Below are 288358 nucleotides of genomic sequence, written 5' to 3' on the forward strand. Positions count from 1 at the left end.
GATAGCACCTAAATGCGTGATGGTTGCCCTTGGGTAAGCAAGCCTCCAAGATATGTTTGCCACTCCCCTATCAAGCCTTCTTTTGATAGAAGCTTTGCCCCATTTACCTCTGGCCCATGTGAACTTGTTCCCTGAGTACCCCAAATCCACAGCATTAAGCTCGAAAAGAAGTTCCTTAAGGTAATTTATTGAAGAGGAGCCACCCTTGTTACCACCCAATTGTTCCTCTTCATTGACTATAAAGTTAAAATCTCCCATGACAACCCACGGCCCCTAGTGAGATTCAAGAAGGGCAAACATATTTCCCCATGCTTTCTTCTTCTTTGAGTGGTAAGATGGCCCATAGAAGCCCACTAACAACCACTCGACACACTGGTCAGAGACCTTAACTGCAATCAAATCCTTATTAAACTCCACTTCTTTTAAGTCCACTCCATATTTCCACATAATACATAAACCACCTGCATTGCCTTTAGCCTCAACAACACAAGAAAAATCAAACTTTAAAGACTTTTTAACAAACTCCATCCTATTTGCATTAGCTTTCGTTTCGGAGAGGAAGACCACGTCAGGCCTTGCCCCTTTTATTTGAGCCCCAAGGGCTCGAACTGTCGAGGTATTGCAAATACCTCGACAATTCCAACCCAGGATTTTCATGGTGATTTTGGGGGCATGATAAGGCCCGCCTCCTCGGCTGTTTTAACAGTGTCAGAGAAAACACAATCAGAATCCATGGGGATGAAAGGGAGAATTGGCTTAAGAAGGAACTCACCATGATTTTCGGCGTCATTTCTCTCCTCCAACATAAAAGATTCCAATCTAGAACTCGGAATGAAAGAAGCTGAGCTTGGGTCGAAATAAATCGGCTCTGAACCCTTGACTGCTATCCTTAGCCTCTTTGAGGAATGGTCTAGCACCGGTTTTGAAGTTTTCCTTTTAAGGCTTGTGGTCTTTGCTTCTGTGAGGAATTGGAAAGGTTTTGTGGAAGGTGAGGTATGTGTTTCGATGGAGGCATCTTCAGAGACAATGGTGAGGGTATTTTGGTTTTTGGGATTTTGAGTGATTAGGATGGAGTGATCGGTGTTAGGGAGTTGTTGTGGATTAGGAGTTGTTTTTGGGCTAATTAGGTTTGGGTCATGATATAGTTGTTCCTTACTTGGAGGTGGGTTTGGCATGTGGTTACTGATTGGGTCAATAGATGGGCTCGGATGTTGTGAGGGAAATTGCTCAGCAGTGTTAGGACCTTTATGCAGCCTAATTTTAACTGGTGTCAAAAGAATTAGATTTCTCATCACTTAGTTGTCAAGGCCCACCTCATTTTGAACAGATAAGCTTTGCATATCAGTAGCCAGCTGTGTGAACTTCGTTCCTGGATTCACGGAAATAGTACCTGCACCGTCCTTGCTCACGGTATTCACGCTATCCTCAAGTGTGCACGTGTCACATCCTTGGCCATTACCACTAACGTGGTTGCTCTCGGCATTTTGCCAACTGTGGTTGCCGTTGGCCGGCTCACTGCTTTGGTTTGACGGGCTAGCCGAGTCTACCGTTGAACTTGCATCGGCAATTTCATCAAGAATATCTTCGTTATCCGTTCTGAGCCAAGGACCAGCAGCCTTAAACATTTCACCAGATGGGTTCTTGAGTTTGAACACTTTAGTTGAGCAATTCTTTTGGTCATGCCCAATGATACCACAGCGATAGCAGAGATCTGCGATTTTCTCATACTTTAAACCAATCCATAAATCTTTTCTATTTGGCCGTAGAAGGAAAACTCCTTGGGATAATGGATTAGCTATGTCCACTTCAACTCTGAGCCTGATGAACTTACTCCAAGCACCACCCAGTTCACCTGTCAAATCATCTTCCAGGACTAAGCCCACTCTAGACCCAATCATTTTTAGATTATCCTCTATTCTCCAGAGAGGAGGAAGTCCATGAACTTGGACCCATATTACAGATGTAGAAAAATCTACTTCCTACCATGTAAGTTCTGGACTCCACCTCTTAAGAACTAAATGGCCCCCTCTGATGGACCATGGTCTTCTCGAGTACACTCTGTGAAGGTCTACTTCATGGTGAAAAATGAACATAAAAACTTCTTTGCTGAGTCTTTTAACTTCCATTGGGAACACCGGCTTCCAAGCCTTAATTGTGACATCTTTTACGATATTGTAGCTAATATTTTTGGAGGTTATGATTTTGGCTAGAAGGAAAAGATCAGTAGGTCGATTGGTATTTTGGCTTGGAGGGAGCTCAATCCTGTTTTCTTGGCACGAACATTTTTCAGTCCTGGCCATTAGATTTGAGACCTCCATAATGGAGACTCTGAAACGCCAGGATGGGTAAGGGTATGAACGTTTGTTTCAGTTCAATGGGTGCAAAAGGTGAGGAGGGGAAAAAAGGAAGGAAAAAGGAAGTAACAGTGAGGAGGAGACTAGCTCTAGTGAAAGGGAAAAGGGACGATGAGGAGACTTGCTTCGGTGAAAGGAAAAGGGGAAAATGTACTATATTAGTACGGAGAGAAAAAGCATTCGCTTCAGTCGCAAAAAAAAAAAAAAAAAAAAAAAAAAAAAAAACAAACAAACAAAGAACTCAATGGCAGATCTCTTATTTCTCCACCAATGGAGCCTCATTTTTGCATTTGGTGGTGCTAAAAAGCTATTTTTTAGCACTACCAATGCTAGTGCTCTAAGGGTGTAAAGGTATTTTTAAATCAATGAAATGTTCATCCCATCAGGAGAAGCTTCTTAAATAGTAGTATAGATAACATATAATCATGATGAGTGGTCAATTATGGCCAGTTTTTTAGATTCACTGTTGAGTCGTTGACCACTAAACTAGGCATCCATTGCTTTCTTAATTTTATTTTCGATCTCCATCATTGTAAACAACTTATCATTGGTCAACACGAATCAATTTTGGCTATTTTTATTGACACCATTGGGTGGATGAACAACCCTACAAGAACACAATGATGTGCCAGTCATATCATCATTCTAAACAGTATTAATAATAAGTCTATGGACAACAATTTTTTCACAATCTTTTTTGTAATTATTGAGATGGTATGTTGTCATCAATATTAATAAAAATGATGTCAATGGCCTGTGGAATACTAATGAATCTAATCACAATTTATCACATCAACTATAATTAAAAAAGATTGTGCAAAGAACTATGTAGTTCAATTGATTTGCACTTCTTGGTATTTCTAACTGAGATATTCAGGGTTCAAATCGTCATTCTCCCAACTATTGAATTAATTTTTCTTTAAAAAAGATTGTGAAAAAGTGTACCTAGCATTAATGTAACATTAATAGGAATGTTGTAAGAGAAAAATATGAAATAAGTCAAGCATGCCAGATTCAAGTCGGTCTATGCAATTGCGTTTTATAGCATTTCATTATCCTCGCAAGGTTACAAAATGATTAGGGTAACTCTGAAAGATTGATAAACTCATTCACATGGAGCAAAGCTGACGATCCTGACAAACCGACGACCTTGCTTGTGCCTTTATAAATGACAACACCATAAAGCCGACAATTCCACCACAAGGTTAACGGGTGCGACGCTTTAATAAGACGACCAGAATGCATAGACATGATAAGAAGCTAACGGAAGGAAGCTGAAGGGGATAAGTAAACATTTGACGAGGTTGACATGGCCTTGCTTGGCCTCCACGCATGAATATATAAGGAAACATCTTGTGCTCTACGACTAACCCTAATCAAGGGAATTCCTACAAGGAAAGGATCCCGCAAGATACGCATAGTAATGAAGATCTTCCCTACAAGGAAAAGCCCTCTATGCCATGTAACGAATGTCAACCCTACCTACTATAAAAACCCCAAAACCCTTACAATCCAAAGTACGCATAATTTCCCCAGTTTTGGCACTCTAGCGTTGCGAAGAAAGTTCTCTAACTTAACCTTTGGAAGGTCTTTGGCCGGTACCACACCGATACTCTCTTAAGGTCTTCTTTTTTTGTGTTGTGCAGGTGTTGTCTTGAGCACGTGAGGACTATGTGACTTATTGACGATTTTCAGCATCATTACAAAAAATTTTAAAACACATGCTCGCTTCACTTTCCCTAGGTGTAATATGAAATCAATTTAACAACTCTACATATACAAATATAATAAATAAATTATTACAAAATATTACCAATCTTTTTGTGTTTGTTACGTTTATATTTTGAGTGGTTTTCTATCACTTATATATGGATCTACCATTTTTTCTCTACCACTCAGATTTTGTCACATTACAATTATGACAAGAAATTGTCAAATAACTTGTGTTCCTAGATTTTTTCGAGAAATTTACCAACTATTCAAATTTCAAGCAACAATAATAAACCAAAATTTTCCATTTAATACTTGTCCTAGTGACAAATGAATAAAATATGGAGGGCCATGCCCAAGATTGAGGAGTTGTCCTTTTTCATTTTCTTTAAATGAAGAGATTAAGCTAAAAGTCTTGCAGCTCATCTAACATTTTTCTAGTGTTTTCAATAGAGATATCCATAGTCCAAATCTCCTCACCCCTATCATAATTATGAAGTTATAAAAAAAATGAAAAGATTATATTTTATGATAGAGATTTAGATTTTCCTAAAATTAAAGATGTTTCTAATATCTGATAATTTAAAATCCCAATTAACTAATAAGAAATGATAAATAGTTTATTTTTCAAAACTTGAGGAGTACGTAAAATTGTAATAATTGCTACTTTTTTGGGAGGAGGGGGGATTGTTAGGTATAGGTTGTTTGATCACAGTGATGATGTAGTTGATCACACTCACCTAGCCAAGACCCTCAAACACCTACAATAACAAAAAAGAAAGGCATTAGAAGAGTTGTCGAGATTTGCATGACTCTTCGATGCTCAAGTCAGAGAAGAGGTAAATATTGTCTCAAGGAACAATGGTAAGAGTTTTTTGTCAATTCAAGGATCATACATATGATTGGTCTTTATAGCTCATTTTTATTGTGTTTTTTGGATTGTTACTCTCCTCAATCCTCAATGGAAATTATTATTCAAAGTGAGGTAGGAAATTTGTCCTCCTTAATGGGATTGCATAATTCCTTGTTTAGCTTTTTAGGTTTGCAGGATTAGATTGGGAGGTAAATGTCCAGAAACTTTGAAGGGTCAAGCTTTACTAGCCAATTATTTTTGTCATTCAGCTTCGACTCATTTTTTAGGTGCCATGTCATTATCTTGTTGATATGCTGGTAATCACTTTAGGCCAAGATCAAGATGGCATGTGTTATCTTACCCATCACATAATAACAAATGAAATGAAAATTCCAATGCTTGTAGCAGTTCCAAAAAAAAAAACATAAAAATTAAAAGGAATAAAATATATAGGGAAATGTTAACAAGCACTGACCGGTGCTTGTTAAGGTGCAAAAAAGACTAAAATAAAAAATAAAAAAAGACACTAAACGGTACTTATAAAGCTGAAAAATTGAGATAAAACTATATAAAAAAAAAAAAAAAAAAAAACAAACAAAACAAAACAATTGTCAGAAAAATTTCAAAAAAGTTATTGTTAATGGGCAACTTGCGATACCTGTTAACACAACTCAAATAATATCATATCATATACTATTTCATAAATATTAGAACCTAAAAATTGTGGATATGCATATCTTCCACTTGTGACAAGTCTATAACAATTAAGATAGATCATTGTAGATTAAACTCAACTTCCAATTGTTTACTTTACATAAAACTTTTATTAAAAAAAAGTTTTAAACTATATTTGAAGGATCTGTTGTTGAAAGCTTGAAACACAATTTCTATTATGGCATGGGATCACCCAACTGGGCTTGCTACTGCTGAAATTGGAAATGGGTCCTTAAATGGGCCCAACCCACTATTGATGTCTGATCCATTTGTTAAGGTTTGGGCCTTGGCCCCATTTCTCTGGGAAAAAACCCAAAACCATAAAATAAAAAAACCACATCGTATCTCTCCGAAGCGCATCATACAAAACCCTAAAGAAAGCACGCATCTCACTTCCTCTTCATTTGCAGCCGCATCAGCCAGCTCCACTCCAAGATGAAGGTGCTCTCTCTCTCTCTCTCTCTCTCTCTCTCACAAATACGTAGACACTAACTGTGACATTCGTTTTCGTTTTACAGTTCAACATCGCAAACCCAACTACTGGGTGCCAGAAAAAGCTCGAAATCGACGATGACCAGAAGCTGTTAGATCCTCTCTCTCTCTCTTTATCATATAAATTAATAGCTTTCATATCAAATAGGATTTGCTTTTCTTTCAATTGTATGAATGAATTCTATAACTCAACTCTTTTTTTTTTTTTTTTATATTGGCCCAGATAAATCTATCATTAACATGTTGTTTTTAGCTGTCTTAGCTATTACTGTTTTTTAAGCAAAAAGAAATTGGAACTAGTAAAAGCAGGGTCTGTAATAAAAAAAAAAAAGATAAATGGGATTGGAAAAAAAAAAAGAAATGATTTGATGAAAATCGCGGAATTTCACTGCCAAAGCCAAAATAGCCTGTTTCACAATCATTAACGTAGAATGCTGCCCAGGAATTTTCCAATCAAATATCGCCGGCCTGGTCTCTTGGGTTTTAATGTTAGTTTTTAAGTTATGTTCAATTGTAAATAATCAATGCTGTCCTCTGTTTCACTGTAAAAGGTAATACTGTAACAGGCATTAAGCAAGATATATTTGTGCATCATCCTTACAAGGGTTTAAACATAGAAATCTAGAAAGCTACCTATCAAGAAAAAGAAATCTAGAGACCTGACTTGAATTCCAATTTTTCATAATTAGGCTCTGTCCAATAATTTCTTGCAAACATAATTTTGGAATTCAACATATATCATTGGAATATGTTCAGATAAAATTATGAGCTTAATGAGCATTACGCAAGGCATCATCATAATCAGTTTGCAGAGAAAACATAGTATTTTCCTGTGTAAAGATTTTGAAATTGAGAAATATTTTCACACATTTGTTACGTCTTATATTGCCTTGGAAAAAAGGTACTAGTGTCGTGAAATTTTTTTTTGGGCCTCTATTGAGGCATCATCATACTGTTTTTTTTTTTTTTTTCTTTCTTAATTAATTATAGAAAATGTTAGCTAATCAGTTTAAATGTCATTAAGTAAGTTGATTATAAAATTATAAATGTTACTAACTAGCCCGGAAAGACATTAGTTTGAAGATTCTGTTGTTATCAACCAAATTTTGTTGTACCATTCTATATGCTTGATTAATATCAATTATGTTCCTGCTTTTTTCAAATTTGTACCAATGATTTTTTGATTGGTAACTTCTGAATTTTTACCTTGAGGCTATATGTAAAATATGTAACCAATATGGAGTATATCTAGATTATATGAGTCAATTGAAATAGCAAATTTTTTTACTTAAAGCTTCTGCTAGTGATAATTCCTCATGTTTTATTTTGTTTCTTTGAACTTGCAGCCGAGCATTTTTTGACAAGAGGATTTCACAGGAGGTCAGTGGAGATTCTCTTGGAGAGGTATGCACCCATTATGTTTTGCATTTGTCAAATACTGCTACAAGTTCTAGTTTTCTCAAATATCTGTTTTGCAGGAATTTAAGGGCTATGTTTTCAAGATCATGGGAGGTTGTGACAAGCAAGGATTCCCAATGAAGCAGGGAGTGCTAACTCCAGGCCGTGTCCGTCTCTTGCTTCACAGAGGTTGGCCAAAATTTCTGTTTTTAGTGCATGCTACTATTTACCAAAATCCTTAGAAGCATCTTGGTTCATTGTAGCCAATAACATGCTTTGTTAGAGACTGATTATAAGGATTATGATATGAAACATTTAAATTTATCTGGCCAGGAACTCCTTGCTTCCGTGGGCACGGTAGGCGCAACGGAGAACGGAGGAGGAAATCTGTACGTGGATGCATTGTCAGCCAAGACCTTTCTGTTCTGAACTTGGTTATTGTGAAGAAGGGTGAGAATGACCTTCCTGGTCTGACTGACACTGAGAAACCAAGAATGAGAGGTCCAAAGAGGGCATCTAAGATCCGTAAACTTTTCAATCTCTCAAAGGAGGATGATGTTCGAAAGTATGTCAACACGTATCGTCGAACATTTACCACAAAAGCTGGTAAGTTTCCTAATTTCAATGTTAATGTTTTGGGCTAGAGACTGGATATACTTGTTAGCCTTTAAAAGTTTGATTTAGAAGGTTCAATAGTAATTCAGTTATTATGGTGGTTAGCTCTGTGTTTTCTATAATTCTTAAGTATAATGCTGCTTGTGCAATTGGCAGGGAAGGAAGTAAGCAAAGCTCCCAAGATTCAGAGGTTGGTCACTCCATTGACTTTGCAGAGGAAGCGAGCAAGGATTGCAGATAAGAAGAAGAGAATTGCCAAGTCCAAGGCAGCTGCTGTTGAGTATCATAAGCTCCTTGCCTCAAGATTGAAGGAGCAAAGAGATCGTCGTAGCGAGAGCTTAGCCAAGAAAAGATCCAGGCTCTCTGCTGCGTCTAAACCATCTATTGTGGCTTAGGTTCATGCATCTATTGGGCTAGGTCCATGCTCTCGCGAGTCTTGAAATTTTGGTTAAAAGATGAATATCTATGAAATTTTCTGATATGGTTTTCCTTGTTTTGTGAAAGTACTCTATGTTTGCTTATTTCAATGAATTTTTCATCGTATTACATGTTGATGGTTTCTTGTAATGGAGAATTTTCGAATGTTGCATAGTAATTTACCTATAATTGCTAGGTAATCGTTTTGTTCGTATGCAATTCTTTAAATGTGGTTGCTTTTAATGTCTTCCTATATTTTCATACAGGAGCAATGAACCTAGTCCCTCTTCAAAAAACTTTTCATGGATCTAAAATAATAATAATAATAAATAAATCCTGCTTAGCCAGCCTCAAATGAAGCACCCATGAAGGTTGATGTGATTGTCAAACCACTTTGTCTTTAAAGAGAATCTTCTTCTTTATAACTGCATTGTCCAAATATGAGAACTAGGGGTATTCGATTGTTTTGTTTTTGTTGTTTTTTTCTTTTTTCTTTAAGTGAAATAATGTTATTATAAAAAATAGAGCACAATTTATTTTTTCTTATATAAAATGTAAAAATATATATCATATAACGGTATGATGTGTGGCCAATTATGGCCAATTTTTTAAATTCACTATTCATCATTGAACTCGGCATCCGTTGCTTTCTTAATTTTCTTTTCGTTCTCCATCATCGTCAAAAACCGTTGTCATTGGTCAATACGGATCGATTTCGTCTAGTTTTATTGATACCATTAGGTGGATGAACAATCCTACGAGAAAAAAAAAGAAAAAATGATGTGCCAGTCGTACCATCATTCTAGACCGTATTATACTAAGTCTAGGGATTACAGAATTTTCACAAATTTTATTTTTTTATTTTTTTATTTTTACAATTATTTAGATGGTATGTTATTACCAATATTAATAAAAATGATGTCAACAACCTCAGGAAAACTAGTGTCACTCTAATCATAATTTATCACATCAACTATAATTAAAAAAGATTGTGCAAAGACCAAAGAGTTGTGTCAATTGATTTGCACTTCTTGTTCATAGTGTTTCTAATTGAGACATCTAAGGTTCCAATCGCTCCTCCTTCAACTATCCAATTATTAAAAAAAAAAAAAAAGAAGAGAGAATGAAATACTGTCCCTAGCATTAATGTAACTTTAATAGGAATGCTGTAGGATAAAAATATGAAATAAGTCAAGGATGAAAGATTCAAGTCGGTGTATGCAATTGCGTAGAGCATTTCATCATCCTCATGAGGTTACAAAAAAAATTAAATGTTCACTTCATTTTCCCTTAAAACAATTATGGGTGTAATATAACATCAATTTAAAAACTCTACAAATACAAATATAATAAATAAATTATTACAAAATATTACCAGTCTTTTTGTGTTTGTTATGCATATATTTTTATTTTTTAAAGAAAAAAAAAAGGATTAGATGAGACCTATGCTATAATATATAACATAGTGGCAACAAATGATTCCTCAAAAAATAGTGTTGAACTCTGAATAAGAGAGCTAAGCAGGCAAGACAATTTATCAGGGAAAGCCTTTGTAGTTATTTAACTCTCCCCATACTGTCAGTTCAACTTCTTCCCATGACTTGGCCGTTCTGAGTTCTTTCCATATACCAAAGATTGCTCCCAAAATATTCTCATCGTGCAGAATACAATAGCACCTACATGCATGAAAATATCCAAATAAATCCCACTATTGTAAATATGGCATTATTGACATAGATAGAGGCCATTTACTTACATGGTAAGGTATGAAAGTCGTCCAAATTTATCACCACCCTCCACTGATTCACACACTGACATTCTTCTGAAAGGAAGTTTATAGCTCTTCAGAAAGTGCGTAAGGAGATTTGGATCACCTCTAAATATATCTAAATATATGGGGATCAAGTCCAAAATTGGATCGCCTGCAAATCATATAAAGGATCAATAAAGTATCGGCAAAATGAATAAATCACATAGAAGAATCAGATACAAAGAGTAAAGTATTGGCAAAATGAGCAAAAGAAACTCATGTATATGGACACACTTTTTCTATATATAGGTTGTACTATATTTCTATGGCAAGTGCAACAAGATAAATGAAAGAAAGTTGCATTAATAGATTGGAAACTAACTCAGGTAAAGGCAGCCAGAATTCTGGTTAAGATTGGGACAGTTTAAAAGCTTACACACCCTTCTCTCCCAATAATTACCCCACACTAAAATTATCCTCTGTACTGCAGGAATAGATCCTTTATCTAGGATGCACACACACTTCATTTGGGGTGCCGTACCCGTATCGTATTCGTGTCGTAACGGTGTCCAATTTGCTGCATCATGTTACAATTTCTCAAAAATTGCTCATGTTGCTGTATCGTACCCATACCTGTACCTGTACCCGTGTCCGTGTCTATGCATCCTAGCCCTTTATTCAACCCAATCACGATATATTTCTAAAATTTCTCATAACCATTTGTATTAAATTTAATTAATGATCGGTCATGTCGTGTAATGTCATTAGGGCCCTCTAAGCTCCATGCCTAATATAGAAGCCTAAGCAAAGGCAGAACAAGTGGATAGCTTCACATGGAAATGTAACTGAATTAGTGAAAGCACTAACCTATTGAAAGATCACTGAAATCAAGAATGTAGCTAGGACACCATGATTTTCCCTTCAAAACATCATCATGGCCATTAGAAGCATCATCCACCAGGCCAGCATATTCAGCATTTTCACTCAAGCACAAAGTAACCGAGCTTGATTCCATGTGGATATTGTCATCCATAATATCCGTGTGTATCCAAGAGCAAGGTTTCCAAACTTTCTTTAGGCCATTTTCACCCTGAAGTCAAATAAGAGCAAGATAAGTAAATATACATTTGTCACAAAGAGACTAGTCCATCAAATTATATTTTAATAAGAGAGCGATGTCCTTCAAATAATCAAACAAGATGCTGGAATGGGCAAGGGACCTCAAATATATTAAGCAAGTTGGCAAAATCATCTGGGATGTATTCATCAACTTTCTCTATCAGTGTGTTAGGAATCGGATCTCCCCTACAAAGTGCAACAAAAGAATATCAGAGGTCTCACACTAAACTCTTTGATGCCATATATGAAGTGCAAAATGTAGCTCAATTTACATTACAATATATGGGCCAAGAGTATGATCACTCAAAAATACAAGAAACAGATAACAAGTTGTAATTAAAAACCAAATCTTCAGCAGTACAGGATAAAGAGCTTGTGAATCAAAGCACAGTATGCATGCATTAGTATAGGCACAAGCATGCATTAGAAAATCACTACAACAATCTCAGGTGACTGCTCTGGATATATTTGATTGAAAGTAAAAAAAGGTAGATACACCTAAAAATAAAAAGCCGGTACAAAGCACTAGTTTTATCCAATGAATTTGGCTGGAACACAATCTCTCTTTAATTAAGCTTTAGAAAGCACAGAAACTCTCAGTCCCAAGTCCCAACCCAACGAAGAACTACTTAGGTTAGTCAGACATGCAACAACAATCAGGCTGTTCCATTCCATTCCACCACCAACAGTCAATTGCCTTTGACTGACAAAATATCAAGACACAAAGACCCCATCAGCAAGAAAGTAATTAATCAACAAATCTTTTCCTTGAAGATCCACAAAAGCGGGATTACTACCCTCAAGAATATAAATATAATGATCAAGAACTGAGCACACCCAATCAATTTAAGGCTATTACATATATGCCACTTCTCCTTAACCACAATTGTTATATTAGTCACTTTTCAACAAGACATCCATGTGCACTGCTACTGGACCCTGTTCTGACACCAATAGAACTGTCCACTTTATTTTATCCTACAAATGTGCAAAACAAAAGATGCCTTTTTGTTATGTTATTAGTACACAGTATTTGTTTCTAAATTTACGCTATGGATTTTCAGCAAGCACTCACAAAACATAGATATAGAGCTCAAAAAATTCATAAAGTAATCAACACACAAGACAAAAGTGTGTCCTAATAGCTAGATTTGGGATTTGTCATGTCTAACTACCTTTCATGTAACATACACAAAACTGCATTTATCCACAGAACATGCATATTTAACAAAGATATGCAGGTAAGTACCAATGAGTACCATAAGCAAAATAACTATGAAGGTCTATGTGTCTGTCTACTGTCCAGCATACATACAGGATTATCCAACACAACTATCTCCAACAATAAACAACACACAGGATTATCCAACACAACTATCTCCAACAATAAACAACACTTGTCAGTGTTGTTCATTGTTTGGAGATAGTTGTGTTTAATAATAAGATATAAAAACTAGGACCATGTTTGCCTCACATTTTTGGTATATCTTCATTAACTAACAATTGCAGATAGATGTTCTTCTGTGAAAGCATAGGCATACCATTTAGACAGACGGCTGGTTACACCCTTCCTCTTCTTCATTAAAGTTTTGATGAAAATTTCCCATTCTACTTGAATGTTTGAATTATTAGGAACAGCCTCCATATGACAGTTACTATGGGTCAATTCCAAATGCTGTTCAAAATCCGAAAAAATTGAATAATCGAGAGGTGGAAGAGGCAAGAGATGAAGGTTATGGAGCTTCTCCCCCAGAAAGGAAGCTAAGCTTAGTGTATCTTCCCATGACAGTCCATCTCTTCTGCAAACAGAACATAATTGCATCAAGTTCAATTATGGAACTTTGATAAACCCAATAGTTTGCTGCATTGCAACTAAAAATAGAAACTATAATAATCATCCTAGTAGCTTACAATTGAGCAAATATCTTCCCCTTGCATCTTTTTGTTACAATATATGGCCATATCCCAGTGCATCTTGCTGAACTACTTGATTCATGTATTGACATCCCAGCTTTTCTATATTCAATTTGTTTCTTGTTCCATACGCCAAAGGGATATCCATCTACTTTGCACTTTTCTGGAACCAGATTGCTCTTAGCAATCACATCAGGAATTCCTTTGCCATCCCAAGGAACAACTGTATAAGACCCATTTTCCAGATAAAGAATCCCACTTGCCAAAACTTCAGGAATGTGATTCTTCAGAGGGGAGTTGACTTTATGTAGTAGATTGTAAAACTCCAACTGTTAACAGGCAGTATAAAAAACAAAAAACAAAATTAGATTCGTATAAAAGGTGTAATCGGACAAAACCTAAATGTAAGATCATACCTCAGTGCCAATACCATAAAGTGAGTCTTCCAACCCTCCTTCAACAAATATTTTAATTACGTGGTTTTCCATAAGATAAACCTGTTGAGAAAATTTTGGACATATTACCAAAAGTAGAATCTGAAAGTTAAAGCAGAAAGCATTTGTATCTTAAGAGAACCATGAGTGATTATACATTTGATGAACTAACTTACTGGATTGCTACCAGTGCCAACAGGGAGCCTATCATCATCTGTGGGAGAAGGCAAATCGTGGAAAGCACAAATTTCTGTCAGGCGTTCTAACCATTTGTCTGCATTTAGTGCAAGACATGCTCCCTAAGACATTTCAGAGCAAAAAATGAAACGATAGAGACAGGAAGAAAAGTATAACAGGCACTTCAAGCAACAAGGCAAGTCCCAAAAAAATAAAAAAATAAAAAAAAATTCTAGTAGACAAACTTGTAAATCAGTAAGGTGGATTAAAAATTATGTAAATGAACTGGCAAATATAAGAGGCACGGAAAAATGCATAAAGGGTAGCCCTCAAAATAGATCTCCCTGGAAAACAAGCCACCTCAATGATCATAATTACTCCAAGCAAAAGAATCAATTATTTGTCTCACTGCTGGTAAAAGCTTGCCTCAGCACAAAGCACGAAGCATCATAAGCTCGTGGCCTTACACCTCTAAAGCAAGGTGCATTTACAGCAACACACCTTAGGCGCACTTTTTAGAATCTTTTTAATTAATATTAATAATAAACAACTACATGTTGAATGTAGTGGTCAAATCTTAATGCCGTTGATATTCACTGTGGATTTGTTCTACAAAAGTCAATTTTATGGTATGATATCATACACATAAGCCCACCCCTGCACTCCTTCACAAATTCAAGAAGGAAAAAAAGTCCATTCAGCTCTGCACTCCACAAACCACTCATCCTCACAAAAGGAGACTCAAGCAAGACAAACTTTCTCTTTTATCAGGTATGTTTCTCTCTCTCCCTTCTCTTCTCTGTCATCTTTTTTATTTTTCCTGCTTCACTCTCTCTCTCTCTCTCTCTCCCCTCCGCTTGATCAAACAGATAGCACCACTATGTTTTTTAACTTGTCCTTCTGTTCTATCCTGAAACCCCACAACCCCACCCACTCTCCTTCCCCTTGGTCTTTTGCTTTATCCTAAAACCCACAACCTCCCTTCCTCCCCTTCCCCTGTGATCTTTCTGCTTGGTCCCGAAACCCATAAACCAGTTCGAATTCTAACAAAATATGTATATCCCAACAACGAACAATCTTTGAAACATTTCTTAACCCAGATGTTTTACCGAAAACAAGAAGCATCTGCATTGCATTGTTTTTGTTAGCCATAGAAATCGTCAATTAACATCCTATTGATCCCTTGGTTCTTATATTATATTAAGAATTATTTCAAATTTATTACATTATTTTCTAAAAATTTGCACTTGACTTCAATTAGACATGTGCTTACACAGTTACGATTTGCACTTAGGCTCTTGGGGGCCTTCGCACTTAAGTGTGCCCCGCACTTTTACCAACACTGATTTGTCACTTAAGAGAGTTTTGATTGACTGTCAATATGACAGAAAAGATCCCATAAGTAGGATCAGCGGGTCCACTCTAAGAGAAGGTGATTATTAAGGTCTCTAGGAAGAAAGGGAACCAACAAGCAATTCCGCTTGTAGATCATCTATGGTGTACAATATTAACACCGTAGCTTTGTTAAATATTACTGCTTGCTTCCTCATTTAATAAATTCAACTCTCAGCTTGATGAGTGTAAAGAAATAGGCCAACAAGGAAAAAAATTACCTTCCATATTAGCTCTCTCATTCCTGGTTTTCCAACCCAAAGCCTGGATAACCATTCTCTCATTTCTCGTTGTCCCATGCAGTTGCCTAAGCTCCAAGGAGAATTGTAGTGATCTCTCTCTTTATCCAAAAACATGGCTAAGAAATTTATATCATATGAGAAACCTTGTTTCCACATATTATATCTTTTAGAGGCAGAGGTGATAGTCCCTTCAAAATTAGGGTCATCTCTAGCTTTCTGAATTCTGACCCTCTTCTCTTTCCTAGTCAGTTCTGAGCAACTATAATCATCTTCACCAGAGAATATATTCTTGTCAGCATCCTCAAAACTACCTTCACCAAAAGCAAGCAGTCCAGCACGGCAAACTCCTTTATGTTGATAACCAGGAGCCATATCCAAACATACAAATTCGAAGTTTTTGGAATTCACAAAGTTCTGTGTCACAGCAATGGTGGTTTCCAGATTTAGGACACAATGCCACCATCCACTTGGAACAAAAATGGTCTCCCCAGGTAGTTGGGTACACTCAATTGGCTTGTCTTCATCAGCAAGTAGTGGATAGAAATCTAGCCACCACTAAACAAATCCACAAGAAAAGAAAAAAGAGCCAATCAAGCTAAATTGAATGAGCTATAAAATAGAAGAATAAATCATGAAGACTGCAGTTTCTGCATTAAATACCTGCAGTGATGATGGAGTCTCAACATTAACATCACCATCTTCATCATTTACATGTACTGTGACTCCCAAGGGTACTCTTCCTGGAGGATACAACGCCCACCTATTCAACATGATTGACATATTACATCATAGCCAGTAATTTCGATCACAGTGAAGCAAGACAAAATGTGAAAGAACTTATGCAGACAATTATGTGAAATTCACATGATCTACAGCAAAATAAATCATGAAGACAGAACTCCAATTAATCATAGAATGGAAGTATCAGAGTCAACATGCTTTTATTTTCTCACTATGGAATCACATCAACATGCAAGAATCTGGACTGCCACTGAAAAATTAAAATAAAAATAGTTTCACTATGTGCACACTGTTTCATCAACTGCCAAGTACAAATAGGCATATGCTGTGACAGATATAACAGCCATGAATTAAGTGGGGCAGAACCAATGCACAGATAACACCATTAAGCAGTTGTGTGATTTAACCTTTTACGACCACACAGAAGGGTATTCCAGGCACTTGTAAGAGCTGGATCAATATGCCAAGAGGCACCAGACCTCTCTGGCCCAATAATAAGCCATCTAAATGGTGGCCTCTCATCTCTATCTAAGACATCAAAAAAGTCTTCTCGAAATAGATGAGGCACACTGTAATCCTTCAACAAACCAGGTGCAACTTCCCCAAACTGCAAGAAAGTGAGAATATCTTCAGATCATTAAAGAAACAACAAAAAACATAAAAGAGTAAGTAGTTTTGCACAAATAGAGGAGCACCTTGTCATCAAAAATATATAGGGGATCCTCATCATGCTGAAGTTTCATGTATGAGACATAGTCTTTGAATTTCATCAAGATTTTCTGTGCACTCTTTTGAGAAATCCTGAATGCTGTATCTCCATAGTTCAGCAATAACTGGTCAGTTGTCCATGCATGCCTTGCTGGCCAAGTATCCGCCAGTCCAGTAACCAAAACCTGGTACATGTTTCAACAAAAATCCATGTGAATAAAATAGACTCAGAAATGACTAAAATAAATATCTATTACAGAGAAGAAGGTAGAATATGCTGGTTTCATGATTTCATCTCGAGTTTCCCTTTTCCATTTATCATTAAAAAGAGAGAAAGAATAGCCAGTTAGACTGGAAATTATAAATACGACAGGTATGATAGTTAAGAACAGCAAAAACATGTTTAAAATCACACATAGTCGGAACATCTACATTGGAATTAGCAATGTCTGTATTTGTAGTTCTAATATAAGTGGTATGGTGGAAGTGGGAAAAAAAGTAATAGACATTCAAGAGGCATAGGTGTTTTGGTGGTGACTATCCTAGTAAATGTGGTTGGCAGGGTAATGGTGGTGTGTGCCAAGTAGAGGTGGCAGCAATGTAATGTGATGACAGTGTTGGTACAATAAAAGAAGTAGTGGTAGCATGTGAATGATATCGGCAGCATCATTAGCAATAGGAAGCTGCTGATGTCATTTGTGGTTGAAGTGGTGGTGGTGGTGGTGGTGGTGGTGCAGATGCATTGACAATGGTGGTGAAGTGATGGCTTCAGTGGCTGTGACAATTGATTAAGCGGTCTGTGTGGCTATGGTGGCAAGCATGTTGATGGTTTGTGGGCAATTGTGGCAATTTCTTTAAGAGGAAAACATAACCCCAGAGCAACAAAGAAATTTAGTAGTCAAGTGCAGTAACTTAGATTAATATAAAATAAGGAACATCAAATGAGGTTAGCGTCCATAGATGTGACATCATTACAAGAAAGGGATCAATCGAATGAAGAGAAAAGTGGGTCAAACCGTTTAAGTATGACATAATAAAACTAATGAGAAATGGTTTTGCAGTTAATGATTTGGAAGACAATGGAATCAGAACAATCTTATTAATTGAATATGAACCCTTATCACATTACCGGTTTCTTCCCTTCGTACTGATGATAAAACTCTTCTAAAGAAAGGTCCTCCTTTCTTTCCACGGTGCCCTTATCAAAAGAAAATCCATTCAATGTGGTATTGCTCCTGTATAATCTTCTGTACAAGAATAAAGAGTTGAATCCTGCAAGAAGTTATATAAAGTTATAAACAATGACCTAACAACTTCAGAGTTTCTTTAATTTTTAAGTAGAAAATCCTTCAGAAGCAATTGTGTGCAAATCAATATCAAGTTGAGAAAAAGAATATCTGGGAAGAGTTATTGAACAATGTAGGAAAACCGTTACCATCAAAATACAGTGGTTTTCTGCAAGGTTCTTCATATTCACTGGGCAGATGCTCCCTGTGTCCAAAGGCATGACAACAATTTAATACATAATAAAACAAAAAATTGGATTCAAATTTTAATATCTCATGAAAATCCCAAGAATAAAAATAATTGATGACACCAACAAAACAATAAACCTAGCCTCAAACCCCAACAAATGACCCTAATATTAAGAAAAATTATAGCATGAACAGTGAGACATACACATACAGAGCTGTTTTCTTCCATGAGCCTTTGTACTGAAGAGGACCATTTAGACTTTTAAGGCACAGACTCATCCACAGTGGTTCTTCATTGCATAGTATGTACATCACACTGCATGTTAGAAAGAAAGAAAAAAATTAAGGAATTATAGTACTAGAAGGGAGATCAGATATCAGCCACATACACTTCATTCAAGCTTCTTTAAGGCAGTAAGTGACATACAACTAGATCAACAAATACCCAGCAAAATTCACTAATTGAAACAAAACCCATGATGCTGATGAGATCTCTGTCGTTATCTTAAAATGCATGAAACTGTAGTGAAAAGTAATGAGACCAAGAAATGAATTAATAACCACGAAGCTAATATGTTTTAGAATGTATGCATTCTACACAAAAACTAATTCAATCATACCCAGGAGTTACATTTTGCTTTTATGTCGCTAAAATACATTCACTTTTTGGCAAGTTATACATAGACAAAGATTCCATAAACCATGGAACTCAATTCATAACCAAATTTCACTTGGCATTGTCCAAATGCCAATTTTTTCCATAGGGGGCACCTGGGTTTGAATCCCTCATCCCCACTCGTTGCAAGGAACAAAAAATAAAAATAAAAATTGCACTAATACCTAAATTTAGGCATATTCCTGAAACCATCACTCATCAATACTGACCATTAACACACCAAACTCTAACATGTTATTCAACACTTAATAGCTTTCTAACATGCCAATTTTAATAAACTTCATCTTCCTGAATTAGATGAATACATTGGAAAGCATTGGAAAATGATCCTCTCGAGTTCAAGTCAAATGGAGAGACTCTATTTCATGGAAAAGATTTTATTCCTTTCTATCCAACAGAATGACGTGGTACTAGATACACTTTTAGATTTGTAATATCGAAACTTGGTGCACATTCCTAAAAACACCACTCATCAGTACAGACCATTAACGCCCCAATTTCTAACACGTGACTCAACACCTAATAGCTTTGCTGATATATGCCAATTTTTAATAGAATTTCAGCTTCCCGAATTAGAAGACTGCATACAAGCATGTCGGAAAGGGACCATCTCCTTTTCAAGTCAAATGGACAGAGTCCATTTCAGGGTTTAGATTTTATTCCTTGTATATAACAATTTTGAAAATGCAGAGGAATACTACATCAAAAATCAATTAGTGTCTTAGTCTAACGATAAAGAGCAAACGTCATAGAGCGGACATCATAGGTTGAAAGTTAAATAACTTTAGATTCCTAAAATTTAATATTTAATCCGAATCATGAAATGGATCCATTTGAAATGCAAGTAATCGCTACTATGTCTCCCTAATTTGCAATTCTTGCTGCTATGCCTCACCTCATTTCATGAAATTTATGCTGCTAACCAACAAAAGCTCTCGCTTATTCAAAATAGTCCAAATTCAAATTCAAAATTCGAGTTTAGCTATGAATTAGGAATTACGAAATGGAAGAAATGTGTCAATGCCGAGTGAGATCACTGTGAATTGAAATTACAATTATGATAATTGAAGAAAACCTGCTGACGCAAGCGAATCGAGCAACGTCACGAGGAGTGAGGTATTCCAAAATAACGCAGACGGTTTCATCGGGAAGGACCGAAAGGTCTCCGAGAGCGTCGGTTCTGCGATCTCTGGGCCCCAAACTCTGAGCGTGAGGCTCATCCATTGCTCTCAACTTTTCTTTTTGTTTTGTGATTATGATAAAATTGTGATTGGAATCGGAACTTAGGGTCTCCTCTCTCTCTGTAGTGAAATGTGGTTTTGGTGTGTCTTAATTTGGCAAGAACAGAACTAAGAAGAAAGAAGTGAACGCGGGGATTTGGAAGAAAGAAGAGATGGCGGGCTATGGATTCGCGTGAAGAGGATAGCTTACGCAACAACTCTGCGCGTGCGGACCGTGTTTCATTTCTTTGTGCGCGCTTTTACTGTGTGCCCTCGAACCTTCGCGTCACGCCCGCGATCTGCTCGTGGGATGCACGGTTTAATAAAGAAAGTACATGTAAATTAAACAATTTATTTCAATAATATGATTAAATTATTTGTCTAAAAAAAATTAAATTAAAAACTTTGAACTTATAAAGGAGATTTTAACTCTTTGAACAAAAATAAAAATGTAAGAAGGCATGTATAAACATAATACAAATATACAAACTAGCTAAAATAAAAAGATGAAACCCTTCTAGGAGAGAATACAAAATTTGATAATTCTTAAATAATAAATAGATAAAGTGTAAATATTTATAGACGTTTATATCATGGATTTCATAGATTTGAAATTGTCTTTTATGACTCATAAGCAAAACCTTAAAAAAAAAAAAAAAAAAACACACACACACACACACACAAAAACAAAGAAGAGAAATACATATTTGCAATAGTGGGGATGGTAGGTTTGATAAAACATTCTACTATGGATTTCACAAACATCAAATTGCCTAAGTAATAAGAAAAAACAAAACAAAACAAAAAGAGAGTTAGATTTATAATCAACGTAAAAATTATGAGAGAAGGAGAAGTATTGATAATGGGGGAGAGAATTAATCTATATCTATATATATAAAATAATAGGTGAAGTTGAAAGAAAATCCAATTAGATTTCAAATTGGAATTCAATTAGAATTTAATTTTGCATCATGTGTCCCGTCTAATCTAAGTTTTTAAATTTTTGTGTCAAGTGAGTTAATTCAATGTAAAAATTGGATTTAATTAGAGTTTAATTTGCGACATGTGTCCCATCTAATCTAAGGGTTTTTTTTTTTTTTTTTTTTTTTTTTTTACCAAGTGAGTTAATTTAATGTAAAAAACAAGAAGTCCAATATAAGTAAACCATAAAAAACATAATTTTTGAATGATTTTATATTTATGAGCCTTTTTCTTTGTAGAACTAAAAACAATTCAAGTTTATAAGTCATCAATATATATATACATATATATTAATAAGTAAAGCTGAGAGAAAATCTAAATAGATTTTAAATTGAAATTCAATTAAAGTCTAATTTTGTGTCACATGTCCAATCTAATCAAAAATTTTAAAATTTTGAACCAAATTAGTTAGTTTAGTGTAAATATTGGACTTCAATTAGAGTTTAATTTTACGGCACGTATTCCATCTAATTGAAGTTTTTTAATTTTTGTGTCAAATGAATTAATTTGAAGTAGAAAACAATGAGTCCAATATAAATAAATCATACAAAACATAATTATATATCTAACACTATATATAAAATTATAGAAATAGAGAGTTTGAATGATTTTATATTTATGAACCTTTTTTTTTATAACTAAAAACAATTCATTTGACACAAAAAAAAAAAATTATATATATTAATAGGTAAAGTTTAGAGAAAATCCAATTAGCTTCTACAATTAAAGCCCAATTTTGGTCCATATACAAAAACCAAAGAGTCTAGAATTAATGAACATAAAAATATGTAAAAATTGACAATTTACATTTTTTAGCTAATAACATTCTTAACAGACTTTTAAAAAAGTTAAAAATATATATAAGAATGACTATCAATAATATTTAAGTTATATATGTAAGATTATCATACTATGCATTTTAATGTGTATATTTTAATGTAGGGACAAAGTTTGGAGCCCAAGAGCCCAAGCCCGAACTGTATGGAATCCTGGTCTAAAAAGCCCAATACAATGAATTTTGTAGAGTATGGGTCAAAAAACTAGGTTTAGATGAGTTGAGCAACGGCTTGCATAGGGTTAAGAAGCAATCAGACACGAATAAAAGCTATTATTACCAAAGGACCTTCCATCTGAGGAGACTATAATTTTACTTATAAATACAGATCACCACATCAGGGTTCTTTTACATGCTACAGTATTCTCTTCTTCTTTTTTCTGCCCCTCTTCATGGGGGTTATTCCACATTATATAGGCTCTTCCTAAATATCTGGACTTTACACTTGTTGATCACCTGGACCCCACTTGAGCACCCATCCCATCAGACACCCCTTTCAGTCCTCTGTGAGTTGCGGCAGCCAAGGCAGCACTGTTCAGGGGTCTTCTCCACATTAATGCTGCAAGAAAAGTAGCTACAGTGCATTTAATGTGGTGATTACAGCTTTTCCTTAGATATTTTGAGTTTTCTTCCCTTTCACGTGTTCAAGGGGCGTACTTCAACTACTTGAGTATACACTTGGTCTGGGTTTGCCGTGTCCGAGGAGGAGTTCCTCCTCGGACCTTCTTCTCTTTGTCTCCCATTGATGAGGCTTGTAACGTAGATAATTTAAGTCGTGTTTCTCTCCTCGAATTTGTTAGTGTCCTTGGACAAGGCCTAAGGCCCAATACATTATTTTGGGCCATAGTCCCCACATTTAAGTATATCCATGCATATGCATGGCGTTACAAGCTAGTCTATATATATAATAATAAGTAAAACTGAGAGAAAATCCAATTAGATTTCAAATTTGAATTAAATTAGAGTCTAATTTTATGTCATGTGTCCCATCGAATCTAAGTTTTTAAACTTTTGTGCTAAGTGAGTTAATTCAATGTAAAAAATGGATTTCAATTAGAGTTTAATTTTGTACCATATGTCCCATCTAATCTAAGTTTTTAAATTTTTGTGTCCAATGAGTTACTTTAGTGTAAAAAACGAGGAGTCCAATACAAGTAAATCATAAAAAAATATAATTTTTGAATGATTTTATATTTATGAGTCTTTTTTTTTTATTCAAGTTTATAAATCATATATATATATATATATATATTAATAGCCAAAACTAAGAGAAAATCCAATTAAATTCTAAATTGGAGTCTAATTTTGCGTCACTTGTCTCATCTAATTTATAAATTTGTGTGTCAAGTGAATTATTTGGTGCAAAAATTAAAGAGTCTAAATTCAATTAGATTCTAAATTGAATTTTAATTGGAGTTCAATTTTGTGCATGTGTTCCATTTAATTTTTTAATTTTTGTGGTAAGTAAATTATTGAATGCAAGAACATAAGAGTCTAGATCTAATTAGATTCTAAATTATATATATGTAATTGTGATTGTTTTTAAATGTATCCGTGCATATGCACGGAGTTATATTCTAGTATATAATAATAGGTGAAGTTGGGAGAAACTCAAATTAGAATTCTAAATTAGAGTTTCAATTTTGCGTCATGTATCTTAAATTATTTATTCTTAAAGAGCTTTATTTCTTAATTTTAGAATCAAATGTAGGACCACATCATAAATATTCATTCAAATGAGTTATTAAAAACAAAAACCAAAGAGTTTAGAATAAATGAATCGTTAAAAAAAAAAAAAAAAGTGCTTCACAATAATAAATAAATAAATAAACATGGACAATTTACATTTTTTACCAAATAATATCTGTGGGCACCTTGGATGTACTGATTTTTAGCTTTTGACTTTTACACAGCATCCTCAGAACTTTCCTCACTTTCTGCCTTATAAGCTCTGAAGCGAAGGAGTAGTGTATCATCAGTTAACTGATGGTACACTACTCCTTCGCTTCAGAGCTTATAAGGCAGAAAGTGGAGGAAGTTCTCTTCAATGTGGGACTCCAAGGATGCTGTGTAAAAGCCAAAAGCTAAAAATCAGTACATCCAAGGTACCCACAATATCCTTATAACATTTTTTAAAGAGTTAACAAAATATAAAAATGACTATCAATAGTATTTAAATTATATATATAAATTATATTATGCATTTTATTATATATCTTTAAGTGTATCCATGCATATGCATGAGGTTACAAGCTAATTAGAATAATAAGTAGTGTTTCTACTTTCTATCAAAAAAAAAAAAAAAAAAAAAAGAGAAGAAAAAGAAAGTAAAAGCCGTAAAAAGAGGAAGAAGAAGCAGTTGTGGTAGAAATATATAAGAATATACTAAAAAAACTCTCCATATATATTAGAAATCCTAACTCAATTAGGATTCAAAAGTCTTTATCTAATAGATAATCTCAAAAAATAATAATAATCATAATAATTCATTTAATAGATAATGAATTTATGTTTTTTTTTAATAAATAAATAAATGACTTTATGGGGTTACCAAGTAGACTTGGATGTGTACGCATATTCTAATGTGTTTGTAACTCCTATTCACATAAAAAGGAAAAGAAAAAAAAGAAACGGTGTGAAGAGGAAAAAATCACAATGAAGATTGGTTTATCTCAATAATCAAATAGATATAAGTTATAACTCTCCAACTTATACACATGTCTAACTCTTCCTAAATATGCATGTTGGGTTTTTTTTTATAAATTTTTTCAATCCAAAGCAAAAAAAAAATGTAACCGTGTATGACTATGAAGATGAAAAAAATAGTAAAAAAAATAAATTAATAATAAAAGGATTATAATTTGGATTGTAATCAAATTAAGATTCTTATGAATTTAGAAATTATAGGAGAAGAAGATAAGACCAATATATATATATATATATATATATATCTAATTTTAAAAAAATTTCTATAATTTGGTGAAGCCACTTGGCGCAACCACGGTTTTTAAGCCCAACTTTTATTATATAGTATATGATATGATTTATTTTTAACCTCTTTTGCTTTGATGGAAAATATTATATGAAGATGTATATTACTTTGTTTGTTTCAGCAATGATATTTTATAGAAAATGAGTAATTTTTCAAAAATGATTTTCTATAAAACTATCTCATTTTCCAATGTTTGGTAGCAATTTTAAATAAGTTGAAAAACAATGTCTAAAAATAAGCCATACTTTTTATGTTGACCAAAGATAGTTTTCCTTTGACTCATCTTTTTTTATACTACCAAACACTGGAAAACACAGAAAACTATCTTTACACAAGATTTTCCATCGAAACAAATGGAGTTTGGTAGTACAAAAATAATGGGTTAAAGAAAAACTATCACTTGACTTGCCTTATTTAGCCTAGCATGAGATTGAGTTGTTTTTAACTTGTTAAAAATTTTCAAGAAATTATTTTATCTTATCTTAAGCTAAAAAAGGAAAGTTAAGAAATTCCCTCAAAAAAAAAAAAAAAAAAAAGGAAAGTTAAGAAATTATTTTCCAACTTATTTTAAAATTGCTACAAAAAATAATAAAATAAGATAATTTTCAAGAAAATAAATTATTTAATTTTCAAAAAATGTTAATATCAAAACATATATAACTCTTTCTCTAAATAAATAATTTAAAAAAAGTAGGATTATTAGATTAATCACTTCTTACTTGACAATTCCCACATTGACATATAGACGGTGGATATTAAGGATGACTTGAACCAAAACATTAATCATGGAATAATGTTAGTACTACAACTTTTGTCACAACTCATCATGTGGCAAGTTATGGCAAAAGTTGTGGTACTAACATTACTCTTAATAATGAGGCAAACTGACACTTACCATTAAACCCCCACACGAGGTCACTCTATAGAGATCATTTTTCATTTATTTTGATTAAATTTCATATCAATATATATAATAATATGTCATTTAAAAAATTGGTAAAAAGGGAGACTTGCTTTGACAATAGAAAATGATGATGGCAATGGACATCTAGAACCAACCATGAATTCAATCCTTGCCAAATTTCAAGTTATACATAAACGCCTTGGGCTTTGGAGGATCGTGGGCCCCAAGCCCAATAGTTTAAGACACAATAGGCCCACGACCGAGACAAGCCGCTCACTGCACAAAAGCACATCCATTTGGATAGATTCATGTGGGTGCCAAAAGCTAGCGGGCATTTCTCTTATTAGTCATCCCATTGGTGTGACAACAATAACCGTTTCAACGAAATTGATCCCTTAACATATAATAAATATATAATGCCAACTAAAATAGTTTCGTCATCAAGGTTTGAAGTAAATACTAATTTGATGTCACTAGAAACTCCACGACCTGGCCTAGTAGTCTATCAGCCCACAGGGCTAATGGTGCCTCTACCTACTACTATTGAAGCTCATGAGTAGCCAACTAGCATAGTGCTTCAAGCTGTGGGCTAATTTTTCTACTTATGGATGCCAACCGGATTGGCCCGCTAACCTAGTCCAACAATACCGCCCATTAGCCCACTAGCCTGACCGTGGGGTACGTTGCGGGGTGGTGGGAAGGTTCAAACATGTGACACAAGAGTAGAGAGACTCTTGAAACATTGTAAGTGGTTATGTTAAGTTAAGCATTATAAATATTTATTTTGTAGTTCGATTTTATTTATTTTTTAAATGGATAGTTGGTATTAGTTGTAACAAGTTATATTTAATATATATATATATATATATTTAGAATAAAGTTATTTGATATATACAAATGGATTGAGAGATGCAAATTTGTGTAGTGCTAACTTAGTTGGGATGTTCACATTTTATAGTGAAGCAACTATTATCGTCCTAATACGAATAAGGAATATATCATTTCACTTATTTATTTCAACCAACAAAAGTTAGTCAATGGTTTTTTTTAAGTATTTTTAATAGTTTAATTTGACATGTTGTGTTTTGTGTTAAATAATAATATAATAATAATTTTATGTTAAAATTTATAAGCCCATTAAAAGGCCCGCTAAAGCCCAATAAAGGCTCATTAAAAGTCCATGAAAAACCCATTGAAAGCACATCAGACCTAGCCCATATGTCTAGCAGGCTAAAGGCCCAATGGGCATTGCCTATAGGTTGGGCGATGGCTGGGGTTTTCTCTTTGAACCAACATTCCAACCCATGGGCCCAGTGAGGCCCATTTTCTTACTCTTAATTTGAAGTGGATCTTATGGCTCCATTGTCCCTAACCTATCTACTTCACGAACTGCACTTCATTCATTCTCCAGCATATTCACTTTCTTCTTTTCTTTTTTAAAAGGACCATAGTCACTTTCTAAGTAGGCAAGAGGGAGGAATCATGGAAACAATCTTTTTGTAGTAGTGCGTAGTGATATAGCATGGACGAATAGAAAGTTGGAAACAAGTTTCTTTGAAGCGAAGAGTAAGTCTGTCCCAATGTATGCTGCAAATGAAGCCCACAAAAGGTGTATAATGACCATCACCAAGCTTGGTAAGCAATGAAGGGTAAGCCTCCAATATCTAATGCATGAAATTCCTTCTCCTAAAGCAGGCTATCACTATTTCAATAATCACAGCCATCCTACCAAGCTGAATACTACGGCAAGGGCTTACAATGACATTGAAGCATAAGAGTTTTGGTTAATAAAAAAAATCTATTCTTTATTTTTAGAATCAATTGAATGGTATCTCAAATAAGAAAAATCTGAAATAATAAGCTTTGAAATAACTTTTGACTGTACTATCTGGACCACACAACCAATAATAAAATGCAATCATATCTTATATTCTTATGGAATAAATTAATTGTTATCCATTTATTCCAGTGTGTTTTCATAGTGTCTCAAACCATCACTCTTCCTTTTAGTATACACACAATACACAACATAAATAACTGAAAATCCGATAGTGCTAATGCTAATATAACCACTATTAACGTAAGAAAAAGAGCACATTGGTGGGCTCTTAAAGCCTCACTGTAGAAGCCTAGAGAGCAAGAGCTTTCTGTGATGTGATCCTCCTCCTCCTTAGGCGCTCAGCAATAATGAAGGCAAGCTCAAGAGATTGTGAGGCATTGAGCCTAGGGTCACAGTGGGTGTGGTAACGTGAGCTTAGGTCATCAAATGTCACCGTTCGTGACCCGCCAATGCACTCTGTCACATTCTGGCCGGTCATCTCTAGATGAACTCCTCCCGGGTGACTTCCTTCTTGATCATGCACATCGAAGAATGCTCTCACCTCCGCCTGTCCAAATAAAATGAAGGTTCAATTGCATTCTACTGCCTAAAACAACTTTTCATACACACAGTTAATAATAACTTCTACTGTTTCAATTGTCAATAAGCCCCTATCCTCTCCCCAATCCCCCCAATTTTTTTTTTTTTTTTTGCAACCATTGCATAACTTAACCATTGTATGGCTGGCTCCAATTAGATGGCTCCATTTAGATAGGTTAAGCTGACTTAGACTGTTTTCAGGTCAAGCGAGTTTTTTATTTTTTTTTAATAGGAAAACGATATTTTAATCTTATATGGCAAAATCTAGCATATTTATAATGCAAAATGAATTTCAAGGTCCATTATAGAGAAACATAACCTCCCACTCCCACCTACCAAAGTCATCATTTACAAAAATATCTTTTAAGAAACCTGGATTGACTGTTTCACCCAAACGTATCATACAAGTTGTCCCTATTCCACCTACCACACCTAAATTATATTGTTTCATATGAGCCCATTGATATGATATGACGTTATTTGTGCTTAAAGCTATTGAATGTCCACTATTAGGACAATTGACTATTTTCCCAAGCTAATTATCCAATTTTTCAAAGCTGGCCGTCCAACTGGATAAGCAATAGAATTGGCCATATATGAAGTGCAAGCATTGATTCTAAAGGCAAATTGTGACAGAAATTGTATTGGCTGCAACCAAAATGCCCAAATGGGTTTAATGTCTAGATAACGACATGACTTCAAGGGTGGAAAACTACTATTATTTTTATAGTAATTAAAAGAAATAAAAAAAAAAATTCTTGCATTTAATTCAGGGAAACGACACATTTTTAATTCATTTCCAGTTTCGATGCTTAATAATTCATATCCCCCCCCCCCCCCCCCCCCAAAAAAAAAAACCCCCATCTCTCCCTTTTATATAAAACTCATTCTAAAACATGTTGGCGTTTCCAATTAATTATGAAAAATAAAGCTAAGTGGGTTCATTAGTAAAACATTACTTTGCAGCACGCAACTCTTAAGAATTATTTCCACCAACAACTGATAAAATAGAAGTTAATGATGAGTGACATACCCTGATGGCATCAAAGGGGCGAGTTTTCAGACCGCAGGGAGCCTTTATGGTGTTTCCATGCATAGGGTCACTAACCCATGTGACAATTTGACCTGCTCTGCGGACTGCCCTAATTAGATGGGGAAGCTTCACTCTCATGTTTTCAGCACCCATTCTTGTGATCACTGTTATCCTCCCGGGTTTGTTCTGAGGATTCAAAATCTCAACGAGCTTGACAAGCTCATTTGGATCCATCTTATCACTCACCTGCAGCACAAGCACAACTCTATATGTTATTCACCTCAGAAACTATTATCAAATAACATCTATAAGAATCTTGCACACATTGATACACAAATATCAAAACCAAACAGCATCCAACCCAAAGTGGGTGCTAGAGCCATGTGAAATTTAGTAATTTGAACAAAACCAGCTTGGCCAGCATCCAAATCAACTTGACTTGGGTGTTTTTATTCACCCGTTCAATTTAATATTGTCAGTATCAAATTATAATATAACCAATGTTTATGTGACTGAATTAGAAGAACATAAAGTATAGTGACCTTAATGCCTAGTGGATTTGCAACCCCTCTTAGAAACTCAACATGGGCACCATCCAGCTGCCGGGTACGTTCCCCAACCCAGATAAAATGGGCTGAGCAGTCATAGTAAAGGCCTGAAGTTGAATCCATCCTAGTAAGTGACTGCTCATATGGCAAGAGCAAGCATTCATGTGATGTCCAGAACTCGGTTGTTGTCATGATAGGATGGTCAACTGTGAGTCCAGCAGCAGACATGAATCCAAGGGCCTCATCAACCCGATTAGCTAGTTCGCGGTACCTGCCACACCAAGACAATGATTAACAGCCTAATATTAATCACAAAAGATAATGTAAGCTTAAACCCAGTCCAAATTTGAATCTCCAAATTTGATTTAGCTCATCATAGTTTAGGAATCTAATTATGAATTATCATTAGACAATTAAAGTATAGGTATTGAATACCCAACAGAATCTTCCTTTGGATAATTTCGGAACAATAAATTCACACGGTAAAATTGGATGATATCAGGGATCTAAAATCTAAATTGTTTAATTCATCCACAAACCAACAACTACATAAAACCTACCTGACAAAAAACACGTGAAATGATTCCAAATGCCCAGATTTAGAAAGGACCAATAAGAAATTTACTAGTGCTTTCACTGTTTTACTCCCAAAGGAGGGTTATTCTGCATATAACCTAAACAAACAACCGACAACCAAACAAAGCAGCAAGTGATAAGGATGGATATGTTTTTTATGGTTGGAAAATTTTCACTTTATCGCTTCTAAACGACTTATTAGCATACAGCAGATCATCAAAGCAGTCAAGCAGACATGGCAAGAAAAAAATATAAAACATGTCAAAACGGGCTAACAAACCAAAATATTAGGTGTAAAACTCGTTCACTTCTCTGCCCCAGATAGTTCCAAGAAAGTACCATTCAACCAAGACCAATCAAACGAAACAGTAAAAGTACAAACAAACAAAAAAAAAGTAAAATAAAGGAAATCAAGGAGAATCTGAATTCTGAAATAAAACACGGGAAATGTTAACAAGCACCGACGGTGCTTGTTAACCTTTCTTTTTTTTTCTCACTTAAAAAAAAAAAAAAAAAAAAATTGTCAAAAAAATTATCAAAAGTGGCTCAAAAAGCTGAAAAGGGGCCGATAACGGGTACCTTCCGATACCCGTTAACACAACCCATAAAACATACCTATCTCCCTGCTCGCTGTGCTCAGTGAAATCCAAATTCCACTGTGTGACCCTCTGCATAGCAGCATAACCTCCGGTAGCAAAGGCTCTGAGAAGGTTCAAAGTGGCTGCAGATTGACAATAGGCCCTAATCAACCTCTGAGGGTCTGGAATCCTTGACTTCTCATTGAAAGCATCTCCGTTCACATTGTCTCCTCTGTAACTCGGCAGCTTCACACCGTCCTTCTCCTCAAACGGCTCTGATCTCGGCTTGGCAAACTGACCCGCCATTCTACCAACCTATAAAAACACGAATTCATGCGAAAGATTAAATTTTTATAAAAAACCCAGATTTCAATTTACTTTAATTTCACTAAAAAAATATAAAAAGTTTGGATTTTGAAGGGACCTTGACAACGGGCATTTGACCACCGAACATCAAAACGACACCCATTTGGAGGAGAATTCTGAAGGTGTCACGGATGTTATTGGCATTGAATTCCTTGAAACTCTCAGCGCAATCCCCACCTTGTAAAAGAAAAGCGTTGCCTAAAGCGGCCTCACCAAGCTTCTCCTCAAGGCTCCTAGCCTCACCAGCGAACACAATCGGAGGGAAAGCCTCGAGCGTCTCAAGAACAGAGTTGAACTCGTTCTGATCCGGGTACTCAGGCAATTGAAGCGCCTTCTTGGTCTTCCAGCTATCCACGGCCCACTTCCCTGAACCCGCATTGTGGGTCGTCGTCGTTGTTGTGGTTGTCTTCGTTGGTGTTATCTGCTGCTTCGGCGTTTTGTCAGAGACGATGGGGTTCTTTGCTGGCTCAGCGGCGTGGACGGCCGAGATTGAAGGGACTGATCTGGGCTTGACAGAAATGGAGGGTTGGTGGGGTTTGATGAAAGACTGAGTTTGAACGAAGGATTTGGTGGGAATCACAGCGCTGCTAGCACTGCTGCTTGAGAGAGCCATTGTTTTTTTGGCTTCTTAAAATATTTAAGAGACAGAGAAAGAGATGTTTGTTTGAGAATTGAGAGGTGTACCTGTACCTAGAGGCTGAAGAGATAGGAAGAGTAATGTGAGATAGAGGGGGCTTTTATAAAAGGATCTGGGGGCAATGTATGTGGGCTAGAGCTGAGGGGCGTGGGATATTGAAATGGTGTCTGGTAGAAGAGACGTGGCGGGGGTAGCTCGGGGGCATTTCTGGAAATTCTGAATTTGGTAGAGCAGTTTTTAGGATATACTATTATAGTTTTAGGGTTCTTTTTCTTCACCAACTAATATAATCGCCACTTTCCAGCTTAAAAAAAAAATTTATTTTAGCTGGCGTGAAGCCGAGTTTCAAACGAGCCGAAAGATTTTTCCAACCTTTTTTTTTTTTCTCCTTTTCTTTTTATTTTTTTTAATTTTTTTTATGTGTGTGTGTTATATTTTACAAAAGTACAAATTACGCATTTAAGTTTGGTTAATTGTCATTTTGATCCAATAAGTTTTTATTTTTGCGGTAGTGGTCTCTTAAGAGCATTTGTATCCAAGAGCATTATCAATTTTACTAATTCATTTTACAAAATACCCAACATTCAGTTCTTATTTTTATATACAACCCAATAAAATAATATAACTACCAAATAATATAATACTCTCTCTGTTCCAATTTGTTTATCATGTTTGAAAATTCAAATTTTTTAAAGGAACATTATTTATTATCTTGTCTGCTTTATAAAAATATATAAGTTTACAAAACTACCCTTAAATAAATTTATCATTTTTTTAAAAAAAAAAAAAAAGTTATTCTTAATAAGGCAACTAAAAAAGTGCCCCAATTAGATTGATTTTTTAAAATATTTGTTAGTTTTCTTTTCAAATAATTTTGAAAATAAAGTAGTCACCGTACACCCTTGATGCGATGGTTACTCCACAAGTATAAGTGCTTGTAGAGTGTAAAGGGCAAGGGCCGAGCTTCAAGTCTTCAGGAGGGAGTTTCACACACATATACACTTAGATTAGGTTAGAGTAGAATTCTATCTTGTATAAAAAAAAAAAAAAAAAAAAAATTTGAAAATAAGGTAGGAGCATAATAGGAAAATTAGTAAATTAATGACTTTTATTTTTAGAAACAGTACAATATTTTGGGACATTCCAAAATGGAATAGAGGACAAACAAACTGGGACGGAGCGAATATAAATACTACTTTATGAGAGAAAGCAAAAAAAAAAAAGAAAAAGGAGGCAGCCAATGAGAGTGGAGGTTGTATTTAAAGCACGAGCATTGGGGAGTTGCTATTTTGGCCACCAAACCCATAAAAATATGCTACAACTAGGTTGTCATATGTAAAAAAATTTGCAACGCAGCTACAGTGGGTTGGTACATTCCCAACCTCACCATAACTAGTTGCAAAATCATTTTATTATATTTTATTCCTCTTTAGGCCCACACTCTCTTTCCCATATTTTTTTTTTTTTTTTTTTTTGGTTAACCAACGCTGAAATAGATTAAGTACTAATAAGTCTGTTACAATAAGGTTCAGCTTTGTCAAAAGCCAGCAAATCCTCCACCACAGGCGGTGGGTTAACAAAATTAACAAAATCCGATGAAAGGGTGGCTCCAAACTTAGCCAATGCATCAGCACATTGGTTTGCCTCCCTGAAAATGTATTGGATAGTTGTACTATGGAATTTCTTCAATAGGGTCCTGCAATCACCAAGCAAAGGCTCTAGCATGAGATTATTTATCGAGTAATTATTGAGAAGTAAAACAATAAGCTCGGCATCAAGCTCAACACAAATGTCAGCAATTCTAAGTTGAGAAGCTAGTCTGAGACCATCCTTTAAAGCCCATAACTCTGCCATGACTCCATAAGTAATTCCCAGTGATCTAGCAAATCCCATAATCCAATCACCATTCTCATTACAAATCAGCCCTCCACCACCTGCTATCCCAGGATTACTAATAGCAGATCCATCCGTATTTAGTTTTAGCCACCCCACAGGAGGTTTGGTACACTTCACCTAAATATTAGTTCTCGGATTCTTGTTGCGTTTGTCATCGACAATTGCAAAGAATTCAGCACTCTTTTTAATGCAAAGGTCCTGGATGTTTCTAGTCACCGTACCGGAAGAGAATAGAAAAGAATTCCTTCGATTCCATAATTGCCAAATATCAAACGGAAAGACTATCTTCCAAGGCAGCTGATGGTGCCTCGATGTACTCTTGGAGGAGCAGTTCACTTTCATCCATTCCTCAAGATCGAGTAGGAAGAAATCATGGTGCTTACTAGGGATGCCAAGCAACTTCCAAAATTTTTTTGCAACAATACAATCCCTTAGGACATGGGATATGGATTCCGTGGCCAGGCCACATAGTTCACATGACGTGTCAAGATTTATGCCCCTTGAACCTAAAACTTCACGAGTTGGAATACTTTTATGGTAACACAGCCAAAGAAAGAATTTAATTCTAGGTGTGGTAGTTGCTTTCCAAACCCATTTTCCATTGGAAGTATTAAGGTTCAAAAGATTTAAATCTTTTGGCAGAAGGTATGCCGATTTGAGATCAAATGAGCCATCCTTAGAGAAAGCCCAAACTAGGGTGTCTTGCATACTAGGATCACTAGCCAGAGGAGTGGCTTTCATTTGGAGCAGAATATTCTTAGGAATAGTAAAGGAAATACAACTTTCAAGGTCTCCCCTAGAGTTGAGCACATCTCTCACTGTGTGCTTCTCATCATTAACTGTAAGGGGACCTACCATTTGATGTCTCAAAGCCCTGGATGGCAGCCAAAAATCCCTCCAAAATAGGACTGATCTCCCATTCTTCACGTTCGATTTTAACCCTCGATTAAAGATTTTCGCCCCCCTCTTTACAAGCTGTCCAAACCCGAGAACAAGGTCTATAGACTTCCGGGTTATTAATCCTAGTTGGAGTGAGGTATTTCTTTGCTAACATCAAAGCTCAAGGTGCTTATGGATTATTTTCTCTATCTTAGCTCCCTTTCTCTCTTTTCTCTCATCTCATCCTCTCTCTCTCTCTCTCTCTCTCTCTCTCTCTCTCTCCACTCTGTTTTGTTCTCTTCTTTCTCTGTCTCGGCCCGACGGTGGAGGGATTGCGTGGAGCAATGGAAATCGGCACCTATGGTGGAGCCGTGGAGGTAGTGGGTCACGGTGGTCGCTAGATTTGTGGCTGGTTTTGCTAGGTAGGATTGTGGTGGTGGTGGTGCCAATTGTGGTATTGCTGTGATGGGTGGGTTTGTTGTGAAGTAGTGTTTCGGTGATGGTGGTGTGAGTTTAATGGGTGTGGGTTGTAGGATGTGTGGGTTTGATGGGTTTTGCTTTGATTTTTTGTTGTGGGTATTGTGGCCGATGGTGGTTGCTTTTGATTTGTGGCTGATTTTTTGTTGTGGGATGTGTGGGTTTGATGGTGGTGCCGATGGTCGTGGTGGGAATGGGTTCGTTGTGGGTTTATTGTGGGATGGGTTCACTGTGGTGGTGGTGGGGATGGGTTTGCTGTGGTGGAGGTGGCCATGGTTTGGGTTAGATTTGGGGTATGTGGGCATTTGGATCGGATTTGGGTGGTTTGGATCAGATTTGGTGGCGTTTGGGTGGTTGAGTGTGGTTGAGTTTTGGTGGAAGGTGCCGTGTGGGTTTGTTGGAGAGAGACAAAAAGATAGAGAGGAAAGAGAGATGGAAGAGTAGAGAGAGAAACTGAATTCTTTATATTATTTTTTGGTATAGTTTATAACTTGATATTATTTTAATGAGTTGTATGAAAAAATAGAAACTAAGATGTGGAGCGAGTTGTAAAATGAGATGGTAAAATAAATAAAGTAGGTTTTGAGTTTTTACATCCTCAGATGCTAATGCTCTTATATTTAACCTTACTATATTTGGGTTGCAAATTTTTTTAGATATAGAAACTCGGCTGGAGCTTGTTTTTTTGGATTTGGTAGGTAAAATAGCAACTTGGGGGCTTGACAGCCCCCAATGCTAATGCTTTAAATACTCCCAAAATGCTATCTTAGCAACCCCTGAACATTAAAAAACCTTTCACAATCTTGGGTGCTAATGCTCCAAGTCTGTATTTGCAATCATTGTTAGTTTTTCTTTTTCCATCCATCAACCATAATTCCTATTAAACATTAAAAAATACTTTTTCAATATTAAAAACTATTAAAAATTTTAGTTAAAAAAAAAAAAACAAAAATACAATACCTTGTTGTCACCATCAATCCCCAAAGAAATCACAACACAACTCCGCCGCAAAACTACCACAAACCTTAGCTGTAACCCATCCCCCCACCATTGAATCAAGTCACCCAAAATTAGTGAAAAGACATCTTACCAAATAGACAAAGAGACCAGATTCAAGTTGTTTTTGGTTTGATGAAAAATATTTTTCGATCGTAAAATATTTGAAAGTGTTTAGTTGCAATCATGAAAATGCAATAGAAAACATGTTTTTTATTTTTATTTTTTATTACTTTGCCACATTTTCTCATCTTCTAAGCACATGTATAATTTTTTTTTTTTTAAGTAAAAATTTAGATTTAAAAATTTGTGATTGGGTACCAGCAGCAGCCACTAGAGATTGGGAACATTAGTGGGGGGTGGCAGACAATAAGGGGCGGAGGTTTGGTTGATGAGTTTTGGATAAGATGGAAAATGGTTTATGAAAAATGAAAGCATAAACCAATTTCACCATAAGTGCCCTTATTTTCCGATTAACCAACAATTTCAATCACCCTAAACACCCATAAATGCAAAAAAAAAAAAAAAAAAAAAAAAAAAAAAAAAAAAAAAACTGAAAATCAATTCCAGTCAAACCAAACACAGTCTCAATTAACTCTTCTATCTAGTCAAGTTACTACCATGAAGTGTCACTTTACCCATAATTTTAGTTGATTTTGGTGTCTACCAAAGCTGAAGATTAGTAAATTTGAATTTTTTGTTTGTTTGTGTTTGGCAGTTAAGAAATTGCAAGTTGAAAACGTTCCTTATTATTATTTTTTTCTATCTTTAAAATTAAGAAATATATTATATATTATTTGTTTTTAATTATTTTTTTCAATTAAAACGTGATTTTGCATTTTTTTTAACATTTATTATTTATTTTATTTTATTTTATTAGTTATATATACGTTTTAAGTGTATCAGCTGTAAACATCATATAGTTAGTAAGTTGACAATAAAGATCTAAAATTGACAATAAATTAAAAATAATATAAACTAAATTATTGAATATGATCAAAATATAAATTCAAAATTGACAATGAGCCTTAAGTGTAACCAATAAAATGGTATATTTATCTATAATTTTTTAATCAAGTAAAAAAAAACGAAGGAAAAAGAGGAGTCGTTTTACAAAAGACAAATAAATAGTAAGGAAACAATTTCCAAGGTGACGTTACTACGGTCATTGGTAAGACTTTGAGAAAATCAGTTTTGGGTTACTACTACTACTCCTCATCTCCTCTAACTCGATCCAGTCAAATTCACCACCTACCACTTCCACTTCATGCACCCTCTCACATACTCTCCTTCCTACCCCCCACCTATCAAAGTACCTTTTTCCTTTACGCACACGCGGCACACGTGTCGGTGATCCTCGCACATATTTGGTATATACTCTCTCACTTTTCCTCCAACTGTGTGTGCCAAACACGACTTCGATCAATTGCAGACAACTTTTTGTTCAAATGGCTCAGCTGGTCCAGCTCACTACTCAGCTCCACTGTTTCATTGCTATAATTTTTTTTTTTTTTTACCGGACATTAGTTTAAAGTACAAAATTAAATATAGGACTTTAGATGTTATTTTTTAAATTATTCTTTTAAGATTTTGTAATGTGATTATTTAACGAAAAAATACACTTTCATCTCATAAAAAAAAATTCACATAACAAAATTCTAAGATTCTTAGAACATAAAGAACAGTGCATAAGTACTGTTCCTAAATTTTGTTCGGGTATAAAACTATAAACTAAAGATCGAAAAGTTCAAAGGAAGTTTGAGGTGAGTTTCCTTTTGCTTAGAAAAAAAAGAAGACGATCTTTTTTTATATGGTAGGTTGTTTTGGCAAAACTTCTGTGCAATGAGATGTTATTATTATTTTTTGATGAATAAAAGTCGTGTAAAGTTCACTATATATAGATCACTATATAGTTATCCCAGGAAGCCAAGACATAAAATTGTTTTTATTTTTCTTAATAAACTGGTAGTCAGAGTGTCAGACTATCTCGTACCCAAGAATCACGTGCAAACATAAATAAAAGATATTGCTAAAAGTTAAAATTAAAATTAAAATTTTTTAAATAATAATAATAATAATGAATTTCACAATCATTTTTTAGAGTATAATTTTTATTTTGTATAAAAATAATAATAATAACAATAAGAAAAAGAAGAAGAGGAACTGAAGTTAGATTTCAAAGGGCCAAGTTGGGCAAAAAAAAGGGTTTTTTTTTTTTTTTTTTTTACAAGTACCGACATTTTTTTGTGCAATTCAACATTTATTTGAACATTTGTATTCGATTTTTAAAAAATATCATATTTTATTATCTCAAAAGCTATTTTATCTATTATACTATATCATTTTATAATACACTTAATATCTCAAACCCTACTTTTTTTTCACTTTATTTAAATATTTTTTTTAACTATTTTGATCTCTCTCTCTCTCTTCCTCTAAGCAACCGACCACCACAATCACTTTCTTATCAATTTCATAATTGCATGGGTTTGATCTGCACCACTACCACAGCCACAATAACCACCAACAACAACCACAAGAAACCACCACCACCACCATAACCACTTTATCTTTACTACTATTTAAGGGGTTCCTCTTGTTTGGATTCCTCAATTTTGATATCTAAAATACCCTCAAATTTAGTTAAATTAAAAAAAAAAAAAAAGAGTTTTTTCTAACCATTTGTCCCACCTCTACATTTCTCTCACAGATTAGTAGTTAAGCACAATTCAACTTTTTTTATAATAAAAATAAAATTGCTTTTTATTCCACTAACATACTCTTCTTTTTCTTTTTTTCCTAATTTCCAAATAAAAAATGAGGCATATAAGGAAATTCAGTAACTAAATTCAAAAACAATTAAAAAAAACATCCCATGTTCAAGAGGTTCATCCCCACTACCAAGCAGTTACACAACCTTTTAGCAAAATTTTCAGGTTTTATTGTAAAACCCATTAAAAATGTAGGCATGATTATCTTTTCCTTAAAAAAAAAAAAAAAAAAAAAAAAAAAAAAAAACTAGCCTCAACACATGTATGAGGCTCTTTTTTTTTTTTTTTTTGGATTTAGTGTCATAATTTTCTATGAATCACAATTTGGTTTAAGTATTTGTTCGATAATATTATATTATTGAGAACTACTCATATAGCCATGAGGGTCATTTGGCTAGCTCCAAAAAATGAAATTAATAATAGAGAGATGAAAAAAAAATTGTTCATTTTTCGGAGCTAGCCAAATGGCACTTGTTGGGGGCGAAAATTTTTTCCTTCCAACAAATGAGATTTATATTGGGTTGGGGGCCTAAATCGAAACTCAACGATGAGCTTGAAGCATGGCCCAAAGGCTATCGATGAAGTTTTTGAAGAGTTTGCCCTCTTTTTATACCTTGGGTCTAGGATGGGACTGACAAGGGTTATGGGGTACATTTCTTTACACCTAATATTATTTAAATAACACCTATTTATTTTCTTTTTCAAATGTCACAAACAAATTATTGGGCATGCCTAGATATTTTCTTTGACCATCACTATGCCAGGCCACAACCTTTTTCCTTTCTATCATAAAATTGGGCTACAAATGCAAAACACTATAGGACCTCATATTTTCTCGTAAAGCCCAATTATTTATTGAGTGAGATAAAATCTAATCCTTTCTAAAGCCCAGTAATTTTATACTTAGCAAATATTTGAAAAAACCCATGATTCAAATTCATGGCAATACTATTTTTTTTCCAATGGGATTCAACCTCATGATCAAAGCCCACAATTCAAACCCATGGCAAATTACTCGTCAAGAAGCCCAGTTCCTACTGGCAATATCAAAAGCCTAATTTTCATTAGCGATATTAAAAGCCTAGTCCCCACTGGTAATATCAAAAGCCCAGCTCTCATTGGCAATGTCCGAAGCCCAATTTTCATTGGCACTATTTTCTCAAAAAAGCCCAAGATTATTAATACTTGGCAAAGAAAAAATATCATGGCATAATATTACCATGGCAAAAACCATGGCAATCGTCTTATAAAAGCTCATTGGGAGTTATCTTGAAGATTATGTTCTCATATTATAAACTTATGAAATACATGGTCTTCATTTGCATTACAACATCCATAATACATACCTTCAACACGCATGGTAAATATTCAAACTCACAAGCTCATCATTTGAATTATGATATGATTATTAGAAGCCATGAACATTATTTACAATATGGAATTCATCATAGTAAAATGTTATTTACAAAGGTATTTTGAAATTTGTCCTATTGTTTCAAACATTACAACTAATTGTCCAAAGGCCCATTGCAAGTATCTATGAAAAACCCAAAAAATATTTGCTAATAAAAATCCATGAGGAATGAAAACCCATGGCAAACATGTGTTGTTGATGTCCATTTTTGTAGGATGCACACAACCCGACCCAAAATAACCAGCCCATGTGAGCAAGCCCAATCCAAAAGACCCCAGCAAAAGGCAGAGGATTGAAAGTGGACAAATCAGCCCTTGTTCATCCCTAACCAAAGTACAGCTGGAGGCCCCTACAAGAGAACCAAGTCTTTGAGGATGAACTAGGGGTTGTCCCATAAGCTTTCTGTCACCCTTTACCTAATGTGAACAATGCCCTAGGGTTGTGACTTTAGCTGAAGTCTAGGGGATGATGGAACTCCATCATCTTCCTCAAGGCTGTACCTCCAGTAGAAAGGGAGTTGAAACCAAGTTATCCAAACCTCAACAAATTAATATTATAAATGTCAAAAACATTCAAGACGTGATTCATGTGCTAGGCCCATGAATCCTAAAGGGGAAAAATTTGGGAACATGTGGTTTGGAGGGCATAAAGGGATCTCCAGTGGAACCCCCTGAAGTGGACTTAGAGTTTGACACTTGGCTTGGGGTGTTGAATTCTACTTCTTGGGGGTCCAAATCTTAGTTGCAACATTAGGATTCGTTCTTGATACATGCCTTAATCTCATTAGTTAAGCTCAGCTCCATAAATCCTAGCATTTAATGCAAAACACTCTAAAATCTCATCATATGTCATATATTGCCCAAAGAAGCAAGGCAGCTCCTAAAGTAAATCTCCTACTTCTGGCCAAATCCTAGGAAGATTAACCTTGATTCACTGCCTCTGATCAATCCTACGTTTTTTGGATTCTTGTTAATTAATGCTTCTCTAAAACTCCATTATAAAAACATAAGCACCTCCGCCCACAAGGGGACAACTACTCCCTCCGAAACTCTTGATTTGTTTGCCATTTTGCTTGTGGTTTAGCTCTCCTTAAGCTCACCATTCATTCCTCTTAGGCCACACTCACCTAACCTCAGATATTCCTTTCCCCCTTCTACACAATTACAGCTCATAAATGTCTTTCAATTAGTCACTGACAACCCATCACTCACTAAAACTTTAACCTCAGTGTTAATCATATCCCACTCACTCAAAACAGCCCACATTACCCCATTCATGCCTTATGAACACATACTCACCAAAATTTTAGTTTAATACTTGCTGCACTGGATTGGGATCTCTCTCTCCTTTCACACCATGCCAATTAATCCCTTTCTTCTTTCCATGGAACTTTTAATTTTTATTTTTTGTTTTACTGTTGAAGGATATAATGTATTTGTAACAATCGAACTCTTCCCTTACATTGAAGTAATGATGGACGAAAGTACAATAAACTCTCCTGACCGAGACATACACCCCTAGGAGTTAACACTTTCCTAAATTTATTTAATTATTGACTGCTGGATTGTGTAATTTCACCCGTGCCGTTGGAAAATTTACCTTTCTGGGCTTAAGTGTAATTTCACCCTTATCGCTGGAGAATTTATTTCCCTTGTACTATCAGAACATGACCACTAACGTATTAATTAAGTATTGCAAAGTATTTTTCATTGGGCTTTTGTTGTTGTTTTGTCAAGTGCGGCCTTTGTTTCTTGCTTGGATAGACTTGTCATCACACCGAAGGCCTTTGGGTACCATCCGCAAGAGCCCATAGTCGAGTTTCGGCTTGGCTTCCCAACATTTTATTTAGAGGCATCAATTTCTCCCTCAACAATCTCTTAGTGTGTATTGGTCTGTCCTGGGGTCTATCAGTGGAGAGTTCCATTTATAGTTGAGTTTGAGCGGGTAATTAGCAAATAATCTCTGCTAAATCATTCTCAATCTTCAAAAAATCTTTAGAAAATTGTTCCTAGGCTTTGGCCAAGAGTAATAAACTTAGCTTTAGGATATTCTTGTTGTTTTGGGTAATAACAGCTGGAATTCTGACTTGGTATTAAATGTTGATTGGCCTTAGCTGATGGGATTAAAGCATGTATTAGGCTAATGATCTTAGTTTTGCTGCTGCTAGAATTAGAGCTCCTTAGGGTAGGTTGCAACACCCCAAGCCAGATGTCAACCTTGGAGCCCTTTGTTGGGAACTCTGCTAAAGATCCCTTTGGTGCCCTTCAAACCACATTTCCCTAAGTTTCCCCATTTGGGTTCATGTGCTTGGTCCATGAACTAGGAAGTACACGTTTTTGGCAAGATAATAAGCTGATTTCAAGCTGTTCTAGAAGTTTTCATGGCCTGATTGTGGCTACCCTTAGTCCTTGACCGAATGGGTTGGAGAAGAAAGGGAAGACAGCTAGCTGAAGCTTTCCCAGCTTTATATTATGTCACCTCAGTTTTATGTCACATGAGAAATGATGAAAATGAACTTAGCAAGGAAGGGTTTAACCCCCTGCTGGACATGTGTCCTTTTCTGATCTGACTGGTCAAGTTGGAACTGATGGTGATGGGCTTTAGCTGTTAGGTTGTACTGAAACTTGACTGGATAGTTCACGTGAGCTTCAGCTGCTAAGATTTTCATGTCAGTTGGGCCTTGTAGTTGAGCTTCTCCATCCCTACAAGATGAATAGTTTTGCCATGGGTGATATGCATGAGCTTTTGTAGTTAGTTGATTATGGAAAAAATAAGAATAGTTCCCATAAGTTTTGTAAAATAAATATTTTTGAGAGATGAGTAATTTATATTTCCCATGAGTGAGGGACTTTAGTATACAAAGATATGTTTTTTGCCAAGAAATAGTTTTGGGCTTTTGAGCATAATGTAATTGTTTTTGCCAAAATAATATTTGGGCTTTGTAAAATAGGTGCCAAAATAATATTGGGTTTTGTAAAATAGGTGCCAAAATAGTATTTGGGCTTTGAAAAATAGGTTCCAAAATAGCATTTGGGCTTTGTAAAATAGGTGCCAAAATAATATTGGGTTTTGCAAAATAGGTGCCAAAATAGCATTTGGGCTTTGTAAAATAGGTGCCAAAATAGCATTTGAGCTTTATAAGATTTTGTAAAAATATTGCTGTATAGCAACGGGCTTTTAGAGGTGCCGTGTAGCAATAGGCTTTACAGGTGCCGTGTAGCAACAGGCTTTAGAGGTGTCGTGTAGCAACAGGTTTTTAGAGGGTTTTGTTGGGCTTTTTGGATTTTTCCCACAAGGTAAATGATTTTGGGCTTTTTTTGTGGAAAGCCCAAGTTGGATGATATGTAGGATATAATGGGTAGTATTTGTGAGAGGGACCAAGGTAATATATGGAGCTTATATAGGGAGTATTTGTGGGAGCCCAATAACATGGAGAATGTTTGAGTAATATGTGGGAAATATTTATGTGGGCTCAAAATAGTTTATGGGCTTGTGAGAGTATTTTTTAGTGAGTGGCCTAATGAAATTAGGACCCAAAAAGTTGTACCTCAACATTTAGTCCCCCGAGTCCCGTGTGAGTAGTTTCTGTTTGGTCACACGTGCGAGTTTAAAATTTTGGTGGCAGTTGTGAATAGTGGGCTTCTGCAACTTTCCCACGTTTAGCACTTGGTGGGTTTTCAATTATTCCCCAAGTTTCTTGCATTAAATGCTGGTCTCTTCCCTATGTCTTGTCACTTGCAACTTTCACGTTTTCCAGTAAAAGGCTTGCCTTGGTTACTCCTTTTATTTTTGCTTGGACCGGAAAATAGAGAGAATAAGGTAAAGAGAAAGAGCTTTTCTTCTTCTTCTTCTTATTTTCGGCTAAGGGTGAGAGAGTAACACCAACTTCAACCAAGGCAGAGAGAGTGACTAAGATTTTCGGCAAAGCAAAGAGAGAAACAGAGCCTTTTCTTCCTCCTTTTTCTTGTCTTCAACCAAGAGTGGGAGAGATAGAGAGCTTCGGCCAGGGTTAAAAGGGAAACTGAGTTTTTCTTTCTTTCCTTGCTGATTTCGGCCAAGTGAGAGAAAGACCCATAATTTCTTTTACTTCTTGTTGTGGCTGTGGGTGTTTTTCTGCCTCTTCTTGCTTTTGAGAAAATAATATTTTTGCTTTTGTGAGTTATGGCTGAAAGAGAAGAGTAGCTGGGTTTTGGTGATGCTGGTATCGCTGGGGTGGTTGTGCCAAGAAGTGAGGTTGCGGCTGGGGGCGAAGCTGAGGCTATTGCCGTGGGTGCTAGTGCAAAGGCTAGGCGAGGAGAGCCGTTGTTGCCGCTATAAGACTGGTGGTATTGTTTAACTTCTCTATTTCTTGCAGTTAGGGCTTCAGCTGTCAAGTTGTACTGAAACTTGACTGGACAGCTCACATGAGCTTCAGCTGCTGGGATTTTCATGTGAGCTGGGCTGACTCAGCTGGGCCTTGTAGTTGAGCTTCTTTGGGCTTGTCCATCCTCACAAGACGAATAGTTTTTCCATGAGTGATATGCATGGGCTTTTGTAGTTAGTTGATTATGGAAAAAATAAGCATAGTTCCCATAAGTTTTGTAAAAGAAATATTTTTGAGAGATGAGTAATTTATATTTCCCATGAGTTAGGGACTTTAGTATACGAAGATATGTTTTTTGCCAAGAAATAGTTTTGGGCTTTTAAGCATAATGTAATTGTTTTTGCCAAAATACTATTTGGGCTTTTGTAAATAGGTGCCAAAGTATTATTGGGCTTTATAAGTAGTTGTCAAAAATAATATTTGAGCTTTGTAAAAATAGGTGCCAAAATGATATTGGGCTTTGTAAAATAGGTGCCAAAATAGCATTTGGGCTTTGCAAAATAGGTACCAAAATAGCATTTGGGTTTTGTAAAATAGGTGCCAAAATAATATTGGGTTTTGCAAAATAGGTGTCAAAATAGCATTTGGGCTCTGCAAAATAGGTGCCAAAACAACATTTGGACTTTGTAAAATAAGTGCCAAAATAATATTAGGCTTTAAAAATATGTGCCAAAATATCATTTGGACTTTGCAAAATAGGTGCCAAAATAGCATTTGAGCTTTGTAAAATAGGTGCCAAAATAATATTTGGGCTTTGTAAGATTTTATAAAAATATTGCTGTGTAGCAACGGGCTTTTAGAGGTGCCGTGTAGCAACGGGCTTTTAGAGCTGTCGTGTAATAACAGGCTTTACAAATGCTGTGTAGCAACGGGCTTTTAGAGATGTCGTGTAGCAATGAGCTTTACAAACACCGTGTAGCAACGGGCTTTAGAGGTGTCGTGTAGTAACAGACTTTTAGAGGGTTTTGTTGGGCTTTTTTGTTTTTTCCCACAAGGTAAATGATTTTGGGCTTTTTGTGGAGATAATATAATTTTGTGGCCCAATTTGGTAGTAATGTGATAAGTTCTTTTTTGTGGAAAACCCAAGTTGGATGATATATAGGATATAATGGGTAGTATTTGTGAGAGGGTCCAAGATAATTTATGGGGCTTATATAGGGAGTAATTGTGGGAGCCCAATAACATGGAGAATGTTTGAGTAATATATGAGAAATATTTATGTGGGCTCAAAATAGTTTATGGGCTTGTGAGGGTATTTTTTAGTAAGTGGGCTAATGAAATTAGGACTCGAAAATTTGTACCTCAACAACACTCATGTTGTATGATTAGTTCTTAAGAACATAATATTATCGAACAAATATTTAAACCAAATTGTGATTCATAGAAAATTATGACACTAAACCAAAGAAAAAAGAGAGCCTCATGCATGTGCAGAGCGCATGCAATAAGGCTAGTTTCCAGAACTAATATCTAGGTAATACAATTTTGATTTAAAATTAAAATCAATGCTTTACATTAGTGAATTAAGACACATCAAAATTGATATATTTTATGATATTTATAAATATTTTTTGGTAGAGCACAAAATATTATTCGGATTTGCAACAATTAAAAAAAAGAAGAAGATGGAATTTAAATATTCTGATAGGCCAAGAATGTATTGACCTCTTGTGATGAATTAATTGATTAATTAGTCAAATTGATTAATTAGTCAAATTGATTAATTAATCAAATTAACATGCAATGTACATGGCAGCATAAACAAATCATCAATAAACTAAAGTATGCAGTGGAAATTAAATTGACATGGTGATTTGTTTACGAATGAGAAAAACCTACATAGCAAAAACCCCACCAGGTGATTTTAAAGTCACCACTCTCAAGAATCCACTATTATCAAAACAAGCAGTTACAAGTAAAGGAATCTCAGTACCTTATACCAACCTACAGTTGAACCCTTACCCCAATACCCAATTGGACTTGTTCTGTAATGACAATATCTTTTTTTAATGCACGACTCCCAGTACGTGACTAGCCAATTGTGCAGATCCCAATACGCGACTTCGATCACCAACTAGAGAAGGTTGTTGGCTGTAAAGCTCTTCAGTTCATCACACGATGAAAATCGAGAAGCTCGTTGGTTACAAAATCATACAGTGCACAAACACAGCAGCTTCTTCACAAGAAAGATGAACTAGGGCAAATTCTGTTTCCGATCACAATTTGCTTGAACAAACTTTGCTCAACACTTGTGCAACTTGTGTCACCTTTGATGACCCTTAAAAGAATCATTTTATATCTCTAGGGTTGTGAGAAAAGAAAGCCCAAACATATAATCATGGATTGGATGAAAAACAAAACAGAAAATCTAAATTTCATAAACCTCGACAAATACCCTATCTGTCGAGTTGCTATCGAGCCACGGGCTAGAACAGCTCTTCAAGGCTCGATGGATGCTAGCTATCGAAATTTAATGAACAACACTTTTCACACTTGAATTTTGGACAGACTTGTATGGCTTTAACACTGGAATTTGAAACCTTGTTTCTTGAAATATTAAACAAATCCTAGATTTACCCAAATACAAGTAAAGTGTGTTTTGTTAAAGGATTAGTCAATTACATAAAATAGTGACATATGTTTCTAACAAGTAAATCATATATGTCCTAACATATTCTAAATAACAAATGATAATTTTAAACATTAAACATGGAATTTTTTTTTTCTTGCACATAGGAAAGACATCCATTAAAAGATATAATATATGAAGATAGCATAACAAACAAAAGAGAATTGATAATGGAATTAAAAAAAAAACAATATATGGAATTTAAATATTCTAAATAGCAAATGATAATTTTAAATATTAAACATGGAAATTATTTTTATTTTTATTTTTATTTTTTTGCACATAAGAAAGAAATCCATTAAAAGATATAATATATGAAGATAGCATAACAACCAAAAGAGAACTGATAATGTAGAATAAGCCAATTAAAGAATATAAGTGTTACACATATCAATAAACTTAGGCATAATAAGGCAATTATTTATTTTACAAAACAAAGAATCACTAAGGAGTTGTGTATGATTGAATGCAAGTTTTAACTTCTTCTTTCACCCAAACTCAACTAACACTAAATTGTGATGCTTTGGCCTTTATGCAATCCACTAAAAAAGTCACCCTGCATTTATAAAAAAACAAAAATGATATGAGTTAAATTTGTTTTCTCTTTGGTGGACATTGAAACATATACATGGTTGTTGTGTTTTTATTTTAAAATTTTTTACCATGTTAGAATTTAGTGCATATATTATGAAATTAATTTCAATTTGGTTCAAAGTATAAAATGACCGAGCAGGATTATATTGATAAAAAAAAAAAAAAAAAACCAAGTGTAGAGGTTAGTATTTTGCAAAGAGGAAAAGGAACCAAACTATGGAGGTTAGTTTGTTTGTTTGTTTGTTTTTTTTTTTTTTTTTTTGGTACAAAGGAAATACATTCATGAAAAGGAAAAATACAGCATAGAGAATGATAACCATAAACAGATTCTCAATAATAATAACTAGTCGCTAACCCGTGCGATGCACGGAATAGTTAAATAAAAAGATAATTAATCAATTTCACAGTAAAAGAAAAGGCTAAAAGAACCAATAAGAGACTACTTTGTCCATCAAGTAATCAACCCAAGTGGCATCGTAGTTCATAAACAAAAGTCATTGTTGTATTTCATGGCTGCATACTTGTTAATAACTTATTGATGACAAATGGAATATAGCTCTATATTAAAACTAAAAGTAAAAGTTCAATCATTCTTTTTCTCTAATTATCAAAGACTAAAAGTAATTTACATCAGTTTCAAATAAAAATCACTTGAAGAATCAACTACTTTGAATCATTATCTGAAAGAGGAGCGACATAAAAACTTAAATAAGTCTCAAAGATGAAGTTCTTCGAACATATTTCAGCACCAATTTCCCAATTCAGCTCTATGTATGGCAACCAATTATCTTAGTCACTTACAATTTTCATCCACCTCCCTAGATCAATAAACTATATATCTACTAATCTACCTACCCTAACTTCAAATATTGAATACAAAGAAAGAGCCAAAATTTCTCAAACAGATTGTGCAGTGTATATAAACTTAAATTGTTCTATTGCCTTTTATTCACGAAAATAATATAGAAGAAATAGAAAAAAAAAATTGTTAAAAATGAATGCTTCATAGCTTCCACCATACTTGTACTTACACATACTAATCGTTATTTTCGAGAACTTGTAAAATGAATGAATGTACATGCCTAGATTCAGCTGCAGAACCTGAAATACCAAAGCAAACCTCTATAGATAGTGTAGCACAAGATGTAGCATCAATATTATCCTAGCAATCCAATTATCTATTTGATGCATTGGTTGCAGTGGTTGGCCATTGAGTTTGTGAATATTTGTAGAGTCCTTACTAATCTCTTAATAAATTTAAAATATGATTGGATTCGTCATGATTTCAACCATTTTGCTGCATTACTTTTTCTAAGTGTAAAATGTGACAAACCTTGTAATGCATGGGTTATATTGCCACTATAACATTATATTTTAAAATGAATATAATTTGCATTTAATCTTTTAATACTGGACTAAATTGATCTCTTAGTTGCTTAACTATACATTATATCTGATTACAACTAACCTAATGAATATTTACATTTGCTAAATTATATGTTATAATTTGATTACAACCTCCTTAGTTTAGTTGAACTGAAAATAGTCAAAACACTAAAATTCTACAAATTTAAAGTATATGCACCCCAAAAAATTAGAAAGCAAGCAATCAACACCAATCCAATCAAATATGGTGATGAAAAGTTCTGTTCAAGCATTTCTTTGAACACTTTCAAGGGAGTTGAGAAACCAAAGGGAAAAAAAGAGTTTCTTAGAATTGAGAAACCAACTAATATAATAAAAAAGATTTTCAGTTTTTGAAGATCATAAACTATTGAAGATTTATCATACAAACTAATGCTCCCAGGCTAATCTACCAAAATAAATGCAAATCTAAACCCTAAATTGAAATACCAAAACCTAAATCATATTTTTACCAACAACTTTTTAAAACAAAATTAAAAACTTTACCGGTAATGTTTCTGGAGGTATAATGGTGGCTTGAAGCCAGAAAGCGGAGGGAAACAGGCTGACAATGGAAAAATCCCTCAGATTTCTCTCTCTACACCTAATGTTTGCTGATTTGTATTTTGAATGAAGTCTGCAGAGGAGCATTTATAATAAGGGCAGAGCTACAGAGACAGAATGTTTGAGGAAACAATGGAGAGAGTTTTAAAAAGAAATTAAAAACTTTACTGGTAATGCTTTTGGAGTAATACTGTTCTATCCAAAATGTGCAACCACACCAGCGGTTTTAAGTTTGCAACAATAACACTGAAACAAAATAGAAATACCCATTTAAGAAAAATAAAATGGTTCCTTTAATAGGCCTAATGAAAAGGTATAATTTTCAGTTTTTTTAAATGTAATCAAATTGCTTGGACATTCAATTGCAGATAAATATTATGCAATGGATTTTAAATTCTCCAATGTACTACCTAGGGCCATATCTTCAATGTTATGACATACAATCATGTATCAATCAACCCTTCAACCCTGTTATTCATTTATTTAGTTTAATCAATAAGTAACCTTCTTAATCCTTTTCTTGGTAACAATGAAAAATAACCCAATATTTGCACAAAATATACTTCAAAAATAGATATGGAAGAAGTAAAAACATAGCTCTACCTTTTCAATTATGCACTTTGCTATTGCTGGAATTTGTAGATAGCTTCTAAACTCTATGGACTTGGTCCTTCGATGTGCATGGTAGAAAGCAAAAAATAAAAGTCAGTAGTAGGCTGATAGCTATGGATCTTAGCTTCCATGGTTATACCAAAATTAAAAATACAAACCTTAGCATAACTAAAAAATAAGGATCAAACAAAACCCCTCAAAAATGTAGATGCTAATCTTAAAATCAAATAAAGAAGTAATAAAAACAATGAAAGTATTGAGATGAAACAATTAAACTAAACATAAAACCAAGCTTCAGTGAACAATTACCTAAATATCAGTCATCTTAATCACAAGCATTCCACCATAAAAATATATCTTGTAAAGGGAAAAAATTTATAGAACAGAGAGTCTAAATTTGAAGAGAGATAGAGACAGACCTGATGACGCCAAGTGGCCAATGATGACAACTGAAAAGGAAGCCATACCCTCTGCCACAGATGGACCTGTGGTAGGATTCACTTAACAGTAGGGACTAAGGCAACCATTCAAGTGGGATTGTTCTGCCTCGGGTGTTGGGTGCTTCTCTGATTTCAATCAAAATACAGCCATGAATAAGTAGATATTCTCAAAACCAAACCTGAATTTCTCTACAAACTCATCCCAAACTCAAATTAGCTACCAAAAATAAAAATAAAAATTCGATAGGGGTAGAAACCCAGGTGCCGACAGGGTTGTGGGAGAGAAAACTGAGTGAAAAGGGGCAGAGTATATATTCAACAGAGAATGGAAGAGAAAATCCAACATGAAAATCAACCATTTAGTATAATGCATAATATATATAACTAAATAATAAAATACATTATGAGTACGGGTATATATTTTTGGTTATAGAGTCCTAATTAAATTTGTTTATAGTTACAGATTTCTAAACCAATTTGATTACCAAAACTTATCTACAAAAATAAATGAAAAAAACACTGATTTCTAACCAAACTTAGTTACCTTTGGGCCGATTTCGACGGGTGGGTTGGGTGTGATGGTGTATCGCCGACAGGAGGGTTGGGGTGCGTTGTTCTCAGCGGCGTTTGTGGGTTGTTGAGGTTGCATGTTGGTGGTTTGTGGCTTGCGGTTGTTGGTGGGTCTGCATTTTGGAGGGAGTAGAAGGGGATTGGCCAAAAACAATCTCTGTTGATTTGTGGGTATAGTGGGTATGGTGGTTTTGATTGAGAAATCTGTGTTTTTGGTGGCAGAAGTAGTGTTCTTTGGATGGAAGGTGGGTTTTGCCGTGGGTCTAATGATTGAGAAATCTGTGTTTTTGGTGGTAGAAGTGGTGTTCTTTGGATGGAAGGTGGGTTTTGCCGTGGGTCTAAGGAAGGAGATATTTATTGGATTGTGGGTATGGTGGGTTTTGAATCTTTTGATGGAGGAATTTGTGTTTTTGACATGGAAGAAGTGGTGTGTCTTTGGATGGAAGGTGGCTTGCCGTGGGACTGAGGGAGCGTTGGGGGAGAAAAGTTTATAGGGTTTTAGAAAAGTTTTATTTTGCCTTTTATTTGTTTTTTTTTGTTTTTTTTTTGTTTTTTTGTTTTTTATTAATATTGTGCTGACGTGGAAAATTGTGGGAGCTCCAAAAGGTTCGGTTTTATATATATATATATATATATAGATAAAAGAACCAAAAATAAAAACCATAGACAAAACCATAATACATGGATTAGAAAACATACATACCTTTTTGAAAGAATATATGAAAGCGTTACACCGGTTTTTGGGAGACCCTCCAAGAATGAAATCAGTGTAAAGGCCGTTCAACTATTGTTGTAATTTTTAGGAATTTTGTGTTATTTGTTATTGAATTTTTCATCCAAAACACACACACCAAAAAAAAAAAAAATGCTTTGAAGAAAACTTACATGCCTTTTTAATGAAATTAAGCAAGGATTGTACACAAATCTTTTGCACCTCCAAGAAGCAAGTTTGTGCAAAGACTGTGCAGCAAAAGGAAGTGAATACTTCAATTGTCTATGGATGTTGCACTTAAAGAGCCTGACAAAGATTTTATTTGTGAGCACTGCCTAACAAAAGTTCTATTTCATTTAGGAATAGGAATAGTAGTCCTTGTACAAGTAAAAAACTACTAAGAAGAGTTTTTGTTTATGAGACTTCATCTATTGGGAAGTTTTTGTTTGTAGTGGATGGGAAACGTGGGGAGTGTTTTTTTTTTTTTGGATAAATCGGGGGAGTGTTTTAATTACATGTAACTTCCCACTATAATTATCACATGTGTGGGGGTAGAATTGTAGAAGTTACAAAGTTAGCTAGGTTTTTAAAAAAGTGGGTAGTTTTGGTTGTGTACATAGGTGGTGAGAATTTTTTTTTTTTTTTTTTTTTTTTTGGGGGTATAAATCTACTATCTGGGAGTTTTTGTAATGTGAGGAGTGATGTGTTTTGTTCCCAAAAATTTTGAATTTAATTTTGAACAAAAACAAAAGTAACGTGTGGGAAGTATTATTATTATTTTTTATAGGAACTTTGTATCTATCTACTATGGAGAGTTTTTATTTGTAGGTTTCTTATTTTAATTTTTTGTTAATTTATTGTTTTAAATTTTTAATTAAACTGGAAAAATCTACTATGGAGAGATTTTATTTGTAGGTTTCTTATTTTAATTTTTTGTTAATTTTATTGTTTTAAATTTTTGTTAATTAAACTGGAAAATTTTTGGCAAGAGAAAAAATTAGTTTAGGTTTTTTTATTTTTTATTTAAGAAAAGATAATGAAGTTTGGATAAGTTTTTTAAAAATTAAACTAAAAAATTTTGGTAAGAGAAAAAATTAGTTGAAGTGAGATTTCACGTTATAATTCATTTGCCACAAAAATCAAAATCTTAGAATTAAAATTTGGATTTTTCGATTTTTACACTCAATAATTCACTTGACACAAAAATTAAAATTAAATGGGACACGTGACGCAAAATTGAGAATCCAATTAAAATCTAATTGGATTTTCTCTAAGTTTTGGCTATATATATATATATAGAGAGAGAGAGAGAGAGAGAGAGAGAGAGAGAGAGAGAGATTTCAGTCTCTCTTTCTCTCTCTCTCTTAGCATAGCCACACCCACACATAGCCCACCACCACCACCACCATTCACAACCAATTACCCACCTTATTCAGATAAGAACCCACCAACACCTTATCATATTAGAACCCACTACCACCCCTACAACCACCATTACTGTAAACCCACAACAACCAATCACTACCAAAAATCAATTGCAAACCCATCAAACCTCACTCCATCGATGTGACCCGTCGTTGCCCATGCTAGTAAACATAATACATAATTAATTTGGTATAGAAAACATAATTCTAATAAGCTTATATTTTAACAATATTTAACCAAAACAATCAAAGAAAGATACGTTGTCCATTTATTTATTTTTGATAATCACATTAGTAAAGATGAAGCAAAGGGAGCAGATGAGAGGACCTGTAAGAGCATCTCCAACAGGAGAGCTAAACACAAAATCCTTTCTACTATAAAGAGTAAACCCATAAAATAAGTCTCCAATGGACTCTCTATACCTAGAATTATTTTTTTTGGCTCATGAATAGTAGCTCATCAAGTATGATGGATTATTGTTCATTCTTCAAATGTTTTTTTTTTCTATTATAATAATTAGGTATTGAATAAAAAAAAAATGTTGGAAGATGTGTAGTTGTTAAAAAAAGAATAAATAAAGAATGAAGAAATAATATTTAAATGAGATAGAGAATCTATTGGAAAGTATATTTGAAAAAGTGGGTAGCTAAAAGATAAAAGTCACTATTCATTCTCCAAACAGTACAAAAATTTGTGTAATCTGTTGGAGATGCTCTAATAGAGATAAGTGATTGCGCTAAAATAGTTAAAAAATTTGATTTGACAGATAAATTAAAATGAAGTGAAGAGTTTTTTTTTTTTTTTTTGGCTAAACAAAATGAAGTGAAGAGTTGTTATTGCACACTAATGCGAAAATAAGATCATGATTCATGACAAGTGATCATACTAAAATAATTAAGAAGTTGATTTGACAGCTGTTGAGGGTCATTTTTAGAATCCAAGTAGAAAGAAGAAAGCCCAGCAACAAGGGAAGTAAAGGGGTTGGCAAACAAATGGCAAAACCATTAGGACCAAGTGGCAGGAATAATGGATCACAGGCCCATGAAATAAACAAATGGGCCTTGAGGTGGCAAGTGGGCTTAAAGGAACCCGGAAAGAGAGAAATAGCATACCCATGAGCAGTATATGATATGAAAAAGTGAGAATGGGCCACTGCAGGGTCAAAGTAACGCAAACAAAGAAAGTAAGGGGTTAATGGCAGGCCCATGAACCCCAAGGATGAGAATAAGGTAATTGGGCCAGGGAAGCCCAATGAAGTTAGTAAAAGTCCATGGGAATGCAGAGTTAGTAAAAGGGCCAAGAAAGCCCAAAAAAAGCAAATGGGCCAAGGATGTCTAAGAGAAAAAACAAAAGGGACACAGGAGCCCATAAAGTAGGAGAACCAATGGTCATGCCAAGCCACTGGGGGAAAGAGTAAACGGCTGGCCTAAAGAGGCCCAGCAGAATTGAGTCATTACAGCAGGAATGACAGAGTAATATGACAGGAAATGAGGACAATCAAGAAATGGGCCAAAAGAAATGTAAGGCTCAGTATTAAATAAAGCCCAGCTCCTAAAGGGAGTGGAAAATCGAAAAGCAGCTCACATAAAATGTCAAAGAAAACGGATGACAGATTGTGCAGGCAAGCCTCCAGACCATGGTAGACGAATGAGCAGCAGTCAGATTTTTGGACACACATGGAAGGGAGGCACGCACAAGGCCCAGACACCACCAGCCTGTACCCAGCCAATACAGGACATGGTGAGATTGTGGGTCAGAGGTAAGAGAGCATGGTTTGGTGGTGGGGAGAGAGGAAAAATCTATTTTTAAGGTTCCTACTCAGGCTATTTTAGGGAAAGTGTCCTGCTGGGATGACATACTACCCAAAAGAAGCAAGCTGAATTGGAACCACTAGGTGCATGCCATGAGGGATAGGGAGAGAGAAAGAACCCAGATCGTAGCAGAAAAGGGTGCCACGGCAGACAAACAAACAAAATACCCTTCTTTGTTTGGTGATGGGGGGGTGACACACAGACGGACCAGTGGTGGACGGCAAGTACACCCAGACCAGACAAAGGAGGTTAAAGGCTAAAATAGTAAAATCCGGTCACGACAGGCACTATAAAAAGAGACCCTTGCCGTGAACAAAAAGGGGACAGAATGACGGGAACCATAACGAAGGAATAGGAATTCGAAAAGATATACCAGGAAATAAAAAGAAACGAGTGTGAGGGAAAGAAAGAAAAGAGAAAAACCAAAAAGAAAATAGATAGGGAGTTAGAACGGCAGGAATGCACTAATAGATTGATTCACTCTCTCCCTCACAAGATCCTGCTCTCTGTCAAAACCAAAAGGAGTCCTTTGTGCATCAACCATTCAGGTCCGTTTCCTTCAAGGTAATCAATTTCCACAGCAGGACTTTCCTGGGAGATTAATTGCGTTGAGAAGAAACGTTCTTTCCTCTTTAGTTTTGCTCCTGTGGTCCAGATTTAATCTGACTTCTTTCTCTTTTGATTAACCCACATATATTACCATTTGTTCCCTTTATTCTTTTTGTAAAAGTGATTGTTATTACTGTAATTATGTTTCTTGAATAGGGATCATTTGGTCATTTTCTATTAAGTAGCCATGATATTTTATTTTGTTATTATTACCATATTTGTCTGCCATAATTTATCTGAAACAGCTCTGCCTGCTGCAAGCATGTTCCTGGCAAACAAGGCATAGTTTGCGCACAAGTCGGACCAAATTGAGTTGCAGTTGGACCGGTCCCAACTCCCTTATTCAGAAAACTTGGGCCTAGTGCAGCAGGAAGCAGCCCGACACTATAAGCAAGGCCCACCACTTTACAATAGCTAAATTAAAATTAAAATTAAAATTAAAATAAGTGAAGAGAGTTGTAGTTGCACACTTTAGCTTATGCTAAAATAGAGATTAATTTCTATTAGGATGAGCTGTAAAATCTATGTTTTACACCATCCAATAAGTGATTGCCACATCAGCATTTTACTTAAAATTCAATACACTCTATTACACCTAATAACATCTCAATAAATTTCCAATTTGGTTGGATTTATATATAGGTATTAGAATTGATTGAGTGTGATTGTGTTTATTCTGAAATATGTGATAAGATGATGTGACATATTAAGACTGAAAGAGTAAAACATGGGTTTTACACCACATCCTTGTAGAATTTAATCTCACTAAAATAAGATCATGAATTCATGATTTATGAACTACATTTTTTTTTAATCCATGAACTAAATGTTAAGTGCACACAATAAAGTCACTTGTCATTCATTGATTATTGACAATTCCAAATATGCAAGAGCTATGCATTAAATCCAATTACCCAATCAACTCAATTTAAAACGAAAGTAGGAGATTGTTCCAATTCAGATAGATGAGTTCGATTCAGTTGGATCCCCCCCCCCCCCCTAACCCACCCACCCCCAAAAAAAGCAAGAGCTATGTATAAAATCCAATTACCCAATCAACTCAATTTAAAACAAAAGTAGGAGATTGTTCCGATTCAGGTAGATGAGTTCGATTCAATTGGATTCCACCCCCCTAGCATTGGACCTAGTAGAGGGCCCAAAGGGGCCCGGGCCCCCCTGTCCTTATGTGAAAAATTGAAAAATTAAAATAGTAGGTGTAAGCCCAAAAATTATCTTAAAATTTAAGAGTGATTTACTTATTGGCCCCCCTAGAGTTTTGGGAAAAAATAACTTCAGACCTCAAATAGTTTCACATTTCAACCCAAAGAGAAAATTTTGATATAAAGAACCTAGAATCAAAAATAAAATTTGGCCATTCATTGAGTTGTTGACCCATAGCTCCTCCAAAGTAAGCAACAAAATAATTTTAATAAATTCAAACAATCACAAAAGGATAAATAGAAAAAATAAATCCAAATCTTTTCTATTCAGGACTCTTAAATCAAGACTTTCCTAATAAAAATGAAAAAAAAAAAAAAACCTCATCTTAAAAAAAAAAACTCATCAAACAAACAACCCTATCCTTCATCCATCGCCACTTGCTGCAAAGAGCTCCATCGACTTGAAGATTTGACCAGGCAACTAGGGACGTTCGGCGCAAATCTAGCCTCCAGGCCCTCTACGGCTCCATTGCTATATTTACCTCTCTTTGAATCCCTCTCTCTGTTTGTATATTCAAACGTGCTCACTTTGAGTTTAAGACTCAGCTACTCTTTGTGTTTAGTAAAGTGATGGGAAACTATAGTAACTCATAAAATGGTAATATAAATTAGGATTGTTAATTATATTATTATTTTATTGATTGATATTTTTCATTGATGAATATAGACTGATATGTTGATACGTGTAGTTCAATCAAACAAAATAAGATCATTGTGTAGTATTGTGGAGGACTAGTAGGTATATTGTTAACTTGTGAGTGATCATCAATTTGCTTTATATTCAATGTAATTTTTGTCTACATTGCAATTTCAACGTAAACTTACATAATAGACATACAAAAAGTAATAAATATTGCACATATTTGTAAAGAAATGGTAAATATTGTATATTTTTTGCAAATGTATACAATATTTGCCACTTTTTTTATGTATACAATATAAATTTACATTACACGTACAATATAAAAGGAGAATTTCCCTATATTTTAATTTAATAATAGTATTTGCCTGAGAAATTAAATTAAGCCATTCACTCATTCTTATAGACTTGTTTATTAATTTTGTAAAATAAAGTATTTTTTTGTCATGATTTTTTTTTTAAAGTTAAATTTTTTTATTACCTTTGGCTTGGCCTCCTATAAAATATTTTTGGCTTTGCCACTTACTATATAGATGCTTCTTTGAAATTTTGTTTTTTACTATATATAACATAATATATAGAATGTAAAAGAAAACAATTAATTTGATCCCTAAAGATAAATGTTTAACTCCACCATTTAGCTAGATGAAAAATTAAGAAAACTCTAGATATTAAAAAACCATAACATTATTGGTTTAGTTTTTATTTAGGGGAAACAACGTTTTTAGTCCCTATTCTATACATTATATTTCAATTTGATCCCTAACCTTTCAATTGTGTAAATTTGGTTCCTAAACTTTCAATATAGTGTCAATTTAGTCTCTGCCATTATTTTTTGGATGAAAATTGATGACGTGTTTAATAGCCAAAATAAAAAATTAGTTTATGTTGATGTAAGAATAAATTAAAATTTCATTTCGGCCATTTGCCATATCACCAATTTTCATCCAAGATATAACAACAGAGACTAAATTGACATGAAACTAAAAGGTTTGAGACCAAATCGACACAATTGAAAGGTTAGGAACTAAATTTAAATATGGTGTAAAGAATAAGGACCAAATATGTAGTTTACCCTTTTATTTATAAATTTTAACATAAATCGGTAATATTAGATTTCCATTAACCATTCATGTGGTACTTCATTAGGTAATATATATAACATTCATCCATATAGATATCGACATCTACATCTACATTCATATTAGCCATATGCGTTAGAAGCAGTTTGGAATTTTTAAAAGTAAAAAATAAAAAGTATATCCTTTGAGTTTGGTTAATAGTCATTTTGGGTATGTAATTTTTATTTTTGTCATTTTGATCCAGTAAATTCACACTTGTTATCACTATTATATCCTTTAAATTTTTTTTGATAGATACAATTGAATTTCAATCTATAATGTTTATTTCATGATGATTACTCTTTATCACTAGGTCAATACACCAATTGATTTATGATGTGGGTGTCATTTGAATTTTAGATCTCTTATTTAACGATAAAAAAACTTACCAATTGCGCTAATAATTGGTTTAAAAATTTGGAACTCAGAAAGAAAATAAAATATTAAAAAATTTGCAATACCAACCTCGGCGACGTTACCTGGTTTAGGCTTGGTCATTAGCTGGGCCGTGCTTAGGGCCTCATTTATTGGATCTCGCAATTTCTTGGTTCAATGCTCCTTATAGGTTGGGCATAGGTTACTGAAGCAGGCCTTATTGGGCTTTTCTGGTCCAAACTGGCATTTTGGTATGGAACCTTTCGTTTACCCCCACCCCACCCCCCAAAAAAAAAAAAAAAAGAATAAAAAGAATAAACAATGGATGCCGTTAGGTTTTTTTTTTTTTTTTTTTTTTTTAAGAAACAAACACACACACACACAAAAGGGAGAGAGAAATGGGTTCTAACACAAGGAAGAGGAAAATGGGTTTTAACATAAAGGCATATCACAACTCTATTCAAAAGCCATGGTAACTTTTTAAGGGAGGGTAAAATAAGTTATATTACATACAACACACTCTCTTAAGCAATGTTAGGGTAATAGTTAATAAACAATAATAGGAAATTTTTTACACTACTTTCATAAAAAATATAAAAATCTGTCAACAAAATTAATTGTTTTATCATTATTCCATAAAATATTTCTAAAAATAGTTTCTAAACCAATGTCTTTATCCTTAAGGCATTTATTAACATTTCCCATAAATAATAAATCAAATAAAAAAACGTCAGGGTTAGAGATACAGCAACTAGCATTAGTGGAGCTTAGGAAGTGATTGTAGCCTATGTATGCTGGGTTAGGAGATTATTTATATTGTAAAAATGAAAAGATTTTTGTTTGGAGAAATTATACTTTGTCCATTTGTGGTTTTCCCGAAAAAACACTTTACCTATTTGGGTTTAAAAATTGACATTTTACCCATATGAGGTTAGCTCCGTCTGTCTCCCATTACCCCCCTCTTATTGAAAATATGGGTAAATTTGTAATTTTATTACTCTTTTATATCTTTCTCTTCTCAAAACATAAAAAACTAAAAAATTAAGGGAAAAGAAGATCTAAAAGCTAGGTTTTGTAAAAATTAAAACCTAACTTTTACATCTTCTTTCAATACAAATAAAAGAACAAAATTAAAAACTTAAAGCTAAAAATTTGAATCATACATAAATCCTTAATACAAATTGAATAATCAATTCTAACAGTGTACGAAAGTTAAATCATGGCTACGTTAGTTTTGCCAAAAGAACCAATTCTATAATCACGAGAGTCGTCCACCTGCACAATTCCGTCATTGCCCTCCACACCAATCAACTTCCCAGTGGTACCACGTTGCACACCAGCCATAATTTTGACCTTGTCATTTTTCCTTGGTGCCACTACGTCCATTTCATCAGGAAGAGCTGTCATGGTTTCACCATTATCGCCAAGAACAATCCTACAAGAACCATCCATAAGCACCTCTCGAACAATTCCTACAAAAAAAATTCTTCCTCTCCCAACCTGCGTACATTTACCACTATGTCTGGCATGAAATATGGTCCTTCATTGTCACCATTTATAACGGGAGACATTGTTCCACTAACTTTTAATTTTTACAAAACCTAACTTTTAAATCTAATTTTCCTTTGATTTTTTAGTTTTTTATATTTTGAGAGGAAAAAGACATAAAAGGGTAATAAAAATACAAATTTACCTTGTTTTTAACAAAGGTAAGTAATGGGAGACAAATAGAGCTAATCTCAGGTGAATAAAGTGTCAATTTTTAAACCATAGCTAGGTAAAGTATTTTTCGGACAAATCACATGTGGGCAAAATATAATTTCCCCTTTTTGCTTAGTACCCAAATTAAAAAATAAACTTTTGCAGTGGAGTTTTACAGAGGATTGTGCTTGTCCTTTTTGTAGGATCTGTATGGAAAGTAGGGAGCACTTGTTTTTGAATGTCCCTTCACAATAATAATCTGGAGGCAGATGGGGTTGTGTTTAGTCCATGACATTTCTGCAATTTGGGAAGAAATCATTGAGTGGGGTTAGTGATAATCTAAAAGGCAAGGGCTTTCGAGCTACCCTTTGCAAAGTGGCTTGGTGGGCCTCAATTGATTGCATTTGGATGCAAAGAAACAATAGGTTGTATGGAGGGAACTTATTCACAGGTGAGCAAATTATCAAAAGGATCAAATGGGGTTTTAGAGCTAAGATTAATTCTCCATAAAAAGTTTTATGTACTAATTTGGGATTCTTAAGAGATTTCTACGGAGTGTTCAACTTTGTGTAAAATATAGCTTGAATGTAGATTCTGCAATAGGCTTATTGGCTAGGATGCACAGACTTAGGCACGGGTATAGATATAGGTACAACACAACGACAAGAGTAATTTTTGATAAATTATAACATGAAATTGCAGGTACAACATCGGTATGCCACGGGTATGACATGGATACGACAAAAGTATAATGCCCAAAATGAAGTGTCCATATATCCTAACTTATTAGTTTTGTTTCAGTTTTGACAGTACTGGTTGTATGTTCATGTTGTAATTCTTGTGTTTTTGTTCTAGTCTGTTGAATTTTAGCAAGTAGGTTGTATCTTCTTTGGTGTTTTGATCAAATGGAATTCTGAATTATCAAAAAAAAAAGGAAAAGAAAAGAAAATAAACGCGCACAATAGGAACAACGCATGAGCATCAACAGAAAAAGATGCACAAATGATATGGGATTCGCAGTGTAAATCATGGTTAAGTTTGAAAAATCTTATCTTTTTTTGTTTGTATTTTTTTATTTTGTGAAAATCAGAAAGCAGGCTGACATTATTGGTTATACGATTGAAACTTGAAAGCTCCCTCCCCGATGGAAGTCCTTTTCAGTTGTAGATTTTTGACACGAGATTAGCAAACACTGCTACAATATCATGTACCAAAGGTTCTCTTGAAAATTATTAGTGAGAGGCGATGGGCCCTCTATCATTTTTTGCTGAATGATGGGCCCTCTATCATTGAGGCCGCATTCATGTATCCCATTTATATAAATATAAATATAAATATAAATATAACTATATAAATATAAATGATTAATATTTAATATTTAAATACTATTAACCAAGCATGTATCTCATGTTATTTTTATAGACTTATATGATTTATAAAAATATTATATTTAAATGATTTGAGAGCCCATACTCAAAAATAAAACGACATAGATAGGACTGATTAAATTAAAAATATATACTTTCTAAAAAAAAAAGTATAAGAATATATATATATATATATATATATATAAAATTAAAGTATAATTAAGTTCAAAAGAGTTTAAAGTAATTAACGCCTTATAGTTGGCTTACAACAAAAATAGGGGGTTTAAGTATTTTATAGGGGGTCTAGTAGAAAGCCAAGAAACCAATATAGTGATGGGTTATGTTAATAGATGTCCTTAGAGTAATTATTAATAAACCATAATAGAAAAATTTTGACATAACTTTCATGGGACATATAAAAAATTGTCAACAATATTTATTATTTTATCATTCTCCAAATAAAATATTTATAAAAATAGCTCGATTAACATTTCCCTGTAGGGATATACATTCAAATCTTTTGGAACCCCTACATCAATTGTCAAATCCTCTTAGACCTTGCATCAAATTGTTTCTTTCATGATGAATTATGAAGATAAATTCAAAGAATTCAAAATTAATTAATCAGTGAATTTTGAGAAGTTCAAGTTTAGACCTTGGTGTTTGATCTTAACTAAACTATGCAAATTATTTAATTAATCAGTTTTTCTCATCAATGGATTCAAGGTTAATTACTATAGATTTAACGTTCACCAAATAAAACAACAAATAGTATAGTAGTAAAGCATACAATTTGGCTATTAAAGTAAAAAACATTATGAGGGTTAACCACCAACCCTAAGGAATAATCCACTATTAGAATTGAAGTACAATTGAATCATATTCCACTATTAGAATTGAAGTGCTAAAATTGAATCATATCCACGATCCTAATTGCTACCTACATCTTAACTCACATAATGACCCCACATTGCTTCAAGCTCTTTTGAACTCTTCTAATTAATATGGATCTTCCTTCTCGAATCCTATCCATGACTCTAAGTTCCTCCCCAAAGTTTTCTTCATAGCAAGCAACAATCTGTGTATGTTTTGTAGATGTGATAGCTTCAACAACTAATTACCAATAATACCCAGTGGCAGAGCCAAGAATTTAGGTTGAGGGGTAAGATTAAAAGATAAGATTGAAAGTAAAAAAATTAATCAATATTAATAACAAAATAAATAAACAACTATATGCTAATAAAATTGTTATACAGAATCTAACATAAAATATGAACTTTAATTTGTTTTTTCATACTTAGCTTAAAAGTAGTTTTTTTTTTTTTTTTAAACATTACTAGGTGGGACCCATTATTTTTATAGAAGAGTTATAGTAGGTGTGTAACTGTGCAAGTCTATTAGTATTAGAGCATTCACATAGTTCGACCAAATTTTTCCATCTATTTTATACTAAAAACCTATTTTTTCTATTTTATACTACCACATTTCCAAAACACCCACATCAATTTATCTATTTTACAAATCTATTCTACTTAAATAATGTTAGTTATTCTTTTTATTATTATTTATTAATACCTATCTATTATTATTATTTTCACTTCCCACTCTTTTTTTCAGCTCTCTCACCCCATTCTCTCTTTCCCTCACTCTCTCTCCCTCACAGCTGCCTTACCCAGCCCACTGTTGCCGCCTCAGCCCTCCGTCGATTTGGCCTCCCTCTTGCTTTCGCCTTTCCTCTCTCCTTCGCCCCTCCCTCTCTCCTCCACCACTAACCCTTCGCCTCCCACCCCCAACTGATGAGAGCAATGGAAGATCCGGTGGCAGCAATGTAAGACCTGACGATAGCAGATCGGGTGGCAGTAGATCCGGTGGCAAATTTGGCTTCGTTTTGCTTTTCACGTAAGTTTTCCGTTAAGTATGGTTTGGGCTGGGTTTTCTGATTGTTTTTAGGTTGGGTTTCCCAGTGAGTTTTGATTGATTTTGAGTTGGGCTTTCCAATGGGTTTGTCTTGATTTTGAGTTGGGTTTTCTAATTGCTTTTCCGTTGATTTTGGGTTAATTTTTTGTTGATTTTGGGTTAATTTTCTGTGCTAGGTTGCGATGTTTGGTGGTTGGGTGGTTATTTTTTTCTTCCTTTTTCTTATTCTGCCGCGCTGGGTTGTTGTAGACGTAGAGGAAGAGAAGTAGTTTGATAGAGGAGAGAGAAAAAAAGAATAAAAAAATCATTTGCACATGAACAGTAACCGTGCATATATGCACGGTTATTGTTCATTTGCAAAGCAGTTGTGTATATTTGCACATTTTTACAAGTATTGATGTGGGTGTTTTTTGGGTTAAAATGTGCAAAATTGAGCACTTTTTGTATTTTGTACATTTTTGTAATCATTGATATAGTTGCTCTTAAGGGTAAGAAAAACTGCCGTGATAATTGAAAAAAAAAGTCAAAAAAGCTAGTACAAAATAAATAGAAAAGTTCTTTATCTAGGGGGGCAAATAAAACATTTTAGTCCAACATGCTAGTATTATTAGAGAAACATTTGAAAGTTCAGGGGGCACTCTCCCCCTCCACCACCTCCCCCCCCCCCCCCCCTCCCCCCTTAAAAATCTTCAAATGCTAGTATTATTAGAGAAACATTTGAAAGTTCAGGGGGCACTCTCCCCCTCCACCACCTCCCCCCCCCCCCCCTCCCCCCTTAAAAATCTTCAAATTCCTTTTTGTAGATCTGTAGTATATATAATGTTGCTTAACTTCCAGGCACTTCCTTTGCTTGAGCTATTCTTGAATCTTTGTCTTGAACCTGAAAATAGATATTACAACTTAACGAGATTTACAACTTGTCATCTTTTATCAAAAATCCTATAATTGACGATAAAAACATGTGCTATAATTTCTGGACCACCATATCAAAAAACGGAATGGACCTTCTGACCCTGCTCGGTACGGCATATGTATATGCCATTTCCTCACTCACTGTTAAAAGGAAAGGCCAGGAGGGGTAATAGCTCGTATCCCATCGACCATCTTTGGTGTTTGATAAATATATTATTATTATTATTTTTTTTTTCTGTACATGTGCATTTATTTGTTTGTTCCTCAACTTGTCAAGGTGAAAAGGTGGAAGAAATAAATATAATATATATGTGTGGCTCATTTGAGTGAAATGAGGGACCATTGTCTGATCTACCATGAAGCATTATGAAACATCTCACATGTGAATCTTTTATATATTCCCATGGCTAAATCTACATCAGGGAGCAGCATAAAATTGTGTAAGCAAAATTCAAAGAGAGGACAGTGCTTCATGGGTCCATATCTTCCACTTGAACATTAGAGAATGGTTTGATAAGGGATCCCATTAAGTATAAAATTTGGTTAATTCCAAAATATTATATTAATCACTTATTATTCTTATTATTATTATTTAATGTGAGATTTTGCGTGTATCTTAGCGCAAAGCTTATTCACCAATTTAAAAATTAAAAATTCAATAACAAATCTTTAAATAAAATGCACTTTAGAGTTTTAAGTTCTTGATTGCTTGTTAGGATGAATCCAAAATAGTTTGCTTGAGTTAAGAAAGCCTGAGTTGGTTTTCCAAACAATAATTTTATACTCCTAATTTATTATAGACTTTGTAGTTTCATAAGTGAATTAAGTAGTAATTGTAACTTGTAAGTGGTATCAAATCTAGTCGATTTCCGTGGGTTAGCAACAACTAAAATAAATGATTGATGGGAAATTTCTTGTGCTCACAATTGCGTGTACTATATATATATATATATATATATATATATATATATATAATTTTCAATTTTATAACTTGATCAAGTGCAGCACTTATTTTTAGGGAGGAATGATCGCCTGAGCCCTCCAAGACAACGGTCAAACGTGACTCAAATGCTTGTTTTGGAGTAGTAGGGTACGAGATCCAAAGAAATAAATAACACGTAATCATGTGACCACTAGGTGTATAATTGTATAAAACTAGGAAATCCACCCGGAGTTCATGAGAAATACAAGAGATTATAAGAGAGCAAAAAAATAAAAAGAAAGAAAGAAACATCTCACTATCACCATTACATTTTATCAGATGCAATCATATAATCATATATGATTGGGTAGGAGTGGCCAATGATGTAAGGGCCGTGTAGCCCTTTGTAGAAATGGAAAGGGCTCTATTTGACTAGAGTGTTTTTTGCATTTGATTTTGTTTAGTTTGCTTTGTCGAGCTTGGTTTCTTGTTGCAATTTGGTGTTTTTGACTATGTTTACAGCTGCCAGCTTTTGGAACCATAATTTTGGGTTCTAGGGGTATACTCAACCTCATGTCCCATTAATCTAATCAAAGATATAAACAGAGGTCATTTCAACTACTATTAACTTCTACTCTTGTCTAAAGTTATTAATAATGTAAGTTTGAATAGGGTAATGTAATATTTTAGTATCGGTTAGTGTTATTTTACCACGCTATAGTATATGGTAGGCAACCTTACCCTCTAATTTATTGGAAATGTTGATTCTCAGACTCAAACCTGCAACATGTAGCTTTTAGTGGAAGATACTTGTCATCGCATCAAGACTCTCTCTCTCTATTGTGAATTGTGATTTGTGTGTGAGTGTATATATGTGTACACGAACTTAAATTAATCAATTCATTGAGAATCTATATTATTTACAACTCTTTTGTAGCAGCACTTAATAAAAAATAGTAACCATTACTTAATGATAAATACTTCATAAAAACAACTTTCACCAAATTGAACTCTTTCTTAGGAAAAAGTGACAACAAACCTAATTTGGAGGGGGGATGTTTATTAGACTGTTTAACACACTGTGAAACAGACTTTTCCTTAATTTGATGACAACTTCAGCTAAGTCACACTAATGCTTAGCTTACTGTTTAAAATTAAATATAAACAAAACCAAGCCATATAAGGAGTGGTTCAATGGAAATTTGAGGTTGATTGGATTCAAACCGTGAAGTTTGAATAAACTTTTGCAGATTTTATACGAGGTTTTTTTGCAGATTTTATACGATGCTTGTTTAGGGAATAAACTTTTGCAGATTTTTATTCTTTACGTGGCAACTAATATTTTATATATCATTGAGACTCGTACTGCCTCCCATGATGTAAAAGAGGGACACCGTTCAAAGATAAAAACTAATCCCAACTCCCCCAAAGGCAAAGATTCCATAAGCCAATTATTTAATGACAGAACCAATTTTTCATAAGCATCAAAGAGCATTATCCATTCATATAAGAGAAGAAACTCTAGAAATCAAATCATAGAAAGTAGGAAAAGAAAAGAAACTCAGAAAATCAAAATCATGGAAAGTAGGAAACAAGATGCTCGAAAAGTGGTTGGCACTCATGACCTGACCAGACCCATCCAAATGCGGGCCACCCCTCTCCTATTTCAAAATCCAAATGGGCAACTTTCGGCTACAAAATAATGAATATATTTTATGTGCGTATCCCTTCTGTACTATCTTAGACCCGTGTACTTTCATATTTCAGTATTTTCTATAGTTGGTTTCAGTCATTTACAGATTAATATATTTGAAAAGATTGTAAAAACAACAACTATAGTAGTTTGAGGCTTGAAGAATCTTAGGTGTTGGAAGAGTCCTGAACAACTGATCAACCACATCAGGGAAAAAAAAAAAAAAGAGAAAAGTAGACTAGTTTGAGAACCCTCTATTTTCTACTAGCTAAATCTGCAAGCTTAATATATATTAATGCATTCTAATTCAATTGAAATGAAAATAGGTTTTAAAGTTTGAAGGAATACTTTTACTTATAGGAGTAGAACGACAAAGCTTCCCATTGAAACATATACATAATATAGCACAGAGAAGTTCCAAGTTCCAAAGTAGATGGAAAAAAAAAAACCCAGAGAATTCACAAAAAACAAAACATGACTTATGGAGATGGAGGCCAACCATAAAGTTCAGCATCTTCATTATTTCCTTCATAGAACCTCAGCTCAAGCTCCTCCAGCCTTCCCTCATCATCCCAGTAACTCTCATCATCCTCGTCTTCATCAAATTCTCCCATTTCACCAGCCACAAATTCCCATGCCAAATACTCAAAAGCATCCGAGGAATCTGAGCAATCATCCCAGTCATTCCTCTCGTAATGATCGATGACTAGTGGCCCCAAAACCTTTAATTTTGGGAACTTGTCCTTGAGGAACTTGTCGTCAAGTTTAACATCCCAACATCCTCTCAAATCCAAAAATCCAAGCTCAGGACAGCTTGATAGTATCTTGAGAACACTTGTGGTGCTGATAAGATGGTAAGCCATCTCAAGGTGCTTGAGCTTAGGCATTGTGGAGGCAATGGCATAGGCCTCATCATCCTGTAAAGGCTTGCCGGCTGTATCTAATGGGTGCAAGTTGCGGCACAGCCCCACAAGCAATTTGCAATTCTTCCCAATGGCCTCCAATGCTCGAGCACCTATTTTACCACAGTAGCTCACATCCAAGAATGTGATCATAGAGAGCCTACTGGCAATCTGTTCCACAATAGAATCACTCATCTCACTTCTAGGCAGCCGCAATGTCTGAAGGGAGCCAGCACTAGCAAATCCAAGAAAATTATAGCCATATTACAATAATGCATAATGAAAACAAGGTATACTAAACACCACTATAAATGCAGTCCTGGGATCACTATGAATTTTTTTTTCTTTTCAAATTGGATTGTTTAAGTTGAACAAGAAAATCCATAACTTGAAATAGTAAAATGCACAAGTATACTGAAATAGCATTGAAGCTTAGCTCATTGGTTAATGTATTCTTCATTTTACTGAGGAAGCATAAATGAACCATAAAAGACTGTTTAGTGTAAATAAAGGGATTCGACCCAGAGCTAAACAGCTAAACCATAAAAGAAGGGGGGCAGATGCCACTTAGCCCCTGGCTTTTCAAGAACAAATGAACTTTTAGGAATACTAATGCTAAAACATGAATCAAAATGGAGTGTCTAATGAAACTGTGCAAGTACTTTGGCTTACTTTTTCGCAATGAAGTTGAAAATCATCTCAGTATGGAGACCAGAAACACAGAGTTTGCGCAGCGAACCACAGCTTCTAGTAATTAGCATCTCCAGCATCTGATCAAGATGGTCAGGCTGGCATCGATTACTCCATTCTTCAATATCTATCTCTTGCCAGCAATAAGGTCCCGTCACTGCTTTGCTCCATGATTTGCAAACCCTGGGAATCACTGTTAGTATCTCCTGGAGAGGAAGATTGCTGAAGATTAGCCCCAGTGCATCTGGTATTAATTCGTCCCAACGCCGATAATCACTTCCCTCTTCCATCTAAGCTCTGCCTCCAGATAATGAAAGACATCAAATTAAAAAAAAAAAAACAAAACGATTAGTCCCTTTCATTAGGCATGGAAGTGACATTATGAAACTGCCAATAAGAATCTCTGATGAAAATAGGCCCTCTTTCTGACATTTTATCAGACCCACATGGAAAAATTTCAAATAACCAAGATTCTCACATCCAACATCCAAATTATGGGCAAAAAGTAAAAAGCTACAGATCATATCAACAGTCATCACCAACAATCACATTCCTTCAACAACTGGTGGTAAAATATTTAATTTTATACCAATAAAGAAGAGGGAAAATAAACATATAGTCGTATAGTGTGTAATACCCAGAGCAGAAAAATCCACAAACATCAAAGATTAACACTAGTGGAGCACCCAGAAGAAGAGTTCAAAGAAAAAGGACAAAAAATCTAAAAGATTAATCCCAGTAGAGAAAACAGGGGAACGGTTTTCAAAGGTTCGATAAAAACAAAGCAAAAGCAAAAATTTGAGGAAAGACAAGAAATACTGAAAGTCTACAGATCCATCAATACCCAGGTGAGTTAAAAAGCTAGAAATTTATAATATATTGGAAAAAGGAAATAACTAGAAGATATAAATTCAAAGAAAAAAAAATCATAATTAGAGAGAGGAGGAAGACAGAATATGAACATAATTCAAGTCATTGCATGTAAATTACAAAATCAACAATGGCTAAAACCCTGCTTAGTTGCTGAGAAAACTTGGTAAAAGAAGTGAAAAATCAACTTTGAATCCTGGATTTTTCATTATTTCCTAACAAAGAAACAGAAAGGCCTACTGGACTGAGACTGTAGAGAGTAGCTCACTCAAATCAGAGGTACTGAACTTTGAGATTGTGGAAACATACTCAACATCAATCATGCAAATCACAGACAGATTCAAATTCATGTTCTTTTACTTAGATATCTCAGTTGACCAAAAGAAAAAGAAAAACTGTGAAAAAAATGAACATACTACAGTCACACCGAAAAGAAGTGAGATTTTGCCATAAAAGATTTTTGGCTGTACTAGTTTGGATCATGCAGAGACTCACCAGTTTATGCTCCTCAAAGAGAGAGGAAAGAAAGATAGCTAGTGCAAAACTAGCTAGGACAAAGCCATCAACCCCCCACCTAATCACAGCTTCAATACAACCACCACCACCAACAAACAACAAGAGAAAAAAAAACCAAGTGTGAAAAATTATGATATTACAGAATACAGAACCAAAAAGAAAGTGTTTAGATTTATACCTGTGAGAGAGAGAGAGAGAGAGTGTGTGTGTGAGAGAGAAAATGAGAAGGGAGTTACAATAAAGGGTAGTTTTATTGTGACACTTAAAAGAGTCAAAATTGGTGTTTATGACAGTTTTTTTTTTTTTTTTTTTAAAACGTTGGTATCATAAATTTATGTTTTCATGAATAATAGGTTGCGGTATGACAGGGGCAGTAAATATTGTCTGTGACTGTGTGTGTTTAATTTTGTGTGCGTGTGTGTGTGAGTTAGAGAGAGAGAGAGAGAGAGAGAGAGAGAGAGAGGAGGGAGAAGAAGGCACCGACACGTCTAAGTGGTGTGGAAGAAGTTAATGTTACAGTTAAGAAGTCTTCAAAGTTCAAAGCCTGTGTAAAAAAGTCCATACGAGTTGTACTAAAAGGGGGTTACTCTTTTCAACTGGGGTTGAAAGTTGGAACTAGAACTTGGAAGTGTGAAGACTAAGACTGTTGACCATAGGAGTTTGAACTTTGAACCTGCAGGTTCCAATGCTATCCTTCTGGATCCAAGGGAGTTTGAACTTTGAACATTCATTCCTTTATGTAACACAGTTGATTTTGAGTACTAGTATATTGTTATTTTAATTGCCGGTTTTAATGATGCATTATTTAGTGAAAAAGGTTTTGTATTGTATTTTTATTGTGAAACGGATAGGTGTTTTGGAGCCTTTGGACCACCCCAACCCCATATATCACATCCATTACAAAATAATTGTACCCTTTCGGAAGGCAAAAAGTTTTATACAAATCCTGTCTCATTCATCGTATCCTAATTGATTGGTGCCAGTAGTTACGTCTTGATTGTGATATTAATAAGAGATTTTGTTTTTGTTTTTGTGTTTTTGCTGAGATATTATTAATTAATTAATAAGATAAAACTTGTATGTGCCTATGTGGCACCATGATGTGCTGGCACGACCTTTGTGAGTTAAGATCCGCAACATGTGCTTTGCCTTGGCGATCCAATCAAACATTTAATCTTATTCCAAAACTCAAAGAAAGTAGAAAGTAGAAAGTAGAAACCTTAAACCTTACCATAAGTAGATTAGAATCAATTCAGCGAAAAAAAAAAAAAAGAAAAAAGATTAGTATCCATGAATATCTGGATACAGGTGTTGGTGAATTGAAAATTCTGCTAATCAGTGACCATGTTCGCATCATGTCATTAGAACTAACAAAATCTTATCCGAATGCAAGGAAAAAGTCTAGTGCCATAGAAAAATGCACACCTTGTGCCACAACTCGCCACATGGCGAGTTGTGATTGGTGGAAGGATAATGTGGGGACACCCTTCCACCAACCACAACTCGTCATGTGGCGAGTTGTGGCACAAGTTGTGCATTGTAATTGTGGCACTTAGACTTTCTCTGAATGCAAGCCCAAATGATATAGTGACCGACACCCTTCCACCAACCACAACTCGCCATGTGGCGAGTTGTGGCACAAGTTGTGCATTGTAGTTGTGGCACTTAGACTTTCTCTAAATGCAAGCCCAAATGATATAGTGACCGTAAGATTATCTAATCATTTGGTAGGGATTGATGGCTAGATCTTTCCATTTTGAAATCATGCTATATATCATGTCTAATCGGCATAAAAGACTTTCTCAGAACTGAAACAAATCCTTCTTATTCCTTTCTTTCCTAGTTCCTACACAGGATTGTTAAAAAAAAGGTTTTCTTCCACCTCTCATTCCTTAACAAGTACAGTGACATCATGGGATTTATGTCAATCACTGTTTAAAAGAAAAAGAAAAAGTGGGGATCATTAGATAATATTTGGTCTCAAATTCACACCCCCCCCCCCCCCCCACCCCAACACACACACTCTTTTCTAGAAAGAGCATGGTTTAATGGCAATTAGGATTGAACTCGCATGGCATTTTTTTCAACTAAATTGATAGCTTGCATTGTATTGGGTCTGACTTAGAAAGAATCCAATTGTTCAACACAATGCTGGAAACGAATCAATGTGTATGGATTAGCATGTTAGAGTGAGGGGTTCACATTTGTAGCTGGGGAATCTTTGAGCTTGCTTCAGTTCAAGCAGGAAAGCGGCAAAACTTAGTACAATGTCTGCTACTCTGGATAAGAATATGTACTAATGTAGAAATTGGAGGTGACAGTATTCGTTCCTATATTCCAACTCTTTTGGCAGGGGGAGTGACTGGTGAGCGTGAATAGTTATAGAGCATCTTTGTGACAGTAATCATTCACCTAAAAGAAACAAATCTGACTCGCGTGAGTGAAACCACAATAAAAAAGATAACATGCCCAATGAATGAGCCTTAACCTAAAGGTCTCCCAACGTCGACTGGGTACTAGATGCTGATGAGTACGCAGTACACGCTGTTTCGCTTAAACGAACATATAAACAACAAAAAGCAATGCTTCACTCTTCACACCCAATCTTTTATATTAGCAAGCCGGAAGTGGGACCCCTTAGTTAACATTGAATTTTACAATTGGCAGTAAAATATACATAACAAGTGGGAAAAAAAAAAGTACAGGCGCATCACCGAGTAACCTGGTTAATTATTACAGACAAATGAAATGAACGACATTGTTGATTCAATCACCTAGACAAGCAGTAAAGTTCAACAAACGTGCGAAAATAGTTATTAAATAATGATATGTTTATAGTTTTTGAGGGATATGTGTTGTGTATTTCCTAAAAAGATGATCCCATGAATATAGTTTTTGAGGGATATATAATTATATATCATATGCTCCTAAAAAGATGATCCCATCAAATTTAACTGTCTAATGCATTCCAGGAATGCCCTGATTTCTTAAGGCATTCGGTGAACCATGATGTTACAAATCCTTGGTTTGTTTAGACACTACTTATTATGCTGAAATTAAAAACTTATTGGTAAAGATAAAGTTAGTTGAAATAGTACAATAAGGCTCATGAATAGTATTAAAAAGTGAGGTCCTTGAATAGTAGTAAAAATAAACTGAATAGTAAAATAATTTTAATTTTTCATTTTTATCCAAACGCATGCTTAATTCAATTAATAAAATGACTATCCCTTTGTTTTTCCAAAAGAAGAAGAAGAAGAAGCAAGGAAAAACCATCCACAATTAAATGGATCATGGAGGAAGAAGTAAAATCCATTCAAATTAGTTACCGAGTAACTAAAAAAATTGGAAATCGCTTTGAAAGGTTTGAACAAGGCTGATTTCTTAGGTGCATTTCCCGCCACATCAATGCAATCCGTACTGGATTTCCGAATCTAACTATAGTATGCAGCCGCAGCTTAGCTTAACACAAATTTGTCTACATAGATAAGGATATCTATCTCATTTACTAATCAATAAATGTCGCCAAACTTCCATTATCTGTGAAATATTTATAGCAACAAAAATGCATAAAAGATTAAAAAAGGAAGAGGAAAACACAATTCATCCCTACTACCATAGGTACATTCTGTGTTTATAGTTGCATGAAACCTGGTGAGCTTAACTTTTCTTGTTTCCACAGCAAAACGCCCACTCTACTCCCTGAGGTGTAAATGAAAACAAACAATAAGTATGAGTAATAACATTAAAAAAATATCACATTAAACTTTTACATGAAAGGGGAAAAAAATCATTTACTCATCAGAACCAAACTTAAGTAACATGAATCTAAAGCTACAATTGACACTTAGTTTGTTTTATTTTTTTTTTTAATTTTTTTTTAATTTTTTTAATTTTTTTATAAATAATAAGGGATAATTACACATTACCCACCTGTGGTTTACCTCTAATTCTAAGTGCCTACCCGTGGTTTGAATTTTGACACTTTGCCCACCTGTGATTCTCACCGTTATTGTGCCGTAACCCACCTCTCTACTTTCCGTTACTCTAACACAGAAAATGTAAAAACAAAACCCCAAACGGATCAAAACACTCCTCACATGAAGAACATACACAAACACATGAAGAACATACACAAACATGGATTGAAAAAAGCAAAGATCAATTTCAATGAAAAAAGCAAAGATCAATTTGGCATCTGAAACTTTTTTCTCTTTACATATGTTTAGTATGAAGCAGTAAGTTTTTCAAAAACCTATATCGCTCTCACTCAAATCTTGAATATGAAGAACATACCAAAAACCTGAAAAATTATAGGAAGTTGAACCCAAAATAAAACATCTAAATCATCAATAATAAAAAATCGAAACCCACTGCCCACTGCCCCTGCCACCAGCCACCACAACCCACTGCCATAGCCACCACCGCCCACAACCTCAAACTCCAACCACCAAAACTACAAACAAGTCACAAACCCAAAATCAAACCACAAACAAATCACAAACCCAAAATCAAACCACAAACAAATCACAAACCCAAAATCAAATCACAAACAAGTCACAAACTCTAACCCATAACTGCTGAACCACCAAAACTGCAAACAAGTCACAAACCCAAGTAGTGAAACCGAGTGGTGGCATCGGGATTTGGCGTCTCTGTCGGGTTTTGATTCGGATTCTAGGTGTTTTGGGTGGACCGATCAGACCCACGCCGAACTCCAAGCAATTGACCCACGCCGCTCCCAGGAACTCGAAGAAGGGTGTGGTTTCGTCGCCGCTGAATCTGGTACTTTCGTGTAAAACCTCATCGTCTTTGGCGCCCCAGGTGTCGAAACGGGAAGCTTTGATAGAGAGAAGCAAGAAGCCGAGCTGGTCGGAGTTGGGACCGATGGGGAAGAAGAGAAGGAGGGAGTTGGAAAGAGGGAGGCGAAGGAAGGAGAGCTGCCGTCTGCATAATGCTAAATCTGTATCTCAAAGAGGGTTTTTTTAGCTAATGGCTTTGATTGATCCACGTTCAAGTGAGTGGAGACTTTTGCTAAGTTCTGGGAATTTTTTTTTTTTTTTTTTTTTTTTTTTTTTTTTTGAGAATGAGTAAGTTTTGGGAATTGATTACAACTTTTGACTAGTTTAGGTAACTAAAAGAAAATATGTCGCCACTTCGATCAATTTATTATTTAAATAAATAAATATAAAAGTAGGGCTGTTAAACTTTTGTTAACAGTAGCTTTGTGTATGTTCTTCATGTGTTTGTGTATGTTCTTCATGTGAGGAGTGTTTTGATCCGTTTGGGGTTTTGTTTTTACATTTTCTGTGTTAGAGTAACAGAAAGTAGAGAGGTGGGTTACGGCACAATAACGGTGAGAATCACAGGTGGGCAAAGTGTCAAAATTCAAACCACGAGTAGGCACTTAGAATTAGAGGTAAACCACAGGTGGGTAATGTGTAATTATCCCAAATAATAATTAGCAATTAACACTTAGTTATAATTCTAACGTGCAAAATCAAGAATCACATAATTTCATATCATAGTCTAGGCGTTTCCCATTAAAATTTATAAGTTTTTTTTTTGAGAACTTAAAAAACAGAAAAACTTACAATACTTTTTTTAATACTTACACTCAATGAGTTGTGAACCCATGACTTCACCTTCCACCCCACACTCGGCAGAAGTGCCGCTTGAACCAAAGCTTATTGGCTTAAAAGCTTACAATATTTAGAGAAATGCACATATTAACAACACCAGTGACCATTCACAAAGAGAACTAAAGCTCAAAATATTGTTTTAACGGGTCAAACAATCTATTTAGTTCTGATGTCAGGTATTCATTTCCAAAAAAATGTTGTTCACTGTAATTTAGCAAAGATGTCCAAGCAGCATCCAAGGATGAGGTAATTCAATATCTGAAGCAGCTGATAAACTTATTTTAACTTCACAAAAAATTCAAAATAAACTCTACAATTCCCATGATGGAACGTTCCCAAATCATGACAACCTCATCTCACATGGGCCAGAAGCCTGTCTTTAGCATTGTCTTGTATGGATTTGTCATATAAATTCAACCAAGTTATATAAAAAGGCTAGCTGTAAGGCAATATCATGATCACCAATGAAAGATGAACATCATAATGTGATGTTTTCCATCTTCCTACCCAATGAAAGGACAGATCACTCAAAGGTATCTTCAAGATTCATTCTTGGCCACTAGGTCTAAAATTGTTAACTGATGGCAACAAACCCAGGACTAGAAATAACATTTGCTTTAATATAAAATAAATAAATAAAACCAAAGTGCTGTGTATTTAAGAGTTAAGTCTTTTTGGATATACACCACTGTTAGTTTCTTTTAAGACCTTCTCCCCTCTCCCCGTGTGTGTGTTAAAATACTTAGTATTCTCGGGAAAAAAAAAAAAAAAAAAAACAAACAAACAAAAAAAAACAAACTATGCAGCTCATGCATCCATAAAACACGCTAAACCCTGAGGTGTAAATGAAAAAAAAAAAAAAAAGTGAGATAATAATGACATTTAACAAAATTTATATTAAAAAAAAAAAAAACATTTACCATGAAAATAAAATAATCTTCAATTTCCCATCAGAAACCAAACTTTAGTGGCATCAATCTAAAGCTAAAATTGACACTTTGTTATACTCAAATGTGCAAAGCATGAATCAAGTAATTACCATGTCATAATCTTGGAATTTGCCATTAAAAATGGAAGTTTTTTGGTTGAAAACTAAAAATTGAAGACTTACAATATTTAAAAAAAAAAAAAAAAAGTATATTGATAAGTTACACACACAACTAATGGGTTGAGGACTATGACCTCACCTTCCACCTACACTGTTGAGAGGAAGTGTCATTTGAGCGAAAGCTCTTTGGCTAAAAATCTTGCAATACTTAGAGCAATGAACATATTAACTCATAACTCAACCAGTGACTGCACAAAGAAAACTAAAGCTCAAATATTGGTTTAACAGATCACCATTCTATTTACTTCAGACGGTAGCCACATGTCTAATGGTAGGCATTCATTTCAGAAAGCTCACATATATGTTGTTAACAGTAATTTAGCAAAAACGTCCTAGCAGCATCCAAGGATGAGGTGAGCACATATCTGGAGCAGCTTAAAAAAAAATTTAGCTTCACAAAAGCACCAAAATGAACTCTACAATTGCCATTGTGGAACTTTCCCAAATCATGACAACCTTATCTCACATGGGCTAGATGGCTGTCTTTGGTATTGTCATGTGTGGGTTTATAAGATCGGAAATGTTAACCAATGCCCTTAGGGCATTGGTTTAGGAACCATTTTTAAAAACATTTTATTGGAAAATGATAAAACAATTGATTTTTCTGATAACTTTTTATATTTCCCATGAAAGTGGAGTTAAAACTTTCCTAATTTGGTTTATTAACAATTGCTCTAAGGGCACCCATTAACATGACCCTTATAAGATTTACATAATAAAGCTGGCTGTAAGGTAAAACCATGATCCCTTGTTTTCTATTTTCCTACAAAGTTCTCAACTGAATGAGAGGGATAGCTCAGTCAACGGCTTCCACTTAGAAGATTCATCCTGGGCCACTTGCTCTAGAATTGTGACTGATGGCAACAAATCCAAGACCAAAACAATAACATTTGCATATGAAGGTCATGTGCTCATACATTATGTTCATGGCCTGACCTTACTCTCCTTACTTTATAGAGGGAGGAGATGCTATTTGGTCTAAAAACCATTGGCAACATCAAAATTATGTTACAAGTTGCATCAGCCTTAATAACATGTCAACCTAAGAAGCACGGACACTTAATTTGGGGGAACATACCCGTGTTGTACCGGTGTTGTAACCACCGTGTCATGTTAAAATTTTTTAGAAATTGCCCATGTGGCCATTTCGTACCCGTATCCGTGTCCATCTTCCTAGATGCCAACACCTAGAAGATTCTGCCTGGGAAAACTTACCATGAGCCTTAAACACTACAATTTCATGATTATCAATGAAACATGGCATAACTTTTTTTTTTGATAAGTGAAACATGGCATAACTTTTAACGAGTATAGGAATGTCTATAATATTTGTATTAACCATGTGCAGATGAGTGTTTTCTTACTACAGACATTCTAATGAGCTCAGTGCCAATGGATGGCAATAAAGTCATCACTAAATTCATACTAAATTAGATATTTGACTACATATGGATGTGAGTCAGAAACGTAACCAGAAATTTCTCAAACATAGTACATAGACATGTTCTGGAATCAGGATATAGCACATTGACCAAAAAATGTCAGCATGCATGCTTAAAAGAGGATAAGCTTATAAGAAAGCACTTCTGTTCCTTGCAATCAAGAACACGTTGCCATACATTTGACTAGGATAGTACTTTTAGTATGTATATCAGCCTCCATCTTAGGCTAACAAAGAATTAAGTGAAGGGGACGGAAATAAAGCCCTGGTGCTCAAAAAGGCCTTCCTTGAACTTCTTCCAAAGTGACTTGGATTCAAAGCTTACTATGCTTTGAAAAACATATACTAAAGCTCCAGTCTAACAAAAGATGACATTAATCTATTAGATGGACAATGCATGGGCAGTGACAAAACAAATTCCAAAGTGCCATAGTTGGTCTCATGACGATGCCTCTGAAACACACTAACAAAATTAAAAACGAGCACTTTGATATGTGGGTCTAGCAAAAGAAAATGAAGGGCAAGGGAATAATTCAAATGAAAGAAATTTGAATTCAATGATGGGAAAAGATGGAATTTACTTATAAAAGAATAAATAGGGCAAGGTGGAGTAGATCCTTGGCCATAAGGAGGATCTTGAGCCTAGGCCTTGAATACTACTACTAAACATACAACATTGCAGCTATTAATGTCATTTTGATGAAACAAAGTTCTAAAAGAAGAAAGGCATCAATTATTCTTTGTCCCAAAAATTTAGAATACTTTCAATGGCACATAAATAAACAGAAATTTGGGGTTTAAAAATGTAATACTACAAAACTAGACAGGTCCATAAGGTTTTTTCTTCAACTTCTTAGCCAAGCCGAGTATGTTGTTGAAAATAGGTAAGGGGGTGAAAATAGAATTAGATGAACAGGAATCAAAATCAAGCAACTCATAAAAACCCCAATTCACTGAACATAACAATCATCTTTCAAGCTAAAAAATGAGACAAACTGTATCGAATCTTCAAGCTCACTTTTCCCTTTATTATGATTTATTCTATTCCTTCCAATACCTTAGATGCTCTGGCTCACAACCATCTAAAGAATTCAATCAAACACGTACCGAAATTGATGTCTCTTTCAATTTATGCATGAAAACTAATTACTAATTTGAAACAAACTAAAAGTCCAGCACAAATCCTTGCAACATGGACAGCAAATCAATTCAAATAACCAACCTCAAGTTTTTATAAAAACCACAAATTCCTAATCAATCAAGCAAAAAACCTAAACCCCACAATTCCAAATCGATATAAAACACTATCCCAATGGTTCATAGAGAGGAGCAAAAGCCATACCATTTGATGAGCCAACCAAACAGAAAATGCTGCATAATGGGGACTTTCTCTAAGACCTCCACTTTATACATCTTCAGCAACCCACTATTCACTTTGTTCCAAGTAGGCACACCGCTAATATCATCCAGCAAAGGCGAATGCTCCGCGAACAAACCCTTCTTCACCTTCTTCACAAATGCAATGCAAGCAATGTACAGATACTCCTTATTGAAATTCTCCAGTATATCATCATTATGAATAGATTTCGGCTTCATGTACCGGTGATCGATCAGCTGCGACGAGCCGAAGATAAACGGCAAGAAATGATAGTCATCGAGCCCCCAAACGCCATGAGAACCAGCAGGCTCCAAGCAATAAACCAATTGCAGTTTCCTCATCAATTCCAGGTACTTCACGAAAACCCTAGCTACCACGGCCTGGTAATCCTCCTCCTTGATGACTCCCAATCGAGCCAAGCAGTACAGCCACGCCGCGAAGTTGGTCTCGTGGCCGGTACCGTAATCGATTCGGCTCGAGTTCCCGAAGCTATCGGTGAAGTAAGGGACGATCTCGATCGTGGCGGATTGGAGATCGGCCGGGAGGAACTGGAGCATCAGCGAATCGCTGGTTTCGGTGAGGCGGCTGTGCCAGGTCCGGTACGAGAGGTTGCCGTAGCGAGCGGTTTGTTGAGCCGGAGGGATTTCGTCGACCCATTGGATTAGGGTTTCGAGAATGGAGACGATGGAGTTGATGGTTTCGGATTGGTGGCAAGGGTCGGAGAGTTTGTGGGAGCGAATTGACTCGGAGAGAGCGACGACGAAGCCGAGGAAGTTTTTGCCGGAATCGGAGTTCTGGAAGTGGTTGAGATCTTCGGGGGATTGGATTTTTTTGGCTGGGGTTTGGAAATGGTAAGGTGGGGAGACGAGTGGGACCTTTTGGGAATGTGGGACCGGGGCGAGGATTATGGCTTGTTGGGTGTGGCTGCTTGGGGGGAGGTTGATCGCCGGAGCGCGAATTGGGCGGTAGTTTGGAGGTGGGGAGGTGTCGGACCATGTGGGTGGTGGTGCGTAACTGGTTGGGGCGCCGCAATTGCAGCAGGTTGCGGCGGCGGTTGTGGTTGTGGTGGTGGACGTGGGTGAGGATGGGGATTTGAGGGGTGAGTGTTGGTGGTCGTAGTCGTGGTCGTGGTGATGGTGGTGGTGGTGGGGGGGTTCTTTTTCCATGGTTTTTTGTGGGAGAGGGAGGAAGTGGGACTCTGCGGAATGAAATGAGAAGTGGTTTGAAGGTGGCGGATTTGATGTCACGGTAGCGTTGTGGGCTGTGGGACGTGATTTATGAAGGAATGGGGGTGAGCTGTGACGATGTTGGGTTGGGCTTGCGATTTGGTGAAGATGGGTACTGAAATGATGACTAGAGGGGACAAAAGCCATACAGCCTTCTGGCCCAAGCCCACTTCTTCTTTTTCTGTAAAAGCCCAAGGGTGGGTCTTTAATTTGATGAATTTAAAATTGTAAAAAAATAAAGATGCTAAAAATAGGACGTTGGAATTGATATTTTGACTATAAAAATCATAATACTTAAAATTCCATAAACATAAAATTACAAAATTGAAGAAAATTATGGTTATTAGACTAAAATAGCATAACATTTAAAATCAGACGGTTTGCATAAAATCATGTGGTTTAGCACTAGTTCTAAAAAAAACCTATCAATTTTTTTATGGTTTACTCGGTTCTTTTGCAAATATGGTATTTCTTTCAAATCAACTCAAAAATTTGTACTTTGCCTCACACTTCACAGCTTTAAAGTTTTCTTATGTATGTAGGCATTGTAACAAGGTTGTTCACTCGCTTGCGAGGCAAACAACTACTTCTCCCCCGTTGTTAGTCTGGATAGAAAATATTCTACCAGCCGTTGAACTTGTATTTCAGACTGATTTAAATATCCTATGCTATTAAAATGATCGGTCTTTCTTCTTTAAAAAAAAAAAAAAAAAATTGTAGGGTTTATCGGCTCAACCATATGTTTGGTACGATCCCATTACTATGTATGAAATACAAAAGCAAGATTATAAATTCAAACCATTAATAGGGTTGGTGTAGGTGAATGCTTTCAACCAACTTGTTTTAATTTATAAGTCCTCAATTTTTCGATAGGATCATCATTGCTAAACTGCAGTTTGACCTAGTAAGAAATCTATTTGACCACAACTTGCTTGGGCTTGTCCATGGGGAGTAGGAGTTTGTTTCTTTGTTTTACTCTAATTGAATACAGTAGAAGTTGATTGCATGTTGGTCATATTAATCAAAAGTCTCAAGATATAATTTTTTTTTTTTACATCTTTTCTTCAATAATAAAAGTATTGTTATAAATGGATCTATGTGAAAAATAATATAGCTCTAATCACAAATTGTCAGTTGTGATAATATAGTAGTTAGGTTTGCTTGTTGACATACAATATAAGTCCTTCTGAATCTTCTCCCATTCTTCTATCTCTATATTCTCTGTTTTCCAATTCTCTTGTTTTTATTTTTATTTATTTATTTTTATGTTATGTTGTCTGGTACAGGTTTTGACACGTACGGTTAAATATGGTTGACTCACAATAGATGTGTGGTTTTAATATTTTTTTTAATAATTTTATGACAAATGAACAAATATATTTCTTGGAACCATAAAACTACTTTTAGCGTGAGTTACAGCTGAAATCCAACCATGTTTACGTCTAAGTTTTAAATAGTGGGTTCGTATATTGTTTACGAGATCTGCAAGTATAAAATTTGGCAAAATGAACTTTAAAACTGGGTCTTACGAAATTATTCACACATTTAAAAATTCTTTTGGTACAATGTTTTTGGTTTTCAGTAATAAGCGGTATCCAAACAGACCCTTAGATATAGAGATTGAATTTAATTTGTTATCTTACTAGGAATTGTGCAAACACACCACAAAATGTTACAATACTTTGACAATAATGGAGGGGTTAGGCTATTAGCAGTCAAAATAAAATACTATATGTGAATCCACCCCACTAAAAATAAACATATTTTGAAAATATTATAGTCTTTATTGTGTTCCTAGATTTTGTTTTGAAAAGTACTATGTTTATAATATTTTTATAACATTTTCACAACAAATCATAGGTGGTTAGTTGTTATTGGTTCTAATTTGAACCTATCCCTAAGATTACTTTTTACCCCACCAATAACAACTCTTAACACATTGTCACTTAGGATTTGTTGTCAAAATATTAAGAACATAGCATTTCTCTTTTCTTTTTGACCAGTTAATAAAAGGATGATACTAGGAATATTACACCATAGAATTTACAAATTAATGAACCATCAATCACAAAATATAATTCAAATATTTATTTATTAGTTGCTAATTTTACAAAATATAGCATTTGTATACAAATATTATAAAATATAATATTTGTATAGTTTAACTTGTAATTCAATTCTCAGCAAAAAAAAAGAAAAAAAAAAGAAGGTTTTGTAACCCAATTGACTAAAAGGGTTCAAATCTAAGATTTAAATCTTGATACAGTTAAAATGTATGTACAAAATCAAGTAGTTATAAAAAAATCAGTCTTTTAGGTGTGGTTTGGATACGGATGATTTGGCATTTGCGTTTTCTACGTTTTTTTTTTATTTTATTATTTTTTTTTTCAAGCCGTGATTGTTGACTTTTTTCTGTGAACAGTGAACCTGTGCATGGGCGGCTCCACTTGAAGCCTAGGGGGTTCAAATGAACCTCCTGAATTGGCCCAAAAAAAACTATCATATATCATTTAAAATTTTTTTATTTGACCCTTTAAAATAAAAATTTGAACACTTTAAACTCAAATTTTTTTAAAACTCAATTGAAACAAACTTGAATATGATACTCTTAATAATATCTTGGTCTTTTTAAATACACACACATAAACCCAATAACAAACTAATTTGATCAAAATCTGGAAAAAATAAAAATAGAATAAAAAGTCTAGCAACAAAAGTAGAAATTTGTCAATCTCAAAGTTTAGAAAAAAAAAAAAAAAAAACCATGTTAGATCTTAAAAAATTTGAAATAAATCAATCAAATAAGAGATTAGTGGATGAATAATTGCTTGGCTATGTACATTAAAAGAGATGTAGATCATAGGATTGATAATAAAGATATTGTGCAATGATTTTAAAATATGAAACCTTATGTATTTGGTTTTTTTTTTTTTTTTTTTTTTGTGTGATGTCAATATATTCAAGTTCTCTTTTGTTTTAAATTTTCTATAATTTATATTTCTTATTGACCCCCTTAAATAATAATTTTAGAGCTGCCACTGAACCTGTGCACTATTTACAGGACCCACAAGTTATTAGGAGTTATTAGGTTGTTGACTTTCTTAATTCTTACTAACAATTTACTATATATAATTAAAAAAAAATCATGATAAATAAAAAATATATGTGTGAGGATTTACTATCATTGACATGTTCTTACTTAAAAGTCTTTAGTCTCACAAAGCACTAATTTTTTTCACTCAATCGGCTTTAAAACTGTTTCATTTTTCAATCTCTCTAAAGAACATAATATGCTTTATACAGAAGCTTCTGCCACTTGACAGTTCTATTCTTAATTGAATAGTAGTCTTGGACTTCTTGTGCAATACATATTCAATTAGAAATAGGATTCTTTTGATGCTTGCATGGCAAGCTCAAAAAAGTCCTATATGGGCTAGACTTCAAGGTGCCGTGCACCTTCCAACACTTTTAAACGCGTATTATCCTTTTAGTGGGTCCAGTGCACATTGGCCTAAGCATATGATTTATTTGACTGGCAATTATTATTTGCGATGGCTGAGGGCAAATCTTCTCTTGCCCAAAAAATCTTCCTTCTCATTTTCAATTCTGCTTACTTGCTTAGGCCTTAAAGAGAGAGAGAAAATGGTTTCCCTAGCTTTTACAGAGAAACCACATGCAGTTTGTGTCCCCTACCCAGCTCAAGGCCACATAAACCCTATGCTAAAGCTAGCAAAAATCCTTCACTACAAAGGCTTTCATATCACCTTTGTAAACACAGAGTACAACCATAAGCGCCTGTTAAAATCTATAGGTCCCGACTCTCTCAATTCCCTTCCCTCCTTTCAGTTCGAAACCATTACAGATGGTCTTCCTGAGTCTGATATTGATCATGTAACCCAACACATATCATCCCTATGTGCCTCCACACAAAAACATTGCTTAGCTCCCTTCAGAAACCTTCTTTTGAAACTAAATGACACCACTTCATCCCATGTCCCTCCAGTCACTTGCATTGTTTCTGATGGTGTCATGAGCTTCACTCTAGACGCAGCAGCTGAACTGGGCATCCCTGATGTTCTTTTCTGGACAACCAGTGCATGTGGGTTCATGGGCTATGCTCAATACCGCCATCTCATTGAGAAGGGTCTAACTCCACTCAAAGGTATTGAATCAATCAATTAAAATTAGCATCGACTTAACCACATGCCTTATTTTAGTGGGGCACTCTATTTATAAAATTGTGACAATAATTCACCTGAAAAGGTCACCTCGGATATTGTACAACATTATCATCCTCTCCATTTCATTCATTAAAATTATATATTATTAATCTATTTTGCAGTAAAATTTTAAATAACATGACTTTCTGTACATTTTTAGATTTATAAAATTTAACATAAACCATGTAATTGATCCATTTCCGGATATTGTAGTACCAATATATTTCCTTGTATGAATTTTTATAGTAGTTTTTTTGATATTGATTATGCAATTTCTATGTGCAGATGAGAGTTATTTGACAAATGGGCATTTAGATACAATCATAGATTGGATTCCAGGAATGAAAGGTATCCGTTTGAGGGATCTCCCGAGCTTCGTTAGAACCACAGACCGAGATGGTATTTTGCTGAATTTTGCAATGGTTGAAGCCGAGAGAGCTCAGAGAGCTTCTGCTGTCATCTTAAATACTTTTGATGCTTTAGAGCATGAAGTATTAGAAGGACTTTCAACCATGTATCCTTCTATTTACTCCATTGGTCCCCTACAACTTCTCGTAAATCAGATCCCTGATAACAATTATAAATTGATTGGATCAAACCTTTGGAAAGAAGAAGAAAGGTGTATCGAATGGCTAGACAAAAGAGAACCAAACTCTGTTGTTTATGCGAATTTTGGAAGCATCACTATCATGACAAGCAATCAATTAATTGAGTTTGCTTGGGGACTAGCAAATAGCAAGCAAGCATTCTTGTGGATCATAAGGCCTGATCTTGTAAGAGGTGACTTGGTTGTTCTTCCTTCTGAGTTCTTAGAAGAGACCAAAGAAAGGGGTCTCTTAGCAAATTGGTGTTCTCAAGAAGAAGTTTTGAGTCATCCATCTATTGGTGGGTTCTTAACTCACAGTGGATGGAATTCCACACTTGAAAGCATGTGTGGAGGAGTGCCAATGATCTCTCGGCCTTTCTATGGTGAGCAACAAACCAATTGTCGTTATACTTGCATTGAATGGGGCATAGGCATGGAGATATTGAGTGATGCAAAGAGAGGTGAAATAGAGAGCCTTGTTACAGAGCTGATGGTGGGAGAGAAGGGGCAAAAGTTGAAGAAGAAAGCTATTGAGTGGAAGAAATTGACAGAAGAGGCCACTGGCCCTAATGGGTCATCTTTCGTGAATTTGGACAAAATAATTAATCAAGTGCTTCTAGCCTCAACAAATTAGGTTTTATTAGACTAATTAAGGGGTGTTTATAATATGCTTACAGAAGCTTCTTATTGTAACTTATTGTTATCCAGTTCCTTCCTTTTATTTTTTTCCTTTGCTAAGATCTAAGAGCAACCGCATCAGGGGTTGCAAAAATGTGTAAAATGCAAAAAGTGCTTAATTTTGCACATTTTAACCCAAAAAACACCCGCATCAGTTTTTGTAAAAATGCGCAAATATACACCACAGTCTTGCAAATGAATAGTAACCGTGCATATATACACAATTTCTGTTCATGTGCAAATGATTTTATTATTATTTTTTTTCTCTCCTCTATCAAACTACTTCTCTTTCTCTACGTACGACTACAACCCAGCGTGGCAGAATAAGAAGAAGGAAGCATAAAATAACCACCCAACCACCAAACCTAGCACCACAACCAAACACCGCAACCTAGCATGGACAAAACTCACCGGGAAACCCAACCCAAAGTCATCACGGACACACTACAAAATCATCAAAATCGTTCTAAATCTAGATTCAAATTCATCAAACCCATATAGAAATTCATATAAATAATCAAACCGAAATTGAAAAAAGAAGAAGGAGAAGAAGAAGATGCAGAAGAAAGGGAAGAAAAACCCAAATCGAAATTTTGCTTTCTCCACCCAAAATCACGGCCCTTAATCAAACCCAACCCAAAATCTTCATCTATAATAAAAGCATAAAACTCAAATTGTAAAAGAAGAAGAGGAAAGAAAAAGATTCTAAAAAAAAAAAAAAGAAGGAGAAGAAAGAGAGGCGAAGATAGAGATAAGGACCGAAGAAAAGAGTGTATTATGACTCAAAGAAAAAAGAAGAGGGGTTAGGTTGGGGTAGGTGGAAAATAATAGAAAAAGAGAGAAGAAATATTATTTTAATAAAAAAAATTTATATAATAAGTAAACTGATATAGATATTTTATAAAAATATTAATGTAAAATGGAAAAGTAAATTTGTTGCGATCGCTTTAATATGTTTTGCAACTACTAGCCGATTTTTGGTTCATCCTCCTACGATTTTTCTTGTCCCCTCACTTTATTCTTTTATAGTTTATTTTTTCGCTGCTAATCTTTCTGGGGCCTTGTCCTTTTTCTTTGTCTTTGTCTAAAGATATGAAGTTTATGAAAGTCTAGATGTGATGTTTGTGGAGGCAAAACATGAACCATAAGATATTTAGAATTAAAAAACTAATAAATTTTATAACTAAATATTAAAAAAAAAGAATCAAGTCAAACTAGTATTTCTTCAAAGCTGACAAAATAAAAATACAAAAATGCAAAAAAAATGTCTTTTAATACAACTTAAAATAATCATTTGTAAGCTTTTTTTAAATCTAATTAATAGCCCATAATTTATCTTATATTAAATATATGCATGTACAGAATCAAACAGTTCTAAAAAAATCACACTATTTTTTAATACATCACCTTTTTTGTGAAGCCTAGTTTTAACAAATTTATTTTTAAAATGCTCATTTTATTTTTAAAGTAGAAATAAGAATAATAATTGCAACTTATAAGTACAATTATTCTATACACAAGTTAGTAGGTTTTTGATATCTTAATTCTTACTAAGTATAATTTTAAAAAATCACGATAAAAGAAATATGTATCATGGGCGTGTTCTTACTTAAAAGGTATTTTATCTTTTATTTCTCTATTTACCTCTAATTTTCTAATGATTAAAATAAGACATTTTTTAACATATACTAAAGGATTTTAAAAAAAACAATTGGGTCAAAAGTTCTTTTATTTAGAGGAGGATCATGCGTCAATCAAATTTTCAACTTATTTGGATTGATTGACTTTTCAGGATGACAAATTTTAAAAATTTGTTATTAAAAAAACATTTTAATTTAGAAAGGGAAGGGAGTTTTAGTTTCAGCGTTGGGGGCGGAGGGACCATGGCCGCCTTGGTCCCAAGTGGGTGAGACCCGTGTTAGAATTGTATGATTAAATGATTAAATTTACCATATTCCAATAGTTTAAGTTTTAAGGACAATTGGTAATTTAATATGGTATCGGAGTAAGAGGTAATTTCGGCCCACACGTGAGAGAGAGTTTTAGAATTATATGGTTAAATGATTAAATTTACCATATTCATACCATATTCCAATAGCTTAAGTTTTAGGAACAATGTAATTTACTCGTCTCTACCACAAGTTGTCATTTTGATTGAGTTTGGAATAGGGCAGTAAATGAATCAAGCCAATCATGAACAACTTGGGCTTGATTCGATAAAAAACTTGTTCATGTTTGTTTTTTTTTAATAAATAAGCTAAGCTTGAGCCCTAGTTTTAGGCTCATTTAATAAACAAGCCGAGCCCAAGCAAAAAAAATTGTTCATGAACAAGCTCGTGAGCTATTAGGCTTGATACACAACAATTCAAGTATAGACTCATTTATAAATTTATATGTGTTAGCTAAATATATTCATTACACATATCTTAATAATGACATTGCCAACATGAGACCACTACCTATATTACTGTAATTTTTTTCTTCCTTTAAATTGATCAAGAACCACTTTAGACTATAGTTACATTTAAAAATAAATAAATAATTAAGTAGATCACATATAATCCTTCCCTATTAATTATCCAAAGTAAAGTTATGAAACATGTTAGTATTTTCTCATTCATAATAGTTACAAACATATATTTTTCTAGTCCTTCACCATCTAACATAAATGTAAAAATTGTATTTTAAATAATTGTTGAAGCTGTAGACAGGGAATGATGAATGAATGAATTTAATTATGTAAATTATTAATTTGAATAATGGCTAATCATAAGTAGGACTAGATGCATAATAAAATGAGTATACTATTTTCTTTTTCTTTTTTCTTAATTTTAGAGATTTAAGTATTTAATTAATAATGTAATTTTTTTAGATCTCAATCTCAAAAACTTGATCTGAGCTTGAGTTTGACTTGACTAATTAATTAAGCCAAGTCAAGCCAAGCTCAAGCTTTTTGGCTTTCCCATTTGCTTAAACTCAAACATTATTTTTAGACTTGTCACAAGTTCAAACCAAGCTCGAGTACATTTTTAATTTTTCCTGATAAGCTAAGTTTGAACATGCACTACTCGATAAAACTCGGATCGTTTACAACCCTAGACTACATTACTTCTCCGGTGTTCACTCTCTTTTGAACTGAGATGAGTGACCTTCTCTTTTCCATTCTAGCAATGTAAAGAAGTTAGTTGTCTTTTTATGCAGGATTAGCTTAGGCTGTTTCTAACGTTCCCTGTGTTAAAGTTAATTAGTCTGAAGTAGATTTTCATTATGCACTCAATAGGTGCATGCATAGAATAAGTTTCAAGATTGTATCAAAAACATGAAGGAAAAAAATTGCTTCTCTTCAAGATTTTTGGGCTGTATTCTGAAATTGATTAAAACTTCTTAGGAAGCCATATTTCTTGTATCAGAACTTGATGTCATGGCCCGATAAATGTACAATTTTGTTTTTGAACCAAGCCAGAGACATGTATGATGATGGAGTTAGCTTTGGGAGTGACTCCAACCGTTTATTAGCTTAGTTCAACTACCCATGATTCAAGTTGATTGGGGAGTGCTTCTAAACGCCCATCCACTTCACATGTATGATGTTAGTAGGTTTTCATATCTGAGAGTTTGGCAGTAGATTGGCACCAATAGTGAACAATTTGAAAGTTTGTCGACTTCTCTAGTGGAGGTGAAGGTGAATTAGATTTTGCTCATGTCTTCTTTTGTTTGTTTGTAATTTCTTTCAATCATTATAAGATTGTGTTTCTCTGGTATGCTTGATAGGACATTGTGGCAAGAATGCACTTTGGTCTCATTAGGTTTCTTCACTTGTAAAAGACCATCTTGGTTCCTGGTCAGATTTCTCTTGGAAGTTTTAGGGCTTTCATTTCAATAGAGCAACCAAGGGTGAATGTTTGAGCAACCTATTGAGCTAGGTAATCAACATTTACATAACCGGCTTCCATTAACCTCGAACTAGAGAGAATAGATTTGTTTAGGCTTTTACCATGGACCATTGTTCCTTAAATTGCTATCATTGTATTCAATTATCTCCATATTGTTGAACCCGATCGATTAGGAAATTGAGGTCTTGTTTCTCTCTTCTGGCAGGCTATTTGACTATATTCAAGGAAAGAACAATTATGAAGAGAAGATAGAGATGACAGCCCCAGTGCTCTCTGAAGTCTCGCCTAGTGATGGATCTTTATGTGAGTCCTCATTTGTTGTTAGCTTTTATGTACCAAAAGTTAACCAAGCAAACCCACCTCCAGCCAAAGGCCTTCAAGTCCAAAGGTGGAATCCTGTGTATGCAGCAGTGAGACAATTCAGCGGATTTGTGGTTGACTCAGATGTTGGAGTGGAAGCTGCTGCCTTGCAAGCCAGCCATGTTGACACGGTTTGGTCTGCTGCCATTGAGAAAAGCCATGGAGCTGATCACACATCAGTCTACACCGTCGCAGAGTACAATTCCCCATTTGAATTTGATGATAGGGTGAATGAGATATGGATGTTGTTTGATATGGAAGATGACTTTACAATGTGAGAAGAATATCTGAAAAGACGAAAGACTATGCTAATCACATCAATTTGAAGAGATGTACTCCTGTGTAGAGGAAAAATGGTTAAGCTTAATGTGGGAACTCAATATACTAAATACTAAACTTGTGTTAGTGCAACCCACTATTCCATTTCCTCATGTTGTGAAGGTCTTATAAGACTAGTTGTTTATGCTTTTTTTTTTCTCAAATAATGTTCAGTGATAATGAAGTTTAGACTATAAAAGTATTTCAGGTTAATATAGACAATTTCATCATCTAAAACTGTAGGGGCACGATTTCTAGACGGCCCAATAATGATGTTGGGCTCGTACATGAAAGATCCCTCACAATATGATTTGTAGAGAGTGGGCTTGAAAGGCTATCGTTTTGGTCACGGGGAGTTGGTCCAGGCCGGATCTTAGGGGAACTCAGGTAAGAAAGGGTTTCGGTCTGGATATCCAAGCCCTACAACTTCATAACCTGAAGGATTGGACTCCTCGGATCCTGTCCGAGGAGCACTAATGCCTTTCCCCGGTTACCCGGCGGTGGGGTTTTTTGTGGTGGTGTACATATATTATCCGGGCATTCTCATCCCTGGAGTTCTTCCTCCCAGGCGAGATGGGATCCCCTCTCTGATTAGTTTACCTTTTCTTTTATACTAGCCTACGTTCGATGTCCCTCGTCCACGTGTAGGGTCAATTTTTCCAGGACTGATATTTGTCCCATCAGTCTAATCCCACAATTGTTGGGGATGGTTGATAAAGCTGAAGAATACTGCTTTGTTAGGTGCAGAGTCTTATCCAGAAAGGGTAATAAGGGTAACTTTCCCAAGATATTTTAGATCTCCTCATGGATTTTTCTTATAGCTCTTTTTTACCCCTCTTCTTAAGGGAGCTTTGGGTCTGCTGAGGACTAAACTGTCCTCGGCTGCATCTCTGGGCCACCTTCAGCCTTATATTTTCGAGCTTGGGCCATAATCTTTTTCGGCTTGGGCCTGTGGACTTCCCATGAGCAAGCGGGTCTGGCCCATAAATTACCGGGCCCCACAATAGCCCCTCAAAACCCTGCTGTCCAACATCTTGGTTGGAAAGGTGGGTTTTGGTAATGCCGAGCCTTTATTGTGGCTCATTTATTTCAGCCCTTGACTGACGCTGGCGACTCTTCACCTGCCCAGGGAGTGCACCGGTCCACGAGATGTTCCCCTTAATTTGCGCACGATGCCCTTATGCCGTTTAGTTATCCGTAGCGTGTCTTTAATATCTTCCCTTTACGAGACCCCCCAGAATTAACAGTTATTGATGGCGTGGGGGAACGAAACGGGCGTATTCTTATTTGCAGATTTCCCTGGAGATCTGAACGTATTATGTACCCTTTTTTTCGTCCCCTTTATAAAGAGAGGAGACAAAAGCTGATTCTCTCATACCTGAATCCCTCAGATTCCTCCCAGAGTTCACTTCTTCCCTCTGGTTATACCTTATCCGATAATACGTTCACCATAGTAGTAATCCATGAAGAAGTCATTCCATTCCCAAAAACACCATGTCCTAATAAAGCTCGAAATGGCTCGGTCGGGGCAAGGATGGCGGAGACTCAAGATTTATCTCACCTTCCTTTCAGCCAAAATGTGAAACAGGGACTCATCACATTCCACGTTCGGCGTGACTGAGTTAAGGACATCTCTTATTACCACCACCCGCTCTCTCATGAGCATATCTAACATGGCATCAGTGTGTTAGGAGTCAGGATTGGGGTAGGGACTAAGTGCCCCTGCTTCTTCCTTTCTTCGTTCACTGGTGCCTCCTTTTGTCTCCCTTTCTTCCTTCTCACCTTTTCCCTCTTCTTCTCCTCCTTCTTTTACTCATGTCCTCCATCTTCTTCATTCATCTCTTCCATCTTCCTCATTCATCTCCTCCATCCTCTTCTTCCTTCTCCTTCATCTTCTTCTTCCTTCTCCTTCATCTTTTTCTAAAGAAAGGTTCTTCTCTCAATATGAGCAATACTGAGGCAGAGATTGGAGAGATTTCGAAGACGAGTTTAAAAGACACCGGACTGTTTACTTATCTGTATTGCGGTTGTTATTGCTGCTTCGGCAGTTCACCTTTTGTATAGGCTTGTTTAAGCCCCTCTTTGTACGTTGTAATAATTTTTTATATTAATAAAAATTGTTGTTATTTTACTTCGTATGTTTTGTTTCTATGTTTTTACAAATTTGCAAGCACTGCTCGGCATAATAATATAGCATTTGAACCAATGATAACTAAGGCCAAAATGATTGATAACGAAAAGATATCACTATAACTTTAATAGAATTGTTTGACACAACAATGCTTACCTGTGAATAACGATACTTATCCAAAACAATGCCGAGATTAGAACTGAACGCTTTATGCGGTGTAGTAAGTAGTCATCCGAGGACATATCGCCCGCGAAAATGAATAGCCCCCTTAGGTTACCAAATAGTGGGGTGTCTCGCCATCATCCTAACGCTTTCATTGGCCTTAACATTTTACAGTATTTGAGCCGAGGACTTTCCCCATCCGAGCAATTAGCATCTCAATAAGCTTGAGTCCGAGGACCATGCAAGGCCTTGGTTCTGTCCAAAAATTTTTGTGTACTTGGTTTCCCCATAGGCTTGAGTCCGAGGACCATGCAAGGCCTTGGTTCTGTCCAAAAATTTTTGTGTACTTGGTTTCCCCATAGGCTTGAGTTCGAGGACCATGCAAGGCCTTGGTTCTGTCCAAAACTTCTTTGTGTACTTGGTTTCCCCATAGGCTTGAGTCCGAGGACCATGCAAGGCCTTGGTTCTGTCCAAAAATTCTTTGTGTACTTGGTTTCCCCATAGGCTTGAGTCCGAGGACCATGCAAGGCCTTGGTTCTGTCCAAAACTTCTTTGTGTACTTGGTTTCCCCATAGGCTTGAGTTCGAGGACCATGCAAGGCCTTGGTTCTGTCCAAAACTTCTTTGTGTACTTGGTTTCCCCATAGGCTTGAGTCCGAGGACCATGCAAGGCCTTGGTTCTGTCCAAAAATTTTTGTGTACTTGGTTTCCCCATAGGCTTGAGTCCGAGGACCATGCAAGGCCTTGGTTCTGTCCAAAACTTCTTTGTGTACTTGGTTTCCTCATAGGCTTGAGTCCGAGGACCATGCAAGGCCTTGGTTCTGTCCAAAACTTCTTTGTGTACTTGGTTTCCCCATAGGCTTGAGTCCGAGGACCATGCAAGGCCTTGGTTCTGTCCAAAAATTTTTGTGTACTTGGTTTCCCCATAGGCTTGAGTCCGAGGACCATGCAAGGCCTTGGTTCTGTCCAAAACTTCTTTGTGTACTTGGTTTCCCCATAGGCTTGAGTCCGAGGACCATGCAAGGCCTTGGTTCTATCCAAAACTTCTTTGTGTACTTGGTTTCCCCAAAGGCTTGAGTCCGAGGACCATGCAAGGCCTTGGTTCTGTCCAAAACTTCTTTGTGTACTTGGTTTCCCCATAGGCTTGAGTCCGAGGACCATGCAAGGCCTTGGTTCTGTCCAAAACTTCTTTGTGTACTTGGTTTCCCCATAGGCTTGAGTCCGAGGACCATGCAAGGCCTTGGTTCTGTCCAAAACTTCTTTGTGTACTTGGTTTCCCCATAGGCTTGAGTCCGAGGACCATGCAAGGCCTTGGTTCTGTCCAAAATTTTTTGTGTACTTGGTTTCCCCATAGGCTTGAGTCCGAGGACCATGCAAGGCCTTGGTTCTGTCCAAAACTTCTTTGTGTACTTGGTTTCCCCATAGGCTTGAGTCTGAGGATCATGCAAGGCCTTGGTTCTGTCCAAAAATTTTTGTGTACTTGGTTTCCCCATAGGCTTGAGTCCGAGGACCATGCAAGGCCTTGGTTCTGTCCAAAACTTCTTTGTGTACTTGGTTTCCCCATAGGCTTGAGTCCGAGGACAATGCAAGGCCTTGGTTCTGTCCAAAACTTTCGAGTACTTGGTTTCCCCCTAGGCTTGAGTCCGAGGACCATGCAAGGCCTTGGTTCTGTCCAAAACTTTTAATTTTAAGTAGTTTTTTCTCTGTATTTATTTATTTTTCTAAGGTTAGCCCCTAGACCAGGGCGGGGAGAGTCGGCTTGAGACCGTAAGCCCCTAGAGTTGCCCGCGCCATCGGCACTGCAGGGCGTAGCCCCTAACGGAAGTTTATGTCGAAGCAATAACTGCGTATTGCAGGAGATGGAGGAAACTTCGCGGACCTCTGCTAGATATAGCCTTGACTCCACCGCCAGCCGCGCCAACACGCCAGCCTTTCCCACAGACGACGCCAATTGTAGGGGCACGATTTCTAGATGGCCCAATAATGATGTTGGGCTCGTACATGAAAGATCCCTCACAATACGATTTGTAGAGAGTGGGCTTGAAAGGCTATCGTTTTGGTCACGGGGCGTTGGTCCAGGCCGGATCTTAGGGGAACTCAGGTAAGAAAGGGCTTCGGTCTGGATATCCAAGCCTTACAACTTCATAACCTGAAGGATTGGACTCCTCGGATCCTGTCCGAGGAGCACTAATGCCTTTCCCTGGTTACCCAGCGGTAGGGTTTTTTGTGGTGGTGTACATATATTATCCGGGCATTCTCATCCCTGGAGTTCTTCCTCCCAGGCGAGATGGGATCCCCCCTCTGATTAGTTTACCTTTTCTTTTATACTAGCCTACGTTCGATGTCCCTCGTCCACGTGTAGGGTCAATTTTTCCAGGACTGATATTTGTCCCATTAGTCTAATCCCACAATTGTTGGGGATGGTTGATAAAGTTGAAGAATACTGCTCTGTTAGGTGCATAGTCTTATCCAGGAAGGGTAATAAGGGTAACTTTCCCAAGATATTTTAGATCTCCTCATGGATTTTTCTTATAGCTCTTTTTTACCCCTCTTCTTAAGGGAGCTTTGGGTCTGCCGAGGACTAAACTGTCCTCGGCTGCATCTCTGGGCCACCTTCAGCCTTATATTTTCGAGCTTGGGCCATAATCTTTTTTGGCTTGGGCCTGTGGACTTCTCATGAGCAAGTGGGTCTGGCCCATAAATTACCGAGCCTCACAAAAACAATTTTATCCCCGTGCACATTGAATTTTTTTTTTTTTTTTTTTTTTTTTTTTTTTTTGTATTTATCAAGCTAAACAATAGTGGAAGAATGAAAGTGAAAGAATAGAAGGAAGAAAGTTAGAGATTTCTGAGTAAAACTTGTATTTTAGCCCCTGGTTTGATCTTGTTTGTAAATGATTAGGCTCTCTTTTTTGGCTTGGTCTAGACTTGCCTTAGTTGCTGGACCACTTGAATCTTGATATTTTTTATTGAAAGTTTTAGACCTTGTTCTATTAAAAAAAAAAAAAAAACACTCAAAATTCAATATTTTGTTGATTTTTTCAGTAAACAAACAAACCAAACATTTTTTTATTATTTTAATTATTATCAATTAAGGATGGTTTTTTTTAGTATAATAAAAAAACAGAAAAAATATTTAATCATAGATCAATGTTGATTATTTAATTTACATTAAAAAAAATTATCAAAAAAAATATTGCATGCTATAGTCATAATTATTTAATTTAATAAATTATTCATAGACTAATGTTGCAAGTCTATTTTCAAATAGAGGTAAATTTGTCTATTTAAATCATTTCCTCTCTTCTCCATCCTAATTTTTAAAACATCTAAACAAGAGGAAGAGCTAATTACTCTCTTCTCCCATACTAATTTTAAAAACATCCAAACAAGGTAGAGGGGAATCATTCTCCTCCCTCTCTAAACTTCCAAACAGGTCATAAATATACATTTAGTATAGGATATGTAAAACAACAAAAATCAAAATGTAGTTCCAAATCTTCTCAAAAAAATTAAAAAGCTGTAGTATACTCAAATGGATTAATTAGGATCGTAATTCACGTATAGTTGATTAATCCAATTATAAGTGGAGATTAATTAAGCGTGCACTAGCAATACTAGACAAAGATAAAAGGGGAAGGTGTCCTTGAGCACCTCATCAAAACCCTCAAATATAGGAGAACATGGGCTGTGACCAGAACCAAATGCTTTAATGTGGTCTTTAAGAGATCTCTTATGCTTGAAGTCAGAACCGCAAACACAGCCAGCGCTTTCCACAATTCTTCTCGTGGGTTCGCCAGTCACCTTTCACAGCAAAGAGCTTCCCACACTTGTGACATGCAAAGGGCTTATTCCGTGCTTCCTCTTGTAATGGGTTTGCAAGGTTCGGAAATCTTTTAGAGGCTTTGCTCTCGGGTGGCTTATGTTGTTCTTGCACCCTTCAGCACAACAATAACATGGGTTGTGGCTGACTTCCCTTCAGCGAATCTGCCCCTCTTCGATACTGTGATCCATGCCCCCATTGGTGCATCTACCATGAAAATCTATATTACTTTTATAAGAAAAATCTCAAATCTGTCACTAGCTTTATGGGGTTGATGGGGTTCAAACCCCAACATCCAAGCACCACAAGAGGTACTTGAATTACGGATTAAGATCTGGTTCAATACATGTAAAAGTTAAAAAGCCATTGAATCGGGAAAAAAAAAATTAAAAAATTAAAAAGTTGATAAAAGTTGAAATTTCTTTTGAGGAAATTATAAGAATTGCACCTGAAGATCTAGCTTTTAAAGTAAATAAAAAATTGCACCTGAAGATTTTTGTAGCGGTTGAAGGTTTTGCGGCAGACATGGCAGGAAAAATGAGTGAAACCAATATGTATTTGTTCGGGAGTTGGTATCCAATAATTATTAGCTGCTATGTTTGCAGTTTCCATTGTATTTGCATCAATGGAACCACTCGAATGATTAGGAAGGCCAATGTTTAAGGCCACGGTAACATCCTCGTTATCATCACTGCATGCTTTAGGGTTTTCTTCCATTGATACAGTAGGCCAGCTAGGTAGATTGCTTAGCGATGAATGTGGATCAAGAGAATTCTGGTCCATGCTTGGGAAAATACAAATGGTAGATGGGGCCAACGTAATAAAGTTCGTTTGTTTGAGTGTTTTAAGCAACTCAAAGAAATATCATTTTGATATCTCCATCCTCAGTTTTTTTTTTGTCTTTTTTAGGTTTAAATTACAACTACTAACTATTATTATCTATGATTTGTTGTGAAAGTGTTTTAAAAATATTATGCAAGTCGTACTTCTCTTTGAGTTTAGTTCAATTTCTTTCAATCCACTCTCACCACCACATCTCCCCTTTTGTCAATGTTCTCTCTCCTCCTTCGATAACAAACCCTTTACCACTCAACTCATCCATCCAATCCTCAATTTCTATGTTGCCGCTCATGGATTGTTATTGATTTATATAAATATGTTACTGAAATGCCAAATGAAGAAGAACAAGAACAAAACAACATAAAAGAATGGATGATTGAATGTCACCTTTTATTATAAGTAGAAAAGAATACCCAAAAAAAAAAGGGAAAAGGAAAAAAACACATATACGAAGTTACAAATACAGATATACAATTTTTTTTTTTCTTTTCAAATTTCTCTCCCATGTATAGTTCTTAGATCTTACTATTGTCATTATGTAATTTTTCTTTTCATTTCTCAAAACCCAACATTTAGTAAGTATCACACTATCACTATCTCACACGAATGTTTTGCACTTGGAGGTATGTGGATCCCACATTGCCGGCAACAAATACTCGCGCCCATTAACCCCAACAGCATTGTAGCTAGCACCTGTTGTTTTGTCCACAAACACCTCACCCGGGTAACCCGGATAAGCCCCTTTCCCAAAAATACCCGTACAAGCCGAAACCGCTTCGAGCGACCCGTCCGCTGGTCCTTGGTAGTACCCGTCATCAAACGGGTTCGTTATGGCTCCCGCCAAAACCGTGCCCAAATTGATAACCATTCCGTCAACTCCAACGTCTCCGTTAGGCGCAACTAACGGCGGTGTTTGCGGCCCGTACAGCGGTTGGTGAAATGGCCACGCGCACTGGCCCGGGCATTGGGTCTCCGAGTTGCCCACCCACGCGTAAGCGTACCTCACCTTCTTGTACCGCACGTAGCCGTGAATCCCACACGCGCTCATGCAGAAATCCTCGACCGCCACGTCAGCAGACGTGAGGACCAAGCTGAGCGTGGCAGTGCTTTTGCTGTGTCCCCCTGCTTTTAAACCCAGGCGCTGTACTTGTCTGTTTTTTAAGGATTTTCCGAGGGAGTATTTCTCGTCGAGGATTTGGTTACCTACGACGAGGTTTGACGGGCCGCCTTTGTATAATCCAGTGGTGCTCCACCACGTGTTCACGGAGGGCTGACGTGGCGACTTGTGATTAAGAGAGAGCAAGAAGTCGACGAGTATGGAGCGTTGGATTGGGGTGAACTTCCCGTACCATAGGAGATTAACGGTGATGTTTCCTTTGAGGAGTTGGCCATTGTGGTACTTGAGGATCACTGGGGGTTGGTTTACAAGGGCGAGCATGCGTGACGTGGCGATGGAAGGTTGAGGAAGAGAGGAGAGCATGAGAAAAGAGAAGAGAATAATGGTGAAATGGTAGTAGATAGAAGCCATTGTTGTTGAGAGTTTAGGGTATGGTTGCATGGGTTTGAAGAATGTGAATGGTGGGAGTATTTATATTTAGGTTAGAGCGTGTTGCTGGTACTGAATACAGCTGGATAAGGAGGGAGCGGTAGTGGTAAGCATGTCGTAGTGATGAATCCGCGTGAGTTTGACAGTGTTAAATGATCCCAATCAAAAGGTTTAACTAGCAATCTAAAGTTGGTTTGAGAAGTCAGGTGTATCCATGAAAGACTTGTCTCTCATTCGTACGTATGATATTTGACAAATTATTTTATATATTTGATTTTCAGTTTATTTGCTGTTGTTAGAGCATCACAATAGATGCTTTATATCTATTTTTTTTAACAAAAACACTACCATTCATCCTCCGAGTTGACAGATTCTTCATCTCTATTTTTTAGATTAAATTTCCTATAAAGAATACTGTAGTTTTTACTATTCATATATCAAATATTTTTTTCTATTATAATAATTAGGTATTGTATAAAAAATGTTGGAAGATGAGTAGTCGTTAAGAAATAAATAAATAATGAATGAAAAAATAATATTTAAATGAAATGGAGAAAATGATAGAAAATCTGTTAGAAAGTGTATTTGAAAAAGTAGGTAGGTAAAAGATAAATGTCATTATTCATTATTCAAACAATATAAAAAATTTGGCTAATCTGCTAGAGATACTCTTATAAAAGATTTGGAACTAGTAACATCACGGCAAGCAAATGATCACAATGTGTCATATTTTAAATATATTGCAGAATATAATGTAGTAGAGCAATTGAGACTTCAGTAGCTAGTTGCGAAGTTTTGCTTGTGTGTTTGGGTGTTCTTTTTTTATTTTTATTTATTTTTTTTACTTATTAAGCACAACCAACTCGGATCACAAATATTGGCCAAGATAAGAAGAGAACTTAATTAAGATAAACTACCGGGAACAACCGTTGTGAGAGTCTTTAATGCCTAACATCAAAGGATATTACTTCTTTTTTTGGTATTATATATGGAAAATTTTTCTGAGTTAGGTTTTTGCGTTCCTTTTGTGCGATTTAGAAGTTTCTCTTTATAGGTTTTGATTGAGACCCCTAATTAAGTTTCTCATTATGAGTATGTTTCTTATTTGGCCACTAATTAAACTTCTTCCTTATTTTGGTAGAATTTGAATTTAGGTGAAATCCTATAAATATTTGTTATATTCTTATAATTCTAAGCAGATTAATTTTAGGCAATTTTTTTTTATAAAATTTTATGTGATTTGTAGATGTTGGGGTCAAAAACACGAAACAAACTAAACTTGCTAAGGATTTAAGTTCAACACAATTGATTTTTTACTAGAAGATGTGAAGTTCCACAATAGGAAGATGAGACAGATGATAGGAGATAGAAATAATTATAAAAGACTCTTATATTGATGTAAAATCGGTTTCCAGAGGTGTGTATATATATAAGTTAAGACTCTTCTCACTTTCTTTCCCTTGTTCTTCCTTAGATTTTTCCAGATCCTCCTTCATGTTGATCTCCTTCTCTTTTTATAGCCATCTTCCCTCTTCATCCAATTGTCCTACCCTTAACTGGAATTTGGGAGATACTTGTCCCGTCAACATCTTCATCTACCATTCCTTAATCATGAAGGTAGATTTTTGGGGTGTGTCTACTATTCAAGCTAGTCATTCAGTATTTAATGTGGCCGATATTAGGTAGGAAGAACTCATTAATGCGGAGTTCACTGTTACATTGAGTTCTGCGTTTTCTTCTACATGTTTCTCGGGGAAGATAGATGAGAGGGGGTGTCCTTGGCTAAGCATACGATTGCTTCTTGGTTGAGTTATGTATCCTCGGGAAGACTGATTCCTCGAATTACCTCGGTAATGCGCCCAGATGGTCTCTTCTTGACAGGGGGCTTGTTCATCTCATACTGACCATGGGCCAGACTTATTCCATGGATGGGGCAAACTTAGTCTACTCGCCCACAGTAGATGTAGAGATAACCAACGATAATATTTGACATTTCTATTCATAATTATTGTCAAAACTAAGCATTTGAATCAAGATGGAAAATGGTTTTCTAATGGAATTTGAATTAGCTTGCCAACATTTTATAGGGGAAATTACACTTTATTACAGTAAACTATACCCTATATTATACTTTGCATTCTAAAATTTTCGAATGTACATTTTGTATCATAAACTATGATCCTTGTTACACTTTGCACCCCAACGTTAAGTTTACTGTTAACTTGGATGAAAATTTAAAATCTATGGTACAAATTGTAATCAAGAGTCTAGTTTAAGGTAGTAAAGTGTAATGTTTTTTTTTTTTTAAAGCATTGAGAAGATGGGCAATTAAGTTTTTTTATGTGGTGTCATATTTTTCTATCTAAGTTAACAGTAAACTTGATATCGAGTTGAAAAATGTAACAAAGATCATTTTCAAAGTGTACCTTTGAAAAATTTATAGTACAAAATGTAATGAAGAGTATAATTTAGGGTAGCAAAAAAAATATTTTTTCTATTTTATATCCAAACTCAAGTCGGTTTCTTGAAATTCATCTTAAGTTTGAGACTGACTCACTATTATATCAGCCCTATTGTGATTATTATTTATTTTTTGAAAGGCATTATTATTATTAGTCCTAGGTCTTAGAATTGGGATTATTAATCCGAAGATTCTATGTTTATATATAGGTCTCTTTATATAATATCTAGACACATCTTCTTTTCGACGAGTAATTCAGGCACTCAGGTCAATATAATAATATAATGCACAACCTCTATTTCTCCTTTTTAACAGCTTAAAGTTTTTCCAAGAGTGGGGAACCTAGCTACCACGGTCCATATTAGAGCGGCCGTGTTCCTAGATTCTCTTTGACACGAATAAAATATTGAAAGTGTCGGAAAGGTGTGGGCCTATGGGGGCTGGTGCAACTCGCGAGTCGATGAAGGTTGGTCGGTTTCTTATTATAGTGCTTGGTTAGGTTAAATACTGAGCATGTCATGAATTGGTTTACGTGTGGACCATATGGCGATCGAACTTGTTGTCCAAGTTATGACTGACTCGTAATTAGAGAAAGTAAAAGGGCGGCTTTAATGCTTACAGTGTGTTGGTGTGTTGGGTGTCCAATTACAGTGTTTCGAGTGTGTTGAAAGGGATAATGGTTGTAGGGTCTGGTCATCGGAATACGTTAATAAATGAAAGGAGGTGCCATTATGGAGATGTGTGGCCTTTTTCTCCATGGACTCTCTAATTGGCTTGAAATGTTTAAATTATAAAGCAGTTTGACGCCTAGGCGGTGAGAAACTATAATACCTATCACAAATTCAACCTATGCCAACCGCCCAACAACTTTTAACCAAACAAAACTTATATAACAAAATGGGCTGGAGTTAATTAATTGTAAAAATTGCTTTTTAAAAAAACCGATAGTTATTAATGGGAGAACGCCTTTACTTTTTATATATATGGACCTAATCACCTAACTCCGAAATTACTCACCTCAAAATTGGAACTCTTTATTTTGGTGAAGTTTTCTTTTACAATATTTTTAGGAAAAAGTTTATCAATGACATTTGTGAGGGGTTGGCGCATGGCTGCGCCATGGATTTTGGACCGAAGAAGAAAGACTAAAAAAACTCTACTGAAGTAAAGACTCGGTCCATATCCAAACATAAAAAAAAAAAAAAAAAAAAAAAAAAAAAAAAAAAAAAAAAAAAAAAAAAAAAACTCTAGTTCAAAAGTAAACAGACTATTCGGGTCAATTATCGAGGTAATTTGAGGAGAAGATTTATTCTAAAATACACTAATCTAACCAAGAAGGAATCAATAGGTTCACCAAGGACGATACTTTGATCCTCATTTCTCAAGGAACGTGAAGAAGATGACGCTGAACCCAATGTAGCGATCACCTTCGCATTAATTAGGTATTCCTGCCTAATATCAGTCTCATTAAATGTAGAATGACTGATCTGAAAAGTAGAGACACCTCAAAAGTCTCTATTCATGATCAAAAAATGATAGGAAGGATGTCTGATGAGACAAATATCTTTGTAAATCTAGCTAAAAAAGGCATAGCTAGAGGGTGAGAAGAAGACAGAATAAAAGGGGGAGGTAGCCAACGAAATGGAGGATCCAAAAAAATTAGGAGAGAGAGAGAGAGAGAGAGAGAGAGAGAGAGAGAGAGAGAGAGAGAGAGAGAGAGAGAGAGAACTTGTATTTTCCTTAGATCTACTCATTATATCTCAGAAAACAAACTTTAATCAATCAAAGTTTCTTTTTTCACCTTCCTTGCCTTCGATCATCTGTCTAATCTTCCCATTGTGGAGTTTCATCCTATTTTTCTTAGAAATTTGTTGTGTTGATCAAGAACTCAGACACTATTCTCCTTAGTTCATGTTTTTGACCCCCCACAACATTGGTTTAGGAAGTACTTTTTTAAAAAATTTATGAGAAAAAAAAAGTAATTGATTTTTAAAAACAATTTTTTATATTTCCAATAAAAGTGATATTAAAACTTTTCAAAAATAATCTATTAACAAATGCTCTAAGAGCATTCATTATTTGGACCCAAGCAATTTTGCATTGATCACAATTTCAAATTTAAATCTAAACATATCACCAGCCGGTGAATGTAAAAATTAACCACTTATAAATTCACGTAATAATGAATATGATTAACGCTATAATAATAAGAATAACAATAATAAATACAATTCTGATTTTTTTTATAAAAAAATTAAATTTTGTGTTTAAAAGTTGATGAATATGCAATTTTTTCAATGGATAAAAGGTAGTTCAACAAAGTAAAAAAGAAAAGAAAAAAGAAGCCACCTAACAATCGAAAGCCTATTCAGCATTTACAAGTCACACTAAGCCAAATAGATATCACATTTTCCTTGTAATCAAACAATCTTATATCTCCCATACTGGTTAGATTTAGTTGTGACTGAAATATTCAACTCACCTTCACATTGTCTTGCCATGGCACTCTCCATGACCATGAACTCAACTTTTGAACCTTTATGACTAAGGACAAGATTTTTCTCTAGAGCCAAATTAGAGAGTGACAAACTCTCCAAGGGCAAGAGTCTCTAGCTATCTCCTTCCTTTTCCAGCAGAATTCTACATAATTTAGGTATCTTGTAATTGTCTTACTCAAGCAAGATTGATTCCACTAGAGTGAGCTTTATGATAATGGGTTTGACTTACCTCCAGTACTTTTTTAACTAGAAGTCTCCTTTTGTTTTAAATAAACAATGATAAGTAATAGTGTGTTTTAATCTCCACTTTTTTAACTAGAGGTCTCCTTTCATTTTAAATGCACAATGGCAAGTGTTAGTGGGTTCTAATCTCCACATTTTATTTAGTTAGTAAGTAATGTGGTAATTTCTCATTAAAATAAAAAGAGATTTCAGTTAAAAAAGTATTAGAGGTAAACCAAACCCTATGATATTGCTTAAGTAGATGTCAGGTGAGCATCGAGTGAACATCACCTAATCTTATGCCTTGTAGCCGTTTGTCATCTGCTCAACTCTCACTTGAGCAGGCTTGGTTAAGTGTCGATACAACATTTCTATTTGTCGATTGATGCACATGCACTATGTTTGAGGTTTGGAGCACCCTTTGCTAATTAAACTTTATTTTTAACTTAATTTTGCTCTTCATTCTATTAATTCTAGAGTAAGATTACTCACACATATTACAACTTACGCAAGGTTGGTCCTCAGCCTAGAGATATGTCTTATTATTTAGAGGTCTTAGACCACCAAAAATTATTCTTCTAACATATATATTTGCTCCACTGGAACTCTCGTTTTGTGATTCTTGTTGCTCAAAACCCTAACTTACAAGAGCTTATTACCGCTAATATTTTCAAAGTATATTATTGCAAGAAGAATGTCTAGTTATGTTCAGCTAGTGAACCAACAATAAACTTCATATTTGTCAGTCTTGTTACACATTTGCTATTGCACATTCTAAACACATTCCTTTTGAAATCGTGTTTTGAAAACACAATTTCAGTTAAAAGTGTAAAATCGTGTTTTTAAAAACATGATTTTAAGTTTTTAACACAATTTTAGTCCACATGACTGTGTTTATAAGGTGAATGTGTGATAATTATTCATTGATTGATAATAGACAAGCAAAAGACAAAGCAAAAAAAATAAAAAATGATTTAAAAAAAAAAATCCTTAAGCGGTACTTTTTTTTTTTTTTGAGAAACCACTTCACAAACTTTTATTAACTATGTCTATGAAAATTAGCCTGAAGTACATCTGCAATCTCTGATGGTACATCTTCCATCCAAACTTGTAATGAAGAAAAAGAAATTGCTCGCCTTGCAAGTGAGTGAGCTACATTATTACAATGTCCCCTTATATGAGAATAAGAAATAATAGAGAATTGAGAGGCCAAGTACTGTATATCATTGGCAATGTGACCAAATTGTGAAAGGCTATGAGAATTTGATTTTAGAGTGTTCATGAGGATCAGTGAGTCACCCTCCAACACTCCCTTATTGAGGCCAGTTTTCAAAGCCAACTCCATTGCATGCCTTGCTGCCAATGCCTCAACTTTGATGGCTGTATTGGGCGGGGGGATTCGCTGTGCCAAGGACACTATCACCTGCCCCCCTTAAGCGGTACTCAGGAGTGGTTGTCTTCCTCTTTTTATTTTTTTGTTGAGAAACAGGTTGTCTTCCTTTTATATCATTATATATGGGTCCAAGGCAAGCTACTAAATATTCGCAGTTAGTTTTTACTTGAAATGATTCTCCAAAAAAGAAAAAAAGAAAGAAGAAAAAAAAAAAAAGGTTTTCACTTGAAATAAATATTATAACTAAGGTTTACCTTTCACATTTAGGATTCTTTTTGCCATTTTTCTTGGACGCTAATTACGAAGAAATTATAAATAAATAAAAATAAAAACCACGAGTTTGAGCATATGATATAAAAAGATATTGTTGCATTTTAAATATTTAAAGATAATACAATAAATAAATCAAATAAAAGAATTAATCAATCTTTTGATTCTACAGGTCTAACATATTGGTAATTTTGTATACAATAACGTGTAGGCACGTTTCCTAATTATTCCTACACCAGAGTTGAACATGATTTGGTAGAAGGGTCAAAGAGTGCAGGTAGCAGGTATTTCCGTCCATTAGCACCATTTGCATTATAGCTAGCACCACTCGTTGGGTCCACCAAGAGGTCCCCAGCATAGCCAGGGTAAGCCCCCTTGCCATACACACCAGGACAAGCTGATGCAGCCTCTAATGGTGCGTCCTTTGGTCCTTGAAAGTAGCCATTTCCAAATGGGTTCGTAGTTGTACCAGCCAAGAGGCTAGCCAGGTTGATGACCATCCCGTCTAGACCCACATCGTTGTTGGGTGCAACCAAAGGTTGGCTCTGGGGTCCATAGATGGGCTGGTGGAATGGCCACGCGCATTGACCTGGGCATTGAGTCTCCGAGTTTCCAACCCAAATGTAAGCAAATTTATAGCTTTTGCCTTGAACTGATGCACCCTTTGAAGATCCATGGGTACCACATTTGCTCATACAGAAACCTTCAACTGCCACGTCATCTGATGTCAAAACCACGTTAATTGCATTTTTGTGGGCACCCTTTGATGCCAACTGTTCTATTTGCTGATTTGAGAGTGATTTTCCTAAGGAGTAAGTCTCATCAATGATCTGGGTACCCATTGAGAGCACAAGATTGGAGGTCTTCTTGGAGTTAATTAGGTGGTAATATTTCTCAGTGGTTTTCCACCAGGTGGCAACTGAGGGTTGGGCTTTTGTGGGTGTGGAAGTAGAAAGAGAGGCAATGAAATCTGAGATAATAGCTCTTTGTGTGGGCTTGAATTTGCCGTACCAGATGAGATTGATGGAGATTTTTCCAGAAAGAAGAGCACCATTGTGGTATTGGAAGAGCAAAGGCTGTTGGGTTTCAGCTGAATCAGCAAGTCTCCTTGCTGCTAAGTTGAATTGGAAGAAAGAGATTACTAGAACTAGCTGTAGTAACAGGTGTGTGGAAACTAAAGAGGCCATGACAAATTTGAGGATGTAATCTCAGTTGAGGTGTTTACTGACTACTAAAGATTGAGAAATTGAGAATTGAAAAAGTAATAAGCTGAGAATATGATGTGAAGACTGAAGATGTGAGTGAGTGTGAAGAAGAAGAATTGTGAGCGGATATTTATAGTGCCCAAAGTATGGGTGAGAAACTACAAGGAAAGGAGTGAAGAGTGGCAGTGTGATGCCAGCGAGATATCACGTTACGCGTTGTGTTTTTTTAATCAATTTGTGTTGAGTTTTCCTAAGTATCGCTTTTAACCGAATCTACTTTCGAGTCAATAACATTACAGATATAGGACAGCTAAGGGGAATAGGGACAATTTAGACAGCCGAATGAGGATGTAAGGGGACAAGATTGAGTGCATCTTGTCTTGACTTATAAGAGGAAAGGAATTTATAAAACTGACCTCAGGCTCAGATAGTGCGTACTCAGCAAAACCTCTGATGGTGCATGTGAAACCAGATGTATGTCTCCTACCACTTTTCGTTCCTCTTTTTAATAAAAAATTTTAGCTGATGCACGTCCCCCATTAATACTAGAATTATCAGTATAATTCAGTATAATGAGATCAACAGCTTTTTTAGCCAAAAAAAAAAAAAAAAAAAAACCTTGTGCTGCTGTGAGTGGTCAACCAAAAATGATGAGTTCATATAATATTCCATAGGTAAAAAGTATTCACAAATTATAATCGCACAAGTTAAGGAATTGTAAAATTTGTTAGAGTAAATATCATCAACATTGAGCAATTAAATACAAACCAAATCAGTAAGGAGAAGCAATAAGAGATAAGAATACCTACAAAGGTTTGGCTTAAGAATCAAATGTCTCAATTTTAGTTCTCTTTAAATATTGAGGAGGTTTGGGCCACTGGTTAACTTATTAAGCTTTACCTTTGGGGAGGGCAGGGAGTCGAACAAATGTGGATACCAGCTGGTTAGGAGATGGGCTATGTAATCAAGGGAAATTACAAATTGGCAAATAAATAATTGTTTCCTTTCTTTATCTTTGTTGTGCTAATATATATTTCTTGATTAATAGATTTCTGCTGAAACTACTGAATCAGAAAGAAATGGTTAATAGATTGCGTGAAATAGAGACCACATTGGAGCCATGTGAATTTATAATGAGAAAGCACTTTGATGGTCATTTTCAAAACAGAGCTCGTGGAGAGCAAATAAGCCACTAGAATTTATTCACACTGACATATTCGAAAAACATGTGAACTTGTCTCAACCAGCAGATATAGTTATTCACTTTATGTTTGTTGATGATTATTCTAAAGTGAAGTTGGTGCTGTTTTGTTTTGTTTTGCCAGAAAGAAAAATCAAGGAAGAAAGAAGCCTTTGTTCTTAGCGTTTTAGTTTTTTTTTTTTATGACTTAATTTTAATGGTGACTTTCTTTCAAGATGCAAAGTGAGTTACGGATACTACATTTTTTGGGTATTGAAGTATCTCAAACAAAACTAGAAGATTTTAATTTCTCAAATGAAATATGCAAACTATTCTTAATAAATTTTTGATGGTCAAGTGCAAATTAGTTTCTACTCCTTTGGTTGCGAATGAGATAGTATGGAAAAAGCCAATGCTGTAAAAAGTATTGAACTCCAGTTGGTAAGCTCATGTATCTCACGGCTATTAGACTGAACATTGTTTGTTGCCAATTTACTTTCTCGATTAACGAAAAACCAAATCAGAATCATTTTAGAGTTGGAAGAAATTTATGAGATGCTAACAGTTATAGGGGACTTTTTTTTTTGGGTTAAGAAAATACAGGGGACACTTACTATGGGATCTTGTATAGGGGTGGTGAAGGTTAAGGACTAATTTGATTATTCTGAAGTTGATTGGATTGAATGTTTAGATGATATGTGTATAGTGGCTATGTTTTTGCCTTTGATTTATGGCATTTGCTCATGGACTTTAAGCGTGTTACAAAACATAGTGGCGCAATCTTTAGATGATATGAAGTACAAATGACCATTTTTTTCTCTGTTAATTTAGGCATTTGCTCGTGGACTTCAATGAAACAAAACATAGTGGCATAATCTTTAGATGATAAGAAAATTACAATTGACAACTGGCTATGCTTTTTTGCTCTTCATTATGGCATTTGCTGAAAGGAAAAATAGCTACAAAATTTACAGATAAAGCAACTTCACAAGCGGTATGGCTAAGAAAGATTTTTAAAGATCAATGGGAAAAGAGACTAGCAGCCAGTTGAAATAATTATTAATTACCAAGACACTTACAAGGGAAAGATTCTGTTATCTAAGACAACTTATTGGAGTCGTAAAGAAAATGAATTTAGGGGAAATGTTTTAGGGGAAATGTTGGAGAATAAAATGCATTTTCTTGTATTCATTGAATTTCTTAAGTGTTCTATCATCTATGTACATTTCCAGGTTGTAATTATGCTTTGCTGTCTGATTGTGTCTAAATAGAGAAGTTATGTGTTTTATAGAAATAGTTCTACAATTATCCAATGAGAATGAAAGTATATATTCTGCATGCTGGATGTGTAAGTCTCGATCATGAAATTAACTATGCAATTGCTTCTTTATTTTCAGCTTTTACAGTAATATTCATTACCAAGGCAACTTAACCAAAAGGTTTCTCCCTCTCTTACAATCAGTAGGAGAACTCTAACCCAGGTTCCTCTCTGTGGCAGAACTTAATGATCCCATTGAACTATAAGGCCCGTGACAAAAAAATTTTTTTAATGATTTTTTTGCTGAAAACTTTAATTTATTACTATTTTCTTTTTATTCTACCTTATAGTAATGATAATACACAACTTTTTCACAACATTTTTTACAATTGCAGAAGTGGTTAACGTGCATTGGACACAACATTTTTTATAAATCAACTGTATTTTTTCCCAGACTTGTTAATTTTGTTGTATCAATGCTATTCACTTAGCTCTTTTTTTAATGGTGAACTTCAATAAATTAAAAGAATCACAAGCTTACGAATTGGTTATAAAAGAATATTGGAATTTCATTATCTGACCGTAATACAAATGAATCAATAAATCAAAGAATTTATCTATCTCCTGATTCTATTGTCTAAGACATTTTTTGTATACAATAACGTGTAGGCACGTTTCATAATCTTCCCTCAGACCAGAGTTGAACAAGATTTTGTAGATGGGTCAAAGAGAGCTGGAAGCAAGTATTTCCTTCCATTGCCACCGTTTGCATTATAGCTAGCACCTGTTGTTGGGTCAACCAAGAGGTCCCCAGCATAGCCAGGGTAAGCCCCCTTGCCATACACACCAGGACAAGCCGATGCAGCCTCTAATGGCGCGTCCTTTGGTCCTTGAAAGTAGCCATTTCCAAATGGGTTTGTAGTCGTACCTGCCAAGAGACTAGCCAGGTTGATGACCATGCCGTCCAGACCCACATCGTTGTTGGGGGCAACAAGGGGAGGGCTCTGGGGTCCATATATGGGCTGGTGAAATGGCCAAGCGCATTGACCTGGGCATTGAGTCTCCGAGTTTCCAACCCAAATGTAAGCAAATTTGTAGCTTTTGCCTTGAACAGAAGCAGCTTTTGAAGAACCATGGGTTCCACATTTGCTCATACAAAAGCCTTCAACTGCCACATCAGCTGATGTTAGAACCACGTTAATGGCATTTTCATGGGCACCCTTTGATGCCAACTCTTCTATTTGCAGATTTGAGAGTGATTTGCCTAAGGAGTAAGTCTCATCAATGATCTGTGTACCCATTGAGAGTACAAGAGTGGAGGGCTTCTTCGAGTTGCTGAGGTGGTAGTATTTCTCAGTGGTTTTCCACCAGGTGGCAACAGAGGGTTGAGATTTTGTGGGTGTGGAAGTAGAAAGAGAGGCAATGAAATCTGAGATAATAGCTCTTTGTGTGGGCTTGAATTTGCCATACCAGATGAGATTGATGGAGATTTTTCCAGTAAGAAGAGGGCCATTGTGGTATTGGAAGGGTAAAGGTTGTTGGGTTTCAGCTGAACTAGCAAGTCTCCTTGCTGCCAAGTTGAAATGGAAGAAAGAGATTAGTAGAACTAGCTGTAGTAATAAGTGTGTGTAATCTAAAGAAGCCATGATGAATTTTAGAGGTGCGATCTCTGTTGAGGTGTTTACTAAAGTTCTAAAGATAAGAAGTTGAGATCTGAGAAAGTAAGAAGCTAGAATATACTGTTGAGACCGAGTTGTGGAGAAGAATTGTAAGTAGAAATATATATAGTGCTACCCAAAAGTTTGGGGGAGAAACTACAAAGAAGGGATTGAGTAGTGGCAGTGAGACGCCAGCGTGATAACGCGTTGTATTTTAATCAATTTGTGTGCAACCTCTTTTTTTAGCCTCTCTTTCAAGTTACAGCCGTATCCGCTTTCAAGTCAATTTGATAACAGGTGTAAGCCAGCTAAGGGGAGTAGGACAAACTTTAATATGAGGAAGGAACGGATTAAAAATGTCCTACGATGGTGCATGTTATTCTAGAGATATCAAATATGTCTGACTTTTTACTTCGTTTCTATTGGTTTTTTTTGGGGATAAATTTGATTAATAGATTTAAGTCATGGGTTGAAACTACTGAATCAGAAAGAAATGGTTAATGGATTGCATGAAATAGAGACCAAATTGGAGCCATGTGAATTTACAATGAGAAAGCAATTTGATGGTCATTTCCAAAACAGACCTCATGGAGAGCAAATAAAGCCACTAGAGTTTATTCATTCTGACATATTCGAAAAACATGTGAACTTGTCTCAACCAGCAGATATAGGTACTCCCTTTATGTTTGTTGATGATTATTCTTAATCGAAGTTGGTGTTGTTTTGTTTTTGTTTTCCCGGAAAGAAAAATCAAGGAGGAAAGAAGCCTTTGGTCTTAACGTTTTAGTTTATTTTGATGACTTAATTTTTAATGGTAATAATGAGAATATGATTCAAGAATTCAACAAAGGCATGATGCAAAGTGACTTAGAGCATTCACAATGGGAATTGTAAATGCCATATGTTAGCAATATTTAGCATTAAGCCTCAAAAGTATTCAACAGTTGACCTGCTAAACTTGTAAAATTGTAAAAAATTTTACAATACTGCTACAGTACCGTCTTTCTTTTATGACAGTACTGCAGTATCTTGGATAAATATTTTATTATTTGTTTTCTCTCTCTCAACCACTCAGTTTTATTTATTTATTTTTCTATCTTTGTCTTCATCCTCACTCCCTCTCTCACATCTCTCTGTCTTCTTCTTTTAAGCATGCCATTGGAGTTGGGTTGGAGGTCGTTGTGGCATGGCGTGGAGATCGGCGTACACTCGATTCTCTCTCTCTCTCTCTCTCTCTCTCTCTCTCTCTCTCTCTCTCTCTCTCTCTCTCTCTCTCTCTCTCTCTCTCTCTCTGTTCTTCTTTTAAGCATGCCACCGGAGTGGGGTTGGAAGTCGGCGTGGGCGTGGCATGTGGCGTGGTGAGACCTGTGTCGTGTGCCTTGCGGTGGGGTGTGAATTCCGGGTGGGTTTTGGGTTTGATTTACGGTGCCTCATAGTGGTAATGGATTTGATTTCCAGTGAGTTTTGATGTGAATTTTTCTTTAATTTTTTGTGGGTTTCTATCCATGGTAGTGGTGGGTGTGTTGTTGTTGTGGATTTGCTGTGGTGGATTTTTCTTTGATTTTTTTTTTTTTTTTTTTTTTTTTTGGTGGTGGTTTATTTGATTTTTTGTGTTGTTGCTGTGGTGGTGGTGGATTTTTCATTGATTTTTTGTGTTGTTGTGTTTTTGTGGTGGTGGATTATTTGTGTTGCCGTGGATGTTTTTTGTGTTGCTGTGGTGGTGGTGGATTATTTGATTTCTTTGATTTTTTGTGGGTTTCTTGTGGTAGAGATGGTGGTTATGGGTGTTTTTAGCATTGGTAGTGGTGGGTTTCTTTTGACAGAGGTGGTGGTGATGGGTGGTTGAAAGGGAGATAGTGAGGAAAAGATAAACAGATTGATGGTGGAGAATGACGTAAGAGAGATTAGATTAGATTATTTTATTAGGTAGTATATATTATTTTAATAAGTTGAATAGGAAAATAAAAGTTGGAATGTTGGGTGTATTGTAAAATGGTATAGTATAATTGATAAAGTAACTTTTTGAGATAGTAAAATAGAATAGGATAGCATTTCCCATTGTGAATGCTCTTAGGGATACTACATCATTTTTTGGGTATTGAAGTATCTCAAACAAAACTAGAAGATTTTCATTTCTAAATGAAATATGCAAACTATTCTAAAGAAACTTTTGATGGAAGTGCAAATTAGTTTCTACTCCTTTGGTTGCAAATGAGAAGCTAAAGAGAGATAGTGTGGAAAAAGGAAAAAGCCAATGCTGTAAAAGCTAAAAAGTATTGAACTCTAGTTGGCGAACTCATGTATCTCACGGCTATTATTAAGACTAGTCGTGGACCCGTGCGTTGTGCGTGATAATTTTTTTTTTTATGATTTTTTTTTTTATGATTGTGTAATTATTTTGAATAATTTTCAATGTATTACTACTTAAGCCCTCTCAACAGCTGGGCTCCGATATTGAATTTTAAATTCAAATTATTTTGAATAATTTTCAATGTATTACTACTTAAGCCCTACCAACCATCATTTAACCATCATTATAGCAAAAGATCATTTCAAATAACTAGTGGATAATATGAACATCCTACCAATAATATGAGGACTATTTTAGCAAAACATTTCATTTTAGAGAGACCTGAAGAAATATTCCAGCTTGTGTGAACTTGCAATTTAATAGATAATCCGTTATAATTTGGTAGAAACCAAAAGATAATATAAAAATTATTTTAGCACAACAAAAGATAATATAATCTCAATTTTATAATAGCCATTTCATTAATTGAGAGTTGGACATAATTTACGAAACAATCTAGTTGTTGAACTTGAAATTTAATAGATAATCCATAATCAACTGGTAGAAAATATGAACAACCTACACAACCAAAAGAAAATATAAAAAATATTTTAGCATAGCTTGTTCATTTTATAGCTGTTGAACTTGCAATTTAATAGATATTATAGATATTCCGTTATCAACTGGTAGAAAATATGAACAACCTACACAACCAAATAAAAATATAAAGAATATTTTAGCAAAGCCTTTTCATTTTATTTATAATTAAAATTTAGAAATACTTGAAAAAAAATCCAGTGTAAAAACATGTAAATTAATAGGTAACTTGTGAGCAATTGATGGGTAAAATAATAATCAAAATGGTGACAGGTGTTCACATCATTGAACACCAAGACCTTTTTTATTTATTTAAATCTTTTGATAAATGAACACAAACACTCACATGCAATCGTACTACTCTTCCATGGTTGTGTGCGGGGGATTTTAATGAGCTGCTGAAAAGTTCAGAAAAGTGGGGAGGAAGTAATAGAAGCCAGTCATAGATGCAGATATTCAGAGAAGCAGTGGGTGAGTGTGGATTTATAGATCTTGGCTTTGTGGGATCTCAGTTTACTTGGCAAAAACATTTTGCTGATGGCCATTCGATTTGGGAGAGACTTGACAGAGCTCTAGCCAATAATGAATGGATGCTTAGATTTGCGGAGTCGAGAGTTTACCATTTATCTGTCACATCTTCTGATCATAGTCCTTTATGGATTAGGCCAAAGGGTTTGGATCTTCCACGTATTGCCAAACCTTTCCGGTTCGAAGAAATGTGGTTGTCTGACAAGGGATGCACAGAAGTGGTAGAAGCAGTATGGTCTTCTCAAGAAGGTCTAGATTCGAATGTAAGGGTGGTTCAGAAGATTGAGAAATGCGGGAAAGAATTAACCCATTGGAGTAAAGTTCACTTTGGGAATGTCAGATCTGAGTTAAACTTGAAGAGAAGACAACTCATCAAAGCTGAAAAAGAAGCTTTGCAGTCTGGGGATAATTCACTTGTAAGATCTCTTAAGGCAGATATTAATGATTTGTTGGATAAGGAGTCACACATGTGGCTATAAAGGTCAAAAGTGCTGTGGGCAAAAAATGGAGACCAGAATTCAAAGTATTTCCATAGAAGAGCTACCCAAAGATACCGAAAGAACTCCATTGTAAACATCAGAAATTCCGAAGGGCATTGGTGTTCAGATATGGAAGAAGTGACGGCTACATTGGTGGATTACTATAGAGATCTATTCACTTCCAGCCAACCTCCTCAGCACAATGAGACTTTTAATTCCATTCAGAATATAATTACAGAAGATATGAACTCTCAGCTTTTAGCTCAGTTTATGGCATGGGAAGTAAAGGAAGCAATTAAACAGATGGCTCCGATAAAAGCCCCAAGCCCTGACGATGACAGTCTCCTATTTTGTAGGGCAACAGTGTAGGAGTGCCAAAAAGTACTTGAAATCCTGGAGAAATATGGTAGATGTTCTGGCCAGCAGATAAATAAGAACAAAACTACCATATTTTTTAGCAAGCTCACCTCAGAAGATATGAGAACCCACATAAAGCAAGCTCTGGGAGTCCCTGAAATCAAGCAATATGAGAAGTACTTGGGGTTGCCCTCATTTGTGGGTAGGAGGAAGAAGGCCAGTTTCAACTTCATCAAGGAAAAGGTGTGGAGGAAGTTACAAGGATGGGAAGAGAAGCTACTTTCACAAGCAGGAAGGGAGGTATTAATTAAAGCCATGGTTCAAGCAATACCCACCTATACCATGAGTTGTTTTAAAATCCCAATAGGTCTATGCTCTGAGATTGAAAGCCTTGTCAAGAAATTTTGGTGAGGACAAAGAGGTGAGCGTAGAAAAATCCATTGGGTAAAGTGGGAGAGTCTTTGCCAACCAAAAAAAGAAGGAGGTATGGGGGTTTAAGGATTTAGCTTTATTTAATGATGCTTTCTTAGCAAAACAGGCATGGCGCCTTCTTCACAACCAAAATTCTCTGTTTTATCGGATCTTCAAGGCAAAATTTTTTCCTAATTGTTCCATCATGGAGGCTACTCAGTCTTCTAGTGGATCTTATGCTTGGCAGAGTATATTGAAAGGAAGAGATGTGTTGAAGAGAGGAGCAAGATGGAGGATAGGATGTGGGGAGAATGTTAGTGTGTGGAATGATGCTTGGTTACCATCCCGGGATAGGCCTATAGTGCAATCACCAGCGGTGGAAGCTTTTCAAGATGCCAAAGTACGGGACCTCATCAACCCTGATCTTCAAATGTGGGAGACAGATTTGATTAAGGGTCTGTTCACTCCCCAAGAAGCTGAACTGATTTTGAGTATTCCTTTGAGTCAGAGGAGGACTGAAGATAAAATAATCTGGCCATTTGTACCTTCAGGTAATTATACGGTCAAGTCAGGTTATAATTTTCTAATTAGAGAAAATTCATCTCAAGCCACAAGCTCAACCAATCCGGGCCTTAACCAAGCTCTCTGGAAAAGTATTTGGGAGGCTTTTGTTCCAAACAAAGTGAGAAATTTCCAGTGGAGAGTGTGTAAAAATGCAATCCCATCAAAGATGAATTTGGTGCAAAGGAAAATTATGACTGAGGGAACCTGTGATCACTGCCATGCAGCTTCAGAAACAGCTCCTCACGCGCTCTGGGAGTGTCCAAAATTGTTGGTGGTGTGGGAGCAAGACAACCAGTGGAGTTTCAGGGGAAATACAAGCTTCACAACCTTCCAGGAGTTAGTTCAACATGTTATAGCTGAAGGCAAGGATCTGGAGAGTTTTGCCATGCTAGTTTGGGCGATATGGTACCGCAGGAACCAAGTGAGGGTCAGCCAGAAAGAATTTACTTACAACCAAATCGGTCCGTTGGCCATCTAGATGTTACACGACTTTGTGCAAGTGCTTCCAGAAAGACAACGTCAGCCAACAAGAACAGAGGATCAGCAAGTCTGTTGGCAACCTCCTCCAATGATGAAGTTTAAAGTGAATTTTGATGGGGCTGTATTTAAAGAAGAAAAACGAGCGGGGTTGGGTGTAGTGATACGAAACCACATAGGGCAGGTCATCGCATCTTTGTCTGAAAATGTAGCGCTCCCACCCTCCATTGTGGATGTTGAAGCTCTGGCAGCAGTCCGAGCGGTGTCCTTTGTAGCAGAGTTAGGCGTGTCTTCTATCATCATTGAGGGAGATTCTGAAGAAATTATCAAAGCCATGAGGAGCGAGGAGGAATCACTGTCAACATATGGTCATCTGATTGCTGCAGTAAGACAGATTATGGATGGTTTCAGCAGCTTGAGTTTCACACACACTCGTAGGCAGGGTAATAATTTGGCACATAACCTTGCTAGACATGCTAGACATGTTAGCGGTTATCTTGTGTGGATGGAAGATGTTCCACCACAGCTACAAAATGTACTTTAAGCCGATTTTGGCTAGTCTGATTTAATAAAAGTTTATGATCTTGTTTCTCAAAAAAAAAAAAAAAAAACATGCAAATACACACTCAAACACTAAAAAAAATACAATATTTTATGTCATCTATCTATAGTGTCTTCCTGCTTGGTAAGTAAGTTCACACAACTATCATGAAGACCATTTTTCTAAGACTATTTGGAGATTCCTATCTTTATGCAGTTCTGTTAAAAATTAAAATATTACAAGGTAAGACCAACCCAAAAACTTAAACTATAATAGTTTTTTTTGACCAACCTCATTCTTTTTAATCTCCCTCCTTTTTTGCTTTTAATCTACCTTTGTTTTTACTCTTTCACTTGGTGTTAAAACCTTCCACTGCCAAGCATGTGAATTTCGGTCAAAAATTCATTAAATAACTTATTGCTTCACAATTGATTTTCCAATTGCTATAATTGCAGTTAACACCTTCCTTTTGAATGAGATCAATAGACAAAAGACCCAAAACAATACCAGTTTTGTTTTTTTGTACTTCAAAATGTATTATGTATATAACCATGTTTTGAAGCTTGGCCTTTGGTAGCAATTATTTCATAGAATGGACCTCACAAGAAGACTAAATTACTAAACTTTTTTGAGAATCAACTAAATTATTGAACTTAATGATATATATAAGGCTACATCCAGGAAATAATTAATTAACCATGTTCTAAGGCATCAAGATGGTTGCTGTAAAATGTCGTAGACATTAATCTCAATGTTGATTTCTTTTTCCTTAGCTCATCGTGCTTAAATAGTAGTGACATGACATAAGAGGCATAGATTTTAAAAAAAGTTTGCAGTTAATCAAAACTTCTAATTTGAGGAAAATATTACACCTACAATAGTTTAGGACGTGCCCATTAGGAAAAAATATCACAAAAGATCCAAAGAATTTTCCAAGTGCTATGCATGGGAAAGTTAAATCGTGGTCCCAAAGAGCAACAAAAAGTTGTTTCCAGGCCCCCTAGAAGTGTTCTTACTTTTCCACAATGCCTTCAATACTCCCAAACCAAAAGTGCAACTTATATAGTCTCACTGTTCTGCTCTATAGTTGCTGTCCAGCAAACCTCAGTTTGGTAGGAATATTGTGGGAAAAATAATGAAAGAAGCCAATATAAGTGCATCAACCAACCATAAAAATGGATTTTCAATTCCAAATTTTCAATAAACAATAAGCTATTCCAAGTCTAATCAAAGATAAGTTGCAAAACAACAGGGCTTTGAACATTTACATTCCAAGTTATTTCCAATCGGTCAGTGGGCACGGTTGCTTAAGGTGGAAGGTAGAATTTCACCACAACTAATTGGGTGTTAAACCCACCAATAACCTATTTCATAAATTAAAACCTCCCTTAAGCATAAAAATAAGACACGGAAGAGAGAAATGGTAAAAAGGAAAGAATAAAAATAGAAGAACCTAGGAAAAGTCCTTCTATGGCTTTGTGCCAACTTGCAAAAGAAAATGCAAAGGTATAAACACTGTGTTGGGCATTTTTCTTAAGGTTCTGTCAGTCTAAAAATGCAATGTAAAAGACAATGGCTAACCAAAAAAAATAAACAAAAGTAGTCCCAACTGGTTGAATAGGTATATGCAATTAGACAAAAAGTTATTGTATTTGTGAGTGCAAACAGTGAGTGAATTCCATTGGTTAAGCAAGTCAAGGACAATGTAAGCTACGATCTCTCAACAATCAAAGTTCTTTATTCATAATTGAAGGGCTTGGTTGACTCCATCTCAGATTCTCCAGAATTCAACTTTAAGCAGTTTTGGACAATTGTTATGTCCATATTTGCTTGTGATCTTGAATCAACCTGCTTGCATCGATTGGTCTTGGACAACCCACAGCGACCCAAATTCTCTGGCCAATAATAAAGATTCAATTTTGAATGTGTGTTTGTCTTCCTTATAATCTCAGATACAAAGTTGTGTGTTCAAAACCAAGCAGCAAACCACTACTACCAATCCATATAAATCAAAAGACAAACTACTAGCAGTATTTCTACAACTTCTGTCAGACAGTGGACTAATTAAAAACCACAGCAACCATAACAATCATCCACACCACACCACAAAAGAGGCCATAACAAAATGTAAAAAGGGAAACCAAAAACAACAAGCAAAATAATGGAGCACAAAAAGAACTGGGGTTTAGCGATACCTCTACCGAATCAGCCAGGTTCTGTAAGTATTTATATACTGTGAGGAGAGGAAGACAGCAAGGAAGGAACTCAGATTAGTGGCCGTTACTGTGAAATCCTAGAGCAAGAAGGTGGAGAGATTTTCAGACTCTTTGGTTGTCCTTGAAACCGTTACTGTGAAACCGTAGAGTTGAAGCGTAGTGCTAAACTCTCTGGTTGTCCTCACACTATGCTTCTCACGCACAAGCCTTCAGGGTTCCACGGTTTCACATCTTTCCTTTAAGTTGAAAAGGCCTTGGGTTGGGCTTTATGGTGGAAGTAAATAGATAAAGAGTGGGCTAGGATTTATTATACAGATTTATTATAGAGCTAGTATTTATTATTCTGAAATTTGTAAAAATTGTTTTAAAATTGTAGGTAAAATAAAAATTAAAAAAAAAAAAAGATTGGGATGACATGGCTGCTGATGTGGCGCAACGTGAGCGCAACAACATTAAACGCTACGCTTTAGCTTTTAGTAATATATAGATGCTTATTGTCACGCCCTAAACCCGATACTCAGATTTGTGATCATGACCGGCATGCTAATATCAAGCCTAAACCTGATATTAACAAGAACCACTTAACTTTTACAAAACTTTTACCGAAAGCTTTCCTTTTCTTTTCAATCCTTGTTTCTTTACTTAAATTATATAACCTTTGAATTGACATTCAGAGCATCTACATTGTACTCCAAAGAATAACATAATCCACCAATCATTTAATTTCCACACTTTTACATAATACATAGCTTGATACTTTAAGGTATACACAACTTTCATTTGATCCTAAAATACACAATAACTATAAAGCTAGCTAAACGTCAGAATGCTAATTTAGGATTTATACATATCAAACTAAAACCAGCTCCTTTCAAAACTTGACTAAGGCTCTCTCTGCTCCAAAATAAAACCTGCTAACTGAAAGAGTGGAAGGGGTGAGCTACACAGCTCAGTAAAGGTAAGAAATATGAGAATTCAATAAGGATGCATGTAAATCAAATCATTTCATTCTATGCATAATCAAATAGGAGAACAGCTTTCCATGCATAGTATTTTATACTATTCAGAATAATAACTTATACGCTTTTCATAGGAAAATAATTGTTCTCCCTTTTCTTATCAGAATAATATTACCAAAACCTTTCGGATTAAACTTCTTTCATTTCCTACAGAGTCACCATGTATATATTCTCATAAAAAAATAATTATTTTAACTTAAATCAGATAATCGGCAACTTTGTATTAAACTAGAAACATCTTGACTGATAAGAAAACTTTTCTTTATAAACTTCTTCTCATAGGATACTATAACTTTCATGATCATAAAACTTAACGTTTCATAAAAAAACAGATATCTGATAACTTTAAACATAAACTTGTACTTTCATTAGAAACTTTATCTTTATAGCACAACAGAACTTCATAAACTTTTATCTTTAATGAACAACTTTCTTTTCATTAGAAAATTCTTATTTTCATGAGAGCTTTTAACTTTTCATAATGCATTTAAACAAAAGAATTCTCTCATGATTTATAACATAACATAGCTGTTCATAACATATTGGTTAGTCCATGTCTGATAAGCTGTACAGAGAAGGCCTCATCACATTTGGGTGCCCCCGTGTGTATGATATTGTCCCCTTTGGGAGGCCTGATGGCACATCCCCTCCAGGTTTTGTTCCTCCCCGCCGTCCGTACACATTGGGGAGAAGACCTTAATCAGATTAGAGTTACGGGCAACCCCATTTCCTCTACTTTAAATGGCCTAGAGTTACGGGCAGCCCCATTTCCTCTACTTTAAATGGCCAAACAGATAACATTTTTCCATGGAAAGCCAATAATTAACCCCTACTGGCTGAGTTCAAATTATCAGAGGATATAACCCGAAAACATTTCATACTTTTACATCATACTGAAACTTCTTATTTTGCATAACATTTCATAATAATAACATTTCCATTCTTTTCATTAAACATCATGTTCGTGGAATCAATAATAGTTTCAATATGCTTAAATCATATACATAAGTTTTTCGAAAGCTCACGAACATAACTTTGTCAGAATAATGATTACATGCCATATCTCTAATCCAAAAACATTTTAATGCATAATATACTTTAAAATAACCTCATGACTTACCAAATACTCATATAACTTATCCCTTACCTGAGAGCAGAAGAACCGAGAGCCTAAAGTCGAAGGAGCTTAGACTTGGATACTGGTAACACCTAAACCATAATTCAAAACTTATTACTATCCATAATTCCTTATCATAAACTTCACATTCATCTCAAAGCCTATCTCTTAGAATCAAGGAAGTCCTAATCCCACCTCAACGAGGTTCCCACAAACAAAAATACATTCATCAACAACAAGTACAAAATCCTAGAGAAACCAACATTCTTATATTAATCTCATATCTCTAAATGAGCCAACTTTGTTTCAAAAGGTGCTTTAAGGTCAGGGCAATAATGTATGCATAAATATAAAATCTTTTGAGCATGATCATGTAACTATATACATTCATATGATAACATACAACACGTTGGGCAAAACAGCTTCATACATACAACTGTCTCATGGTTTAGAACCCCCTTCCTTGGAGTAATAAGCCTCAAAACAAGTTATAAAAAATTAATCTATGATCGAGACATACCAAAAGACAAGCATATTAAATTATAGCTCAAAACATTTACCCTAACTTGATAATTAAATCCACAAAGTTAGACATGTCCCTTACTATTCACTGTTCTATTCCAGCAGCATAGGCTCCATTTGTAAAAATACAAACGGGCTGCTCAAACACATCCAATTGTCATGAAATTTTACAGAACTACTCCCCTATATGTCCAGTATATACTATAAAAATTTCGGAGTCAAATAATAAACCCATGATTTACTAAAAATCCCACAAGACAGCATACTCAAATCTGCCCTGACAGAATTTCTTGCAACTTATAAATTAAACCATTATTTTTATATTAATCCAAATGCTGTGAGACCAATTCAATAACAACCACAAGTGTCTTAAGTTTCATAGGAATTATCCCTAGCATCCAAATTCACTATATAAAATTTAATACATAATTTAACATGCATGAACACAGAATCTGTCACAGTGACAGCTTCAGAACATATTCTTACAAAATCATTAACAAATAGCAATAGGCCTTAATTTCATTTGGGTATTTTTATACCTATAATTAACATACTAAAATATGTTATTAAACATTAAATAAACCATAATATCATCAAACCTTCAAATCACTAAAACAGAATCACCAATTCAACTTCCAAAAACAGAGCAGAGAACAAAGAGGGAAAGTAAGCAAACAATTATACTATCCAAATACACAAAATCAGATGAGGTTTAATTACTTACCCACACACTTTGAAGATGAAACCTTAAGGCTAATTGTTTAATTTCTTCTTTAAAGAAACTAGAATTTTTGGTGAGGAAGGAAGGGAGAGATGTTGCCGTGTAAGGAAGGAAGAAGAAAGAAGAACAAAGAAAGGGAAAAATAGAGAAAGAAGAAAAGCAGCTGCTGGACTTCAGGGAGCAGCCAAGAAAATCAGAAAAGTAAGAAGACTTTTGGGGCTTGGATACGTGTATGGCTAGGGAAAAACAAATATCTCACCCACTTTTTCCAATTTTCTTGCATTCACACTTATATATATATATATATATATATATATATAAAATCTTTGCATTCACACTTACTTTTCTACCAAAATAATTCCTTGCATTCACACTTACTTTTCTACAAAAATAATATCACTTTGCACATATATATATATATATATATATATCTCACAACTTAACCACCTAATATAGTTTTGTACATGCTAAATATATTTTATAATACAATTAGTCATTTCAATTATTTATAATCTTTACAAATTCTTATTCAATAACATTATAAAATAATATGTTCATTAAATACTTTGTAAGTAAGTGGCTTAAAATATTAATCATACTTAACCACTTAAACATATAGTTTAATTATAAAAATTGGATTGGGGTGTTACACTTATAGTTACAGGGGACACTTTTTTTTTTGGTTGAGAAAATACAGGTGATGACACTTAGACTATGCGATCTTGTATAGGAATGGTGAAGGTTTCAGGACTAATTTGGTTATTTTGAAGTTGACTGGATTGAATCTTTAGAATTTAGATGATATATATGTATATAGTGGCTATGTTTTTGCCCTTGATTATGGCATTTGCTCATGGACTACAAAACACAGTGGCACAATCTTTAGATGATATGAAAAGTACGAGTGACTATTTCTCTCTCTCTCTCTCTCTTAATTTAGGCATTTGCTCGTGGACTTCAATGAAACAAAACATAGTGGCACAATCTTTAGATGATAAGAAAATTACAAGTGATAACTGGCTATGCTTTTTTGCTCTTCATTATGGCATTTGCTGAAAGAAAAAATAGCGACAAACTGTACAGATAAAGCAACTTCACAAGCGGTATGGCTAAGAAAGATTTTAAAGATCAATGGGAAAAGAGACTAGCAGCTAGTTGATATCTAGAAAGCACTGATGAGGTTACAGGGTTGCCACACCGGCGTTCGACGTGGGGTGCAGTGGGCAACGTCGCTGCCCGCGTTGTTTTTTCTTTTTTTTTTCTTTTTTTTTTTTTCGTTTTCAAATACATGCCGATTCACGCCGATTTGGGTCAAATAGGATTGTACCAGCCGGCCGAAACCAACTGATTCAGGCTGTACTGACCGATTTTGGCTAATACTGGCTAATTAAGTCCGATACTGGCTTTGAATCAGGCCAAAATTCAAGTAAAAATTATACAAAAAAAAAAAAAAAAGTGTAAAACGCACCGCTTGAACTTGAACATCTTTGAACAAAAAAAAAAAAAAAAACCCTAAAACCATCACTGCCTCCTTGCCTCTTTGCTCTCTACTCTCTGCCTCCCTCCCTATATTATAATTTCCAAACATCATGAAATGTTTTAGTTTCAAACTTGTGGATTGTATTTAATTTATGAACATCATGTTTTAGTTATTATTTGCTATTTCTCTTAAATTTGGTATATGTTTATATAATGTGAAAAAGTATACTTAGTAATATATAGAAAATATAAATAAAAATATTTTAAATAATTTTTTAATCGCCGCACCGGCACCTTACTTTTTAAAAAATTGCCGAGTCTTGCACTCGTACTCGCACCCAATCTAAAAACGCACCTGTGCTTAATAGGTTGATATAATTATTAATTACCAAGACATTTACAAAGGAAAGATTTTGTTATCCAGGACAACTTATTGGAGTTGTAAAGAAAATGCATTTAGGGGAAATGTTGGAGAATAAAATGCATTTTGGAGTATTCATTGAATTTCTTTAATGTTCTATCATCTATGTGCATTTCCAGGTTGTAATTATGCTTTGTTGTCTAATTGTGTCTAAATAGAGAAGTATTATATGCAAATCTTTTCAGTTTTCTAGAAATAGTTCTAGAATTATCCAATGATCTGCATGCTGGATGTGTAAGAGCCTATTTGGATGAGTGAGTTTTTGGATCATATCACTCAGTTTTCATAACTCAGTTCTCAAAACATGTGGGTCCCACAAAAAATTGTGTGTTTGGCTTGGTTTTCAACACTTGTTTCCATCACTCAAAACTCAAAAATTTGGGTTAGAATGATGGAAACAGGAAACAGCAAATGGGTGTTTTCAAAAACTGAAAACTGTGTTATGAAAACTGAGCTATCTCTAAACCAAACGGGCCCTAAGTCTCTTGAAATTAGCTATGCGATTACTTATTTAATTTTAGCTTTTACAGTAATATTCATGAGCAAGGCAACTTAACCAAAAGGTTTTTCCCTCTCTTACAATCAATAGAACTCTAACCCAGGTTCCTCTCTCTATGGCAGAACTTAATGATCCCATGACATAAATTTTTTTTTTTTTTTTTTCGGTTTTTTTTGCTGAAAGCTTTAATTTATTATTATTATTTCTTTTTAATCTACCTTACAGTAATGCAAATGCACAATTTTTTTTCACAACATTTTTTACAATTGCTGAAGTGGCTAATTACGTGCAGTGGACATAACATTTTTCATAAATCCACAGTATTTTTTCGAGGCCTTATTAATTTTGTTGTATCAATGCTAAAAGAATCACAAGCTTACGAATAGGTTATAAAAGAATATTGGAATTTCATTATCTGACCGTAATACAAATGAATCAATAAATCAAAGAATTTATCTATCTCTTGATTCTATTGTCTAAGATATTTTTTTGTATACAATAACGTGTAGGCACGTTTCATAATCATCCCTCAGACAAGAGTTGAACAAGATTTGGTAGATGGGTCAAAGAGAGCCGGAAGCAAGTATTTCCTTCCATTGCCACCATTTGCATTATAGCTAGCGCCTGTGGTGGGGTCAACCAACAGGTCCCCAGCATAACCAGGGTATGCTCCCTTTCCATACACACCGGGACAAGCTGATGCAGCCTCTAATGGCGCGTCCTTTGGTCCTTGAAAGTAGCCATTTCCAAATGGGTTTGTAGTCGTACCAGCCAAGAGACTAGCCAGGTTGATGACCATGCCGTCCAGACCCACATCGTTGTTGGGGGCAACAAGGGGAGGGCTCTGGGGTCCATATATGGGCTGGTGAAATGGCCAAGCGCATTGACCTGGGCATTGAGTTTCCGAGTTTCCAACCCAAATGTAAGCAAATTTGTAGCTTTTGCCTTGAACAGATGCAGCTTTTGAAGATCCATGGGTTCCACATTTGCTCATACAAAAGCCTTCAACTGCCACATCAGCTGATGTTAGAACCACGTTAATGGCATTTTTATGGGCACCCTTTGATGCCAACTGTTCTATTTGCTGATTTGAGAGTGATTTGCCTAAGGAGTAAGTCTCATCAATGATCTGTGTACCCATTGAGAGTAAAAGAGTGGAGGCCTTCTTTGAGCTGCTGAGGTGGTAGTATTTCTCGGTGGTTTTCCACCAGGTGGCAACAGAGGGTTGAGATTTTGTGGGTGTGGAAGTAGAAAGAGAGGCAATGAAATCTGAGATAATAGCTCTTTGTGTGGGCTTGAATTTGCCATACCAGATGAGATTGATGGAGATTTTTCCAGTAAGAAGAGCGCCATTGTGGTATTGGAAGGGTAAAGGTTGTTGGGTTTCAGCTGAACTAGCAAGTCTCCTTGCTGCCAAGTTGAAATGGAAGAAAGAGATTAGTAGAACTAGCTGTAGTAATAGGTGTGTGTAAACTAAAGAAGCCATGATGAATTTTAGAGGTGCGATCTCTGTTGAGGTGTTTACTAAAGTTCTAAAGATAAGAAGTTGAGATCTGAGAAAGTAAGAAGCTAGAATATACTGTTGAGACCGAGTTGTGGAGAAGAAGAATTGTGAGTAGAAATATATATAGTGCTGCCCAAAAGTTTGGGTGAGAAACTACAAGGAAGGGATTGAATAGTGGCAGTGAGACGCCAGTGTGATAACGCGTTGTATTTTAATCAATATGCGTGCAATCTGTTTTTTAAGCCTCACTTTCAAGTTACAGCCGAATCCGTTTTCAAGTCAATTTGATAACAGGTGTAACTTGTAAGCCAGCTAAGGGGAATAGGACAAACTTTAATATGAGGAAGCAATGGATTAAAAATGTCCTACGATGGTGCATGTTATTCCAGAGATATCAAGTATGTCTGACTTTGTACTTCGTTCCTATTGGTTTTTTTTTTTTTTTGGATAAATTATATTTTTGGACCTTGAGATTTCAAAAAGTGATAGATTTTTTTTTTGAAAATAAAAAGTGATAGATTAAACACTGAACATGATATAAACTTTAAATATAATGCAATAACACTACAATGTATGTGCTTCGCTGCTATAAGGACATTAGTTTAGATACTATTTTTGGAAATTATTTTTGAAAAAATGGTAAAATAACAAATTTTTTTGACAATTTATATATATATTTTTTATATAAATAATGTCAAAATTTTCTTAATATAATTCATTAACAATTGTTCTAATGGCACTCCTTAAATAAATACTTTGTTGTTCTTGGTATTTTAGTTACAGGAATTAGAATTGTACTAACAGATTAATTTGATAGGTTTGGTGTGTGCATCTTTGGTTGTTGGATTCATTTGAAATCTGGGGTTTACCCCTGAATAAAGAAATCCAACCCTCCACTGTCTCCAGTGGATTTATTTGACTATAGGATTGTTTAATGATGATAAAGTAAATGTTGTACAATTCCAGCATATATTACTTGACTAGCATAATGGTAAATGGAAGATTGGTTTTGGAGAATTCGAGTAAACAAATAGTAATTTGATACAGTAAAGGACTTCCATTAAAGCTTGCTCTAAAGAAATAGCATTTTGTATTTTTTTTTGTCTATGGCCTATGTGTTTATGACTGTTATTTATTGTATGTCAGTCTGCAATTCCATAAATTGCAACAATAAAGACTAGAGTGACAAAAATTTTCAAAATCACCGAGGTGGTGAAAATGGTATACAATGAAGTAGTGTCACACTGTCATTATAATTTTGAATGAGAACTAATAACAATGATAACTTAATAGATGTAAAATTATTGTGAAAAGTAGTGTATTTGTAGCATTTCTAAGTTGCAAAACATATGAGATTTTTATCTAAGGATAAAAACCCTCAATCTAATTTGTTTTGTTTTATTTTATACTCAACCAATCATGATACCTTATGTGTATGTTTTTTTCCCTTCATTTTTAACAATGGTTTTTATTTATTAGAAAAATATAACGAATATTTAATAAGTTATGATTAGTAGAGTATAAAGTATAATATAAAAATGGGATAAAAGATGTGTATTTGTAATCCAATACAAATGCTCTTACCAAGACTCATACAAAAGAAAATTTAAGTAATCTAAGAGAACTGATTGGAGTCCTAACTCCCAAAGAAACTAGATTATGAGCTATTGTTAGAGAGTAATGCACTTTCCTTTATTATTTGAATTTGTTAAAAAAATGTTATGTACTTCATCAACAAAGAATTTTTGGCTGGCCCCAAATTGGTGTCACTCCAAGCGTTTGTGTGTGATTTTGTCATTATATCTCTTCCAAAGTTAGTGTAGAACTGTGACCACTGATTTATTGCATCATCGATTATAGAACTATCCAACAAGTCTATTGATATATGTTATTTTTAGGCTTTCCGCCCATTCTACTACTAGATAAGCTTTGTTTTGTTACCACAAAAGAACCATTCTCACTATAATAATGGGTTTTCCTTTGAAAGTTTGGATTCACTAAGGTTTTTTTGGATGGTATATCAATATATATAAAAGGACCACTAAGTTTAACTATTTAAGAATAGAAAACTAGGGAATTTTTAGAGTCTTTTGGGTTAAAATTACAAATTTTAAAGTTAATTTGCGTTATAGCTATTGTTCGAAGTTAATTGGGAATCTGAGGAGAGAGACTGAATTTCGGCAATGGCGTTGCCGAAATTCAGCCAAAAAAGATGGAGAGAGAATAAGGCTACCGAAATTCAACCAGAAAGCAGGAGAGAGGAGAGAGAATAACAAAAAAGTAGGAGAGAGGAGAGAGAATAACCAAAAAATTTTTTTTTTTCCCCCACAATTTCGGTAATGGCATTGCCGAAATTGTGGGGGAAAAATTTTTTTAGGAAAAAATTTTTTTTTTTCCCCACAATTTCGGTAATGAAATTGTGGGGGAAAAATTTTTTTAGGAAAATTTTTTTTTTTTTCCCCACAATTTGCCATTGCCGAAATTGTGGGGGAAAAATTTTTTTAGGAAAAATTTTTTTTTTTGGAAATTTTTTTTTATTTTCCCACAATTTCGGTAATGCCATTGCCGAAATTGTGGAGGAAAAAAAAAATTTTTTTTCCCACAATTTCGGTAATCCATTGCTGTTTTCTCTTTTATTTATTTATTTATTTATTTATATTTACGGCAACGTTATTGCCGAAATAAGGGGATTGTCGAAAATGTGAAAAAAAAAAAGAAAAAAAAGGAGAAAAGGATTACGGCAACGGGATTGCCGAAATAGGAAAAAAAAATTTCCCCTGTCTCGGCAATACCATTGCCGTAAATGTAAATAAAAAATAAAAAATAAAAAAAAGAAAAGAAAAAGAGAAAAGGATTACAGCAATCCCATTGCCATAATAGGAGGAAATATCTATTTCGGCAATAGCATTGCCGTAAATGTAAATAAATGTAAATAAATAAATAAATAAATAAAAATTGGGGAAAATTTTGGAAAAATAATTTCCCCTATTTCGGCAATAGCGTTGCCGTAAATGTAAATAAATAAATAAAAAGAGAAAACAGCAATGGAATTGCCGAAATTGAGGAAAAATTAAATAATTTTCCCCTATTTCGGCAATAGCGTTGCCGTAAATGTAAATAAATAAATAAAAAGAGAAAACAGCAATGGGATTGCCGAAAATGTGGGAAAAAAAAATTTTTCCCCCACAATTTCATTACCGAAATTGTGGGGAAAAAAAATTTTTTTTTCCTAAAAAAATTTTTCCCCCACAATTTCGGCAATGGCAAATTGTGGGGAAAAAAAAAAATTTTTTTCCTAAAAAAATTTTTCCCCCACAATTTCGGCAATGCCATTACCGAAATTGTGGGGGAAAATTTTTTTTTTTTTGGTTATTCTCTCTCCTCTTTCCTGCTTTCTGGTTGAATTTCGGTAGCCTTATTCTCTCTCCATCTTTTTTGGCTGAATTTCGGCAACGCAATTGCCGAAATTCAGTCTCTCTCCTCAGATTCCCAATTAACTTCGAACAGTAGCTATAACGCAAATTAACTTTAAAATTTGCAATTTTAACCCAAAAGACTCGAATTTTTACGTTTTCTTTTTTATGCTAAACAACAATAAATTAAATAAAAGCACCACAAGTTTGAGCATACGATATAAAAAGATAGCTTTTTCATTATTTAACCATAATACATTAAATAAATGAATAAAAGAATTGATCTCTTTCTTGAGTCTACTGTCTAATATACTGCACTATACATTACATGCTCATTCCTCATACAAGAGTTGAACATGTTTGGGTAGATGGGTCAAAGAGGGCTGGGACCAAGTATTTCCTTCCATTAGCACCATTTGCATTATAGCTAGCACCTGTCGCAGGGTCCACCAAAAGGTCCCCAGCATAACCAGGGTAAGCCCCCTTGCCATACACACCAGGACAAGCAGATGCAGCCTCTAATGGTGCGTCCTTTGGTCCTTGGAAGTAGCCATTTCCAAATGGGTTTGTAGTTGTACCAGCCAAGAGGCTAGCCAGGTTAATGACCATACCGTCCAGACCCACATCGTTGTTGGGGGCAACCAGGGGTGGGCTCTGGGGTCCATAGATGGGCTGGTGGAATGGCCACGCGCATTGACCTGGGCATTGAATCTCCGAATTGCCAACCCAAATGTAAGCAAATTTGGTGCTTTTGCCTTGAACAGATGCACCCTTTAGAGATCCATGGGTTCCACACTTGCTCATACAAAAACCTTCAACTGCTACGTCATCTGATGTCAGAACCACGTTGATGGCATTTGCTTGGGCACCCTTTGATGCCAACTGTTCTATTTGCTGATTTGAGAGTGATTTGCCTAAGGAGTAAGCCTCATCAATGATCTGGGTACCCATTGAGAGTACAAGAGTGGAGGGCTTCTTTGAGTTGCTGAGTTGGTAGTATTTATCAGTGGTTTTCCACCAGGTTGCAACAGAGGGTTGAGCTTTTGTGGGCGTGGAAGTAGAAAGGGAGGCAATGAAATCTGAGATAATAGCTCTTTGAGAGGGCTTGAATTTGCCATACCAGATGAGATTAATGGAGATTTTTCCAGTGAGAAGAGGACCATTGTGGTATTGGAAGAGTAATGGTTGTTGGGTTTCAGCTGAATCAGCAAGTCTTCTTGCTGCCAAGTTGAAATGGAAGAAAGAGAATACTAGAACTAGCTGTAGTAATAGATGTGTGGAAACTAAAAAAGCCATGATGAATTTTTGAGCTGCTTAGTAAGTAGTAAAGATTAGAAGTTGAGAACTAATTGAGAAAGCAAAAGAAGCTGAGAATACAATGTGGAACTGGGATTGTTGAGAAGAAGAATTGTGAGAAGATATATATAGTGCCCAAAAAGTGTGGGTGAGAAACTTCACGGTAGGTGACTCACTCAAGAGATTTGAATAGTGGCAGTGAGATGCCAGCATGATAATTGAATAACCGCGTTGTTTTTTAATTACTTTGTGTGCGTCCTCTTTTTCTAGCCTCGCTTACAAGTTTCAGCTGAATCCACTTTCAAGTCAATATCATAAACAGGTGGTAGCCAGCCATGTAACCGAATGGGAAAGATTTAGTGCTTCTGGTCTAGACTTATATGAGGAAGGAATGAATTGAACGTCCTACGATGGTTCATGTTAATCTACATATAGCATAAATAGTCTAATGATACTTTACCCTCTTTTTTTTATATCCATTTTTGTACATTCATTTTTATATTTTTTCCACTTTTTAAAATGTGAATATTTTTCTCTTCAATTTTAGATATTTATGTAATATAATGGATGTAAAAGAGTATATAATGATGGGTTTGACTTACCATGAGATGAATTTTTTAATTGAAATCCCTTTCTGTTTTAATGAAAAACTGTCACATCACCTACTAACTAAATAAAATGTGGAGATTAAAACTTACTACCACTTGCTATTATGTATTTAAAATAAAATGACACCTCCAGTTAAAAAAGTACTGGAAATAAGCAAAACCCTATGATGATATTTTTCCCATGATATATATTTAACTTTTTTTTTTTCCTTTTTTTTATTTTATTTTATGAAATTGTATTTTAAACTTTGGGATTTCAAAAGGCAACAAATTAAATGCTCAGCTCCTATTAAATCTTAATTACAATTACATTGCAATTCCAAATATATATGTTTCACTGCATCTTTGGGCTTTAGGGGTGAGATTACTACTATTCTTTGTTTGTTTCGGAGTAAAATATTTTCAGATGTAAAATATTTTCATTTTAAAGTGTTTGGTAATGTATTGGAAATTACTCAAGTGTGTTTCTACATTGTAAAATGAAATAAATAAATAAATTCAATAAGAAACAACGCGAACTCAAAATTCTCACCAACTTAAACTAAAATTCTCAAATTTTAATAAAAAAACACAACCATGAATCAAACCCAAACTCAAATTAGCTCCAAAAAAAAAAAAAAAAAAAAAAAAAAAAAAAAAAAAAAAACCAGAGTTTCCCAAGTACAAATTTGCAAGAAAAAAACCCAAATATGTCAATAAACCCAAATCTACCAAAAACCCAGATCACGAAAGAACCTTCAAATTGGAGATCAAATAGTATTTTTTTGTGGCATACAATTAATTGAGCTATGGAAGTATTGAATGTTGAATGGTCTCTATGCTGGTAAAGCCTTAGAAGATCATAAAATGATGCTGAGTTTCTACCATCTTCTTCTATCTTGGAGAAACTACCCCGCTGGGTGTTGCTGAAGAAGGTGGAGCCATTAATGGGTGGGATCGTGGGAGAGAGGGATCAAAGGGGGCTGGGTTGTGGAGAGAAAATTGAGTGGGAGAAAGAGCATGAGAGGGGTATCGGGATTGAGAGTGTGTAGTAAATGTAAAATATTTTACCAAAATTTCAAGTGTAAAATATTTTACTCAAATTTGCTTAAGTTGATTTGATTGACTAAAAATATTTTACTTTTGACCAAATATTTTTCTACAAAACAAACACTATAAAATGTGAAAATATTTTTTTCAAAATATTTTACATCGAAACAAACGGAGCATTAAGGGTGAGATTATTAGTTAAGTGGTGAATTTGTTTACAAGTCATGTCTTGGACTTAATTTCCATTCACAGGCACACAAAGGCTTTAATTTTGCAATTGCTGATCTAGATCATCTTAGTTTTGCATTAAAAGAGAGTTACTTTGTAATTTTGTTTAATTTCCACTACACGATTTCTTAGTTTTTCGGTTACACCTACAAAAATTGGAACAAACTACGTTGATTGGTTTGGTGTGTGCATTTTTGGTTTGTGGATTCAATTGAATTTGAGTTTTCCCACTTTAATGAAATCCATCTCTGCAGTGGTTCTTATTTTACTAAAGGATTTTTTAATGATGGTAAAGCTATGTAATTCTGGGATATATTACGTAACAAGCATAGTGGTGATTGGTGAATGGAAGTTCTGTTCTTGGTTTTGGAGCATTAGAGCTAAAAAAATTGTAATTTGACACAGTAAAGAACTTTCATCAAAGCTTGCCCTAAAAAAATTTAATTTTTTAGACCACTCCACTCATTTCTTCTATGATGGTTCATTAGAATTGTAGGGATAAGGGCCCAAAATCATACACTGGGTTTTGGGCCTTGGCCGAGAACGTTGATTGGTCTGAGGATGAATAAACAGTAGTAAGGGTGTTAAGCTCAGAGTCCCATAAATAGCATGTAGACAGAAAGGTTGGGAAAGGTGGTTTGAGGAGGAGCGCCTCCTTGGATAAACGAAGCACAGATCAAATGCATATCCTATTACTCAAAGTGACCTTCCAGGAAACTCCACTGATAGGGGCGTGCATTAAGAACGTACTGGAAGAATGGGTGCCAAGAAATATCTAAGAGAAAGCTATTGCCACTGCAATGAATGCTCTGCAGCTAACTTTTTGGAAGCATTTATATGGAAAAAACCCCTGAATAGTGCTGCATTAGCTACACCAACTCATAGAGGGCCAAAGAGGGTGTCCGATGCGACAAGCACTCAAATAGTGGCCTGGATGATCAACAAATGGAGGGCCAAGATCATTGGAAAATAACTATATAATAGAAGAGACTCTCCACGGAGAGGGGATAGGAAAATTGGAGGAAAAAACACTGTAGCAACCTGAACCATACTTGTAACTATTTCCAATCAATATATACTAGAACATACCTCCTCGGATTGGGTCGATGACCAATTTACTTTGAGAAATCCAATCCATTTCTGTTTGATTATCCTTTAAACTCTATTATAACTATTGTCCCATTCATTAAAACCTAGTTTTCCAGCCCACTTTCTACAAATTTATTGTTTTGGGCTTATTGGGCTTGAATCCAGTTATACCTTGGGCCCAAGATCCAAACATGTCCCTACAATTGGCGCCATCTGTGAGAATTACTTGTGTGACAGTGAGTGCAATGGTTAGCTATGGTAGGATTAGGTCCTCATCAACAAGAATCCACGGGGTCTCAACGACAAGATAATTTCCTCAATTTTGAGCGTAGGAGAGATCGAGAGGGTAGCGTACACACTACACATACTAATAGAAGCCACTTTCAAGTTAGAAGTCATGTATCTCAGGAACAGAATAACAGAGCCATGTAAAGGGAAATAGACCATTTAAAGAAGGAGTTATGCCATGCATGACGAAAGCGAACCCCCTCAAACTCTGACGTTTCCTTTGATGATGGAGAGGATACTAGTTATAGATGAAGGTCAAAAACCCACCTTGCAAGTCTTTCTCCTATGATGGGGAGCACCATCACAAACGTAGGTATAAAAGCCCGTCTCGCAAAGGTCTAGGAAATGACGCTATGAACAAGGCGTTAGACCAAATTTCCAAGTCGCCCTTCATGCACAATTTTGCAAGGGCAAGACTTCCTCGGTGATTCAATCAGTCAATGTTCACCATCTACAGTGGTCGAATGGATCTTGTGGAGCATGTGAGCCATTTCAACCAAAGAATGACCGTCCATTCCAGGAATGAGGCCTTGATGTGTAAGGTGTTCCCATTCAACCTGGGACCCATGTCGATGAGATGGTTTGATGGCCTGGGGGCAAGTTCCATAAATTCCTTCAAGGAGCTCACCCAAGCATTTGGCTCTCATTTTATTACTTGTAGTAGGGTTCCTTGGCCCTTGGGTTCCCTACGGTCCTTATCTATGCGAGAAAGGGAAACCCTAAAGATATACTCGGACAAATATTGGGAGATGTTCAATGAGATAGATGGTGATTTTGATGATGTGACCATCAGTACTTATAAGGTTGGCCTTCCAGCCGAGCACAATTTTAGTAAGTCTTTGACGAGAAAGCCTATCACTAGTGTACGCTAACTCATGGACAGGATTGACAAGTATAAAAGGGTTGAGGAAGACCAGTAGTAGGGGAAAGATAAGGCTAAGGCTGTCCCTCAAGAGAGGAGGGATTTTAAGTCGGACCGGTGCAATAATAACCGACCTCGGAGAGACTTTGCTGGGCAGCCAGGGCCTGCCAATACTCAGGTGGTTAATGCGGTGTTTCGAGAACCGGTGCACCAAGTTCTAGAGAAGATTAAGAATGAGTCATTCTTCAAGTGGCCAAATAAGATGGCAGGAAACCCTATAAGGCGCAACCAGAGCCTTTATTGTCAGTACCATCAGGACTAGGGACATACTACGGAGGATTGTAGAAATTTGTGGAATCATCTGGACCAGCTAGTCTAAGAAGGAAAATTGAAGCAATTTTTACATCATTTTAGTGGCCTGCAGGGTCAAGCAAATTCAAAACCCTGGAGGGATGCTCCTTCAAGGCCTCTTTTGGGAACAATAAATGTCATCTTTGCTGCTCTAGGGAAAACAGGTTCTTGTCCTTCCAGAGTGATGTCTGTGGCTCGACTATCCGTCGAGGACACTAATCCAGAGCTGAAGAGGGCTAGGGTGGATATCCAACTAACACTAAGTTTTTCGGACGAGGATAAGATTAGAACCACACAGGCCCACGATGATGCCTTGGTGGTCACGCTCAGGATTGGGGGGTACGATGTGAAGAGGGTGATGGTGGACGAAGGTAGTGGTGCTAAGATTATGCCATCGGATCTAGGTTGGAGGTCGCCATGGCACGGCGTGGAGATCGGTGTACACTCAATTCTCTCTCTCTCTCTCTCTCTCCCTTTTTGTCCTCATCCTCACTCCCTCTCTCACATCTCTGTCTTCTTCTTTTAAGCATGCCACCGGAGCTAGGTTGGAAGTTGGCATGGGCGTGGCGTGGCGTGTAGCGTGGTGAGACCGGTGTCGTGTGCCTCGCGGTGGTGTGTGAATTCCGGGTGCGTTTTGGGTTTGATTTCCGATGCCTTACAATGGTAATGGGTTTGATTTCCAATGAGTTTTGATGTGGAATTTTCTTTAATTTTTTGTGGGTTTCCTTCCATGGTGGTGGTAGGTGTGTTGTTGTCGTGGTGGATTTTTCTTTGATATATATAAATATATATATATATATATATATATATATTTTTGTGTTGTTGTTGTGGTGGTGGTGGTGGATTTTTCATTGATTTTTTTGTGTTGTTGTGTTTTGGTGGTGGTGGATTATTTGATTTCTTTGATTTTTTGTGTTTTTGTGGGTTTCTTGTGGTAGAGGTGGCGGTGATGGGTTTTTTTAGCACTGGTAGTGGTGGGTTTCTTGTGACAGAGGTGGTGGTGATGGGTGGTTGAAAGGGAGACAGTGAGGAAAAGATAAATAGATTGATGGTGGAGAATGAAGTAAGAGAGATTAGATTATATTATTTTATTAGGTAGTATATATTATTTTAATAAGTTGAATAGGAAAATAAAAGTTGGAATGTTTGGTGTATTATAAAATAGTATGGTATAATTGATAAAGTAACTTTTCGAAATAGTAAAATAGAATATGAAAGCATTTCCCATTGTGAATGCTCTTAGGGATACTACATCATTTTATTAGGTAGTATATATTATTTTAATAAGTTGAATAGGAAAATAAAAGTTGGAATGTTTGGTGTATTATAAAATAGTATGGTATAATTGATAAAGTAACTTTTCGAAATAGTAAAATAGAATATGAAAGCATTTCCCATTGTGAATGCTCTTAGGGATACTACATCATTTTTTGGGTATTGAAGTATCTCAAACAAAACTAGAAGATTTTCATTTCTAAATGAAATATGCAAACTATTCTAAAGAAACCTTTGATGGAAGTGCAAATTAGTTTCTACTCCTTTGGTTGCAAATGAGAAGCTAAAGAGAGATAGTGTGGAAAAACGAAAAATCCAATGCTGTAAAAGCTAAAAAGTATTGAACTCCAGTTGGTGAACTCATGTATCTCACGGCTATTATTAAGATGCTTACAGTTACAGGGGACATTTTTTTTTTTTGGTTGAGAAAATACAGGTGACACTTAGACTATGCGATCCTGTATATGAATGGTGAAGGTTTCAGGACTAATTTGGTTATTCTGAAGTTGACTGGATTGAATCTTTAGAATTTAGATGATATATATGTATATAGTGGCTATGTTTTTGCCCTTGATTATGGCATTTGCTCATGGACTACAAAACACAGTGGCACAATCTTTAGATGATATGAAAAGTACGAGTGACTCTCTCTCTCTCTCTCTCTCAATTTAGGCATTTGCTCGTGGACTTCAATGAAACAAAACACGGTGGCACAATCTTTAGATGATAAGAAAATTACAAGTGACAACTGGCTATGCTTTTTTGCTCTTCATTATGGCATCTACTGAAAGAAAAAATAGCGACAAACTATACAGATAAAGCAACTTCACAAGCGGTATGGCTAAGAAAGATTTTTAAAGATCAATGGGAAAAGAGACTAGCAGCTGGTTGATATCTAGAAAGCACCGATGTGGTTACAGGGTTGCCACACCTGCGTTCGTCGTGGGGTGCGGTGGGCAATGTCGCTGCCCGCGCGTCGAAATTTTTTTTTCGTATTCAAATACATGTCGATTCGCGCCAATTTGGGTCGAATAGGATCATATCGGCTGGCCAAAACCGATCGATTTAGGCTGTACCGATTGATTTTGACTATTACTGGCCGATTCAGTCCGATATTGGCTTTGAATAGGCCAAAATTCAAGTAAAATTATACAAAAAAAAAAGTGCAAAACGCACCGTTTGAACTTGAACATCTTTAAACAAAAAAAAAAAAGCCTAAAACCATCACTGCCTCCTTGCCTCTTTGCTCTCTGCCTCCCTTCCCTATATTCTAATTTCCAAACATCATGGAATGTTTTAGTTTCAAACTTGTGGATTGTATTTAATTTATAAATATCATGTTTTAGTTATTATCTACTATTGCTCTTAACTTTGGTATATGTTTATATAATGTGAAAAAGTATGCTTAGAAATATGTAAAAAATATAAATAAAAATATTTTTAATAATTTTTTAATCGCCGCATCCCGCCACACCAGCACCTTACTTTTTCAAAAATTGCCGAGTCTTGCACTCGTACTCACACCCAATTTGGAAACACGCCTGTGCTTCACAGGTTGATATAATTATTAATTACCAAGACACTTACAAAGGAAAGATTTTGTTATCTAAGACAACTTATTGGAGTTGTGAAGAAAATGCATTAAGGGGAAATGTTGAAGAATAAAATGCATTTTGGAGTATTCATTGAATTTCTTAAATGCTCTATCATATATGTGCATTTCCAGGTCGTAATTATGCTTTGTTGTCTGATTGTGTCTAAATAAAGAAGTATTGTGTGCAAATCTTTTCAGTTTTCTAGAAATAGTTCTAGAATTATCCAATGATCTGCATGCTGGATGTGTAAGAGCCTGTTTGGATGAGTGGGTTTTTGGTCTCACAAAAAATTGTGTTTGGCTTGGTTTTCAACACTTGTTTCCATCACTCAAAACTCAAAAATTTGAGTTAGAGTGGTGGAAACAGGAAACAACAAATGGGTGTTTTCAAAAACTAAGAACTGAGTTATGAATTTTGAAAATTGAGCTATCTCTAAACAAAACGGGCCCTAAGTCTCTTGAAATTTGCTATGCAATTACTTATTTAATTTTAGCTTTTACAGTAATATTCATGAGCAAGGCAACTTAACCAAAAGGTTTTACCCTCTCTTACAATCAGTAGGAGAACTCTAACCCAGGTTCTTCTCTCTATGGCAGAACTTAATGATCCCATTGAACTATAAGGCCCATGACTTTTTTATTTTATTTTTATTTTTTATTTTTCGGTTTTTTTGCTGAAAACTTTAATTTATTATTATTTTTTCTTTTTAATCTACCTTACAGTAATGCTAATTTTTAATCTACCTTACAGTAATGCTAATGCACAACTTTTTTAACAACATTTTTTATAATTGCTGAAGTGGTTAATTACGTGTAGTAGACATAACATTTTTCATAAATCCACTGTATTTTTTCCAGGACTAATTAATTTTGTTGTATCAATGCTAAAAGAATCACAAGCTTACGAATAGGTTATAAAAGAATATTGGAATTTCATTATCTGACCGTAATACAAATGAATCAATAAATCAAAGAATTTATCTATCTCTTGATTCTATTGTCTAAGACATTTTTTTGTATACAATAACGTGTAGGCACGTTTCATAATCATCCCTCAGACAAGAGTTGAACAAGATTTTGTAGATGGGTCAAAGAGAGCTGGAAGCAAGTATTTCCTTCCATTGCCACCGTTTGCATTATAGCTAGCACCTGTTGTTGGGTCAACCAAGAGGTCCCCAGCATAGCCAGGGTAAGCCCCCTTGCCATACACACCAGGACAAGCCGATGCAGCCTCTAATGGCGCGTCCTTTGGTCCTTGAAAGTAGCCATTTCCAAATGGGTTTGTAGTTGTACCAGCCAAGAGACTAGCCAGGTTGATGACCATGCCGTCCAGACCCACATCGTTGTTGGGAGCAACAAGGGGAGGGCTCTGGGGTCCATATATGGGCTGGTGAAATGGCCAAGCGCATTGACCTGGGCATTGAGTTTCCGAGTTTCCAACCCAAATGTAAGCAAATTTGTAGCTTTTGCCTTGAACAGATGCAGCTTTTGAAGATCCATGGGTTCCACATTTGCTCATACAAAAGCCTTCAACTGCCACATCAGCTGATGTTAGAACCACGTTAATGGCATTTTTATGGGCACCCTTTGATGCCAACTGTTCTATTTGCTGATTTGAGAGTGATTTGCCTAAGGAGTAAGTCTCATCAATGATCTGTGTACCCATTGAGAGTAAAAGAGTGGAGGCCTTCTTTGAGCTGCTGAGGTGGTAGTATTTCTCGGTGGTTTTCCACCAGGTGGCAACAGAGGGTTGAGATTTTGTGGGTGTGGAAGTAGAAAGAGAGGCAATGAAATCTGAGATAATAGCTCTTTGTGTGGGCTTGAATTTGCCATACCAGATTAGATTGATGGAGATTTTTCCAGTAAGAAGAGCGCCATTGTGGTATTGGAAGGGTAAAGGTTGTTGGGTTTCAGCTGAACTAGCAAGTCTCCTTGCTGCCAAGTTGAAATGGAAGAAAGAGATTAGTAGAACTAGCTGTAGTAATAGGTGTGTGTAAACTAAAGAAGCCATGATGAATTTTAGAGGTGCGATCTCTGTTGAGGTGTTTACTAAAGTTCTGAAGATAAGAAGTTGAGATCTGAGAAAGTAAGAAGCTAGAATATACTGTTGAGACCGAGTTGTGGAGAAGAAGAATTGTGAGTAGAAATATATATAGAGGCTTTTTGGGGGAGAAACTACAAAGAAGGGAATGAGTAGTGGCAGTGAGACGCCAGCGTGATACCGCGTTGTGTTTTTTAATCAATATGCGTGCAACCTCTTTTTTTAGCCTCACTCTCAAGTTACAGCCGAATCCGCTTTCAAGTCAATTTGATAACAGGCGTAACTTGTAAGCCAGCTAAGGGGAATAGGACAAACTTTAATATGAGGAAGCAATGGATTAAAAATGTCCTACGATGGTACATGTTATTCCAGAGATATCAAGTATGTCTATGACTTGATATCTCTGGAATAACATGCACCACTGTCTCCAGTGGATTTATTTGACTATAGGATTGTTTAATGACGATAAAGTAAAAGCAGTATAATTCCAGCATATATTACTTGACTAGCATAATGGTAAAGAGAGATGCTAGTTTATATCAATTTTACAATAAATTACATGTGGTTAGTTGTTATTGGTTCAAATTTGAAACTAATATTAAGATTACTTTTTTGCCCTAACAATAACAACCAGTAACAACCTGCCACTTAGGATTTGTTGTAAAAATGATGTAAACATATCATTTTTCAATGGAAAATGGAAGATCCATTCTTCGTTTTGGAGAATTTGAGTAAACAAATAGTAATTTGATACAGTAAAAGACTTCCATTAAAGCTTGCTCTAAACAAATAGCATTTTGTATTATTTTATTTTTTTTTTTTGGCTATGGCCTATGGGCCAAAATGGCCAAATACCACATTTTTTGGAAATTTTTAGCAAAAAAACACTGTTTCGGAAATAAATGGCAAACTACCACTTTTTCCAGGACTCGAGTTTCAGAAACCCGAGTTCCTCATCAGTTCTGCCACTGTGGCACTGCTGAGTTGGATTTGTGCGATTAAAAAAAATTATGTGGTAATCGAGCTTGGTAAACTCGAGTACCATGCAACACAATACTCGAGTATACCAAGCTTGAGTACCTTTTATAAATAAAATGCTGAAAATTTTATTTCTACAGTAATCGAGTTTACCAAACTCGAGTACCGTGTAAAATTTTGTTTTGTTTTGTTTTGTTTGGGGATAATCAACAAATAAACATAAAGATAAAAATAAGTAGCTTTTTTTATGTTTTTATTTATTTAAATAGAAGCATTATAAAATATAGAGATTTTAATTTCGAAATATGAATTTAATTTCTACATTAATTAAAATTGTTCATTGTTTTCTCATAAAAATTGTTCACTGTTTTATGTATAAACAATTTCTACAATTTTGCATAAAATTATTTTCTGTTCAGCATTATTTAAGAAATTGTTCGCTCTTTTTTTTGCATAAATTATTTTCTGTTCACTATTTAAAAAATTGTTCACTGTTTTCTCATAAAACACCTAGCGAAATCGTGTTTTCTAAATTTAAATGCCAAATCTGAATGCTTTTTCATGTTTGAATTTCACAATAATCGAATATATTTTTCTGCATTGATAAAATCTGTTTCTACATTAATAAAATTTTCTCTCTACACATCATATTTACTGTATATTCAAATCTGCTTACTGCATTTATAAAATCTGTTTTTTGCATTAATTAAAACTGTTCACTGTTTTTTCATAAAAATTGTTCACTGTTTTCTGCAGAAACTATTTTTAGCATTCTGCATAAAATTATTTTCTGTTCAGCATTATTTAAAAAATTGTTCACTCTCTTTTATACGTATATTATTTTTTGTTCACTATTTAAAAAATTGTTCGCTGTTTTCTCATAAAACACCTAGTGAAATCGTGTTTTCTAAATTTAAAAGTCAAATCTGAATGCTTTTTCATGTTTAAATTTCATAATAATCGAATTTGTTTTTCTGCATTGATAAAATCTATTTCTACGTTAATAAAATTTGCTCTCTACACATCATGTTTACTGTATATTCAAATTTGCTTTTTGCATTCATAAAATCTGTTTTTTGCATTAAGTAAAACTGGTCACTGTTTTCTCATAAAAATTGTTCACTGTTTTCTGCATAAACTGTTTTTAGCATTGGCGCAATTATTGCACTTAAATGGTTTTTGTGTTTTTTAAAATATGTAACCATATGAATAATGGACAAACTCCATGAAAGAAAAATGAATGATTCATATAAATCACCTAATGGTAAATGCCTCGAAAAATTTGAATTTGTAAAAAAGTTCGAATTAGTTGAATGTAGAACTGTTCACTAAGTAAAACTATTTTTTGCATTAAGTAAAACTGTTCACTGTTTTCTCATGAAAATTGTTCACTATTTTCTGTATAAACCATTTCTAGTATTCTGCATAAAATTATTTTTTGTTCAACATTATTTAAAAAATTGTTCACTTTCTTACTGTGTAAATTATTCTCTGTTCACTGTTTAAAAAATTATTTGTTGTTTTCTCATAAAACACTTAGTGAAATCATGTTTTCTAAATTTAAATGCCAAATCGTGAAATCAATGAACGTACCAAATCATGAAGGTGTACATAAGATGTACAGATAGTCTAGACTTGTTGAGAAATTTGATTTCGTTGAAAGTACAAAATAATGAAAATTCAATGGAAAAGTATGTACGTTAGATGTATAGATCGTATGAATTTGTTTAAAAATTTGAATTCGTTGAATGTACAAAACTGTGAAAACTCAAGGAAAAATTGTGTACATTAGATGTACAAATAGTATGAATTTGTTGAAAAGTTTGAATTCGTTGATTGTGTAAAATTGTGAAAATTCAAATGAAAATTGAAGAACATAACAAATTGAGTAAACTTAATGGAAAATTAATTACATTAGATGTACAGATCATCCAAATTTGTTTCCAAATTTGAAGTTGTCAAATGTACAAAATCGTGAAAATTCAATTTAAAACTATGTCTAATGTACTAATCATCCTGATTTGATGAAAATTTCAAAATTGTTGAACATACAAAATCGTGAAATCTTAATGGAAAATCAAAATTGTTGAACATACCAAATTTTGGCCATTTTAATGGTGAGGACTCTTGTATTTCTCTTTAATTTTGCCACCCAAATAGTTATATTTTTTTATTATAAAACAAATAATTTGCTATTTAAGTGGAATTGGTTTGAAACTTACGGTAGTAGATTGTCTGTCTTTATTTTTATTGTTCTGGATATATTGTGTGGAGCCTTTTCAAGTGGAATTGGTTTGAAACTTTGAATGGTTAGTTGCTAAAATTTTATAAAATCAGTTTATTATAGTGTGAATTGTAGCGCTGACCTGTGTGCATAGTATGTATTTTGTCTGTATTTGGCTCTTTTTGTTTGTACAATTATTTGTTTATTTGTGATTTGTCTTTACCTATGGAAAATGAGTTAGTAAAAATTTAATATTGATGATTTCTGTCATTTAAAAGAAGGCTGTTTTCTCTTTTAATAGATAAATTGTATTTTAATATATTAAGAAATAATTATTTTGTATTTTTTTATTTGTTGATAGTTTCTTAATACTAAATAGATGATACGCATTTTTTGTTTATATTTTAATCCCCTCAATCAAACTTCTATCTCCGTCTCTGAATCCAAAATTGCTGAAACACATTGGAATGACCTGAAATTATTCCTGGGGTGGAACATGGGGTGTTACTACTGAAACAAAATGGTAATATAATTGTTATTTCTAAGGTTCTACTATTTTTAAGCTTAGTGTCTGTTTACAGCTTATTTAGCTGTTTGTTAAACTTTTTGCTGAAAGTGTGCTAAATTATATTTCTACTTTGAAAAAATTTGAAAAGTTGAAAAATAATGCAGGAAAAAATGAGGTTTTAAAAAGCTGCGCACAAAAACTAAAAGCCAAAAGCTGAAACTGAATTTTCATCAAATCAGAATGATTAGTACATTAGTACATAGTTTTAAATTGAATTTTCACGATTTTGTACATTTGACGACTTCAAATTTGGAAACAAATTTGGATGATCTATACATCTAATGTAATTAATTTTCCATTAAGTTTACTCAATTTGGTATGTTCTTCAATTTTCATTTGAATTTTCACGATTTCACACACTCAACGAATTCGAATTTTTCAACAAATTCGTACTATCTGTACATCTAATGTACACAATTTTTCCTTGAGTGTTCACAGTTTTGTACATTCAACGAATTCAAATTTTTAAACAAATTCATACGATCTATACATCTAACGTACATACTTTTCCATTGAATTTTCATTATTTTGTACTTTCAACGAAATCAAATTTCTCAACAAGGCTAGACTATCTATACATCTTATGTACACCTTCATGATTTGGTATGTTCATTGATTTTCCATCGATTTTTCTTGAATTTCTACATTCAACTAATTCGAACTTTTTTACAAATTTGAATTTTTCGAGGCATTCACCATTAGGTGATTTATACAAGTCATTCATTTTTCTTTCATGGAGTTTGTCCATTATTCATATGGTTACATATTAAAAAAAACACAAAAACCATATAAGTGCAATAATTGCGCCAATGCTAAAAACAGTTTATGCCGAAAACAGTGAACAATTTTTATGAGAAAACAGTGAACAGTTTTACTTAATGCAAAAAACAGATTTTATGATTGCAGTAAGCAGATTCGAATATACAGTAAACATGATGTGTAGAGAGCAAATTTTATTAACGTAGAAACAGATTTTATCAATGCAGAAAAACAAATTCGATTATTGTGAAATTTAAACATGAAAAAGCATTCAAATTTGGCTTTTAAATTTAGAAAACACGATTTCACTAGGTGTTTTATAAGAAAACAACGAACAATTTTTTAAACAGTGAACAGAGAATAATTTATGAAGAAAAGAGAGTGAACAATTTTTTAAATAATGCTGAACAGAAAATAATTTTATGTAGAATGCTAGAAATAGTTTATGTAGAAAAGAGTGAACAATTTTTATAAGAAAACAGTGAACAGTTTTACTTAATGCAGAAAATAGTTTTACTTAGTGAACAGTTCTACATTCAACTAATTCGAACTTTTTTACAAATTCGAATTTTTCGAGGCATTTACCATTAGGTGATTTATACGAATCATTCATTTTTCTTTCATGGAGTTTGTCCATTATTCATAAGGTTACATATTTAAAAAAAAACACACAAAAACCATATAAGTGCAATAACTGCGCCAATGCTAAAAACAATTTATGCAGAAAAGAGTGAACAATTTTTATGAGAAAAGAGTGAATAGTTTTAATTAATGCAAAAAACAAATTTTATTAATGCGGTAAGCAGCTTCAAAAATACAGTAAACATGATGTGTAGAGAGCAAATTTTATTAACGTAGAAACAGATTTTATCAATGCAGAAAAAAAAATTCGATTATTGTGAAATTTAAACATGAAAAAGTATTCAGATTTGGCTTTTAAATTTAGAAAACACGATTTCACTAGGTGTTTTATGAGAAAACAGCGAACAATTTTTTAAATAGTGAACAAAGAATAATATACACATAAAAGAGAGTGAACAATTTTTTAAATAACGCTGAACAGAAAATAATTTTATGCAGAATGCTAGAAATAGTTTATGCAGAAAACAGTGAACAATTTTTATGAGAAAATAGTGAAGAGTTTTAATTAATGCGAAAAACAGATTTTATGAATGCAGTAAGCAGATTTGAATATACAGTAAATATGATGTGCAGAGAGAAAATTTTATTAATGTAGAAACAAATTTTATCAATGCAGAAAAATATATTCGATTATTGTGAAATTCAAACATGAAAAGAAAATACGATTTCACTAGGTGTTTTATGATAAAACAGTGAACAATTTTTTAAATAGTGAACAGAAAATAATTTATGCAAAAAAGAGAGCGAACAATTTCTTAAATAATGTTGAACAGAAAATAATTTTATGCAAAATTGTAGAAATTGTTTATACAGAAAATAGTGAACAATTTTTATGAGAAATAATGAAAAATTTTAATTAATGTAGAAATTAAATTCATATTTCGAAATTAAAATCTCTATATTTTTCAATGCTTCTATTTAATTAAATAAAAACATAAAAAAAGCTACTTATTTTTATCTTTATGTTTATTTGTTGATTATCCCCAAACAAAAAAAAAAACAAAACATAAAAAATAAAAAATAAAAATTTACACGGTACTCGAGTTCGATAAAATCGAGTACTGTAGAAATAAAATTTTCTGCATTTTATTTATAAAAGGTACTCAAGCTTGGTATACTTGAGTATTGTGTTGCATGGTACTCGAGTTTACCAAGCTCGAGTACCACATAATTTTTTTTAATCACACAAATCCAACTCAACAGTGCCATGGTGGCAGAACTGATGAGAAACTCGAGTTTTGGAAAAAGCGGTAGTTTGCCATTTATTTCCGAAACAGTGTTTTTTTGCTAAAATTTTCCAAAAAAGGTGGTATTTGGCCATTTTAGCCATGGCCTATGTGTTTATGACTGTTAGTTATTGTATGTCAGTCTGCAATTCCATAAATTGCAACAGTAAAGACTAGAGTGACAAAAATTTTCAAAATCACCAAGGTGGTGAGCTGTAAATGGTATGCAATGAAGTAGTGTCACACTGTCATTATAATTTTGAATGAGAACTAATAACAATGATAACTTAATAGATGTAAAATTATTATGAAAAGTAGTGTATTTGTAGCACTTCTTAGTTGCAAAACATATGAGATTTTTATCCAAGGATAAAAATCCTCAGTCTAATTTGTTTTGTTTCATTTTATACTCTACCAATCATAATACTTCATGTGTATGTTTTTTTCCCTTCATTTTTAATAATGGTTTTTTATTTATTAGAAAAATATAATGAATATTTAATAAGTTGTAATTAGTAGAGTATAAAGTATAATATAAAAATGGGATAAAAGACGTGTATTTGTAATCCAGATACAAATGCTCTTACCAAGACTCATACAAAAGAAAATTTAAGTAGTCTAAGAGAACTTATTGGAGTCCTAACTCCAAAGAAACTAGATTATGAGCGATTGTTAGAGAGTAATGCACATTCCTTTATTATTTGAATTTGTTAAAAAAAATGTTCTGTACTTCATCAACAAAGAATTTTTGGCTGGCCCCAAATTGGTGTCACTTCAAGCGTTTGTGTGTGATTTTATCATTATATTTCTTCCAAAGTTAGTGTAGAACTGTGACCACTGATTTATTGCATCATTGATTATAGAACTATCTAACGAGTCTATTGATTTATGTTACGTGGTAGTGGATATATAATGGGTTTTCCTTTGAAAGTTTGGATTCACTAAGGTTTTTTTGGATGGTATATCAATATATATAAAAGGACCACTAAGTTTAACTATTTAAGAATAGAAAACTAGGGAATTTTTACGTTTTCTTTTTTATGCTAAACAACAATAAATTAAATAAAAAGCACCACAAGTTTGAGCATACGATATAAAAAGATAGCTTTTTCATTATTTAACCATAATACATTAAATAAATGAATAAAAGAATTGATCTCTTTCTTGAGTCTACTGTCTAATATACTGCACTATACATTACATGCTCATTCCTCATACAAGAGTTGAACATGTTTGGGTAGATGGGTCAAAGAGTGCTGGGACCAAGTATTTCCTTCCATTAGCACCATTTGCATTATAGCTAGCACCTGTCGCAGGGTCCACCAAAAGGTCCCCAGCATAACCAGGGTAAGCCCCCTTGCCATACACACCAGGACAAGCAGATGCAGCCTCCAATGGTGCGTCCTTTGGTCCTTGGAAGAAGCCATTTCCAAATGGGTTTGTAGTTGTACCAGCCAAGAGGCTAGCCAGGTTGATGACCATACCATCCAGACCCACATCATTGTTGGGGGCAACCAGGGGTGGGCTCTGGGGTCCATAGATGGGCTGGTGGAATGGCCACGCGCATTGGCCTGGGCATTGAGTCTCCGAATTGCCAACCCAAATGTAAGCAAATTTGTTGCTTTTGCCTTGAACAGATGCACCCGTTAGAGATCCATGGGTTCCACACTTGCTCATACAAAAACCTTCAACTGCCACGTCATCTGATGTCAGAACTACGTTGATGGCATTTGCTTGGGCACCCTTTGATGCCAACTGTTCTATTTGCTGATTTGAGAGTGATTTGCCTAAGGAGTAAGTCTCATCAATGATCTGGGTACCCATTGAGAGTACAAGAGTGGAGGGGTTCTTCGAGTTGCTGAGGTGGTAGTATTTATCTGTGGTTTTCCACCAGGTGGCAACAGAGGGTTGGGCAGTTGTGGGTGTGGGAGTAGAAAGGGAGGCAAAGAAATCTGAGACAATAGCTCTTTGTGAGGGCTGGAATTTGCCATACCAGATGAGATTGATGGAGATTTTTCCAGTAAGAAGAGGACCATTGTGGTATTGGAAGAGCAAAGGTTGTTGGGTTTCAGCTGAATCAGCAAGTCTCCTTGCTGCCAAGTTGAAATGGAAGAGAGAGATTAGTAGAACTAGCTGTAGTAACAGGTGTGTGCAAACTAAAGAAGCCATGATGAATTTTAGAGGTGTTTACTAAGTACTAAAGATTAGAACTTTTGAAGTTGAGAACAAATTGAGAAAGTAAGAAGCTGAGAATACAATGTGGAGTCGGGATTGTAGAGAAGAAGAATTGCGGGTAGACATATATATAGTGCCCAAAAAGTGTGGGTCAGAAACCACACGGAAGGGGGGTCAAGGGATTTGAATAGTGGCAGTGAGATGCCAGCATGATAATTGATTAACGCGCTGTTTTTTAATTAATTTGTGTGCGTCCCTGCGTCCTCTTTTTTTAGCCTCGCTTTCAAGTTTCAAGTTTCAACCGAAACCGCTTTCAAGTCCATAACATAACAGGTGTTAGCCAGCCATGGGACCGAATGGGAAAGCACAAAATTTAGTACTTCTGGCCCAGACTTATATGAGGTAGGATTGAACTGAACGTCCTACGAATCGGCTCATGTTAATCCACATATAGGATATAGTCCAATGATACTTTACCCTCTTTTTTATATCCATTTTCTAACTTTCATTTTTATGTTTTTAAGGTGAATATATTTTTTCCGACTTTTGAAATTGTGAATATTTTCTCATCAATTAAAGATATTTATGTAATATAATGCACGTAAAAGAGTGTATGATTATATTTTCCCCATACATATATATATATATATATATATATATAACTTTTTTCCTTCTTTTTTTTTTTTATTTTTTTTATTTTTTTTATTTTTTTATCTATTTAAGAAATCATATTTCAAACTTTAGAATTTCAAAAACCAGAAAATTAAATGCTCAACTCATATTAAAACTTGATTCTCAAAAAAAAAAAAAAAAAAAAAAAAAAAAAAACTCGTATTAAAACTTAATTACAATTACATTGCAATTCCAAACATATATGCTTCACTGCTTCTTGGGGGTGAGATTATTAGTTAAGAGGTGAATTTGTTTGCTAGTCATGTCTTGGACTTAATTCCACATACCTTATCCATTCTGAGTGTTGTGAGTTGTTTTGGAGCTTTTGGGTAGGATCTGGTTATGCGATTCTATGGTGGATGCAATTGATGATAATTACAGGATCCAGAAAGCTAGTGCTGACAAGGCTCGGTGAAACCCGTTGATAGCTGGGACTTGGAGGGTCTAAGTACAGAGGGTAGTCTAGGCTTGGAGAGTCTATATTGTAATCCCTATACTCTAACTTATTCACTAGTGGATCGATTCAGCTTAGACGTTTGGAGAGAAGTTTTTACGCCGAGCACTTTCGTTTTCTTCTTCAATAACACATCGCCGTGTTAGCTTGTGTTTATGTCTCTCTTCCCTTATTCCTTGTGTTTTATACTTTTTTGCAAATTATGTATGCCCATGCACTAGATAGTAATTTTGGTCAATTGCGCATTGATTACTCTCATTCCACATCTAGTTGAGTAGATTCAAAGCAATTAACCCGTAATTTTAAAATTAGAAGTCTAAACAAGTTTTAGTAGTTTTACTATTGAGTTTTCAGTTTACAGTTCATGTTTTGTTTACATTTAGGAGTTAGTTGCGTATATTGTCTTGGACTTAACTATCAAATAATGTTTCCATTCATAGGAACAGAAAAAGAAAGTCTTTGATTTTGCAATTGCTAATATGGATTTAAAAAAGAGATAATTTGTCATTTTGATTAGTTTCCACCACATGATTTCTTTATTTATGTGTTACACTAAAAAGAATTGGAACAAACTACTACGTGTGTGCATCTTTGGTTGGTGGATTCACTTGCATTTGAATTTCCTCACTTAAAGAAATCCATTTCTAAAATGGATCTTATTTGACTAAAGGTTTCTTTAATGATGGTAAAGCTGTGGAAATCTTGGATATATTACATGACTAGCATAGTGGTGAATGGAATACCCGTTCTTGGTTTTGGAGCATTTTAGAGATAAAATATTGTAATTTGACATGGTAAAGAGCTTTCATCAAAGCTTGCTAAAAACAATTTAATTTTGTAAACCACTCCATTCGTTTCTTATGTGATAGTTCACTAAAATAATGTAATGTGTTTTCGGATGTTATTAGGGTCATATTTATTATGTATTGGCAAAACATAATAAATATGTTTTGAACCAAGAAACAAGTGAAAAAACAAATGGTATCATTAAATACATGAAGATTGAACCAAGAAACAAGTGAAAAAAAGCTAAAACAGTGAAGCTCGACACTTGTCTCGACACAAGCTTGACACTAGCATCTATTGAGACTTAATGAGTAATTCTTGACACAAGTTCAACACCTCTCAATCAATCGAGTAATGCAAATCTAGAATTCTCATTTCAGAATTTCAGCCTATGATGACTTAGATTGCTAGGGTTTCATTCACTAAACTCCTAGAGTGTATAAAAACTTTATTTTAAAGTCATCAAAGACATAGAAACTAAGATTAGAGAACTCACATATTCTTAGAGAAGTTGTTGCGTCCCTGTACACTTTTGGGTTTTGTAACCAAGTGCTTCCAGATCTTCAACATGCTTTGAAGTGAAAAACTTTACATCTAACAACAAATATTAGTTGTTGGAAAGTTAGACATGTACTAGGATTCATTAAAGAAAGAAGTCTTTATAAGATCAAGTCTAATTGAGGATTGGAACAAAGTTACAACTGTAGGTTGGCATTTTGGGATAGGCCAAGGTAGTGGTATGATTCCTTATACTTGTAACAACTTATTCTTGATTAGAAGATTTTTGGAAGTGGTGAACTGAAATTCACCCGGTGGGGGCAAAATGGTTTTCTCCATTTGTTAACAAATCACTATATCAATTCAATTTCCCCTACATTTTAGTTTATTAGGTGATTTGTGTGTGCCTCCATGAATTGCATATAATTTGACCTAATTAATCAACTTGGATAGTTGAATTAATTAATTGAGTTCAATTTTTAAGCCAACATTGGACATTTGTTTATGATTGTTATGTAACGTCCCATCAGTTAAAAAAAAAAAAAAAATTCAAATTGTTGGTTCCCACGTGCTCCCCACCTAACCCCACTACCCATCACACAATCCACTCCCTCTTTTCTCTCTTTGGCCGGTCACTCTCACTCTTGTTCTCCTTTTCTTTTTCCTTTTCAGTCAACACAACACACAACACACACACTCCTCTCCCTCACCCTCCCACCGGTACATTCCTCATCATCACCTCTACCATTTTTTCCAGCAAAATCACTAGAAAATCCTCAAGAACATCACACCTTCACATAAGTTAATTGAGGTAAAAGTTTTAATCTCTTTTGATGAGTATTATGTTCTTATTTGAGGTTATTTTACCCAAGCTTTAATAATGATTTTCATGTGATTTAAGAGCTTTGGAAATGATATTCATGTGTTATACGTATGGGTTTTGGTCTTGGTGGATGTATTTGTTGAGTGAGTTCATGCTTTTTACAATGTTGGGTATCTAAGGCTTGTTATGGTGAAAATTTAGGGGTTTTGAGGTATATCTTGTGAAATAAATTGTGAATATAATTTTATGGTTTATTTGGAGCTAGTTAAAGATCTAAATTGTTTGTTTGAAAGGATATTGTGATTTTGGTGTCATGGGTCTCTTGATGATGTTGTGAAAACCTTGTGGAAACTATTTATAAATTATTGAGGCTTTGATGTTAGAAACAATACCTTGTATGATTCATAAGTATAATGGGAGTCTATGTCTTGTAAAGTAATTGGTTGAGAAACTTTGGAGATGGAAAATATTATTTGTGAGGCTAAATCTAGGCTTGCCTAATTTAGTGCTTATTTGGCAATTCCTAATATGTAGCTAGATACAATTTCAAGCTTTATGCTTATTTTGATAGATTTGCTTGTTATTGTTTAGGTTCTAGCTAATTTCTTTTGGAGCTTGGAAAATTAGTTTTTTTTGCGGGTTGCGAGGTAAGTAGCTTTTAATGGGATTTTTGGAAAAATAATCATGTTGCATAAATATTATTTTTGGGTCAAACACATTTTGGAAAATTAATGGTGGAACTATGTTTTTCTAAAAGGTGTTGTGTTATGACCCTACTATATATGATTATATATGAAAATGCATATTCTTATTGCATATGGGGGGTTTGCATGATTTGTTAGCAAAGAAAAGACTAGCATCTTTGATTAAATTCTAGAAAATGCATATTATGGATTTATTGCATTATTTGCAAAAATATAAAGATGCTTTATCTTGGCCTATGTTATTTGGGAAGTTAATACAAAATCTCTTTGGCAAGAAATAAGTTGAAGGCTTTGAGAACCTTGTGAATATCTTGGGCATTCAAATATTTTATGAAACTACTTAGAAGTGAATTATGTATTTTGAATTAAAGTTATGTGAGTTCTTTATGTTTTACCCATGTGCTGTGACATGTGATTACTCGGTGATTACCTAGTTGGATACTATAGTTTGTGTGACATTAGTATCTTAGCACCCGTCTTTGTGATGGTTATTAGTTCCAGCTTTGTGTCGGCGATGAGTTCCGGCTTTGTGTCGGCAGTTTAGTTCCGGCTTTGTGTCGGCAATGAGTTCCGGCTTTGTGTCGGCGATTATCATGTGGCCTTGGGTTAGATTTTCTGGTTTGGAACGGTGTTGTTATTGCTCACCGTATAGTAAGTAGTTTCATGTTGAGATATTTTGAGGAATATATAGTATGTAATCTCATGAGAACATTTTGAGAAGCTTTGTGCTGTGTCAATTTATCCATTCTTGTCATATTATTTTTGGGAAATGGTTTTGTAGAAACTATTTGGAAACTCCCGAATTAAAAGCATGATTTGTAAATTGTTACCATCATAAACTTGCATTTCCCCCACCCCCTTTAATTATGCTACTTACTGGGCTCTGTCTCATCCCATTATTTTATAACATTTCAGAGTAGGCAACGGTCTTTTGAGATAGCTTTTTGGTGGCTAATAGTAGTTAGACTAACTACTAATGGAGACTGAACTTTGGTAATGGGTATATTAGATGATGTACATCTTAGAATAGGCTTGACTCATTCTTTTGTATATTATAGTGGTTATGATGTTATTTCCCACTGATGAGACAAGCTGATGATATGTAATTAATTATTCAGACCTTTATTCTTTTGTGGCCAATGATCTTTGTAATTATTTCTTAGAGCTCTAACTTACTCTGAGAATATATTCAATGGAATTATTATGATAATCCTTGATATTAGAACTTGATATAATTTTGTGGATTGGATTGTCAAAAAGGAAAGAAAGAAAAAAAAAAATCTACAAGTACTTTGAGATGTCTTTCTCATGCTTCAAACCCTTTGGGGTTTGGGGCGTGACATGTTATTTATTATTAGTCTGCCATTCCATAAATTTGCAAAACATATGAGATGGTTCTCTAGTTGCTAATGCTCTTTCTAGGACACAAAAAAGAAAAAGATTATTATTATTATTATTTTGGATATAGATAGTTAAAAGTGGGAGATTTGTACCTTTATATATATTTTCGTTAAAAACTCTAGTATGTGTAAATTGAATTACAAGTTTCTTAGTACCTACAAAAGATTCGGTCATTTCAGAGCACTATTGGAGTCCTAAATATATAGTTTGGGGCCTTGTGATAGAGAGTAATGCTGTATCCTTTATTCATTGAATTTATTAAACTGCTTAGTTCTTGGTGTTAGATTCTTTTAATTATTCTCATATATGGTATACTGAACTTTCTTTAAAAAAAGGCAAAAAACACCTTTTAGTCCCTACATTTTCAAGTGATTCCCATTTTAGTCCCTACATTTTATTTTTACCACTTTTAGTCCCTATCCTGAAAAACACTTCTCGTTTTGGTCCCTACCATTACATTAGAAACAGAGAAAGCTGACAGGGCAAACGGCAGGAGTAAATAATACTAAATCAATGACCACATGGCCTAAGTTAATAATTAAGAATGTTTTTTGGCATTAAAAAATGCCACGTCAATATCTAAATTAATTTATTAATTTTAACTAATTAAAAAAAATTAAAAATAGAATTAAAAACTAAAATCATATGAATTGAGATCTAAGTGTGTCTTGAATAAGAACAACAAGAACACAAACCCAGATCCAAGAACACAAACCTAGAAATTAAAAAAAAAAAAAAAAAAAAAAAAAAAAAAAAAAAAAGAGGAGAGAGAACAAACTAGACATCAAGAGATTGAACTAAGAAGATGAAAGATCTGGGTTTTAATCACAAAGCGAGATCTTCTTCTTCTTCGTTCTCAACATTGAGCCCTTTGTCGTTGTTGTTGTCATTTTCGTTGCTATTGGAGTCCTTGACTTGAGGCTTAGCTGAAGGACCTTTCTCCATGGTGGTCTTGGGAGGAGATGCAGTGGAGCAGGTACAAGCGACCAAATTTGGCACTTGGGACTGGGCCTAGATTAGAGTCTGGGTCAAGGTCTAGGGCTGGGCCTAAATCTGGGCCATGGTCAGAGCGGGTAGAGGGAGCGGGAGAGGGAGAGACACGGCGGCTGGTGGGCTGGAGGGGATCGGCGGTGGGGTGGTGCGGTGGTCTCGAAGGGAGAAGATGAAGAAGTAGCAGCAGCCATGACATTTGTTTAGTGATTGTGGGTGAAGGATAAGAGAGGAGGCGTAAGGTAGCAAGAGAGAGAATGAGAAGTTGTGGTGGTGGGAGTAGACATAATGGGGTTGAGGGAGGGGTGTAAAACTTTGTTCAAATCCAAGATCTTGCTCTGTGATTAAAACCCAAATATTTCATCTTCTTAGTTCAATCTCTGTCTAGTTTGTTCTCTCTCTTTCTTTATTTTTTATTTTTTATTTATTTTTTATTTTGGGGTTTGTGTTCTTGGATCTGGGTTTGTATTCTTGTTGCTCTTGTTCAAGACATACTTAGATCTCAATTCATTTGATTTTTAGTTTTTACTTCTGTTTTTAATTTTTTTTAATTAGTTAAAATTAATAAATTAATTTTTTTTAAAATTTAGATGCTGACATGGCATTTTTTAATGCCAAATTTTTTTTTTTTTATTAATTTAGGTCACGTGAATATTAATTTATTATTATTTATTCCTGTTGTTTGTCACGTTAGCTTTCTCCGTTTCTGATGTAACAGCAAGGACCAAAACAGGAAGTGTTTTTCAAGATATGGACTAAAAGAGGTAAAAATAAAATGTAGGGACTAAAATGAGAATCACCTGAAAATGTAGGGACTAAAAGATATTTTTCGCCTAAAAAAAACAATTGGAATGTTAAAAATCAATTCCTATTTTTAGAAATGGCTGCCGATAGGATCACAATCATACATGTGAGCAATATTTGTGCACCATTATATGCAACATTAATGGTGGATGCACAACTTGAGAAATTTATCTAAACCTCCTTCAAACATGTTCCACAATCCACATTGCGGGATATGGAAAAGATAGTGTTGGTAACAGCCAAAGTGCTACATAAACATATGATACTCCACCCATCAAGGTATGAGAAAAATCCAAAAACACTGTGTATACAACATATGCTACTACTATAAGCACTAATAGTCTGTTTGGATGGAAGGGGGAAGGAGGGGGAGTAGAGGAGAGTAGAGTAGTATTGGCAAAAAATAAGTTAATTTTATGCTAAATCTACTCTACTCTCTCTCCCTCCCCTCAATCCAAACGGATTATAACTTAAGCATCAAAGTATTCTTGGCTGTCACCAAATAGTGTCTTTCCAGACTCTATGTGTGATATTGTCATTACAATTCTACCAAAGCTCGTGTAGATGCGTGACCACTAATATATTACACCATCAATTCTTTTCTTTTTTTTGATGAAATTGCATTATCAATTCGGCAAGTATCCAATGAGTTATAAATATATGTTATGTGCTACAGAATTTCCTTGACCCATTTTACTACTATATGGACTTCGTTTTGTAAGAGTCAAGGAATATTCATTCTCATCTTAGAAATCCTAGACCTTGTTGTTGCCCAAGGATTCACATAGGGAATAGACTCATAGCCTGTTTTGTGTAAAAAAAAATTCGAGTATCCGGTATCCCCCACTCATTAAAAATAAATAAATAAAACCCAAGAAATGAACCAAAATTTCCAATTGCTTCATTACTTTGTATTCTCGAACTCAACAGAATAAACTCAGACAAAGTGTTTTTTTTTATTATTTATTTTGTTTTTTTTAAATCCTAAAATAACTCAAAGTATGACCAATCATAAATTCATAACCCTGTTCTAAACCAATATAATATATATTGGGTTTGCCTTGGCATATTGAGTTACAATTCACTATGGTCTATTTGGATGGTATATCAAGATATTAAAGAGGACCACAAAGTTTAAGCATAGGACACAAGGGCAATTTTACCTTTTCTTTTATATGGTTAAAAAAAAAAAAAAGATCCACAAGTTTGAGCATATGATATATTATAAAAAGATTTAGCTTTTTCATTATTTAACCATAATACAATAAATAAATGAATAAAAGAATTAATCTCTTTCTTGAGTCTACTGTCTAATATACTGCACTATATACATTACATGCTCATTTCTCATGCAAGAGTTGAACATGTTTGGGTAGATGGGTCAAAGAGGGCTGGGACCAAGTATTTCCTTCCATTAGCACCATTTGCATTATAGCTAGCACCTGTCGCAAGGTCCACCAAAAGGTCCCCAGCATAACCAGGGTAAGCCCCCTTGCCATACACACCAGGACAAGCAGATGCAGCCTCCAATGGTGCGTCCTTTGGTCCTTGGAAGAAGCCATTTCCAAATGGGTTTGTAGTTGTACCAGCCAAGAGGCTAGCCAGGTTGATGACCATACCATCCAGACCCACATCATTGTTGGGGGCAACCAGAGGCGGGCTCTGGGGTCCATAGATGGGCTGGTGGAATGGCCACGCGCATTGGCCTGGGCATTGAGTCTCCGAATTGCCAACCCAAATGTAAGCAAATTTGTTGCTTTTGCCTTGAACAGATGCACCCGTTAGAGATCCATGGGTTCCACACTTGCTCATACAAAAACCTTCAACTACCACGTCATCTGATGTCAGAACTACGTTGATGGCATTTGCTTGGGCACCTTTTGATGCCAACTGTTCTATTTGCTGATTTGAGAGTGATTTGCCTAAGGAGTAAGTCTCATCAATGATCTGGGTACCCATTGGGAGTACAAGAGTGGAGGGGTTCTTCGAGTTGCTGAGGTGGTAGTATTTATCTGTGGTTTTCCACCAGGTGGCAACAGAGGGTTGGGCTGTTGTGGGTGTGGGAGTAGAAAGGGAGGCAATGAAATCTGAGACAATAGCTCTTTGTGAGGGCTGGAATTTGCCATACCAGATGAGATTGATGGAGATTTTTCCAGTAAGAAGAGGACCATTGTGGTATTGGAAGAGCAAAGGTTGTTGGGTTTCAGCTGAAACAGCAAGTCTCCTTGCTGCCAGGTTGAAATGGAAGAGAGAGATAACTAGAACTAGCTGTAGTAACAGGTGTGTGCAAGCTAAAGAAGCCATGATGAATTTTAGAGGTGTTTACTAAGTACTAAAGATTACAACTTTTGAAGTTGAGAACAAATTGAGAAAGTAAGAAGCTGAGAATACAATGTGGAGTCGGGATTGTAGAGAAGAAGAATTGCGGGTAGACATATATATAGTGCCCAAAAAGTGTGGGTCAGAAACCATACGGAAGGGGGGTCAAGGGATTTGAATAGTGGCAGTGAGATGCCAGCATGATAATTGATTAACGCGCTGTTTTTTAATTAATTTGTGTGCGTCACTGCGTCCTCTTTTTTTAGCCTCGCTTTTAAGTTTCAAGTTTCAACCGAAACCGCTTTCAAGTCCATAAAATAACAGGTGTTAGCCAGCCATGGGACCGAATGGGAAAGCACAAAATTTAGTACTTCTGGCCAAGACTTATATGAGGTAGGAATGAACTGAACGTCCTACGAATCGGCTCATGTTAATCCACATATAGGATATAGTCCAATGATACTTTACCCTCTTTTTTATATCCATTTTCTAACTTTCATTTTTATGTTTTTAAGGTGAATATATTTTTTCCGACTTTTGAAATTGTGATTATTTTCTCATCAATTAAAGATATTTATGTAATATAATGCACGTAAAAGAGTGTATGATTATATTTTCCCCATACATATATATATATATATATATATATATAACTTTTTTCCTTTTTTTTTTATTTTTTTTTATTTTTTTTTATCTATTTAAGAAATCATATTTCAAACTTTAGAATTTCAAAAACCAGAAAATTAAACGCTCAACTCATATTAAAACTTGATTCTCAAAAAAAAAAAAAAAAAAACTCGTATTAAAACTTAATTACAATTACATTGCAATTCCAAACATATATGCTTCACTGCTTCTTGGGGGTGAGATTATTAGTTAAGAGGTGAATTTGTTTGCTAGTCATGTCTTGGACTTAATTCCACATAATTTATCCATTCTGAGTGTTGTGAGTTGTTTTGGAGCTTTCGGGTAGGATCTGGTTATGCAATTCTGTGGTGGATGCAATTGATGATAATTACAGGATCCAGAAAGCTGTGCTGACAAGGCTCGGTGAAACCCGTTGGTAGCTGGGACTTGGAGGGTCTAAGTACAGAGGGTAGTCTAGGCTTGGAGAGTCTATATTGTAATCCCTGTACTCCAACTTATTCATTAGTGGATCGATTCAGCTTAGACGTCTGGAGAGAAGTTTTTACGTCGAGCACTTTCGTTTTCTTCTTCAATAACATATCGCCGTGTTAGCTTGTGTTTACGTCTCTCTTCCCTTATTCCCTGTGTTTTATACTTTTTTGCAAATTATGTATGCCCATGCACTAGATAGTAGTTTTGGTCAATTGCGCATTGATTACTTTCATTCCACATCTAGTTGAGTAGATTCAAAGCAATTAAGCCGTAATTTTAAAATTAGAAGTCTAAACAAGTTTTAGTAGTTTTACTATTGAGTTTTCAGTTTACAGTTCTTGTTTTGTTTACATTTAGGAGTTAGTTGCGTATATTGTCTTGGACTTAACTATCAAATAATGTTTCCATTCATAGGAACAGAAAAAGAAAGTCTTTGATTTTGCAATTGCTAATATGGATTTAAAAAAGAGATAATTTGTCATTTTGATTAGTTTCCACCACATGATTTCTTTATTTATGTGTTACACTAAAAAGAATTGGAACAAACTACTTTGATCGGTTTGGTGTGTGCATCTTTGGTTGGTGGATTCACTTGCATTTGAATTTCCTCACTTAAAGAAATCCATTTCTAAAATGGATCTTATTTGACTAAAGGTTTCTTTAATGATGGTAAAGCTGTGGAAATCTTGGATATATTACATGACTAGCATAGTGGTGAATGGAATATCCGTTCTTGGTTTTGGAGCATTTTAGAGATAAAATATTGTAATTTGACATGGTAAAGAGCTTTCATCAAAGCTTGCTAAAAACAATTTAATTTTGTAAACCACTCCATTCTTTTCTTATGTGATAGTTCACTAAAATAATGTAATGTGTTTTCGGATGTTATTAGGGTCATATTTATTATGTATTGGCATATCTTTTGAAAAAATGTATTTTACTTGTAATTGGATAAATCTAAGATGTGTTTAGGATATCAAGAAATGTGTTGATAAGACAAAACAAATGGTATCATTAAATATATGAAGATTGAACCAAGAAACAAGTGAAAAAAAGCTAAAACAGTGAAGCTCGACACTTGTCTCGACACAAGATTGACACTAGCATCTATTGAGACTTAATGAGTAATTCTTGACACAAGCTCAACACCTCTCAATCAATCGAGTAATGCAAATCTAGAATTCTCATTTCAGAATTTCGGCCTATGATGACTTAGATTGCTAGGGTTTCATTCACTAAACTCCTAGAGGGTATAAAAACTTTATTTTAAAGTCATCAAAGACATAGAAACTAAGATTAGAGAACTCACATATTCTTAGAGAAGCTGTTGCGTCCCTGTACGCCTTTGGGTTTTGTAACCAAGTGCTTCCAGATCTTCAGCATGCTTTGAAGTGAAAAACTTTACATCTAACAACAAATATTAGTTGTTGGAAAGTTAGACATGTACTAGGATTCATTAAAGAAAGAAGTCTTTATAAGATCAAGTCTAATTGAGGATTGGAACAAAGTTACAACTGTAGGTTGGCATTTTGGGATAGGCCAGGATAGTGGTATGTTTCCTTATACTTGTAACAACTTATTCTTGATTAGAAGATTTTTGGAAGTGGTGAACTGAAATTCACCCGGTGGGGGCAAAATGGTTTTCTCCATTTGTTAACAAATCACTGTATCAATTCAATTTCCCTTACATTTTAGTTTATTAGGTGATTTGTGTGTGCCTCCATGAATTGCATATAATTTGACCTAATTAATCAACTTGGATAGTTGAATTAATTAATTGAGTTCAATTTTTAAGCCAACATTGGACATTTGTTTATGATTGTTATGTAACGTCCTATCAGTTAAAAAAAAAAAAAAATCAAATTGTTGGTTCCCACGTGCTCCCCACCTAACCCCACTACCCATCACACAATCCACTCCCTCTTTTCTCTCTTTGGCCGGTCACTCTCACTCTTGTTCTCCTTTTCTTTTTCCTTTTCAGTCAACACAACACACAACACACACACTCCTCTCCCTCACCCTCCCATCGGTACATTCCTCATCATCACCTCTACCATTTTTTTCTGCAAAATCACTAGAAAATCCTCAAGAACATCACACCTTCACATAAGTTAATTGAGGTAAAAGTTTTAATCTCTTTTGATGAGTATTATGTTCTTATTTGAGGTTATTTTACCCAAGCTTTAATAATGATTTTCATGTGATTTAAGAGCTTTGGAAATGATATTCATGTGTTATACGTATGGGTTTTGGTCTTGGTGGATGTATTTGTTGAGTGAGTTCATGCTTTTTACAATGTTGGGTATCTAAGGCTTGTTATGGTGAAAATTTAGGGGTTTTGAGGTATATCTTGTGAAATAAATTGTGAATATAATTTTATGGTTTATTTGGAGCTAGTTAAAGATCTAAATTGTTTGTTTGAAAGGATATTGTGATTTTGGTGTCATGGGTCTCTTGATGATGTTGTGAAAACCTTGTGGAAACTATTTATAAATTATTGAGGCTTTGATGTTAGAAATAATACGTTGTATGATTCATAAGTATAATGGGAGTCTATGTCTTGTAAAGTAATTGGTTGAGAAACTTTGGAGATGGAAAATATTATTTGTGAGGCTAAATCTAGGCTTGCCTAATTTAGTGCTTATTTGGCAATTCCTAATATGTAGCTAGATACAATTTCAAGCTTTATGCTTATTTTGATAGGTTTGCTTTTTATTGTTTAGGTTCTAGCTAATTTCTTTTGGAGCTTGGAAAATTAGTTTTTTTGCGGGTTGCGAGGTAAGTAGCTTTTAATGGGATTTTTGGAAAAATAATCACATTGCATAAATATTATTTTTGGGTCAAACACATTTTGGAAAATTAATGGTGGAACTATGTTTTTCTAAAAGGTGTTGTGTTATGACCCTACTATATATGATTATATATGAAAATGCATATTCTTATTGCATATGGGGGATTTGCATGATTTGTTAGCAAAGAAAAGACTAGCATCTTTGATTAAATTCTAGAAAATGCATATTATGGATTTATTGCATTATTTGCAAAAATATAAAGATGCTTTATCTTGGCCTATGTTATTTGGGAAGTTAATACAAAATCTCTTTGGCAAGAAATAAGTTGAAGGCTTTGAGAACCTTGTGAATATCTTGGGCATTCAAATATTTTATGAAACTACTTAGAAGTGAATTATGTATTTTGAATTAAAGTTATGTGAGTTCTTTATGTTCTACCCATGTGCTGTGATATGTGATTACTCGGTGATTACCTAGCTAGATACTATAGTTTGTGTGACATTAGTATCTTAGCACCCGTCTTTGTGATGGTTATTAGTTCCGGCTTTGTGTCGGCGATGAGTTCCGGCTTTGTGTCGGCAGTTTAGTTCCAGCTTTGTGTCGGCAATGAGTTCCGGCTTTGTGTCGGCGATTATCATGTGGCCTTGGGTTAGATTTTCTGGTTTGGAACGGTGTTGTTATTGCTCACCGTATAGTAAGTAGTTTCATGTTGAGATATTTTGAGGAATATATAGTATGTAATCTCATGAGAACATTTTGAGAAACTTTGTGCTGTGTCAATTTATCCATTCTTGTCATATTATTTTTGGAAAATGGTTTTGTAGAAACTATTTGGAAACTCCCGAATTAAAAGCATGATTTGTAAATTGTTACCATCATGAAACTTGCATTTCCCCCACCCCCTTTAATTATGCTACTTACTGGGCTCTATCTCATCCCATTATTTTATAACATTTCAGAGTAGGCAACGGTCTTTTGAGACAGCTTTTTGGTGGCTAATAGTAGTTAGACTAACTACTAATGGAGGCTGAACTTTGGTAATGGGTATATTAGATGATGTACATCTTAGAATAGGCTTGACTCATTCTTTTGTATATTATAGTGGCTATGATGTTATTTCCCACTGATGAGACAAGCTGATGATATGTAATTAATTATTCAGACCTCTATTCTTTTGTGGCCAATGGTCTTTGTAATTATTTCTTAGAGCTCTGACTTACTTTGAGAATATATTTAATGGAATTATTATGATAATCCTTGATATTAGAACTTTATATAATTTTGTGGATTGGATTGTCAAAAAGGAAAGAAAGAAAAAAAAAAATCTACAGGTACTTTGAGATGTCTTTCTCATGCTTCAAACCCTTTGGGGTTTGGGGCGTGACATGTTATTTATTATTAGTCTGCCATTCCATAAATTTGAAAAACATATGAGATGGTTCTCTAGTTGCTAATGCTCTTTCTAGGACACAAAAAAGAAAAAGATTATTATTATTATTATTTTGGATATAGATAGTTAAAAGTGGGAGATTTGTACCTTTATATATATTTTCGTTAAAAAATCTAGTATGTGTAAATTGAATTACAAGTTTCTTAGTACCTACAAAAGATTCGGTCATCTCAGAGCACTATTGGAGTCCTAAATATATAGTTTGGGGCCTTGTGATAGAGAGTAATGCTCTATCCTTTATTCATTGAATTTATTAAAATGCTTAGTACTTGGTGTTAGATTCTTTTAATTATTCTCATATATGGTATACCGAACTTTCTTAAAAAAAAGGCAAAAAGCACCTTTTAGTCCCTACATTTTCAAGTGATTCCTATTTTAGTCCCTACATTTTATTTTTACCACTTTTAGTCCCTATCTTGAAAAACGCTTCTCATTTTGGTCCCTACCATTACATTAGAAACGGAGAAAGCTGACAGAGCAAATGGTAGGAGTAAATAATACTAAATCAATGCCCACATGGCCTAAATTAATAGTAAAGAATGTTTTTTGGCATTAAAAAATGCCACGTCAGTATCTAAATTAATTTATTAATTTTAACTAATTAAAAAAAATTAAAAACAGAATTAAAAACTAAAATCATATGAATTGAGATCTAAGTGTGTCTTGAATAAGAACAGTAAGAACACAAACCTAGAAATTTAAAAAAAAAAAAAAAAAAAGAGGAGAGAGAACAAACTAGACATCAAGAGATTGAACTAAGAAGATGAAAGATCTGGGTTTTAATCACAGAGCGAGATCTTCTTCTTCTTCGTTCTCAACATTGAGCCCTTTGTCGTTGTTGTTGTCATTTTTGTCGCTATTGGAGTCGTTGACTTGAGGCTTAGCTGAAGGACCTTTCTCCATGGTGGTCTTGGGAGGAGACGCAGCGGAGTAGGTACAAGCGACCAAATTTGGCACTTGGGGCTGGGCCTAGATCAGAGTCTGGGTCAAGGTCTAGGGCTGGGCCTAGATCTGGGCCATGGTCAGAGCAGGTAGAGGGAGCGGGAGAGGGAGAGGCACGACGGTTGGTGGGCTAGAGGGGATCGGCGGTGGGGTGGTGTGGTGGTCTCGAAGGGAGAAGATGAAGAAGTAGCAGTAGCCATGACATTTGTTTAGTGATTGTGGGTGAAGGATAAGAGAGGAGGCGTAAGGTAGCAAGAGAGAGAATGAGAAGTTGTGGTGGTGGGAGTAGACATAATGGGGTTGAGGGAGGGGTGTAAAACTTTGTTCAAATCCAAGATCTTGCTCTGTGATTAAAACCCAAATATTTCATCTTCTTAGTTCAATCTCTGTCTAGTTTGTTCTCTCTCTTTCTTTATTTTTTATTTATTTATTTTTTTTTTATTTTGGGGTTTGTGTTCTTGGATCTGGGTTTGTGTTCTTGTTGCTCTTGTTCAAGACATACTTAGATCTCAATTCATTTGATTTTTAGTTTTTACTTCTGTTTTTAATTAGTTAAAATTAATAAATTTTTTTTTTAAAATTTAGATGCTGACATGGCATTTTTTAATGCCAAAAAACATTTTTTATTATTAATTTAGGTCACGTGGATATTAATTTAGTATTATTTATTCCTGTTGTTTGCCACGTTAGCTTTCTCCGTTTCTGATGTAACAGCAAGGACCAAAACAAGAAGTGTTTTTCAAGATATGGGCTAAAAGAGGTAAAATAAAATGTAGGGACTAAAATGAGAATCACCTGAAAATGTAGGGACTAAAAGATACTTTTCGCCTAAAAAAAACAATTGGAATGTTAAAAATCAATTCCTATTTTTAGAAATGGCTGCCGATAGGATCACAATCATACATGTGAGCAATATTTGTGCACCATTATATGCAACATTAATGGTGGATGCACAACTTGAGAAATTTATCTAAACCTCCTCCAAACATGTTCCACAATCCACATTGCGGGATATGGAAAAGATAGTGTTGGTAACAGCCAAAGTGCTATATAAACATATAATTAAGGGTCATCAAATAGCCCATGGCCCACAGCCCGACCCAGAAACCCGACGGCCCACCGGGCTAATGGGCGGCCCAGCCCGTTGTTATTGAGGCCTATGGGTAGCCCACTAGCCCAGTGGGTCAGGTCGTGGGCTAGTTTTTATGCCCATGGGTACCCGGTGGGCTAGCCCAGTAGCCCAACCCGTTGCCCAACCCATTGGCCTAACCCGTTGGCCCAGCCCAATAACTCATAATTCATAACAAAAATATATAGGAAGTGTATGAAGGATTGATTCTAAGATATTATAGAAGAATTTCTTAAGAGAACTCCTTCAACCACTAAGATATTCAAAGTAATTGTGCTAAACTTAGTTTACTAAATATATATTTTTCTAGTAGTCTAGCAAATTTGAATTAACCATTTGACTTTTTTTTTTATTAAAGATAAAAATAAAAAACTATTTAAAGCCTTAATAAAAAAAATTAAATAGATTTGACTGTAAAAAAAATTGTAATTAAGTATTAAATTCTTTAATTCTTTCCTTTAAAAAAATAGATTGATTATTTCCTTATAAAAAATTGATTCTTTCCTTATAAAAATAATAAAATAATATATTAACACAAGCCTATGGGTAGCCCATTAGGCCCAACCCAATAGCCCACCTCGCTAAAGACCAAATGGGCATTGCCCATGGGTAGGGTCATGGGCAAGGTTTTCTCTTTCGACCCAGCCCGACCCGACCCGTTAACTAGTTAATAGCCCATTATGCCTAGCCCATTGTGCCCATGGGCCAAGTAAAAATGGGCTGGGCCGGCCCGACCCGACCCATTGACGACCCTTACATATAATACTCCACCCATCAAGGTATGAGAAAAATCCAAAAACACTGTGTATACAACATATGCTACTACTATAAGCACTAATAGTCTGTTTGGATGGAAGGGGGAAGGAGGGGGAGTAGAGGAGAGTAGAGTAGTATTGACAAAAAATAAGTTAATTTTGTGTTAAATCTACTCTACTCTCTCTCCCTCCCCTCAATCCAAACGGATTATAACTTAAGCATCAAAGTATTCTTAGCTGTCACCAAATAGTGTCTTTCCAGACTCTATGTGTGATATTGTCATTACAATTCTACCAAAGCTCGTGTAGATGCGTGACCACTAATATATTACACCATCAATTCTTTTCTTTTTCTTTTTTCTTTTTTTTGATGAAATTGCATTATCAATTCGGCAAGTATCCAATGAGCTATAAATATATGTTATGTGCTACAGAATTTCCTTGACCCATTTTACTACTAGATGGACTTCGTTTTGTAAGAGTCAAGGAATATTCATTCTCATCTTAGAAATCCTAGACCTTGTTGTTGCCCAAGGATTCACATAGGGAATAGACTCTTAGCCTGTTTTGTGTAAAAAAAAATTCGAGTATCCGGTATCCCCCACTCATTAAAAATAAATAAATAAAACCCAAGAAATGAACCAAAATTTCCAATTGCTTCATTACTTTGTATTCTCGAACTCAACAGAATAAACTCAGACAAAGTGTTTTTTTTTTAAAAAAAAAAATCCTAAAATAACTCAAAGTATGACCAATCATAAATTCATAACCCTGTTCTAAACCAATATAATATATATTGGGTTTGCCTTGGCATATTGAGTTACAATTCACTATGGTCTATTTGGATGGTATATCAATATATTAAAAAGGACCACAAAGTTTAAGCATAGGACACAAGGGCAATTTTACCTTTTCTTTTATATGGTTAAAAAAAAAAAAAAAGATCCACAAGTTTGAGCATATGATATAATATAAAAAGATTTAGCTTTTTCATTATTTAACCATAATACAATAAATAAATGAATAAAAGAATTAATCTCTTTCTTGAGTCTACTGTCTAATATACTGCACTATATACACTACATGCTCATTTCTCATGCAAGAGTTGAACATGTTTGGGTAGATGGGTCAAAGAGGGCTGGGACCAAGTATTTCCTTCCATTAGCACCATTTGCATTATAGCTAGCACCTGTCGCAGGGTCCACCAAAAGGTCCCCAGCATAACCAGGGTAAGCCCCCTTGCCATACACACCAGGACAAGCAGATGCAGCCTCTAATGGTGCGTCCTTTGGTCCTTGGAAGTAGCCATTTCCAAATGGGTTTGTAGTTGTACCAGCCAAGAGGCTAGCCAGGTTGATGACCATACCATCCAGACCCACATCATTGTTGGGGGCAACCAGAGGCGGGCTCTGGGGTCCATAGATGGGCTGGTGGAATGGCCACGCGCATTGGCCTGGGCATTGAGTCTCCGAATTGCCAACCCAAATGTAAGCAAATTTGTTGCTTTTGCCTTGAACAGATGCACCCGTTAGAGATCCATGGGTTCCACACTTGCTCATACAAAAACCTTCAACTACCACGTCATCTGATGTCAGAACTACGTTGATGGCATTTGCTTGGGCACCTTTTGATGCCAACTGTTCTATTTGCTGATTTGAGAGTGATTTGCCTAAGGAGTAAGTCTCATCAATGATCTGGGTACCCATTGAGAGTACAAGAGTGGAGGGGTTCTTCGAGTTGCTGAGGTGGTAGTATTTATCTGTGGTTTTCCACCAGGTGGCAACAGAGGGTTGGGCTGTTGTGGGTGTGGGAGTAGAAAGGGAGGCAATGAAATCTGAGACAATAACTCTTTGTGAGGGCTGGAATTTGCCATACCAGATGAGATTGATGGAGATTTTTCCAGTAAGAAGAGGACCATTGTGGTATTGGAAGAGCAAAGGTTGTTGGGTTTCAGCTGAAACAGCAAGTCTCCTTGCTGCCAAGTTGAAATGGAAGAGAGAGATAACTAGAACTAGCTGTAGTAACAGGTGTGTGTAAACTAAAGAAGCCATGATGAATTTTAGAGGTGTTTACTATGTACTAAAGATTAGAACTTTAGAAGTTGAGAACAAATTGAGAAAGTAAGAAGCTGAGAATACAATGTGGAGTTGGGATTGTAGAGAAGAAGAATTGCGGGTAGACATATATAGTGCCCAAAAAGTGTGGGTCAGAAACCACACGGAAGGGGGGTCGAGGGATTTGAATAGTGGCAGTGAGATGCCAGCATAATTGATTAACGCGCTGTTTTTTAATTAATTTGTGTGCGTCACTGCGTCCTCTTTTTTTTGGCCTCGCTTTCAAGTCCATAACATAACAGGTGTTAGCCAGCCATGGGACCGAATGGGAAAGCACAAAATTTAGTACTTCTGGCCTAGACTTATATGAGGAAGGAATGAACTGAACGTCCTACGAATCGGCTCATGTTAATCCACATATAGGATATAGTCTAATGATACTTTACCCTCTTTCTTTTATATCCATTTTTTAACTTTCATTTTTATGTTTTTAAGGTGAATATATTTTTTCCGACTTTTGAAGTTGTGATTATTTTCTCATCAATTAAAGATATTTATGTAATATAATGCATGTAAAAGAGTGTATGATTATATTTTCCCCATGATATATATATATATATAACTTTTTTTTCTTTTTTTTTTTAATCCATTTAAGAAATCATATTTTTAACTTTAGAATTTCAAAAACCAGAAAATTAAATGCTCAACTCATATTAAAACTTAATTACAATTACATTTCAATTCCAAACATATATGCTTCACTTCTTCTTGGGGGTGAGATTATTAGTTAAGAGGTGAATTTGTTTACAAGTCATGTCTTGGACTTAATTCCACATACTTCACCCACTGTGAGTGTTGTGAGTTGTTTTGGAGCTTTTGGGAAGGATTTGGTTATGCGATTCTATGGTTGATGCAATTGGTGATAATTGTAGGATCTAGAAAGCTAGTGCTAACAAGGCTCGGTGAAGCTCGTTGGTAGCTGGGACTTGGAGGGTCTAGGTACAGAGGGTAGTCTAGGCTTGGAGAGTCTATATTGTAAATTTGTAATCCTTGTACTCCAACTAATTCATCAGTGGATTGATTCGGCTTAGGGGGCTGGAGAAAAGTTTTTATGTTGAGCACTTCAGTTTTCTTCTTCAATAACACATCGCCGTGTTAGCTTGTGTTTACATATCTCTTCCCTTACTCCTTGTGTTTTATACTTAATTGCAAATTATGTATGCCCATGCACTAGGTAGTAGTCCTAGTCAATTGTACATTGATTACTCTCATTTTGCATCTAATTGAGTAGATTAAAAACAATTAAGCCGTAATTTTAAAATTAGAAGTCTAAACAAGTTTTAGTAGTTTTACTATTGAGTTTTCAGTTTACCGTTCATGTTTTGTTTACATTTAGGAGTTAGTTGCATATATTGTCTTGGACTTAACTATCAAATAATGTTTCCATTCATAGGAACAGAAAAAAGAAAGTCTTTGATTTTGCAATTGCTGATATGGATTTAAAAAAGAGATACTTTGTCATTTTGATTAGTTTCCACCACATGATTTCTTGATTTATGTGTTACACTAAAAAGAACTGCAACAAACTACTTTGATCGGTTTGGTGTGTGCATCTTTGGTTGGTGGATTCACTTGCATTTGAATTTCCTCACTTAAAGAAATCCATTTCTACAATGGATCTTATTTTACTAAAGGTTTCTTTAATGATGGTAAAGTTGTGGAAATCTTGGATATATTACATGACTAGCATAGTGGTGAATAGAATATCCGTTCTTGGTTTTGGAGCATTTTAGAGATAAAATATTGTAATTTGACATAGTAAAGAGCTTTCATCAAAGCTTGCTAAAAACAATTTAATTTTGTAAACCACTCCATTCGTTTCTTATATGATAGTTCACTAAAATAATGTAATGTGTTTTTGGATTTTATTAGGGTCATATTTATTATGTATTGGCATATCTTTTGACAAAATGCACTTTATTTGTAATTGGGTAGATCTAAAATGTGTTTAGGATATCAAGAAATGTGTTGATAAGACAAAACAAATGGTATCATTAAAGACATGAAGATAAACCAAGAAACAAGTGAAGAAAGCCAAAACAGTGAAGCTCGACATTTGTCTTGACACAAGCTCGACACTAGCATCTATGAAGACTTAATGAGTAATTCTTGACATAAGCTCAACACCTCTCAATCGATTGAGTAATGTAGATCTAGAATTCTCAGTTCAGAATTTCGGCCTATGATGACTTAGATTGCTAGGGTTTCATTCACTAAACTCCTAGAGGGTACAGAAACTTTATTTTAAAGTCATCAAAGACATAGAAACTAAGATTAGAGAATTCATATATTCTTAGAGAAGCTGTTGCGTCTTTGTACGCCTTTGGGTTTTGTAACCAAGTGCTTTCAGATCTTCAACATGCTTTGAAGTGAAAAACTTTGCATCTAACAACAAATATTAGTTGCTGGAAAGTCAAACATGTACTAGGATTCACGCAAAGAAAGAAGTCTCTATAAAATCTAGTCCAATTGGTGATTGGAATAAAGTTACAACTGTAGGTTAGTATTTTGGGATAGACTAGCGTAGTGGTAAAATTCCTTGTACTTGTAATCACTTATTCTTGATTAGTGGATTCTTAGAAGTGATGAACTGAAATTCACCCAGTGGGGGTTTTGGCCTTGCAGAAGGTTTTCTCCATTTGTTAACAAATCATTGTGTCAATTTTATTTCAACTGCACTTTAGTTTATTAGGTGATTTGTGAGTGCCTCCATGATTTGCATATAATTTGACCTAATTAATCAACTTGGGTAATTGAATTAATTAATTGAGGTCAATTTTTTTTAAGCCAACATTGGACATTTGTTTATGATTGTTATTTATTATTAGTCTACCATTCCATAAATTTGCAAAACATATGAGATGGTTCTTTAGTTGCTAATGCTCTTTCTAGGACACATAAAAGAAAAAGATTATTATTATTATTTTGGATATAGATAGTTAAAAGTGGGAGATTTGTACCTTTTATATATTTTTTTGTTAAAAACTCTAGTATGTGTTAATTGAGTTACAAGGTTCTTAGTACCTACAAAAGTAAGATGCGGTCATCTCAGAGCACTATTGGAGTCCTAAATATATAGTTTGGGGCCTTGTGATAGAGAGTAATGCTCTATCCTTTATTCATTGAATTTATTAAAATGTTTAGTTCTTGTAGTAAGATTCTTTTAATTATTCTCATATATGGTATACCCAACTTTTCTTAAAAAAAACATTTGGATTGTTAAAAATCAATTCCAGTTTTTAGAAATGGCTGCTGACAGGATCACAATCATACATGTGAGCAATATTTGTGCACCATTATATGCGACATTAATGGTGGATGCACAACTTGAGAAATTTATCTAAACCTCCTCCAAACACGTTCCACAATCCAAATTGCGGGATATGGAAAAGATAGTGTTGGTAACAGCCAAAGTGCTATATAAACATATGATACTCCACCCGTCAAGGTATGAGAAAAATCCAAAAACACTGTGTATACAACATATACTACTACTATAACACTAACTTAAGCATCAAAGTATTCTTGGCTGTCACCAAATAGTGTCTTTCCAGACTCTATGTGTGATATTGTCATTACAGTTCTACCAAAGTTCGTGTAGATGCGTGACCGTTGATATATTACACCATCAATTCTTTTTTTTTGGTTGTTGTTGTTGATGAAATTGCATTATCAATTCGGCAAGTATCCAATGAGCTATAAATATATGTTATGTCATATGTGCTACAGAATATCCTTGACCCATTTTACTACTAGATGGACTTCGTTTTGTAACAGCCAAGGAATCATTCTCATCTTAGAAATCCTAGACCTTGTTGTTGCCCAAGGATTCACATAGGGAATAGACTCTTAAGGTCCGTTTGAATACCGCTTATTTTGCTGAAAACTATAAAAAAATAATAAAACAATTACTATTCACGCGTTTGGCACTATTCATAAGCCTAAAATCACTGTTTATGGACAATGAATAGAGCCAGACACGCGTCCAAGAAAAAAAAAATGCAATACTCAAATGCCACCTTAGGGTTCGTTTTGATACCGTTTATTTTGTTGAAAACTAAAAATACTGTACTAAAATAATTTTTAAATGTATAAATAGTACCGTGAGACCTATTTTTAATAAAAATTTGTTAAAAAAAGAGTTTTGTGGGTCCTATAAACAATGCACGAAACCTACTAGAAAGCACCGAAAAATGCTTCAAAAAAAAAAAAAAAAAACGCTGAAACGCGTGCAGTGCGTACTTGGATTGTTTTGTGTAAAAAAAATTTCTAGTATCCGGTATCCCCCACTCATTAAAAAATAATTAAATAAATAAAAAATAAAAAATTAACCAAAATTTCCAATTGCTTCATTACTTAGTATTCTCGAGCCCAACAGAATAAACTTAGACAAAGTGTTTTTTTTTTTTTTTTTAATCATAAAATAACTCAAAATATGACCCATCATAAATTCATAACCCTGTTCTAAACCACTATAATATATGTTGGGTTTGCCTTGGCATATTGAGTTACAATTCACTATGGTCTATTTGGATGGTATATCAATATATTAAAAAGGACCACAAAGTTTAAGCATAGGATACAAGGGCAATCTTACCTTTTCTTTTATATGGTTTAAAAAAGAAAAAGAAAGAACCACAAGTTTGAGCATATGATATAATATAAAAAGATTTAGCTTTTTCATTATTTAACCATAACACAATAAATAAATGAATAAAAGACTCTTTCTTTAGTCTACTGCCTATACTGCACTATATACATTACATGCTCATTTTTCATGCAAGAGTTGAACATGTTTGGGTAGATGGGTCAAAGAGGGCTGGGACCAAGTATTTCCTTCCATTAGCACCATTTGCATTATAGCTAGCACCAGTCGCAGGGTCCACCAAAAGGTCCCCAGCATAACCAGGGTAAGCCCCCTTGCCATACACACCAGGACAAGCAGATGCAGCCTCCAATGGTGCGTCCTTTGGTCCTTGGAAGAAGCCATTTCCAAATGGGTTTGTAGTTGTACCAGCCAAGAGGCTAGCCAGGTTGATGACCATACCATCCAGACCCACATCATTGTTGGGGGCAACCAGGGGTGGGCTCTGGGGTCCATAGATGGGCTGGTGGAATGGCCACGCGCATTGGCCTGGGCATTGAGTCTCCGAATTGCCAACCCAGATGTAAGTAAATTTGTTGCTTTTGCCTTGTACAGATGCACCTGTTAGAGATCCATGGGTTCCACACTTGCTCATACAAAAACCTTCAACTGCCACGTCATCTGATGTCAGAACTACGTTGATGGCATTTGCTTGGGCACCCTTTGATGCCAACTGTTCTATTTGCTGATTTGAGAGTGATTTGCCTAAGGAGTAAGTCTCATCAATGATCTGGGTACCAATTGAGAGTACGAGAGTGGAGGGGTTCTTTGAGTTGCTGAGTTGGTAGTATTTATCAGTGGTTTTCCACCAGGTGGCAACAGAGGGTTGAGCTTTTGTGGGTGTGGAAGTAGAAAGGGAGGCAATGAAATCTGAGATAATAGCTCTTTGTGAGGGCTTGAATTTGCCATACCAGATGAGATTGATGGAGATTTTTCCAGTAAGAAGAGGACCATTGTGGTATTGGAAGAGTAAAGGTTGTTGGGTTCCAGCTGAATCAGCAAGTCTCCTTGCTGCCAAGTTGAAATGGAAGAGAGAGATTAGTAGAACTAGCTGTAGTAATAGACGTGTGGAAACTAAAGAAGCCATGATAACTTTTTTGAGGTGTTTACTAAGTACAAAAGATTAGGAGTTGAAAACTAATTGGGAAAGTAAGAAGCTGAGAATACAATGTGGAGCTGGGATTGTAGAGAAGAAGAATTATGGGCAGATATATATATAGTGCCCAAAAAGTGTTGGTAAGAAACTACCAGGAAAGGGTTCAAGAGTGGGCGTGAGATGCCAGCATGATAATTGATAAACGCGTTGGTTTTTTTTTTTTATAATTTGTTTGCGTCCCCTTTATTTTAGCCCTGCTTTCAAGTTTCAACCAAATCCGCTTTCAAGTCAATAACAGGTGGTGGTGAATGGGAAGGATTTAGGGCTTCTGGTCTGGACTTATATGAGGAAGGAATGAATTGAACGTCCTTCGATGGTTCGTCTTATCCACATATAGGATATGCTCTAATGGTACTTTACCGTTTACCCTTTTTTTTTCTTTCAAATTTTATGTTTTAAAGGTGAATATATTTTTTCTTGCTTTTTGAAATGTGAATATTTTTCTCATTAATTATAGATATTTATGTAAAATAATGCTTGAAAAAATGTGTAAGATGATATTTTCCTTATGATATGTGTTTGACTTTTTCCTCCATTTGTTTTTTGAAAAAAAAAATTCCACTTTTTAAATTGTGAATATTTTTCTCATCCATTATAGATATATGTGTAAAATAATGGAGGTAAAAGATTGCAATTCCAAACATATATATTCATCTTGGGAGTGAGATTCTTTGTTAAGTGGACAATTTGTTTACAATTCATGTTTTGTTTACATTTAGGAGTTAGTTGCGTGAATTGTCTTGGAATTAATTATCAAATAATGTTTCCATTAGCTGGCACACAAAAAAGTCTTTACTTTTGCAATGTTTTATCTGGATCATCTTAGTTTTGCATTAAAAGCGATTTATTTATGCAGTGGATTTTATTTGCACTACAAAAAAACAGGGCTATCCCAGCGTTTTCAAAACCGCTGGGATAGCCCCAGAAAGCGCTGGGATAGGGTCAAAATTCCTATCCCGGCGTTTTTTTTCCCAGCGCTTCAAACCGCCGCGCAGTGAATGTGGGTATAGGGTCGACGGACCTGTCCCGGCGCTTTTCAAAAGCGCCGGGAAAGGCATATGCCCTATACCAGCGCTTTTGAAGCGCTGGTATAGGCCTTTTAAATCATATTGATTCAAGACCTATACCAGCGCTTTTGAAAGCGCTGGAATAGGTACTACCTATGCCAGCGCTTTCAAAAGCGCTGGTATAAGTCTTGAATCTATATGATTTAAAAGGCCTATACCAGCGCTTTTGAAAGCGCTGGTATAGGTCGTGAATCAGTATAATTTAAAAGGACCTATGCCAGCGCTTTCAAAACCGCTGGTATAGGTCCTTTTTTTAAAAAAAAAATTTTAGCACCTGTAATGTACCTAAAATTCATATTTTTCAATACTTATTTTATAACACCTGTAATGAATCATAATTCATATTTTCCAATAGCAAATACAATACCACATTAAACCAACAAATTAAATATATCTACTTATAATTATTTACAATAGCAAATAAAATACTTATTAATGATGAAAAATCTTCAAATGTTGAAAAATATGAACTTAATCATGGGTAATAATCAAGAATATCTTCAAATGTTGGCTATAATGAAGAGCTATAATTTTGTTCAAACTCAGACCACATATCCTTGGATTTCATTTTTTGGAGCAAATATATATCCATGTCCTCACTTTCTAACTCATCCAACTCAATCTTCCCCTCATCAAACCCACCTCTAGCCCTCAATCTCTCATCAAGGGCATTAAGTAGTTGTCCTTGTACCATAAATTGCCATGCCCATTCTTCCAAAGGAGCCATACATATACTTATCGATGATGAAAAATCTGAACTTAATCATGGGTAATAATCAAGAATGCCTTGAATTTGATTCCATAGCTTATGTTGAAAAAGCTTTAAGATGCTAGACCACTCCAATCACCTAGGAACCTAGTGTTCACGAAACTAAAAAATATAAGTCTAAGTCAAGTTAGATCCATACTTGGTTTGCCTAGGGCTAATCACTGAACACACCAATGCATGAGTATTACTCAAGTAGCAATAGATAAAAAGTAAACTTAGATGATCACATAAAAGGTAGAATTATTAAGGAAATTCCAGCAAGAATGACTAAGTTCATTATCAATAATTATAGCACAATAGGAACAACACAATCAACACTCCCAAAATAAAATACACTATCTTATATCTTCGTGCAAACAACCTGCTTGCTCCAAATCAACAACCTACCACAGTAGAATATTTGAATTTACTAAGAGGAGATAAAATAAATTCACACATAGTTGAACAATAATATCACAATATTCACAAGACAATCAACACTCCCAATAATGAAAAGTAAACCACCTTATATCACCGTGCAAGCCACCCACTTGCTCCAAATCAACAACTCACCACAACAAAAAATTTGACATATAATTATATACTAATAGGGTATTTTGAAGTAGATTTTACTCTCCCTTGAGCAATTCATTGGTTTGCTCCCAGAAAGAGGAACTCAAACTTACAATGAGCTGCTAATCTTACAAAATCTAAGTCTAAATTATAGACTACTAAGATCACTTAAAAGACGTAAATTAGGTGACTTCACGTCCAAAATCATGTAAAAAGAGAAGAAACTACTAAACTAAGTACATTGAGAGAACAAACTATAAACTAAAATAGGGAGAGGTGTACAAAGATATACAAACCAGAAGATAAGCTCCAATATTTTGCTAGTTTGCATTTGTTCCACAGTAAACATGAGCTATTTAATAATTTAATCATACGTAGTCAGAGAATGAGAGGTTAACTTACTAGTTGCTACCTTGCTTTGCTCCACAGGGGATGCTAAAGATATTGCAGTAGCCACCAAATGTTTAATCTAGCAATTTAACAAATCCAACAGTCAAAATTGAGTTGTTTTTTATTTTAATAAAAAATACAATGACAAAGTAAAATAAAATTATCAACTAAATTGAGTGGAAAGATTAATGCATAGAAGCATTGTTAAAGGCACTTGCTTGATTCATGTTTGAAATATTGATAAATTAGACGTGCCATAACAGACTTGTAGTTCTAGTTCTAGTTGTAGCTCTCTCTCTCTTTCTCTCTTGGGATATATATTGATAGATGATGTATCTAAAATCTTGCACTCTCTTACACTATGCAAGTATTTTTAGTATAAAAAAGAAATTAAAAAAAAAAAAAAAATTGCAAGAAGTCAAGAGCAAAACTCACTCATCAATTCAAAAGGAATAAAAATGGTAGAAATTATTTAATTGTCAAATTGCAAAGGCATGTTACATATTAAATAATAGTATTTATACATTATTGTCATTCAGGTCAATTTAGATTGTTATTTGGAACTAGCTGTTTGCAAATGTTAGCTATATTTTTAGTACTAGTATACTTGGTCAATGCTACATTAAGCACTCAAAAAATAAAATTCAATGAGTTGGGTCCACTTCAGACGAAATGGTTGGCTAAGAAACCAGACATGAATTGACATAGATGAATGAAAGCCTTCAGTTTGACAGAAATGCCCTGCAAAGTACCATGTTGGCAAAAAAGAGGGGGGGGGGGAATATATATATATAACGTAGCCAAGTCTAGATACTCAATAAGGATGGTGAGACAAGGACATTTGACCCATAACCTAAAAATCTACTAATAAAAGAAACGGCCACATTTTAGGCCATGAAATGAAAGGACCAAAATCAGAAAACCGTTCAGTTATTAGTACTGAATGCATTAGCCTTTTCACATCTCAATTACATCAAGATGTAACTAAAAATCATTGAAAGAACTCTTATAAGAAGACCATACCACAATCAAATGCAATAACAGGCTTCAATTTTACCTCTTCTTCCTGAAAAACAATCAACAAATAAAAACTAAATAATTGGTAAAATTAAATGACTAAAACAAGATTGTAGTTAAGGGTTAAAAAAACCTTCACACTAAACTTGCAAAAGAAATACAACAGTAGCAATAATACAAATGAACTTAGTAATATCATAAATAAGGGTGAAAAGTACCAACTCATCACTCATACCTTCACCCTCAGTTTCTTGGCTAGCTTAGATACATGACATTGAGAAATCTCCCTACTTTGTTGATCCTAAACACAAGTAAAACTATAGAGGTAAAGAAACAAAATTTGTAGGCATAACTAAAGTGGACATCACTTAGAAATTTTTCATGTGATTAAGAAATTCTCACAATTAAATCAAGGTATAAAAGTGTCAAAGACCGCTGCATGAATAGACAAGCTCTTAAAGCAAGCACTAAAAAAAAAAAATAGTTTGTTTCTCAAATGTGTTTAATGTAAGACCCAATGAAGACATCCCTCATATTTAGCATTGCAAAAAAAAAAAAAAAAAATTAAAACTTGTATATGATAATTAAAAAAAAATTAATAAAGCATATATATATACACACAAACCTAGTAAATTTCGATCCCCTACCAGCAGTTTTCCCATAATGAAAATAGTATGAATCGACAGCCCTAGTCCAACCTCAGCTTCCTCCACATACTTCCAGAACTTCCATTCTCCACCATCAATTACCTCAAACCCCACTTGTTCCAATACCTATAAATATCCCAAATTCACTACTGTAAAATTCAAAGTAACTCACATTTTCTCTGCATTGTTAAAAAATCAAATACAACTAAATTTTACACACTTAAGGTTTAACTTCTCACTAAATACTAACCCAAATTCATTATTAGGAAAAAAAAAATGCAAATGCCTTTAAATGGCTTTATTAGAATCGTAAACTCAAAATAAAAAAATTACATGGTTACAATCTGATTCGCATATGGTGAAAATATAACATTTCGAACATAGTTTCCAAATAAAATTTAAAAAAAAAAAATAGAAAAGGAAAAAGGGTATACCTTTGTGAGAGCAGAATGGAGATCGAAGTTGGTCAAATTGATTCCATTTCTATTAAAAATCAAAATTCCTTCTCACTTAATAAGATTGTCAAGCTCTTCTTAAGCATCAAGCTAATAGCCTTAAGTGACAAGCATCTATAGCTAAGCCAAACATATGATTATAGTCAAACCCAAAATGACAATTCAATTTTCATTCCCAAGAAATTTGAAAGCAAGCACCAGAAGGTTTGTTGCACCATAACTTATACCCATTCTTTTGCAGTTTTAAGAAAAATTCCATTGGAAGTGTAATAATTCTATGAAGATAAAAAAGGGAGCAGGAGCTAGGATGCAAGAGAGAAGAAGAAAGCTCTAGTTAATAATTCTATGTACACCCTTGCTAAATCTTGTGTCCAAAGTTCTAGTTACTTAAATTTTAAGATTTTAAAATATATCAATTTTGACGAAATTATTGCTCAAAAGTCTTGCCTCCATGTAACAGACCAAAAAGATTTGCAAGCAGTTCCCACTCCCTAGATACAACTAACTCAGCTATCTAACTATATATTTAGGAAATAAGAAAGTTTTGCAAGCCGTCCCCACTCTTTTTATTGCTTTGATTAATGAAATCAATAGTAAATAGCCCGGTAACATTAATATGATTGTTGATCTTGGTAATATATAATCAATACAAATATCAATTCCCATATTAAGGATTTAAAAATGTGCTTTGACTAATCAAATCAACAAGAAATGGCCTAGTAAAGTTAGTAAGATTTGTTAATCTTGGCAATATATAATCAATACAAATATCAATTCCTATTAATGATTTAAAAACATTTAACAATGAATCATTTAATAAGGAAATATATACAGGCAATTGATAGTTTTAGAATCTCACTAACATTTGAAAAAGTTTTCTAATTACTAAAAAACCAGAAATTTAGCATCAAATATATATACAAATATTGCTACAAAATAGAAATGAGAGCTAGAGAGACTTACCTTGCTTTGGGTAAACTTTAATCAAAACCAAATCCAAAACTGAAACCCACACAATCAACCAATAGTTACACAAAAATATACACATAACCCAAACCAAACTTCAACCAAAATCAAAACCCACACAATCAACCAATAGTTACACAAAAAAATACACATAACCCAAACCAAACTTCAACCAAAATCAAAACTAAAAAACCAGAAATTTAACAACAAATATATATACAAATATTGCTACAAAATAGAAATGAGAGCTAGAGAGACTTACCTTGCTTTGGGTAAACTTTAATCAAAACCAAATCCAAAACTGAAACCCACACAATCAACCAATAGTTACACAAAAATATACACATAACCCAAACCAAACTTCAACCAAAATCAAAACCCACACAATCAACCAATAGTTACACAAAAAAATACACATAACCCAAACCAAACTTCAACCAAAATCAAAACTAAAAAACCAGAAATTTAACAACAAATATATATACAAATATTGCTACAAAATAGAAATGAGAGCTAGAGAGACTTACCTTGCTTTGGGTAAACTTTAACCAAAACCAAATCCAAAACTAAAACCCACACAATCAACCAATAGTTACACAAAAATATACACATAACCCAAACCAAACTTCAACCAAAATCAAAACTAAAAAACTAGAAATTTAACAACAAATATATATACAAATATTGCTACGAAATATAAATGAGAGCTAGAGAGACTTACCTTGCTTTGGATAGGGTATGTGGTTTTGGGTAGTATTTTTGTGCTTAAAATTTTGGAAAAGAAATGGTGGGTTTTGAGTAAAGAAGAAGAGATGAGGAGGGGAAGTGGGTTAAGGAAGAGGGAGAGGGAGAAAAAATGTGGGTGAGAGGAAAACAGCTGAACTAAAGAAACAGGAGACCAAAAATGAGAGACCAAAGTGGTGGGAAGGTGAAAAAAATAAGTGGGAAGTCTGAAAATTTTTAAGTGGTACGAGGGACCTATCCCAGCGTTTTTGGAGACCTATCCCAGCACTTTTGGAAGCGCTGGAATAGGTGGACCCTATTCCAGCGCTTTCGAAAGCACTGGGACAGGTCTATCCCCATAAAGGAATAAGTGATCCTATCCCGGCGCTTTTGAAAGCGCTGGAATAAGGTCCACCTATTCCAGCGCTTCCAAAAGCGTTGGGACAGGTCCCTCCATTCCCTCATGGAGAGAGGCCTATCCCAGCGCTTCAAAGGTCCACCTATTCCAGCGCTTTCAAAAGCGTTGGGACAGGTCTCTCCATTCCCTTATGGAGAGAGGCCTATCCCAGCGCTTTTAAAAGCGCTGGGATAGGTCTTTTCATTAGTATTTTCTTGATTAATAAAAATTATATTAATTAATAAAAATATTTTTTAATAAATTAATAAAATAAATTATATTAATCAATAAAAATATTTTTTAATAATTCAAACTAATTTAATATATTTTAATTTAATACTTCAAATTAATAAAATATAATTCCTCACTAAAAATTACTAAAATATAATGTGATAGCTAAAAAAAATTTGTAAGATGTGACTCAAGGACCAACAATATTAAAATATAACCATGAAACCTACGAGATGACCAAAATACCCCAAAAACCAAAAAAAAAATTACCAAAATATCCCCAAAATCAAAAAATGATCAAAATATCCCCAAAACCCAAAAAAGACCAAAATACCCTCCAAAACCTTAAAATGACCAAAATACCCGCCAAAAACCAAAAAAAGACCAAAAATACCCTTAAAACCTAAAAAATGACTAAAATACCCCCGAAACCAAAAAATTACCAAAATAATCATGAAACCTACAAAATGACAAAAATACCCCTAAAACCTAAAAATGACCAAAATATCCCCGAAACCCAAAAAACGACCAAGGGTGTTTTGGTCATTTTATGGACTTCAGGGGTATTTCGATCATTTTTTAGGTTTTGGGAGTATTCTGGTAATTTTTAGGTTTTGAGGGTATTTTGGTCATTTTTTGGACTTTAGGGATATTTTGGTCATTTTTTGGACTTTGGGGGTATTTTGGTCATTTTTTGGGTTTTGGAAGTATTTTGTTCATTTTTTTGGTTTCAGGGAGTATTTTAGTCATTTTTTTTTATGTTTCGGGGGTATTTTATTTTTAGGTTTTGGAGGTATTTTGGTAATTTTTTGGGTTTCGGGGTTATTTTGTTATTTTTTTTAGGGTATCTTGGTCATTTTTTATGTTTAAGGGGTATTTTGCTCATTTTAGTGGTTTTGGGGTATTTTAAAGTTGGTTGATTTGTAGAAATGATACTTGGATCATAATTAGGTACCCATTTAAAACGCAATAAACATTAATATTAATTGGGTTTAATTGGGTTAATACTCATTTCACCCAATTAATAATTGAGTGGGTTTGAGTCTCATTTAAGTAATCAAGGGGTTTTCCACCTTTTATATGCATGGGGGGTGCTTTTGTCATTTTCTAGTTTTTAGGATTCATTTCAATGTTTTGGGGATATTTCGGTCATTTTCTATGTTTCGGGGGTGTATCAATCCTTTTCTGGGTGTCAGGTGTGTTTTGGACATTTTTTGTCTTTCTAGGGGCATTTTGGTCATTTATTTGACTTATAGGGGTATTTTGTTCTTATTTAAGTAATCGAGGGTATTTTGGCTAGTTTTAGACACAAGGGGTACTCTAGTCATTTTCAATGCCTTAGGGGGTGCTTAGGTCATTTTTGATGTTTTGGGGTTATTTTAGTCATTTATTAGGTTTCGGGGGTATATTATTCTTTTTCTAGGTATCGGGGTGTTTTTGCTCTTTTTCAATGTTTTGGGGGGTACTTTGGTCTTTTTTTAGGTTTAGGAGAGTATTGGTCATTTGATAATTAACAAATCCCTCCACAAGTATAAGTATTTGTGGGATGTGAGGGGCAACTGTCGGGGTTCAAGTCTCCAGGAGGAAGTTCCATACACATATACACTTAAATTAGGCTATAGTAGAAATTCTATCTTGTGTTAAAAAAAAAATTAAAAAAAAAAAAAAATCTATAGGTGACCTATTCCAGCGCTTTTGAAAGCGCTGGGACAGGTCCTTCCATTCCTTTAGGGAGAAAGACCTATCCCAGCGCTTTTTGAAGCGCTGGAATAGGTTGACCTATTCGAGCGCTTCCAAAAGCGCTGGGATAGGCCTCTCTTCATAAGGGAATGGAAAGACCTGTCCCAACGCTTTTTGAAGCGCTGGAATAGGTTGACCCTATTCCAACGCTTACAAACACGCTGGTATAGGTCTTTCTCCATAAGGGAATGAAGGACCTGTTCCTGCGCTTTCAAAAGCGCTAGGATAGGTCCCTCCGTTCCCTCATGGAGAAAGACCTATCCCAGTGCTTTTTGAAGCGCTGGAATAGGTTGACCCTATTCCAGCGCTTCCAAAAGCGCTGGGATAGGTCTTTCTCCATAAGGGAACGTAGGGACTTGTCCCAGCGCTTTTGAAAGCGCTGGAATAGGGTCCACCTATCCCAGCGCTTTCAAAAGCACAGGGACAGGTCCCTCATTCCCTTATGGGGAAAAACCTATCCCAGCGCTTTTTGAAGCGCTGGAATAGGGTCGACCTTATTCCAGCGCTTTTAAAAGCGCTAGGATAGGTCTTTCCCCCTAAGGGAAATCAGTAACCTTATCCCAGCGTTTTTGGGCTTCCTATAACAGCGTTTTTGAAAAATGCTGCTATAGGCCTCCTATTGCAGCGCTTTATAAAGCGCTGGTTTTGAGCCGCCGTAATAGGATTTCCTATACTGGCGTTTTCAAAAAGCGCTGGTACAAACTTATCTATTACGGCGGTTTGTAAAAACGCTGGGAAAAAAATGCTGGGACAGGACGATTTTTTTGTAGTGTTGACTAAAAGACTTAATGATGGTAAAGCTATGTAATTCCGGGATACGTTACATATATAAGTAGCATAGTGATGAATGGATGATCCGTTCTTGGTTTTGGAGCATTAGAGCTAAAAAATAGTAATTTGGTAATTGGTACATTAGAACTTTCATCAAAGCTTGCTCTAAAAAATGTAATTTCTTAAATCACTCCACTCATTTCTTATATGATAGTTCCTTAAAGTAATGTAATGTGTTATTGGACACATGTTTATGATCATTATTTATTATTAGTTTGCCACTGCATAAATTTGCAAAATATATGAGATGGTTATCTAGATGCTAATGCTCTTACTAGGACACTTAAACAAATTATTTTATTAATATTTTGGATATAGATAGTGAAAATGGAGAATTTGGACCTTCAATTGAGTTACAAAGTTTTTGTACTTGGCTACAAAAGAATGATTCAATCATTTAAGAGCACTTATTGGAGTCCTAAATAAATTGGTTTAAGGCCTAGTGATATTGACAGAGAGTAATGCTCTTTTCTTTATTCATTGAATTTGTTAAAATTTGTAGTACTTAAGTATTATATTCTTTTAATTATTCTCATATTCCCAACTGTTTTTTTTAAAAAAGAATTGAAATGTAGAAAATCAATTCAACCTTTTACATTCTTCTAGAAAAAAATTGAAGTTTTTTCAAATGGCTGTTGTATGGGCTAAAATCCGATTCTAACTAATTGGGTTGGGCTAATATTCAAAACAATTAATTTGTAGAAATGAATTTTTAGGACTAACAGTTGAGTCTAAATTAATATTTCCACTCAAAGAACTTAAAAAAAAAAAAAAAGAATTGCAGGATAAATTTGTATGATAAAACAAGACTTATATTTTATTTCTTCTTCCTTGAAATTTCCAAAGAGCATTTAAACTTAAAGAAAGATACAGGAGAAAAACATCGGCGCTTGGTCTCTCCTCTAGGGTAGGAGCTTTTCTCTCTCGTTAGGGTACGAGTCTCTTTCTCCCTTAGTTTTTAACTAAGGGTTTGACTTTCCATTTGGGTACTGTCTTAGTTAGTCCTGGATATGGCAGATGAAGTGATACACAGCTTGGAGGGTATGAAATTGACCACAGAAGAGGAGGAAGTTATACCTATCTCCGATGAGGGTAGGCAAGAAGAGATTGAGAGATGTGTCCTAAGTTTAATCGGTAAATTCCTCACCTGCAAACCCTTTAATAAAAGAGCTGCTCTAAGCACAATGAAGAGGGCGTGGGGATTGGAAAACAAAGTACAGGTTGTGGACGTCGGAGCAAATCTATTTCAGTTCAAGTTTCCGACTGAATTTGATTTGGAAAGGGTTTTGAAGAATGGACCGTGGACTTTCGATAACCAAGCTCTATTACTAGTTCGATGGAGAGCTGGAATGACTGCTAGCAATGTCAAGTTTGAGTATGCGTCCTTTTGGGTGCAAATCTGGGGAGCCCCGTTTGATATGGTCTCTCCAAAAGTAGCAGAGGAAATAGGGAGTCGGTTGGGAGTTGTTGAAGAAGTGGAGAAGAGGCTGAAACAGGATACTCTAGGCATGTTTATGAGAGTTAAGGTGGCGCTGCCTATATCAAAACCGCTTCGGAGAGGGGCGTTTGTTGCTGGATCAAATGGACAGAGGACATGGGTCTCATTTAGGTACGAAAGGCTTACTCTGTTTTGCCATCACTGCGGTTTGCTTGGCCACGATATCAAGCATTGTGCTCAACACTTCGCGATAACAAAGGGAGGTAGAGAAGTTCCTTGCCAGTATGGGGAATGGCTGAAGGCCTCAGGAAGTCGTGGTCGGTCTCCAAATCGGCGAGACCAAGTTCGTGAGGCAGATGACAAAGGGAATGCTGAGAGGAGAACAATGCAGCAACATCAGAATGAGTTATCTGGGATGGTAAATGAGGGCGGAAGGGATGAGTCAGTGATCAGGGATGGAGGAGACATGCGCTTTAATGAGGCTAACGTGAATCAGGGGTCTGGTCCGGAAGTATCGCTGGCGTATCCCGTGAATCAGGCAGTGCAGAGTACGGACAAGGATGTGATGGAGAAGAACACGCTGGATGTTTTAGTTGGGCCAGATTTGGATGGGCTGAAAGCACCAGATGGGCTTATAGATGAAAGTGGGAAAAATAAGCCTTAAGGAGTTGAGAAGCAACGGACATGGACCAGGCGAGCCCGCATGGATTATGGGCCTATGGAGAACTTAAAGGAGAATGCAAAGTTAACTCTGGGCAAAAGAATGAACACAACACAGCAGCTGGCGGGAAGTGATAGTCCAGAAGAGCAAACAGGTAAGAAACAAAAAACTAATATTGATCCACATTCAACTGAAGCGGCGGGGGTGTCGGAACACCTCTGCCGAGCGCAATGAGGCTTTTAAGTTGGAACTGCCAAGGGCTTGGGAACCCTTGGACAATTCGAAGCCTTCATGATTTGGTGAGGGATCAAGCTCCCACTGTCTGCTTTCTTATGGAAACTATACTTGAAAAAGAAGGGTTTATGCATCATTGTAGAGAGTTAGATTATCCGAATAAATTGATCGTTAAAAAGCCTGATTCTGGTGGTGGGTTAGCTTTAGTTTGGAAAGAAGAGACTAGGCTAGAGGTGATAAATTACACTAATAATCATATTCTAGCAAAAGTAGTGGAGAATAATGGCTTCCAATGGTTTTTAACAGGGTTTTATGGCTGGCCGGAAGCAAATCAAAAATGTAAGTCATGGGCACTTTTAAAACACATTTCTTCTTTTGTTGATGGTCTGTGGTGTTGTGTTGGTGATTTTAACGCGTTCTTACACGCTTCTGAAAAACTTAGCTCCCACCCACCTTCGGTTAAACAGATGGAAGAGTTTGGGGCTGCCTTGGAAGAGTGTAATTTGATTGACTTGGGTTTTTGTGGTTATAAATTCACTTGGAATAACAAAAGGCCTGGTACAGCAAATACTAGAGAAAGGCTAGATAGAGCAGTCGCAAACAAGGAGTGGCGTGATATGTTTCCGGCTAGTTGTGTGGCTCATATTTTTTCACATGCTTCGGATTATATGCCGCTAATTTTACAGACAGGAACGGATAGTAATTTCCATGGTAGAATAGCTAAAGGCTTTAAATTTGAAGAACGGTGGCTTTTAGAGGAGGATTGTGGAAATGTGGTTGATGAAGCTTGGGCTCAGATGGGTGGGGACGGTTCTCCTATGGCCACTGTTAGTGCTAAAATTAATCACTGTGGGGCTGCTTTAGATGCGTGGGGGTCGTCGAGGACAAAGCCTGAGGTGGCGGAAATAAAAAGATTGAAAAAAGTGCTTGAAAGGCTTCATAATGGCATTCAAAATGAAGCGAGCAGGTCTGAGTTTTTGGCAGCCAGTAAACAGCTGGATGATCTTCTGCTTAAGCAAGAGCTTTATTGGGCTCAACGGTCCCGGCTGGCTTGGTTGAAGTCGGGGGACAAAAACACAAAATTTTTTCACTCCAAGGCCTCATACAGGGGATAAAAAATTCTGAAGGGGCGTGGGTTGACAGGATTCAGGATGTGGCTGGGGTGGTAGTCCAATATTTTGAAAACTTGTTTTCGGCTGGGGAAAGTCACAGAGTGGAGGAATGTCTTAATGCGGTCAATCACAGGATGTCGCCTAATATGCTAAATATTTTATCAGGAGAGTTTAGTGCCGATGAGGTGAAGACGGCGTTATTTCAGATGGGCCCAACTAAAGCTCCTGGACCGGACGGTATGAATGCTTTATTTTATCAGAAGTTTTGGCATATTGTAAGCTATGATGTAACTAATGCTGTGTTAGATTTTCTGAACTCTGTTCTTATGATGCCTGAATTAAATTATACCCATATTGTTCTCATTCCTAAAGTAAAGTACCCAGAAAAAATGTCCGACTTTAGACCTATTAGTTTGTGCAATGTTATATATAAAATAATTTCTAAAGTGTTGGCTAATAGATTAAAGTTGATTTTGCCTCAATTAATCTCTCCCTCTCAGAGCGCTTTTGTGCCGGGTCGTTTAATAACTAATAACGTTCTTGTGGCCTATGAAACCTTGCATGCTATGCATGGCCGGAAAAAGGGAAAGAAAGGGGCTATTGCACTAAAATTGGATATTAGTAAGGCGTACGACAGGGTCGAATGGCCGTTTTTGGAAGGAATGTTGAACAAATTGGGTTTTCCGGATGGGTGGATTGACCGGATCATGGGTTGTGTAACTACCCCGTCCTTTTCCGTCCACCTCAATGGTAAGGCTTATGGTAATTTCAGACCTACTAAGGGACTCCGCCAAGGAGACCCGCTTTCCCCTTATTTATTTTTGATTTGTGCTGAGGCCTTTTCATCTCTGTTGACTAGGGAAGAGGTTGTGGGCCGGCTTCATGGAGTGCCCATTTGTCGGTCTGCTCCTTCTATTTCCCATTTGCTTTTTGCTGATGATTCTCTTGTGTTTTGTCAAGCTAAACAGGAGGAAGTACAAGTGGTCTCAGATGTTTTAAACTTGTATGCTGCGGCTTCCGGCCAATGTATAAACTTGGAAAAATCCTCAGTTTTTTTCAGCAACAATACTTCAGAGGGGCATAGGGACTGGATAAAGAGTGTGTTGAAGGTGAAGGAAGTGGACAAATTCGAGTCCTATCTAGGATTACCCACTTTGATTGGCCGGTCAAAATATCATGCTTTTGCTTTTCTTAAGGAGAGGGTGTGGAAGAAGATCCAAGGGTGGAAGGGGAAGTTACTGTCCAAAACGGGGAAGGAAGTCCTAATAAAAGCGGTGGCCCAATCAATCCCTACATACACGATGGGAGTATTTCTACTACCAGTGAAACTCTGTAACGAATTGAACATGATGTGTGCTAGGTTCTGGTGGGGCCAAAGTGGGGATGAAAAAAGATACACTGGAAGAGTTGGGAGTCTCTTGTCCAGTCAAAGAAGGAGGGAGGTTTGGGTTTCAGAGACATCCGGAGTTTCAACTTAGCCATGTTGGCAAAGCAAGGGTGGAGATTGTTGACCAACCATGACTCTCTTCTTTATCGATGTTTTAAAACAAAATATTTCCCCCGATGCACCTTCTTGGAGGCGGGTGATCATCCTAACAGCTCCTTCGTTTGGAAAAGCTTAATTGCGGCACAATCTGTTTTGAGAAAGGGGTGTTGTTGGCGTGTTGGTTCGGGCTCTTCTATCCGGGTGTTAACTGACAAGTGGCTGCCTCACCACCCAACAAATAAAATCCTGGCTCCATCGAATGAAGTAGAGGAAGATTGGTATGTGGCGGAGCTAATTGATGGGAATAACTTCCAATGGGACCACTCTATCATTGACAGGATGTTTAGCAAATTTGATGCTGAAGCTATCTATCGAATTCCCCTGGGCAGAAGGTATACTTCAGATGTGTTGGTCTGGCTGCATAACAAAAATGGGCAGTACTCGGTGCGGTCTGGTTACTATACAGCAAGGTTGTTGGCTAGGGAGTCAAAACATTTGGGTGAGAGGTCTAACCTAAGGGCTGGCAGTGACGTTTGGGCGAAGATTTGGGGGCTTCACATCCTAACTAAGATCAAAGTCTTTGTGTGGCGAGCCTGCCACGATATTCTCCCAATTTATGATAAGCTTAGGCAGCAACGAATCATTGATTTTGACCTCTGCCCTGTCTGCAACCAAGCCCCGAAACAATTCTGCATTCTTTGTGGGAGTGTGCAGCAGCCCAAGATGTGTGGGCTGGCTGCTCCAATCGTTTGCTGCAAAAGGGGCTGACAGTCCAAGCTTCTGTGTTCAATTTGGTGGAGGATTTTCTGCATAAGCTGCCTCCGGATGTGCTGGATTTCTCGTTGGTGCTTTGCTGGCTTCTTTGGCATCACCGTAACCGAGTTGTGCATGGGGGAATTTTGCAGGAACCTGGGGCTCTCGTTGGACGTGCAAGCAGTCTTTTAGATGAGTATCTGGGGGCTCGGACTCAGCTGGTTTCTTCCATGCCCCATGTGTCAAGCGATCCTTCCCAGAAGTGGCAACCTCCCTTAGGCTTGACATACAAGATGAACTATGATGCTGCAATGTTCAATGGGTTGCCTGCTACTGGTGTTGGAGTGGTGATCCGGAACGGGGATGGTCAGGTGATGGCAGCGTTGGCGTCAAGGGGTCCTGCTGTTATGGATAGTGAAGAGGCAGAGGTTCTAGCTTGCCGGCGAGCCTTGGAGTTTGCAATTGATGCCGGCTTTGCTGATTTAGTTGTGGAAGGTGATAACTCAAACATGTTGCGGTCTATTGTCTCTGCTCAGCCGGATTGGTCAAGACTGGGAAACATTTACGATGATGTTCGATACTTGGCTGCTAGACTGCGCTTTGTGGAGTTCAAATGCATTAGACGATCTGCAAATGGGGTGGCCCATTCTCTTGCCCGTTATGCTAGACAAATTAACGATGATTGTATATGGCTGGAGGAAACCCCTGTGCCAGCTCAAAGAGCTTTGTATGAGGACTCTGTTTCTTTGTTGGTTAATTGAATTTGAGTTCATTTTCAAAAAAAAAAAAAAAAGATACAGGAGTGGACTTCTCTCAATATTCCAAGCGTTCTCTCTTTTTCTCTTTCTATTTTTGGACCCGATCCTTGTACATAGGGAATCTACCACTATTTGTAATCTTAGTGCTTCAATCTTGCCCATCCACCTAGGGGTTGGGTGATTCTTCTCACATGATACTTGTCCCATCCTTCTCCTTCCATCCTTTTGATGCTGTGGTGAACAGGTAATAAGCTGTTATGGCACTGTTCATGTGCCATTCATTCATTAATGCTACATACTTGATTGGTGCAATGCATTTAATGTGGATGTGATGGTGTCTTTGCCAAGAAGTTTTTTTCAATTTTTGCCTAGGATTGTTACTGTTACGGTGTTACCTTCCTTGGGCTGACATGTTCAATTCGGCCCAAGAGTTTTTCACCCTTCTCGGCTTGTCCTTCACTAGGTTCCTTCCTCGGGCTAACTACCTCCTCGGACGGTCTTTTCCTTCAACCTATATGGGCCTACCTAACTCATTTGAACCTTTGGTTGGCCGCATTTAGACTTCGGCTTAGGCCGAATTTGCTAAAAATCTCTTTGGTCCTCATAGCTATTGATAGGATCACAATCAAACATGTTAGCAATATTTACGCACTGTTATGTGACAAATTAATGGTGGATGATCAGCTTGAGAAATTTAGTTGAACCACCGCCAAATATGCTCTACAATCCACATTGCAAGATATAGCAAAGATTATGGGGGTAAAAACCAATGTGCCATATAAACATATAATACTCCACATACCAAGGTATGAGAAAATTGGCCGTTACCTCTTTCCCAAACTAATTAGGGAAATACTCCTGTTTTGAAACTTGATTTTCTCAAAATCGAGTTTCAACATCACTATAAGGCTCCTTAAAACTTCACTATAGGTATGGGGCGATCAAACTTAAAAAAATAAAATATTAATAAAACAATAAAAAAAAAAAAAAAAACAAACCTTGCATGGAACTCGAGTTCCAAAATGCCACTATAGGGTCTTTAAAACGCCACTATAGAACTTCAGAATTTTTTTTTTTATTTTAATTTTCAGTTTGTTATAATTCGATTGTTCAAAAATTGACTTTCAAAATAGGGATATTTCTCTAATTAGTTTGGAAAATTGGGCAAAATACTAGATTTTTTTTAAAAAAAAAAAACAGGCAAAAGCCCATTTTCTCCGAGAAAATTCTAAAGATACCAAATAGTGTATACAACATATACTGCCACTATGAGCTCCAACTGTAGTATCAAAGTATCTTTGCTTGTCACTAAATCGGTGTCCTTCCAAACTCTGTGTGATTTTGGCATTACAATTCTTCCAAATTAAGATCGTGTAGATGTGTGACCACTGATTTGTTGTATCATTGGTTCTATCAGTATCCAAGGAGCTATAAATATATGTTATGTGCTATTGGATATCCTTGACCCACGAAATGAACCAGATTTTTAATTGCAATTGAAGCAAACCAAGACCAAAAATAATTTCATAACCCTGTTCCAAACCATATATATTTTGTTTGCCTTTGGTTGTTGAGTTAAAATTCACTATGGTCCATTTGGATGGTATATCAACAAGGACCACCAAGTTTACGCAGAGGATACAAGGGCATTTTTACCTTTTCTTTTATATAGAAAATAGTAAATACCAACAATAATTATTAAAAAAAAAAATTAAAAAAAAAAAATGAAGAAGAGGAAGAAGAACCACAAGTCTGAGCAGATGATATAAAAGATAGAGGCTATAGAATTTTCATTATTTAACCATGATACAATTGATAAATGAATCAAAGAATTAATCTCATTCTTGAGTCTGCTGTCTAATATACTGCACTAACACACTATACATTAACTTGCGGGCACATATTACGTTCATTCCTCAGACTAGAGTTGAACATGTTTGGGTTGATGGATCAAAGAGGGCTGGAAGTAAGTACTTCCTTCCATTTGCACCATTTGCATTATAGCTAGCACCAGTTGCAGGCTCCACCAAAAGGTCCCCAGCATAACCAGGGTAAGCCCCCTTGCCGAACACACCGGGACAAGCCGATGCAGCCTCTAATGGTGCATCCTTTGGTCCTTGGAAGTAGCCATTTCCAAATGGGTTGGTAGTTGTACCAGCTAAGAGACTAGCCAGGTTGATGACCATACCATCCAGACCCACATCGTTGTTGGGTGCAACCAGGGGTGGGCTCTGGGGTCCATAGATGGGCTGGTGGAATGGCCACGCGCATTGGCCTGGGCATTGAGTCTCCGAATTGCCAACCCAAATGTAAGCAAACTTGTAGCTTTTGCCTTGAACAGATGCACCCTTTAGAGATCCATGGGTTCCACACTTGCTCATACAAAAGCCTTCAACTGCCACATCATTTGATGTCAAAACCACGTTGATAGCATTTTTCTGGACACCCTTTGATGCCAACTGTTCTATTTGCTGATTCGAGAGTGATTTGCCTATGGAGTAAGTCTCATCAATGATCTGTGTACCCATTGAGAGACCAAGAGTGGAGGGCTTCTTAGAGTTGACTAGGTGGTAGTATTTATCTGTGGTTTTCCACCAGGTGGCAACAGATGGTTGAGCTTTTGTGGGTGTGGAAGAAGAAAGAGAGGCAATGAAATCTGAGATAATAGCTCTTTGTGAGGGCTTGAATTTGCCATACCAGATGAGATTAATGGAGATTTTTCCAGTGAGAAGAGGACCATTATGGTATTGGAAGAGTAAAGGTTGTTGGGTTTCAGCTGAATCAGCGAGTCTCCTTGCTGCCAGGTTGAAATGGAAGAAAGAGAATACAAGAACTAGCTGTAGTAATAGCTGTGTGGAAACTAAAGAAGCCATGATGAATTTTTGAGCTGTTTTAAGTACTAAAGATTAGAAGTTGAGAACTAATTGAGAAAGTAAAAGAAGCTGGGAATACAGTGTGGAACTGGGATTGTTGAGAAGAAGAATTGTGAGAAGATATATATAGTGCCCAAAAAGTGTGGGTGAGAAACTACACGGTAGGTGACTCACTCAAGGGATTTGAATAGTGGCAGTGAGATGCCAGCATGATAATTGATTAACCGCGTTGTTTTTTAATTACTTTGTGTGCGTCCTCTTTTTCTAGCCTCGCTTTCAAGTTTCAGCCGAATCCACTTTCAAGTCAATATCATAAACAGGTGGTAGCCAGCCATGTGACCGAATGGGAAAGATTTTAGTGCTTCTGGTCTAGACTTATATGAGGAAGGAATGAATTGAACGTCCTACGATGGTTCATGTTAATCTACATATAGGATATAGTCAAATGATACTTTACCCTCTTTATTTTATATCCATTTTTTAAAATTCATTTTTATGTTTTTTCCACTTTTTAAAATGTGAATATTTTTCTCTTCAATTATAGATATTTATGTAATATAATGGAGGTAAAAGAGTATATGATGATATTTTCTCCAGGATATATATTTAACTTTTTTTTCCATTTTTATTTTAAGAAATCATATTTTAAACTTTGTGATTTCAAAAGGCAACAAATTAAATGCTTAGCTTTTATTAAATCTTAATTACAATTACATTGCAATTCCAAATATATACACTTCACTGCATCTTAGGGCTTTAGGGGTGAAATTATTACTGTAAGGACACGATTCGTAACGACCCGCAACGGTATTGGGTTCGCACGTAAAAAGGCCCAAACAATATCATTTGTAGAGCATGGGTTTGAAAGGCTAGACCTTGGTCACCAGACGGTTGGTTTTTCGTGGTGTTCATACATGGTTAAGTCGTCTTCGCCCTAAAAGTCTTTCTCCTGGAGGCGGGCTGGGAGGCTCTGGTTTTTGGCCATTTTTCCCAGCCGTCTCTCTGGATTGTTTACTTTTCCTTTTATACTAGCCTGTGTTCCTTATTCTTCGTTCACGTGTAGGATCGGCATTCCAAGACTGATACTTGTCCCATCAGCCCATACCTAGAGTGGTTGGGGGTGGTTGTAAAAGCTGAAGAATATGGCTCTGTCAGGTGCAGAGTATTGAATGGCAGTAAAGGCAGCTTTCCCTGGTTGTTATACTTTCCAGCATACCATTTTCTATTGACACAGATATTTTATTAGATTCTTTTCCCAAGCTGTTTCTATACCATTTTTACCCCTCCTTCCTGTGAGATCTCGGACATGCCGAGGACTGAATCGTCATCGGCTGTGTCCCAAGGCTATTTTGTACTTGTATTACCGATCCTGGGCTATGACTTTCCTCGGCCTGGACCTTTGGGCCCCAACGAGTAAATGGGCCTGGCCCACGAATTATTGGGCCCCACAATTACTATTCTCTATTTGTTTCGAAATAAAATATTTTCAAATGTAAAATATTTTCATTTTATAGTGTTTGATAATATATTGGAAATTACTCGAGTTCTAGTGTTTCTACATTGTAAAATGAAATATATATATACATATATATATTTTATATATATATATATATATATATATATCTTCAATAAGAAACAATGCAAACTCAAAATTCTCACCAACTTAAACTAAAATTGTCAAATTTTAATAAAAAACACAACCATGAATCAAACTCAAACTCAAATTAGCTCCCCAAAAAAAAAAAAAAAAAAAAAAAAAAAAAAAAAAAAAAAAAACCAGATTTGCAAGAAAAAAAAACCCAAATCTACCAAAAACCCATATCACAAAAGAACCTTCAAATTGGAGATCAAATAGTTTTTTTTTTTTTTTTTGTGGCATGCAATTAATTGAGCTGTGGAAGTATTGAATCTCGATTTTCTAAAAATCGAGTTTCAAAACATGGGCATTTTGTTAGATAGTTTCAAAACAGGGACATTTTGCTATATCTTTTGGGCAAAAGGAATAAATGCCCATTTTGGCCTCATAATTTTGTTTAATTTCCACTATGAAATTTCTTAATTTTTCGGTTACACCTACAAAAATTGGAACAAACTACGTTGATCAGTTTGGTGTGTGCATTTTTGGTTTGTGAATTCAATTGAATTTGGGTTTTCCCACTTTAATGAAATCCATCTCTGGAGTGGATCTTATTTGACTAAAGGATTTTTTAATGATGGTAAAATTGTGTAATTCCGGGAAATATTACGTAACAAGCATAGTGGCATTTGGTGAATGGAAGATCCGTTCTTGGTTTTGGAGCATTAGAGCTAAAAATTTGTAATTTGATACAGTAAAGAACTTTCATCAAAGCTTGCTCTAAAAAAATTTAATTTTGTAGACCACTCCACTCATTTCTTCTATGATGGTTCATTAAAAGATATTTATGTAATATAATGCATGTAAAAGAGTGTATGATTATATTTTCTCCATGTTATATATATATATATATATATATATAACTTTTTTTTCTTTCTTTTTTTATCTATTTAAGAAATCATATTTTAAACTTTAGAATTTCAAAAACCAGAAAATTAAATGCTCAACTTATATTAAAAATTAATTACAATTACATTGCAATTCCAAACATATATGCTTCACTGCTTCTTGGGGGTGAGATTATTAGTTAAGAGGTGAATTTGTTTACAAGTCATGTCTTGGACTTAATTGCACATACTTCACCCATTTTGAGTGTTGTGAGTTGTTTTGGAACTTTAGGGAAGGATCTGGTTATGCGATTCTATGGTGGATGCAATTGGTGACAATTGCAGAATCCAAAAAGCTAGTGCTAACAAGGCTTGGTGAAGCCCGTTGGTAGCTGGGACTTGGAGGGTCTAAGTACAGAGGGTTGTCTAGGTTTGAAGAGTCTATATTGTAATCCTTGTACTCCAATTTATTCACTAGTGGATTGATTAGTGGGATGGAGAGAAGTTTTTACGCCAGGCACTTTGGTTTTCTTCTTTGATAACACATCGCCGTGTTAGTTTGTGTTTGCATCTCTCTTCCCTTAATTCTTGTGTTTTATACTTAATTGCAAATTATGTATGCCCATGGACTAGGTAGTAGTCCTGGTCAATTGCATATTGATTACTCTCATTTCGCATCTAGTTGAGTAGATCAAACAATTAAGCCGTAATTTAAAAATTAGAAGTCTAAACAAGTTTTAGTAGTTTTACTATTGAGTTTTCAGTTTACAGTTCATGTTTTGTTTACATTTAGGAGTTAGTTGCGTATATTGTCTTGGACTTAACTATCAAATAATGTTTCCATTCATAGGAACAGAAAAAGAAAGTCTTTGATTTTGCAATTGCTAATATGGATTTAAAAAAGAGATACTTTGTCATTTTGATTAGTTTCCACCACATGATTTCTTGATTTTTCTGTTACACTAAAAATAATTGGAACAAACTACTTTGATTGGTTTGGTGTGTGCATCTTTGGTTGGTGGATTCACTTGCATTTGAATTTCCTTACTTAAAGAAATCCATTTCTTCAATGGATCTCATTTGACTAAAGGTTTCTTTAATGATGGTAAAGTAGTGGAAATCTTGGATATATTACATGACTAGCATAGTGGTGAATGGAATATTCGTTCTTGGTTTTGGAGCATTTTAGAGATAAAATATTGTAATTTGACATAGTAAAGAGCTTTCATCAAAGCTTGCTAAAAACAATTTAAATTTGTAAAACACTCCGTTCGTTTCTTATATGATAGTTCACTAAAATAATGTAATGTGTTTTTGGATGTTATCGGGGTTATATTTATTATGTATTGGCATATCTTTTAACAAAATACAATTTACTTGTAATTGAGTAGATCTAAAATGTGTTTAGGATATCAAGAAATGTGTTGATAAGACAAAACAAATGGTATCATCAAAGACATGAAGATTGAATCAAGAAACAAATAAAGAAAAGCTAAAACAGTGAAGCTCGACACTTGTCTCGACACTAGCATCTATCGAGACTTAATGAGTAATTCTTGACACAAGCTCAACACCTCTCAATCGATTGAGTAATGCAGATCTAGAATTTTAGTTCAGAATTTCGGCCTATGATAACTTAGATTGCTAGGGTTTCATTAACTAAACTCCTAGAGGGTATAAAAACTTTATTTTAAAGTCATCAAAGACATAGAAACTAAGATTAGAGAACTCACATATTCTTAGAGAAGCTGTTGCACCCTTGTACGCCTTTAAATTTTGTAACCAAGTGCTTCTAGATCTTCAACATGCTTTGAAGTGAAAAACTTTGCATCTAACAACAAATATTACTTGCTGGAAAGTCAAACATGTACTAGGATTCATGCAAAGTAAGAAGTCTCTATAAAATCAAGTCCAATTGGGAATTGGAATAAAGTTACAGCTGTAAGTTGGTATTTTGGGATAGGCTAAGGTAATAGTAAGATTCCTTATATTTGTAACCGCTTATTCTTGATTAATGGATTTTTGGAAGTGGTGAATTGAAATTCACCCGGTGGGGGTTTTTGCCTTACAGAATGTTTTTTCCAATTGTTAACAAATCACTGTATCAATTTAATTTTCGCTGCACTTTAGTTTATTAGGTGATTTGTTTGTGCCTCCATAATTTGCATCTAATTTAACCTAATTAATTAACTGGGTAATTAATTTCCAATTGCTTTATTACTTTGTATTCTCGAGCTCAACAGAATAAACTCATACAAAGCGTTTATATATATATATATATATATATATATATATATCTTAAAATAACTCAAAATATGACCAATCATGTTTTTTTTTTTTTTTTTTTTTTTTTTTATAATATATATATATATATCTTAAAATAACTCAAAATATGACCAATCATAAATTCATAACCCTGTTCTAAACCACTATAATATATATTGGGTTTGCCTTGGCATATTGAGTTACAATTCACTATCGTCTATTTGGATGGTATATCAATATATTAAAAAGGACCACAAAGTTTAAGCATAGGATACAAGGGCAATTTTACCTTTTCTTTTATATGGTTAAAAAATAATAATAAAAATAAATAAATTTAAAAAAAATATATAAAAAAAAACCCACAAGTTTGAGCATATAATATAATATAAAAAGATTTAGCTTCTTCATTATTTAACCATAATACAATAAATAAATGAATAAAATAATTAATCTCTTTCTTGAGTCTACTGTCTAATATACTGCACTATATACATTACATGCTCATTCCTCATGCAAGAGTTGAACATGTTTGGGTAGATGGGTCAAAGAGGGCTGGGACCAAGTATTTCCTTCCATTAGCACCATTTGCATTATAGCTAGCACCTGTCGCAGGGTCCACCAAAAGCTCCCCAGCATAACCAGGGTAAGCCCCCTTGCCATACACACCAGGACAAGCTGATGCAGCCTCTAATGGTGCGTCCTTTGGTCCTTGGAAGAAGCCATTTCCAAATGGGTTGGTAGTTGTACCAGCTAAGAGACTAGCCAGGTTGATGACCATACCATCCAGACCCACATCGTTATTGGGTGCAACCAGGGGTGGGTTCTGGGGTCCATAGATGGGCTGGTGGAATGGCCACGCGCATTGGCCTGGGCATTGAGTCTCCGAATTGCCAACCCAAATGTAAGCAAACTTGTAGCTATTGCCTTGAACAGATTCACCCTTTAGAGATCCATGGGTTCCACACTTGCTCATACAAAAGCCTTCAACTGCCACATCATTTGATGTCAAAACCACGTTGATAGCATTTTTCTGGACACCCTTTGATGCCAACTCCTCTATTTGCTGATTTGAGAGTGATTTTCCTAAGGAGTAAGTCTCATCAATGATCTGCGTACCCATTGAGAGACCAAGAGTGGAGGGCTTCTTAGAGTTGACTAGGTGGTAGTATTTATCTGTGGTTTTCCACCAGGTTGCAACAGATGGTTGAGCTTTTGTGGGTGTGGAAGTAGAAAGAGAGGCAATGAAATCTGAGATAATAGCTCTTTGTGAGGGCTTGAATTTGCCATACCAGATGAGATTAATGGAGATTTTTCCAGTGAGAAGAGGACCATTATGGTATTGGAAGAGTAAAGGTTGTTGGGTTTCAGCTGAATCAGCGAGTCTCCTTGCTGCCAAGTTGAAATGGAAGAAAGAGAATACAAGAACTAGCTGTAGTAATAGATGTGTGGAAACTAAATAAGCCATGATGAATTTTTGAGCGGTTTAGTAAGTACTAAAGATTAGAAGTTGAGAACTAATTGAGAAAGTAAAAGAAGCTGAGAATACAATGTGGAACTGGGATTGTTGAGAAGAAGAATTGTGAGAAGATATATATAGTGCCCAAAAAGTGTGCGTGAGAAACTACACGGTAGGTGACTCACTCAAGGGATTTGAATAGTGGCAGTGAGATGCCAGCATGATAATTGATTAACCGCGTTGTTTTTTAATTACTTTGTGTGCGTCCTCTTTTTCTAGCCTCGCTTTCAAGTTTCAGCCGAATCCACTTTCAAGTCAATATCATAAACAGGTGGTAGCCAGCAAGGTGACCGAATGGGAAAGATTTAGTGCTTCTGGTCTAGACTTATATGAGGAAGGAAGGAATTGAACGTCCTACGATGGTTCATGTTAATATACATATAGGATATATAGTCTAATTAATGATACTTTACCCCTTTTTTTTTATATCCATTCTTTTACATTCATTTTTATATTTTTCCACTTTATAAAATGTCAATATTTTTCTCCTCAATTATAGATATTTATGTAATATAATGAGGGTCCGGTTAATGTGTGCCCGAAGGGCACACATTAAGCCATCCATTTTTGGAAACATTTTCTCTAGAATTGAAAAAGCTATCAATACTTTTTCAATTCTCGAAAAAATATTTCCAAAAATGATTAATTATTGTGTTTTCTTAGAGCACACATTAGTAAAATCCATATAATGAATGTAAAAGAGTATTTGATGATGAGCTCTAGTACTTTTTTAACTGGAATCTCTTTTTATTTTAATGAAAAATTGACACATCACCTACTAACAAAATAAAATGTGGAGATTAAAACCCACTACCACTTACTATTGTGTATTTAAAATATAATGACACCTCCAGTTAAAAAAATACTGGAAGTAAGCCAAACTCTATGAGGATATTTTCCCCATGATATATATATTTAACTTTTTTTTTCCTTTTTTTTAATTTTATTTTACGAAATCATATTTTAAACTTTGGGTTTTCAAAAGGCAACAAATTAAATGCTCAACTCGTATTAAATCTTAATTATAATTACATTGCAATTCCAAATATATACGCTTAACTGCATCTTAGGGCCTTAGGGGTGAGATTATAACTATTCTCTGTTTGTTTCAGAGTAAAATATTTTCAAATGTAAAATATTTTCATTTTACAATGTTTGGTAATGTATTGGAAATTACTCAAGTTCTAGTGTTTCTACATTGTAAAATGAAAAAAAAAAAAAAAAAAAAAAAAAAAAAAAAAAAAAAAAAAAAAATCACCACGCAAACTCAAAATTCTCACCTACTTAAACTAAAATTCTCAAATTTTAATAAAAAAAAAAAAAACACAACCATGAATCAAACCCAAACTCAAATTAGCTCCGAAAATAAAAACCAGATTTTCCCAAGCACAAATTTGCAAGAAAAAAACATAGATTTGCCAATAAACCCAGATCACGAAAGAACCTTCAAATTGGAGATCCAATATAATTTTTTTATGGCATACAATTAATAATGCTGTGGAAGTATTGAACGTTGAATGGTCTCTATGCTGGTAAAGCCTTAGAAGATCACAAAATGATGCTGAGTTTCTACCATCTTCTTCTATCTTGGAGAAACTACCCCGCTAGGTGTTGCTGAAGAAGGTGGAGCCATTAATGGGTGGGACTGTGGGAGAGAGGGATCAAAGGGGGCTGGGTTGTGGAGAGAAAATTGAGTGGGAGAAAGAGCATAAGAGGGAGAGAGTATGAGAGGGGTATTGGGACTGAGAGGGAGCATTAAATGTAAAATATTTTACACAAATTTGCTTAAGTTGATTTGGTTGACTGAAAATATTTTACTTTTGACCAAATATTTTATTGCAAAACAAACACTGTAAAATGTGAAAATATTTTACGTTAAAACAAACGGAGTGTTAGGGGTGAGATTATTAGTTAAGTGGTGAATTTGTTTACAAGTCATGTCTTGGACTTAATTATCAAATAAAGTTTCCATTCACAGGCACACAAAGGATTTAATTTTGCAATTACTAATCTAGATCATCTTAGTTTAGCATTAAAAGAGAGTTACTTTGTAATTTTGTTTAATTTCCACTACGCGATTTCTTAGTTTTTCGGTTACACCTACAAAAATTGGAACAAACTACGTTGATCGGTTTGGTGTGTGCATTTTTGGTTTGTGGATTCAATTGAATTTAGGTTTTCCCACTTTAATGAAATCCATCTCTATAGTGGTTCTTATTTGACTAATGGCCTGTTTGGAAGTTTAGAGAGGGAGGAGGGGGGAGGAGAGTAGAAGGAAATGATTCACTTCTACCTTGTTTGAATGTTTTTAAAATTAGTAAAGGGGGAGAGAGTAATTAGTCATTCCACTTATTTGGATGTTTTAAAAATTAGGAAGGAGATGAGAGGAAATGATTTAAATAGACAAATTTACCCCTATTTGAAAATGGACTTGCAACATTGGTCTATGATTAATTTGTTAGATTAAATAATTATGACTATAGCATGCAATATTTTTTTTTTGATAATTTTTTTTTAATGGGAATTAAATAATCAACATTGGTCTATGATTAAATATTTTTTCTGCTTTTTTATTATACTAAAAAAAAAAACCATCCTTAATTGATAATAATTAAAATAAGAAAAAAAAAATGTTTGGTTTGTTCGTTTACTAAAAAAATCAACAAAATATTGAATTTTGAGTGTTTTTTTTTTTTTTAATAGAACAAGGTCTAAAACTTTCAATAAAAAATATCAAGATTCAAGTGGTCCAGCAACTAAGGCAAGTCCAAATCAGGCCAAGAAAGAGAGCCTAATCATTTACAAACAAGATTAAACCAGGGGCTGAAATACAAGTTTTACTCAGAATTCTCTAGCTTTCTTCCTTCTGTTCTTTCACTTTCATTCTTCCACTGTTGTTTAGCTTGATAAATACAAAAAAGTTTTCAATGTGCACAGGGATAAAATTGTTTTAGATGATGAAACTGTCTATATTAACCTACAATACTTTTATAGTCTAAACTTCATTATCACTGAACATTATTTGAGAAAAAAAAAAAAAAAAAAAAGCATAAACAACTAGTCTTATAAGACCTCCACAACATGAGGAAATGGAATAGTGGGTTGCACTAACACAAGCTATGACCATATCTGTAACTACTAACAAACTTGTTTTAGAGAGCAAAACTAAAAATAAACACAAGTTGGTGCCAAAGAAAAATTAATCTCAAGAGTTTACATTTCAATGATCAATTGAAAAGGTTTTTAGAAGCTGAAATTGTTTTGGAACATTTACTTGTCTAACTGTTAGAGAAATTTAAGGATTAGACATCATTGTGAACAATAGCTCCCTGTGCTTCTCCACTAGATAGCCAATAAAAGCTCTCAACATATCTAGATTCTTAATAAGATAGAGATAAGGCCTCATTCGCAATCTAGAATCAATTCCTATTTCATCCAAGAGATGGAACACGACTTGCTCAGGAATGGGAAGACGTGCCAAGCTCCTCTTAAAAATTAAATTTCCTTCTCTAAGTGCTGAATTTCCTTCTCTCATTGCTAAAGCAACATCCTGAATTGCTTCCATAATTTGTTCCATGTCCTCATTTGAAACTTTAAAATTCCAGTCCACATGCCTTGGATAAGAAAGAATCTCATGGAAATTAATGTATATTTGGAAACAAAACCTAAGCCAGGAATGGAAGTTTTAACACTGAGGTTGTTCAAAATTTGAAACATTTCCTGGACATTTGAGATGTTTCAAACTACTAAATGAAACAGCAACAAGAAACAATGCAATGAAAGGATACTTAGAAATTTTAAAAATTTTGAAAGGTAAATAACAAAAATTGGAAATAATGCAGTCTTAAACATTTCCTGGAAGCTGAAGACATTTTGGACCACAAAACAAAACAAAAAAACAAGTGATTGAATGGAACCATATACAGAGTATTAGCAGTTACCTTAATGCCCTTACAACAATGACCCAGCTACCCTCACTTGTTGGAATGAGACCAAGACAAACATGATTAGCAACACCCTGCATGCAGAAAATCGAAAGGAATCAATCAAAGCAGTCCATCTTCTTGTACATTAATGCATGTTTTCATGATAAACTTTTCCTTTTGGACCAATGTAAAATATCAGCCACTGCAACACATGCATTCACAAAAATAGGAAAATAAAACAGCAGCCTAGGATATTAAACTACAAAGTAGACCCATAAAGCAATGCACAAGTACTACCACTCTTAAGTTGCATCGACATTTTCAAAAGCAAAATGTACACATCCCAAAAAATTGGTTAAACCTATTCATATCAACCCAATTGGAATCACAACTTTAGTTACCACCCAACATAGCATGACCAAGATTATAGGATCTCCATACCATTACAAACAGAACCACCCTATACTCCAATACACACTATCACAACACATCGAAACATATAAACCTTAAACCATTGTCTTCTGGGTAAAAAGAAGACAATCATCTATAATACTATTGTTCAAACAAGATTAAGCTATTTTCTTTTAATATTACTTCAGCAATTAAAAATTCCAACAAAATATAAACAACCCAAAAAATCTTTAATAGGATTCAAAGCCTCTAAGGTACTTAAACCATCTGTTTCAATTGGTTTGCTTAAGCTGATTTCAAATCAAATATTTTCAAAAAAACGATATAAATATATAATAATATCCAAACAGGAAAAAATCATCAGATTCAAACTAAACCAGCATATGGGTAAGCATAATAACATCATATAAACAACAACAAAATAAACAAAAATTCTCCTTTATTATTTTCTCAGCAACCAAACAACAGAGAAAAATGAAAGCAAACACAATTTCAAGCTAAAAGCTAACAGTTTTCTCAAAACCCAAATGCCAAAAACATAAATCAAATCCATTTTCCAGTTCAAACTTGAACATCACAAAGCTAAGAGAGTACCATTTTGGTTGGGGCTACAAGTTTATGCAAGTTCACAATCTAGACTCACTCAAGCACTTTATCAAACACGTTATGAGCAATACTTTGAAACTTTAAAATTTTTTTTAAAAAAAAAAGCCCTCAGATCCGGAACCCACCCACAAATAACATGTTATTACCCCATAAAATCACAATTAATAAAAATTACCCAATAAAATCACAATTTTAAGAACATAGTTATTTGATTCAACTTAAAAGAAACCCATGAAACAAAAATTAAAACAGAGTTTACCTTTGTGACAGAATGCTAGGCATGAGAGAGAAGAGTGAAAGACAGTCCAAGAGTGAAGAAGTCATGAGAGAGAGAGAGAGAGAGAGAGAGAGAGAGTGAGAATTTGTGGGTTACAAAGCTAAGAGAGCTTGAAAGAAATTTGTGGGTTACAAAGCTGAGAGAGCTTGAGAGAAATTTGTGGCTAAGAGAGCTTGTGGGTTAAAGATTTTTTTTTTATGTTACAAAACATTGTAATTTTGTTAATATAATAAGGGTAAATTAGGTAATTTATATCTTTAATAATTATTTACTCTACTCTCCCTCCAAATCTCTTCAATTTGGGAGAATTAAAAATTAGAGGTTAGAGGTAGTTGAAACCCCACCAAAGCCCTCCCCCTTATTCCTTAAAAAACTTCCAAACAAGGTAATTAAATTACTCTCCCTTCCTCTACTCTACTCTCCCTCCTTTTTTTAACATCCAAACAGGCCATAAAGGATTTTTTAATGATGGTAAAGCTGTGTAATTCTGGGATATATTACGTAACAAGCATAGTGGTAATTGGTGAATGGAAGTTCCGTTCTTGGTTTTGGAGCATTAGAGCTAAAAATTTGTAATTTGATACAGTAAAGAACTTTCATCAAAGCTTGCTCTAAAAAAATTTAATTTTTTAGACCAGTCCACTCATTTCTTCTATGATGGTTCATTAGAATAATGTAATGTGTTTTGGATGTGTTTTTTATTATCATTTATTATTAGTTTGCCATTGCATAAATTTGCAAACCATATGAGATCAGGGGCGGAGCCAGAGGGGTCGAGGGGGACAGCTCCCCCCCGACTCCTCTAAAACTTTCTTAGTTATAGGCATATGAGAAAAGTTTGCTCCTCTAATTCATTAAAATGGGAAAAAAAAACAAAACCACTCAGTAAAAGGAACCAAAAACTGACAGTCTTACCCAAAAAAGCAAAAGAACATCGTATCGTAACAAAGTGAACAAGGAGTTCCCTGACATGTCAAAGCCTTTTTATTTTTTTTATTGTTGATTTGGACACAGCAAAGTCGACAAGTCAAAAGAACTTTTAACTTTAGCTTGTCCCGCCTTTTCACTTTCTCACTAATATACTTTCACAGACTCATAATACTTTTGCCTTTTATTTTTTTTATTTAATTTATTTACATGGTAAGAAACACAATAGTTTTCACAATATATTAAATTGTGTAAGCAAACTAGTTTATCATCCCTCACATGTCTCTCTTCAGGATCATCTTTCGATGAAAAGAAGGAATGCATTTAAGAATGCCAAACTGGTTTAGTGACATTGGAAAGAGAAGAGGGATCTCTTTTTCAAAAAAAGACAAAATCATGACAATTACACTAGTTTACAATTATCTATTTATTTTGTTATAAATATTTATTAATAATTTCAATTTAATTTTGCTCCCCGAACTAAAATTCTGGCTTCGCCACTGTATGAGATGGTTCTCTCTAGTTGCTAATGGTCTTACTATGACACTTTAAAAAATATATATTTTTATTATTATTTTGGATATAGATAGTTAAAAGTGGGGAAGTTGAACCTTCAATGTTTTCGTTGGAAACTCCAGCATATGTCAATTAAGTTACAAGGTTCTTGGTACTTGGCTATAAAAGAATAATTCAATCATCTAAGAGCACTTATTGGAGTCCTAAATAAATTGGTTTAAGGCCTCGTGATAGCGATAAAGAATAATGCTAGGGTTTCTTGGCCTTAATTTTCCAAAATTAGATTTATTTAGTTTATAAAAAAGTTATATTTTTCCAAAAACACGTTCCTCAAGTCAATTTCAATCTGATCAAACCCTAAACTAATCTTGGGCTTTAGAATTCCAACATCATTGGGGAATGGGGGCCAGAGTCGTAAGGAGTATAAAATGCGGTATTTACAATTGATTTATTGCATCATCAATTCTATGAGTATCCAATGAGCAATAAATATATACTATGTCATACAGGATATCCATGACTCATTTTACTACTAGATGGACTTCATTTTGTAACAGCTTAGGAATCCTTCCCATCTTAGAAAGCTTGGACCTTGTTGTCACCCAAGGATTAGCATATGGAGTAGATTCTTAGCTTGTTTTATGTAAAAACATTCTAGAGTATTCCCCCCAAATGCTCCATTATTTTCGTTTTGTGTTCTCAAGCTCGATTTAATATTAAAATAACTCAAAACAAGACCAATCATAATTTCATGACCTTTTTCTAAACCACTATAATATATATTGTGTTTGCCTTTGAATTGAGTTAGAATTCATTCTATATCAATATATTAAAAATGACCACAAAGAAGATCGACCTCTTCTTCTCCTTACCTATCAAAGATATGAGTGCTCACAATGATAGCATCCCCATTAGTTGGTAACTCCCTCTCATGGGCTTCTTCAAACTAAACATGGATGGTTCTGTATGTGGCAATCCTATAGTATAGCTAATGCTGGTGGGCTTATTAGGGCTAGCAAGGGCTCTTGGATTGGGAGTTTTTCTAGAAGTACTGGCCACAGCCACTCCATGGCTGCTAAACTCTGGGGTCTTCGTAATGGTTTTGACTTGGTTTGAAATCTTAACATTAGAAAGCTCTACATCTAGATTAATGCAAAAGTAGTGGTCCCTTCTCACCTCCCATGGTTATTCTTCATCCAATTCATCTCACCTATGTAGTACGTTGATCATTAATTGCAGATCTCTCCTCCAGTTTTTTGAGGAGACTCACGTCCACCTCAACTAATTTGAAAAAAAAATCAATACACGGACCTTTTGGCCCAGAAGGATCTTCCATCAGTGCAAGTTTTATTTTGTATTCACATCCTTCTTTTTATATTTTGTACCAGTTATATGATGACGCTGGAGAGATGTTTCTTAACGTAGACTTTGAATTAAATTTCCTTTTCACCAAAAAAAAAGAGGAGAGGACCCCAAAGTTATAGGATACAAAGGGAAATTTTCTTTTATATGGTAAGAAAAAGGAAGAAGAAGAACCGCAAGTTTGAGCATATGATAATAAAAGTTGTAGAATTTTCATTAATTAACCATAATACAATAAATAAATGAATCAAAGAATTAATCTCTTTCTCGAGTCTATTGTCTAAAATACTGCACTATACATTAACGTGTGGGCACATTACATGTTCATTCCTCAGACTCATACTAGAGTTGAACATGTTTGGGTAGATGGGTCAAAGAGTGCTGGGACCAAGTATTTCCTTCCATTAGCACCATTTGCATTATAGCTAGCACCAGTCGCAGGGTCAACCAAAAGCTCCCCAGCATAACCAGGGTAAGCCCCCTTGCCATGCACACCAGGACAAGCAGATGCAGCCTCTAATGGTGCATCCTTTGGTCCTTGGAAGTAGCCATTTCCAAATGGGTTTGTAGTTGTACCAGCCAAGAGGCTAGCAAGGTTGATGACCATACCATCCAGACCCACATCGTTGTTGGGGGCAACCAGGGGTGGGCTCTGGGGTCCATAGATGGGCTGGTGGAATGGCCACGCGCATTGGCCTGGGCATTGAGTCTCCGAATTACCAACCCAAATGTAAGCAAATTTGTTGCTTTTGCCTTGAACAGATGCACCCGTTAGAGATCCATGGGTTCCACACTTGCTCATACAAAAACCTTCAACTACCACGTCATCTGATGTCAGAACTACGTTGATGGCATTTGCTTGGGCACCTTTTGATGCCAACTGTTCTATTTGCTGATTTGAGAGTGATTTGCCTAAGGAGTAAGTCTCATCAATGATCTGGGTACCCATTGAGAGTACAAGAGTGGATGGCTTCTTTGAGTTGCTGAGTTGGTAGTATTTATCTGTGGTTTTCCACCAGGTTGCAACAGAGGGTTGGGCTTTTGTGGGTGTGGAAGTAGAAAGGGAGGCAATGAAATCTGAGATAATAGCTCTTTGAGAGGGCTTGAATTTGCCATACCAGATGAGATTAATGGAGATTTTTCCAGTGAGAAGAGGACCATTGTGGTATTGGAAGAGCAAAGGTTGTTGGGTTTCAGCTGAATCAGCAAGTCTCCTTGCTGCCAGGTTGAAATGGAAGAAAGAGAATACTAGCACTAGCTGTAGTAATAGATGTGTGGAAACTAAAGAAGCCATGATGAATTTTTGAGCTGTTTAGTAAGTACTAAAGATTAGAAGTTGAGAACCAATTGACAAAGTAAAAGGAGCTGAGAATACAATGTGGAGCTGGGATTGTGGAGATGAAGAAATGTGAGTAGATATATATAGTGCCCAAAAAGTGTGGGTGAGAAACTACACGGAAGGGGTTCAAGGGATTGAGTAGTGGCAGTGAGATGCCAGAGTGATAACGCGTTGTTTTTTAATCAATTTGTGCGCAACCTGTTTTTTTGCTTCACTTTAAAGTTTCAGCCGAATCCACTTTCTAGTCAATAATATACAGTCTCTCAATTTATTTTATTTTATTTTTTTTTAAAAGTCAATAACATAACAGGTGTAGCCCAACTAAGGGAATAGGACAATTTAGAGTCTACTGTGCAACGAGGATGGGAGAGCACACAAAATTTAGTGCTTCTAGACTTATATGAGGAAGGAATGGATTAAACGTCCTAATATTGTGCATGTTATTTTAGATATATTATATATGGCCGACTTTTTTCTTCGTTTCTATAGTTTTTTTTTTAAAAAAAAATCTTTAATTTATATGTGCCCATTTGTTTCAGCATTTTCAGCCCAAAACGCGCGTTTTCAAAAAAGCCAACCCGAAAATAGTGTTTGGTAAGTATAAAACGCAACTTTTTCTAAAAAGTTGCGTTTTATATTCGTGAGGAAACGCGCGTTTGAGTTTATGGAGCTCTGGAGGTCCATAAACAAAAACTTATGCGCGTTTTGATTTTGATCCGTTGGACTCTTCCAAAAATTACAAAATTATCCTTGATAAATCATCAGTTCTCATCTCATCTCTCAGCTCTCCCAAAAAATTTCCAAATCCAAACACAAAAAAATCTATAACAAATTCCCAAATCAGCTAAGGAAAAAAAAAAAACCCAATCCCTTGCAAATTAGGATTCCTCAAAATGCAAAAAAAAAAAAAAAAAAAAAAAAAAAAAAAAAAAAATCAGAATGTAGCAAAATCTTTCAAATGGAGTTTGTACCCATCTTGCGGTGGATGAGTTCCGGTGGAGAAGTTGAAGAGTCTCTCCAAGAGGACGGATGAGTTCCGGTGGCTCTTAGAACACGCCGGGAACGCAATCATCAAAGCGACCGGCACCAAAACAGTCCCCGCCATTGCCGTTTTCGGAATAGAAGCCGATCTGACAAGAAAAGGAACGAACGAAAAGGACGGAAAAAAAAAATTCTGGAAAGAAAAGGATACAGATTTACTCTGGAGTTGGATGAGTTGGGTGAGTTTGGTTCAGCTCACTGTGAAACGAACGAATGAAAAAAAATAATTCTGGAAAGAAAAGGACTGAGGAAAAAAAAAATCCTCCGTTCTTTTTGAAGTGCTAAGAGGAAAAAAAATAAAAATAAAAAAGAAGAAGGAGAGTTGTGGTGGAACATTCTGGACTGAAGAGGAAGTGGTATGAAATGAATTAAAGAGGAAAGGAGGAAAAAACAAAAAGGAAAAAAAAGAAGAAGAAGGAGAGCTGTGGTGGAACGTTCTGGACTAAAGAGTAAGTGGTATAAAGAAATGAATTAAAGAGGAAAGGAGGAAAAAAAAAAAGAAAAAGAGTGTGGGTACGTGGGTGGAGGAGAAAAAAAAGAGAGGGGGAAAAAAAAAAAGTGAGGAGAGCCACGTGTGTGGAGAGAAAAAAAGAGAGAAAAAAAGAAATGCTATTACAATATTTTCACAATAAATTTTAAGGTAGGTTATTATTAGCTAATATTAGTGAAAAAAAAATAATTTTTTTAGAAAGAGAAAAAAATAATTTTAATGGTATGTTAAAATTAAAATCAGTATAAATTTTTATCACAATATTTTCATAATACTTTCATAATAAATCTTAAGTGGTAGATTATTATTAGCTAATATTGGTGAGAAAAAAATAATTTTTTTAGAAAGAGAAAAATTGATTTAAGTATAATGAAGTAGTTAATTTAAGTATGAAACAAACTCACATAAAAAAAAAAATTTTTAAAAAAAGTATGAAATAAATTCTCTTATATACACATTGTCCTTTTTGGTAATTTACTCCTCAAACTACCACTTTTATAAGTGCTGACCAAACACTCAGTTTTTTCATTATGCACTTTTTAACAGTTTTTACCTAACATTCAGCTTTTATCAAACACTCAGCTTTTTGAAACTCCACTTTTTCATTATGCACTTTTAACAAAACTCTACTTTTTCATTATGCACTTTTACAAAAAGCTGAATCAAACTCACCCTATGTAACAGTGGTTTCAAAAGTAATTAATTAAACAATGAGATTTCAAAAATTAATAAATTAAATCCTCAACTGATAAAGTCTTTTTTGGTAAAATAAGAAATATGTGATATATATCAAATGAGTCCCTAAATATTTGTTATGTGATACTGGATAATCAATGGTGGAGTTAGGAATTTATCTTTGAGAGGATTATATATAATTTTTTTTTTTTGGAATATAAAATCTAAAATAGTAATGTAAAATACAATTTAATAATCAATATACAAATTAAGTAAATGTTAATATAGTAATATTAAATATAATAAACAATTACTAAATACATGTTAATATAGTAGTATATTTTAATTAAATACATTTATAATGTACTATGGTATATAATATAACGATTATTAGAGCATCCACACTAGATGTGGTAAATGTGCCAAATATTTGCCAAATCAAACACCGAAAAACCTCATTTATCAGATGTTCCAAATTTTATAAATTATGCAACATTGAATAGTAGCATCACAAATTTACCACCGTACGAACGAAATGTGGTATAAAATTTATTATTTTTTTATTCGGCTTTTCTCTCTCCTCTCACTTCTTTAATTGGTTTTTTCTCTCCCCAACCGGTGTTCTTTCCTCAAATCAAACCCAAAAATCTTCTTTCTTCAAATCCAAAAATCAAACCCAAAAATCCTCAAATCCAATTCCCAGTTCAAAACAAAACCCAGAAATGGAATCATCACAAACCCAGAAAGAACAAAGGAATCGGCAATGGAGGCGAGGTAGAGCTTGGTGCCAGGGACGGTGAAGCCATGAAGATCTGCGTGCGAGCAGTAAGCGAGGTTCGTGAGGGCGAGGTCCGCCGCCAGAGTGTTCGTCACGATCATGGGATTGGAATCGACGTGGGCATCGACATTGAGGTGAGATCGGAATCGACGTTGAGGTGAGATCGGAGTGTTCGTCACGATCGTGGGCATCGACGTTGAGGTGAGATCGGAATCATGGGTTGTCAATGCTAGTGGGTTTTGGTTGCCGGTGCAAGTGGATTCGTGGCTTTGGGTTGGCAGTGCTAGTGGGTTTTGGTTGTGTTTTCTAGGTTTGAGTTGCTGTGTTTTCTGGGTTTGGTTAAGTGTGTTTTAATGGGTTTTGTGGTGGGTTGTTGATGACGGTGGTTGTGGTGGTGGTTTTGTTTTCAGTTTTTTGTTTTGCAATGGATTGTGGCTGCCACGGTGGTGGTGGTGGCGGGGGCAGCAATGTTGTGGTTGTTATTTATTATGTTAGATATATTATTTTATTGTATTGTTTATATTATTTTAATGTATAGTAAATATTATTTTAATGTATATAGTTGAATGATAAAACATCTGATAAATGGGATGTTGCAAAATAATGTGATAAAATAATAAAGTAGGTATTTGATGTGGTAAAATGGCATAAATTATGTCACAGTTGATGTGGATGCTCTTATATTAACAAATAATATATTATAAGGTAAAACAAAAGAAAACAAATGAAAAATAAAGTAAACTACCTGGGAAATAATGAAAATTGGGAAAGTCGTCAGCCGGTCAGGGGCATTGTGCTAATAGGGTAAAGGCCTACACAGAAGCTTCAAGGCTCAAGCTTGTCTTTCTTTTCTTGTCTAGTCTAGTTACACTCACACAGAAGCTTTATTAGGTTTTACTTTTTAAATTGCAAATCACAAAACCGCAGCAGTCCAAAGGAAAGAACTAAGAAGAAGGCAAACACTGAGAGAGCATTCAACAAAGCCTATGACATTTCAATTTTTCTACTGCTGTTGTAAAAGTAAATCCTAGATGTGTTGCAATGAAAATTAGAAATTTTTTCTTTTTATTTGTTGAGGTAATTGTTAAAATAACTATGTGTTATTTTTTTTTTTTTTAATACAATATAGAAATTCTACTCTAGTCTAATCTAAGTGTATATGTGTGTGAAACTCTCTCTAGAAACTTGAACTCTAACACTTACCCCCCACATCCCACAAGCACTTATACTTATAGAGTGACCTATGTGTTCATTTTAAAAATGGTGAATATTGAATTATTATAATTGTTTGACGTATATATTTATCACTAATTGGATTGTATTCTATTTAAATGAAAGTTATAATTATTTTTAGACTTTTTTTATAAGATTTTTACACTTTCTTAAATATGTGTGTGTGTGTGTATATAGGTATAATCTCAGGTATGGAGGGCCAAAATGATAATGTTCTTTAAAAATTTTCAAATTAGTTAGGATAATTCCAAAAATATATATATTTCCTTAATTTTTTTTCAAAAAATTTGAGGGGCCAGGCCCCTCGATCCTCAAGTGGCAAAGCACCCAATGGTTAAAATTCATGAGTATTCAGTGAGAAAAATGCCCTATAAAATGAACCAAATTTCCAATTGATTCTTTGTTATATTCTCAAGTTTTGCATAATCAACACAAACGAAGTAATTTCTTAATATTGAAATAATTCAAACCAAGACTACTCATCATTTCATAATATTGTTTCAAAACTATCATATTGGGTATTCCTTCAAATCATTATCGGCTAAAGCCCTAGGCCCTAAGCCCACACTTATTGTACAAAAATACCCAAAATTGTAGAATCACAATTATTTTAAAAAAATAAAAATAATGTATATGAATTTTGCATTCTTTTCCCATCTTCAAGAAGACTTCAAAATATTGAGTCAATACAAACTCAACACAATTGAAACCCTTAATTTAAATAAATAAAAAAAGTTTGAAGTTTGTTATGAATGTTCCAAATAATTTAAATACGAAAACTATATAAACAATTTTGTAAAGTAAGAAGAACGGTTTTTAAACAAAAGCATATAAAAATTTGAATAAATAATTGTGGGGCCAGAGAATTTGTGGTCCCAGCCCACTTTCCATTAGGGCCCAAGGCCCGCGCCGAGGAGAGTAGCTGCCGAGGACAAGTAGCGAAAGTCCAAATGGTCTAGAGATGCAGCCGAAAATGACCCTGTCCTCGGCATCCCGAGAACTAAAAAGGAATAACGACACGTCATCAAAGGCAGTCTCCAAAGCGCTCTCAGAAGAAAAGGCGATTGGAATGGGACTCGCACAAGAGTGCATTGTAGGAATGGTTCAAGGAAAAGACGTCACCTCCGCATTGAATGCGCCAACAAATGTCCTAGCCACATTGATGGGAAAAGACCCCTGAATAGTGTGGCTTCAGTTATTGCAACTAACAGAAAGTGGGGGGAGGCGGCTGATGGGGCAGGCACTCGAGTGGTTACCTGTTTGATCAACAGATGGAAGGTCAGGATCAACTGAGAGGGGCTATATAATGTAAAAATTCATGTGCCAAAAAAAAAAAAAAAAAAAAAAAAAAAAAGGAGAAGAAGATAAAGCTCATCGGAGGGGGGACCAAGAACTAGAGCCTCCCATGCCGTGCCAAGGAAAAAATCTTCTTGGGCAAGCGCGATTCACCCTTGTGCGATTACTATGAACACCATGACTAACAACCGTCCGGTGACCAAGGCCTAGCTTTTTAACCCACTCTCTACAAATTTATTGTTTGAGTCTTTAACGTACGAACCAAATACCAGTTTGGGATCGTCACAAACTGAGTCCTTACAATAATATTTAAATATGAAAAAAAAATCTAAAATTTATCACCTTATGCCAAATAATGTATTGAGCTTGATTTGCTTTGAATGTTTAGATTCAATAAAGTTTTTATGGATGGTACAGTGGGAATTTTACCTTTAATTTCTTTTATATGGTAAATATCAATACATTAAATAAAAAGAACCACAAGTTAGAGCACATGTTATAAAAAGATGTAGCATTTTCATCATTTTAAAAATATTACAATAAATAAATGAATCAAAGAATTAATCTCTCCCATCAAAGAAAAAAAAAGAATTAATCTCTTTCTTGAGCCTATTGTCTAATGTACTGCATTATACATTAACTTGTAGGAACGTTTCAAAATCATCCCTCAAACTAGAGTAGAACAAGATTTGGTAGACGGGTCAAAAAGAGCTGGAAGCAAGTATTTCCTTCCATTGCCACCATTTGCATTATAGCTAGCACCTGTTGTTGGGTCAACCAAGAGGTCCCCAGCATAGCCAGGGTAAGCCCCCTTGCCATACACACCAGGACAAGCCGATGCAGCCTCTAATGGCGCGTCCTTTGGTCCTTGGAAGTAGCCATTTCCAAATGGGTTGGTAGTTGTACCAGCCAATAGGCTAGCCAGGTTCATGACCATGCCGTCCAAACCCACATCGTTATTCGGTGCAACCAGGGGTGGGCTTTGGGGTCCATAGATGGGCTGGTGGAATGGCCAAGCGCATTGACCTGGGCATTGAGTCTCTGAATTGCCAACCCAAATGTAAGCAAACTTGTAGCTTTTGCCTTGAACAGATGCACCCTTTAGAGATCCATGGGTTCCACACTTGCTCATACAAAAGCCCTCAACTGCCACATCATCGGATGTCAAAACCACATTGATAGCATTTTTCTGGGCACCCTTTGATGCCAACTCTTCTATTTGCTGATTTGAGAGTGATTTGCCTAAGGAGTAAGTCTCATCAATGATCTGTGTACCCATTGAGAGAACAAGAGTGGAGGGCATCTTAGAGTTGACTAGGTGGTAGTATTTATCTGTGGTTTTCCACCAGGTGGCAACAGAGGGTTGGGCTGTTGTGGGTGTGGAAGTAGAAAGGGAGGTAATGAAATCTGAGATAATAGCTCTTTGTGTGGGCTTGAATTTGCCATACCAGATTAGATTAATGGAGATTTTTCCAGTGAGAAGAGCACCATTGTGGTATTGGAAGAGTAAAGGTTGTTGAGATTCAGCTGAATCAGCAAGCCTTCTTGCTGCTAAGTTGAATTGGAAGAAAGAGATGACCAGAACTAATTGTAGCAAAAGATAGGTGGGAACCAAAGAGGCCATGATAAATTTGCAGATTATAAACTGTGTAAGGGTCACTAAGATGAGAGTATGAAACTGAGAATGCTTTGAGGAGTGCAAGAATTGTGGGTGGAATATAATCTTATATATAGTGCGGGTGAGAAACTACAAGGAAGGGGAGGAATAGTTGCAGTAAGCCAGTAAGATCCCATCTTTGCTAACGCGTTGTTTTATTTAATGATCTTGCTTTCAGAGAAGTCAACTTTAGGTAATAAAAATGTCAATAACATTACAGCTTTAGGCCAGCTAAGGAGAGTGAGACAATTTTGACAGCCCAATTCAATTAGGACAGATTAGTATAAAGTTTAGTGCCTCTGGTGAGTCTGGTCAAGACTTTCAGCTGTTTTTTTTTTTTTTTTTTTGGCTGAATAAGACTTTCAGCTGTTATTATTAATGTTTTATTTCTAAGGTTGTAAACTTTAAGCCCAGTTTAATACATGTGTTTAAACAATAGTTTTTAGTTTTTTTGAAAATACTTGTTAGTAAAAAAGTGTATAAAAATATATATAATATTGTTTAAAAACTAAAAATATGTGTTTAAACTTGCGTAACGAACAAAAACTTAATGGCTCTTGTTCAACCTAAAAAACCAAACAACAAAAAAATAAAATAGTTTTTTAAGCTAGCTTAAATGGGACTTCGATCGGATCCCTATAGTCTTAACTCATAAGGCTAGCGGTAAAGTCAGCCCACTAATTAATGATTGAGTAAAGGCTTTTTCTGTGTGTCAATTCTAATTGTGACTATGCCCTAACTGAAAAAGCCTATTTATGCTTGCCCGCCTAAGCATTGAAAATGGGGAAAGAAAGAATGAAAGCAAGGCACTGGTCTCCAACACCGGATTAAGATTTCTTGTAATCGAATAAGAGATTTGAGTTTTTAATTTCTCCTGCACCAAAAAAATCAATTGGTATTTTGGTCCGATAATAAAAAAAGCAATCATCAGGAGCGAATGTTATAGATTAAAACTATTTTTTTTTTTAATTCCTTTATAAAACAGGTTAAGTGCAAAATCAACTTTAGGCTTGAATATTGAATTAAATTTAAATATAATTGTAAGGACGCAATTTGAGTCTTAATTCCAAAAAGGTAAAAGGATCCAGGTCTAAAGAGCCCAATACAATAAATTTGTAGAGAGTGGGTTCAAAAGCTAAGTTCTAATGAGTTGGGTAGCAATTATAGTGGATTTAAATGACAATAAAGTAAACACAAAATGATTTTATCTAGAGAAAATCATCCTCAGCATTGTTCGAGGAAGTTAGTTCTTGTATATAATTCTTCAATTTGATTACAAGTACAGTTCTTATTGTTACAATATTTCTCTCTCCATTCTCTGATCCCTCTCTCTCACGGTCTTCTTCCTGTTTTATACTACCTTCCTTCTTTCATTTCTACCTTCCACGTGTAGCTCAGATGGTTGGAGTTGATCTTTGTCCCATCAGCACATTTCTGAAGTCTTTGGAGGATAGTTATAAGGCTGTAAATTACTGTTCATGTATCACTTCTTCATTAATACATCCAGAAAGTTAGCTACAGAGCATTCAATGCGATGGTAGCAGCTTTTTCTTAAATATTCATAACTTTCCTTTGTCCTGTGCTTTCATGATACATATCCTTATCAATAGAATCTCCTAAAACATTGCTTCTAGGTGGCAGACCATACCTTTGTACCTTGGCTTTGCTTAGCCTAGGAGACATTTATTCTCGGACCGCCTTCTCGGACTCTTATAACCAGACCTCACCTCTTCACTTACTAACACGAACTCCCATAACAGTATTTACCCGTTCTTGGACTACTTAATGTTCTCAAATTGGGCCCCCAGCCCAATATATGCATAGATATGCACCACTGGGTTTATCATCCCTACAATAATAATATTTTTATCCTAGTTCATAAGTATGAAACTCAATTTGATTATTTATAGTCTCATTCTTTTTATGTTATACACGTGTGTATACATACATATATATATATATAACAATTGTCTAAATTTGCAATTATGTTCAATGGTAAACAAATTATTATACATAGTGAAACTTAGGTATAATTTTTATCAAAATAACAGCAGTGAATCTAATTTTCTAATTTTCATAAGCAAATTTCTATCTAATTAAATTCTAATACTCCTAACTATAATTTTGTTATAATTAGAGTATCATATATTTGCAAGAGTAATTTTTTTTAATCGTGATATTTAATTTATTTGGAGAACGATTGAGTTAATCAAAGAACTCGTTAGTAAGTTCTAACTTATTTGGTATGAAAATGAAAAAAAATGATAAACATGTTATCTTGCTTGGCGTTGAGCTTGACTTGTGTTGAAAGTAAAACTTGATGAATCAATCATGAACTTTTACCATTTTGCTTGGTTCGAATCAGTTGTAATCTTTCTTATTTTAATCACCTCTCTTTAATCGGAATGCGAAATTTTTGTATTAGACACGACCATTTATTAGTATAAAAGCACATTTATTTGTGGTTTGATTCTGAAGTAACTGGTTCCAACCATTTAAGTGGTGACCCAAACACATCTTGATTTCATAGGTCTTACTAATCCAAACACATCTTGATTTCTTTCTGTTACCAAATCAAATCTACTTTTTCTATCAAATCAATAAATAAATCAAAGCAAATCTCACTGGTCAAATGCATGCACACCTCAATTTGATCCAAAATCGGAAGCCATGATCTTCACAACAAAAACTCACAGCCACATGACGCACATGGTCTCAAGGGCCATCTTTGTAGCCATTGCTATGATATATCGCATGTGCGAGATTGGCATTTCGCTAGTGGAGGCAGAGGCAATCTTGCCCTCAAGTATATAGATAATGCAATGATTTTGTCTTAGAAGGCCACGGCAGAGTTGACGACAACAACACTCTTACATTTGGAATGTTTGTTTTATCACTTCTTGGCTTATCATGATTATCATCCCCCACTAGGTTTTCTAATTTTACCTATATCTCCCTTGTAGTTATAGTGTTATAGCAGTTATACCCATGGGTTTGTGTTCGGGCTAGCTCGATACTGTTTAGGCCTAAAATGATAATTTAAGTAAAGTTTTTTAAATTTAAAATCAATTATAATTTTTTTCGTTTAATATCCATTCTTATTGTTTTGTGAGTTGCAAAATTAATCCACTCTTCTAAATTTTGATTTTAGGGAGAGAGAGAGAGTGGATGGCTAAAGTTGACAATCTTCAATGCATGTGAAAGACTTACAAAAAATTATATAAAGTCTCAAAGTTTTTGTAAAAAATCAATCATGAGTAATGATTTTTTTTTTCTTTTTCTTTAAAAAAAAAAGATATGTTCTCTTAAAAAGTTGAGTTTTCTAAATATAATCAACAAATTGGGATGGATGAAGTATTAATCTAAATTTTTGGGCTCTTTTCCGTTAAGGTCTCTATGGCCTAGCTTGAGAGTCGGCCCTTTTTTTGTGGTGATGATTTGTTGCTGTTGTTGGTTATTTTTTTAAGAATCTTGTTAGTGTGGATGGTATATATGCTATAAGCCACCCATCACTCACTCCGGAGGATGATGATCTAACATGGTAAGAAGAAAAAGAATCAATGCAAATTAAAAGTTGATAGTTGTATGTATTTAACCCTTTATTTTTTTTAAAGTAAAATTTTTACTAGAAAATTTTTTCCAATTTTCAATTTGTTGTATTGCATGTAAAATAAAGTCAAACTTACTTTTTGTTGATTGTAAAATCCTTTATAAAAAATTATAAAATGTTTTAACTTTGAAAATTTGGTAAAACATTTTCTAAAAGCAAATAGCGGCTTCCCTTCCCCATTTGATCCCAAGGTCACTGTAATATTGGCTAGAGAGACCATCACATCGACATCTGATGCCTGACGTCCAGTGGTTGGAGATTCAATTCCAGTGACTGATGCCGATAGTCTGGTGGTCGGAGACTCCACTCAAAGACACTGCCACACCACAACTAGAGCTGGAAGTTTGCTTACTGAAGATGTTATTTTGTCAACCAATATTGGTTGTATAGTTACTGAAGATACAGCTCCAATAGTGATCATCGACAATTCAGTCGCTAGAGCCACAACTCTGACTACTAGTTCCAACGGTCTAATCACTGGGCCTCCAACACCCGTGATTTCAATGTTGAGTCATTGGTTATGTGGTTTGTTTATAAAAAAATTTACTTGTCATACCAAACACCTAAAAATATTTTACTAAAAATGTTTTACATATAAAATATTTTAAGTTTAATAATATTTTACTTCAAAACAAATGGAATGTAAGACTAACTAAATTCCTTCTTATTCTTTTTTTTCCAAAACAATAATTCATTAACTTTGTGGTCTATTTTTTATTGTTATTTTAATGGATCATAATTCTCGCAAAAGTATGGAAGATTTAAAAATGATTATGTTAACATTCTCAAAAAAAAAAAAAAAAAAAAAGATTTTGTTTCTTTTTATGAGAAATTGTGTTAGTATTATTTTGAATGATCAATAAACTCTTCCAAATTTATTCAAAAAAAAAAAAAAAATGGGGTCTAATTAATGGATGCTCTTAGGCCATAGGCCATTGAATAATGGACAATTTAAAAAATATATATATATTGATGAAATTTTTATGGCCAAGTATAAATATTGATTTTATTCTACTGTACATCAACATATGGACACACAACATTCCCTCAAATTACAATCGAATTAACATGTTTTGGTAGATGGATCATAGAGTGGGGGAAGCAAGTATTTCCTTCCATTAACACCATATGCGTTATAGCTAGCACCGGTCTTGACATCCACCAAGAGTTTCCCAGGAAAGCCAGGAGAAGCCCCAAAACCATACATACCAGGACAAGCCGATACAGCCTCTCGTGGCTCTCCCTTCGGACCCTGGTAGTAACCATTTCCAAATGTGTTCGTAGCCGTCCCAGCCAACAGACTGGCCAAGTTCATGACCATGCCATCCACACCCACGTCGTTGTTGGGTGCAACCAATGGTGGGGTCTTGGGTCCGTAAATGTCTAGGTTAAATGGCCACGAACAATTGCTTGGGCACTGAGTCTCTGCATTGCCAACCCAAATGTAAGCAAATTTGTGGCGGTGCTTGTGCTTATTAAGGAGTTCACTCTCCAAATACCCATGGGTCCCACATTTGGGGCAGAAACCTTGGACTGCCACGTCAGCCGATGTTAGAACCACGTTAATGGCGTGTTTCTGGCTACCTTTTGAAGCCAACCGTTCGATTTGGTTCATGTTCAGGCGTTTGCCGATTGAGTAGTTCGGATCCATGATCTGGTTCCCCAACGAGGGTACGACTTTGGAAATCTTGGGCTTAACGAGGCTGTAGTATTTCTCGATGATGTTCCACCACGTGGCAACGTTGGGTTGGGCTTTTGTGGGTGTAGAAGAAGAGAGAGAGAGAATGAAATCTGTGATGATAGCTTGCTGGTAGGATGCGAATTTGCCGTACCATATGATATCAATGGAGACATTCCCAGTTAGAAGATGGCCATTGTGGTATTGGAAGAGCAGTGATTGCTGTGTTTGGATTGGTTTGGCGGAGCTGAAAAGGAACAAAGACGTGAATAAGACGATCAGAAAAATTATTTGGGTTATTGAGACACAAGAGGCCATACGAAATATAGATATTAAACAGAATTTGGTCTAAAACAGCCACACAAGGTAGATAGATCATAGACCTGAAGAAGAAACGGTAATGGGCTACATTTGGATGTGGTGCTAAAAGTGAGGAGGAAATATATGTAGAACTTTCTGTGGGATAGGCCAGATGGATACCGTTTTGTGGGAAGGTAATTTAAGATGGAGATGAAAATAGTTTGGGTCTGGTAAATGTATCCCTAAAATTAATCATTTATTTTTTACTAAAATGAAAAATTAACTTCCTAACTTTCACTTTTTGTTATTTCAATCCTCTAAGTTTTAGTTTTGTCATTTTAATCCTCTAAGTTTTAAATTTTGTCAATTCAACCTTCTATTAAGACTCTGTTAACTACTACCGTCCACTCACCAAAATACACCGTTTTGGACTCTATTTTTCTTTAATTTCTTAATTAAAAAACTGAAAACATTAATTAAAAACAATAAAATAAAATAAAACCCCACCCCCACCCCCACCCACCAATACGATACCTAGCCTCACATCTTGAAACCGATTTCTCTGAGTAAAAAGTTAAGGGGCTGAGGGACTGAGGGGGAAACCGAGAAAGAAAGAGGGAGAAAGAGAGAGTGAGAGATAGGGAAAGAGAGAAGATGTCAGAAGACATGGAAGGACCAATGTGATCTTCTTGAAGATGAAGAGCATGTAAAGGGTCTTTTTCATCATTCCTTGTTCTTGCTTTTGTGCTTGGGTTTCTCATTCTGTACGCTATCTTTTCTTTGATTTTGTTGGGTGCTGGTAAGCCCATGAAGCCAGAGATCACAATCAAGGTATTATTAAAGATAACATTTTTATGGTTCTTCTAGGCAAATTTGAAATGGGTTTTGATTAAATTTTATTAATTTTGTGTGTTTGTTTTGCATTCTCACTTCTCAAAGTATAACATTTGGGCAATTTAAGATTCTTTTCAGTTGGCAGGGGACGACGTTGTTCCCCTAAGTTTCTTTTTTTTTTATTTGGTAATTAACAGTTTCAACTATTTTTTTTATTAAGAAATTTAAAAAAAAAAAAAAAAGAGTCCAAAATTGTGTCGTTTTGGCCGGTAAACGATAGCACTTAACAGAGTCCTAACAGAAGACTGAATTGACAACATCTGAAACTTAGAAAACTAAAATGACAAAACTAAAACTTACAAAACTAAAATGACAAAAGGTAAAAGTTAGAGGGTCAGTTTTACGTTTTAGCCTTTATTTTTTGAAACATTTTATGAAAAATTGAAAAAACTGTCAAAAAAATTGTTAATTTCTTTCATTTTTTCATAAATTTCTTTTTAAAAATGGTTTACTAATGTATATCCTAAGGACACACGTTAATAAACCCAAATAGTTTTAAATATATCGAAACCTGAAAGTATTACACATTTACAAATTTATAAAAGTGATGGAATAATATTCAGTACAAATTGAATCTCATTTAAAATATAGGGAACTCTCTAGGCATCAAATTCTTTGTTTATTGTATCCTCAACATCTCAGGTTTGATATATTGTTTTATTTTGTTTTCTTTTATTATGTCTACTTTACAAGGTTGGTTAGTGTGTTATGTTTTAGAGTCCATTTTATAAAAATATGAGTTGTCTAATTGTCTTAAAACGAATAAAAATTTTAAAAGTAAAAATTTTAATTTACTATAGAATTCTTATATTAAAAAAATAATAATTCTTACAAAAATTTGTGTCACCTATAACATAAATTTAATATACTCCTCAATTTTTGCAATAAGGGGGAAATACATGCAACATAATTAAAAAATTAAATTCATACATGACACAATTCTATGTGCTTCAACTTTAATATAATATATATATATATATATGATTCGATAATTATGGTCTTGCATATGAGCAAAGCAGTGGAGTGGAATTGTTTGAGAAAGAACTAATTGATGGTGTCTAAAAATAACCAACTCCTTATTCGTCCATAGAAAGGGTAAAAGAGTGAACACTCGTCCTTAGTCCACAAGGGATACAAAGATTGGCTGCTCGTCCGTCGTCCATAGAGATCTCTGGACAAGATCTCCTAATTGATGAACAACCTCCCGTCCAACAGTGCTTAGGACGAGCCTAACAGCAGTATCGATATGAAAAGATAACTGTTATAGCAGTTATCATGTTATACACTCCGAACTCCATGAAAATGGGGGAAGTTATCCAACGGATAACCGTTTCCTAAACCTATAAAAGGGCACGAATCTCCGACCAAGGCTAAGTATTTTCCAGACACTATCTCTCTTTAAGTGGAGAATTCTTTGTTTCAGAAGAAAAGGCTAACTTTACCATCGAAGGGTTTGTGACCGGCCAACCCCGGTCTCCTCTGATCTCTTGTTTCTTATCTTTCAGGCCCTCAACATCATCACTATCCGTGTTGTTCAACTAACTGATTCCTTGATCGTTATCACTAATTAAATTGTGTTTTGATTTGCTATGAGTGGATCTCATTAAGGAATGTGTGACTACCACAATACCACATCATATATATGGAGTATTCATTCATCAAGATGATATATTAAGCCATCTAAAGGTATAAGGCAAGGTGATTTATTATCTCTCCATACCTACTCTTACTTTGTGATGGAGGCCTTTTTGCCTTGCAGAGAAAATTAGCTGAAGGTAAGATTAGACACTTTCAAGAGCAAGAAGGGAGATCCTAGTAAAATATGTGGTTCAAGCCATTGACACTTTACAATATGTCATGCTTTAAACTTCTCAAGACATAGCGTCGTGAACTTAATTCCTTGATGGAAAGGTTTTGGTGGGGGACAAATGGAAGCAAAAAGGAAAACTCACCATTGACAACTCACCACATGATAAGTTGTAACAAAAGTTTTGTAAGTTTTTTTGATCTAAAAGATTTCCAAGGAAAAAAATTGGAGGAAATAGTCCAAAATGTGTTAGTCAAAACTCAAACGAGAGTCAGGGAATTCGATTTCAATATTCATGCTCTTAAACTTAGCAATGCAAGCCAAGCAAGGATGGAGATTACCATACCAGTTTCATTCATTTTTTTTAGTGGGTGTTCAAAGCAATATACTTTATCAAATATAGTATTTTAGTATATTACGGTATTAATTCATGACTCATTTGAGTATAATAATAGTTTTATGAGGTATAAGTATACAAAATTAATTAATTTTAGGCTAATTAAATACCAAACTTAATTTACATTCTCCACACACACACACACACACACACACACACACACACACACACACACACAAAAAAAAACTTTACTTTTTATATGCCTTAATGTAGGAGAATTCTACTGTACAGGCAAAATATTTTAAATTAAGTTGGAGAATACATCTATTTATACCCCACCCTCACAACCCAACCAAAATTGAAAATTGGTCTAGAGAACCTAAAAAATAATTTGGTCCTCCTACCAATTCTTATGGTTAATGGTTCCTCAAAATATATATATATATATATATATATATATTATATGTTACGTAGCTCAAATGAGGTGTGTTTGTTCTGTTTTTTTTTTTTTTTTTTTTAATTTTTTATTTATTCAAATATGATTATATTTATGACACTATGCCAATAGCGTTCCCAAAAAAAATAGAATATGATTTTCTAATAGACTCTTCAATTTTGTATATTGAAAGGATTTTTTTTTTCTTTCGACATTTTGATAATTAGGAGAGAGGTAATTGCTAGCATATAAAATCAGTCGTATATACGATTTTCATGATGAAAAAAACGTCGATTTTTTTTTTTTTTTTTTTGAAAAGGACATCTAGTTTTATTTTTATAGAAGATTATGTTTTTTTTCTTTTAATTATATTTTCTTAATATTAAAAATATACTAATTTGAATTTCCTGTATTTGTTTAATCTTTAATTTAGTAGATATTTTATTCTTGAATGATAATTGTTTTTTCATTTTGCCTTGACTCCTAAAGATGAATTCTTAGTTTCTTCCATGTTTGTGCCTTGTGAGTAAGAAGTGGATTCAAATCTACTTTCTTCATTTGTTGTAAGCTTAAAAATAAATTAAAAAAAAAAAAACAAAAAAAGTCCCACAATTATCACCATAATTGATCTCAGCGTAAAGTTTCAGCTACCCATATAGATGATAGGTCATAGGTCCCTTGGTCTGAGTAATTTCAGAAAGTATTCCACCTCTTTTCAAAATAAAGCATCCGTATAGCTGTAAGGCACATCTTTAAACATGGGAAAAGCCCACGTCTATTATTTGTTCAACCAGAAGTTGTTGGCTTATCCAAAAAAAAAAAAAAAAAAAAAAAAAAAAAAAAAAAAAAGTTGTAGGATATTTTCATAAAGTCTCGTTGAAATCCTTTTCCTATATCATATTTGTTGGCTTTATGAAAAGTGGCTCTGATACCATAAAGGAGGAAGGGGATGCATTGTGCTTCCGTTTCTTCCCATCAACTGTGCATCCCCTTCCCCCTTTATGGTATCAGAGCTACTTTTTTCTAGCCAGTGGTAGTGTTGTTGTGTCTTTGTTTCTTGTCCGTGTCTACCCGAACGCTTGATATTTTATTATTGTGTTCCCTTCTTACCGTCGTTGGCGCCACCCTAATGGTAAAATGAATTCCTAAAACCTGACTGTAAGGCCTATTTGAGCCAAGAGAGGGCGTGTAGGGCATGAGAGGTATAAGGTTGGTTAGGGTATGTGTTACGAAATGCAACGGTTGTGAGAAAAACATGATAACTGAGTGTTGAACCTAGGATAGTATGGATAGGTTGTGGAGATCCAACTCCTCTATCAGCTCCAGGACTAGTTGTCCTCCTGATATTGTAAATGAAGAAGATCACACTATTGATGATAATGAGTTGATCCCTGATTTTCGTAATTGGACTATTCCTAAAGTTGATACTAAAACTATTTATAAAACTAGTTTTGTTGAAAGTACTTTTCATTCTGCTTACAAAACTAGAACTGTTGAACAAATTTTGTCTATTTTGAGAGTTCATGAAAAATGATGTTTGTTCACTAAAAGGAATATTAATGACTTCCTTGCTGCTAAAAAATTCAGTTATTTGCATATTGGCATGGTTCAAGTTGCTATTAAACCACTTACCCGAAATGGTATTAATGCTTCTGTTCTCATGTATTTAAGAGATATTAGATTTAAGATTTTTAAAGATAGTATTCTTGGTATGATTACTGCTTCTATGTATGATGGTCCTGTTTATTTTAACTGTTATCCTGATCTTACTCTTGCTTTGGATGATCCTAATATTGTTAAAGCTTTGACATTGAATATTGCTTCATCTGGTTATCACATGGAAGAAGGAAGTAAGCCTTTTGCTTTGATTTATCGCATTTATTATAAACTAATGGGTACTCAGATGAATACAAGTGCTAGGATTCCTAGAGAACCTTCAGGTAAAACCATGTTAATTCAATGTTCAACTCCTGATGCTAAAATTCAAGTTCCAAAAATGATTCAATGGCAAGATGTTAAACTTCCTAATGATTGGTTGTTGGAACAAGAAACCCCTCCTGCTAAACCTGTTTTTGATGAACTTGATCTCACCCATATTCAACAATATCTTGATGGTACTGTTAAAATAAGTTTTCAAAATAATCCACCTTTGAGAATCAACGAAGGAAGACATTCCTTTGCTGGATCTGAAAGCATTTCAAAAAGAGATCAAGAGATCAATGATTTTTTGAAAAAGAATTTGGAGAAATCCTCTGATTTTTTGAAAAAGAATTTAGAAAAAACCTCTGATTTAAAGTTAAAAGGAGTTTCCAGTAGTAATTCACAAGTTAGCACTCTTTTCTATTCTACTAAGCTGAATCTTCCTCTCCTTATGACAATGTTGCTGTTAATGAAGAAAAAGACTCTGTTTCTGTTACTCCATCTGACTTTGATTCTCCCCCTATTGAAAATCCTCCTGTTTACCAAAATCAATTACGAGTTTTGACTATTTTGGATGAAAACTTTGAAGTTGATTTGGTTTCTTTGTATGATGAATTTATGCTTGCAAAAAACAGAACCAAAAGAAAATATTTCCAAAATAATTTTGCTCAGTCTGAAAAAGACCATGTTAAAAGAAAATGGTTGGAAAAGATGAATCAATTGAAAAAACATATTTTGTTTTTTGATTTTCTTGAAAACCATTATGTTTCAAATGATGAGGTTTCAAAACAAAGTTTAAATGTGATAAAGAAATCAAATTTTGTTAAAATTGATAAAACCATTATTAGGTCTAGTCATCCTCCTCTTGACTCAATTTTGATAACTACCAAGAAAGATGAAGTGACAAAAGAGAAAGTGAAGGCCTCTCCTTTTAAAATTGCTGATGATCAAACTCTCATTGTTAGTCTTATTGAACAAAACAATTTTACTAATCAATCTTTGCATATTATTGGTCAACAGCTTGACCGTATTGAAGAAAAAATTGTTGAAAAACCTGTTTCTGAAAAACCTGTTTTTGAAAAAACTGTTTCTGTTAAAACTGAGAAACCTTTGATTGATTTACCCAGTCAAAGAGAAAAAGTTATGTTTAAAACTTCTCAGTCCAAGACTCTTGAAATTGTTGAAAAAATGCTTTCTGATTTAAAAGTTAAAACTGAGGGTACTTCTACTTCAGCTGCTCGAACTATTTCCAAAAAAGAAATTGTTTCTGAAGAAAATACAGATTCTGATACTGTTTTTTCTGTTCCTGCAAAAAGAATCTTTGATGATGATTTCCCAGAAATTAAAAGATTTGCTGGAAACTCCAAACCCATGTCTTTCACTAAAAACTGATATTCAAAACCCACTCCTCCTGATATGCAGTTTGAAGAGAGATCTTTTCAAACACAGTTTTCTGTTTCTGCTGATAAGCTTTATGAATGGAATATTGATGGTTTGTCTAAACAAGAAATCATCAATAAAATGAGTCACATGTCTATGGTTGGTATTACTTATCAAAATAATCATGATCTTGATCAACCTGAAATTGTTAATCTACTTGTTACTGGTTTTTCTGGTACTCTTCGTGGATGGTGGGATTCATACATCATTGAAGAATCCAGAGAGTCTATTCAACATGCTGTTAAAAAGAATGATGAAGGTTTGCCTATTTTTGATGAAAGTATTGGTCGTGGTATTCCTGATGGTGTTAATACCTTGATATATACTATTCTCAAACATTTTGTTGGTACTCCATCCAATATTTCATCTCGTGTTTCTGATTATTTGAATAATTTGAGTTGTCCTACTATGTCTAATTACAGATGGTATCAAGATGTTTTTACTTATAGAGTGATGCTCCGGAAAGATTGTCATAAGTCTTATTGGAAAGAAAAGTTTATTGACGGTCTGCCTCCTATTTTTGCTCATAAGGTAAAACAAGAATTAATAGGTAAAAATGATTCTATTCATTATGATAATTTAACTTATGGTGATATTTTCAGTATTATTAAAAAACTTGGTATCAATATGTGTAATGATGAAAAATTGCTAAAACACCAATTAAAGAATAAAAGAAAAGCTAAATATGAAATGGGAAATTTCTGTGAACAATATGGTTTGTCTCCTGTAAGGTCGGTCTTTAGGGCCCAGGCCCAACAAGTAAGTGATTCTGGCCCAAAGAACCCTAAACAATGAATTTGTAGAGAGCGGGTTACAAAACTAGGGCTGGACAAAGTGAACGTTAGTTAATTGTATGCCATGCAGCAGTTTGAACGTAAGAATATCTCCTTAATGTTCGCAGGATACTTAGTCCAAGGAGACATATGGGTGCACCTCTAGTTCAAATCAAAGACTATTTCCTTCCTCTCTCTTTCTATATCCTTTTTGTTTTTTTCTCAATTTTTCCGATCCCTTCTTCATGGGGATTTTCTTCTCTTATATAGCCTCCTTAAATTGATAAGAACCTTACACTTGTTAACCATCTGGACCTTCACTTGAGTGCTTGTCCCATCGGACATCCACCTTATCTTTCTGTGAGTTGCATTGGCCAATGTAACACTGTTCGCCTGTCTTCTCCACATTAATGCGGCTAGAAAAGTAGCTTCCTTGCATTTAATGCGGCAGTTGTGGTTTCCCCCTGAATGTCTTACATTTTCTTCCTTCTTCCTCCTCGAACATCTTTTAAACAAGTTGGGCTCAACAGGGTTGGGCTGGAAGTCTTTTGGTCCCCCTTTTCCCTTTTGGTCATGGCTGGACTTCGTGCGGGGTCCAAGGCCCATTGTTAACTTGGGAATTTTACCCCTACAATAGCCCCTCAAAATTCCGGCTCTTTCTCTCTTGTCCGAGGAGGAAAGGCGGGATTTTGACATTCATAGGATCATTTATTGTGGATTCCTGCTTCACCCGTGCGGAGATATGCTTCCCACGTGCCTTATTAATGCTGAAGGCATTTAATGACCCATGAGGTGCTAATTATTACTTTTAGCGGTTTTATATCTTTTCAATCCGACGGTTAGGTGCCAGATCAACGGTTGATATCATTTCCATTTCTCTAGGCGGGAGTATGTCTGTCTAGCTTCTCCCGGATATATAAGATTTTCAAAGGCATTTCCTCCCCATTTTTTGGACAAGCATCAAGCACTCAGAGCACTCCAGTACCTTCCCTTTCAAAGTATTCAAGCCTTCGCAATCATCCCCTTGAAGATTTCCGACAAGTTCCTCACCCGTAAGTGCACATTTCTTTTCCGTTGCCTTTCCTGGCGTTCCTCCTTAAATAAATCATCTTCGCGTTGCCTAGGATTAGCGGGATGGGTAAGCTCTAGAAAATGGTAGACTCTCCGGCCGGTATGGAAGGCTTCAGGGCGAAGTACCGTATTCCACTGGAAGTAGGTCTAGAGTATTGCCATTTGGAGGAAATTTTGATCAAGAGAAAGATGGGACAGGTCACCATTCCAATAATAGCCTTCGTGGAAGGAGGAATGACGATCCCAATGGGGAGGATAACTAGGGATTATTTACGTGGTCATAGGTTGGCCCCCCACCAGTGCGCCGCGAACATGTTCCAGATCCTGGGGTGCATAGATGCCTTAAACGATCAGATGAACCTCGGCCTTTCGTGGCACGACGTGGTTCATCTATATGAATGCCATAGCCTCGGCGACTCATATTACCTAAAGTCCAGGTCCGACGAGGTGAGGTTGATATCCTGCTTTCCCAAGTCCAACAAAGGCTTGAAGGACGACCTTTTGATCATCTCCAAACCATGGCACGATGGTATTCACTGTCCGGTCAGGGCAGGAAAACCAGGTGGGGCACCGTAGAATTAGATCCCCTGGAGGGGACCTTAGTTTTGAGCTTTCTTTTCCTTTTTCAGTTCTGGTTTTGTTTATTTGCCTCCTCGGACTAACGTACCCCTTTTCTTTGGGCTTCGCAGACAAAGAGCGAACGTCTCCTCGGCTAAGCTTGGTTAACATCCCGGCACTCAATTTTCTTCTAAGATCTGAGATTTACGTGAGCGGGGACAGGCAACTGTGGTCCGCTCCTTTGATTTTGGACTACGTGCCTCTCTCGCGATCCGTAGTAGACGCTAGTCAAGCCATCAGGGCCGGTAGTCCAAGGTTAGCACACATTGACGTTTCCATACCGGGATTTCTTGCTTCGAGAGACTTACCTACCGTCCAGTTGCCTGCTCAGCGCGTTCTTCCCACAGCAGTTGTCCCTGGGGAAGAGACTAGTTCCTCGCAATCATCCTTGGAGGATCAGATTGACCAGTTCCACTTCGCCGAGGAGGGAGAGGTGTCGGCCAGACCGGTAGAGCTTTCATACTCCAATTCAGACCTAGACCGAGCCTCGGCTGCCCTTAATCTTGGTCTGGTAATTGCACAAGTTGATACCAGCCAAGAAATCGAGGAAGAAGGCATGGATCTGAAACCTAGGTCTGGTCTTAGGGGCCTCTTTTCCAACAAAATCAAAGGGTCATCTTCCAAGGATGCCCCAAAGGAACAAACTACCTCCAAGGCTCCTCCTCCCCTTCCTCCCACATCAGATGCAGCACTACAGCCTATGCCCAATTTGAGGCGGAAGAGGCCCGTGGAGGAATTGGAGGAAGGCGAGGTCGGCCCTGAAAAGGCCAAGCATCAGAAGAAGGGCACAGAGCCCAAGGAGAAGAGGACCAGGTCCGTTGACAGCCGGGACGAGGCTGCTATTCGGAGGGAACAGCGGACCTGGTCGCCACGGCTGGAGTTGGATGGTGCTCCGATCTCTTGGTACGCGGAGAAGAGGACCAGGTCCGTTGACAGCCGGGACGAGGCTGCTATTCGGAGGGAACAGCGGACCTGGTTGCCACGGCTGGAGTTGGATGGTGCTCCGATCTCTTGGTACGCAACTCTCTGGGAAGCCCAGCGAGGACAGGCGTCATTCCTGGCCGAGGCCCTGGAACAGCCCCTCCTTTTGCCTCGAGATATGGAGGGTCTTCGGGCTACTCGGCAACCAGACCTTTTCATGTCGCTGAAGAGGGACATGGCTATGGTAAGTAAAACTTCTCTTATCTAGCTTTCTTATTCCGTATCTGTTTGTTCTTCATTCTCTTTTAATTTGGTCTCTATCTTTTGCGTAGGTCACTCAACAAATTTTCGTTGCCGAGGAGTGGGCCAAGAAGGCTCGCGAGGACCTGCACAATGAGGCTAAGTCCCGCCTCGCTGCTGAGACGGCTGCCGGCGACCTTAGGCAGGAAAAGGATAGCCTGAGCAACGAGGTGAAGGAGGCGCAGAGGGTTCGCGCGAGCGCCAAGGCCGGACATAAGAACGTCACCAAGCAGGCTAAGGATCTACGCCAACAGCTCCAACAGTCCGAGGCAAACCTCGCAACAGAGAAGCAGGCGGTCTCAGATCTCAGGGCCAAGCTTGCAAAGGTCAAGGAGGCGGCACGCGTGGCCAGGGAGGCGGCTGAGAAAGCGGTGTCGGCCTCATATGATCGTGGTGTTAGGGACACCGAGATTAGGCTGACTGAAGAGGTGGCCGCCGTATGCAGGGATTACATCACTATATCTTGGGGTGTAGCCTTGGATCGGGCGGCAATTCCAACGGACTCCAATCTCCGGAAAGTTGAGAATATCTTTTTCCCGAAAGATATTCGAGAGATTCTGGATTCGGCTGCTCCTGAGGGACCTCTTCCTTCGAAGGACCTAACTTCGGACTCCCATGTGCCCGAGGCCAAGGGGACACAGCCGGCCGCGAAGGATAAATCGCCCGAGGACAGTCTCTCAATCAGGGATGTTGTCGCACAAGCCAATGGGGCTGTTCCGGGACCTCAGGCAAGAGATGCTCAACCTGAGCCTACTCAGGGTTAGGATTTAGGAAAGTAGTATAGGACTTTATCTGTAGCTGTTTTCTTTAATCCTCACATTTTGTACTGTTAATGTATGTGGAAGAACACTTTTGGATTTCAATGAATGATGTCATTTTCCTTTAGATTTTATTGCACTGATATCTTTCTACTTTCATTATAAATGAATATCTACTCTGCCACTAACTGTTGAGAACCAAGCATGAAAGAGTGAATGTGTAAAAAATGATAATCAATGAGTAAAAAATGATAGTCAATGACTAAGTAAAACTGCTCCCAGGTTAACTTCCTCAAAGCCTGTGATCTGAGGGACCAGGCAGGACTTGGATTCTATCTAATACTTAGCGAGAAATGATAGAGTTGTTAATTTCCCCCAAACCTGTGGTCTGAGGAGCCAGACAGTACTTGGGTTCTATTTAACACCTAGCGAAACTGATAGAACTGTTAATTTCCCCCAAGCCTGTGGTTCGAGGAGCCAGGCAGTACTTAGATTCTGCTTAACACTTAGCAAAAATGGCTTCGAGGTTAATTTCCCCCAAGCCTGTGGTCCGAGGAGTCAGGCAGTACTTGGGTTCTGTTTAACACTTAGCGAAACTGATAGAACTGTTAATTTCCCCCAAGCCTGTGGTCCGAGGAGCCAGGCAGTACTTGGGTCCTGTTTAACAATTAGCGAAACTGATAGAACTGTTAATTTCTCCCAAGCTTGTGGTTCGAGGAGCCAGGCAGTACTTGGATTCTGTTTAACACTTAACGAAACTGATAGAACTGTTAATTTCCCCCAAGCCTGTGGTCCGAGGAGCCAGGCAGTACTTGGGTTCTGTTTAACACTTAGCGAAAATGGTTGTACAATAGTGTGGCGCCAAGAATTATGTCTTTTATTAATAACAGTACCTTTTCAGGTTATTTACATTCCAAGGGCGGGGCACTACATGTTCATCCAAATCTTCCAAAAAGTAGGCTCCTATGCCGGCTATAGAGGTGATACGATATGGGCCTTCCCAATTTGGTCCGAGTTTTCTCCGTGCGGGGTTTCTCACGGTGCCCAGGACCTTCCTCAATACCAGATCCCCAGGCGCCAAGGGCCTTAGCTTCACCTTGGCATCGTAACCTTGCTTGAGCTTTTGCTGATAGTATGCTAGGTGGACCATTGCGCTTTCCCTTCTTTCCTCGATGAGGTCCAAGCTTTTTTCCAGAAGTTCGTTGTTGGCAATGGGGGAGAAGGCAGTGGTCCTCTGTGTTGGGAAGTTTATCTCCAATGGAATGACAGCCTCGGCTCTGTAAGTCATCGAAAAGGGGTTTCTCCCGTGGACCTGCGAGGTGTGGTGCGGTATGTCCACAAGACGTGGGCCAACTCTTCAACCCACCTCCCCTTCGCGTTGTCTAACCTCTTTTTCAACCCATTCACTATAGTTTTATTGACGGCTTCCGCCTGTCCATTACCCTGTGGGTACGCCGGCGTGGAGTATCTGTTGGTAATTCCCAGCTCACTACAGTATCTTCTGAAAGTTTTGCTGTCAAACTGAAGGCTGTTGTCCGAGATCAGTGTGTGGGGGGTCCCGAACCTGGTGATGATATTCTTCCAAATAAACTTCTTGGCATCAACATCTCTAATGTTTGCCAGTGCCTCAACTTCAACCCATTTTATGAAATAATCAGTGCTGACGAGAAGAAATCTCTTATTCCCTGCCGCTTTGGGGAATGGTCCTAAGATGTCTAGGCCCCATTGTGCGAATGGCCAAGGGATAGATAGTGGGTTAAGCTTTCCGCCTAGCTGGTGTATATTCGGGGCAAACCTTTGGCACTGGTCGCATTTCTTCACATATTCCAGCGCCTCTTTATGCATGCTCGGCCACCAGTAACCCAGCGTTATGGCCCTATTGGACAGGGACCTACCCCCTGTATAACTGTCGCAAATTCCTTTGTGTAACTCCTCCAAGATGAGTTCAGTTGCCTCTGGGTGCACACACAGCAAGTATGGCCCTGAGAACGAGCGCCTGTACAGTTTGGAGTCCTCAGACAACCAGAATCGAGAAGCTTTCCTCCTTATCCTGTCAGCCTCGTTCTTATCATCTGGTAAGGTGTCGTGCTTTAAGAACAGCACCAGAGGATCCATCCAGCTAGGTCCTGCCCTGACATTGTGGACGCGCATTCCATCCGCCCTCGCCGTCATTGGGCAGTAAAGATCTTCTACGAGAATAACCCGGGGAAGTGGCTGACCCAAGGAGGTGGCTAGCGTGGCAAGAGAATCAGCATGGGTGTTCCCGCTTCTTGACACATGCAATAGATTGAAGTGACAAAAATGGGTCTGCAGGCGTTTAACTTGGACTAAGTACTCTTGCATTCTTTCATCCTTCGCCTCCAGCTCCCCGTTTACTTGACCTACAATGAGCCTTGAATCCAAGAACATGTTCATGAATTTTCCACCCAGTTTCCGGATCATTAACATTCCTTCCAATAGTGCCTCATACTCGGCTTCGTTATTCGTGGCAGAGAATCCAAGCCTCAACGATTTTTTGATGGTTATCCCTTCGGGGGAGACCAGAACGAGCCCCACCCCTGAACCCCTTTGGTTGGCTGCACCGTCGATGTGTGCTTTCCACCAATTGTGTTCTTGCTGAGAGATTGTGCTGATCAGTTTCCCATCAGGACTTAGTGATCCTGGCCCTTCCTTTCCTTCTAGTGTGGGCTCCGTAAATTCGGCTACCAGATCGGCGAGGACCTGACCTTTCACAGCGGTGCGGGGCATGTACCTAATGTCGAAGGCGCCCAGAATTGTTCCCCATTTTGCAATTCTGCCTGTGTAGTCGGCGCTGCGGAGAATGGATCTCAACGGAAGTTGAGTTAGAATAACCACAGTGTGTGCCTGGAAATAGTGGGGGAGCCTTCGCGTGGCTTGTACGATTGCCAAGACAGCCTTTTCGAGAGGTAGGTAACGTGTTTCTGCTTCGTGCAGGGATTTGCTTACGCAGTAGACGAGCTGTTGCGTGCCATTGTCTTCTCGGATTAGTACTAAGCTCACTGCATGAGAGGCTACTGCGATGTAGGCGAACAACACCTCGTCGGCATCAGGACTGAACATAATTGGTAGTCGGGCGAGGTATTCCTCGAGCTGTTGGAAAGCTAAAGCACACTCCTCAGTCCACTCGAAACCCTTCCACTTGTGCAATAGGAGGAAGAAAGGCCTGCATCTATCCGCTGAGCGGGAGATGAAACGGTTTAAAGCAGCTATCATGCCGATGAGTTTCTGGACCTCTTTGGGATTCCGAGGAGGCTGCAAGCTATGAATAGCTCTTATTTGGTCAGGGTTAACTTCTATACCTCTGTGGGTCACCATGTAACCTAAGAATTTCCCTGATCCAACCCCAAATGAACATTTGGATGCGTTTAGTCGCAGCTTGTACTTTCTCAGAATTCGAAAGATGTCCCCGAGATCTCTAACGTGGTCGGCCACTAATTTGCTTTTCACCACCATGTCATCTATATACACTTCAACGCTCTTACCCATCTGCTGTTCAAACATCCTGGTCATCATCCTTTGATAGGTCGACCCGACATTCTTTAAGCCAAAGGGCATCACCTTATAATGGTAGTTTCCGACTGGGGTGACAAAAACAGTTTTCTTTTGGTCCTCAGCAACCAGGGGTATCTGATGATAGCCTTGGAAGGCATCCAAGAAACTCATTCGGAGGTGTCCAATGGTCGAATCCACCAATCGTTCTATCCGCGGCATGGGGAAGGGATCATTTGGGCAGGCCTTGTTTAGGTCCGTGAAATCTACACAGACCCTCCATTTTCCATTCTTCTTTTTTACCACGACTGTGTTGGCTAACCATTCGGGGTAGAAAACCTCCTTGATAGCCCCTGCTTTCTTCAATTTTATGACCTCCTCTCTCATGGCGTCTGTGTGTTCTTTCGACGGTCGCCGAGGAGGCTGCTTTTTAGGCGTTATAGCCGGGTTAACATTAAGATGATGGCAGATGAAATCTGGGTCGACCTCAGGGGCCTCATAGGCGTCCCAAGCAAATACGTCCACGTTTTATCTGAGAAAATCAACTAACGCTGACTTCTCTTGGGGTGGTGACTCTGAACCGAGCTGGAAAAACCTCTCTAGGTCTGATCCGACGAGTACTTTCTCTAGATCCTCACAGCTCACCTCCATGGCTGGTCCTCCACCACCCGAAGCTGGGAGCGGGGTCATTAATTGCTATAAACGGTTCTCGGCTGAGGTGGAAGGTTCACTATTTGGTCGTCGTGAGATTGCGGACACCATGCATTGCCTGGCCATGGTTTGGTTCCCTATTATTTCTTTGACTTGACCTCCTGACAAATACTTCACATTTTGGTGCAAGGTTGATGGCACAGCCCCTAGTGCGTGAAGCCATGGTCGGGCCACGATAGCTGTGTAAGGGGAGTACGCATTTACCACAATGAAGTTCACCTCCACCACGTCTGAGTCTGTTTGTACAGGCAGCCTAATCATGCCTTTCGGGGTGACGGTTTTTCCTTCAAAACTGACCAAAGGGGGGTCGTATGGCGACAGGTCCTCTGGCTTCAAGTTCAATCCTTTATACAAGTCAGGATACATTACTTCCATGTCGCTGCCTTGATCAACCAGCACTCTTTTCACGTCATAACCTCCAATTCTGAGCGTGACGACTAGGGCATCATCGTGGGATTGAAGGGTTCCTTGTTTGTCTTCATCCTAGAACCCGATTAAGGGCGTTGCAATTACTCTGACTCTCTTGGATTCCCCGTCGTCCAGCTCAGTCAGGAACCTGCCCACTGACATTACTCTGAAAGGGCTAGAACCGGTCCTTCCAAGTGCGGCAAGAATGACATTTATTGTGCCAATGGGTGGCCTCAATGTACTTTGTCTGGTTTCGATATTTAACTATTCCTGCCATCCTTCAAGGCGATGTAACAGATGCTTCAACTTCCCTTCTCGGACAAGCCGATCCAAATGGTTTTTCAAATTCCTGCAATCATCGGTGGTGTGACCTGGCTCTTGGTGGTACGCGCAATACAGATTCTGATTACGTTTCGAGGGGTCACCTGCCATCCTGTTCGGCCATTGAAAGAACGATTCGTCCTTTACCTTCTCTAGGATCTTGTGTAGTGGTTCTCGGAACATAGTATGGACCACTGGTGCCCCAGTGGAACCAGACTGTTCCGAGTAATCTCTTCTCGGCCTATTACTGTTGATAATGCGGTCCGACCTGAAGTCCCTCCTCTCCTAAAGTACAACCTTAGCTTTGCCCTTCCCCATCTGCTGGTCTTCCTCAACCCTTTTGTACTTGTCAATTCTGTCCATAAGTTGGCGCACGCTAGTGACTGGCTTCCCAGTGAGGGAATTTCTTAAGCCGTGCTCTGTCGGTAGGCCCCTCTTGAATGTACTAATGGCGACGTCATCGTAATTTCCTTCTATCTCATTATACATTTCCCAATACCTGTCTGAGTAGGCCTTCAGTGTCTCCCCTTCCTGCATGGATAAGGATAGGAGGGAATCTAGGGGCCGAGGGACTCTGCTGCTGGTAATGAAGCAAAAACCAAAAGCCTGTGTCAGCTGTTTAAAGGAGTCTATGAAATTCGGCTTAAGGGCATCAAACCATCTCATCGCTATAGGTCCCAAACTGGACGGAAACACTTTACACATCAACGCCTCATCCCTGGAATGGACGGCCATCCTCTGATTAAATTGGCTTACATGCTCTACTGGGTCAGTCCGACCATTGTATATGGCAAATGTTGGTTGATGGAACCGCCGAGGAAGCTCTGCCCCCTCTATTCTACGCGTGAAAGGTGACTGGGAGATGCAATCCAGGGCCTTGCTCATGGCATCGTTGGCCAGGCCTTGGTAAGATGGGCTTTTGTGGCCGCGTTTGCGAGGTCGCTCTTCCTCGTAGGAAAAAGTCTCGCTTGGAGGGGTTCTTGATCTCCGCCTGTATTCATTATCCTCATCACTACTAGTGTCCGAGCCGGGTGAAGGATGTTTTCGCTGCACTCGGCGCAGCTTCTTCTTCAAATCATCAATTTCTTGCTGTAAAGCCTTTCGATCGTTTTGCTTATGGGATGCATGACCTTTCCCTTTCGAGCGGCTCCTGCTCGTGTGAGAGGTGTTCACGCTGCCCTCTCGTTGCTTGTCTTGGTCTTTCTCCCGTTCGAGATTCAAAAAATTGTCCTACCGTTGGTAATCTGCACGTTCGGTTTGGCGCGGATCTGATCCTTCCATTTCTTACATTTCACTTGTCGAGACACAAGTTCTTCCCATAGACGGCGCCAATTGTAGGGTCGGTCTTTAGAGCCCAGGCCCAACAAGTAAGTGATTCTGCCCCAAAGAACCCTAGACAATGAATTTGTAGAGAGCGGGTTATAGAACTAGGGCTGGACGAAGTGAACGTTAGTTAATTGTATGCCATGCAGCAGTTTGAACGTAAGAATATCTCCTTAATGTCCGCAGGATACTCAGTCCGAGGAGACGTATGGGTGCACCTCTGGTTCTAATCAAAAACTATTGCCTTCCTCTCTCTTTCTATATCCTTTTTGTTTTTTTCTCAATTTTTCCGATCCCTTCTTCATGGGGATTTCCTTCTCTTATATAGCCTCCTTAAATTGATAAGAACCTTACCCTTGTTAACCATCTGGACCTTCACTTGAGTGCCTGTCCCATCGGACATCCACCTTATCTTTCTGTGAGTTACATTGGCCAATGTAACACTGTTCGCCTATCTTCTCCACATTAATGCAGCTGGAAAAGTAGCTTCCTTACATTTAATGTGGCAGTTGTGGTTTCCCTCTAAACGTCTTACATTTTCTTCCTTCTCCCTGCTTTGTGAGGCTAATCCTACCAACCACATCTGTTTGGGATGATTCTTCACTGTGGATAGGGCGCACATTGGACCTGTATTTGGTGTGTCCGAGGAGACATTCCTCCTCGGACGTCTTTTAAATAAGTTGGGCTCAACAGGGTTGAGCTGGAAGTCTTTTGGTCCCCCTTTTCCCTTTTGGTCATGGCTGGACTTCGTGCGGGGTCCAAGGCCCATTGTTGACTTGGGAATTTTACCCTTACACCTCCTATTGCTCCTTCCAGGCAAAAAAGTAAAAAATATGATAAAAACCATAAAAAAATATAAAAAGTACAGAAATAACTTTGTTAAACCTAATGATTTCTATGCTAAGAAAAATGTTTCTAAAAAATATGTTAAACAAAGGTCAGATAAAGGTAAATGTTTTAACTATGGAAAATCTGGACACTTTAGTAAAGACTGTAAAAAAACCTAGTAATTTAAAAAACAAACTTAACATGCTAAATATTGATGATTCTTCTGATTCTCCTAATATTAAAATTGGTAGTAAAGGTTCTTGTTGCAATGTTATTAAAACCAATATTCTTACCGAGAGTAAAGAGGATAAAACTTGGAAAAATTTAATAAAAAGATATCTAAAGAACTCACTATTAATGATTTACAACGTGAAATTAATATTGTTAAACAAGAGATAAGCGAATTAAAACATGATTTTAAACAAGGACATGAGCATAAAGATAGAGATGAATCCAGTCAACAAAGTCAACAAACTCTTCTTTCTGATGAAGGTATTCCTGATGCTTTCACTAATTCTCAACTTGCTCTTGTTAATAAAATAATTCCTCCAAAATGGTTTACAAAAGTTAAAATTGTTGTTTCTCTTGATTATCATTTCACTGTTATTGCTATGATAGATTCAGGTGCGGATATGAACTGTATCCAAGAAGGACTGATTCCTTCAAAATACTTTGAAAAATCTACTGAAAGATTGGTTTCTGCTAATGGTTCTCAGATGAAAATTAAGTATGAATTGAATAATGCTCATGTATGCCATGCTAATGTCTGTTTCAAGATTCCTTCTGTTCTTGTTAAAAATATGACTGATAAAGTGATTCTTGGTTTGCCTTTTATAAATGCTTTATATCCTTTTCTTGTTGAACATGATGGAATTACTGCTGATCCTTTTGGACAAAAAGTAAAGTTCAAATTTGCTTCAAAGTTTGATATTGATACTAATACTGCTTCAAATATGATTCATGCCAAAATTAACCATCTTAAATTCCTTCAGCAAGAGGTTAGATACAAGAAAATTGCTGAACAAATTTTTGATAAATTGTTGCAATCCAAAATTGATAATTTTCAGAAAATGTTGATTAATGATTTCTGCTCCGATGTTCCTAATGCTTTCTGGAATAGGAAGAAACATATTGCTGATTTGCCATATGTTAAAGATTTTGATGAGAAAAATATTCCCACTAAAGCTCGTCCTATCCAAATGAATGTTGAAACTGTTGAATTTTGCAAAAAAGAAACCCATGATTTGTTGTAGAAAAAATTGATTAGGAATAGCAAGTCCCCTTGGTCTTGTTTAGCTTTTTTATGTCCAAAAAAATGCTGAGATCGAGAGAGGAACCCCAAGATTAGTCATTAACTACAACCCTTGAACAAGGTTTTAGAATGGATTCGGTATCCTATTCCCAATAAGAATGACCTTGTCCATAGGCTAAGTAAAGCTGTTGTGTTCTCCAAGTTTGACATGAAATATGGGTTCTAGTAAATCCAAATTAGTGAGAATGATAGGTACAAAACTGCTTTTACCACTCCTTTTGGACATTATGAATGGAATGTTATGACATTTGGCCTTAAAAATGCCCCAAGCGAATTTCAAAATATCATGAATGATATTTTTAACTCCTTCAGTCATTTCACCATTGTGTATATTGATGATGTTTTTGTTTACTCTAGCTCTATTGACGAACATTGGAAACATTTAAATTCGTTTCTAGATACTATTAAAAGAAATGGTCTTGTTGTCTCAGCCAAGAAGGTTAAACTATTTCAAACCAAAGTTCGTTTTCTTGGCTATGATATCTCTGAAGGATAGATTCGTCCTATAAATAGAGCCATCCAATTTGCTGATAAGTTTCCTGATGTTATCATTGACAAAACACAGCTCCAAAGATTTCTTGGGTCATTAAACTATGTTGCGGATTTTTACAAATATATGAGGAAACAATGCAAACCTTTGTTTGATCGGTTAAAAAGTAATCCTCCTCCTTGGTCTGAGGTTCATACTTCTATTGTTAAACAAATCAAATCTCATGTTAAGACATTGCCTTGTCTTGGTATTCCTACTGTTGGTGCTTTCAAAATTGTTGAAACCGATGCCTCTGACGTTGGTTATGGTGGTATTCTAAGACAAAGAGTTTCTCCTGAGTCACCTAAACAAATTGTTCGTTTCTATTCTGGTATTTGGAATAATGCACAGTTAAATTACAGTACTATTAAAAAAGAGATTTTAACCATAGTATTATGCATTTCAAAATTTCAAAGTGATTTATTAAATCAAAAAAATTTGTTACGTATCGATTGCAAAAGTGCTAAATATGTTATTGAAAAAGATGTTGAAAATATTGCTTCAAAACATATTTTTGCCCGATGGCAAGCTATTTTGAGTGTTTTTTATTTTGATATTGATTATATTAAAGGATCTCAAAATGCTATCCCTGATTTCCTTACCCGTGAATTTCTACAGTGTCCCAATGGCAAGTAGACGGTCGAATGACAAGACACCTGCCACTGCTAATCCAATTGTTAAAAAAGAACCTGTTTCGTCTTTGGATATTGTTAACCGTTTCACTCCCCTAGGTACTATTCCCAAACCTAATTATTCTTCTGTTTTAGCTTCACAATATGATCCTTATGCTTTAGCCACTATTCACCAACCTATTAAAACTATTTACCCTAATGCTTCCAATGCTTCCCAGTATGTTAGAAAACAATATATCCAAAACCTGTTCTCCATAGAGCCAAATAGGGCCTCCATTACTAACCCTTTTAGGCTTGCTACTAGTTATTATCCTCCAAAATTTCACTGGATTCCGGAACACGGCCAAAAGACTATCCAATATTATTTTGAAATGCTTCGACATAAGAATTCAATCATTATCAAAGCCATAACTGACAAGGCTAATAGTGATAGGATTATTTACCACAGTGTTTACATAAAAAAAACATTATTTCTGAAGAAATGTGGGGCTCCAACCCTGCCGCCATAAGAATATTACCAAAATTCCTTATTCCCTATTCATATCATGATTATGTTACTGCCTGGTTTAGATTCATGCTCCACCAAAATGAAAATATGTCTCATTCATGGTTTGTTAATTTTGATAAAGATTTTGATTCTGAATTCCCTCTCTGGTTCATCCGTTGGTGTTCCCAATTTGGTTCAATTGTTGAAATATTCCCTGTGCCATTGAAGGATTCTTTCCAAAATTTTACATTAAGATTCAGAACTGATGATCATGGATCTAAGTTCACTCCCCTGCTTCATTTTGCTAAAAAATATAAGGTTCCTTGGATTCTAAAATGGCAGTATGTTAAAGATAGTGATGTTCTCACTCGCTGTTGTTATGTTAAATGGTGGGATAAGTTTGCTCACACCCAATCCATCATTAACAATGTTGCCAGAGATTTCCCTTCCCCAGGTGCTTCCCCATTAAGAATCACTACTTCTATGCAAAAAGTTGTAACTGATGCACCTGCTTCGTCATCTGCTAAAAGTGGTAAACCACCTGTTAAGACCAAGAAGAAGAGTTCTCCTTTGGATGCAATCCGCAAGGACCCTGATGCTTTATATGCCATGCTCACTAAAATGGTTAAAGAAGATGAAGCTGCTGATTCAGATGATGAACGATCCTCTCAAACCTCTGTTTCAAAAGACCCTTACTACCTTTACAATCAAGAGTGGTTTGGTCATGATGACGAAGATGCTGATGACTTAGAAAAAGATTGATTGAAAGCTTGATTTCCCTATTTGTCTGGCCTGTATAATGGCCAAAAATGTTGCAATGTTTACTTTCTGGTCAAATTCTACTGTTGATTTCCACCTCTGATGATAATGTTCTGAAAAGATGATTCTCCATGTTTCTCGTAACTTTTGGTCACACCAAGATTGCTTTCAGCAAATTATTACTATTAACTTTTACTCTTCATCGTTAACTTTTACTGTTCACAAGTACTGTTCACTCAGAAATATTGCCTATTTAAGGGGGGTTGTCCCTTAGAACAAAGTCAAGTTTTAGTTCTGATTTCTCTTCCTTTAGAACTAGCCTTCTTAGAGAGAGAACTCACCCTACTTCCACTACTACTACCTTGTTCATCCTTGTTCACTACAAACTTTGTAATCCTACAAACCTTGTAACTAGGACTAGTTCAAGCTTTGTAACTGTTAACCTGTAACTGTTGAGATCTTGTATTCACTACTACTGTAAGTGTTTATCCTACTTTCAATAACAAGTATTTTCAGTTTTATGTTCATTATTATACTTGTTGCTACCGCCACCTTGGACGGATTACCGCCATACCGGATGGTTCTAAATTGCTTTCATTTACTTTGAACTACTATTTTCATTTACTTTGAATTATTTTCATATATACTTGGTTGGTTCTACCGCCTTATAATTGTTCTTACCTTCAAATTATTTACTTTCAAGTTACGTACATTATTTTCTTTATAATATTACTGTGCTTCCGTTTCTTCCCATCAAATGTGCGTTCCCTTCCCCCTTTATGGTATCAGAGCCACTTTTTGGATATTTTTATAAAGCCAAATTTTTGTTTTTGGCTCTCGTTTTTTCATTAACGTTGTCGGAATTAGTTGGTTGCTCCATTATCTACCGAGAAAAAGCCTCCAAACTCCAAAATTAAATTTTTTTTTTTTTTTTTTTTACTCCAAATTAATTGGAAGCAGTGTTCCATTTTCGTTTCATCTATTTTTGAAGCTTTAAATTTACTGAAACTTTCGGATATTTTCATTTGCGGGTGATGTTAGGACACTCGTTAAAAATCCATTTTTAAAAAGTTTTGACATCATTTTTATGAAAAAAAAAAAAAAAAAAAAAAAAAAAAAAAAAAAAAAAACCGTTAAAACATAAATTTTTTTTTTTTTTTCATAAAAACTTTTTTTAACTGAATTTTTAATCCGTGCTTAATTAACATTTCCCTTTTCACAAAGCCAAATTTTTGTTTTTGGCTCTCGATTTTTCCATTAACGTTGTTGGAATTAGTTGGTTGCTCTATTATCACAGGATAAAAGCCTCCAAACTCCAAAAAAAAAATTTTGACTACAAAATTAATTGGAAGCAATGTTCCATTTTCGTTTCATCTATTTTTGAAGCTTTAAATTTACTGAAACTTTCAAAGTCATACCTTTGGTTTGATTCAATGTTCATACACATGCGATTACAATATAAGTATATGCAAGCTAAATTTACAGGATGTTCAGTGGAGGATAATTAAGCTTCATTTGGATGATTGAAAGAAATTAAGTTATTTATTCAATTTATTTTGTTTATAACTTTCGTCTTAAAGCTTCACAGCCTTGAACTTAATATCAATGAAAATAAAACCCACACAAAATTGTACAGAACCTGTTAACCATCGTCAATATGACGATCACCTCCAATGGAGCCCGTAATCTTTGGGAATTTTAGATACCTTTTTTTTTTTTTTTTTTCCTCTTTTATGTTTTCTACTTTATAGGAGTTCTAACTTTATAGGAGTGATATGTACTTAATTGGGCTAATACCCCCATCTTGCAAATGTCCTCACAACTTTACCAGTCGGCTTCCCATAGATTTTAAGCATTCCTAGAGCTAGAAGTAATTCACAAAATCTGCAAAGCCCATCAGCGAAGAAAAGCAAAGACACAAAATTTGCAAGTAGTCATTTGATTAAGAAGCAAACCAAAGTAATTTGCTCTTATTAATCCGCAAACCAATACTAACAAAAAAAAAAAAATAAAAGAATTAAAGTATCTGCCTAAGTAGCGTATACATTCCACTAATCCCTGCTCTAGATTTACTAATCCACTTTTTTTTTTTTGCTCAAACAAGAGTTGAACATGTTGATGTAGAAGGATCATACAAAGCAGGAACCAAATACTTCCTCCCATTAGCACCATGAGCATTGTAGCTAGCACCAGTGGTTGGATCCACCAACAAGTCCCCAGCATAGCCAGGGTAAGCTCCTTTGCCATAAACCCCAGGACAAGCAGATGCAGCTTCTAAAGGCGCCTCCTTTGGACCTTGGAAGTAACCATTTCCAAATGGGTTGGTAACTGTCCCAGCCAAAAGGCTAGCCAAGTTGATAATCATGCCATCTAGACCCACATCGTTGTTGGGTGCAACCAGGGGTGGGCTCTGGGGTCCGTAGATGGGCTGGTGGAATGGCCAAGCACATTGGCCTGGGCATTGGGTCTCAGAATTTCCGACCCAGATGTAAGCAAACCTAGAGTACTTGCCCTTAACGTGACCACCCTTTGAGCCTAGTGCAGACCCATGAGTCCCACATCGGCTAAGACAGAAATTCTCGACAGCCACATCTGAGGAAGTGAGAACAACGTTAATGGCGTTCTTTTGGTCACCCTTTGAAGCCAACTCCACAAGTTGTTTGCTTGTGAGTGACTTTCCCAATCTGTAACTCTCGTCCACCATTTGCTTGCCCAAATAGAGGGAAAATGAAGATGATTTCTTGGATTTGAGGTGGTAGTACTTCCCAGTGGTTTTCCACCACGCGGCAACAGATGGTTGCACGGTTTGTTGGGGTGGTGAAGATGATAGGGAGGTAATGAAATCAGTGACAATGGCTTTCTGGGAAGGTTTGAACTTTCCGTACCAAATGAGATTAATGGAGATTTTGCCAGATAGAAGAGGGCCATTGTGGTACAAGAGCTGGGTCTGGTCTTGCACAAGCTCATTGAGCTTTCTCATAGCCAAAGAGACTTGAAACAATGATACTACCAATAGTAGATTTAAGAAAGTTCTGGAAACAAAAGAGGCCATTTTTAAAATTTTCAAAACAGTGCAGGAAAGAAATAAGAATTTTTTTTTCTTCGTAAAGAGATGAGGAGGAAAGAAGCTGGGATAGCTTTGTGTGATTGTGAATGGTTTGAGATTGAGATGGAGAGACCTCAATATATAGGGGTCATAAAAGTGACTTTTTGAATTGGATTAATAAATAAAAATTGAAGGAACTTGCTCAGAAAGAAAGAGAAAAAAAGACAGTGTTAGCGTATGAGAGACGGTTTGCCATTACTGATTTTACGACTTGACCAGTAAGAAAAAGAAAGCCTCAACGGTACTCCCAAGCGCGTTGCCTTTAATTTTCAAAAATAAAAGAGAGACTCACGCTACATATCAGCAAACTTGTCTCCACGCATCAACAAAAAAAAGTGCGAGTTTTTTTTTTTTTTTTTATATAAAATAAAATTTTTATTTTAGAGTAATTTAATTGTATATGTGTATAAAGTTAAAAAAAAGTGTGAAACTCTCTTTTAAAAACTTGAATTCCAATGTCTTCAAAAAGAAAAAAAAAAAAAAACTTGAACTTCAACCGTTGCCCTTACACCTCACAAATATAAATACTTATGAAATGATCATCGTACCAAAGATATGCGGTGATAAATAATGTTAAAATTCAATAAATGTGAAATATGTCAGTTAAAAAATAACTCTACTAATAATTGAAAGACATATATTAGTGAGTAATTATTTTTACACTCATATCTTTGATTTATTAAATTTTGATAAGGTGATGTAGTGTGCTTTTGAGTTGCACTTAAAAATTAAAATTATTTCACTGTTCCACTTATTTTTGCAACTATTCATAAGTTTTGTTGCACTTTTTAACACTATTTATGAACTCTACTATATTATTTTAATTCATTTTTACCTTTATTTACTTATTTTAGCAAAATAAGTAATATTACCCTCGTTATTCATACAAAATATTTTTCATCAAGAGGAGCGTGAGAGACAAAGCAAGAGAAAAGGCGTGGGGTTTGTAATTTCTTACAGCAAATCAGTGAAATAGAGTGGTTAGAGCCTATTGGGTTCCAATGTGGGGAGTAAGTGAACCTTTTCTTTTCTTTTTTTTCTCGCTAAAAAACAAAAAGCTTACAGCTTAGATACAGAAAGCTGGAGTTTTTTGAACGGTGAAATTTGAGAAGGGTATTAAAGGAAAAGTGAGAAAAAAGAAGAGAAAAAAAACTATACGTTAGGGAAGACAGGCTGGACACTACTAAGAATGAATGAAATTCTATTGGGAAGCGGGGACTATTCCAACTGGCAGTCAGTGTTTGGGCAGTGGTATCCAAGGTTGAGATGTGTAATGACGCGCCTAATAGTATGCTATTTCTGTGAGTTTAATAATATATGGACACACATACAAAACTCGTGAGCTGGGAAAGCAAAGGTTTTATTATTAGTACTACTTTAGTCCAGTTGGAAAAAGCTAACACGTAAAGTCTTTGGTGGCGTGGCATCCAGCCTTATCCCGTACCACTTGATAGATATTTGTTTTACTATTCATAAGTAAAAGTCATAAATCATTTTTGTGGGTAACATGGTTTACATTAGGTGGAATTCTAGCAATCTATTGGGCAAACCGCTGCACTTGCTTTTAGTAAATGTTTTATGAGCTTTTAGTATTAAATATTTGAGTAAAATACACTAATTATCTTGATATTTAAGCTAATATCAATAAGATTTAAAAAAAATTTATCCCTACCGCCGTATACGATGATCATTTCATAAATATAAGTACTTGTGAAGTGTGAGAAGTAAGGATCAAGATTCAAGTTTTCAGAAGAGAACTTCACACACATATATACAAAAGATTAAATTAGAGTATAATTTATCTCTAAACACAAATGTTGTGTAACGCCATTTATATCACGCTGACTTTCTATTTTGACCGTTTGACTGATAAATGAAGGCTAACTTATATAAATATTAATCAAATTGTTATGGCCAACGCAATCAAATTTTTTAATTGTTTTTGTGTTTATGAATTAAATTGGTCAATTTTAAAATGTTTTGAATCTGATTGGTGTTAGTCAAACTTCAAGGATAATTACTATATTTTGCCCTAAATTTTCCAGGAAAGACAAAAAAAAATTACATTGACTAATTTGTTCACCATGGATTTTTATTTTTGAAATCCAAACTAGGAAGCATTGGATTTTCACAATAAATTATGCATTTATGCCCTATTAATTATTACTGCATAAATTTAATCTTTTTTTTTTCCCTGAGAAACACAAATTTAATCTAGAGTGGAAGCATCTTCATGAAAATCTTTAAGCTCGAGTTGGTCCCAGTGCATGTCATGTCAAACTCAGGATATGGACCAGGGGAAATATATAATACCTAATTTCCCCCTAATTTTCCTTTCTATTTGTGACAATTCATTGCACTGAGGACAAATTCTTACTTTCCCTTACTGGGTCTACCGATAGAAAGCCAACAGGCAAGAACGAGGCCATGCTGGCATGGAGGGATAGTGGATTAAATATTGGGGCCACTTGCCCACTTGTAGATGACATTTGTTACCATCATTGCCAGTAGAAGACTAGAGCTAATTTGTAGTTTAACTAAAGCTGGCATTAAAGGATCAAGAAAGTATAAAGATAAAACACAGCCTAGTGCTAATTTAGTGGAAGCACTATACAAGACACGTGTTTAATTAATGAATTAGGTTGTAACAAGCGAATTAGATGAATGGGATAAAATTTTTATCGTCAAATAATATATTTTCTGTTTGAACTTCTTCACACCAAAATTGATCGGTATTTTAGTCTATTTTAAAAATAAAAATAAAAAAATTGCAGCAAGCTCACTATCTCCCAGTCCCCTTTTTTTTAAAGAAAAAGTTAATGGAAATGCCCTTAAAAGACATTGGTTTAGGAAATATTTTTAAAATTTTTTGTGACAAAAGAAAAAAATAATTAATTTTTTACAACTTTTTATATTACTCATATAACTTGTTTAAAAAAATTTCTTAAAATAGTCAATTAACAAATGCCTTGAGACCCTTCTTTCTAATTTTTATTCTAGGTAAACTGGGTTCGAAACCTTTTACTAGCATCTTGAAGTCACTTTCATGGAATTCCTCTCTATAATAACTTAAAATGTGTGGGATTGAGGAACTGCATATATCCTGAAAACTCGAAAGAATAGTAAGATATTCAAAAAGATTTGAACACCCTATTTGTCAAAAAAAAAATCTTTATCCTTGGAGAACGGAATTAATGTGATGATATCATGATACAAGATGAGGGCACTCCAACTTCATTGGATACTTTCATGGATGAGTCTATTTTAGTTTTAGCTTCTATTGCAGGTCCAATTATTATTATTATTTTTCGTGCAGCGCAGTTCTGAATTATGATTTTGAGTTGCGCGCGCATTATTTCTCGCAGCCTGGCTTCCATGACATGAGCATGGCAGGGAATTTTTCCAACACAAATGGCTTGCAAGTTGCAAAGTGCATGCAACTTGATACAAATTCTTGAGTAATAGTTGTGTCCACTTTTTCTTCATTTGCAATTCGCAAATGGCACAAAAGTTCTGCTTATTATTAACAATAAACAAAGGTATCACAGAGCAAGGAGAGCTAGATCCAAAACCTGTCGTCATTCTCTATCTACAACTTAAATTCACGATCTTTATCAGTAATACTATATGCATTTTAACATTAATAAAACAAAGCATTCACGAGGCAAGCACCATGAACAAAAAATTAATTTAATTTATGAGATTCTTCTTCCTTGTCAGTGTATTTATATATATTCAAATCAAAATGTTTAGCAGTGCGTCCACTTACAATGCCCTAAGTTCCCGATAGACGCAAAAGAAAAGAGAAGTGCAGCGTGTCTCATGGGAAATTCATCACTGGAGATAGCTGCCTTGTTTCATACTTGCAGACATAACAAATGAGTTGTTCAACAGTTTAACATGGTTTATAGCTGCACGAACGAGGTTCCGCGAATCCAACCCACCTTTGCCTTGAGAATCATATAGGTTTCTATAGATGAGGAGCTTTGACTCAATTTTATATGCATCTTGGATTCTTTTTGTCTCTAATGTTTGGAGGATTATAGCTGTAATTGTCCATTTGTCACCAGAAGTTATGTTATGTTATGTTATCTTTCGATAGTCTCTGGAGGCTGTCTTGTATAATGGTTCATGGAATTATGAACGGTATATTCTCATTTGAATGTCTGATAGAAAGAAAATATCAGTATACTTCAAGTAATTTTCTTATATATGAAGTGTGCGTTTGGCAATACTTATTTTTGCCAACTTATTTTACTATTCAGCTTATTTTTATTACTATTCATGGACACACTGTATTTTTTGGTACTATTCATAAATATTTCTATACTATTTCAACTAACTTTTACCTTTATCTACAATATTTTCAACAAAAAGTTTTTAATTTCAATAAAATAAACAAATCCCAAATAAACTTGAACCAACGTACTTTGTGTTTTCACCATATAAATAATTGATATTTTACACCAAATTACAAGGTGCTTCATCTCTCTCTGTGATGGGAATCTTAAACGTGCATTTGGATTAAACTCAGTTAATTTATTTGATTATTTTCTTAATGTTGATAAGTACAGTGGTAACTTTAAAAAAGTGAGCTTTTAGAAAAATACAAATAAACAAATAAGCTGAAAAAACTAATTTAACCACACAGTAGAAATTAATGAGTACACAAACTTTCTTTTTCTTCTTAAATTTAATTTTGCTACCCTTTTGGCCCTTTTTGGGTTTCTTTGTTTTTTTGTACTTACCATAGGATTCTTCTTTTATAAGAGCATCTTCAGCAGAATCATCAAATTTTTATACTGTTTGGAGAATGAACAGTAATTTTTACCTTTATCTACACACTTTTTCAAATACACTTTCTAACAGACTCTCTATCTTATTCTCTATCTCATTTAAATATTATTTCTTCATTCATTATTTATTCTTTTTTTAACAATTACACATCTTCCAACATTTTTTTATTCAATACCTAATTATTATAATAGAAAAAAATGATTTGAAAAATGAACAGTAGCCCATCAGACTTGATGGGCTACTGTTCATGAGCCAAAAAAAAAAACCATGTATACCGAACCAGTTGGAGCATGAACAATGCCCAAATTCTCTAAATTTTAGCTAGCCAACCCGGATACAACATCTGTTAGAGATGCTCTAAAAGAGATTGACTAACGCACTGTGTTATAAATAAAACTCGTGATTATTAGTTACTAACTTTTACTATTAGAGAAAATTGCAAAAACATCCAAAATTTTTTTTTTTTTTTTTGAGAAACGACATCCAAAAAGTTTGTTAGCGCTTAACCTAATCCTTTTAATTTCAAAGTCACTAATTTTATCTTATAGAATTTTTTTTTTCTTATACTTCTATTAACTATTTGTTAATAATCATTAACTTTTGTCCCCACCTAACTAATGATTTTAGTAAAACCCCAAATTGGTAATTTCATTTTTTTTTAATACATCGTAGGAGCAAGATGGTTAGGGTTACCTAATACACAAGTTTTAGAAAAACCCTAAATTGGTAATTTTATTTTGAAAGCTCACTAGTATAAATACTAGAGCTAATTAAGACCCTAAAATTTTAAATTACAGCTTAATTGCTTTTAATCTACTTAACTAGATATGGAATAAAAATATTCAATGCGCAATTAACTGGAACTACTACCTAGTGTATAGGCATACATAATTGACAATTAAGTATAAAATACAAGGAATAAGGGAAGAAAGAAGCAAACAAAAAATAATATCAAGATACGTTATCGAAGAGAAAAAACAAAGTGCTCGGCGTAAAAATCTCTCTGCGGCCCCCCAAGCTGAATCAATTGACTAGTAAATAAGTTAGAGTACAAGGATTACAATTTAGACCCTCTAAGCCTAAACTATCCAATGTACTTAGACCCTCCAAATCTCAGCTACCAACGGGTTTCACCAAGCCTTGTTTTTACTAGTTTTTCGAATCCTGCAATTATCACCAATTGCATCTCACCATAGAATGGCATGACCCAATACTTCCCAAAAGCTCCAAATTAACTCGCAACACTCAGAATGAGTGTGGTTTGCGTTTGGGCTAAGAACCTCTCAAAAAATATGGAATTTAGATAGGGAAGAGTGTGAGAAAAACTAAGAGAAATGTGTAGAGGATTGTAGTATTGCAATTTCTAACTCTCAAATGAATTCCTAGGGTTTTCTTTCTTAAACTCTCCTCACAATTTTGTGGGTAATATAGACTTATATAGTGCGGGTAAAGAAATGAGGAAAAACACACAAAACATGCTGGTAGTGCATCTCGTGAGTCAGGTTGCGAGTTGGCCAAGTCACGAGACACTCGTGAGATGCCTTCTAACACTGAGACCTTTGAACTTCCAGCATGTGCTCCTCACGTGACCTTTCTTAGGCTACACCACTCGTAAGCCAATAGCGATATGCACTGTCTTAACTATTCTTCACTAAATTCTTACACTAAACCCATTATATTGAATCTCACAAAAATACAAGGAAATCATTGAAGAATTACATTCAAATTTAACACGGAATTAATGCCAACAAAAAAAATTGAAAATCACAACTTTACAATTTTCTAATACATCGTAGGAGCAAGATGGTTAGAGTTACCTAATACACAAGTCCAAGCGATATATGAATATAAGTTTGCAAAGCCAAGCTCTCAAGTGACGTTGGAAGTTACTTTTAGACCCCTAGTATGGCTTACTACCAATTTTAATCAATTAATCAAGGTTAAGTTCCAATAGTTAATTAACCGTTGATTTACAATTATGTAAATAAACAATCACACACAAGATACGATGAATTATTCACGAAGTGAAAACCAAGTAAGGAAAAACACTTTGGGGCCTATCCAGTTTGTCAAATCCATTTGACTTCTCCACTCTTGCTGCAACCACTATTAATCCAGCTCACGTCTTCATAGCTATCCAACATCACAAGTCCATCGCCAATCGCAAAATCGATCTCTTTGAATTTAATAAAAGATCATTTGACGATTATTTTATGTATCTCTTTTCAATAGATGTCCGAACACTCTTTTAGTGAAGCCAGTGAATTTAATAATAAAACCCCTCAAGGGTATGGCAATGGGTAACGTAAAAAGACTTCAGGAATTTTAAAATCTAGTTTTTCTTTACTCTACGCCATCTTCCTCTTGCTAATAATTAGATTTGAAAACTAAGTTTAAATATGTGTTCGGTTTGGCTTAATTGGCTACAAGAATAAGCCTTAGATAAATCTAAGATTTTCAGTAATAAGGTCTTGGTTGATTGAGATACTATGTTTGATTTAATGTGACGCTGGAGATCCTTTTTTTTTTTTTCTTTTTTTCTTGCCTAGACAATGCCTTGTAACAGAAAATGAGAGATGGGATTTTGGAAAATATTTATATACATGCAAGATGAACAGAGATAACTAACTATCAAACTAAGGGCTAATTAGGTATAGAATAACTAACTAAATTAAGAACTGACCAATTACATCTTTGCACCTGTACAAGGGAAACCACGTGACTGGCACATTGATCATTTAGAATACAATCAGTTATACGACATGTAGTTGTAATCACAAGAGTAACTAAAACTACAGCCGTTTATGAGAAACTTTCATCTTCTGATTAGTTCTTCTATCTTCATTTTCTCCTTTTAATCTTTGATACCATGAGTTGTGAGACTCTGAATGTTTCCTTTTTTTTTTTTTGTTTGACACAACGTTGAGTTTGTGTAGCTTATTTTACGTGGTAAACCGTAAACCAGGCTGCGGTTTTTAGCTTATAGCATTATATATCTAATGGTTGCCGTGTTGTATATGACTGATTTGCTATTGGTACTTTTGGAATCAAAGCTCTGTCTAAATCAAGAAGGTCATATTATATGAGAGACACATTAATGACCGTGCACACCATTTCGTTTGCATGATTGATATTATATATATAGCTGCATGATTAATTAGATTTATAAAGATGTGAGGAGGCCGCAACCCTCATATAAAGAAACTAAAATAATGTTCTCTTCCTAGAAAAATAACATAACATTACAAATCAATAATGGAGTTCTACAAGTCCCGTGTGCGGGCAAACAATTAATAAACACATGCAGAATATTGTCTACATATCATGTCGCCATTCAACCCAGTTAGCTGCGATTTTATTTCTAAGCAACTTAGACAGCAATTATTTAATCTGAGCTTGAAAAACAAGCCCTTCGGTGTCACACAAAGTCAATACCAACAGATTCCTGGAAGGACAATAAATATTGCATGCATATGAATACACAGTAGCAAAAAACAAGTTGATGATTGAACTCAACGTTAACTTTTTAGTGTTTCATTGACCAACAAGCAATTGTTGATTTGTTTAGACTTTATAGTGTCCAACTCAACTAGCTACACCTATAGATTATATAAAATTGAAAGAAAAAAAAAATTAAAGGGGGTAATGTAACCTCACATTTAAACATTAGTCATCAATGGATTTGTTAGTTATAAATTACTAAAATTGAACAATAATTCTAAAATGTAATAAATAATTATCAGTGGTATAGATAAGAATGAGCTTAATATAATCTTGAGCACACTTGGGAAATTAATTAGAAGAACCTTAAATAAGCAATACCACGAGCAAAGTATTAGAAAATGATAAATTATTGGTTAAAGAAATTATTCACATTCTAAAAAATATTTAAAGAAGAAACCATCACAAAATTGTATTAAATGTATCATAATTAAGTTCAAAACATGCATGAAAAAAGTATTAGCGTATGGTCCTATAAGAGGGCTAAGAGGGTCGGGACTCAGGGGGCACTTCCCTACCACCTTCTCCAATGTTTCAACTTTCAACAACCTTTGCTTTGACTGTTCCTAATCTCAGCTGGCGAAAATGACAACTAAGATGCAACTTAGAAAGGCAAAGACCAAAATATATTATCAAGAACTCATATGCTACAATAATATTGCAACCTTGCACATAATTTGAAGAAAAAAAAAACTATAAAAGTGTGCAATTACAACTTCCTTACCTCTGGTTTTGGAACATAAATTTAAACTGTTTAGTGTTAACATGTAACAGGTTTGTGGACTTTAAGCCCATTTTACTTATTTTGATTAGCACACATGCTTATACAGCATACTGCCTCCTATATAAAAGCATTCTTGTATATATTATTAATTGAGAAATACAACCAAATGCTTTATCCCATGGACCTCTACTTCTTCAAGTATAGAATGTTACCTTACCTCCAATTATCATACACACGATTTACCAATGATATAGCCGAGACTCTCATGACTTTTCTATAATATTCTTATATTCAACAAGTCTCATAAATTTGTAGCTGATATTCTTAGTAGTATAAAACTGGCAAAGTTTGTGTCAGACAATTTTATAGAATTCCATTAGCGGCGCATTTGGGCTCCTTGGATGCCACCAACTTTCCGATAAGCTCGAGCAGAGCATCCAGGCTGTCTGAAGGCCGATGATTTAAAGTTTGTTCACATACTTGGAGACATGGTTTCAAAAATTGAATAGTTTAAAAATTGCACGAGTGGTGTATCTCCATAATCTAACCCATAACACTTATCCACAACTAGTCGATCTGTACTCTGTAGCATTAATTCAATTTTTTACACACACTCAGAAATGCTGATTCAGCAACCAGTTGCTTCTACTCTAATATAGGAGTGGATAAAATTGATTAGGAAAGCAAACAATAATTCATAAAGCTAATTAATAAGCATGTACCAGCCTATTATACTCTAGTGTATATATGCATTTTCTAATAAATTAAACTCTGTGGAAGTAACTAATAATTGAGAGTTCATAGGCCACTACGGATATGTAGATGGCAAACCAGCAGGCATGTCCTTTGGCACATAGAGGCTTGATGATACATGTCCTATGTTACGAGAACCAAGAGCTTTTGGAGTCCCATAATGTGTGTCAGTTCAATGAACTTCAACGAGCTGTAACAAAAGAATAAAAGCATGAACCAGAACCTAGCTCCATTTGGGCCTGCATATTCTAAGTTTCGTACAGATTATGTACCACTTGAAACGGCAAATTTCTTTAATAGTGCGAAACAATAAAGAGAGGTCCTCACATGCATGGCTGGGTTTTAATTAGAAGGTGGTGTTGAAGTAAATGTCATTAATTATAATCGATCCTTAATTGTGAGAGCCGGAATAACCCATAAATTTTGGGATAGGCGATGGATAAGCTTGAGTACTGCCCCATAGACGTCTTTAATGTAATCTTTCTGTTCATAATTAAAGGTGGATCTATTTTTAAAAAAGAGTTAGTGCTCACCTAATCCCCATTAGCAAGGGTTGAATCTCGGTTGATGGCCACACTTTTAAGGAAATGACAAAATTTTCCTTTAAATTAATTTCTTTTTTAAGAAAATCCTCAAACAATGTAACAATTTAAATGACCATTTATATATGATTTTAATTATATGAGAAAAATTATAAAGACAACATAACAAGTACCCTTTGATTAGCAAATTCTTTTCATTATTTAAAAAAACTTAAAAATGTGTTTATTATATAATTATTTAGTGCTCCGAAAGTACAATATATAAATGTATGTTAATTCTATCTTATCACATGAATAGTAAATTTCATCATAAATTTATTGTGTACACATTTATCATACTCACTTAACACTGAATAATTACTTGTGCTCGCCCTAAATAAATATTAGGAAGAAGAATTTGCATACGAAGGCATCTTATTTAAAAACTCAAGAATTTGGATACAAGGCATGTTATTAAACAAGTCAAGAATGACAACTAAATAGTACGCTCACTAATTTCGAGAAGTAGATTGGAACCCTCGTGGGCTGCCTAAGTTGTAAGCATGCATAACAATATTGAGGAATGAGTAATACCTGTCTATCAAAAGATCTATCCCATTAAAGTAGCTTAATATTAAAGATAACAATAATAAAAATGGTTACTCTCGGTCCGAGAAATTTCAGAAATTGAAGCGTAATTTAAAAAACGCCTAGGAAAGAGCTTCGAAGCTCCAACACATGCAAACCAATGCTATATCCCTCGTGGTCCACCAATATTCACTCTTCAAAGTTCAAACCATACCAGCTCCATGCATGAAGTTCTGCTGGCTGAGAAATAAATATAGTTTAGCTAGCGTCATCAAAGTTTTTTTTTTAATCTTAACACAGAAAATGCCTAAAAGAATTAAATATTCTCCCCAAATGTCTCTCTTTTTATCTTATATTTATAAATATCTCGTGATTAATACTGTGGACCTGTGGTTTTAGTCTTTTAGGACAACGAAGTTGCTAATGAAAGCTACAGATAAGCCACCACTAGTCCAGTGCATGAACCCACCCACCTATATATATTCACTTCCCTCTTCACCAAATCCTACACCACTCAAACCATAAACACTTCTCAACTATTTCCTACTTCAAAATCTCTTAATTCTCAAATCTCTAAAATGGGGTTCTCTCAAATTACTCTACTCCTCCTTGTTCAGCTAAGCTTGATCAACTTGTGTTTGGGCACAAGAAAGCTTAATTCTCTTTACCAACCACCACCCATGTCTCTAACATACCACAAAGGAGATTTGCTTGAAGGAAACCTCCCAATTTCCATTCTTTGGTACGGAGATTTCTCACCAGCCCAGAAATCCATTGTCTCAGACTTTCTTCTCTCTCTAAACCCACAAAACCAACAACAACAAAAGCAAAATCCCTCAGTCTCTAATTGGTGGAATACCATCCAAATTTACATGAAAAAAGCTGGAAAGAAACAAACCAACGTTGTCGTAGCAAACCAAGTCTCAGACAATAACTACTCCATTGGTAAAAAGTTAACGAAATCCCAGATTTCCGAGCTGGCACACGTGGCCAACTCAAAACCCGGAGGGTTGACCTTAGTTCTCACAGCTCAAGACGTGGCGGTCGAAGGCTTTTGCATGAGTAACTGCGGGTTCCACGGCTCTGACACAAAGCTCAAATCCGCTTTCATCTGGGTCGGCAACTCGGTGACTCAGTGCCCAGGTCAATGCGCATGGCCATTTCACAAACCCATATACGGACCACAGACCACACCACTGGGTGCACCCAATGGGGACGTGGGGCTAGATGGCATGATCGTAAATTTAGCGAGCCTATTGGCTGGAACCGTGACGAACCCATTTGGAAACGGCTACTTCATGGGCTCGGCTGGCGCGCCACTCGAAGCGGCTTCGGCTTGTCCTGGTGTGTACGGTAAAGGAGCCTATCCGGGTTATGCTGGGGAGCTTTTGGTGGATTCGGTAACGGGTGCGAGCTATAATGGTTTTGGTGTGAGTGGGAGGAAGTACTTGTTGCCAGCACTGTTTGACCCGAATACTTCTCAATGTTCAACCATTGTGTGAGAGAGTGCTGAGATGTACACACGTGGCTTCTAGTCATGATTTTTCATGTTTGTATTGTATATATATCTACGTGTGCATAAAAATTTATAATATTTAATTATGCTTATTTTGATTCTTAATATTTGATATTTATCTATATCTATACTATATATATATAAAAGAATTTTTATTTTTGGACTGGATTTTTATATAGTTTAAAAATATCCTTATTAATGAAAAGTAACTTCATTTAGAAACAGGGACGGCCCAACATAATTAGGGGCCTAAGGCGAAAAATTTATGCAGGGCCTTTAATAGATAAATATTAATTAAACTAAATTATTTAATACTAATCAAATTAAGGTTAATTTGATACATTAAATACATAAATAATACCAACTAGACTAATGTTAATTTCATATAGAGAATTGAATATCATAGTTGAATTATAAATATTAATAAAAAGAAATAAAAATATATTGCGATTGGAAAATATACTTTATTTTGGATATAAGACGATGTATAGTTAAATAAAGTTGTAATCTAATTTTTAATTTTATATTTTGATTTTAAGAGAGAGAGAGAGAGATATTATTTGGTGTATGGTTTTGTAGGATATTAGTTTACAAAAATCAAAGTCTCAAACTATTAGGGGAGATTAATCTATAATTGATGATTTAACACATTTGCAACATCTTTTTGAAATATTTTAGGGTTTCAATTGAGTTAAGATTGTCTCGTACTTTGAGAGTCTCAATAGAAATGAAAAAGAAAAATGCGCTAATTAAAAGTACTATAAAATATTCAAAATATAATGTGATATTGTTTCTCATTGATGAATTTCATCAATTTAACTAATGAATGTTTATATTACATTTTTTGTGATTAATAACATGGCAATTTGTAAGCTAATAGTAAAATTTGTACATCACTAATAAAAAAAATGTACAACCTTTAGAAAATATATATAATTTTATAAAAATTTGGGCCTTTAACTATAAAAAATGGGGCCTTTTTTTTCAAGAAAAAATTTGTTTTTTAGTGGGGCCTTAGGCCTAGGCCTAACTTGCCTAGACCTTGAGCCGGCCCTGTTTAGAAATTGGGTCATAAATGTCAAATAATAAATAATAAATTTCATTTTAAATTAAAAAAGAGAATTCTTAAAATTTAGGATTTTTTTCCTTTATGTAAATTATTAACTTTTATTCAAAAAAATAAAAAAGCCTCTAAGCATGCACAACGAGACTTTATTCAAATTATAAAGTCTTTTTGTTCATTCTCATTAATTAATGATATGAATGCTAAATGCTAATTACACTCAAAAAGACATTCTTTTAAACACATTAGAAAACAAATGAAAATAGTTTTTCCCTTTTCTGTTTTTTATTAAACTTTTTTGTCACACCAAAAAAAAAAATTCTACTTATCAAATAGCAACAACAAATCTCACATGACACAACCAATAGCAGCAACAAATGGAGGAGCTTGGATTCTCTAACCAACCAGACACACATCAACTAAAACCAAATGTAAGAAACCCCAAAAAAAAAAAGCCCAAAACCAGCAAAATTAATTGATCACCAACTTAGCAATCCAATCACAAGAATGAACAAACCCACGAGCCCCAAAATCGTTCTTAAACTGAACATCAAAACCACTCCATTAAGCAACCCATGGCCTATTAATCACATCCTCTGAAAGCCCATAAACTATTCATTTAACCAAGTATTGATGTCCCTCTCCTCTTAGCAAATTGGTTGGGCCAAACATCACAAGTATGGATTGGGCCATTTAATGACGATATTGATATTGCTTCTCCTCTTTTAGAAATGTGTCGGCCGCGTATTTTGTGACTCCATTATCAATGCATTCACACTAGTGAAGAGTAGTGTAACAACATATTTAGGTTGGGTTGTGTTGCATCGGATTTGTTAAATTTGCGGACTGAATATACACCCATATTTACATAATTTGGTATATCGGGATCTTTTTTTTCTTTTCTTTTTTTTCTCTAGAATGGTTAGGTTCCGTTTGGATATGGCTTATTTTATTGAAAACTGAAAATATTGTAGTAAAATAATTTTTAAATGTATAAATAGTGTCGTGAGACCTATTTTTAATGAAAAAATTGCTGAAAAATGAGGTTTGTAGATCCCGTAAACAGTGCACGAGACCCACTGGTGTGCACTATCCGCTACTTATTTTGCTAGATGAATAGTGCTATGACAGAAAAGTCAAAAATCACGGCTCAAACAAAAAAAATATATATATATATATATATATTAGAGGAAACGCAAACGCAAAACGCGTTGCTTTTCAGCTATCCAAACCACACCTTAGTACTTTGATCATATATGTAATTAAATGATTTTTATTATTATTTTAAAAGTTATTTTATAGAATTATTTTAATTTTAAAAGTATTTTTCTTTAATAACTGAAAAGGACAAAGGAGGTGACCTAAGTGGCTTCCCTACATGGACGTTACAATAGTAGTATCTTACCCGCTATGTTGATTGGGAACTACAAGCAAGAGTATTGGACTTTGTGGAACTTAGTTGTGTTTGATCTAGATTATGACCTGACCCAAAATAAAAGTACTACAAATTTTAATGGAATTTTTTTCTAAGGCTTAGTCTATAGTGAATAGTGACATCCTTGCAACTCTGTGGATGTAGACAAATTGCCGAACTATGTATATATTATCTTCTTCTTCTTTTTTGCGCACATTTTTTCTCTATTTTGCATCTCACAAATCTGGAAATTTTGTGATTATTCCCTTCAATAAACATCTAGGGAGGTTCTTTGAGTGATTAATATAACATATAAAAACACATTTTAACCCAAAAAAGTCTAAGCCTAACGAGTATGTGCAATATACATCACTATTTTCTAGCACCATTGGCAATAAAATTCTTTTGTTGGGAATTTTTAAAATAATTTGTATGGCCTTTATGGGTTTGCTTGGTGCAATATACCATCCCAATTTTAATTGTGAAAGGAATTCATCCCTACTTCCATTTGCAAAAGGAACCTTAATAACCTTGTCACCTTTGCCCCCACACCAACAAGTGTAATCATAGCCCATGGTGGTGTGAGGCAAAGGTGGCAAGGTTATCGAGATTCTTTTCGCAAATGGAGTAGGGATGAGTCAAATCCCTTTCGCAATTAAAACTAAAACGGTATATTGCTCCAAGCAAGCCCATAAAGCCCACACAATCGATCTTAAAAAGGCCCAACAAAGAAATATTATTGTCAATGGTGCTAGACAATGGTGATGTATGATATACCAACCAACACCCAGTGAGTCAACTGTTATCCCAATCTCACAAGGACACTAGTGGACATTGAGTTAGGAGTGTAGGGTTTTTTTCCAAGTACTTTCTATTAAAAGATTTGAACCTAAGACATCTACCTCCCAAAAAACTTAGAAGCAAGCCAAATAACCACTAGATCACCGCCCAGTGTTTTTTAAAGTGTAATTTTATGTTGGGCTATTTGTTGACAATGCATGTTTTAGTTGGACCAGTTGACATAATGTAGGGACTCCAGGTTCATTTGTTATTTAAAGTTCGCGTCATTAGCGAAAATAAATGGAAGGATCACATTAACTTTATATATGTTAAACTATTGTTATAAATATGTGTATATATATATATATATATGTGTGTGTGTGTTCACTTTTGGTAAATTTAAGAAGGGATGTGGTCGTGCCCTAAGTTTTGGTTGATCTGTCTCGGTGATGGTTCTTGTGTTTTTCTTTTGCTTTCATTAATATAATTCTATTGTTTTTTGTTCAAAAAATACAGAAGGGATGTGGTCCATGTGGCGTGGATGAGCCCATAACGTGATTTAAAATTGGTTGTGAAATTCTTTACACACCTTTTGAATTGGTTGACAGTACGGCCTCATCAAAATTTTTTAGGCCGAGCTTCAACTGGGCTCCGTTAAGTGGAGCCCAGCCTGAAATTGTTGAACCATTTTCTCCTTGAGCATGAGAGTCAGACCTAACATTGTTTTGAGGCTGTGCTTGAAATGGGGTCAATGGACATTGTTCATATAAACTGAAAAGCCCAGTCTTGTCAGTTAACATTACAAAGGAAATTTAATTACGCATTGTAATTTATAGATGGTGGATTATAAGTTGGGTTATGTTGTGTAGTTAAGGAACACATTAACCATCCATTTTGGAAAAGTTTTAATGGATAAGTGAAAAAGCTGTCAAAACAGTTAATTACTTTTTCGTTTTTTCATAAAAAGTTTCTTAAAATAATTTACTAATGCATGCCTTAAGAACACACGTTAGTAAATCTCTTATAAATTTATAACTTTATATTAACCCAACCAATAAAATCTTTAACCTGTTATCACCTGTATCTTAAGGACTTTTATTTTTTGTATTGAACTTCTTGTTTCAAAATATATATATATATATATATATAAATTATTGTATTATATATTTGGATATCATTACAATTATTTTCATAGTTAACTTTCTCTTTTATTATTTCATTATCCTTACTCTTTTTGATGAATTTTTTTTATTCATTTGTATGATTTTTGTAGGGTCAGTTTTTGGGGCCCAGGCCCAGCAAGAAGGTGATTATAGTCCAAAGAACCCTAGACAATGAATTTGTAGAGAGCGGGTTACAGAACTAGGACTTGACGAAGTGAATGTTAGTTAATTTTAGGCCATGCAGCGGTTTGGACGTAAGAATATCTCCTTTATGTCCACTGGATGTTCGGTCCGAGGAAACGTATGGGTGCACCTCTGTTTCTGATTAAAGGCTATAGTCTTTCTCTCTCTATCTCTCCTTCTTTCTTCTCTTTTTTCTGATCTCTTATTCATGGGGATGCCCTTCTCTTATATTGCCTCCTTAAAGTAATAAAAGTCTTACACTTGTTGATCATCTGGATCTTCACTTGAGTGCCTATCCCATCGGACATCCACCCTACATTTCTGTGAGTTGCAGTGACCAAGGCAACACTGTTCGCCTGTCTTCTCCACATTAATGCAGCCAGAAAAGTAACTTCCTTGCATTTAATGCGGCAGTTGTGGTCTCCCCCTGGACATCCTATACTCTCTTCCTTCTCCCTGCTTTGTGAGGCTCATCCCTACTACCAATATTCGTTTGGAGTGATTCCTCATTGTGGATAGGGTGCACGTTGGGCCCATATTTGGTACGTCCGAGGAGACATTCCTCCTCGGACGTCTTTTTAAATAAGTTTGGACTTATCAGGGTTGGGCTGGAAGTCTTTTGGCGCCCCATTTTCTCCTTGGTCGTGGCTGGACTCTGTATGGGGCCCAAGACCCATTGTTTGACTTGGGAATTTTACCATTACAATTTTCATTTAAAATTTCAATTATATTTTTCATTGCTAATATCAAATTTATCAAGAGATTTGAGATTCGATTAATATTTATATATATAGTGTTTTCAATATATAAACTGATAAATTCTAATTAGCATTCAAATTTTAAAAATATTTCCAAATGAAAATACAGGGCCTTTTCTTATCAAGGGTCTTTAGGTCAAGGTCTAAATGGCCAATGCATTAAGCTGCCCCTAAGTTGACATTAGAATGTCAATGCATGTGAAAACTAAAAACTGAAAATATTGTAACAAAATAATTTTCAAATGTGTAAATAATGCCGTAGAACCCATTTTTAATATTTTTTTTTTTAATAAGGTGTTGTGGGTCTCGTGAACAATGCATGAATAGTGCTCTATGCCTCCTGAAACAGTGAAATGCGTGCATAAAAAAAAAAAAAAGGAAAGGAAACATGCAGTCACAAACGCTGAGTCCAAACATATACTAAGAGAGATGAAGGAAAATTCAACCCAAAGCATGCAAATTGGTTAAAAATAAATTTCATTTTGTGATAATTGAATGCAGGGAAGACAAGTCAATTAGGGATTAAAGTTGTAAATCAAAGTGTCATAGAGACTTCCGCACAATCAATCTCTCTCTTTCTCCCAAAAAAAAAAAAAAAAAGATTTGAGTACTTTTATTTGTATTTATGTGTTTGAGATAAAATTATTGGTTTCAGCTGTAACCAAATATTTCCAACTTGATGTCATTGGCTCTTTTGAAGTGAAATTATAGGCGGCTACCTGTCTAACGTGGGTCTAGTTTTGAAAGAAATCCTAGAGTTAAGTTTTTAAAAGGGTTTTACTTTTCTCCAAAAAAAAAAAAAAAGGTTTTACTAACACATGACCTTGTGCATGTATTTGTAAACTATTTTAGAAATTTTTTTACAAAAAATATAAAAAGTAATAATTTTTTTTTCAACGTTTTCAATTTCTTATAAAAAAATTCTTAAAATTGATGATTAATATATACTCTAAAGACACATATTAAGCTAAACTATTTTTTTTAATTGGATTTGATTAATAAGTGTCTTTAGGATATTTATTAATGAAAAATTTTTGACACTATGAGAAATATAAAATATTGTAAAAAAATAAAATCAACTAATCTTTCATTTTCTCATTGAAGAATTTTTAAAATATTTTTTAAACTAATATCTTCAGTTAACTTTTTTCATAATATAATAATTTAAAGGGTCATATTAACGAGTGCTATTAGGATAATAATTAACAATTTATTTTTAAAAAAAATTGATACTGTTTTTATAAAAAATAAAAAAAAAATTGTCAAAATATTTTTTTTATAAAAATTTTATTTAAATAAATTATTAACCATGGTTCAAATATATATTCGTGAGCATTTTTCTAATTTAAAAGTGATGTATTTCTGCGGTGCTCAATAGGACCATATAATGCTAGCTGCGGCCCCGACGAGATATTCTGAGCCGACATTTCAATTCTCTCAGCTGAAAAGTCAGTCACAACTCAAATTGTGCAAGTTGCAAGTTTTTTGACAAGTACAGACACAGAAAGCTACGCCCCTCTGGATACAATCACTTCTTTCTTTCACCCACAAAGTCAAGAGCATGTCCCTGGCATCACAAAGTTGCAGGATTGAGGATTCGGACAAATTGCAAGTTGCTGGATTCGGACAAGTTGCTAGGAATGTAAAGATAATTTGGAAATATTATTTAAATGTTATAAAAATATATGTGAATAAAAAAATATTATAAAAATACGTGTTATATTATTTAAATAATAAAAATGATTGTTTAAACAATCCAATTCAATTCAATCCACCCTTAAAAATGGTGAAAAAACTGTTTACATCTTTTATCCAAATATTTGATATTAAAAGTAATTTTTTTGAATTTTTAATCTTAATCTCCAAGGGTGATATTACAGCTATTACATCAAATGTCAGCCTCAAATTGCGTGCCAAGAGGGAAAGAGATAATGAGAGACTACGATGTAACTGATGTAACAGAAGAGGGAAAGAAATAATGAAAGTACTGTGAGTGAATCCCAGAAATAATGGGAGCACTGTAAAATTACGTGCAAAGAGGGAAAGAAATAATGGGAGCACTGTGAATCTGTTACATCGATTTTCAATCCCAAATTGCGTACGAAGAGGGCAAGAAATAATGAGAGGACTGTGAGTCTGTCACTGATCAGTACTCCCTTATATACAGTATACAGTATACTAGACCGGTTAAGATAATAAAATATATTTAAAAATAAACACGTGATATAATATGCAACTGCACACTGACTCAAACCTCATCCTTTCTGGAAATAGGTCGGTACTAAGTGTGAACTGTGAATGAATGCTTTCATTTACGAATAAGTCAATAACAGTCCTCAAGTCGCACAAGTTGCTTAGATCCTCGCAACTTGTTTATCACTTCGATGCCTTCACGGCTTTGGAATTTCGATTTCCCACCCAATAATGTAAATGATGGGTCGACATTTCATCTGATAGCGAGTCATGGACTTTTCAGTTTTCATTGCATTAAGGCTCTTAGATCCTCGCAACTTCTTTATCACTTCGATGCCTTCACGGCTTTCAAATTTCGATTTCCCACCCAATAATGTAAATGATGGGTCCACGTTTCCTCTGATAGGCTGATAGTGAGTGGAGTCAAGGACTTTTCATTTTTCATTACATTAAGACTTAAAAAATAATAAAAAAATCATTTACCTTCAAAGCTGAAAAATGTCAATACTTAATTTTTAAACAATATAAGAATGTATTTAGAATGACATTATTTAAAATCCATGAAAAATATGATAAAATGGACCATATCCCTTTATTTCCTCTCGAAATTAGGAGTCTAATTAACTAAAGGGGTGAAAAAAATGAAGAACATAAAATATTTTAGTTTTTCTAATTCGTGTTTAGTTGAGAGTGAAAAAGTGAAGAAATGAAAAGTTTGTATAGATTTATTTATATACTATTGTTAAAAAATAGTATCCAATTAAAAAAAAAAGTGTCAAACAACCAAGAAAAAAAAAAAAAACCAATCACCCACACTTAATAAAAATAAAAAATCATACCTAGAAAAAAAAATTCACATCTATTTAAACCCAAAAAAAAAAAAAAAAAAGACCAAAACCTATATTATGCCAAAAAAGAGAAGAAAAAAAAAAGTAAAAAAGTAACAATGTCCTCATTTAGGAAAGCTAAAATAAATTGAAAGACAACGACAAGTTCACATGAGAGGAGGAGGGATAGTTCAGTTATTAACTTCACTCCTCTATTTTCTTCCCAAATTAGTGAGTTAAGGAAGAAAACATGTGGACCCCACCAATTTTCCAACCTCGCTCTCCAACCAGATACCAATAAAATTGTTTTTCTCTTCACTTTTCTCTCTTTTATTTTCTATCCTCCCAGTTTCAACCCCAACCAAATGGACCCTAAGAGAATCTTGAATCATTTTTCCCCACTAAATTAATAAATAGCTATATATTTACACTATGTTGGTTATAAAATTAAAAATCCAAAATGCAACAAGTGGCACAATAAAGTGACAACATTTGTAAACAAATATGCATGAAGTAAATGCGCAAAATGTAGATGCGGCAATTATCATGAACAACAATTATCAAATTATGTAATAAGGCTTGGAACAAAAAAAGTCCAAAAAACCATTTATATACTTCTTTTTTTAGAGTAGTTCTTTGCCCCTCTGATGCTAAAATAGTAAAATAAAGAAATATTTTTCCATTTCTATTGTACACAGACTATACCATAACATTAAAATAAATAATAAACACATTTCCCACCTAAGAAAGCTTAGGCTACATTCGTTTCGACTGAAAAGGCTTTTAGGAAATTATTTTACAACCTTGTGTGCGTTTGGTACCTATGGAAAATTGGGTCAAATGAAAATTACTTTACACGTTGACCGTAAAAAAACTCCTTCTCACTTGTAAAACCATTTAAGTTCTTATTTTACCTTCAATTGTTTTACACTTCTCACACAATCCTCACACGCACTCATAGACATCACACACTCTCTCCAAGCTCAGTTGTGACCACTCACCAACGAGAGAGAGGCAGAGAGCTCCACCCTCTCCCTCACGCTAATTTGAGCTCCAACCACAGTTCAATGAGCGCTGTCGATCCACACACCTCTGCGCCGGTGAGTTTCCTCCACTGTTTAAGTTCTATTTGAGTTCGACGACCTCACCTCACCTCCGATCCACACACCTCCGCCCAGCAGTCACTCTCCCTCACACTGGCAAAGCCATACTTGCCTCCAACATCTCCGATCCGTCACCAGCAAAGCCAAGCTCTTAAACCCACCCTCAATCTCTCACTCTTTCTTCCTCCTCTCACCAACTATATCATGTATATGTTGTGAATAAAGGTTTTTATTTTTATTTTTGGTTGTGTTAAGTATATATTTTGAAATTTTCTGTTATAAAATTGGTTTGAAAGCTGAGAAAATGTGAAAAATTTGTAGGAAAATAGCATTTTCAGAATGTTACCAAACACCAAAAATTGTTCTCCGACCTATTTTCCAATGTAGAACCAAATACTCGGATTTCATTTTTCTTACGGGAATTTATTTTCCCCTGCATTCATTTTACACTCGAAATTCAATTTACATAGAGCCAAACGCAGCCTTAGAAACACAATAAAATTTCGCAATATTTTTACAATACTCGTGTTTTTAGTTGGGATGGATCTTAGAATAATTTATTTTATTTTATTTTGACTTACAATATACTAACACCTTAATTTATTGTAAAAATATTGTGAAATTTTGTGATGTTACGAAATAACTACTCCCATTTTTATCAATTAGCCTAACACCAAAATAAATGACCACTAACTAACACATTTATTTTTAAGTTAAAGCCTATGTGCACTTTGACCATTATTCAAGGTTTTTTTTTTTTTTTTTTTTTTTTTTCATCACTTATCCAAATTCCTTTCTTTCACTTCAAGTAAGCACGGGGAACTCGAACTTTACACAAAATGATGATGATGATGATGATAATAATTGTAAGGACATAATTTAGTTCTTAAACCCAAAAGGTAAAAGGATATAGGCCCAAAGAGCCCAATACAATGAATTTGTAGAGAGTGGGTCAGAAAATTAGGCTCTAATGAGTTAGGTAACAATTATAATGGATTCAGATCACAATAAAGTAAAGATAGACTGGTTTTATGCAAAGAAAATCATCCTTGGCATAATCTGAGAAGATCAGTTCTTGTATATATTTCTTGAATTTGGTTACAAGCACAATTCTTGTTGCTACAGTGTTTTTCTCTTAATTCTCCGATCCCTTTTCCTCAAGGTCTTATTTCTATTTTATACTATCTTCCTTCTTTCATCTCTACCCTCCATGTGTAGATTAGATTGCTGATGTTGTTCCTTGTCCCATCAACACCTTCCTGAAGTCTCTGGGAGTAGCTGTAAGGCTGAAAATTATTGTTCAGGTATCACTTCCTCATTTATGCGGCCAGAGAGTTAGGTACAGAGTATTCAATGCTGTGGTAGCAGCTATCTCTTAGATATTTCATAGTTTTCCATTGTCTTATGCTTTCTTGATGTATCTCCTTATCAACAAAATCTCCTGGAACGATGCTTCTGGATGGCAGACCATAACTTTTGACCTTTGCTTCGCTCAACCGAGGTAATATCCCTCCTCGGACTGTAACGACTCAAGGAAAAGTGCTAGCCACATCTGCGCTATACCTCAAAAAGATTCGTCACAATTGAGGCTCCTTTTAGTTGTTAATAAAGCCCAGATCAACCCAATAAATACCCGATGTAGGACTCATTACACACCCACACACATCACACAATCAATCAAATTGTGGCATCACAATCTCCCCCACTTAAATCCCTAACGTCCGCGTTAGGGCCCACTTTGTGGGGTAATGTCTCTGAGCCTACATGGGATTACCGGGCCGGCTCTGATACCATATGTAACGACCCAAGGAAAAGCGTTAGTCACATCTGCGCTATACCTCAAAAGGACTAGTCACAATTAAGACTCCTTGTAATTGTTAATAAAGCTCAAATCTACCCAGTAAATACCCGATGTGGGACTCATCACACACCCACACACATCACACAATTAATCAAATTGGGACATCACAATCTCCCCATCAAGAAGGAGCCACCAATCCAACTAGTGCTTTGGAGAAATTTAGAAAGCTTGACCCTCCTGCTTTCAAGGGTACAAAGGATCCAATAAAGGCTGACAACTGGCTTAAAGAGATAGAAAGGCTCTTTAGAGCAATGGAAGTTAGTGATGAGCAACGAATTATCCTTGTTGTTTTTGTACTGAAAGGTGATGCATTGGAATGGTGGGAGTCCACAGAGAGGACACATGGAAGAGAAGTTATAACTTGGCAGCATTTTGTTGAGCTCTTTCATAAGAGGTACTTTCCTGATAGTCTGATGGTGCAAAAGGAAGCTGAATTCATTCGCATAGCACAAGGTACTCAATCAATGTATGAGTATGAGCGGAAATTTGCTGAATTATCCCGCTTTGCTCCACACATGGTTGACATGGAAGCAAGGAAGGCTAGGCATTTTGAAAGGGGTTCAAGGGAGGAAATTCAAGGACGGGTTTCCATGTTCAAATTGGAAACATATGCAGAGGTGGTAGATCGAGCTCTCATAGCAGAGAGAAATTGCAATCGTCTCTCAAAGGCCAATGATCAGGAGAGGAAGCCAAATCAGAGTAATTTTCTTAAGGGAAGGCCTAGTGGAGGAAGCCAAATTAGAGTAATTTTCTTAAGGGAAGGCCTAGTGGAAGTTCATTCAAGAAGCAAGGGGTGCCTAATTCAAATAAGAAGGCACATAAGACTTGTCCAAGATGTGGAAAGGCTCACAGTGGAACATGTTATTCGGAGTCAGAGCCATGCCCTAGCTGGAAGTGTGGGCCCCACACTCAAGGACGCGTGTGCCCGTAAGGAGGGTGGATTGTAGTGACCCAAAAAGGGGGTTTTGCATTCCATGGAATCCCACATCGCCTAGGGAAGCACATGGGAATGTGTTTGTAAGGAATAACCTCCCTTCAATGTGTAGAGGCCTTTTCCCCAGCACAACTTGGGGAAGAATAAAACCATAAGGGGTATGGGCCCAAAGTGGACAATATCTACACAGTTGGGGTGGAGCCGTTACACGGACCACCTTCTTGGACCATCATGACCAAACCCCTTTCTTTATTCAATAATGCCAACCTCCATAACAACATTTACCCATTCTTGGACTACTAGGCATCCTCAGACCAGGCCCCTAACCTAATACATACTACTGGGCCTATTATCCCAATAATGTCTTGTATGGTACTAAGGCAACAAAGCATCCATTTTTATTTCACCTCTATCTCTTCTTCTTCTTCTTCTTCTTTTTCATAGTTTCAAATTTTGAATTTTTACCATAAATCTAAAATTTAAATAATTAGAGAAAAAAAGAAAGAAAGTTGGAAATTTATTTTCTCAAAATATTACATTGAATCAAATTAGATGTCTAAAATTTGTGTATATAGATTAATCTCTTACTTTAATTGTTAGTAACTATGAATTTGTTGTTTTACAATTGTTTATTTATTTTATGGTTGTTTAAATTTTAATATATTTTTTTAATAACTAATGATGCTCAAGATCGTTAGTCAGAATGCTCGTCCAAAATGGTGTCGTCCTATGCCAACCTGACCCTGAGGAAATAGATGGTGAAAGGAAGAAGTGTGGATCACCGATGTGGTGCTTGCCACAGAGCCTCCGATGCTAAAGTTAGAATGACTAGAATAAGAATAGCAATATTAGAATATCAATCACTGTGAACTAGAATTCATGTACCTTTTTGTCAGGTCTCGAGAATGGGTATATATAGGCGCTTTCTTCTTCCTTCTAGCCGTTGGTTTTGCCTTAATGGTGGTATCATTTCCGAATCTGCAACGTCCCTGTAAGGTGTTAAATGGAGAGATATATCTCCAACGGCACGGAAGTTCATTATTGTCCTTGTAACGCTTCGTCATGATTGAGAGACGATAGCCTCGTCTCTGCCAGGTAGTTTACCAAGGGTTGGGCTAATCTCGGGGTCATCCTTGTCCATTGTTCTTCCCATATGATCGGGACTATCAATAACTATTACCATTATTTATAATTTTATTAGTAATATTGATTGATATTTTTAGTATTTTTTATTATTATTGCATTTTGATTTTGCCCCTCCCCTAAACTAAAATTGTGGTTGTAACTACTCAGTAGTTACAAAAGTTACGAGCTATGCCTGTGGGCATGACATATGGAATCAAAGCTTAATAAGAGAAAGCCACGTGGGAAAAGTAATCGTCAATAACTTATTTTTAAAGAAGACAACTCTACACCCCCAAACTACCTATACAAGGAATCATTTTCTTGTTATTGTATGTACTTGTCATTTTCTTTTAGCCCTCATTTGGGATGAGAGAATGGAATGAAAATGAATAAAAAGAATAATTTTAAAATATTATTCTCTTCTCTTGTTTGAGAGTTTTAATGGAGGGAATGAAAATTCCATTCTTTTATTTGAGAGTTTAAGTGGAAGAAAATGGAATGAGTAAGAGAGAACATTCATTCTTCTTTATTCCCTTAAAACCTCGATTTTAATGAATTTTTTACTAAAACTCTCAAAATATCCCTATATATTTAACCATTTATTTTAAAATAGAGGTTTAATAGTAATTGTGGGGCCCGGCCCAAAATAATGGGCTAATTAAACTATGGGCCCGTCCGAGAAGATCTTGTCCGAGGAGAAGTTATAGCCCAAACGTTATTTAAGCCCAATTGCGGTAAAAGAAACCTGTCCGAGGAATAACTCCTCCTCAGACATCACAAAGTCCAGATCAAAAGCTCGCCCCAACCATTGCAGTTCATCCTCCAAGCATATAAAAAAAAGAATAAAACCCAAAATATCTCATGGAAAGCTGCCACTACCACATTAAATGTGTCACAACCACTCTCTTGGCTGCATTAATGAGGAAAAGACCCCTAAACAGTGCTACCTTGGCCACTACAACTCACAAAGGAGTGATAAGGGTGTCTGATAGGACAGGTGCTCAAGTGGGGGTTTAGATGATCAACAAGTGCAAGGTTTAGATAAGAATGAGAGACCTATATAATGTAGTGGAGTCCCTCAAAGAGGGGGACGAAAAAATGTATTACCTGTACCCAGGAAATATAATTTTCTGTTGAATTTCCATTCTTGTGCTTTTTGTTTCTGCAATAACATTGTCCATGCATCAGACCGACTAAGTTCACTGAGACTAAGTTCTTTGACCCATCCTCTACAAAGATTGATTGTGTGTTGCGCCTTGGGCCAAGGCCTGATCAGTAGGATTTGGACCAGGAAAATCGTGCAACTACAATTGGCGCTGTCTGTGGGAAGAACTACAGTATCAGTAAACACAACTATTGAGCATGGCAGAACTAGGCCCACCCCTTGAGAACCCTCAACAGACGGAACCCGTTGAGTCACAAAGGCAAGTCAATCCCGCCAATCCCGGAAGCAGGAGAAATCGCGAGGGAAGCATACATACTACCCAGACAAGTCAGAGTCACACCCAATGAGGTAGTCACGTATCCCAAAGACGAAACAGTCATGAGGCCATGCAGTGGGAAATTGATGACCTGAACAAGGCCTTAGACCAGATTTCGAGATCACCTTTCATGTACATAATTGAAGGGGCTAAGCTGCCTCGACGTTTTAATCAGCCGACATTCACCATGTACAACGGCCGAGCAGATCCGGTGGAACATGTGAGTCAATTCAATCAGAAAATGGCCATCTACTCGCAAAATGAGGTTCTGATGTGCAAGGTCTTCCCGTCCAGCCTGGGGCCAATGGCGATGAGATGGTTCAACAGCCTGAAGTCAAACTCCATTGGATCATATAAGCAGCTTACACAAGCTTTCTGCTCCCATTTTATTACGAATAGCAGGGTCCCTCGACCTCTGAGCTCGTTATTATCTTTGTCTATGCACGAGGGAGAGACCCTGAAGACGTACTCGGATAGGTATTGGGAGATGTACAACGAATTAGATGAAAATCATGACGATGTTGCTATCAGCACCTTTAAGAGTAGCCTCCCCACCGAACATGGCTTAAGGAAATCTCCTACTGGTAAGCCAGTGTCTAATGTTCATCAACTGATGGATAGGATCGACAAATACAAAAGGGTAGAGGAAGATCAGCTGCAAGGAAAGGGAAAAGAGAAGGTCATTCCCCCCAAAGCAAATGACTTCAGAACGGAACGGTATAACCATAACCAACCGAGGAGAGATTTTTCGCGACAGGCTGGACAGAGCAACACGCAAACGGTGAACGCCGTATTCAGGGAGCCAGTACAACAGGTGCTGAAGAAAGTAAGGAACGAGCCCTACTTCAAATGGCCGGGAAAGATGGCTGGAGACCCTTCCAAACGTAACCAGAACCTGTACTGCCACTATCATCAGGACCATGGGCATACCACTGAGGATTGCAGGAATCTCTGGAATCACCTAGATCAGTTGGTCCGAGAAGGGAAATTACGTCACCTTCTGCACCCATCGAGTGGCCATCTCGGTTAAGCAATGCAAGAGCTTCGAAAGGATGTGTCCTTAAGACCCCCCACCGGCACGATACATGTCATCCTCGCCGCGCCAGGAAGAACTGGGCCGCCACTCTCCAGGGTCCTGGCTGTTGATCGGCTCCCCTCCAAGGACAGGCAAAGGGAACCCAAAAGGTCAAAAAAGGGAAGCTCTTTGGTACTAGGATTCTCGGACGAGGATAAGAAGGGAACTATCTAACCTCATGACGATGCCTTAGTGGTTGCGTTAAGAATTGGAGGTTTCGATGTGAAAAGGGTATTAGTAGACCCAGGAAGTGCGGTAGAGATAATGTACCATGATCTGTACAAGGGGCTGAACCTGAAGCCGGAGGATTTTACAGCTTATGACTCCCCCCTTATCAGCTTCGAAGGGAAGACCGTTATGCCAAAGGGTCAGATCAGACTACCCATACAAACTGGATCGGAGGTGGTAGAGGTAAATTTTATCGTGGTCGACGCTTACTTACCCTACACCGCGATAGTTGCCCAGCCATGGATACACGCCCTGGAAGCCGTATCGTCCACACTTCACCAGAAAGTAAAATACCCTTCCAGAGGACAAGTAGAAGAGGTTCGTGGGGATCAAGCCATGGCCAGGCAGTGTATGGTGGCCGCTATTTTACATCGGTCCCATGCCGAGTCCTCAGCCCCTGAGAACTTATAGCAACCAGCCTCCTCAGCAGGGCAAGACGGTGAAATAGCTGAGGAGATAAGGTGTGAACATTTAGATAAATTCACTGTCAGCAACGATCCGAAGAAGTTTTTCCAGGTCGGCTCCGAGTTGCCTTCCCAAGAAAAAGAGGAATTGGTCGGATTTCTCAGAGGAAATGTCGATGTGTTTGTATGGGACGCCTACGACGCCCCGGGAGTTGATCCTAGCCTAATTTGTCACCACCTGAACATTAACCCCTCTTCAACACCGAAAAAGCAACCACCCCGACGCCCCTCAAAGGAACATGCTAGTGCCGTAAGAGACGAAGTGGCAAAACTGAAAAAAGCAGGGGCCATTAAAGAAGTCTTTTACCCCGAATGGTTGGCAAACACAGTCATGGTAAGAAAGAAAACGGGGAAGTGGAGAGTTTGCGTGGACTTCACGGACCTAAATAAGGCGTGCCCAAAGGACCCATTTCCCTTACCTCGAATCGACCGACTAGTGGATGCAACCGTGGGTCACCCTCGAATGAGTTTCCTGGACGCCTTTCCAATGCTATCATCAGATACCCCTTGTGTCAGAGGACCAGGAGAAGACGGCTTTCATGACGCCCATCAGAAACTATCACTATAAGGTGATGCCGTTTGGACTAAAGAACGCCGGGTCAACCTACCAAAGGATTATGACTAGGATATTCGAGCCACAGCTGGGCAAAATCATCGAGGTTTACATAGATGATATGGTCGTAAAAAGTAAAATGGTGTCCGAGCACACGAAAGACCTTGAAATAATCTTTGCTATCTTAAGGGAGCACAAGTTGCGGCTCAATGCTTCCAAATGTTCATTCGGGGTTTGGTTCGGGAAGTTCCTGGGGTATATGGTGACCCACAGGGGAATCAAAGTAAGTCCCGATCAAATCAAAGCAATTAATAGCCTACAGGCTCCTCGGAATCCGAAAGAAGTGCAGAAGCTCACTGGCATGATCGCAGCACTTAACAGGTTCATATCACGGTCTTCGGATCGATGTCGACCTTTCTACCTCCTGATAAACAAGTGGAAATGGTTTGAATGGTCGGAGGATTGTGTTCAGGCCTTCCAGCAACTCAAGGAATACCTGTCACGACCACCCATCATGTCGAGCCCTGAGGCAGACGAGGTGCTGTTTGCGTACGTCGCTGTAGCTTCCCATGCTGTAAGCCTGGTACTGATACGGGATGATAATGGGGTGTAGCGACCGGTTTACTATGTGAGCAAATCATTACATGAGGCCGAGGTGCGATACCTACCTTTAGAAAAGGCAATTCTGGCAACAGTACATGCAACCAGGAAGCTCCCTCATTACTTTCAGGCGCATACGGTCATCGTTCTAACTCAGCTTCCCCTTCAAGCGGTGCTTCGAAGCGCTGACTACACAGGAAGGATCGCCATGTGGAGTGCGCTTTTGGGGGCCTTTGATATTAAATATATGCCCAGATCCTCCATCAAAGGTTAGGTCCTCGCAGACTTGGTAACGGAGTTTGCTGAACCCTCTGTAGAACAAATAACCGAGCAAAAAGACAAGGATGGAAAATCGGTTGGCACAATTTCAGCAGGGGGAACCTTGCATTGGAAGGTCTATGTGGATGGCGCAGCCAACCAGAGAGAATTCGGAGTTGGAATAGTTTTAGTATCGCCAGACGATGCTGCCATTGAAAAATCACTGAGACTCGGGTTCTCGGCTACGAACAATGAAGCCGAATACGAAGCCTTACTTCAAGGGATGACGATGGTTCAAAGATTGGGCGGAAGGGTAATAGAAGCGTTTTCGGACTCCAGACTGGTCGTCGGCCAAGTGACGGGCGAGCTGGAAGCTAGAGATGCTAGGATGCAAGAGTATTTAGGACAAGTCAAATGCCTACAGACGAGTTTTGAGTCATTCAATCTGACGCACATTTCCAGGAGTGTAAACACCCATTCAGACTCGCTGGCCACTCTCGCCACGTCCTCGGCGCATAATCTACCGCGAATGATCCTTGTCGAAGATCTAGTCCAGGCAGGTCCCACTAGAAGAAACCCGGCCCAAGTCCATCAAATCAGAAAGAGTCACAGCTGGATGGACCCCATAAAAAACTTCCTCCAAAATGACATCCTATCGGAGGGAAAATTGGAGGCTGAGAAGATGCGCAGGAATGCTCCTCGGTTCTGGCTATCAGAGGACCACAAACTATATCGGCGCTCCTACTCTGGGCTGTACCTACTCTGCATACATCCAGAAGAATCCGAGTCTCTACTTAAAGAGTTACACGAGGGAATTTGTGGAAGTCACACCGGAGGAAGGTCACTGGCACACAGGGCACTCACCCAAGGATACTGATGGCCGAACATGCAAAGAGAGGCCCAAGAATACGCTAAGAAGTGTGATCAGTGCCAGAGATTCACCCCAAATATCCACCAACCCGGAGGGGTCCTCAACCCCCTCTCTAGCCCATGGCCGTTCACACAATGGGGTCTTGATATTGTCGGTCCTTTCCCCAAAGCTGCGAGGAACAAGCGATACATAATAGTCGGAACCGATTACTTCACTAAATGGGTGGAGGCTGAACCTTTGGCCAACATTAGGGACGTGGATGCCCAGAAATTCATCTGGAAGAACATTATCACCCGCTTCGGAACTCCACGCACACTCATTTCAGATAACGGTCTTCAATTCGACAGTAAGAGCTTTAGGGAGTATTGCCGCGAGTTTAGGATCATTAACCGATATTCCACTCCCGCCTACCCTCAAGGAAATGGGCAGGTCGAGGCCGTGAACAAGGTCATAGTGAACGGACTGAAGAAAAGACTGGATGAGGCAAAGGGGAGATGGGCAGAAGAGCTCCCACACGTCTTATGGACCTATCGGACAACGCCGCGACAGTCAACCGGTGAAACCCCCTTTTCGATGACTTATGGGGCTGAGGCCGTACTCCCAATCGAGAACAAATTTCCCACACTGAGGTCTAACTCATTTACCCCAAACAGTAACGACGAGTTATTGGGAAGAAGTCTAGACCTAGCCGAGGAAAGAAGGGAAAAAGCAACGATCCATATGGCCTATTATCACCAGAAGCTAAGACAAGGATATGATGCCAATGTTAAACTGCGACCTTTAGGTCCGGGTGATCTCGTAATGAGAAAGATTCTCGGCAGTGCAAAAAACCCCTCTTGGGGCAAGCTGGGGCCCAATTGGGAAGGACCATATCGCATCACATCCATTGCCGGGATAGGCGCTTACTATCTAGAAGATTTGGATGAAAAAACTGTACCTCGACCATGGAATGTAAATAACCTCAGAAGATATTATTATTAATGAAAATGGCTTAGCCCACGTTTTGTTTCATGATTATCTTGTGCCTACTGGTCTATTTACAACTATCCAAGTTTTAAACAGAACCTAAGTCCTGCACGGCTCCTCAGACCACAGACTTAGGGGAAATTATTACTTGTTGCAACTGTTCATAGTTTTAAATAGAACCTAAGTCCTGCATGGCTCCTCGAACCACAGACTTAGGGGAAATTATTACTTATGACAATTTATCCAAGTTTTAAATAGAACCTAAGTTCTGCACGGCTCCTCGGACCACAGACTTAGGGGAAATTATTACTTATGAAAATTTATCCAAGTTTTAAACAGAACCTAAGTCCTGCACGGCTCCTCGGACCACAGACTTAGGGGAAATTATTACTAGTTGCAACTGTTCATAGTTTTAAACAGAACCTAAGTCCTGCATAACTCCTCGGACCACAGACTTAGGGGAAATTATTACTTGTGGCAACTATTCATAGTTTTAAACAGGACCTAAGTCCTGCACGGCTCCTCGGACCACAGACTTAGGGGAAATTATTACTTGTTGCAACTGTTCATAGTTTTAAACAGAACCTAAGTCCTGCATGGCTCCTCGGACCACAGACTTAGGGGAAATTATTACTTATGACAATTTATCCAAGTTTTAAACAGAACTTAAGTCCTGCATGGCTCCTCGGACCACAGACTTAGGGGAAATTATTACTTGTGGCAACTATTCATAGTTTTAAACAGAACCTAAGTCCTGCATGGCTCCTCGGACCACAGACTTAGGGGAAATTATTACTTATGACAATTTATCCAAGTTTTAAACAGAACCTAAGTCCTACACGGCTCCTCGGACCACAGACTTAAAGGAAATTATTACTTGTGGCAACTATTCATAGTTTTAAACAGAACCTAAGTCTTGCATGGCTCCTCGGACCACAGACTTAGGGGAAATTATTACTTATGACAATTTATCCAAGTTTTAAATAGAACCTAAGTCCTGCACGGCTCCTCGGACCACAGACTTAGTGGAAATTATTACTTGTGGCAATTGTTCATAGTTTTAAACAGAACATAAGTCCTGCATAGCTCCTTGGACCACAGACTTAGGGGAAATTATTACTTATGACAATTTATCCAAGTTTTAAACAGAACCTAAGTCCTACATGGCTCCTCGGACCACAGACTTAGGGGAAATTATTACTTGTGGCAACTATTCATAGTTTTAAACAGAAACTAAGTCCTGCATGGCTCCTCGGACCACAGACTTATGGGAAATTATTATTTATGACAATTTATCCAAGTTTTAGATAGAACCTAAGTCCTGCATGGCTCCTCGGACCACAGACTTAGGGGAAATTATCACTTGTGACAATTTATCCAAGTTTTAAACAGAACCTAAGTCCTGCATGGCTTCTCGGACCACAGACTTAGGGGAAATTATTACTTATGACAATTTGGGAAATTATTACTTAAGGGAAATCATTTTAAGGCATGCGCGTAATCTAGCATCATTGCAACCCTCATTCAAATTCGCTGCACAACATCCTTTTTATCTTGACCGTGTATATTTATTTATGTTGTTGCAAACGTTAAATAAAGGAATGGTACTAGCATACATCCATAGGAAACAGAGAGAATATTCTATATTAATATTCCGAGGTCAATACAAAGAGAGGTCCTTACAAAAGAACACAAAACCGGACGACTCTCATTTAAGAAAAAAGAAGTACAAAAATTAAAAACATAAAAGCTAAGCCTTAGCAGGAGGATCCTTCTTCTGCTCTGGCTGAGGAGGAGGAGCCTCGGAGATAGAGTCCGTAGCAGGATCCTCCACTTTATTAAGCATAGGGACGGCATCAGGCACCGCCAGATCCTGCTCCGAAGCCGCTTGAGCGCCATTAGGATTCTCTTGGATCTCCTGAGGATAGAAGATGTTCTCGGGCAGTCTCAGCGCCGAATCCGCAGGAATTCCTGCAGCATCAAGGGCATGAGCCCATGATATGCTGCAGTAGTCCCTGCACACCTCGGGGATCTCCTTGGATAGCCTGGCCTCCGTTTCTTGGATCCCGAGCTGGCGAGAAGCTTGCTTTTCAGCCTCTGCAGCCTCTCGAATCAGCTGAGCCTCCTCTTTGACCCGCTGTAGCTCATCCTCGACTTTTTGTAGGGCAGTCTTGAGATCCAGCACTGCTTGCTTCTTGGTGGCAAGGTTGATCTGGGTCGCGTACAGCTCTTTGCGCTGATCCTCCGCTTGGGTCTCGGCACTTTTTAAACTGGCCTTAGCACTCTTGCGCCGTTTCTCTGCCTCCTTGAACTTCTCCGCGAGTTCAAGGTGATCGTGCTTGAGGGACCCCAAGGTTTTCTCCATCTCCGTCCGAGATTGGGTCTCAGCCTCAGCCCGACTGCGATTATCACGACAAAACTCCTCAGCCACAAATACCTGCTGAGTAACCTGCAAACAAAACAAGATTGGTTTAGAATTTAACAGGGTTAAATAAATTAATTTAATAAAATAGTAAAAGGGTCACTTACCATGGCGAGATCCCTTTTGAGGGATAGGAAAATCTCGGGCTGAGAGAACCGCCTGTAGGCCTCCATATCCTGAGGAAGGAGTACGGGTTACTCCAAGGCATCAGCTACGTATCCTGCTCGGCCTCGGTTATAGTCTCGGATTGACGCATTGTAGGGGATAGCAACCCCATCTAACTCCAGCTTGGGGCTCCATGTACGCGGGGTAGCGCGCACCTCAGCACGGTTCTCCTCATCCCGGCTTTCCACAAAGTCACCCCTTCTGCTCCTCGGCGCCCGGGTTGTTTTTTGCTGCTTGGTCGGCTGGGCAACCACCTCACCTTCCTCAGGAGCGTCAACCGGCCTTTTCTTCTTCAGGTCCGGATTAACCTTGAGGCCGAGGTCCGAGGGAACTTGAGGGACCACAGGAGGAAGGGTCTGGGCCTGTGACTGAGATGGTCCTTTTTATGATTGACCTTTCCCTCGGGAGGCCATCAACTCCCGTAAAGTTTTTCCCTTACCGGCCATGGGATCTATCTCTTCGTCTGAGGGGTCATCCGAGCAGGCTATGATTAAGGGAGCGCCAGCTGCAGAGTGTCGATCCTGCTCCCCTTCAGGATCCGAAAGCTCAATCAAGGGGGCTTGCTGAACCTCCTCCTCAAAATAAAACTCGTCTATCTCTTCCTCAAGGGAAAGACGAGATGATTCGGTTTCCCCTTCAACCGGAACAGCAACGTCAGGGTCGTCTGGCGGAGGTAGTTGCTCTGCTAACAAGGGATCTCGAATGCCAGGTAGCACGACTGGTGGAAGATCACGTCGAGCTAGGAACCCGGGCTTAGACACGTCAATCCTAGCCAACCTCGGACTGCCAGCTCTTATGGCGTGACCGATAGCTTGGAAATAGCGGCTTAGAGGTTGATAGCCCAGAACCAGATGAGCTGCACGTAACTGTCCGTCCTCAGTAGTGTAAATTTCCGACCTTAGAAGGAAGTTCAACGCCGGCATGTTCACGAGGCTTAGCCGAGGAGCGACATGAACTTTATCTGCAAACATCCAAGAGGAGTAGGATTAGTTCACGAAATTTTCCAATTGTGAAGAAAGCGAGAAAAATAACCCCCCAATACTAAACCCTTTCCCAAAAAGGATTGGCCTTAAAGACGCCGCACCTGGGACTCCTGCCCGAGTTGGACAATGAATACCATCGCTCCACTCCCCTGAAGCAATAAGGAAATCCTTCTTCACGGTCTTATTGGATACTGGGAGACAAGAGATCAACCTAATGACCTCGGATCGGGACTTAAGATAATACCCTCCTTTCTCGATGTGGTGACACTCGTACAGATGAACCACATCGTGCCAGGTAAGGCCTAGATTCATCCGCTCGTCTAGGACGTCTACACAGCCTAGTATCTTGAACATGTTTGGGGCACACTGATGCAGCGTCAACCTATGGTTGTACAGGTAGTCCCTTGTAATCCTACGCATGAGAAATGTCATCCCGCCCTCTATGAAAGCAATCATGGGGATGACAACATCTTTCTTGCCTCTATATGTCAATACCCCTTCAAGAGGACAGTACTGCAACCCCACCCCCGGGGGAATGTGGTATTTTGCCCTAAAGGCCTCCACAGCGGCCGGAGTATTTACTAGTTTTTTGAATCTACCCATCTGAGCTGAACTGGAGGAATGAAAATAAAGACCGAGGAGAAAAGTAAAATCCGAGGAGGGAATCGAAACAGCGAAATGAACGAAATTTACTGATACCTTCACAAAACGCTCAATAGGATGCCTGGAAATCTCTCTTGGAGGAGACGCTTCACGAAAAACGGCTATGGAGGCTTAACGGACGCAATTATTCGTAGATCTTTGGAGTTCGATGGAGTTCTCTGGAATCCTCTGGAGTTTATGAGACGTCGATAAAAAGAAAACTGAACCTCTCTGACGTCTTAAATAGCCGGAAGGAGAGAGAAAAGATTGCTCCCGCCTAAAAATTCGAGAAAAAATGCTGGCCGTCCGATCCACGCCTCACCGTTAGATGAAGGGGACATAAAGCCTCCGGGAGTAAATGGCCGCACCTCGTAAATTGTAGCGCGTCCAAAGTAACTGCCCGCACGCGCGCCACAAACCCTCCTTACTTCCATCCTCTCACTAACATCAAAACCCCGCTTTTCTCCTCGGAAGGGGATAAAAACCGGAGTTTTGAGGGGCTATTGTGGGGCCCGGCCCAAAATACTGGGCTAATTAAACTACGGGCTCGTCCGAGAAGATCCTGTCCGAGAAGTTATAGCCCAAACGTTATTTAAGCCCAGTTGCGGTAAAAGAAACCTGTCCGAGGAGTAACTCCTCCTCGGACATCACGAAGTCCGGATCAAAAGCTCGCCCCAACCATTGCAATTCATCCTCCAAGCATATAAAAAAAAAGAATAAAACCCAAAATATCTCATGGAAAGCTGCCACCACCACATTAAATGTGTCACAACCACTCTCTTGGCCGCATTAATGAGGAAAAGACTCCTGAACAGTGCTACCTTGGCCACTACAACTCACAAAGGAGTGATAAGAGTGTCTGATAGGACAGGTGCTCAAGTGGGGGCTTAGATGATCAATAAGTGTAAGGTTCAGATAAGAATGAGAGACCTATATAATGTAGTGGAGTCCCTCAAAGAGGGGAACGAAAAAATGTATTACCTGTACCCAGGAAATAGAATTTTCTGTTGAATTTCCATTCTTGTGCTTTTTGTTTTTGCAATAACATTGTCCATGCATCAGACCGACTAAGTTCACTGAGACTAAGTTCTTTGACCCATCCTCTACAAAAATTGATTGTGTGTTGCGCCTTGGGCCAAGGCCTGATCAGTAGGATTTGGACCAGGAAAATCGTGCAACTACAAATATATTACCACTAACTAATATATATATATATATATATAAATATAAACACAATATTAAAATTAAAAAAAAAAATTTAAGCACAAGCATAACAAAAATTTAAGCACAGCCATAACACAAGGCTTATTAATAAGACCCACCCACAAAAAAAAACACAAAAAAACACCAAAAAAAAAAAATTTCCTATCTTATAACCCAAAAAAAAAGAAAAAAGGCAGGCTTTATTAAAAAAAAAAAAAAACTTGAAGGCCCAAACAAACGTGACACGTCTAGGCAAAATGCAGTCATAACTCAATATAAACAAAACAGGCCCAATAAAATGAATAGAAAGCCAAGCGCCCAAATAAATTACACTTGATACATACCGTATCAAAAAACTCAAAACCTAGAGCAGTTGAGAGAGGCAGAGAGTAAAGAATCAGAGAAAGAATGAGAGAGGCGGAGAAAGCTTGCTTGAGCAGTTGAGAGAGGCAAAGGAAGATTGCTTGAGTAGTTGAGCTAGGCAGCCAAAAATAGTGGAGAGAATTAGAGAAAGAATGAGAGAGGCAGAGAGCAGAGAGAAGCAGAGGGAACGGTAAAAATTTTAGGGATTTGAGTTGTTTTATTTGTTTTGATTTGTGATTGTTTTGTGGTTAATTTCTTAGACCGGATTTGTAATTTATATTGTTGATTTTTGGTTTGTCTAAAGGATAATAATGTTATTTTTGGGCAATGATTTTGTTTAGAACCAATGTTGAATCGGATCTGTCAAAATTTTTGTTTTTTGGTTAAATGGATGTGCCGAATATTTTCAATTCATCTTAAACTATTTTTTTTTTCCCTACTACCCCTTCTTTTCTAAAATTTTAGGGCTCCTCTTCCACTTGGGGCCTTAGGTAATTGCCTAATTGGCCCAGTGGAAGGGTCGGCCATGCCTCTATTTTACTTCCAAATATGGTTACTTACATTCCTTTCATTTTTATTATTTTCCATTCATTTATTTTAAAACATCTAAACAAAATTACTTAATTCTAATCTATTTCTTTCTTTTTCATTTATTTCCCTTACTTAAATACATTCCAATTCCATTCTATTCTATTCTCTTATGAATTCCCAAATTAAGCTTTAGTTAGTAAGATTCATAAAGGTGATCGTGCATGTAAGTAGTTTACTTTTTATTTTTCTTTTTATTTTTTCCCATTGTTACTCTCTTTTTCTTTTTTTATTGAATACATTGTTACTCTTGATTATATTGTAGCTTCGTTGAATTTAGTGTGCGTTTGGGAAGCGCGTTTTGTG

General features: G+C 35.9%; 22 protein-coding genes, 4 long non-coding RNA genes and 1 pseudogene across 42 annotated transcripts; 6 read left to right on the top strand and 21 right to left on the bottom strand.

Moving 5' to 3' along the window:
• Positions 1-5912: 5912 nt before the first annotated feature.
• LOC126709163 (40S ribosomal protein S6) lies at positions 5913-8688 on the top strand. The gene is made up of 6 exons (XM_050409277.1): positions 5913-6072; positions 6150-6214; positions 7470-7527; positions 7602-7710; positions 7855-8127; positions 8293-8688. Exons 1-6 carry the CDS (start codon positions 6067-6069, stop codon positions 8529-8531), a joined length of 750 nt encoding a protein of 249 aa, XP_050265234.1. The 5' UTR covers positions 5913-6066; the 3' UTR covers positions 8532-8688.
• Positions 8689-9751: 1063 nt separating this feature from the next.
• LOC126708920 (lysine-specific demethylase JMJ21) lies at positions 9752-20634 on the bottom strand. Of its 2 annotated transcripts, none has more exons than XM_050408926.1 (16): positions 20257-20634; positions 18717-18821; positions 18466-18521; positions 18160-18302; positions 17018-17215; positions 16730-16929; positions 16242-16341; positions 15561-16136; positions 13947-14069; positions 13753-13833; positions 13334-13665; positions 12964-13221; positions 11524-11608; positions 11171-11393; positions 10310-10475; positions 9752-10229 (listed from the first exon to the last, which is right to left on the bottom strand). In XM_050408926.1, the coding sequence occupies exons 1-16, from the start codon at positions 20403-20405 to the stop codon at positions 10091-10093; spliced, it is 2934 nt and encodes a 977-aa protein (XP_050264883.1). In that variant the 5' UTR covers positions 20406-20634; the 3' UTR covers positions 9752-10090. The 2 variants fall into 2 exon arrangements, with proteins under 2 accessions (XP_050264883.1, XP_050264882.1); XM_050408925.1 differs by having other exon boundaries at positions 18711-18821.
• Positions 20635-28018: 7384 nt separating this feature from the next.
• On the bottom strand, positions 28019-32372 carry LOC126708921 (phospho-2-dehydro-3-deoxyheptonate aldolase 1, chloroplastic-like). Its single transcript, XM_050408927.1, has 5 exons — positions 31692-32372; positions 31305-31582; positions 30108-30384; positions 29566-29811; positions 28019-28500 (listed from the first exon to the last, which is right to left on the bottom strand). Exons 1-5 carry the CDS (start codon positions 32244-32246, stop codon positions 28243-28245), a joined length of 1614 nt encoding a protein of 537 aa, XP_050264884.1. The 5' UTR covers positions 32247-32372; the 3' UTR covers positions 28019-28242.
• A 1395-nt stretch (positions 32373-33767) lies between these two features.
• LOC126708061 (uncharacterized) lies at positions 33768-34163 on the bottom strand. The gene has a single exon (XM_050407882.1). It carries the CDS (start codon positions 34161-34163, stop codon positions 33768-33770), a length of 396 nt encoding a protein of 131 aa, XP_050263839.1.
• A 13867-nt stretch (positions 34164-48030) lies between these two features.
• Positions 48031-52349, bottom strand: LOC126710074 (uncharacterized). 5 transcript variants are annotated; one of them, XR_007649569.1, is made up of 7 exons: positions 51854-52349; positions 51289-51435; positions 50861-50927; positions 50426-50503; positions 50201-50330; positions 49321-49390; positions 48031-48251 (listed from the first exon to the last, which is right to left on the bottom strand). It is a non-coding gene; the product is annotated as an uncharacterized LOC126710074 (long non-coding RNA). The 5 variants fall into 5 exon arrangements; XR_007649568.1 differs by lacking the exon at positions 48031-48251 and having other exon boundaries at positions 49210-49390; XR_007649567.1 differs by lacking the exons at positions 50201-50330; positions 50426-50503.
• A 16243-nt stretch (positions 52350-68592) lies between these two features.
• Positions 68593-71960, bottom strand: LOC126708971 (F-box protein FBW2). 5 transcript variants are annotated; one of them, XM_050409021.1, is made up of 4 exons: positions 71461-71960; positions 71262-71350; positions 69879-70217; positions 68593-69441 (listed from the first exon to the last, which is right to left on the bottom strand). In XM_050409021.1, the coding sequence occupies exons 3-4, from the start codon at positions 70184-70186 to the stop codon at positions 68784-68786; spliced, it is 966 nt and encodes a 321-aa protein (XP_050264978.1). In that variant the 5' UTR covers positions 70187-70217; positions 71262-71350; positions 71461-71960; the 3' UTR covers positions 68593-68783. The 5 variants fall into 5 exon arrangements, with proteins under 5 accessions (XP_050264978.1, XP_050264977.1, XP_050264976.1 ...); XM_050409020.1 differs by having other exon boundaries at positions 69879-70197; positions 71461-71959; XM_050409019.1 differs by having other exon boundaries at positions 69879-70193; positions 71461-71958.
• Positions 71961-74755: 2795 nt separating this feature from the next.
• LOC126710361 (uncharacterized) lies at positions 74756-82150 on the bottom strand. Of its 5 annotated transcripts, none has more exons than XR_007649643.1 (3): positions 80816-82150; positions 79111-79229; positions 74756-74984 (listed from the first exon to the last, which is right to left on the bottom strand). XR_007649643.1 is itself a non-coding variant. In XM_050410780.1 (2 exons), the coding sequence occupies exons 1-2, from the start codon at positions 82015-82017 to the stop codon at positions 74978-74980; spliced, it is 1209 nt and encodes a 402-aa protein (XP_050266737.1). In that variant the 5' UTR covers positions 82018-82144; the 3' UTR covers positions 74756-74977. The 5 variants fall into 5 exon arrangements, 3 of the variants coding, with proteins under 3 accessions (XP_050266737.1, XP_050266740.1, XP_050266739.1); XR_007649642.1 differs by having other exon boundaries at positions 79111-79233; XM_050410780.1 differs by lacking the exon at positions 79111-79229 and having other exon boundaries at positions 80816-82144.
• A 3466-nt stretch (positions 82151-85616) lies between these two features.
• On the top strand, positions 85617-87576 carry LOC126710360 (7-deoxyloganetin glucosyltransferase-like). Its single transcript, XM_050410779.1, has 2 exons — positions 85617-86239; positions 86583-87576. Exons 1-2 carry the CDS (start codon positions 85720-85722, stop codon positions 87515-87517), a joined length of 1455 nt encoding a protein of 484 aa, XP_050266736.1. The 5' UTR covers positions 85617-85719; the 3' UTR covers positions 87518-87576.
• A 3452-nt stretch (positions 87577-91028) lies between these two features.
• LOC126708062 (uncharacterized) lies at positions 91029-92112 on the top strand. Its single transcript, XM_050407883.1, has 2 exons — positions 91029-91043; positions 91628-92112. Exons 1-2 carry the CDS (start codon positions 91029-91031, stop codon positions 92090-92092), a joined length of 480 nt encoding a protein of 159 aa, XP_050263840.1. The 3' UTR covers positions 92093-92112.
• A 5909-nt stretch (positions 92113-98021) lies between these two features.
• On the bottom strand, positions 98022-99030 carry LOC126708063 (protein TRANSPARENT TESTA 1-like; annotated as a pseudogene).
• A 430-nt stretch (positions 99031-99460) lies between these two features.
• LOC126709983 (protein EXORDIUM-like 2) lies at positions 99461-100671 on the bottom strand. The gene has a single exon (XM_050410364.1). The coding sequence runs from the start codon at positions 100643-100645 to the stop codon at positions 99686-99688; it is 960 nt and encodes a 319-aa protein (XP_050266321.1). The 5' UTR covers positions 100646-100671; the 3' UTR covers positions 99461-99685.
• Positions 100672-107556: 6885 nt separating this feature from the next.
• LOC126710368 (protein PHOSPHATE-INDUCED 1-like) lies at positions 107557-108797 on the bottom strand. The gene has a single exon (XM_050410790.1). It carries the CDS (start codon positions 108662-108664, stop codon positions 107708-107710), a length of 957 nt encoding a protein of 318 aa, XP_050266747.1. The 5' UTR covers positions 108665-108797; the 3' UTR covers positions 107557-107707.
• A 2867-nt stretch (positions 108798-111664) lies between these two features.
• Positions 111665-142686, bottom strand: LOC126710371 (protein PHOSPHATE-INDUCED 1-like). Of its 3 annotated transcripts, none has more exons than XM_050410796.1 (2): positions 142453-142686; positions 111665-112654 (listed from the first exon to the last, which is right to left on the bottom strand). In XM_050410796.1, exons 1-2 carry the CDS (start codon positions 142562-142564, stop codon positions 111810-111812), a joined length of 957 nt encoding a protein of 318 aa, XP_050266753.1. In that variant the 5' UTR covers positions 142565-142686; the 3' UTR covers positions 111665-111809. The 3 variants fall into 3 exon arrangements, with proteins under 3 accessions (XP_050266753.1, XP_050266752.1, XP_050266751.1); XM_050410795.1 differs by lacking the exon at positions 142453-142686 and adding an exon at positions 128391-128630; XM_050410794.1 differs by lacking the exon at positions 142453-142686 and adding an exon at positions 128197-128630 and having other exon boundaries at positions 111665-112460.
• Positions 121938-124984, bottom strand: LOC126710375 (uncharacterized). Of its 2 annotated transcripts, XR_007649645.1 has the most exons (3): positions 124621-124827; positions 123405-123466; positions 121938-122156 (listed from the first exon to the last, which is right to left on the bottom strand). It is a non-coding gene; the product is annotated as an uncharacterized LOC126710375 (long non-coding RNA). The 2 variants fall into 2 exon arrangements; XR_007649644.1 differs by having other exon boundaries at positions 121938-123466; positions 124621-124984.
• On the top strand, positions 127640-142079 carry LOC126710377 (uncharacterized). The gene is made up of 2 exons (XR_007649646.1): positions 127640-127803; positions 141866-142079. It is a non-coding gene; the product is annotated as an uncharacterized LOC126710377 (long non-coding RNA).
• LOC126710374 (protein PHOSPHATE-INDUCED 1-like) lies at positions 132155-133340 on the bottom strand. The gene has a single exon (XM_050410799.1). It carries the CDS (start codon positions 133227-133229, stop codon positions 132273-132275), a length of 957 nt encoding a protein of 318 aa, XP_050266756.1. The 5' UTR covers positions 133230-133340; the 3' UTR covers positions 132155-132272.
• A 7392-nt stretch (positions 142687-150078) lies between the features above and the next one.
• Positions 150079-151278, bottom strand: LOC126710370 (protein PHOSPHATE-INDUCED 1-like). The gene has a single exon (XM_050410793.1). It carries the CDS (start codon positions 151158-151160, stop codon positions 150204-150206), a length of 957 nt encoding a protein of 318 aa, XP_050266750.1. The 5' UTR covers positions 151161-151278; the 3' UTR covers positions 150079-150203.
• A 2818-nt stretch (positions 151279-154096) lies between these two features.
• On the top strand, positions 154097-165736 carry LOC126710378 (uncharacterized). Its single transcript, XR_007649647.1, has 2 exons — positions 154097-154387; positions 165488-165736. It is a non-coding gene; the product is annotated as an uncharacterized LOC126710378 (long non-coding RNA).
• LOC126710364 (protein PHOSPHATE-INDUCED 1-like) lies at positions 159522-170964 on the bottom strand. Its single transcript, XM_050410787.1, has 2 exons — positions 170832-170964; positions 159522-160578 (listed from the first exon to the last, which is right to left on the bottom strand). The coding sequence occupies exons 1-2, from the start codon at positions 170853-170855 to the stop codon at positions 159646-159648; spliced, it is 957 nt and encodes a 318-aa protein (XP_050266744.1). The 5' UTR covers positions 170856-170964; the 3' UTR covers positions 159522-159645.
• Positions 170965-175575: 4611 nt separating this feature from the next.
• LOC126710367 (protein PHOSPHATE-INDUCED 1-like) lies at positions 175576-176762 on the bottom strand. Its single transcript, XM_050410789.1, has one exon. The coding sequence runs from the start codon at positions 176648-176650 to the stop codon at positions 175694-175696; it is 957 nt and encodes a 318-aa protein (XP_050266746.1). The 5' UTR covers positions 176651-176762; the 3' UTR covers positions 175576-175693.
• Positions 176763-194707: 17945 nt separating this feature from the next.
• On the bottom strand, positions 194708-195928 carry LOC126710373 (protein PHOSPHATE-INDUCED 1-like). Its single transcript, XM_050410798.1, has one exon. It carries the CDS (start codon positions 195817-195819, stop codon positions 194863-194865), a length of 957 nt encoding a protein of 318 aa, XP_050266755.1. The 5' UTR covers positions 195820-195928; the 3' UTR covers positions 194708-194862.
• A 5000-nt stretch (positions 195929-200928) lies between these two features.
• On the bottom strand, positions 200929-202104 carry LOC126710365 (protein PHOSPHATE-INDUCED 1-like). Its single transcript, XM_050410788.1, has one exon. It carries the CDS (start codon positions 202010-202012, stop codon positions 201056-201058), a length of 957 nt encoding a protein of 318 aa, XP_050266745.1. The 5' UTR covers positions 202013-202104; the 3' UTR covers positions 200929-201055.
• Positions 202105-210276: 8172 nt separating this feature from the next.
• LOC126710372 (protein PHOSPHATE-INDUCED 1-like) lies at positions 210277-211495 on the bottom strand. Its single transcript, XM_050410797.1, has one exon. It carries the CDS (start codon positions 211380-211382, stop codon positions 210426-210428), a length of 957 nt encoding a protein of 318 aa, XP_050266754.1. The 5' UTR covers positions 211383-211495; the 3' UTR covers positions 210277-210425.
• A 5939-nt stretch (positions 211496-217434) lies between these two features.
• Positions 217435-218654, bottom strand: LOC126710369 (protein PHOSPHATE-INDUCED 1-like). Its single transcript, XM_050410791.1, has one exon. The coding sequence runs from the start codon at positions 218562-218564 to the stop codon at positions 217608-217610; it is 957 nt and encodes a 318-aa protein (XP_050266748.1). The 5' UTR covers positions 218565-218654; the 3' UTR covers positions 217435-217607.
• Positions 218655-223174: 4520 nt separating this feature from the next.
• Positions 223175-224373, bottom strand: LOC126710054 (protein PHOSPHATE-INDUCED 1-like). Its single transcript, XM_050410431.1, has one exon. It carries the CDS (start codon positions 224201-224203, stop codon positions 223271-223273), a length of 933 nt encoding a protein of 310 aa, XP_050266388.1. The 5' UTR covers positions 224204-224373; the 3' UTR covers positions 223175-223270.
• A 23821-nt stretch (positions 224374-248194) lies between these two features.
• On the bottom strand, positions 248195-249451 carry LOC126709052 (protein PHOSPHATE-INDUCED 1-like). Its single transcript, XM_050409131.1, has one exon. The coding sequence runs from the start codon at positions 249330-249332 to the stop codon at positions 248376-248378; it is 957 nt and encodes a 318-aa protein (XP_050265088.1). The 5' UTR covers positions 249333-249451; the 3' UTR covers positions 248195-248375.
• Positions 249452-259230: 9779 nt separating this feature from the next.
• Positions 259231-261891, top strand: LOC126708064 (protein PHOSPHATE-INDUCED 1-like). Its single transcript, XM_050407885.1, has 2 exons — positions 259231-259327; positions 260712-261891. Exons 1-2 carry the CDS (start codon positions 259231-259233, stop codon positions 261770-261772), a joined length of 1158 nt encoding a protein of 385 aa, XP_050263842.1. The 3' UTR covers positions 261773-261891.
• The last annotated feature ends 26467 nt before the right edge of the window (positions 261892-288358 follow it).

The sequence above is a fragment of the Quercus robur genome, chromosome 12, assembly GCF_932294415.1.
Source record: "Quercus robur chromosome 12, dhQueRobu3.1, whole genome shotgun sequence".
Classification (NCBI taxonomy): Eukaryota; Viridiplantae; Streptophyta; class Magnoliopsida; order Fagales; family Fagaceae; genus Quercus; species Quercus robur.

Coding starts and splice junctions, on each gene's coding strand:
- LOC126709163 (XM_050409277.1), top strand. Junction 7,528..7,601: donor GTGGAGATTCTCTTGGAGAG/GTATGCACCCAT, acceptor TCTGTTTTGCAG/GAATTTAAGGGCTATGTTTT. Junction 7,711..7,854: donor CCGTCTCTTGCTTCACAGAG/GTTGGCCAAAAT, acceptor TTATCTGGCCAG/GAACTCCTTGCTTCCGTGGG.
- LOC126708920 (XM_050408925.1), bottom strand. CDS start 20,405: ATGGATGAGCCTCACGCTCAGAGTTTGGGGCCCAGAGATCGCAGAACC. Junction 18,822..20,256: donor CGATTCGCTTGCGTCAGCAG/GTTTTCTTCAAT, acceptor TCTAACATGCAG/TGTGATGTACATACTATGCA. Junction 13,222..13,333: donor GGGAAGATATTTGCTCAATT/GTAAGCTACTAG, acceptor TTCTGTTTGCAG/AAGAGATGGACTGTCATGGG.
- LOC126708921 (XM_050408927.1), bottom strand. CDS start 32,246: ATGGCTCTCTCAAGCAGCAGTGCTAGCAGCGCTGTGATTCCCACCAAA. Junction 31,583..31,691: donor GTCAAATGCCCGTTGTCAAG/GTCCCTTCAAAA, acceptor GTGTTTTTATAG/GTTGGTAGAATGGCGGGTCA. Junction 28,501..29,565: donor GCCCCTTTGATGCCATCAGG/GTATGTCACTCA, acceptor TTATTTGGACAG/GCGGAGGTGAGAGCATTCTT.
- LOC126708061 (XM_050407882.1), bottom strand. CDS start 34,163: ATGGGATTTGCTAGATCACTGGGAATTACTTATGGAGTCATGGCAGAG.
- LOC126708971 (XM_050409021.1), bottom strand. CDS start 70,186: ATGGAAGAGGGAAGTGATTATCGGCGTTGGGACGAATTAATACCAGAT. Junction 69,442..69,878: donor TTCAACTTCATTGCGAAAAA/GTAAGCCAAAGT, acceptor TGGATTTGCTAG/TGCTGGCTCCCTTCAGACAT.
- LOC126710361 (XM_050410780.1), bottom strand. CDS start 82,017: ATGGAAAAAGAACCCCCCCACCACCACCACCATCACCACGACCACGAC.
- LOC126710360 (XM_050410779.1), top strand. CDS start 85,720: ATGGTTTCCCTAGCTTTTACAGAGAAACCACATGCAGTTTGTGTCCCC. Junction 86,240..86,582: donor GGGTCTAACTCCACTCAAAG/GTATTGAATCAA, acceptor TTCTATGTGCAG/ATGAGAGTTATTTGACAAAT.
- LOC126709983 (XM_050410364.1), bottom strand. CDS start 100,645: ATGCAACCATACCCTAAACTCTCAACAACAATGGCTTCTATCTACTAC.
- LOC126710368 (XM_050410790.1), bottom strand. CDS start 108,664: ATGGCCTCTTTAGTTTCCACACACCTGTTACTACAGCTAGTTCTAGTA.
- LOC126710374 (XM_050410799.1), bottom strand. CDS start 133,229: ATGGCTTTTTTAGTTTCCACACATCTATTACTACAGCTAGTTCTAGTA.
- LOC126710371 (XM_050410796.1), bottom strand. CDS start 142,564: ATGGCTTCTTTAGTTTACACACACCTATTACTACAGCTAGTTCTACTA. Junction 112,655..142,452: donor TTCAGCTGAAACCCAACAAC/CTTTACCCTTCC, acceptor AAACCCAACAAC/CTTTACCCTTCCAATACCAC.
- LOC126710370 (XM_050410793.1), bottom strand. CDS start 151,160: ATGGCTTCTTTAGTTTGCACACACCTGTTACTACAGCTAGTTCTACTA.
- LOC126710364 (XM_050410787.1), bottom strand. CDS start 170,855: ATGGCTTCTTTAGTTTACACACAC. Junction 160,579..170,831: donor CTTCTTTAGTTTACACACAC/CTGTTACTACAG, acceptor GCTTGCACACAC/CTGTTACTACAGCTAGTTCT.
- LOC126710367 (XM_050410789.1), bottom strand. CDS start 176,650: ATGGCTTCTTTAGTTTCCACACGTCTATTACTACAGCTAGTTCTACTA.
- LOC126710373 (XM_050410798.1), bottom strand. CDS start 195,819: ATGGCTTCTTTAGTTTCCACACAGCTATTACTACAGCTAGTTCTTGTA.
- LOC126710365 (XM_050410788.1), bottom strand. CDS start 202,012: ATGGCTTATTTAGTTTCCACACATCTATTACTACAGCTAGTTCTTGTA.
- LOC126710372 (XM_050410797.1), bottom strand. CDS start 211,382: ATGGCTTCTTTAGTTTCCACACATCTATTACTACAGCTAGTGCTAGTA.
- LOC126710369 (XM_050410791.1), bottom strand. CDS start 218,564: ATGGCCTCTTTGGTTCCCACCTATCTTTTGCTACAATTAGTTCTGGTC.
- LOC126710054 (XM_050410431.1), bottom strand. CDS start 224,203: ATGGCCTCTTGTGTCTCAATAACCCAAATAATTTTTCTGATCGTCTTA.
- LOC126709052 (XM_050409131.1), bottom strand. CDS start 249,332: ATGGCCTCTTTTGTTTCCAGAACTTTCTTAAATCTACTATTGGTAGTA.
- LOC126708064 (XM_050407885.1), top strand. CDS start 259,231: ATGGCAAACCAGCAGGCATGTCCTTTGGCACATAGAGGCTTGATGATA. Junction 259,328..260,711: donor TTTGGAGTCCCATAATGTGT/GTCAGTTCAATG, acceptor GCTACAGATAAG/CCACCACTAGTCCAGTGCAT.